General features: G+C 44.9%; 2 protein-coding genes and 1 long non-coding RNA gene across 11 annotated transcripts; 2 read left to right on the top strand and 1 right to left on the bottom strand.

The window, feature by feature from the left end:
- The first annotated feature begins 345 nt into the window (after positions 1 to 345).
- On the top strand, positions 346 to 39,192 carry CBX3 (chromobox 3). Of its 7 annotated transcripts, none has more exons than XM_030202217.1 (6): positions 417 to 438; positions 3,470 to 3,489; positions 6,753 to 6,895; positions 23,968 to 24,130; positions 24,555 to 24,649; positions 38,466 to 39,192. In XM_030202217.1, exons 2-6 carry the CDS (start codon positions 3,487 to 3,489, stop codon positions 38,590 to 38,592), a joined length of 531 nt encoding a protein of 176 aa, XP_030058077.1. In that variant the 5' UTR covers positions 417 to 438; positions 3,470 to 3,486; the 3' UTR covers positions 38,593 to 39,192. The 7 variants fall into 7 exon arrangements, with proteins under 7 accessions (XP_030058112.1, XP_030058077.1, XP_030058087.1 ...); XM_030202210.1 differs by lacking the exon at positions 417 to 438 and adding an exon at positions 452 to 534; XM_030202252.1 differs by lacking the exon at positions 3,470 to 3,489 and having other exon boundaries at positions 346 to 438.
- Positions 39,193 to 55,901: 16,709 nt separating this feature from the next.
- SNX10 (sorting nexin 10) lies at positions 55,902 to 235,624 on the top strand. 3 transcript variants are annotated; one of them, XM_030202272.1, is made up of 7 exons: positions 55,902 to 55,991; positions 106,552 to 106,601; positions 161,694 to 161,780; positions 169,597 to 169,697; positions 177,827 to 177,925; positions 230,767 to 230,964; positions 231,653 to 235,624. In XM_030202272.1, exons 2-7 carry the CDS (start codon positions 106,578 to 106,580, stop codon positions 231,720 to 231,722), a joined length of 579 nt encoding a protein of 192 aa, XP_030058132.1. In that variant the 5' UTR covers positions 55,902 to 55,991; positions 106,552 to 106,577; the 3' UTR covers positions 231,723 to 235,624. The 3 variants fall into 3 exon arrangements, with proteins under 3 accessions (XP_030058132.1, XP_030058142.1, XP_030058152.1); XM_030202282.1 differs by lacking the exon at positions 55,902 to 55,991 and adding an exon at positions 149,070 to 149,506 and having other exon boundaries at positions 106,550 to 106,601; XM_030202292.1 differs by lacking the exon at positions 55,902 to 55,991 and adding an exon at positions 106,877 to 107,018 and having other exon boundaries at positions 106,582 to 106,601.
- A 98-nt stretch (positions 235,625 to 235,722) lies between these two features.
- LOC115460125 lies at positions 235,723 to 240,863 on the bottom strand. The gene is made up of 2 exons (XR_003940382.1): positions 240,741 to 240,863; positions 235,723 to 236,508 (listed from the first exon to the last, which is right to left on the bottom strand). It is a non-coding gene; the product is annotated as an uncharacterized LOC115460125 (long non-coding RNA).
- Between the last annotated feature and the right edge of the window lie 47,495 nt (positions 240,864 to 288,358).

Here is a 288,358-nt window from a genome sequence, read left to right on the forward strand (position 1 = left end):
AGGCTTACACAATCCCCGCCTACAGTATGGCCACTATTGGATACATTTAAACACAACCACGTTTCTATAAATACATATAACAACGCATTACGTTTTTCCACTTTATTTGAAATAACCAGTAAAATGCTTTTTAATGTATTTCTATTTTAAGTTTTAGTACGTCCTCTCCCTTTGTCTCCGTAAGGCTCTCTAGACCTAAACCTTGTAATTCCCTTGTAAACTCCGAACGTTAGGTTGACGTCACAATAGAAGGCAAAAATTTGAAAAAGCTTGATGGAGATCGTTGGCGGGTTTGGGTGGCTGAAAGCAGAAACATTCTATTGTGCTATTGCGAACATTTAGGCTTTTCCTTGGCCCCTCCTCCTCCTGTGGCGCGCGCCATGACAAGCGGTGGCCTTTTTTTTTTTTCGGCGCGCGTGATCTTCTAGGAGAAAACAAGTAAGTGGGAGTTGCATAGGTTGTGTGAGTGTGCGCGCGCGCGCGGTTGTGCCGACATTTCTTTTCAGCTACAAAGCACACCGCGTGCTGCGCCGGGTGAGTTCATTTATGAAGTTATGGTTTGAGCTTCTATTGCTTGGAACAGTTCTTAGACTCGTTCGAATGGGCGTCGGCTTTGGCCGGATGTACTGTTGGAGCGGGGGAATGCATGCAGAGGCTCGACTGTACTGAAGGCCTCAGTGGTGAACTACAGGATAAAGCAGTTTTATTAAAACTGGTCTCTGCCTTATAGGTTTTAAAGGTGTGAGATGAGTAGGAGGAAGTTCCTTTTCCGTATTATTGTATCTTTCGGTTTTTTTTAAGCGTAAGATTTATTTATAGCGTGCATGTTCTACTGCAATTTCTAGCGCGTCAAAGGGCTAGCGGGAGAAAAAAAAGCTGGTCTTAAAACTTAACATGCATATAAGCTTTGACGCCGCTTGCGCGTGGATTTGGCGGTTGCAGAGGGAGGGGGGTTGTGAGTGGAGGCAGTGCTGAGCTCAGAGTCAGATTAACTTGCATTGCGGCTCAGATAAGGATAAGCTGATTATTGGATAGAAGGCGTTGGCGCGACGACGAGACAGGCCAAATCGGCAAGTTTTTAATATATGCATGAGTAAGTGTAAAGTTTGTATGGCTTTAAGGGGTATATTATGGTGATACGCCAAGGGTGCCCCACGCCCTGGCCGGAGGACTTATTTTGTCTTTCTTCTGGGGCCTACGATGCTGGCTGAGCTTGAAAGCAGTAAAATGGTGCTCGTTAGTCATGTTACCTTTTAACTAAAGCGGGGTGTTTTGCAGCAAATAAAAAACATCTTTTTTTTTTTTACGCGTTCACGTTCGCGCACGTCCCGCTAAGCCTGGATAAGTATTGGGGCGGCCTGACAGATCTAAGTTCACCTTTATGTACCCCGTATAACCTCGAACTTTTTAAGCAGGGTTCGGTCTCTATACTGGGCGGACCCGTAATCGGGTCGTCTTTTCCCCCTCGGGCTACTGGTGATGGGGGGGGGGGGGGAGTTCACGGTAAGTAGAGGTAAAGATGGCGCTGGAGATTCGAGGCAAGGAAAGCTAGCAGCAACGCTTTGGTTTGTAAGGAGCCAAGGTTCAAACCATAGAAATCTGAATGCTTTCTCGTCTTTTTTTTTTTTGTACTCTTTGTTGGACTTAGTGATGCTAGTTGTTGTAAACGGATACGTTGCTATGTATGAGTACAGTATATTCAATGTTTTCTAAGCGAACATCCTAAGTTCACGTTCTTTAAGTAGCCAGGGGTGTACAGCAGCCAGAGAACCAGGGGGACGAAAGTCGGATCTCCCGGATTTTCTCAGTACGACCTTAAAAACAGAGCGCTGTTCAATTTTGATTGCCGCTGCTTAGGTACGGTGCGAGGTGAGAGAACCCGTGCTGATATGCTGTATCCTTTTCAAGGTCCCGCCTCCATGGGAGGTGCTCCTGGAACAGGGTACATACTGCCCTTCTGGTCGGAATCAGTGCTGGATCCAGCCCTTGTGGGACGAGAACTAGATCCCATCCTTTGGGTACTGGATCTGTGTGGATTTCGCCCATTGGGTGGGAGTGGGTGCTAGGTCTGGGTGGATGTGGTCATTCAGAATTTCTGAGGAGAATGGGTGCTGGATACAGCTCCTGGGAGATAGGGGTGAGTGCTGGATCAAGGAGGATCCAGCCCTTCTGAGAAGGGTGATGAGTCTTGAATTCAGGTGCAGCCATCCCTTTGGAGGACAATGAGTAAGTGGATCCAGCCTTTCAGCTTAGATTAGTTAAGGGGGTAAGAGTGGAGGAGAGAGCCAGTATTTCCGCAATGTGTCTACTATCCAACATTTTATAAAAGTAAATCTTCTTCCCCTACCCCACAGTTTTCAAATTGGCCACTGTTAGAAGCAGGATATTAGGATAGATGGACCATTGGTCTGACCCAGTGTGGTTATTTTCATGCCTTCAAGAAGGCTAATTATCCAGCTTATGCCCCCCCCCCCCCCCTCTCTCTCTCTCATTTGGCTTCTGACCTCCTTCAGGAGCTTCCTTTCTCCAAGCAGCACCAAGTTCAACTGAAAATTAAGAACCAAGGCACATTGTATTATTTTGACTGCAGCAGATGTTTGGGGAATTTATTAACCACCTTTATGAAGAGATTCACCAAAAATGGTGTACAGCTAGGACAGTTTAACATAAAACTTACAATTTTGTTAACAGCATAACGATAGTAAAATAACCAAGAATGAACACAAATACAATAAATGAGGTAAACTTGAAAATACTAAATTGAAAGCCAATAATAGAACTACAGTGAAATAGTGTAAAAAAAACAGCACTGGAATTCAAATAACAGAGATATAAAATGTTAGCATAATAGCAGTGATGCTGTAAGTCCCTGTGCTGACCTGTTCAGTCACTTTCTGCCATGTCCAGTCCTCCTAGAAAGAGAACAGCATGGGGAGGGGGCGGGACACGCCACAGAATGACTGAGCACATTAGACATACCAAAATCATTAGTGGCAATCAAAACAAAACAGCAATCTGTTTTTAAGCTCATGCTCTTAAGTATCTGGAATATCTATCTTATACCTGAACACCTCCTCTCCCTCTCCCCCCCACCCCCAAGGGGGAATGTGACTCTAGGCAAGTCATTTAAATCTCCATTGGCCAGGTACACTATACCTACCTGTATTATAATATGTAAACTGTTTTGATTGTAATTACAGAAAGATGGCGCATCAAATCCCATCCCCTTTCCCTTTAACCATTGTTTTCTATTGTTTGTTTTGCTATAGGGAAACTGATCTATGATCATTCTAATTTACCTCTTTATCTCTAAACTGCTCATCAAAGTTAATTTACATTTGTCAAAAATAGTGGTGTATTTTTTTCACACAGTTTAGTTGAATCTGATCAGAGCATTTGTGTAGCTATCCTTTTATTGCTTACTGCTTGTGATCACTAGATGGTTTAAATGTTCTGCTTTTTTCTATAGGAAGAAGGCCTGATAAGATGGTATTTGAACTTTAGCAATATGCCAAGCAAATCAAATCCCTAAAGGAGAAGAAAGATTCCACTTAAGATCCAAAAAAAAATAAGAAAAGTTAAAGGAAATGAGAGAATGAACAAGGAGTGCCAGAGATGCCCTAGCTAAGAAGCAGCAGTGTGCAACCAGGATTCTAGTTAACTCTCTTTTGCATTGTCTGTCCCTTTAATGATATGATATTAACAGGGTGGGAAGTCTTCAGAGAAGCTATATATGGTTGGGAAAATATTTTATGCATAACTTGTTTCAATTTGATGTGTCAATTTGATCTGTTCCCTTTGGTTCCCCACTCTCTCTTTCCCTGAAAAACTTTTCTGTGGTTGTCAGGGCTTATGTCCGTCTACAATAGCATCCTCTCTATGAAGAATGCATGGACATACTCTGCCCACTTGCTGGAGGAGGATTTTCCTGAGGTCTCCCATTCAACATAATCAGAAAGAGGCTGCCTGCAGATATGGAACCCCCATGCTGCAGTGTGCAAAACAATGTAGACCACATAAAGAGCTGTAATTCTATAATAGTCCTTCAGGGGCTGATGCTCAAAGGTCACCATTAAATACAGCAGCTGCGGGTGAACTTGCTAAGTCGCAAAGAGGATGACGTGCAAATAAGATGCACAAAGGTCAGCGTTAAATTTACATGCATGCGGTCCCTGGAAGCACCTAACTCATGCAAAGGTCAGGAGTTGTTTCTTGGGGGGGGGGGCAGCTCCTGCACTCACAAAAATAAAACTATGGAGCTCCTGTGGCAGTTGGGTGGGGGACCTGCATAGCCAGTTTGGATGGCAGCGGAAATTTGGGGGCATGCAGCTGAACAAAGGTCAGCAGAGCACCTGAAGTAGGAAAGGGCTTCCAGCACCAGGCCGGGGAGGGGGGTGATCAGGAAGCAGAGAGTGGACAGGGGGTTGGTGTTGTAGTTGCCAGCTCCTGATCTGCCATAAAATGTTGCACATTAAAAACAGGTGCTCCTTTCTGTGCATCACAAGGAATGCTCATCATATTTCATAATACTAAGCTCGTTGCACGCAAAAACACTTTTGTTCATTAGATGCTATTTAATGTTTGCTTTAGACTGTAGTCTAATGCAAATGTTGCAACCACGGTAAGCTTTTGTGCATTGGCCCCTCAGTTATCAAAAATGCGCAATGTGGTAATGCTTCTACCACTTCAGGACTCTCAGGTCAGTTAATACAGTGTTTAGTTGAGCTACTTTTTTTCTCTTTATTTTTTGCTATTTTGTTCATACTAGTCATTGCCAAGAGTTTAAATTTGTGTTTATAGTTACCTTTGTGTTCACAGTATAGCAGTACTTTAACCCCACTAGTGGAGAAAAATTGTGTGCTGAAGCCCTCTCAGTGGTATGTATTTGCAATTGATAGATGCTTTTAACAATAGGCATGCTTATGTAAAACTTCCCAATTCATTCTTGTATACTTTGTATGTTAATTGGTCTTATCCTTTTTACACCTTCTGGATACACCTTGTTATTGCAGAATGGGAGCCAATGAGAAAGATGTGCATATACATACATGCTTTTTACATTAAAATCATCCAGAAGGTGTAGAAAGGATAAGACCCATTTGTATAGATTGGTTAAACATACAAAGTATATAAGAATGAATTGGGAAGTTTGTGTGAGCATGCCTATTGTTAAAAGCATTTTATTACTAGTAAAAAAAGGCCTGTTTCTGTCAGAAATGAAACAGGTGCTAGCAAGGTTTTCCTCGGAGTGTGTGTGTGAGAGATGGAGTATGTGTATGAGAGAGTGTGTGTGTGAGAGAGAGAGAGACTGTGCATGTGTGTGTGATAGTGTGTCAGAGAGTGAGTGAGTGACTGGTCTCAGGACCCTGCCCCCCTGCAGCCACCCATGTCCAGCAACCCTCTCCCCCTGCAGCCACCTATGTCCAGCGACCCTCCTCTCCCCCTGCCCCCCCTGCAGCCACACATGTCCAGCGACCCACTTCTCCCCCTGCTCCCCCTGTAGCCACCCATGTCCAGCGACCCACCTCCCCTGCAGTCACCCATATCCAGCGACCCTCCTCTCCCCCTGCAGCCACGCATGTGCAGCGACCCTCCTGTCTCCCCTGCAGCCACCCATCTAGTCTCAGGACCCCCTTCCCACCTCCCTCTCTCCTGCCCCCCCTCCAGCCATCCATGTCCAGCGACCCCCCTCGCCACCCGCAGCTGCCAATGTTAACGCTGTCCAGCCACTGCTGCTTCTCCTGTTGAGCAGCAGCGGTCGCTACAAAAAGAAGAAAACCCATAAATGTTTTGAACCTGAAGCACAGCAGACAGCCATCAGGCATTGGCTGTCGGCTCTGCAGCCGCTCCTCCTCTCCCCACGTCGCTGCGCTCCTCCGGGGTCTTACTCCAGGGGCAGTGACGTGGAGGCGAGAGGAGGAGCGGCTGCAGAGCCGACAGCCAATGCCTGATGGCTGTCTGCTGTGCCGCGCTTCAGGTTTAAAACATTTGTTTGTTTTTTTTTCTTTTTGTAGCAAAAAATAAGAGAGAGAAGGTAGCTCAACTAAGCAACTTAGCCATCATACAAGCCAATATGTAATGGAGTGAGTGTCAAACATTGCAGCACATCTCACATATGAAACAGCTTATCTTCCTTTTGGATCACTGTGAAATAATGTAAAACCCTCAAATTTTAAGTGAAATGGGGTGAAATAAATGCGCAATTTGTTAAGAGTACACTGTATTGACCCCTTGCAGCCCAGAAGTGGGCAAAACGTGGCCACAACGGACCTTTTTGATAATTGAATGACTCTTAGAATTATAATTCCGTGTGTGATCTACATTTTTGTACACTTTTTGTGCTTGTGGATCCCATCAGTCTCTCCTGTCTTGCTGGCCTTGAGCAGCAATCATGATGATTGTTTAGGTTCTACTGTATTTTGTAAACTGGTCCTAGAGCATCCTCTAGCAGGTGGGTTTCAGTATAACCATAACAAATACACTTTAGAGGTTTATATCCAAATCTTCTCATCTCTGTGGTGATTAAAACCCAGACTAGCTAGGGGATGCTTCAGGAGCAGTTTGCAAAATACTGGGATATTTTCAGCCCTATTCATTAGTAAGATTTGCATCACGAGTATAATTGTGTATGCTTATTTGTCCCAAAGGAGGAAATTGGACATTTTGTGTTCATTTTCTATTGGCAAAAGTGTAATTTGAACATGTACTCCTTGTTTTGTTTTTGTTTTTTTTTGTTTTGTTTTTGTTAATAGAACAAAATGGGAAAGAAGCAGAATGGCAAGAGTAAAAAGGTGGAAGAGGCTGAACCAGAAGAATTTGTTGTGGAGAAAGTCCTAGATAGACGTGTTGTGAATGGAAAAGTTGAATACTATTTGAAATGGAAGGGTTTTACAGAGTAAGATTGTAGTTTATAACATAATATCGTAATCTACTGATATAATGTAATCTAGGATTAGTGTGCAAGGAGAGGTTACATAGGAAATGGGATAAGATACAAGTGCTAGAAAAAATAGCATAGTTAATTCATTAAGATAACTTGACCATGATGGGCTTGGTAAGATAGGTGGGATCTTATCAATTATTCAGTATTTAACTGCTGAGGAGATCAGTGTTACTCTGGGCATTTAAATGACTAAATTGTGTAATCTGTTTTGGAAGTTAGATATGTTGGGGGGAGGGGGTGGCAGGCAGCCCACAGTATGTGGCCGTTTTATACTGTCATAGTCATTGGTGAGGCTATTGATCTGCATGTGTTACATGGTGCCAAATTGAGACTGGGGTGTACAAATGGATCATACAATGTGGTCATTCAGTCCGGAAAACTAGTACTATGCAGAAAATATATATGTAAAGATTTGGAAACATTTTTCAATGAACATTCTGGTTGGTTCTGTTAATGTTGAGTCTGCAGTGGCCACTTTCCTTTTATCTAAAGTGGAAGCTTTTCAGTGGGTAGTACAGAACAGCTGCACTCAAAGGAAAAGAAGTCTGAAAGCCACCAACTTGGTGAGCCATCACTGTGTATTGCACCTTAAGGGGAGCTGTAAAAATTTTTCAAAAGCTGTTTATTCAAATAGTACTTGGAAATTGCCCTCATGATGATAACATGGTGTTTATTTGTGTTTTACAGGATTATTCTGAGATGGGTGGTATTGTAGTGATTTTTTTTTTTTTATTAAGTAAGAAAAATCTCAAATTACATACAAGAATTGCCAACTTTGTTCATTTGCTTCATATAACGTTACAGATTCTTGATTGCTGCTGAATGCTCAACTAACTGGATTATCTATTCTAGTACATTTTACCACTACCGCTGCCCTTCCCTCCCCCTCCTTGGCTAGGCTGACCTTCATTTATATATTGTTCGTATGGCTGCCACATTTTCAAAAAGAAGTCCATTTTACCCCGTCTCAATGCAGTTAGTTTTGACATCTGGTACAAGTATCCCACTTTGCGGAATACCATGCTCATGTCTGGCAGATTCGGCTGTTTCCAGGCTCTTGCTATTGCTATCTTTGCTGCCACCATATATTGTGTCGCCAATTTATGATGAATCATTTTAATCCCTGTGGGAGGAAAATGCAGTAGGCAGTGCTCTATCTTAACGGATATACCCATTGCAATACCGTATTGGCCTGGGCCATCACTTCTTTCCAAAATTTCTGCTCCTTAGGGCATTCCCAGAATATGTGTATGAATGTGCCCTTTGCCCCACAGTCCCTCCAACAGATATCAGAGAGACCCCCATTGATACGTTGCAATCTATCCGGTGTAGAGTACCACCAATAGTATATCTTAAACCCATTCTCCCTCGTGGATTGCGCTAAGGATGGTTTAAATAGTAGTCTATAACATTTCTCCCAGTGTTGTTGTGTGTATGTTGATTGCAAAGTGTCCTCCCATCTGCTGGTATAGATTCTCTATGGGTTCCCCCTTTGAATTAGGGCCTGGTAAATCCGTGTTACACTGCCTCTTCCCCCTCCTTTTCTTAATGCGCCTTCTAGCTTAGTTTCTTCTAATTCAAGCTCTTCCCTAGCGCATGTCCGTATATAGTACCTGACGCTACAGTAAAAGACATGATCTCTAGGGGGAAGCCCATATTCCTCCTGTAGCCTATCAAAGCTAACCATTTCTCCCTTCTCCCACAGTTGGCCCAGGGTATGTAATCCTGCCCTCGACCATTCCCAATATATTTTCTCCGTACCTCCCAGTTTAAACCCCGGCGCCTTTGATATAGATGTCTGGAGGGTAATATTTTCTCTCCGGGAACCACTGTTTCCTGATTTGGTACCACGTGGTCAGTATATGCCTAATCCCCATTGGCAGTCTTCGTGTCACTTCCAGTAGCTCTCTACCAGGAAACCACAGTGTATCTCCTAATGCTTGAGTCCCCATCCATGCCCTCTCCCAATGTAACCATTTCTTGCTCGCATACGGGTTCCAATCCGCTAGAATCCTTAATTGTGCTGCCTTATAATATAGTAGAAAATTTGGGACTCCCATCCCCCTCCCCGGCTATGCGGCTGGAACATGGTTGCCCTTCGCACCCTCGGGGGGCGTTTCCTCCAAATATATAGGAACAATTTACGGTGAAGTCGCTCAAAGAAACTACGTGGGATTGGTATGGGCAGTGCCATAAATAAATATAGCATTTTGGGGAGCAGCATCATTTTTATTGCTTGAATTCTTCCCATCCAAGAGACATTTAGTCCTTCCCATCTATCTAGCTCTGCTAGCAATTCCGCCACCTTCTTTGGGAAATTTGCCTGGTACAATTCTTCCAACCTCGGCGTCACCTGCACCCCTAAGTATCTAATGGATTTCGTTGCCCATACAAAAGGGAGGTCTGCCTTCATCTTAGCTGCTTCCTGTGGCGAGACCGTTAGGTTCAATATTTCAGATTTAGTAGTATTGATCTTAAAACCTAGGTTCAATATTTCAGATTTAGTAGTATTGATCTTAAAACCTGATAGTGTTCCAAAGTGCTCCATTACCTCTGTTACCCTCCTTATTGAGATTGCGGGTCTCGTCAGGGTGAGAAGCACATCATCGGCAAACAACATTAGTTTATGTTCTCTCAGCCCTTTCGTCACTCCCCGAATGTTGGAATCTCCCCTCACTGCGCATGCCAAGGGCTCCATAAAAAGGGCAAACAGCAAAGGCGAGACCGCACATCCCTGTCTGGTTCCTCTATGTAGTTCTATAGGCTTAGTGTATGACCCATTAATTTTTAGTGTGGCTAATGGAGCTTGATAGAGTAGTCTAATCCATCTCAGGTAATTTCCCCCTATTCCCACCTCTCGCAATACTGCAAATAAGAAGTCCCATTCCACGCAATCAAACGCTTTCTCTGCGTCTATCGAGAGAAGTAGGGCCGGCTGCTCCTCCTCCCTCACCTGTTGAATTACATGGAGCAAACATCTTATATTATCAAAGGCCTGTCGCCCTGCAATAAATCCCGTTTGATCGCTATGGATAAGCTTGGGCAACACTCTTTGCAGCCGTGCTGCTAATATTTTAGTGAATATTTTATAATCAACATTGAGTAGCGATATCGGCCTATAAGAGCCGCACTCCTGCGGATCTTTTGCAGGTTTCAAAATCAGGGTTATCGCTGCTAGTCTCCACGATTGTGGAAGTCTCTGCTCTTGCTCTAATGCATTAAAGAATCTCCATAGTAGTGGTGCCAAGTATGCTCTATATTGCTTATAAAATCGAGCCGGGAACCCATCCGGGCCCGGCGCTTTTCCAAGGGGGAGTTCCTTAATAGCCCGCTCGACCTCCTCTAATGTGATAGGTTCTGATAGCATCTCCTGCTCTGGCTGTGTCAAGTGTGGCATATCTATTCCCTTGATATATTCCTCTATCTCAGGCCCCGTGGCCTTCTGTTCTGAGTCATAGAGCTTGGAATAGTAATTATAGAATAGCTCCTGAATTTTTGTTCATTCTGACTAACATTTTGGCCTGCCTGGTTTTTGAGGCTTCCTATATAGGTGCGACTCCTCTGCTGCTTGAGTTTATTAGCTAAAAGTCTACTCGCTTTATCTCCAAACTCGTAATGTTCTTGTTTCGTTTGCTCTAACTGACTTGCTATTTCAGCCAACTGTAAGTCGTTGGGTCTCAGGTTGCATCTATGAAGTTGTTCCCCCACCCCAGAGTCAGAGGGATTCGCTTTATGAGACTTTTCCAGCTGTTTTATGCTCTCCCTTATTGATTCCTCCTGTTCCCCCTTTGTCTTTCCCAGGTGTACCCTCAGCGCTATTAACTGACCACGTAGTACCACTTTTAGCCCTTCCCATAAGCTTACTGGGTGTATTTCCCCTATATCATTGAACTCTATATATTCCCTAATATACTTTTCGACTTCTTGCACATTTTGTGGTTCTCGGAGGATAGTTTCGTCCATGCGCCAATATTTCGTCCCAGTATGGTGGCTATCTATCCCTATTTCCGTTACCACTGGGGCATGATCTGACCACGTGCGCGGTTCAATATTAATCTTACGCATTGCCCCTGCTACTATCCCATCCCCCAGTATCATATCTATCCTAGAATATGAGTTGTGTGAAGCTGAAAAGTAGGTGTAGTCTTTTTCTCGCGCATGTGTTGCTCGCCACAGATCCACCAACCCCCACCTATCCATGAATTTTTCTAGGGCCAGCCTATCCTTCTTTGCGTATCCCACTCCTCCCGTTGAGTTGTCTAAAGCAGGATTCACTGTGAGGTTGAAATCCCCCCCAATCACCACTATCCCTTGTACATGTTTCTGTAAAACTCCTTCCAGTTCTGCCATGAAGTTCCCCTGTCCCTCATTTGGGGCATATATAGTGAGAAATGTGTATAGCTTATTATATAAAGATGCCACCACCAGTAGGTAGCGGCCATTCTTATCCGCTACACTTTTCATTATTTTCCACGGATTAATATCAGAGAAGGCTATTAATACCCCTCTCTTTTTCTGCGAGGTGATGCTCGCAGCATGAAACTGTGGTTCACTAATTTTTCATGTACTTTTCTCAAATGAGTCTCTTGGATCATAATTACATCTGCTTTCAATCTTATCATATCTTTAAACAGTTTCTTACGCTTTATAGGGGTATTTAAACCTTTAACATTTAAAGTGACACATTTAAACATTTAAACAACATCCAATTATTCTGCTTCCTCCTGGTCAGCCCCCACCAAACTTGCCTCCCTTTCCCCTGCACCCCCAACCCCCCTCATCCCTGATTCTATGTCGACAGGCCCCATTACCACCATGAGGTATGTCTCTTGCAGAGGAAGTGTCGTCTCCATCTCTCCCTCAGCCTTTGCTGCTGACTCAACTCTTATGTTGGCTAGTGTCCTACTGTATTCAGTGCGCTATTCTCCTTGTATTTGTAAATCCAATTAGTCGCTTGTTCGCTCTCCTCATTTTCCATTTCGCTCCACCAGTTGTTTTCCCGATTGCTGTCGTCTCAGGCGGCCTCTCCCCTGTGATACTCTGCCATTTCGGCTTGCTGAGTGGTGGTCTAGTTAAGTGTTCCTTCTCGTGGGGCATCCCATCTTCCCCCTGCTGATTCAAATATTCCTGAGCTTCTGATATCAAGGTCACTCGACACTGTTTTCCTTCTTGTATAAATGTGAGGGCAAAGGGATACTGCCATTTATAGGGCACCCCTTCCTCTCTCAGCTTTGCTGTTAGTGGCCGCAGCTCACTTCTTCTCTTCAAAATTGCTGGAGATATATCCTGATATATTTCAATGGGTTAGGTCTCCCATGTTATCGGGGCGGCCTCTCTGGCTTTCTTCATTACCGCTTCTTTTTGCTGGAATTCTGAGAAGCAGGCAACTATATCCCTTGGCTGGTTTGTTTTCCTCATCCCCAGCGCCCTGTGTGCTCTCTCCAGACGTATTGATACTGGAGCACATGGTACCGCTGAGGTAGACAACAGTTGGGCCGCTATCCCCTGCGTGACCAGCCCACAGTCGTTATATTCAGGGAGTTCTGGTGCGCCTCTGATTCGGATATTTGTGCGACGACTCCTGTTCTCAAGATCTTCGACTTTTTATCCAGAAGATATCTTGTCTCTGCTTTTTGATCTTTCATTTGCTGCTCCAGTACAGAAACAGACTCCGCACACTCCTCCATTCCTGCCTCCGTTTCTGCTACACGTGCTCCCAGTTCAGCTATTTCCGCCCTGAGATCCGTTCCCAGCTGTGCAAAGTCCTGGCGCATATCTGTTATGCCAGTTTTAATTTCTTCTATCCAGCCACAGAGTTTGGCCCAAATTTCTGGAGTGGCCGCGCTTTCACCATCTATTATCTCTCGCTGGAGAGGGTCCGTATGCTTTTGGTTCGCTACTGTTGCATGGGCGCCATTTTCTTCCCCCTGCGTCTCTGCAGCTCTCTGGCGCTGCTGGTACGAGAACGCCGACAGATTTGGTTCCTTAGTCCGATTCGCTGCCATATCTAAGGGCGCTCACTATGTCCTCCGATTCCCGTTCCAGGTATCGAATTTTGCTGCTAATTATTGCTTTTTACTGGCTGAATCGCGGGAGCTCCAATTTTATTCAGCCATTCGCTGACGTGACGTCACTTCCTCTCCATATTGTAGTGATTTTTGATGGTTTTTATCTCAAGGCAAAGGGACATGGGGTCTGAAAGTAAATGGAAGGGGTGCACACAAGGCGAAAGGCTTCCCTAGGGTGCTTAACTTGACACCAGCCTCCCCACCCAGCAAAACAGTGCTTTTATTTTGTTTGCTAGCTTCACTCTAAAGAAGGGATTCCCAACACAGTTTTCAGGATTAGTTTTTCAGGATACTTACAATGAATATGCATGACAGATTACATTCATGTATATATTTCCTCTAGAAAAGGCAGGAGTGTGGGGAAGGGTGCTTGGTAGGCCAGAGTACCATATACACTTTGCACCTTTTGTCAGACATTTTAAGACAACTTTTGTATTTATACAGTTAGTGTGGTTGAGTAGTAGGTAAGACTTACTGTGAGAAGCACAGTGGAGCAAGTATTTCTAATACTTATCTTCCTCCACGACCCTCCAGACCGGTCAAGACGCGTGGGTTATGTCCTCCTACCAGCAGAGGGAGACTGAGAAACACTGAGCTTTTGAATACTGTATATATAACCTGTGCAGTACATCCACTAGCCAGTATTTTCTCAGTCTCAGCAGAGGTAGATGGACAGCCTGTGCAGTCTTCAATAGTCTGGTGAGGTAGCTTGATTATACGGTTAAGGGATTTATTCTCTTATTGCCAAATTTAATTTGTTCTGACTATTCCCTGTACGTGGGTTAAAAAAAAAAAAAAAAAGTAAGTGCTTCGGGGCCCTGGGTCCAGTGGGGCCCAGTTTTTCCCCCCTGGGGTGTCACACCTGTGTTCAGGTCCCTCCCCCTGTGCTGCTCTCTTTGGAGACTCTGGCAGCTTTGTGCCTCGGCTGCTTTTCTAATATTGTAGCCTTGAGAGCCCCTCACTTTTCAGCTGCCAAAATTTGGGTGATGTCTCTTTAAGAGCTATCTGAAGCTATTTCTTCATAGGAACGGACGGCAGGTTCGTTCCCTGTTAGTAGCGAGTGAGAGCAGTGCGAGTGCTTGTGCTGGGGAACAGTGAGTGAGAAGTTTCTTTTTGGCGCCGTTTTGCACAGCGTGGTGGGAGCTTCGGGATCATGGCAGGCAAACTCCTTCGCTGTCGCGCGCCGAGGAGTAGAAGCTCCGGGAGGTCAGTGCCGGTTGTGCGGCGAACCGAAGCAGGCCTCGCCGATGGCGGCACCTCCGGTGTTGAGTACGGAGGTCCCAGCGAGTTCGGGGGTGTCGGGGGCGGCAGGAGCATCGGCGGGGACGTTTTCGGCGAATTTAGTTTTGGCGGGAACGTCCGCCATTTTGGATTCCGCGCGTCCGGCGGAATCAGCTGTTTTTGGCCCTGCTGCTCCCGGATCGGCTCCGAAGGGGGTGCCTGAGGGTACAGGAGGCGTTGGTTTTCCTCCGGATTTTGTATGGACCCTCTATCAAGCCTGGAAGGCGGGACCCACACCTTTAGGGGAGGGGCCTAGTTCGGTAGTGACTAAGAGGCCTCGCTTTGAGTGGGACGACGAGGAGGGATTCTCTCCTGTAGGATCAGAAGGTGCTTTTAGTGATATAGGGGACCCTGAGGGATTTGAGGGTCCTCAGGATCCGGAGTTGGTGGTTCCTGGGGAGGATCCCTCTGTAGTGCGGATTTTTCACAGGGAGGAGCTTGCGGAGCTCATTGAGCAGGTCTCTTCCACCCTTAAGTTTGAGCAGCCAGAGGCGGCTTTGGGGGAGGCTAGACAGGTGGACCCCTTGGTTAAGGGGATTCAGCGGCAGGCTAGGTCCTTTCCCATGAATAAGGACCTCCGGGATATGGTGTTTCAAGAGTGGCATTCGCCGGATTCTCCCTGTAAAGTGTCTAAAGCAATGTCTAGACTGTACCCGCTCCCACAGGAAGATAGAGATTCCTTTAAGGCACCCACAGTAGATGCAGTGGTGACAGCAGTTACAAAAGCCACGGCTATTCCGGTGGACGGGGGGACTGCTCTCCGGGATCCCCAGGATAGGAGGCTTGAGTCCTTCCTCAAGCGGAGTTTCGATTTGTCGGCCCTGGCCCTGCAGGCCTCGGTTTGTGGGGGGCTGGTTGCGCGGGCGTGTTTCCGATGGGCCGAGAAGCTGCTTGATGATTCGGTGGAGGTTGGGACCTCCGGGGTGCAGGAATTAGCCAAATTGGAAATGGGATCGTCCTTTTTGTCGGATGCGCTTTATGATTTGCTCCGTGCCTCGGCCAAGAATATGGCTATGCTGGTGGGGGCACGTAGGGCACTGTGGTTGCGAGGTTGGGTCGCAGACGCGGCTTCCAAAGCCAAGCTTTGTTCGCTTCCTTTTAAGGGGTCCATGCTCTTTGGTGAGGATTTGGATAAGTTGGTGCGCGGGCTCAGCGATGCCAAGGCCCCTCGTCTTCCGGATTTTCGTCCTAAGGCGGCTTCCAGGGGTACTTCCTCCCGAGGTCGGTTTAAGGAGGCTCGCCGGTATAGGCCCGGGAGGACTAGTGGCTCCTTTAGAGGTCGGTTCTTTCAGCGCACTCAGTCCTTTCGGGGCAATCGGCGCGGAGGGCGTGATTTTCCCGCAGGAGGACAGGTGTCGGGGCGTAATTCGCAATGAAGGTGTGCGGGCCCAGGCTCTGGTTCGGGTAGGGGCTCGGCTGAGTCTGTTTTACCAGGACTGGGCCCAAATCACTTCGGATCAATGGGTTCTCGAGGTGGTGCGAGACGGATACGCTCTGGAGTTCGACGGCTCGCCTCCCGAAAGGTTTCTGGAGTCTCCTTGTCATTCGAGGCTCAAGCGGGCAGCGGTGCAGGACACTCTGGCTCGCTTGATCAGTCTGGGGGCGGTGGTCCCTGTTCCCCACGCTCAGCGCCACTTGGGCTGCTATTCAATCTATTTTGTGGTCCCGAAGAAGGAGGATGCTTTTCGGCCTATCCTAGATCTGAAGGCGGTCAATGCAGCTCTCAGAGTCCCCTCTTTTCGCATGGAGACATTGAGGTCGGTCATTGTCGCGGTGCAGGAAGGGGAGTTTCTCACGTCTTTGGATTTGACGGAGGCTTATCTGCACATCCCCATTCGGGCCGCTCATCAGCGATTTCTGCGCTTTGCGGTTTTAGGGAAGCATTTTCAGTTTTGTGCTCTGCCTTTCGGATTAGCAACGGCTCCTCGAACATTTTCCAAGATCATGGTTGTAGTGGCGGCGGCCTTGCGGAAGCAGGGTATTCTGGTGCACCCGTACCTGGACGATTGGTTGATTCGGGCCAAGTCCCAGTCGGAGAGCGAGGTGTCTACTGCTCGGGTGGTGCAGTTTCTTCAGTCTCTGGGCTGGGTAGTGAACTTCGGCAAGAGCCACCTGGTGCCGTCGCAGTCGCTGGAGTATCTGGGGGTTCTTTTCGATACCAGGAGCGGTCGAGTCTTCCTGCCGGGCCCTCGGATTCGCAAGTTGCAGGGTCAGATTCGTCTATTCCTGTCGGAGGCGGCTCCGACGGCCCGGGAGTATCTGCAAGTCCTGGGGTTGATGGCGGCCACCATAGAGGTAGTTCCGTGGGCCCGGGCGCACATGCGGCAGTTGCAGTCAGCTCTTCTCAGTCGGTGGTCACCCCTGTCGCAGGGGTTGGACGTGCGCCTTCGGCTGCCGGTAAACCCACGCCTCAGTCTCCGGTGGTGGCTAGACCCAAGAAATTTGGACAAGGGAATGCCGTTGGAGGCTCCACAGTGGGTGGTTCTCGTCACAGACGCTGGTCTCAGGTAGAAGCTCAGTGGTCCATCAATCGGTTGGAAACTCGGGCCATTCGGCTGGCGTTTCAGAGTGTGCTGTTGCGGAAAGCAGTCCGGGTGTTCTGCGACAATGCCACCGCCGTGGCTTATGTCAACCGTCAGGGGGGCACAAAGAGTCAGGCGGTCGCGGAGGAGGCGGCGCTGTTGTGTCAATGGGCGGAGGTTCATCTTCTAGCGCTCTCCGCGGCACATGTGGCTGGAGTGGACAACGTGGAGGCAGATTACCTAAGCAGGCATTCTCTAGACCCAGGAGAATGGGCGCTTCATCGGGCGGTGTTCAATCGCATTGTGTCGGTCTGGGGACTTCCCGTGATGGATCTCATGGCAACGGCCTGCAATACCCAGGTTCAGAGGTTTTTCAGTCGACGGAGGGACCCTCGAGCGGAAGGCATAGACGCGCTCCTGATGCCTTGGCCCAAGGAGTTGCTGTATGTGTTTCCTCCATGGCCGTTGGTCGGTCGAGTGGTTCAGCGCATTGCTCGGCACCCCGGTCAGGTGATTTTGTTAGCCCCAAATTGGCCGCGTCGGCCGTGGTACGGAGATCTGGTTCGGTTGGCAGTAGCGGACCCTCTGCCGTTGTCAGAGTCAGTGGTGTTGTGTCAGGGACCGATAGTTATGCCGGATCCGGAGCGGTTCTCGCTTACGGCCTGGCTCTTGAGAGGCACAGGTTAAGGAAGAAAGGTTTTTCGTCCAGAGTTATCGATACGATGTTGAGTTCGCGTAGGCAGTCCACTTCGTTGGCGTACGTCCGGGTCTGGAGAGTATTTGAGCATTGGTGTGCAGGTAGACAAGTTCTTCCCTTTCGAGCGTCGGTGACAGATGTCTTGGAGTTTTTGCAGGATGGTATGGACAGGGGTCTGGCCTTGTCTTCTTTGAAGGTGCAGGTGGCAGCTTTGTCGTGTTTTCGTGGGAAGATCCAGGGGAAGTCGTTAGCTTCTAGTCCTGATGTGGTTCGATTTTTGAAGGGCGTTAAGTTACTGCGACCGCCCCGGCGGCGGATGGTGCCTCCGTGGGATTTGAATCTCGTGCTGGAGGCTTTGGTGAGGCCGCCGTTTGAGCTCTTGGTTTCTGTTTCGGATAAGGATCTGTCCCTAAAGACGGTGTTCTTGGTGGCTATTATTTCAGCACGGCGGGTGTCGGAACTTCAGGCTTTGTCTTGTAGAGAACCCTTTTTGTCTTTTTCCAAGGAGAAGGTTTCGTTGCGCCCGGTGCCGTCCTTTGTGCCCAAGGTGGTTTCAGAGTTCCATGTGAATCAAGTTATTTCCTTGCCAGTTTTGGGTGATTTGGCGGGGGATGCGGAGCAGCGTCGACTGGCCAAGTTAGATGTGCGAAGAGTCTTGCGCTGTTAAATTTCCAGAACTCGGCACTATAGACTTTCTGATCGCTTGTTCGTTCTCCATGGTGGTGCAAGAAAGGGCGCGGCAGCTTCCAAAGCTACGATAGCTAGATGGTTGAAGGAGTCAATTGCGTCGGCGTATTTGCTGAAGGGCCGCATGGTCCCTAAGGAATTTTCGGCTCATTCTACCAGGGGAATGGCGACCTCCCGGGCGGAGAGTAGTATGATTCCGCCGTTAGATATTTGTCGAGCGGCGGTTTGGTCGTCATTGCATTCGTTTGTTAAACATTACAGAATTGATGTGCATGCCAAGGACGAGGCAGGCTTTGGGGCTGCAGTGTTGACCTCTGGCCTTCGTGGATCCCGCCCTTAGGATGTTTACTGCTTTGGTACTTCCCACGCGTCTTGACCGGTCTGGAGGGTCGTGGAGGAAGGTGAAATTAGATCTTACCTGCTAATTTTCTTTCCTCTAGACCCTCCAGACCGGTCAAGGCCCGCCCTGTCTGTACTTTAGGCCAGGAGGTTGGTTTGGTCTGGTCTCTCTGTTGTTCTATCTTGGCAGCTGTTGAGTGTGGTTTCTATGGTTTCAGACTTTTGTTGGTATGAGTCTGGTTAGGTGTGACCGTGTTTGAGAGTCCACCTGTGGAAGCACACACAATAAAAAGGGCACAATGAAAGATATGAAGAAAGTGTCCAGTTGGCAGTGACCACGTACAGGGTTGTTAGTTGTAGTTGGTGTTTTGGTTTTCTCTGCTTTGTCAGGGTTATACTGGCTAGTGGATGTACTGCACAGGTTATATATACAGTATTCAAAAGCTCAGTGTTTCTCAGTCTCCCTCTGCTGGTAGGAGGACATAACCCACGCGTCTTGACCGGTCTGGAGGGTCTAGAGGAAAGAAAATTAGCAGGTAAGATCTAATTTCACCTTTCCCCCTAAACCAACCTCTCCTCCCCCATTCTCTCTTTCTGTGGATAACACTCCCATCCTTCCTGTCTCATCAGCTCGTAACCTGTGGCTATTTTTTCCTTCCGGATTCTCTCTTGCAGAGTTCAGACAGATATGGGAACACGGAAAGGATTCTGATTTCTGGATCAAATTGCAGTTATTTTGAAGTTCTTATTTGGTTCTCTGTTTTTCATAGTGAGGATGGTTTCTGGTTGTTATTGGTTTCATATTTTTGGCCTTGGCAAATGCTTACGAATGACATACTAACTGGGGGGGGGGGGGGGGGGCCCTGAGTGCCCAAATTTACTTGCTGCTCAGCAGAGTCCTGTATCATTTCTGATTTTGTTTTTTATTTAAGTACACTGGTTTACCTGAAAGAAGAAAAAGGGCTGTTCTGGAAGGCTGTTTTTTTTTTTTTTTTACTCCTTTTGGTTTTCTTTGTCAGACCAGCCTCCATGCAAGGTTGCTGGTGCAGGATAAAAACATGGCACTGTTCTGTTTCTCTTTTGTTGCACAGAATCTCTTGTTAGGACAGAGTTTTACCCTCAACTTTTGTTTTACCTAATGTCCATGTTTTTCTTCTCCTACTGTAGATGTTAAGTGGACTGGGTTGGAAGGGGTAGATCAGGATGATAGCTCCAGAGCCTACAAAAAGCCTAAGAAGGAACTAGACTTAAATTTGGCAGAACAGCAGTTTGGGCATGAGGAAGACATTCTCTTTGAAGGGAATGAAGTTCTACTGGAAGAGGATCCTTCTATGGTCCACATTTTTGATAGGGCAGACTTGGCTATTTAACTTCCCAGGTTTTATCCATTCTTAAACTTCAACGGTAAGTCTCTAGTTCTGCTTCCCAAGATCCCCTTTTGGTTGATATCAGAAGGCCTTCCAGGGTGTTCACTATCATTCAGGTGATATCACTTCTGCAGATTGGGAGGTTCCGGATGATAGCTTTCACATTAAGCAGTTTTTCCAAAGACACGCAGGCCGTTGTATTCTTGGCATCTGGGTGATGTCATCCAATGCTGACTAGTGAGTTCAACAATTTTCTAGCAGCGTCCTGATGTCACCCAGATGTGAGAATACTTGACTTGCTGTCCTTAAAGAACACATTCTACAAGTGAGTAACTTTACTGGTAGGCTTTACCCAGTAATTTCTCAGGAATGTGAAACATTCAAGTTGTGACAACGAAGACTACTATCCCGGTTGAGGAGATCGCAGCATTTAAAGGTCCCCAGAACTGCAGAGTGGAGTCTCTTGAAGACTCTGCACGTAGCAATCTGTGGAAACTATGTATTTTGGGCATCTTTTTCCTTAGCGTCCCTCTGGACCGGCCCCTCAATGGAGGCTGACCTCGAGTGGGCTACTGACGCAGCCATGGCTGACATTGTGAACCTTGACTGACCCTCAAGAATCAGCCCAGCCTAGGCATAAATGAATGAAATGTAATCTGCAAGCCAGTTGGGGTTTTCCCGATGGCAACCCCCATCAAAAGAAACAAAAAGCTGGGTGGACTGTCTGTAGGGCCTAGTCCACTCCATGAACCTTCAGCACAGATGAGGACACTGTCAAGCCCTAGGGTGCCCTCGGTGTCAGGTCTGATGATGACTGGTCCCTGGGCCCAATATAAGCACCCAATGTCGACAGCAATGGAAACTCTCGATGCCAGTGTACTCCAGTTTGTGCGGCCATGTATGTTGATGTTTCTGGTGCTGGTGTCTATGCACCGGACTTTGAGGAACCATAAAAAATACTCCCGGTGTCTTACAAGGGCCTAGCGGCTATAGGGAACAGTGCACTCTATGCCGGTGCAAAGCTCAGTGCTGGCGTTGAGGTTTTGTTTGAGTTTCCAAACACGTTTTTTCTCTTTGAGCCTCCCTGGCCAGCTGAGTCCTTTTCTTAGGCCAGCTGGGAAGGGTGTGTTCAGGCCCGAAAACACTAGAGACACCAAGAATAGGTGTCCTTACCAGAGATGGTCCTATTGCACCGGGCACAAAGCCACTTGGAACCTTCAATGACATGGAAGAGAACAGCCATGGCCAAATGAAACGACTCGATGGTGACCTTAAAAAGGGGCAAATCACCAAGAAAAAGCATAAAGATAAGAGCCCGACCGGAGCTCGGGCCTAATGAGCACAGAAAAAAAATAATAAACTTTTAAAAGTGGGGAAAAAATGAACCTATAAGGAGTAAAAGGAAAGAAGCCCCAAAAGGGAAAAATGGGAAACACTGGTTAAAATCCCACCGGGAAGGCATGAAAAACCCTCCAAAAGAACTAACTGCACCAGATCCAGTGAGGGAGCCACAAAACAGCTCGTCTTCTCCTCACAGCAGATGAGAGAAGCCTGCTGGTCCCGTCTCTCGTAGTATATGGGAAAGCACTCTCGCATGCGCAGCAGGGACACTGACGTGTCTTTGAAGATGTAATATGCGAGGGAGTCACTTGACACTATGCTGAAGGGAAGACACTGATCTGCTCTTCTGCCATCTCCCCAGTGCCTCCGCACTATTACCAGCGTCTTTTCCATAAATTCAGTAATGGAGGGTGATCTAGGCTTTTGTAACCACAGCCCACGAGGCCTGCCATTCTTTTTGGAAACCGCATTGCAGACAGATCAGTCTGAAAGGAAAAGGATCACGGGCGAATGCTGGAATCCAAAATGGTGATGTCTGCTAGCCCCTCCATATCGGCGGTAAGCTTGGTGTGGGCCGTGGAGGTGACTGCAGCTTTGGAAGTTGTGCAAGCCAGGAAATTACAGCCTATAGAGTCAAAATTGGAAAGGATGGAAGCAAACCTGGACAAGTTTAACTGTGAGTTTGTCATATATCAAAAGTGCACGAGCGATTTGGAAGACGGGGTACAAGGAGTGTCTGATAACTCAAGCCAGCTTACAATCTAAGGTTGCAGCGTTGGAGGAGAAAATTGAGGACCTTGAAAACAGGTCACGGAGAAATAACTTGCACTTAATCGGCATGTCGGAATCTATGGGGGCGGGGGACATTGTCCATACGCTCCAGTCTGTTTGAGCCTTCATTCCAGAAATATTCGTTTTTGCACTGTTTATCCAGCCAAACTAAGAGTCATTCATCAGACAAAGACATTATTCTTCAATATGGTGGCAGAAGCACAGAGTTTTTTGAACCAACTTAATCAGGAGGAGCAGAGCTTTGCAGCCCAGGACAACCCTTGAGTTTATGGGACCCTGCTTCCTGGAGCAGCAATTTACAAAAGTGTGGGTCCAGCACCTACTGTTGGTTTAAGATGGACTTTTTAGTCTTCGTCCCTTGATAATTTTTTTTTAATTCTCTCTCTCTCTCTCTCCCCCCCCCCTTACTAAGGAGACATGAAACTGAGGGACCTCTGTGGGGCTTCTTTTAGACTTGGTGGTATCTGTTGTGGAACATTTTTTTTTGGAACAGGAGACCTCTGTGTGGGGTCGCTTATATACCGTGATCTTTACCTTGTATCTCCTGCTGTTTAATAGCACAGCTTTAGTTTGTTGGCAACATTACAGGGTTATTGCTGTTGCCAAAGGCTTTCTGGTGCCTTTGGTAGAAGGATGATTACACTCTGGAGTTTGCTCAGCCTCTTCCCAAGACATTTCTGGAATATCCCTCCACTTCTTGCTAAAAAGTAGCTGCAGTTTGACAGACCTTTATTCAAGTTACTCTAGTTAAAAGGGGGTGGTTCCAGCTCCACCTTCAGAAGAGAGAAAAGAATGTCATTCAACTTGTTTTGTAGTTCTGAAGGTACCTTCCATCCAGTTCTCAAGGTTCTAAGTTTTTGAACAGACTCCAGCAGCTGATTATAACTATGCTGTTAGAGGGGAGGAATCAAATGGACTTAGCCTCTGTTCTTTCTCTGAGATGAAAATCCCCTCCTGAGGGACTCTTTCACAGGTTTTGTGAGGGTGATGGCGGCTGCCCATTTCCGTTCTGCCTCTATTAAGACATTTGCAGTGCGGCTACGTACTCTTCTATCAACACTTTCACTGCTTCCTACTGTCTGAAGCAGTATTCCAGGCGGGTTAGCCGGTTTGGACAAGCAGTCCTGCAGAAACTTTTTACTGTTTAAAATCCAACAGTATCTTCTGGCCCGTTATTTACTTAGTTACAAAATTCATCTTTATTGTGAGCCTGATAGCTAATGAGTTCCATTTGTGAGAATATTATGTCTGCTTGTCCTTGAAGAAAGCTTAGTTACCTGTAGCAAATGTTTTCCGAGGACAGCAGGCATATATTCTCACATCCCACCTCACCTTGGAGTTGTCTTAGTGTTAACACTGTACTGCATGTCCTGGTCCCATGCTCATGCGTTGGGTAGGAAGGCACTCACGCTTGCACGGTGGGGGTACTGCCTCCAAGATTTAAAGTGACACTGCGCTTGGCAGTGTCCACATAGGTTCCATGGATCATGTCACCCATATGTGAAAATATATGCCTGCTGTCCTCAGAACACCTGCCTTAGGTAAGTAACTTAGCTTTAAGATAATTTCCAAAATGTATTTGACTATTGGCCATATTTGTGTGGGTGAAAGTACTGCACAAGCTAGTGGTGCTTTGAGATTCTGTGGTTGTTGGGACTTCCTACTTTAGCTTGGACTGCAGCTGTTCTCTTCTACCCCCCCCCCCCCCCCCCCCCCCCCCCAATGCTACTATCTTTAAGGAGCCACTTAGTTCCTCTAAATTGTTCTTGCCAGTTGGGAGTGTAAAGGTAAGAATTCAGGCAAACCAGATGACTCAGCACGGGCTAATATTCTTGGTCTGCAAAACTAGTCTCTTGGTAACTGGCAAGAAATGTATACTTTTAAACTAAGAATGCCACAGAGTTCTTACTTTGGTTTGTTTTTGCTTCAGTGCTGACAACACGTGGGAACCAGAAGAAAACTTGGATTGTCCAGAATTAATTGAAGCTTTCCTCAATTCACAAAAAGCTGGTAAAGAAAAAATAGACAGCAACAAAAGAAAATCTTTGTCCGACAGTGAAGATGACAGTAAATCAAAGAAGAAGAGAGACTCTGTAAGTTGTTTTTGTGTGTGTGTGTGTGTGTGTATATATATATATATATATATATATATGTTTTTGCTAGCGTAACACTGTCTACTTTTCTTAACATACCAGATGGAACTTGCATGTTTTTATCTGCTGTTATTTACTGTTACTAGCTATCTTGGTTTTATAATGTATATACAGTTTGCCTTTCTGAAACTGATTTGTGTTTGGATATGTTTCTGTGTGTTATGGTAATTTAAGCTCCAAATAGTTGCTTATGTAGTAGTAATGTGTGGATTTTACTGTTTGCTGCGTTTCCATTTTTAGTTTTGGTATAGATAGTGGGTTTCAACATTCACTCCGTTAAAAGCAATGTAGTAAATATTTGCATAATCAGGATTACTACTCTTAAGCATCCTGTTTTAATTCTAAAACTTTATTCTTAAAACAGATTGACAAACCACGAGGATTTGCTCGAGGTCTTGATCCTGAACGAATAATTGGAGCTACAGATAGCAGTGGTGAACTAATGTTCCTTATGAAATGGTATGGGAAGAAAGTAGTGAAATGCAAGATTAACCCTGTTACAACATGTGGGTTAGGAGTTGAGTGCATGTGAGATGACAAATTCATTTTAAATGATGAAATCTTGTTATAGTTTATTGTAGTAGTCTTTGCTGTAAAGTGGAGGCCAAAGCATGCACAGGACCTTGGCAGGGCAAAGCAGCCAGTACTTAGATGTGGGGTTTGAGAAGGCTGGGCTGAAAGTAACTTGTATACAGAAAAGGTCTTCTGTCCATATATACTTAGTTCTCTAACTTAACACATCTCGCTCTAAAGTTTGTGTTACGGAACCTGGAACTCCTTTTTGCATAGAAATGCTTGAGCCATTTTGGGGGGGGGGGGGGGGTGCTTTCTGTGGAACCCTGGACCCCAGGTCCAATTTTGCCCATTTTTGAACTTGTACCATATTTACTGGTGTTCCTTAATGCCAAGTTTTGTCCTGTTCTGGTACATTTTCAGGGAGTTATGTTTCTAGATGGACATATATTCTCAGCCCCTTTAGTGTAATTATTTCCAACTTTAGTTGGGTTTCTAAGGTGGACTTAGCTGGCACACAAACTTTAAGTAAAACAATCACATAATGATATAGATCTGAGTGGACTTAAGACTTTGTTTAGAGGGTATACCATCAATAGGAGATGTCAGCACGCTGGATACTCACATTTCCGATTTCTGTATTTAACTAAAACGCTCAGCCAGTTAGCCACTGTTGATATTCAGATTCTCCAAAACACCTGGATTACCTGGCAAGGTAGACTTTTAACCCATTTTTCTTTCTTGATGTACCTTGAGTTTGAAGAATACAAAGGTACATCAAGAAAGAAAAATGGGTTAAAATCAGAGAATGGAAGCTCCTATAGTTTCCCACTGGGTTTCAGCACATTATTCTCTGGAAGATATGAGATGTGTGGCGCTTATACAGATCAAAATGTATAGAGGTGGTGATATCTCATATCTTCCAGAGAATAATGTGCTGAAACCCAGTGGGAAACTATAGGAGCTTCCATTCTCTGATTTTTAATATTACTAATGTGCTCAGCCAAACCCTGTTTAAATTTCCTACTATTTATTTTATTTATTTGTTGCATTTCTATCCCACGTTTTCCCACCTATTTGCAGGCTCAATGTGGCTTACAATGTATAGTGTGACTTGTGTAGTATAAATCACACGGGCACATAATACAATAAACTACTTGGCTACTTGCACATGTTGTAATATCTCTGAGGTAAAACTTATTCATTGTGTGGGGAATCAAACATATAAATGGCGAGTGACCCGTACTCACTCGCAAATGCGCAGTAGAGACTTCCCTCTCTGCCCCGCCCCCGCTTCAATACAGGGGCGGGACAGAGAGGGAAGTCTCTACTGGCATGCTGCAGACGTCGGAACCGCTCCACCTCCCCCGGAGTTGCCGCCGCCCCTCCACCCGGCCCGAGCAGCACTGTAAACTTACATTAGCACGCAGCAGCAGGCACATCAGCAAAGCTGCCATCGGGCTTCCTTCTCTGCCTTTGTCCCGCCTCGCCGACGTTACGTCACACGAGGGAGGGACACAGGCAGAGAAGGAAGCCTGCCCCGACGGCAGCTTTGCTGATGTGAGTTTACAGTGCTGCTCGGGCCGAGTGGAGGGGCGGCGGCGGCGACTCTGGGGGGGGGGGGGGGCTCAGAACCCCCCTCCCCCATTCCAAAAGTAGCGCGTTTTCACGGGCTCAACATCTAGTATTAACATAATTGATGGTCAAGGCAAATTTACAATACATGCATCGTCCACATGGACTGTGACCTATATCAGACTGCACAAATCTGGATGTTTTTAAAAGCTCACCTATATGTTGGCACTTCTGTATACAATTTTGGGGTGCTCCCTGAGCTCAGAATGAAACCCGAGGACCTGACGGGATGAGAAGCTGCCTCCAAGGTTAGTGGTTCCATGGCCAAAATACTCAGCACCTTTGCCATCAGCGAAGGTAACTCCTGTCTCATAACAACCTGGCTACCGCGGGATCATCACCCTCTTCCGGGTTTAGCTCTCCCTTCACTAAGGGATCCGTCGGGGAGGGGCATGAGGCCTCTGACAAGGGAACATCCAAAGTGTGATCGGAGGACCAAGACCTCATTCAGGTCTCCGTTTCTAGATTTCTAGCAGATTTAAATAGGCAGAGGCGTTTTTTTTTTTTTTTTTTTTTCTTGTTTAGATAAGTATTGCCATACTGGGAAAGACCAAAGGTCCATCAAGCCCAGCATCCTGTTTCCAACAGTGGCCAATCCAGGTCACAAATATCTGGCAAGATCCCAAAAAAGCACAAAACATTTTTTCTCCGAGGACAAGCAGGCTGCTTGTTCTCACGACTGGGTGACGTCCGCGGCAGCCCCCACCAACCGGAAATAAGCTTCGCGGGACGGTCAGCACGCAGGGCACGCCCACCGCGCATGCGCGGCCGTCTTCCCGCCCGTGCGCGACCGCTCCCGCCAGTTACTTTTTTTCCGCGACTGAGAGAGTTGTGTTTTCCCCTCTCTCTCGTTTCAGCCGCCGGATTTTTTCGACCGCGTTTACGCGGATCGTCGCTTTTGGCCTGTTCGGCCTCTTCTTCTTCTTTCTCTTTTATTAAAAAAAAAAAAAAAAAAGAATTTTGCGCGTGTGGAGCACGCGCTCCTTCTTTTCCCTCGCTTTCTAGCGGGGACGCCTCGTTGCGGCCTAGTGGCCGCTCGGTCGGTTACAATTTTCGTGGTGTGATTTTAGCCACCATTGCCGACTTTGACTTCGCCGACGCGATTTTTCCGTCGATGTCCTCGAAGGTCCCGAGTGGATTTAAAAAGTGTGGTCGCTGCGGCCGGCCGATCTCGCAGACCGACACCCACGCTTGGTGCCTCCAGTGCCTCGGGCCGGAGCACAATCTCAAGTCGTGCGTTTTGTGTCTCGGTCTCCGGAAACGGACTCAGGTTGCGAGGCAAGTTCTGCGGGACCGTCTTTTTGGAACTTGCGCCGGCCCCTCGACGTCGACCTCGACGGCATCGGTATCGAAGACCGGTTCTTCGGTACCGGTATCGATGCCCGAGACATCGGCACCGATGGCAGCGACCCCAGGAGAACAGGTCCCGTCGGCCCGCCGGTCCGCCGGCGAGAGTGGGGTAGAGAGACCGCGTGGGCAGTCGGCCCCGGTCACTCCCTCAACTCGTGAGCCACGGGACCGAACCCTGTCGGACCCGGTACCCCGAGACCAAGGGGGATCGACCTCCTCCTCCTCCATGCCCTCCGGCACCGGTGACGTGCACCGGAAAAAAGACAAGAAGCGCCGTCACCGGGAGCCCTCGGTGCACCCTGAAGAGGAGTCGACGCCGAAGCGTCATCGCAGAGAGGAGAGATCTCCGTCGGTGGTGGAGGTACCGACGCGTCGGGGTTCCGGCACCTCGGTGCCGTCTCCTGGCCCCCAGCAGCTTCCGGCACCGACACCCTTACCGGCCCCACCGCCTTTCCCGGCAGCGGGCCTGGACGAGTGCCTCAGAGCCATCCTTCCGGGGATCCTGGAAGGGCTGATGCGCCAGGCTGTGCCGGCGCCGGGGGTGCTTGCGCCCTCGGCGCCGATGACTGTGGCGCCGGCGAGCTCTAGCCCGGCGCCGGGGCAGTCGACACCGCCGCCGCTTGCGGTGCCGGTCTCGACAGCCACGCAGGTGGAGTCCCCGTCGACGTCGATGGAGGGAGCTCCGTCCCCGCCGGCGCGGGAGTCCACCGCTCGACGACACCGAGACCTCGGTGCCTCGACGTCGAGCCGGGCCCGGTACCGGACTCAGCTACATGAGCTAATGTCCGATACCGAGGACGAGGACTCGTGGGGGGAAGAGGAGGACCCGAGATATTTCTCCTCCGAGGAGTCTACAGGCCTTCCCTCGGACCCCACGCCGTCACCGGAGAGGAAGCTCTCACCTCCTGAGAGTCTCTCCTTTGCCTCCTTTGTGCGGGATATGTCTATAAGCATTCCCTTTCCCGTGGTCTCTGTGGAAGAGCCGAGGGCCGAGATGCTCGAGGTCCTCGACTATCCATCACCACCTAGAGAGTCCTCCACGGTACCGCTGCACAATGTCCTGAAGGAGACGCTGCTCCGGAACTGGGTGCGACCACTAACTAATCCCACCATTCCCAAGAAAGCAGAGTCCCAGTACAGGATCCACTCTGACCCAGAGCTCATGCGGCCCCAGTTGCCCCATGACTCAGCGGTCGTGGATTCTGCTCTCAAGAGGGCACGGAGTTCGAGGGATACCGCCTCGGCGCCCCCGGGGCGGGAGTCTCGCACTCTGGACTCATTTGGGAGGAAGGCCTACCAATCCTCCATGCTCGTGACCCGCATCCAATCTTACCTGCTCTATATGAGCATCCACATGCGGACCAATGTGCAACAGCTGGCGGACCTGGTCGATAAGCTCCCGCCGGAGCAGTCCAGGCCTTATCAGGAGGTGGTCAGGCAGCTGAAGGCGTGCAGAAAGTTCCTGTCCAGGGGGATTTTTGACACCTGTGACGTGGCATCTCGTGCTGCGGCCCAAGGTATAGTGATGCGCAGGCTCTCATGGCTGCGTGCCTCTGACCTGGACAACCGCACCCAGCAGAGACTGGCTGACGTCCCTTGCCGGGGGGATAACATTTTCGGTGAGAAGGTCGAGCAGATGGTGGACCAACTGCATCAGCGGGAAACCGCTCTCGACAAGCTCTCCCACCGGGCGCCTTCAGCACCCGCCCCCACGGGTGGGCGTTTTTCCCGGGCACGGCAGGCTGCACCCTATTCTTTTGCAAAGCGTAGGTACAACCAGCCGGCCCGAAGGCCTCGTCAGGCACAGGGACAGCCCCAGCGCGCTCGTTCTCGTCAACAGCGTGCGCCTAAGCAGCCCCCTGCGCCTCCACAGCAAAAGCCGGGGACGGGCTTTTGACTGGATCCACGGGAACATAGCCGCCCTACAAGTGTCCGTACCGGACGATCTGCCGGTCGGAGGGAGGTTAAAATTTTTTCACCAAAGGTGGCCTCTCATAACCTCCGACCAGTGGGTTCTCCAAATAGTGCGGTGCGGATACGCCCTGAATTTGGCCTCCCTGCCTCCAAATTGTCCTCCGGGAGCTCAGTCTTTCAGCTCCCATCACAAGCAGGTACTTGCAGAGGAACTCTCCGCCCTTCTCAGCGCCAATGCGGTCGAGCCCGTACCACCCGGGCAGGAAGGGCAGGGATTCTATTCCAGGTACTTCCTTGTGGAAAAGAAAACAGGGGGGATGCGTCCCATCCTAGACCTGAGAGGCCTGAACAAATTCCTGGTCAAAGAAAAGTTCAGGATGCTTTCCTTGGGCACCCTTCTGCCAATGATTCAGAAAAACGATTGGCTATGTTCCCTGGATTTAAAGGACGCATACACTCACATCCCGATACTGCCAGCTCACAGGCAGTATCTCAGATTCCGACTGGGCGCACGGCACTTTCAGTATTGTGTGCTGCCCTTTGGGCTCGCCTCTGCCCCACGAGTGTTTACCAAGTGCCTCGTGGTGGTAGCGGCCTATCTACGCAAGCTGGGAGTGCACGTGTTCCCATATCTCGACGATTGGCTGGTCAAGAACACCTCGGAGGCAGGAGCCCTCCGGTCCATGCAGTGCACTATCCAACTTCTGGAGCTGCTGGGGTTTGTGATAAATTACCCAAAGTCCCATCTCCAGCCAACTCAGTCTCTGGAATTCATAGGAGCGCTGCTGAATTCCCAGACAGCTCAGGCCTACCTTCCCGAAGCGAGGGCCACCAATCTCTTGACCCTGGCTTCGCAGACCAGAGCGTCTCAGCAGATCACAGCTCGGCAGATGTTGAGACTTCTGGGTCATATGGCCTCCACAGTTCATGTGACTCCCATGGCTCGTCTTCACATGAGATCTGCTCAATGGACCCTAGCTTCCCAGTGGTTCCAGGCCACCGGGAATCTAGAAGATGTCATCCGCCTCTCCACCAGTTGCCGCACTTCACTGCTCTGGTGGACCATCCGGACCAATTTGACCCTGGGACGCCCATTCCAAATTCCGCAGCCCACGAAAGTGCTGACGACGGATGCATCTCGCCTGGGGTGGGGAGCCCATGTCGATGGGCTCCACACTCGGGGTCTGTGGTCCCTCCAGGAAAAGGATCTGCAGATCAACCTCCTGGAGCTCCGAGCGATCTGGAACGCACTGAAGGCTTTCAGAGATCGGCTGTCCTGTCAAATTATCCAAATTCGGACAGACAATCAGGTTGCAATGTATTACGTCAACAAGCAGGGGGGCACCGGATCTCGCCCCCTGTGCCAGGAGGCCGTCGGGATGTGGCGTTGGGCGTGTCGGTTCGGCATGCTCCTCCAAGCCACGTACCTGGCAGGCGTAAACAACAGTCTGGCCGACAGACTGAGCAGAGTCATGCAACCGCACGAGTGGTCGCTCCATGCCAGAGTGGTACGCAAGATCTTCCGAGCGTGGGGCACCCCCTCGGTGGACCTTTTCGCCTCTCAGACCAACCACAAGCTGCCTCTGTTCTGTTCCAGACTTCAGGCACACGGCAGGCTAGCGTCGGATGCCTTTCTCCTCCATTGGGGGACCGGCCTCCTGTATGCTTATCCTCCCATACCTTTGGTGGGGAAGACCTTACTGAAGCTCAAGCAAGACCGCGGCACCATGATTCTGATCGCGCCCTTTTGGCCCCGTCAGATCTGGTTCCCTCTTCTTCTGGAGTTGTCCTCCGAAGAACCGTGGAGATTGGAGTGTTTTCCGACTCTCATTTCGCAGAACGACGGAGCGTTGCTGCACCCCAACCTTCAGTCTCTGGCTCTCACGGCCTGGATGTTGAGGGCGTAGACTTCACTGCGTTGGGTCTGTCTGAGGGTGTCTCCCGGGTCTTGCTTGCCTCTAGGAAGGATTCCACTAAAAAGAGTTACTTTTTCAAGTGGAGGAGGTTTGTCGTGTGGTGTGAGAGCATGGCCCTAGAACCTCGTTCTTGCCCTGCACAGAACCTGCTTGAATACCTTCTGCACTTATCAGAGTCTGGCCTCAAGACCAACTCAGTAAGGAATCACCTTAGTGCGATTAGTGCTTACCATTATCGTGTGGAAGGAAAAGCCATCTCTGGAGAGCCTTTAGTCGTTCGATTCATGAGAGGCTTGCTTTTGTCAAAGCCCCCTATCAAGCCTCCTGCTGTGTCATGGGATCTCAACGTCGTCCTCACCCAGCTGATGAAACCTCCTTTTGAGCCACTGAATACCTGCCATCTGAAGTACTTGACCTGGAAGGTCATTTTCTTGGTGGCAGTTACTTCAGCTCGTAGGGTCAGTGAGCTTCAAGCCCTAGTAGCTCATGCTCCATATACCAAATTTCATCACAACAGAGTAGTGCTCCGCACCCACCCAAAGTTCCTGCCGAAGGTGGTGTCGGAGTTCCATCTTAACCAGTCAATTGTCTTGCCAACATTCTTCCCCAGGCCGCATACCCGCCCTGCTGAACGTCAGTTGCACACATTGGACTGCAAGAGAGCATTGGCCTTCTACTTGGAGCGGACACAGCCCAACAGACAGTCCGCCCAATTGTTTGTTTCTTTCGACCCTAACAGGCTAGGGGTCGCTGTCGGGAAACGCACCATCTCTAATTGGCTAGCAGATTGCATTTCCTTCACTTACGCCCAGGCTGGGCTGACTCTTGAGGGTCATGTCACGGCTCATAGTGTCAGAGCCATGGCAGCGTCAGTGGCCCACTTGAAGTCAGCCACTATTGAAGAGATCTGCAAGGCTGCGACGTGGTCATCTGTCCACACATTCACATCTCATTACTGCCTCCAGCAGGATACCCGACGCGACAGTCGGTTCGGGCAGTCGGTGCTGCAGAATCTGTTTGGGGTGTAAATCCAACTCCACCCTCCAGGACCCGAATTTATTCTGGTCAGGCTGCACTCTCAGTTAGTTGTTCTTCGTAGGTCAATTTCTGTTATACCCTCGCCGTTGCGAGGTTCAATTGACCTGGGTTCTTGTTTTGAGTGAGCCTGAGAGCTAGGGATACCCCAGTCGTGAGAACAAGCAGCCTGCTTGTCCTCGGAGAAAGGGTATGATACATACCTGTAGCAGTTGTTCTCCGAGGACAGCAGGCTGATTGTTCTCACCTTCCCTCCCTCCTCCCCTTTGGAGTTGTGTGTTTCATATTTTTTGCTAGTCATTCAACTGGCGGGAGCGGTCGCGCACGGGCGGGAAGACGGCCGCGCATGCGCGGTGGGCGTGCCCTGCGTGCTGACCGTCCCGCGAAGCTTATTTCCGGTTGGTGGGGGCTGCCGCGGACGTCACCCAGTCGTGAGAACAATCAGCCTGCTGTCCTCGGAGAACAACTGCTACAGGTATGTATCATACCCTATACTGCTTATCCCAGAAATAGTGGTTCCTTGTCATGAACAGCAGATTAATCCATTAACTGATGGGTTGTATCCGCCTACCAGCAGGTGGGGATACAAAACACTGAAAGCACATGGTGTTCCTGGACGCCCAGCCCCCTCTGCCTTCAGTATGTTTCCCAGCAGGTGTGGACGTCACTTTCTCAGCTCCTGGATTTCTGCCTGGGGTGGCTCCTGTGCTTTGCCAGTAGAGCAGGGGGTATTGTGTCTGATGGTGCCCACTTTAAAGGCATACTTGGTTTTCCCTATCCCTTTGCGGGGTAAGTTTTGCAGCACATGCTGCTTAGATGTTAATGCTGGCACGGCCGACGGAGTTAGCAGCGAGCGCCATCTTGGAGTCGCCGTGTGACTCGACCCTCGCGGTTGCGGAGGGGTCTGAGTGCAGGGGGACGCCTCGTTTCAAGGTTTCTAGAGAAGCTATTTCCTCTGCTTCCCCCAATGTGGGGGCGGATGTACAGAGCGAGTTTTTCTCCCCTGAATTTGTGCTGCTGATGCATAAGGCTTTTATGTTAAAAAGAGCACTGCCTGAGGCTCCTGACAATTCCTTTCGGACTGGGTTGCCTCCAGTTAGCGTCTGCTGGAGACTTTATTTCTTTCCCCGAGCTTTTGGCTGATGCTAAGCGTAGACGAGTGAATACCCCATCTGAGGGGGACTTTTCACTCTGTTCTCCCCCGTGGTCTAGTTTCGGGGAGTCTGAGGGGTCTGGCAGGCCCTCACGGACTGATGATCCAGATGAGGGTGGCTGCTTGCCACAGGAGTTGGATGACCCTAAAGCAGTTCGGATTTTCCACCACGACGAGCTGCCAGCTCTAATTTCTGATGCCTTACAGGCCCTTTGTATTGAAGAGCCTGACGAGGGCGCTGCCGCTTCTGTTAATCCTAGGATGGCTAGTACTAAGAAGCCTTCTCGGGCTTTTCCCGTGCATGCTTCCATCCAAGAGCTTATTTCAGCTAAACGGTCTGACCCTGATGGTCCCTTGAAAGTGGCCAGGGCTATGTGTCACCTTTACCCTTTTGAGTGAAAGTCAGTTGGCCCTCTTTGGGATGCCTAAAGTGGATGCGTTAGTCACAGCTGTGACTAAAAAGACTACTCTCCCGGTAGACCGGCGGCTGGAATCCGCGCTGAAGCGGTCCTTTGAAATCTCGGGCCTTTCCTTACGGGCGGCTATTTGCAGTTCCTATGCAGCCCGGGCCTGTTTTTCCTGGTTGTAGCAGGCGGTTGAGCAGCCCGCCAATGGAGCGGGTTCCCTTGCTGAGGTCGGCCTGCGTATGGAGTCTGCCCTGTCTTTTTTTGGCTGATGCCTTTTATGATCTGGTCGGAGCTTCGGCTAAGCAGGTGACGGTTGCTGCCCACTGCCTTCTTTTGCTGTGGCATTGGGCGGCTGACATGGCCTCTAAAAGACTGGTGAGGTTACCTTTTCGGGGCCTCCTGAGGATAGGCTGAGGCCTTCTTCCAAAAGTCCTTCTTTTCCTTCCTCTTCCAGGCCACGTTTTCGCGAAGTTCACGGGTATCGCCCAGGGCGCTCTGCGGGTTTTGGTCAACGTACCTGTTTCCAGCAGAGGAACTCCTTTCGTTCGGACAAACGTGCTGCGGCGTCCGGGCAACGTCCAGGAGATCAGGGGCGTCCTCCAGAATGATGGGGCGCTGGTCCACTCGTTGGTTCCCGCAGTAGGGGGTCGTCTCCCTCTTTCTGGAGGGGTGGACCAAGATTACTTCGGATCAGTGGGTCCTGGACCTGATAGGGAAGGTTACCGACTAGAATTCGCTGCTCTGGTGGGAGATGCATTTTTGGAGTCCCGATGCGGTGATAAATGAGACTTTGCAGGTGTTCCTGAAGCTCGGAGTGGTGGTTCCGGTTTCTCCCGCCGAACGCGGTCGCTACTGTGCCTCGAAAAGGCGGGGTCGTTCAGACCTATCCTCGGCTTACGCAGAGTCAACGAGGCCTTAGGCGTGCGACACTTCCGCATGGAAACCCTGCGCTCCGTCATTGCGGCGGTACAGCCAGGAGAGTTTCCCACATCTCTGGACCTCAAGGAAGCGTATTTGCATCTGGCCGCCGCATCAGCGGTTTCTCCGGTTTGCAGTATTGAGCCAACATTTCCAGTTTCGCGCCTTGCCTTTCGGCTTGGCAACTGCCCCTCGGATTTTTTCCAAGGTGACGGTAGTAGTGGCTGCCTTTCTCAGGCGAGAGGGTATCAGAGTTCACCCTTATCTCGATGACTGGCTCATCAGAGCGGATTCGGCAGACGAAAGCCAACTTGCCACAGCCAGAGTTGTTACAGTTCTTCTGACTCTGGGCTGGGTAGTCAATAAGCCCAAAAGTCACCTGGCCCCCTCTGTCTCTCGAGTATTTGGGGGTCTGGTTCGACACGGCTTCAAGGTTCGTTTTTCTTCACAACAGGCGTCTCAAGCTTCAGAATCAGGGCCGCCTGCTCCTGCGGATGCCTCGCCCTCGAGCTTGGGACTTTGTTCAGCTCCTGGGATCGATGACAGCCACCGTAGAGGTGGTTCCCTGGGCAAGAGCTCACATGAGGCCGCTGCAGCTTGCTGTGCTTCAGCAATGGTCTCCGATTTCCCAGGAATACCAACACAGACTAAGGTGGCTTCCTGCGGCACAGTGCAGCTTTCCGACAGCATGCTGCAGCAGAGGATACCACTGGCTCTTCCTATTTGATGTCTGGTGATAACGGATGCCAGCCTTTCGGACTGGGGAGCTCATTGCTGGGGACGCTATGCTCAGGGTCTTTGGTCCACCGTGGAAGCGGGATGGTCCATCAATCGCTTGGAACTGAGCGATATTCCAGGCTCTTCTGGCCTTCCACAGGATGCTGAAGGGTCTTTCTGTCCAAGTTCTGTTGGACAACATGACAGCAGTGGCCTGCATCAATCGTCAGTGCAGCACTCAGTGCAGGGCCCTGGCTGCGGAGGCATCTCAGATCTGCGACTGGGCAGAGCGCCACCTAGAGCTGCTGTCCACGGCTCACATAGCCACAGAGCAACGTACAAGCCGATTTCCTCAGCAGACATCAAATCGACCCGGCGGAATGGAAACTGGCAGAAGAAGTTTTTCTTCAGATTCATGCCAAATGGGGGACTCCAGGCTTGGATCTCATGGCATCAAGCGTAGACGCCAAAGTCCCTCGCTTTTTCAACAGGAGAGATCCTCGCTCGGCGGGGTTGGATGCCATGGCTCAACCTTGGCCCTCAGGCCTCCTGTTTGTGTTCCCTCCTTGGCCCTTGATAGGGCGAGTACTACTTCGGATTAGCCTGCACCGAGGATTGGTGATTCTCATCGCCCCGGATTGGCCAAGGCGTCCATGGTATGCGGATCTCTGGAGGATGCTGGTGTACGCGCCTGTTCTTTTGCCTCGGGTTCCGAACTTTAGTTCAGGGTCCGGTGACTATGGAAGACCCTTGCCGCTTTGGTCTTACGGCCTGGCTCTTGAGAGAGCGCAATTGAGGGACAAGGGCTATTCTAATAAGGTTATTGCCACGCTCTTGCAGGCTCGCACGCGGTCTACCTCTGCGACTTATGCTCGGATCTGGCGCACTTTTGAGGCGTGGTGTTACTCCAAAGTGTATCTCTCCGACTCTGGCGACAGTCTCGCTTTTGCTGGACCTTTTGCAGGACGGGCTACAAAAGAGCCTGGCCTACTATTCCCTTCGAGTTCAAGTGGCAGCGTTAGCCTGCTTCCGGGGGGAAGTCTCCGGCTTGTCCCTTGCTGCGCATCCGGATATTGTACGATTTCTCAGAGGGGCGCTTCGTCTCCATCCTCCTTTGCGGTCGCCTTGTCTGGCTTGGAACTTGGGGCTCGTGTTGAAGGCGCTCCAGCGATCTTCGTTTGAGCCTCTTATACTGGCTTCTGAGAAGGATGTGACTCTCAAGACAGTTTTTTTAGTGGCAATGACGTCGGCAAGAAGAGTGTCTGAGCTTCAGGCTCTTTCCTGTCTTGATACTTTTCTAAAGTTCTCGGAATCCGGAGTAACTGTTCGTACGGTGCCTTCCTTTCTGCCTAAGGTGGTTTCAGCTTTTCACCTAAACCAGCCCATTTTTCTTCCTTCCTTTTTGTAAGGAGGAGTTTCCGGACTCCCTTGGGCAATTGCGCCTTTTGGATGTCCGCAGGGCTCTGTGGCAGTATCTGCAGATGTCAAATGAGTTTAGGAATTCTGATCATTTATTTGTTCTGTTGGCAGGTCCCCGACGGGGGTTTCCAGCGTCCAAGGCCACTATAGCCCGCTGGCTTAAGGACTTCATTTTTTCTGCTTATCTGCTTTCAGGGCGGTTGCCGCCTGATGCGTTTAAAGCGCACTGTACAAGGGCAATGTCCTCTTCGTGGGCTGAAACGGGTGTCTTTTCTCTTCAAGAGATCTGTTGTGCGGCTACCTGGGCTTCTCAGCTCTCGTTTGTGCGGCATTACAGGCTGGATGAGGCAGCGCGGCAGGATGCGCATTGTGGAGCGCAAGTGCTTGCTCGCGGAGTTGCCTGTTCCCACCCTACTTAGGAAGTGCTTTGGTACATCCCATCAGTTAATGGATTCATCTGCTGTTGATGACAAGGGAAAATTAGGTTCTTACCGTGATAATTTTCTTTCCTTTAGTCACAGCAGATGAATCCATGATCCCTTTGTCTGACTTTAGTTTTTGTACAGATGTTGCATACAGACATTGTGCCTCATCAGGAGTACTTGAAGACAAGCTATCAGAGTTACTACATGCTGTTTTTATTGCAGGAGGTTAACGTCCCTTCTTTGGTTATTGCTCCGGTTCAGGGGCGTTTAGTTATTTTGCCTTTCTTATTCACTCTGCTTTGGAAATTTCATATACAGAAGGCAGAGGGGGCTAGGCATCCAGAAACACCATGTGCTTTCAGTGTTCTCTATCTCCACCTGCTGGTAGGCAGATACAACCCATCAGTTAATGGATTCATCTGCTGTGACTAAAGGAAAGAAAATTATCAAGGTAAGAGCCTAATTTTCCCGTACCGGTAGGTGCCCACCTTATCACCTTTGAAATAATAGTCAAGATGGAGAAAGATGTTCATTCTTGGATTTCCCATGTGCTGTAACTGATGTTATCCAGCCATTTTTTTTATTTTTTATATTTAAAGAGGGTGGGGGGGAGGTATCCAGATGCTGGACTTGGATAAAATATGTATGGCAGGCAAGAAAATGAGTGAGAGGTTGAATCATCAGACTGGGTCCTTTAGATAGTTGGCTGCATGATAAGCTGGTTTACTGTATAAATGTTTTCTGTATTCTTAATTATAGAATTGAGACTTGTTGGGAGAGGATCACATAATTTTACATCATTCCCAGTGTTATCCAGTCACCAATTTCATATGTTTGCAACTTTTTTTATCTTAATTTTTATTTGTATCACAGGAAAGACTCTGATGAGGCAGACCTGGTGCCAGCGAAGGAAGCCAATGTGAAATGTCCCCAGATTGTGATCGCATTTTATGAAGAACGATTAACTTGGCATTCATGTCCCGAAGATGAAGCACAATAAGTCTTGGTGCTTTTTAAAGTCTGTGAAAAAAACAAAAACAAATCTCAACATTTGTGAGAAACTTAGCGTTACGAAGGTTTTTTTTTTTTTTTTGTTACTACTTTTTTAATTTTATTTTTTTGTGGCGGGTGGGGGATGTGAGAACTAGTATGCTTTTGCCATTGACAACGTGCAGGTAAATTTTGTGAAAGAATCAAAGGCTTTCCATAGTACACTTCATTTCTCAGATTTTTGGTACAATTAAATTACTGCTTCTGTAACATGTATTTTTTTTTTTTTATAAGTTAGTGTCTATTGCATCAACCAGATGTGTTTAAACCTTGTTTTATAGTCTTCTTAGTGATGTGTGATTTCTTTAAATCTTTTCCCATCACACACTTGAACATAATGCATGAGATCAGAGTTTGGTTCAACAGGAGCCAGTTGAAAATACTGTCTTTATAGTAAATGAAATACTCCCAGACCTGTATATTGTTTACTTCATTGTAAATACTGGTGAACCATTTTCAGTAAAATAGTTTTATATTCTTCCTTGTATGGATACTTTTTTTTTTCTAAAAATGTCATTCACAATTAAAGTTTCATGTTATTTAAAGCAGACATGATTCTGTTTCTGCTTTTTGAATCTATATGAGGGACCTCTGTGTTTCAGGAAAGCTTAGTGTACTAATGGACATTGTGTGTGATAAGTGCCACGTGGCCCATAGATACAAAACAGGATGTGCAGCAGTAAACAGAATTAGCATGTGCTAAGCTTTGGTAAAAGGGCCCCCTTGTCTTTTTGAGAATTTGTAAATGTAAGATGTCCTGATTTTTATAGAATGTATTTTGTTGAATGAATGATAAGGTGACGTATGGGCACTTAATTTGATGATCTCTGTTTTCAACAGATTGCAAAGCAGGTTCATAAAGTCTATACACTTTAGACACATTAAAGTCAAATAACTCCCACTGGGTTTTGTTTAGCTGTTGACTGCATTTTAATTTTGCCTCAAATCAGCTATTTATAATATCTAGCAACTGCCACTAGAACCCATTGCTGTACATAGTATTTTGTATTCCTGAAGGTTATTTAATATTTCATCTCATACCTCATGTTTCTCAGAGGACAAGCAGGCTAGTAAGGTAGAAAGTTCTAGCAGTATCTCACTGCGCATTCGCGGGTCCTGCAGTCCTTGTTTTTCTGCAGAGCTGTTAGGATGTGTGTGTTCTCTCCCTCGTACTGTGCTGCTCAATTCTTGTGAGTGCCTTCCTGTGTGGGTATTTTCATCCTTTTATTATACTTCAGTTTTTGGTTTTTGCCATCCCCTTTATTTTTTTTATAACGTCTTCTGCATTTTTAAGTTTCCTAATTTTTCGTGTGTTTAGGATGCGGCTCAACAATACCCCTTTTTTTTTCTCAGTTCAAGGTATCGAGTACCCAAAAGTGAACACAATATATATTTTTTTTTAATTGGGCTTTATTAATCACCTTTATGGAGATATTCACCTAAGGTGATGTACAGCATATGCATAACAATACTGAAATGACCAAATGTAAGCATAAATGCAATTGATGAGGTAAACTTGGAAATGGCAGATTGAAACGTAGTAATAGGACTAACATGAGAACAGCACTGTAGAGCATAACAATTATAATAAATGTACAATACAAATGGATGGCTAAAATCAAGGCAAGTTGGGTGAGAGTCTGGTGCCTCAGAACAGTGGATGAAAGCTTCTGATGCCATTTCTCATGTTTATAGTGCAGCAGGTGAAAGGAGGCATTGGGAGCTGTCAGTAACATCTTGAAGCTTGGTAGTACTTAACCCTGTTAGATAGTGGGAAGCGTATATGGTGAGAATACCTGGAGCTTCAGGTAAATCACAGTACAGCTAGCTGTGATATGAGATGAGGCAGATAAGGAAGGGCCATATTTATTTGGAATTGTATATTAGCAAACTAAGGACTGAGCCACTGGACCAATATGCAGCTTTATTTAAGAGTAGCCATACAGTGGCTAATCCAGGTCACAAGTACCTTGCAGAATCCCAAATAGTAGCAAGATTCCATGCTACCAATCCCGGGGCAGGCATAGCAGACTATGGACTTTTCCTCCAGGAACTTATCCAAAACTTTTTAAAAACCCAGATACACTAACCGCTGTTAACTACATCCTCTGGCAAGGAGTTCCAGAGCTTAACTATACGTTGTGTAGAAATATTTCCTCCTGTTTGTTTTACTTCCTTGAGTGGCCCCCAGTCTTTGTACTTTTGGAACGAGTAACATAGTAGATGACAGCAGAAAAAGACCTGCACGGTCCATCCAGTCTGCCCAAGAAGATAAATTTATATGTGCTACTTTTTTATTTGTACTGTCTTCTTCAGGGCACAGACCGTATAAGTCTGGCCAGCCCTATCCTCGCCTCCCACCTACCAGTCCCGCCTCCCACCACCAGCTCTGACACAGACCGTATAAGTCTGCCCAGCACTATCCCTGCCTCCCACCACCGACTCTGGCACAGACCTTATAAGTCTGCCCAGCACTAGTCCCGCCTCCCAACCACCAGCCCCGGCACAAACCGTATAAGTCTGCCCAGCACTAGCCCCGCCTCCCAACCACCAGCTCCTGCCACCCATTCTAGGCTAAGCTCCTGAGGATCCCTTCCTTCTGCACAGGATTCCTTTGTTTATCCCACGCATGTTTGAATTCCGTTACTGTTTTCATCTCCACCACCTCCCGCGGGAGGGCATTCCAAGCATCCACCACCCTCTCCGTGAAAAAATACTTCCTGACATTCTTCTTGAGTCTGCCCCCCTTCAATCTCATTTCATGCCCTCTCGTTCTACCGCCTTCCCATCTCCGGAAAAGGTTTGTTTGCAGATTAATACCTTTCAAATATTTGAACGTGTATCATATCACCCCTGTTCCTCCTTTCCTCCAGGGTATACATGTTCAGGTCCGCAAGTCTCTCCTCATACGTCTTGTAACGCAAATCCCAGTAAAAAATTGATTTCTTGTTCTACACTCAGGATTTTGTAGATCTCAATCAGATCTCCTCTCATTCGTCTCTTTTCCAAGCTGAACAGCCCTAACCTCCTTACTACATTTATTTAGAAAACCTATAGATAAAAACAACTATCTGCATTTCTCAAGCTATCGTAAGACATCTCAAAACCAATCTTTCCTGTTGTCAATTTCTTAGACTTTGGTGTATATGTTCTGAACAAGGAGACTTCCACATGCAGTCCAAAGCTCTAGCCAACAGGTTCAGAGACTGGGTATCCAACAAAATATAGTGAGAGGTTTTTTTTTTTTGTTTTTTTTAAGTGAGAGAACAGTCTCAAGAAGATCTCCTTAAAACTGGGCTAGATAGAAGGAAACCACCAGATTTAGTCTGTACCCTCCGCTTCTCGTTCTTCCTGCGTGACATGTCAAATATCATTAAGGAACATTGGCACATATTGCAATCCCACGATTGTTTCAGAAATAAAAGGCCTATTGTGGCCTACTCCCAGAACTATTCTGTGGAATATGTTGTACCTTCTTCTGTCTTGCCTGATGTAGCTCCAGCTGCACTGCAATGTACCAGGCATGCCCCTTTTGGCTCATGCTCGGTATGCAGACATTCACTTTGCCTGTCCATATTTACCCATCCTTAACATAAGAATAGCCATACTGGATCAGACCAGTAGTCCATCTAACCCAGTATTCTGCTTCCAATCCCGGTCACAAGTGCCTGGCAGAAACCCAAATAGTGGCAACATTTCATGCTACCAATTCCAGAGCAAGCAGTTGCTTCCCCATGTCTGTGTCAATAGCAGACTATGGACTTTTCCTCCAGGAATTTGTCCAATCTTTTTTTTAAAACCCAGATACGCTAACTGCTGATATCACATTCTCCGGCAACGAGTTCCAGAGCGTAACTATTCATTGAGTGAAAAAAATAGTTCCTCTCTTTCATTTTAAAAGTATTAACCATGCAACTTTATTGAATGTCCCCTAGTCTTTGTACTTTTTGAAAGAGTAAAAAAAATCAATTCACTCCTACTCGTTCTATACCACTCAGGGTTTTGTAGACATCAATCATATCTCCCCTCAGCCGTCTTCTCCAAACTGAAGAGCCACAACTTCTTTACCCTTTCCTCATATGAGAGGCGTTCCATTCCCTTTATCATTTTAGGCACTCTTCTTTGAACTTCTAGTTCTGCTATCTTTTTGTGAGATACAGCAACCAGAACTGAACACAGTACTCAGGATAAAGTTGCACCATAGAGCGGTACAGAAGCATTATAGTATTCTCAGTCTTATTTACCATCCCTTTCCTAATAATTCCTAGAATTCTCGTTGCTTTTTTTGTCCGCCACTGCACACTGGGAAATCAAACACAAATGGGCAAATATCTCCCCATGGTATATAAGTTATTGGTTACAATCCTTTCCGGGCCTTGTGCACAGAGTAACTCAACAGTATAGTCCACCTTTGTTCTGTAATTTTAGGAGTGTTTCCAGCCCTATTAATATAAGTGATTGCATCAGTATTTGAAGAAGCATCATACCCCACATACCTTTGCTGCAATAAATTTATGATATGGGTAAAAATGACTGATTTAGCTGATTTTCTATGTAGGTACATGCTTAAGATGGTATTGTCCAACAGCTCATGGGCTATGCTCCAGCTCAGCGAAGTCTAAAGTAGACCTCAGAGCATGTGCAGAGACTACCATGTTGCCTTGCGTACCTCCCCTTTTATTTGTCTTTATAACCTGGATAAGTCAGCAACTTTCCTCTGTGCCCCTTCAGTTACCATAGACTTGTGCTAAAGTCTCCTGGTCTATTTGGCATTTCTTCTCTATTCATGCCCATCATTCAACTCCCATCTGTGTCCCTGACCTTATCTTCCTGCCATGTTGAGCATCTCCCCTCTCAGTAATTTTATTCCTGCCCTGTCCAGCAACACCTCTGTGTCCATATCCCTCATGTTCAGCTTCTCCCCTTATTTCTCCATCCTTCCTGTCCCCCCTCCTCTCCCGTCTTTCCTCCCCTATGACCAGCATATCCCTTCCCTCCCCCTTCTATCCAACACTTGCCCTCTGTTCCTTTCCCATCTAGCCTCTGCCCGCCTCTCCCCTTTCCATCCAGCCTCTGCTCTCCTCTCCCCTTCCATCCAGCATCAGCTCTCTCCCCCTTCTATCCAGCATCTGCCCCCTTTTCCAGCAGCAGTGGCTTGGGTATGGCAGGAGGGAGGTTGAGAAGTCCCAATTTTTTCCAAAAAAATTGGATTTGAATTGGACAGTACTAGTAACCACCTCTGATGATATGGATAGCAAGAGGGAAGGACTTGTTGAATCTAGAGAAATGGTCTGAAATTTGGCAGCTTAGATTTAATGCTAAAATCCAAGGGAATGGTACAGTTTAGGGGGTGAAGAACTTTTATGTATGAAAAAGGAGGGGGACTTGGGTGTGATAGTATGTGATGATCTTATGGTGGTAAAACAAGTAGAAAAGGTGACGGCAAAAGCTAGAAGGATGCTTGGGTGCATAGGGAGAGGAATGGCTACTAGGAAAAAGGAGGTGATGCCCTTGACTGGTGAGACCTCATTTAGAATATTGGGTACAATTCTGGAGACTGCATCTTCAAAAAATAAAAATATACAAGGTGGTCTGTCCAGAGGGCAGCTACTAAAATGGTCAGCGCTCTTTGTCATAAAGCATATGGGGACAGACTTAAAGATCTCAATATGTATACTTTGGAAAAAAGGCAGGAGCAGGGAAATATGATAGAGACATTTAAATACCTATGTGGCATAAATGCACAGGAACCAAGTCTCAGTTGAAAGGAAGCTCTGGAACGAAGAGGCATTGAATGAAAGGGAATGGGGATAGACTTAGAAGTAACCTGAGACAATACTATTTCACGGAAAGGGTGGTAAATTCGTTGAATGGCCTCCCGGTGGAAGTGGCAGAATAAAAAAAAATAGTATCTGAATTTAAGAAAACTGGAGACAAGTACATGGGATTTCTAAGGGAGTACTAGGGAAAGTAGATGGCATGGATTGGCAGACTGGAATAGGCCATATGCTCTTTATCTGCCTATATTTTTCTGTGTGTGGGGTGTGGTGTGTCATCCTGGTGGTGGCAGGTTCAAGTTCCACTGGGCTGCCTTATGATGCAGGACACATCTGATTCCTTTTGATCATGCAGCGCTTGACGTTAAGGAGGAGCTGCTCTGAATGTGTCCACTTAGGGCTCTTTGGATGCATATTCTCTCCCCTCCCTAATTCTACAGTCTCCCTTTCTCAGGGCTTGCATTGAAGCTATCTTTCTCCACCTATTGTTTAGTCTTAACTCTGTGTGAATGTTTGCACTTTCCTATCAGAAATTGTATTTTCCTTTTCTATTTGTAGTATGTACACGCTTAGTCCTGCATAGTCAAAGCAGTATAGAAAGCATGAATAAACTGTGTTTAAACCACAGCAGTTGTCTGCCTTGCAATCAGGGAATGTACACATTGAGTGGAGGCAGAGATCTTTGTATGAAAATAATGGTGCACATTGTTTTCATTTTTATTTCACAAATACAATGGTAATGGCAACCAAAATAGATCAATAGCCTTCATTCAGGCTGCTGCGCCTGCTGCATATCAGTGCACAGGCCTGTGACCTGCCACAGGAGCTGGCCTACAGTGGCTGTGGGGGTGGGCTCGGCCACAGGGGTGGCAGCTGCTTCTGGGGGAGGTGCTAAAATGCAGTCCGATATTGTGTTGCTGCCTGGGGAGGCTGTTGGTGTGCCCCTTCCTTCTTCAGTGGAGGCAAGTCCCTCCAGGAAGTTTTCTCAATTTCCCCCTCTGGGTCTGGCCCTGATGTGGGTTGAGAGGCATCTCCCTGGAGCCAGAGTCCATGACCACCTCCTCCTAGGCCCTCTTAACTGCTGGCTAGTCTAGGGCAAGCTGTGCATCAGCTGGAGTATGACCTGTGTTTAAAAGGTTTGCAATTGAGATCAACATATCCTCCTCCGTGGCTTGCATAGTGGTGCAGCAGGCTATCAGAAAGTACAGGGGCTGCTGGTTTTTACCTGGGGGACAGCTCTGATCTGTGGTACCAATGAGGTGACATAGCAGGAAACCCAAGAGCGAGGGATATGATAGTTGTGTGTCCACTGAGAGGGTTGTCTCCCTACAAACATGCAAGATGGGTCCTGGCCCTGCTGGAGGGCCCTGGGTGACCAGGCACTAGCTGAGAGGTAATGCCACTGCATTGCTGCCTGGCTGGGGCCATTGTTACTGCTTCTCATCAGGGATGCACATCACCATGCTTATGTGGCCTATAGCTGATTGGAAGATGGCAGGGGAGCCTGTTTGATCCTCCTGTCCTTTTGGCCACCTCTGCTGGGAACCCCACATTTTACAAACTGCAAGGTGGGAAACTGAGGTTTGGGGTATCTATCTGTGATGTAATCAGGAAAGCTGTCTTATGGCCCTCACAGATGCAAGTGGCTGCACATTACCCCTTGACTTGTGGACATACTCTTAGGGGGATAAGCAGGGAGAGGGGGGAGAAGGGGTATGCATAGGTCATAGTTTCCCTAAGGAGGGGTTTGTGTGCCACTGTCATGTAGTGTTTTGAAGCACCCCCAGCTTTGGCCTTAAGTGATGTTTCACAAGGCAGCATATGTAACTGCACCTCACAATGCTATATACAATCTGTGGGGCATGGCCCATATGAGTCCAACATTTGGGTTGCAACTTGTGCACTCGCAGCCCTCTGGTCAGTGTACTGTCCCTGCATGCTCCTTTCAGATACGTGTGTGGCATAGACGTTAGGGCTGTGGGTCTCAATGTAGGGGATGTGGGTTTAATTTTCACTGAGGTTCATTCTGGTTAATTGTGTAATGTGCTTGGTAACTGTGTATGAAATGCTGGCTACCTTTCTTTTGGTCACAGGAGGGTGCTGTCCAACATCCCTCCCCACTTTCTTTCCATTTCATCATATAGGTTTGGCTTCAGCACGTTCTAGTAGATATGGGCACACACTAATGAGTTTAGCTGCATACTCGGGCCTTCATTCAGGACACAGCTGTTATAGAGGTGCCATATCAGTGGGACGTCAGGCCTTGTGGCACTCCCTCTTTCACCCGATGAGTTGGTTCTCTATGCCCTATCTTCCTGTACTGGTGCCTGAGTGCTTCTAGGTCCCTATGGCTGCTGAATCATCTACAAAACAAGTTTTTGGTGACAGGGTGCAGGTGATGGGTACAAAATTTTCTTTTTTTTGGGGGGGGGGGGGGGAGGGGGGATGTTGTGGAATGCTTCTCACATAGCCTGTGACAGATAGCCAGATTTTGGGGGGGGGGGGGGTAATACAGTACACAGCCACAAGTCCTGTGTGAGCTGAGGTTGCATGGAGACAGAGGTGGCCTTTTTGTGGAGCATGTGCATTGTTGCTGGGAGGTGGAGATGAACAGTAGAGTAAAGCAGGTGTGTCTTTGGGTTACTTGATGTGAGTTGCTGCCAACATTCCTATCAGTATGTAGGCATGGGGCAGGATGCTGGTGCTCTTGGGGGAAGGGGGTCCAGATATACTACTTTCTATAGTGCTACTAGACATATGCAGTGCTGTACACTAAATATGTAAGAGACAGGCCCTAGACAACAGAGCTTACAACCTAATCAAGATGGACAAACAGAAGAAATAAGGGATAAAGGAATTACTTACAGACATGAGTACTGAACAGGTGAATAGGAGTTAAAAGCAGCCTCAAAAAGGAATGGAGTGTGGAGTTAGCAGTGGAGGAGAAGGGTACAGATAAAGAGATTTACCCAATGAGTGGAATTTCCAGGGAGGAGTGGAGAGGTAGTGAGGAGCTGCAGAGTGAATGCACTTATAAGTCAATAAGAAGAGTCTGAACTGTATGCAGACATGGATAAGGAGCCAATGATGTGACTTGAGGAGAGGGCTAATAGGAATGTAGAAACACTGGTGAGTGAAATAGCTGTAGGGAAGAGTATTTTGCTCTTGCAGTTAGACATGTCCAGTGCCTTTGACGTGGTGCACCATGGCATCCTGCTGCAGCTCCTAGATTACTTTGGTGCCAGCGGAAACGTACTATCCTGGCCGAGAGGCTTTCTTACGTCAAGAACTTACCAAGTAAACATCAACTCCAACTTTCCATCTCACTGGAAAGCAGACTGTGGAGTGCCAGGTGAAGCCACCAAAATCGCTCTGGGCCCCGCCCTCGAGGGCGGAGCAATAGCAGAACAACGAAGGTTGGCAGGGAGGCGTGGGGGGGGTGGGAAATCGCTCTGGGCCCCGCCCTCACGTCAAACGTCATGACGACGAGGGCGGAACACAGAGACACATAAGGAACTATCCCACCAACGTTCTGTGCCTGGTACCGTGCTGCATTCTAAGGTGGACAAGTAGGCTGTGTAGAAAACGTGATGTCAGCAGCTACTAAAACAAACAAGTGCCACGTGCAAGCAAATTTGCGAGACTGAAAGATAATGAGAATAGCTATGTGGAGAGTGATGAACATAAAGTGAACATGCTAAACAATTATTTCTCTTCGGTGTTCACGGAGGAAAATCCTGGAGAAGGACCGTGGTCGGCTGCCGAGGAAACGTCTGGGAATGGAGTGGATACTGCGCCGTGGAAGAAAACGTTTATAAACAGCTTGAGAATCTGAAAGTGGACAAAGCTATAGGGCCGGATTGGACCCAGGATACTGAGTGAGCTCAGGAAGGTCCTGGCGGGACCTCTTAAAGATGTATTTAATAGATCTTTATAGATGGGAGAGGTTCCGCGGGATTGGAGACGAGCAGAAGTGGTTCTTCTTCACAAAAGTGGAGATGGGGAAGAAGTGGGAAATTACAGACCGGTAAGTCTCACGTCGGTGGTAGGAAAAATAATGGAATCGCTGCTGAAAGAAAGGATTGTTAACATTCTAGAAGCCGATGGGTTACAAGACCTGAGGCAACATGGCTTTTCCATAGGAAAGTCCTGCCAAACGAATCTTATTGACTTCTTTGGGTGACCAAAGAACTGGATGAAGGACGTGTGCTAGATGTAATCTACTTGGATTTCAGCAAAGCCTTTGAAACGATCCCCCGCAGAAGACTCGTGAATAAGCTGAAAGGGTTGAAGTTAGGACCGAAAGTGGTGAACTGAATAAGAAAAACTGGTTGACCGACAGGTGGCAGAGGGTGGTGGTAAATGGAATCTGCTTGGAGGAAAGGAAGGTGAGCAGTGGAGTTCCTCAGGGGTTGGTGCTGGGGCCTATTCTGTTTAATATATTTGTGGGAGATATTGCTGAAGGGTAGGAAGGAAAGGTGTGCCTTTTTACAGATGACACGAAAATAGCCAATACAGTGGATACCCTGGAGGGAGTAAAAACGATGAGAAGGGTTCTCCGAACCTTAGAAGAAGGGTCGAGGGTCTGGCAGTTAAAATTTAATGCAAAAAAAATGTGGGAACTCTTATGTTAAAACTGATGTATGTCAATAAATATCAAACAATTCCACCAGTATTTAGGTCTAATATGTCCCTTTAAATATGTAAATTTAAAAAAAAAATTTTTTTTTATTATGCAGTGCTCAGAACTTTACTGGTGTACCCTCTACCATATATTATGGAGTGGGTCAGCAGCAATATACCATCATAGCACTAGTCCTGCCTGCCTCCTATTGTAAAAGATTCATATATCTGTGGGAGACAGTACAACCCAAGGGCTCAATAAAGAAACTGAATGGTTGATAATTTAATTGGTACCATTAACTTGTTAATTAGGGTCATCTGCAGGTTCTTATGTATTTATAGAGCGCCCTTTCGGGCACAGGGTCAATGGAAGTTGGGCAGTGCTTGACTCGAGATCGCTCCCGGTAAGCCGCTAGTTACATTAACAAGAATATACCTTATGAAGATTATAGAAACTCAGTAAGGATTTATTTGTATCTGATTTTGAAAAATGTTTAGTTCAAAATGTTAACACTTGATACCATGTGTTTTCTGCTTTTTCAATGGCTGTGGTTTACATTCCCTTGAGAACGCCATGACGATGAAACGTGGCACCACGTTGGGAATAAAAACAGATTAAAGTTTTAATCACTGAAGCACACAAGGGTGCAGGAGTCCAGCAGCCAGAATGCTAGCCCTGACACAGCTGATTAGACCACCTACAAGATAAGTGATTTGGTTACTTGTCTATAAAATTTACAACTAGAGCCTCCTCGAGTGGTCTTTTACAATAGGAGGCAGGCAGGACTAGTGCTATGATGGTATATTGCTGCTGACCCACTCCATAATATATGGTATAGGGTACACCAGTAAAGCTCTGAGCACTGCATATTAAAACAAAAAAAATGTTTAAATTTACATATTTAAAGGGACATATTAGACCCAAATACTGGTGGAATTGTTTGATAGTTAAAATTTAATGCCAAGTAGTGTGGAGTGATGCACTTAGGGTGCAGAAACCCGAGAGATACCGAATAGGAGGGGAGAGATTAGTAAGCTCGACTCAGAAGAGAGACCATGGGGTGTTGGTATCTGAGGAGATGAAGGTGAAGAAACAATGTGACAAGGCGACGGCTGTGGCCAGAAGGATGCTAGGCTGCATAGAGAGGGGTATAACTAGCACAAGAAAGGAGGTGTTGATGCCCCTCTGCAAGTCATTGGTGAGGCCCCACCTGGAGTATTGTGTTCAGTTTTGGAGGCCATATCTTGCTAAAGATGTAAAAAGACTGGAAGCGGTGCAAAGAAAAGTTACAAAAATGGTATGGGATTTGCGTTGCAAACCGTAAGAGGAAAGACTTGCTGACCTGAGCATGTATACCTTGCAGGAAAGGAGAAACAGGAGTAACATGATACAGACATTCAAATATTTGAAAGGTATTAATCCACAAACAAACCCCTGTGGGGGGCAGTTGAGGATGTCCAAAGTGTTTGAAAGAATGATGTCCACGCCTTCATTATGCCTCCGCTAACACACTCATACCCCCTCCCCCAATCAGGGACCTGCATACTGCACCCCCCCCCCCCCCCCCACAAGGATGGCCGAATTTCAAGTGAGTGGAATGGAGGAGTGGCAGAGTGGCCTAGTAGTTAGAGCACTGGTCTTGCAATCCAGAGGTGGCTGGTTCAAATCCCACTGCTGCTACTTGTGATCCAAAATCCAACTAAATAAACAAAGAGGGTGTCAGAGGCATAGTAAAGGAATGGATGTCCTTCTCACAGAAACATCCACATTTTGGACGTCCTCAACTGCCGTCGCAGGGACAAAGGCATAGCAAAGGACATATTCTTTAAAAAAAAAAAAAAAGACAAAAGTTTTTGAAGTTGTTTTTCTCGGGGTGGGAGGTGGTTAGTGACCACTGTGGAAGTCAGGGGAGGTCATCCCCGATTCCCTTTGGTGGTCATCTGGTCAGTTCGGGCACCTTTTTGATGCTTGGTCGTGAAAAAAAATGGATCAAGTAAAGTCAGCCAAATGCTCGTCAGGGACGCCCTTCTTTTTTTCCATTATCGGCCGAGGACGCCCATCTGTTAACCACGCCCTCTCCCGCCTTTGGTACACTGCCGACACGCCCCCTTGAACTTTGGTCATCCCCACAACAGAAAGCAGTTGAGGACGCCCAAAATCGGCTTTCGATTATGCCGATTTGGGCGACCTTAGGAGAAGGACGCCCATCTCCCGATTTGTGTCAGGAGATGGGCGCCCTTCTCCTTCAAAAATAAGCAGGATGGTAACCCTAGGTTGGAGCTTCAGCCTAAAAGGGCCACATGGAAAAATAAAATAAATTTTAAGGCCTGAAATACTAATAGAAATTAAAAGGGTAACTGAAGAAAGGGTAAGTTATAAGAAAGAGATGATTCAAGAGGACTGAAAACCCGCACAAGAAGGCAGAAGAGAAAAAATATGCCCTTGAGGAGAATATGAAGACACGTCCTCTGTGCTCTACAGAAAAATTAAGACTGAGAGACCCGCACTTGCATGTCAAACAGGAAGACACAACTGCGCAGTGGGACACTAGTAGAAAGTTCTCTGTTAATAATGGTAGTCGGCGTCTGGCTTTGTCAGATTACTTCACCCAGCTATGAGAATACAAAGGCCTGCTTGTCCTCAGAGAATAATTCTTATTGGAAAAATAAGTTTTTTTTGTAGGATCTCTTGCTTTGATCCATATTTTCGTTCTCTAGTGTGTCCGTAGTAGTACAGTTGTCTTTAATCGAGTCCATAATTTCTTTGACCTTGTCACTAAATAAATTGTCTCCTAGAGATGGAATATCGACTACATTCTTATGGATACCCTCTCATAACGCAGAGGATTTAAGCCAGGCCCACCTGCATGTTGAGATTGCTATCACAGCCCTTCTGGAGGCTGTGTTGTATGCATCTGTGTGGGTCTGATTATGATTATCACACATTAGACAACCACCCCGCACAACTTACCTCAGCTGATAGCTGAAGCACTCGCCAGCCTAGTCCTTAGCTTTTGGTTGTTCTGCCCCTGACAGCCAATATTCCTTGCAAAAACATATATGTTTTATGACAGAGACCGCTTACCAATTTTGTAGCTGCACTCTGGAGAGACTCCATCCTGTTTATCTTTCTGTAGCTGCAGTCTCCAGATTTGCAGACAGTACTCCAAATGGGGCCTCGCCAGAGATTATACAAGGGCACTATTACATCTTTTTTCCTGCTAGTCATCCCTCTCTTTATGCACATAAGCGTCCATCTGTCTTTTAACATGGCCTTTTCTACCTGTTTGGCCACCTTAAGGTCATCAGACATAATCACCCCCAAGTCCCGCTCTCCTTTTGTATGCAGAAGCACTTCATCCCCTATGTTGCACTCCTATATTGTACTGTTCCCTTGGATTCTTGTAACCCAAGTGCATGACCCTGCATTTATTAGCATTAAATCTTAGTTGCCAATTATTGAACCATTCAAGCTTCACTAGATCCTTCCTCATGCCATCCACACCCTCCAGGGTGTCCCCCCTATTACAGAGTTTGGTACCATCCACAAAGAGACAAACCTTACCACTCAGTCTTTCCACAATATCACTAACAAAGATGTTTAAAAAATCTGGCCTAAGGACTGATCCCTGCAGTACACCACTGATAACATCCCTTTCCTCAGAGCAAGCTCCATTTACCACTACCCTGACAGCTGCTCTGGAACTTTTATGCTTTCTCATTGATGAGCGAACCACAATTGACTGATGGGATAGTTGTTGTTTGCCATGTCCCATAATATCATCTACCTTGTATTTGCTTTCTAAACTTTTTTTGTAGGCCTTGAAGTAAATGGATTTGACCATACTGACTTGTGATTGTCAAGAAGGACTTCATACACTGATAGTGCAATTATCTCTTCAGTGCATCTTAGTACGCTTAAGAAAATTAGCCCTCCGATCAGGTCATGAGGAAGATGAAATGTCCAAAACTTTGGCAATTTTTAGTAGGAATTTAGGATATGAAGTGTCCTCTGGGTGAGCTGTTTTTTTCTGGGCTCCATTGGCGATAGATCTGAAGGGAGTCCTGGGGTCCCTCTACCCAATTACTCCTCCGAATTTGGTGTTGGAGAATGGGATTGATGATCTGTTGGGGGAGATGTAGAATCATAATCAGAGATTGCTTCTATCTCTATGGATTCAGATGTGGACATAGACCTTGATCTTTTCCTCAAAGGAGAAGGGCGAAGTATATATTGCTCTAGTGTCGAAGAATTTTGTTGACTTGCATTGTTTTGCTCTTGTTGCAGAAACTTTTTTAGTAGTGAGATAATTTCCGATGAAATCGGAGGAGATGAAGATGTTTGAGTGTGAGATGAGTGATGCTTTAATTGTGGAGAAGTCATCTGGGAGCACTGAGATGTGCCAGACTGAGAGGACTTGCTTAGCTTATGGGTGTCATGCACAGAGTTGCGTCTCTCTGACTCATGGTGCTATCTGTGAGAGGAGTGGCTGCCTTTTGAATGCTCACAGTGCCCTTTCCTGTTGTAGCTTTAGGACGTACCCAATTTGCTGACAGTTCCGAGCCTCGATGGCTCCATGGTGACCCATGCCTTGACATTGAGTGCCTATGTTGTCTCTTCAACATCGAACACCTTCAGAACATCGGGTCCAATGTGCTACTTGTGGGTAGAGCTGGAGCGTCGTGATGCACTAAGAGCACCCTGTGAAGGCGGTCTCAGCACCGAGTATTCTTTGGGGCTGGAGTGAGAATTTGAAGAACTAGCCTGATCTCCTTGCTGTTTAGCGGAAGAGTTTACTGATGGCTGTTCTGCTTGATTAGTGGCTATAACAGCCCCTGACTCACAGTGAATTGCGGATGCCACCAACCTGTCTGAAGACTTCACTGAGGATGTTGCGGAGACTGTAGGTATTCTTGCAATTTTGACTCCCAAATGATAAGGGCTCTTGGGAGCATTTGTTTATATTTTGCACAATGTCTGACATCATGTTCTTGTCCCAGACACCTAGTACAACTTTGATGAGGGTCTGTTATGGACATTTTTCAGTTACTGCACTCAAAGTGCTTGAATCCTGGCTTCTTATCTGTCATAACAAAAACAGCTGCAGCTAGATCAAATTATTTTTTTTATAATTAATTGTGTCAGGATAATGACAGGAAAATATAACCAATTTGAAATGTAATGTGCAATGGATACATATGATGGGAACCACCGCACCTGGGCAGAAACCTCTTTCAGAGTTTTCCGAGTTTGGAACTCCCAGGTTGGCTCCATCATCATGATGTCACCCACTCGTGTCTGTAAGATCCCTGTCCATGGAAAGCGTTGTTTTTGTTTGTTGTTTTTACATTATTACTATTATTTTTTGCTGGACAACTACAAAACCATTCAGAAGTAAGAAATCTCAGACGCCAAAGTCACCCCTGGTAGTATGTTTGGCTCTAGGGTTACCATATGTCTGGGTTTACCCGGACTTGTCCTCTTTTTGAGGGCACCGGGGGACATCCTGGCAGGTTTTTCCAGCGGGCGGACCTCAGGGTGCCCTCCCCTCTTGTACCTTAATGTGCCCTAGTGGTCTCTTCGGGGCAGGAAGGAACTCCACTTTTTCCTGCCTGGCGCTGCTGCTGACCACTTGCTGCCAAGACTTCCGCAGATGTCTCGCAAGATCACCGCTTGAAGTCTTGGCAACCATTTTGAAGTGGCACCAGTAGCGAGGTCTGCAGCAGCGCCAGGCAGGAAAAAGTGGGGTTCTTTCCTGCCCCAAAGAGGTCACTGGACCACCAGGGCACGATAAGGTATGAGAAGTGAGGGAAGAGAATGTGGATGGAGTCAGGTGGGTGGAGGGAGCTGTAAAAAAAGGGGGGAGGAAGCCTGGGAAAAAATTGGGGAGGAGGGATGTACATGGGGGGAGGGAAAAGAGGGAAATACATAGATGGGGATGGAGAGGCGAGGACGATATGCTGCTCATGGATGGGACAGAAAAGAAAGGGGAACATGCTCATGAAATGATTAGAAATGTACATGTTTTCATTTTATATTTAGAGTATGGAAGAAAAATACATTTGATTTCTGTTTACCACTATTTTCATTGTTTGTAGTTGTAGAATCTGGCTTTCTTGGGGGGAGGGGGTTCATAGTGGCAGGGGGCGAGGGTGAATTGTGTGTTCTCTTTTTTTGGTCGCAGCAAATATGGTAACCCGTATTTGGCTATCCCAGTCTCAATCGTTTTGAAAAATTGGCGCCTAGGATAAACAGATGCCCGATTCCCTTCGCTTTAGGTCTGTGTTCTTTACAAATTCAGAGGATGAAACCTTCTCTCCCTGCTGCTCTCCAGTACTACCAATGAGTGCCACCAGTTTAAATCCGACTCTTCTCATACAATGTTCACAGGATAATAATAATAATAATAATAAAAAAGAGTTCAATCCCAAGGTCTTCTAGGTAGTAGGCAAGCTTACCACCACACAAAACTGCCGCGCTTACCTATATATATGTGGTCACACGGTGGACGTCACCTCAGCAAAACTGCCGCGCTTACCTATGACTGATGTCAAAGGAAACTCCACACGCGTGCGTAATTAAATACAGGATGGTTCGTAAGGAGCACGGAGGTCTTATTAAACCTCCTTGGGAGCTGCATGTACTTTCAGCACACATTGCAGCTCCTAAGAAGGTTTGACAATCCACGGGAAGTCCCCCGCCCCAACCCAAGGAGGTTTAATATACGTCCCTGCCTCCGCCCATCAGGCTCTCCTGCCAGCAATCGCTAGCTCCACCCCCCTCCAGTTCGAGAGTGCCGGAAAAAAAAAAAAAAAAAAAAAAGCAGGTCTCGTGCTTTGCGGCGCGCGAGGAGGGGCTGCTTAGTGTTGCAGTTCTTACAGGCGCTGGGTGCAATGCAAAGCTGTCTCTAACACTAAGCTTAAGTAGTGTGTGCCTTAAGGGAGGAAGGTGAGTGCGAGCAAAACATGATGGTTTCCTTTTGGTTGGTGCAAGGGGAATAAAAAATGGCTTATTGAACTTCTCTCTTTTTTTGTGTGTGTGTGTTGGGTGGTACACTTTCATGTTCTTTCGCTTTTGTCTCGGTCCAGGCAGAATAATAACTTATTGCTTTGTTTTGGCATAGTTCGTGGTGAGGCTCTAACTCTCTTTCCTGCTGGTGGTCTGAAAGATATTGTAAAAGTAAATACAGTATTTGTGAAATGATCCACTGCCATTGTCTAATGGATGGTTTCTAACCGATGCATTTCTTTAGTAAGTTGTGTGGTGGGGCAAAAGTCAATAGTTATCTTACCTTTTAATTAGGCGTGTTTCGCTCGAGCAGTAGCGCTTCTTGGGAAGACAGCATAAGTACATAAGTAAATTCTGCCTACCATAAATACAAAGATACATACAAGATCATACAGTCACACACCTTATAGTATCTTTCCACATTTGGTACCCGAGCAGATGTGTATTTATTTATTTAGATTTTGCTCACACATTTTTCAGTAGTAGCTCAAGGTGATTTACTTCAGGTACACTGGATATTTCTCTGTCCCTGGAGGGCTCACAATCTAAGTTTGTACCTGAGGCAATAGATGGTTAAGTTACTTGCCCAAGATCACAAGGAGCTGCAGTGAGATTTGAACCGGCCACAGGCCACCTCTGGATTGCAAGACTGGTGCTCTAACCACTAGGCTACTTCTCCACTGCATTTGTGTATGTGTTTACACAAATGAAGGAAGTGAAAATGTGCCTTTTATAAGTGTGCAGTCCAATTTGTTTTTATTTTGCTGTTTGTAAAGATCTAATTGATTTTAAGTAGTCGGATATCAAACTGTACTTGACTATTGTTGTAGGAGGCATGAAGGATGTTATGGGTTGAACAAGCTTATTTGATTCACAAAATTGCATATAGTGTTTAGTGGTGGTTGATTTCTAATCTTGAATTTTCAGTTAGCTAATGAATGTCTATATACTTTATTGAAAATATAGACATTCTACTAATCCAACCATTGTATCTCCATTTCACTTAGGTGTCTTTTTTTTTTTTTTTTTTTTTTACTAAGGCATGGTAGGCGTAGTGTGGGCCTACCATGCAGTAAAATGGCACTACTGTGGGACACGCCAAGGCGTCCAGCAGTAGTGTTCTAAGCACTTGCTACTCCTGCGCTGGAAAATAATACATTTATTTTCTAATGCAGATGTGTTTGGGAGTGGAGAGTAGGTGTGCCTGCTCTAATCGTGTAGTGCATGGACATTCAAAGCATTTGTGACTGTATATAATCACTTCACTTTCCACTGGGGTAACTTTATGTCCTGGTTTCAAAGCCTATAATCATATCACACACACAGAAACCGTTGGATATTTCTCATTAATTTTTATAATTTTTTTCTGCTGTGATCCAACAAACTTTGTGTTTAAATAATATACAAGTGCTCAGTGAAGTGCATATTACTCGGGCGAGTCATCTGGAGATGTAATATGTTTCAATAAACATCATCACACTTGTTCCCTCCCTCACCTCCTATATTAATAAGTTAAATGATAACATTGAAATGGTTTTAAGAGTACTTAGCTGCAGGCAGGCAGGGATAGTGCGGTATGATCTCCTTGTGACCACTTAGTGTTCCATCTTCGCTCCGATATTACGTGAAAAGTGAACAAATAAAACTCCAAGTCCTTGCCGGTATCCTTCACCCGGCTTTTAAAAAGCAATCCATTCGCTCCAAATACTAATATTTTAGTTCAATATTCCACTTTGTTCTCAACACACATGGTGTTTCGCGACCTCGCGCGTCGTCAGGAGAACCAAGGTCCGTCTAGATCTTATTGGCGGTGTACTTGCTTCATTCTTCAGGCGGGACCGCCTCCCATTCAAAAAAAAAAAAATTCAGCACCCCCAATCATTTTGAAAAGTTGTTTCCTATGATATAGTAGTAGTAATAATTGGTAACAGAGTTCTCCTTCCACCTCTGAGTTACCTATTATATCTACCTCTTCATTTATTGCTATATACTCTAATTCTTCTGTCTTATTTTGTAGCCACAGTGGCTGGATGGCTGGAGAAGCCAAAGACAAATATTAGTGGGGCTGAGATCTCATTCCACCATCACCTCACTAATCAGGAGAACTCTCCCTTCTGAAAATGCAGGATATAAACAGGTCACAATACTTTAGTAGAGCTGCTAGAGGCTGTTGCCATCTGTGCAAGACCTCACCCCCATGGTTCTCTGCACCTGATTATCAAGGTTTATTTTTTTAATTATTTGATTATTTCACCATTGGGTTTTGATATGTTTTACCATATTTTGTGCTTCTATGAATAGGCAGTTATTTAAAATTTTCAGTTATTTATTAACTTGTCCCTCCCCCCCCCCCCCCCCCACCTCAGCATCTAGGGTTAATCTGAAATTCACTTCATGAAACAAAAGATATGAGGACGGTCAGAAATAGGCTCATTTTTTACTGGCCACTGGAATAGAAAAGGACTGAAAGCTTTTACAAGTACTGAGCAAAAAATTAAGGTATTTGCAGAATGGACTACCCTAAGGTTAGTAAGGATCTATTTTCTTTCCTGGGAATGTTTGTTACCTAGGTAATGATTCAGAACTCTTAAGATCAGTTAATAAATTAACCAAGCTGTGTTCACTTTAGAGTAGCTATGTTTTACAAACTGGTTTACACAGACAGACCAGATATAAGAGCCATTCAAGTCTGTCCAGTTTTAATTCCTGGTGCAGTGTGATAGGTCTCAGTTGATCTCTGGCTTTTCCTTTAGTGCTTTGTAATTTAAAAAATCTTCTGTGCTTAACCTATGGTCTTTTGAATTATATTACTCTTCTTTGTCACCCAAAATTGCACCATCTCAACATGTGGGTGTTATCCCCTCCTATCAGCAGATGGAGGTAGAGAAAAAGCTAGACTCTTTCAGTGAACTCACCAGTATAGGGTGCTGGTGCTCTGGTTAAGTTCCAGTATTTTTTTCTACGTGTAGCAGATGGTAGGCTGTTCATGCTGGTGCTTCTGGTCCCTGGCCTAAGCTGCCTGCTCTGCTGGCTGAGGCCACCTCGAGGTTGAGCCTAACGGCCGCTCCCAGGTTACCCGGTTTCTGGACCAGGCCTCCCGGTTTCTGGACCAGGCCTGGTCAAATGCAGAGCTTTGCTCCGCTGCCCTCAGTCATGCTTTTCAGCAGTCACTGGGCAACGCAATTGTTTTGGTCCCATGGGTCCCTATCCCCCCTGCCCCTCGTTGCCCTTGCACCCTGAATGTGTGCTGCTCCTCAGACTTCCCCTGCAGCTCCCAGGCTTTGATTGAAAAATTAAATTTAGCTTTAGTCCCTTTATTGGGGAATAAAGCTTTTTGAGCTTTTTGTTTGTTTTCTTTTTCTTCCCAGAGGCTTGTGCTTTAAAAAAACAAAATAATGGACAATGCCTCAGTGGTGGTTTACATAAACAAGGCGGTACCTGGATCCAAGCAGTGAGTTAGAAGCTGCAAGTCTCTGCCACTGGGCAGAGGTGCACCTACAGGCCCTGTCAGCAGTACATATAGTGGGCATGGACTATGTCTAGGCAGACTTCCTCAGTCACTCCCAGTTGGATCCAGGGGAGTGGGAGCTGGGACCAGAGGCTTACCAGCTCATTCAGGACCATTGGGGATACTGGTGCTCAACTTGATGGCCACGAGCTCCAATGCCAAGCCAGAGATTATTCAGCCACTGGAGGGAGATGGCCTCGCAGGGGATAGATTTCCTGTTGCAGCAATGGCTGGTGGAGGAGCTCCTATATGACTTCTCTCCATGGCCTCTGATAGGCCGGCTCTTTCGCAGAGTTGTGTGCCATCGTCATATAGTTTTTCTGGTTGCTCTGGATTGCCCTGCTGGCTGCGGTACATGGACCTAGTTCGCCTGCTAGTGGCGGCTTCTTCTAGGTTTCTGCAGCAGGGACTGGTGGAAATGGAAGATCTGGTCACTGTATCTCAAAAAGGATATAGTAAAATTAGAAAAGGTACAGAGAAGGACGACGAAAATGGTAAAGGAGATGGGACAACTTCCCTATGAGGAAAGGCTAAAGCAGCTAGAGCTCTTCAGTTTGGAGAAAATACAGCTGAGGAGAGATATGTTGGAAGTCTATAAAATAATGAGTGGAGTGGAACAGTTAGATGTGAATCGCTTGTTTAATCTTTCCAAAAATACTAGGACTAGGGGGCATGCAGTGAAGCTACCACATTTCAAAAAAGTTATAGTGGAATTAGAAAAGGTACAGAGAAGGGTGACGGAAATCATAAAGGGGATGGGATGACTTCCCTATGATGAAAGGCTAAAGCGGCTAGGGCTGTTCAGCTTGGAGAAAAGACGGCTGAGGGGAGATATGATAGAGGTCTATAAAATGAGTGGAGTGGAACAGTTAGATGTGAATCGCTTGTTTACTCTTTCCAAAAATACTAGGATTAGGAGGCATGCAATGAAGCTACAAAGTAGTACATTTAAAACAAATCGGAGAAAATATTTCTTCCATATCGTCATGCTGATCAATCCATAGACTGGTGGGTTGTGTCCATCTACCAGCAGGTGGAGATAGAGAGCAAACTTTTGCCTCCCTATATGTGGTCATGTGCTGCCGGAAACTCCTCAGTATGTTCTCTATCTCAGCAGGTGGTGGTCACACACAGCAGCAGCTCTGGCTAGGCCTCCAAGCCTAATTTTTAGGTTTTGTTGAGTGCCTGGGGTTGAGGGCTGTTCTTGAGCAAGTGCAAACCTGGTGGCGCCAGGTCCCTCCTTTTCTCCCCCCTCCCACTGGCTCCGTTAAAAAAAAAAAATAAAAAATTTTTGAACGTCCTTAAAGGCGTTTATTTCGACGTTTATTTAAACGCTTATTGCAGCTACTCACTGGGACACCAGGTCGTTACAGCTCGGAGCGGAAAGCAGGTAATTTTTACCTTTTTATAGCGGGCAGGGGGTTCCCCGATTGATCTCCACGTGGCCTATGGCGTCGGAGGGCGAGGGCGCAAAGAGTCGCTCCCCGGATCGCTTGGGCGCTTCTAGAGGGGATGCGGGGGTCTTAAAGTCTGATTCGCTCTTGTTGGGTGACAGTTTCGTGACCGATGAGTGTCCCGGTCCTTCCTCCGGTGTGGCGGTTTTTCCCGCCATAAACGCCCATCCCCCGCTGCTCGCCTCCGCCATCTTGGCCGGCCACGCGGCTCGGACGGCTTATTCTTGGGCCGCCCTTGAGGTAGGAGACATTAATGCCATGAACGCCCTTAATTTGCGCGACGGCACAAAAGCGGCTAAAGTTAAGCGCCGTTCTTCCCGCGCGGCTCCTTCGCGGAGTGTCGTGCCGGACGCCATCTTGGATGCGCAGCATGTCTCTCCCCCGCTCTTGCGAGCGCCGGTTGAGGGTGCGTCTAGGGCGGTAGCCCAGGCTGCGGAAGTGCACAGTCTGGGGGGGTTTCTCCCCCGAGTTTGTTTTGCTGCTGCATCAGGCCTTCCTTATGCAAAACGCTGCCCCTGCTCCCTCGTCTGGTAAAGAGGTTGAGGCCCCCGGAGGTAAACGCCCTCGGGTTGATTCCCAGGCCTTGGAGGACTTTGTCTCCTCCGATGTAGATGAGGGCAGCGTATCTGAGTTCTCCCAACGGTCCTTTGCGGATTCCTTGGAGGAGACGGATCCCCGCTCGGATGGAGCGGATGACCCCTCTGCAGCGCGGCTCTTTAGCTCAGAGGATTTGCCCAACCTGTTAGTGCAGGCCATGGGCATTTTGAAGATTTCCTCTCCGGAGGACGTCTCTCCCTCAGCCCCTGTTGGCTCTGCCATTATGCTGGGGACGAAGCGCCCGCCTAGAACCTTCCACGTGCATGATGCCATGCACACCTTAATTTCGGCTCAATGGGATGTCCCGGAAGCGAGCCTTAAAGTGGCTAGGGCTATGTCCCGCCTCTATCCTTTGCCTGAAAGTGAACGTGAGGCCTATCTGTGGCCTACCGTGGATTCTTTAATCACTGCGGTGACTAAGAAAACGGCGTTGCCGGTGGAAGGTGGCACGGCCCTAAAGGACGCCCAAGACAGAAGATTGGAGGCAGCCTTAAGGTCGTCCTTTGAGGCGGCTGCTTTAAGTTTGCAGGCCTCAGTTTGCGGCTCCTATGTGGCCAGGGCGTGCCTGACTATGGTGCAGCGGGCTTCCCCCTCGGATCATTCCTTGAGGGCTGATTGGCCGGCCCTGGAATCGGGCTTAGCCTATTTGGCAGACTTGCTGTATGATGTCTTGAGGGCCTCAGCTAAAGGCATGGCTCAGACAATCTCTGCGCGGCGGTGGCTTTGGCTGAAGCATTGGTCTGCTGACCACGCCTCTAAATCCCGCCTGGCTAGATTGCCTTTTAAAGGCAAACTGCTCTTTGGGGTCGAGCTGGACAAAATCGTGACCGATCTCGGCACGTCTAAGGGCAAGAAGTTACCAGAGGTCAGGGCTCGGGCTAGTACTCGCTCCGGTACCTCCAGAGGACGGTTTCAGGAAGCCCGTCGGTACCGCCCGGGCAGGTCGGGCTCCTCTGCCCCCTCTTCCTTCAAGAGGAACTTCTCCCCCAAGCAGCATTCCTTTCGCAGAGACCGCTGTCCCGGAGGTGCTCCCTCCGGTCCTCCCCCAGGGTCTCGTACCCAATGACGGGGCCTTGGTCCACGCCCCAGTGCAGATTGGAGGACGGCTGTCCTCGTTTCTGGGCGAGTGGACCACAATAACTTCAGACGCTTGGGTGCTGGAAGTCATCAGAGACGGCTACAAGCTAGAGTTCTGCCGACCCTTAAGAGACGGGTTTGTACTCTCTCCCTGCAAGTCTCCGGTCAAAGCTGTGGCAGTGCAGCAGACCTTGGACAATCTGATCCGCCTGGGTGCGGTCGTTCTGGTGCCAGAAAATCAGCTTGGCAAGGGGCGTTACTCCATTTACTTTGTGGTACCAAAGAAAGGAGGTTCTGTACGGCCTATCCTCGACCTCAAAGGGGTCAATCGGGCCTTGAAAGTTCGGCACTTTCGCATGGAGACTCTCCGCTCTGTTATAGCGGCAGTGAAGGCAGGGGAGTACCTGGCCTCCTTGGACATCAAGGAAGCGTACTTGCATATCCCCATCTGGCCTCCTCATCAACGCTTTCTGCGTTTTGCAGTCCTGGGCCGACACTTCCAGTTCAGAACCCTCCCGTTCGGGTTGGCTACTGCTCCGTGGACCTTCTCCAAAGTAATGGTGGTCATCGCGGCCTTCCTGAGGAAGGAAGGACTACAAGTCCATCCTTATCTGGACGACTGGTTGATCCGAGCCCCCTCTTATGCAGAGTGCGGCAAAGCTGTGAACCAGGTGGTTGCTCTTTTGAGCTCCCTGGGGTGGATCATCAACTGGGAGAAAAGCCAGCTGCGCCCAACTCAGTCCCTGGAGTATCTGGGAGTTCGATTCAACACCCAAGTGGGCAGAGTGTTCCTGCCAGACAATCGGATTGTCAAGCTTCAGGCTCAGGTGGACCAGTTCCTACTAGCTTCTCCTCTTCGGGCTTGGGACTATGTGCAGCTGTTGGGCTCTATGACGGCCACGATGGAAGTAGTGCCCTGGGCCAGGGCTCATATGAGACCACTACAACACTCTCTGCTGCAGCGCTGGACTCCGATGTTGGAGGATTATGCTGTGCTCCTTCCCTTGGACCCAGCAGTGCGCAAGGCGCTGAGCTGGTGGACGCAGACAGACAAGTTGTCTGCAGGAATGCCTCTGGTGACCCCGGAGTGGATTGTCGTCACGACGGACGCCTCTTTGTCGGGCTGGGGAGCCCACTGCTTGGGAAGGACAGCGCAGGGGCTCTGGTCTCCTGCAGAGGCAAAGTGGTCTATCAACCTCCTGGAACTCAGAGCCATTCGGTTGGCGCTTTTGGAGTTCATCCCGGTACTGGCGTTGAAGCCAGTACGGGTCCTGTCGGACAATGCCACGGCTGTGGCCTATGTCAACCGCCAGGGAGGTACCAAGAGCGCCCCTCTAGCCAAGGAGGCCATGAATCTATGCCAGTGGGCGGAAGCGAACCTGGAACAGCTGTCAGCGGCCCACATTGCCGGAGTCATGAATGTCAAGGCGGACTTTCTCAGTCGCCATACCTTGGAGCCCGGAGAGTGGCAGCTATCTGTTCAGGCATTCTTGGACATCACGAAGCGCTGGGGCCAGCCGAGCCTAGATCTGATGGCGTCATCGGCCAATTGCCAAGTGCCGCGCTTTTTCAGCAGAGGACGGGACCCTCGATCCCTGGGAGTAGATGCTCTTCTCCAACAGTGGCCGACACAAGAGCTTCTCTTTGTGTCCCGCCCTGGCCCATGTTGGGCAGGGTGCTAGACCGGGTGGCAAAGCATCCAGGCCGGATAATCCTAGTGGGTCCGGATTGGCCCAGACGTCTCTGGTATGCGGACTTGATCAGGCTCTCAGTCGACGATCCTCTGCGGCTGCCAGTGGAGCAGGGCCTGTTACATCAGGGTCCCGTGGTGATGGAGGATCCCTCCCCCTTTGGTCTTACGGCCTGGCTATTGAGCGGCAGCGTCTGAGAAAGAAGGGCTTCTCAGACAAGGTCATCGCCACTATGCTGAGAGCGAGGAAGCGCTGTACTTCTACGGCTTACGCCAGGGTTTGGCGTACCTTTGCAGCGTGGTGTGAAGCGGGCTCACTTTCTCCCTTCACTGCTCCAATTTCTTCAGTGTTGGCGTTCCTGCAAGAAGGTCTGGAGAAAGGCCTGTCGCTCAGTTCCCTTAAAGTCCAGGTAGCGGCTCTGGCTTGCTTCAGGGGCCGCCTGAAGGGTGCTTCCTTGGCTTCGCAGCCAGATGTGGTGCGCTTTCTCAAGGGAGTTAATCACCTGCGCCCTCCTCTGCACTCAGTGGTGCCTGCGTGGAATCTCAACCTGGTACTAAGAGCCTTGCAGAAGCCGCCTTTTGAACCCTTGTCGAGGGCATCTCTGAAAGACCTGACGTTGAAAGCAGTCTTTTTGGTGGCTATCACTTCAGCCAGAAGAGTTTCCGAGCTCCAGGCACTCTCATGTCGAGAGCCTTTTCTGCAGTTCACTGAGGCAGGAGTGTCTATTCGCACAGTACCTTCCTTCCTGCCCAAGATTGTTTCTCGCTTCCATGTGAATCAGCAGCTCTGTCTCCCTTCCTTTCGTAGGGAGGACTACCCAGAGGAATTCTCTGCTCTCAAATATCTGGATGTGAGACGAGTTATCATCAGATACTTGGAAGTGACCAATGATTTCCGGAAATCGGATCATCTGTTTGTCCTGTTTGCAGGTCCTCGTAAGGGTCTGCAGGCTGCTAAGCCTACAGTGGCAAGATGGGTCAAGGAAGCCATTGCAGCGGCTTATGTGGCCGCGGGGAAGGTGCCGCCTATCCAGCTGAAGGCTCACTCCACTAGAGCTCAGGCGGCCTCGATGGCAGAGGCCGGGTCCGTCTCCTTGGCAGAGATATGCAAGGCGGCAACTTGGGCATTGGCCCATACATTCTCCAAGCATTACCGCTTGACTGTGGCTGCTCGGGCGGAGGCCCGGTTTGGAGCTTCAGTGTTGAGGTCAGGGATTTCAATGTCCCGCCCTGGGTGAGTACTGCTTCGGTACATCCCACCAGTCTATGGATTGATCAGCATGATGATATGGAAGGTAAAATTATGTATCATACCTGATAATTTTCTTTCCATTAATCATAGCTGATCAATCCATAGCCCCTCCCAGATATCTGTACTGTTTATATTCTGGTTGAATTTTAGGTTCAAGTTTAGTCTTCAGTTACTTCAGGAGGACTTCGTGTTCAAGTTTTTTTTCCACTTGGATTCTTCAAGAGTTGAGACGAGTTTGTGTTACAGTGAGCTGCTGCATTCCTCTCCCCTCCGTTTTACGGGGCTGGATTGAGACTTAAATTCTGCCGGCACTCCCTCCCGCTTCGTGCGGCTGTAGGGCAGCTTTGTACCCCTCCCGCTTCGGCGGTGTTAGGGTCAGTCAGTTCCTCCCGCGGTTGCGGTTGCAGGATAAGCCAGATCCCCCCGCATCGGCGGGGTGGTGTCCCTCCCCCGCTCCGCGGGGATGAGCTGGACGGATTCCCCTCCCCCGTTTCGGCGGTGGTGAGCTGGGCAGAGTGTCCCTTTGTGGGTGTAATTCTCTAAGTGCTGAGTCCTGCGGCTGGAGCTTTGATATCGACATACTGAGGAGTTTCCGGCAGCACATGACCACATATAGGGAGGCAAAAGTTTGCTCTCTATCTCCACCTGCTGGTAGATGAACACAACCCACCAGTCTATGGATTGATCAGCTATGATTAATGGAAAGAAAATTATCAGGTATGATACATAATTTTACCTTCAGTCAACGTGTAATTAAACTGTGGAATTCGTTGCCAGAGAATGTGGTAAAAGCAGTTAGCTTAGCGGGATTTAAAAAAGGTTTGGACAGCATCCTAAAAGAAAAGTCCATAAACCATTATTAAGATGGACTTGGGGAAAATCCACTGCTTATTTCTAGGATAAGCAGCATAAAATGTATTGCACTGTTTTGGGATCGTGCCAGGTACTTGTAACCTGGATTGTCTACTATTGAAAACAGGATGCTGGGCTTGATTGACCTTTGGTCTATTCCATATGGCAACACTTATGTGCTTATCCCTTCTGGCATGGGCGTAGTTTCGGGGGGGGGGGGGGGCAGACGAGCTGCTCCTACCCAAACTTCCTTGGACTAACTCACCACTATCTTCTCTTCTCCCGGCTGCTGCTATGGCAGCCTGGAGGAGCCGCAAACTTCCATGCTCTTCTCTTTCCTTCCATGCCGCTCGCTCACTCTCTCCCCCCCTCCCTGGCAAAACATAATGCAAACGTGTGTGAGGCCGTACTCCTGCAAAACAAAAACATATCAGTGTTGTAGAGCACAATTTTCTCTTTCAGATGATACTGCTACTACTACTACTACTACTACTATACTACTTAACATTTCTAAAGCGCTACTAGGGTTATGCAGCGCTGTCCAGTTTAACAAAGAAGGATAATCCCTGCTCAAAGGAGCTTACAATCTAAAGGATGAAATGTAAAGTTGGGGCAGTCTAGATATCCTGAATGGAGGTATAATGGGTATGTGCTGAAGGCGACATTGAAGAGGTGGGCTTTGAGTAAGGATTTGAAGATGGGCAGCGAGGGGGCTTGGCGTATGGGCTCTGGGAGTTTATTCCACGCATAGGGTGAGGCGAGGCAGAAAGGGCGGAGTCTGGAGTTGGCGGTGGTGGAGAAGGGTACTGAGAGGAGGGATTTGTCCTGTGAGCGGAGGTTACGAGTATGCTCAGAGAGGAAAGGGCGAATTTTGCTGATGTTATAGAGAAAGAAGCGACAGGTCTTGGCTATCTGCTGGATATGCACAGAGGAGAGGGAGGAGTCGAAGATGACTCCGAGGTTGCGGGCAGATGAGACGGGGAGGATGAGGGTGTTATCAACAGAGATAGAGAGAGGAGGGAGAGGAGAAGTGGGTTTGGGTGGAAAGACAATAAGCTCGGTCTTAGCCATGTTCAGTTTCAGGTGGTGGTTGGACATCCAGGCAGCAGTCAGATAGGCAGGCCGATACTTTGGCCTGGGTTTCCGCAGTGATGTCCGGTGTGGAGAGGTAAAGCTGGGTGTCGTCAGCATAAAGATGATATTGGAAACCATGGGATGAGATCAGCGAACCCAGGGAAGAGGTGTAGATTGAAAAAAGAAGGGGTCCAAGGACAGATCCCTGAGGAACTCCAACAGAGAGCGGGATGGGGGTGGAGGAAGATCCTTGAGAATGTACACTGAAGGTGCGGTGGGAGAGATAAGAGGAGAACCAGGAGAGGACAGAGCCCTGGAATCCAAATGAGGACAGTGTGGCAAGAAGTAAGTTGTGATTGACAGTGTCAAAAGCGGCAGATAGGTCGAGGAGGATGAGGATGGAGTAATGACCTTTGGATTTGGCAAGGAACAGGTCATTACAGACTTTAGATAGTGCCGTTTCTGTCGTCTAGAGAGCGAAAGCCGGATTGAAGCGGATCAAGGATGGCATGAGAGGAGAAAAAATCAAGGCAACAGCTGTGAACGGCGCGTTCAAGTATCTTGGAGAGGAAGGGTAGGAGAGAGATGGGGCGGTAGTTGGAAGGACAGATATGGTCTAGTGATGGTTTTTTGAGAAGTGGTGTGACTACAGCATGCTTGAAGGTGTCAGGGACAGTTGCAGTGGAGAGAGAGAGAGGTTGAGGATATGACAGATGGGGGGGGGGGGTGACAGTAGAAGAGATGGTGTTTAGTAAGTTGGTGGGGATGGGATCAGAGGAACAGGTGGTGCATTTCGAGGAGGAAAGAAGGTGGGCGGTTTCCTCCTCGGTGATATCAGGAAAAGAGGAGAAGGAGGCCTGGGTTGGTTGGTTGAGGGAGTGGGTTAAAGGGTGAAGAGGAGGAGGTGGCTTGGTTGTGAATTCAAGGTTGATCTTCTGCACCTTGTCACGGAAGTAGTCAGCTAGTGATTGAGGAGAGAGGGAGGGGGGGATGGGAGCAGAGGGCACTTTGAGGAGGGAGTTAAGGGTGGCGAAGAGACGACGAGGGTTGGAGCCGAGAGAATTAGTCAATTGGGTGTAATAGTCCTGTTTGGCAAGGAATAGGGAGGACTGGAAGGAGGATAGCATGAATTTGTAATGAATGAAGTCGGTATGGGTGCGAGATTTCCTCCAGAGGCGTTCGGCAGATCGGGTGCAGGAGCGAAGGTATCGGGTGCAAGTGGTCAGCCAGGGTTGGGGATTAGTACGCCTTGTGGGACGGGAGATGGATGGTGCAAGTGTGTCCAGAGCAGTGGAGAGAGTGGCATTGTAAGCAGAGACAGCCTTGTCGACAGACTCCGAGGACATGATGGAAGGGAGGAGATTAGAGATACAAGAGGATAAGGTGGGAGGGTCGACAGCCTGGAGATTCCTGAAAGTAGTGGTTAGTTGGGCGGGACTGAGGGGGAGGGTGATGAAGTGTGAAGGTGATCAGGTGATGATCTGAGAGATGAAGAGCAGAGGTGCAGAAATTGGAGGGTGAGCAGGTAGAGGAGAGGACGAGGTCAAGACAATGGCCAGTTTTGTGAGTAGGGGTGGTGGAGCTCAGCTGGAGGTTGAAGGAGGATGTCAGAGTGAGGAACTGAGAAGCGTAGGAGTCTGTTTATAAGCTGATTCAGGCAGACTCTTTTTAAATAATTGGCTTTGAACTTTGGTACATTTTACTATTTGCGCTGACAGTGCCAACTTTGAAGAGATCCTGCAGGGCGGTTATAGATGCTGGTTATTTGCAAATCTGGCCGTATTATGTCCAGCACAAGCATAATGCTGCTTCAAAATTTCAAGTCCGTACCTTTGTTGCATGGAAGTTGTTGCGGTCTGAATATTGGTCCAAATATGTTCCGATGAGTTGCGACCAATTTTGATGCACACTTTGAATCAACTTGTTTGACTGGATTTTGCATCCATAATGTTAAAATATATTTCATCGGAATTAGCATCAAAAACTGTACAGGATTTGAATTTTTCAGCCATTCTTATAAATGTTTGGATTTTATTAGACCCCAAAAATGGCATTTTGGTAAGTGTTGCGCACTCATGGACTGACAACCTTTCAGAAAAGGGGGTCTAGATCTGCAACTATTGCAGTTAGAGAACTCAAATTTTGGGAAACTTCGTTTAACACCTGACTCACGCAACAGATAAAATTTGAACAAAATTGGAGACATGATGGTGGGAAGGTTTAGACCACTTGTCATGGAATGACCCTTACCTCACTAGTTACTCCCATCTCTAGGTCATTTATAAATATGTTAAAAAGCAGCGGTCCCAGCACAGACCCCTGGGGAACCCCACTAACTACCCTTCTCCATGGAGAATATAGACCATTTAACCCTACTCTCTGTTTTCTATCTTTTAACCAGTTTTTAATCCACAATAGAACACTACCTCCTATCCCATGACTCTCCAATTTCCTCTGGAGTCTTTCATGAGGTACTTTGTCAAACGCCTTCTGGAAATCCAGATACACAATATCACCCAGCTCCCCTTTATCCACATGTTTGTTCACCCCTTCAAAGAAATGTAGTAGATTGGTGAGGCAAGATTTCCCTTCACTAAATCCATGTTGACTTTGTGTCATTAATCCATACTTTTGAATATGCTCTGTAATTTTGTTCTTAATAATAGTCTCTACCATTTTGCCCAGCACCGACGTCAGACTCACCGGTCTATAATTTCCCAGATCTCCTCTGGAACCTTTTTAAAAATCAGCATTACATTGGCCACCCTCCAATCTTCTGGTACCACGCTCGATTGTTAAGGATAAATTACATATTACTAACAATAGCTCCGCAAGCTCATTTTTCAGTTCTTTCAGTACTCTGGGATGAATACCATCCGGTCCAGGAGATTTGCTACTGTAATGGAAGATGTAAAGGATTGCTTTTCAACCCTTCTTTGATCGATAATGAACGCTGAAATCTTTTGTCTTTGACCGAAAGTAACTTTCCTTGTAAATACAAAAAGAAGTTGGAATGTGGAAGATAAGGCGCATCTCTGACCAATTCAGTTTGTGCAGGAGGGAAACAGGATATGCTCGGAGTTTAGGAGATGAGCCACCTGGCCCAGTGGTTTGTTTACTTGGGCCGGAAGCATATGACTGCATTCTCATGTACATTCTTGTAATTTTCCTTAGCTCTGAACATGAGTTCTAAGCCTTATAAAAAGGGGAGGTTCTTTCAGTGAAATTGGGAGCTCATCTGTGCAGAGGACTTGTTCCTGTTCTAAAAAGCTCCTGGCTTTCACTATAACGCCCCCCACCCAGCTGATGAGAGCCTGGATGATGTAAGGACCAGTGATGATTGTATGTATAATATGTATATGTATAGTGTATTATTGCTTCTTTTCCTGGTCTAAGAACTCTTAGCATTGCTTAGATGTAGAGACCAGTGATGTAATGATTGTTTATATAGCTAATCATTGTGTATATATAGCTTAATCATTATATATATACATCTTAATCATTGTAGATTTTAGCACCTCTAATAAAGGTTTCATTTATCAAATACGAATCCAAAAGAATCCACGGTAATTGAGTAGTCTGTGTCAGTGAGACAGGCTGTAAATCCATAGCAGTACAGCTACTCTTCAGTTTGTAGAACTGCCCCATTACATCCTCCAGGTTTACAGAGAATTCATTACGTTTCTCCGACTCGTCAGCTTCGAATACCATTTCTGGCACCGGTGTCCCACCCAAATCTTCCTCGGTGAAGACCGAAGGAAGAATTCATTTAATCTCTCCGCTACGGCTTTGTCTTCCCTGATCGCCCCTTTTACTCCTTGGTCATTTAGTGGTCCAACCGATTCTTTTGCTGGCTTCCTGCTTTCAACATACTTAAAAAAAAATGTTTACTATGTGTTTTTGCCCCCAATGCAATCTTTTTTCGAGGTTCCTCTTAGCCTTCCTTATCAGCGCTTTGCATGTGACTTGACATTCCTTATGCTGTTTCTTATTATTTTCAATCTTTTCCTTCCATTTTCTGAAGGATTTTCTTTTAGCTCTAATAGCTTCCTTCACCTCACTTTTTAACCACGCTGGCTGTCATTTGGTCTTCCGTCCTCCTTTTTTAATATGCGGAATATATTTGGCCTGGGCTTCCAGGATGGTGTTTTTGAACAGCATCCACGCCTGATGTAAATTTTATCCCATATAACGATTGCTCCGGTCTTCTTTCTAAAATGCCAATTCATATGTTTATTATAGGGCAGGAAGAAATAGCCAGGGATATAGCTCCTGAAGAAGCATTCGAGAAGCAGAAGCTTGCTGTTGAGCGTTCCCAACGGTTCAAGCAACCGCCCAGATAAGTGTATATGTGATTTAAAAACAGTTGAACCTTTGGAAATAAAAGTTACCTAGGAGGTTTTCTGACTAGTGAGGATTCTGCACCTAGTCCTGATAACAGACAAAATGGTCTATAAAGAACAGGAAGCAGTCTGCGAGGCACGAATGGAATAATATCGTGATTGCATAGAATCTGAAGTCTTTTCTCCGACAAATAAGAAGAGAGAGTTACTTGTTCATAAGGTCTAATTGATAGTGATTTCATAAGCAAGTACCGTATGTATCCCATATACTTCTGCAAGAGTGCTGGACCTGTTAACTATTCTGGGACTACAAGAGATCGTTTTCTTGTACTAGAAGACTGACTTTTGATGACTTCAGGCTGGAACTTTGAAACGAGCCACCCAGGGAACTAAGATAGGAAAGCAACTACTTTTTGTTCAGGAAGAAAATAGTCTCACAGGAGACAAAATAAAGGCTTCTAGAAAGGCTGTCCCTTTTTGAGCTACTGTGGTAATGATGGGTTTGATGGAAGCCAAATCTTTAGAATTGGTCCTGATCTTAAGGTGGGTAGTTTGGGGTTAGGAGTATATTACATTTGGTTTTGGGGGGGGGGGGGGGCATTATCACAGAAAGAGTGGGGTTAGGATTTGATAAATTGTTTAGTTTCTGATTGTATTGAAGTATGTAATTTGCTTCCTATATTAAGATGTGTGGTCAAACCACTATGAATAGATTTATTGATGAACAGTCTAGGTTTGATGACATTGCTAGAGTCGTCAGGGGATGAGGAAGTCAAAAAGACTACCCTGCTGGTGATCTTTGTCCTTGATCAGGATCTCCATAATCATGAAGCACTATGTATGGGAGGGAAGATATGAATGTTGCCCCAACATATGCAGAATGACCCAAGACCAGTGGAAGCAGATCCTAAACTTATGCCAGTAGGTGCTCTCTTTAGGAGCTCAGTTTCTCTGATATTTGTAGTTAAATGGGGGAAATACTTATTTTGTACTTCTCTGAACCCTCCCAACTCTTTTTTTTTTTTTTTCCCTTGGATAAGAAGTGGGCAACTGATGGGGTTTCAGGCCAGTGAGGTATAATACAGTAGAGGCAGTTGATCTCTGAGATATTAGGTGGTTCTGTCAATTTTTTTTCATTAATTCACTCTTCCATGGTAGGTTCTTGGGTCCTCCCTTTTGTGGATTAGCGAGAAGGCTGTGTTTTCTTCCCCCCACAATCATATACAAATTTTCTAGATATGTATTTTTGGAAATCCAAGTTTTAAAAATACAAATTTGACGTATACGTAATATTTCCCACTTCTATCATTTAACATGCTTATGGACCTCTTTGTAACCCAACTAAAAATAGGCATACTTTCCTTGTCATCAAGCAGATGCAGCCATTACAGATGGGTTGTGTCCATCAACCAGCAGAGGGAGATAGAGAGCACACTTTTTTCAGTGCCTCATACCAGCTTGCTCCACTGCCTCTCTTCGGTATTCTCTATCTCCCCTAGCAGAGTGGCTGCAGCTTCTTCGAGCTCCATCTAAAATCTGCCTGGAGGTTGCTCCTGTGCTTTTGCCAGTTGTTAGCAGGGGTGTTGAAGGCTATAGCAGCTTCACTTTAATGGCACATAGGTTCACCCTTTCCCTGTCTTACCCATACCTCCGTGGACGTGGATGCTTAGCTTTCCCTGTCCTTCCCCACCAACAGTGGATGCAGGCACATAGGTTCGCCCTTTCCCTGCCTTTCCCACTCACCTGAGCCTCCAGAGTTCTATTTACCTCTGCTTTCCTCACAGCGTTAAAAAAAAAAAAAAAAAGTTGTGTCGTGCTTTGGCGCTTAGACGCTGGAACTGAGGTTTTTCCTTGCCTTTTTCTGTGGGACCGGAGCTGTGATACTCGGTCCAGTGAGGTGAGAGTGTTTTCTGACTCCTCTGGGGTGGGCCCGCGATCGGGGCGATTTTGGCGCGAACCGCCATTTTGAATTTTACCACCGTTTTCGGCGATGGCTGCGGAGACAGTAAAGCGCTTTTCCAAGTGTGGCAAGCGCAGATCAGCAGCGGGGCTCTGTAAATCGTGCTGTACAGACATTAGAGCCGGCCCAAGCATGGCGAGCGACGATTCTTCGCGCTCTGAGCTGGCAGCGGGCGCCATTTTGAATTTACCACATGGCGCGACCTCCGCTGAGACGGAGAGTCCTGAGCCCGGGGGGAGGCCTCGGAGTGAGGCTGATATGGGAACTACTAGCCCCGGCAGAGATCCTGGTGCCCAGGGTGAGTTTTTCTCCCCTGATTTTGTCTTATTAATGCATAAAGCATACATGCTTAAAAGAGCTCTCCCACAAAGCCCGGCACGGGCCTCTTCTAATGCCCCCCTGGTGGATTCTAGCCTGGGTATGCCCTCTGAGGCGTTATTCCCTGATAATTGGCAGAATATGAAGCGCGGAAGGGCTCATTCCCCTTCAGAGAGTGCTGCACCTCCTTCCCCCCCCCTCCTCGTGGTCGGGCTGCGAGGATTCGGAGGACTCTGGCAGGCCTTCATGGTCTGAGGAGCCAGAGTCTGGTGCAGAAGTGACTCAGGATCTGGGCGATCCCTCCACGGTGAGGATTTTCCACCGTGATGAGCTGCCAGCGCTTATTTCTGATGCCCTGCAGGCTCTCTCTGTTGAGGACCCTGCCAGTGGCACAGCCTCCTCTGTGAATCCTAGTATGGCTAGTACCAAAAAGCCTGCTCGAGCCTTTCCTTTGCATGACTCCATCCAAGAGCTTATTTTGGCTCAATGGGCTTACCCCGAGGGACCTTTGAAAGTTTCCAGGGCTATGGGGCAATTATACCCTCTGAGTGAGGAGCATATGGCTCGCTTTGCTATGCCTAAAGTGGATGCCCTAGTCACAGCTGTGACGAAGAGAACTACCCTCCTGGTTGAAGGAGGTGTTGCCCTGAAGGATATTCAAGACCGTAGACTGGAATCAGCACTTAAACGGTCATTTGAAATTGCAGGTCTCACTATTCGGGCGTCTGCATGCAGTTGTTATGCTGCTAGAGCCTGCCTGGCTTAGTTGCAACAGGCAGTGGAACAGCCCGGGGATGGAGAGGAGCCCTATTCAGATGTGGCTCCGCGGATGGAGTCGGCCTTGTCCTTTCTTGCTGACGCCCTTTATGATATTGTCAGAGCGTCGGCTAAACACATGGCAGTAGCAGTGGCGGCTCGCCGTCTTCTTTGGCTATGGCATTGGGCGGCGGACATGGCCTCTAAGCAAAGGTTGGTGAAGTTGCCCTTTCAAGGCCTTCTCCTGTTTGGTGAGGAGTTGGAGAAAATTGTGAAGGGCCTGGGTGAGGCTAAACCCCAGCGCTTGCCCGAAGATAGGCCTCGGCCTTCCTCTAAGGGTGCGGCGGTCCACTCCTCTTACAGACCTCGCTTCCGTGAAGCTCGAAGGTACCGACCGGGGCTTTCTGCTGGGTTCACTTCTCGTGCCCGTTTTCAGCAGAGGAACTCCTTTCGCTCGGACAAACGTTCCACAGCCACTGGCTCAAGGCCTGGAGTTCAGGGGCGACCCTCTCAATGATGGTGCGCCGGCCCTCTCCTCGAGTCCTGTCATCGGAGGACATCTTTCCCTCATTGCCGAGGAGTGGGCCAACATTTCCTCAGATCAGTGGGTCTTGGACCTGATCAGAGACGGTTACAGAATAGAATTCGACGCCCCTGTAAGAGACGTGTTTGTGGAGTCACGATGCGGTTCTGCCGCCAAACGGGCGGCGGTAGAGGAGACTTTACAAGGTCTGATTCAGATAGGGGCCGTGTCCCCAGTACCTCCCGCCGAACACGGCTGCGGCCGCTACCCCATCTACTTTGTGGTGCCGCGAAAAGGAGGGTCTTTTCGCCCTATTCTGGACTTTAAAGAATTAAACAAGTCCCTGAGAGTGCGGCATTTTCACAAGGAAACCCTGCGCTCCGTCATTGCGGCGGTACAGCCAGGATAGTTTCTCACGTCTCTGGACCTGAAAGAAGCTTACTTGCACATTCCAATTTGGCCCCCGCACCAGAAGTTTCTGAGGTTTGCGGTGATGGGAAAGCATTTCCAGTTCCGGGCCTTGCCTTTTGGCCTCGCCACAGCTCCCCGCACCTTTTTGAAGGTTATGGTGGTAGTAGCTGCCTTTCTAAGGCGAGAGGGTATTCGGGTTCACCCATACCTGGACGACTGGCTCATTCGAGCAAACTCTGCTGCGGAGAGTCAGCATGTAACAGCCAGAATGGTCTCAGTACTTCAATCTGTGGGCTGGGTCATCAATTTGGCCAAAAGTCACCTGACCCCCTCGTAGTCTCTAGAATATTTGGGGGCCAGGTTCGACACAGCCTCGGGGTATGTGTATCTACCCGAGGAAAGGCGGTGCAAGCTTCAGAATCAGGTCCGTCTGCTCCTGAGGATGCCCCGCCCGCGAGCTTGGGACATTGTCCAGCTGCTTGGATCGATGACGGCCACCATGGAACAGGTGCCCTGGGTGAGAGCGCACCTGAGACCTCTACAGTATGCTCTACTCCAAAGATGGTCTCCAGTATCTCAGGATTACCAATGCAGACTCTCTTGGCTCCCTGCGGCCCGACTCAGCATGGAGTGGTGGCTCTCAGCATGCTGCGGCGAGGAATGCCGCTGGCGCTCCCCGATTGGTGCCTAGTGGTGACAGATGGCAGTCTGAAAGGCTGGGGTGCACATTGCAAGGGGAAGCATGCCCAGGGTCTATGGACACCCGAGGAGTCGGAGTGGTCCATCAACCGCCTAGAGTTGAAAGCGGTGTTTCAGGCGCTTCTGGCCTTTCAAGTGACCCTGGAAGGATTGGCTGTCAGAGTGATGTCGGACAACACGACAGCAGTGGCCTACATAAATCGACAAGGCGGCACTCAGTGCAGAGCTCTAGCTGCGCAGGCCGAACAAATTTGCCACTGGGCCGAGCTGCATCTACAGTTTCTGTCGGCAGCTCACATTGCAGGTCAGAGCAACATGCAAGCCGATTATCTAAGCAGGCATCAGATCGATCCAGCGGAGTGGGAACTTGCAGACAAAGTGTTCCTGCAGATATGTGCCAAGTGGGGCAAGCCCGTGATGGATCTAATGGCGACAAGCTCCAATGCCAAAGTCCCGTGCTTCTTCAGCAGACGGAGAGATCCTCACGCGGCGGGGTTGGATGCCTTGGCTCAACCCTGGTCTCCGGGCCTACTGTATGTGTTCCCCCCGTGGCCCTTGATAGGGCAAGTGCTCCTGCGGATTCGGCTGCATCCAGGAGAAGTGGTACTCATTGCCCCGGATTGGCCCAGGAGGCCTTGGTATGCGGACCTCCGACAGATGCTTGTGGAGGATCCCCTTCAGTTACCTCTGGTTCCCAACCTGTTGTCACAGGGTCCGGTGACCATGGAGGACGCCGGCCGATTTGGTCTTATGGCCTGGCGATTGAGAGGGCGCAATTGAGAGGCAGAGGCTATTCCAATAAAGTAATTACCATTCTCCTGCAAGCCCGCAAGCGTTCCACTTCCTTGGCTTATGCCAGGATTTGGCGCCAGTTTGAAGTCTGGTGTGCTTCCAGAGAGATCACACCCCTGCGGGCTCCTGTCTCGCCGATTCTGGACTTTTTGCAGGATGGTGTACAAAAAGGCTTGGCCTATAATTTCCTGCGGGTGCAAGTGGCAGCATTGGCCTCCCTGCGTGGCAAGGTTGAAGGCGTGTCTTTAGCTGTTCATCCGGATGTGGCACGGTTTCTTAGAGGGGTGCTTCGGCTCCGTCCTCCCGTGTGTGCACCTTGTCCAGCTTGGAACCTGGGGCTAGTGCTGAAGGCCCTTCAGGGTGCTCCCTTTGAACCGCTTCGGCATGCTTCAGAGAAAGATTTGACACTGAAGGCCGTCTTGTTAGTGGCCATTACTTCGGCGAGACGGGTGTCAGAGCTCCAGGCGCTGTCCTGTAGAGCCCTTTTCTGCAGTTTTCAGAGTCCGGGGTCACGGTTCGGACCGTGCCTTCCTTCTTGCCTAAGGTGGTTTCAGCGTTTCACCTAAACCAACCTATTTTCTTGACCTCCTTTGTCGAGGAGGAGTTTCCAGAATCTTTTGGGCAATTGCACCTGTTGGACGTGCGCAGGACTCTGCTGCAGTATCTGCGAGTTACTCTTTCAGGACCTCTGATCATCTGTTTGTTTTGCTATCAGGTCTTCGCAGAGCGTCTAAAGCCACTATTGCCCGCTGGCTTAAAGAATCTATTTTTTCAGCTTATTTGCTTGCCGGCCGGCATCCGCCTGATGCCTTTAAGGCGCATTCCACTAGAGGAATTTCCTCTTCTTGGGCTGAAACTGGAGCACTCTCTCTTCAAGAGATTTGTAATGCGGCAACATGGGCTTCTAAGCTCTCTTTTGCCCGACATTACAGGCTGGATGTGGCTGCCAGGAGGGACGCACATTTTGGAGTGCAAGTGCTGGCGCGTGGTGTGGCTTGTTCCCACCCTATCTAGGGATTGCTTTGATACATCCCATATGTAATGGCTGCATCTGCTTGATGACAAGGAAGGGAAAATTAGTTTCTTACCGTGATAATTTTCTTTCCTTTAGTCATAGCAGATGCAGCCATGATCCCTCCCTGTCTGATGCTATCTGCTGTAAATCTATTTCAGGTTCTGTTCGTGTTTCCTGGAGATTCCGTCCTTGGGAGAAAGTCGGAAAACAGTCTTCAGGATTCTTGTTCAATTAAAGGAGGATGACTTAATTCCCTCCAGTTTCATGTTTTGGCGGATGAGTTTATTCCCTCTGGGAGGATGAGTTTATTCCCTACAGTTATGTCTCAGTGGAGGATGAGTTTATGCCCTCCGGGAGGATGTTTCATTCCCTCCATTCTGAGTTAATGCCCTTTGTTGTAGGGCCATCGTTTGCTGTGAGGAAAGCTTATGTTATTCCCATTGCGGTTTGCCATACTGCTTTGGAAGCTTCAAATACTGAAGAGAGGCAGTGGAGCAAGCTGGTATGAGGCACTGAAAAAAGTGTGCTCTCTATCTCCCTCTGCTGGTTGATGGACACAACCCATCTGTAATGGCTGCATCTGCTATGACTAAAGGAAAGAAAATTATCACGGTAAGAACCTAATTTTCCCATAGAAGTTGGCATGTAATTTTAGTTGGGGGGGTGGGGTTGGGGGCAAGTTTCACTCAGGCCTAATTAACCAGATTTATGACTTTGAAAATTGACTTTGTATCAGTACAAAGTTCCTTTAGTGCATTTGGATGACTGCAGTTGCCATGAATAATATAACCATGGAAAATTCCTTCATTCTGTGTCATGAGAGTAAAACCATCTTCAGTCATCCTTTCATTTCCATAATTAAGACTGGATAACTGAGCTATTTTGATACCAGAAGACCAAAATTACTGTACTCAACTACGTTTTTATTTGCAACCCACCGAATCCTGTCAAAAAGATTCCAAAAACCGCTAAAGATCCAGCAGTGCGGGGGGGGGGGGGGGGGGGGCAAGAAAGGAGAATGCATCCTTCTACTACTACTACTACTACTTAACATTTCTAGAGCGCTACTAGGGTTACGCAGCGCTGTACAAATTAACAATTAAGGACGGTCCCTGCTCGGAAGAGCTTACAATCTAAAGGACGAAATGTCAAGTTGGGGTAGATAAGTTTTCCTGAGAAGAGGTGAAGTGGTTAGGTGCCGAAGGCGATATTGAAGAGGTGGGCAGTTGCTGGAAACTAGGAAGTTATTCACGGCTACCCAGCCTTTCAAGTGAGATGAAGTTTCTCCTACAGTGGTGAAGCTTTGCTTGTGATCATTTATTTTATTTTTGTTACATTTGTACCCTGTGCTTTCCCACTCATGGCAGGCTCAATGCGGCAGGCAATGGAGGGTTAAGTGACTTGCCCAAAGTCACAAGGAGCTGCCTGTGCCAGGAATCAAACTCAGTTCCTCAGTTCCCCAGGACCAAAGTCCACCACCCTAACCACTATGCCACTCCTCATCTCATGACACCAGTGTTAGCTCCAGGTTCCAGTATGTGGGGCCTCCTCTCCCTGTAACACCCTAGAGTAGAGGTTCTCAACCCAGTCCTCAGGACATACCGAGCCAGTCAGGTTTTCGAGGTACCTACAGTGAATGTGCATGAGACAGATTTGCATAGACTGGAGGTAGTGCATGCAAATTTATCTCATACACATTCATTGTGGATATCATGAAAACCTGACTGGCTAGATGTGTCCTGAAGGCTGGGTTGAGAACCCCTGACCTAGAGCTTACTAGGGAGCCAAATACGCTTTCACAATAATTGCATTTTAAATGCCTTGTGAAATTATGAGTTTTTGGTTTTTTTTTAATTAATGGTGGAGTACTGTTTTACCTGAATCAGATATATGTGTGGGCTCTGACATCTGGTCACACTAGCAAAATACAAAAGCCAGAAAGAGTTCCTGTGCCTGATATTTTCCAAAATTCTGAGAGATATGAGTTCATAGGGGAAATAGCTGGGTGTATCAAAGAACAATGCTGTCCAAATAGCCTCAAGCAAAATGGCAACCAACTTCCCAAGAACAGAAAGGAATTTCAAATTAGTAGTCACACCTGTGAGTGAGTGGGAGGGAGGGATGTTGTTACCAGCTGTCCTCTGATCCCTAAATGTGCCTACAGTAGCAATGCTCTGTTGCATGGGCCTAACTTACTATTATTTTTTTTTAATATCGCCTGCCGCATCTCCTCTGCAGAGGTCTAGCAACATTTCATGGCCCAAGCCACTGAGAGCACTTAAGAGATTCCTGAACTCTAATCTCAACCGGCTGTATGGAGGACCAAAGTTATGTGCTTGGCATCCACAATGAAGTTGGAGGCTAATGGTATTCTGGGTTGAGTGAGATATCGCTGTCCTTGCTAGAGCTCATCCCTTCTCTGCCTGCAAAGCTGTAGATCTGCCTTAGTAGTGAAAATGACTGTGAAACCCCAAATAGGCAACTGATGGGTCACAGGCAGGGGCTGTGGAGTTGGAGTCAGCAAAAATGCACCAACTCCAGGTTCAAAGTAAAAACTTGAAACATTATAATGTATGGTAAATTTATAATTTTATGCAAATCTCTTAGTCCTGGATGTAAAGTACTGGTAAGTATGTTATATTTACAAGAACTTTACATCCAGAAAATAAAAATGTAGAGCCTAGTATCAGCAGGAGTTGAAGTTGGACAGTAGAAAAATAGAGGAGTCTGAATTGAAGGCTTGGTGTATTGACTCTACAGCCCTGGTCACAGCAATGACCTGAGTAGAGGCAGGGGACACCCACAACATGCACTGCTCCAGCATTTCAAAAATACATTAAGAAAATAAATAACCCTGTCGCTATCATGCACAGCCCCAGCGGACTATGTCAATCAACAAATCACCGAGGACATGGATTACTGAGACCAAGTCAGCATGGCTTTTGTGTGGGGAAATCTTGCCTGACCAATTTACTTCAATTCTTTGAAGGAGTGAACAAACATGTGGACAAAGGGGAGTCGGTTGATATTGTGTATCTGGATTTTCAAAAGGCGTTTGACAAGGTACCTCATGAAAGGCTACAGAGGAAATTGGAGGGTCATGGGATAGGAGGAAATGTCCCATTGTGGATTAAAAACTGGTTGAAGGATAGGAAACAGAGAGTGGGGTTAAATGGGCAGTATTCACAATGGAGAAGGGTAGTTAGTGGGGTTCCTCAGGGGTCCGTGCTAGGACCGCTGCTTTTTAATATATTTATAAATGATTTAGAGATGGGAGTAACTAGCGAGGTAATTAAATTTGCTGATGACGCAAAGTTATTCAAAGTCGTTAAATCGCGACAGGATTGTGAAAAATTACAAGAGGACCTTACGAGACTGGGAGACTGGGCGGCTAAATGGCAGATGATGTTTAATGTGAGCAAGTGCAAGGTGATGCATGTGGGAAAAAAGAACCCGAATTATAGCTACGTCATGCAAGGTTCCACGTTAGGAGTTATGGACCAAGAAAGGGATCTGGGTGTCGTCGTCGATAACACACTGAAACCTTCTGCTCAGTTTGCTGCTGCGGCTAAGAAAGCGAATAGAATGTTGGGTATTATTAGGAAAGGTATGGAAAACAGGTGTGAGGATGTTATAATGCCGTTGTATCGCTCCATGGTGCGACCGCACCTTGAGTATTGTGTTCAATTCTGGTCGCCGCATCTCAAGAAAGATATAGTAGAATTGGAAAAGGTGCAGGGAAGGGCGACTAAAATGATAGCGGGGATGGGACGACTTCCCTATGAAGAAAGACTAAGGAGGCTAGGGCTATACAGCTTGGAGAAGAGACTGCTGAGGGGAGACATGATAGAGGTATATAAAATAATGAGTGGAGTGGAACAGGTGGATGTGAAGCGTCTGTTCACGCTTTCCAAAAATACTAGGACTAGGGGGCATGCAATGAAACTACAGTATAGTAAATTTAAAACAAATCGGAGAAAATTTTCTTCACCCAACGTGTAATTAAACTCTGGAATTCGTTGCCGGAGAAAGTGGTGAAGGCGGTTAGCTTAGCAGAATTTAAAAAGGGGTTGGACGGATTCTTAAAGGACAAGTCCATAAACCGCTACTAAACGGACTTGGAAAAATCCAAAATTCCAGGAATAACATGTATAGAATGTTTGTACGTTTGGGAAGCTTGCCAGGTCCCCTTGGCCTGGATTGGCCGCTGTCGTGGACAGGATGCTGGGCTCGATGGACCCTTGGTCTTTTCCCAGTATGGCATTACTTATGTACTTATGTATCTTCAATCTTGCATTCTTTCACTTTCAAATATATGTGCCCTTTTCATTTTATCCCTGCTCGCTCACCTGCACAAATAGCAGGTGCAAAATGCAACTTTTGTATTAAAAAAAAGTTATTGGTAGTTTTTTCTTTGATAAAACAGCTACCTAGTAAATACCAGCAGATAAGACTGAATTGATCCTTCCAGTGTGCCCATCAAGATGTTCAGAAACATCCCTGGTGCTCTGCATGTTACCTCTTCTCTGCATCTTTTTTTTTTTTTTTTTTTTTTAGGGTTGTAATTTCTATTTCCATATCATCATGCTGATCAATCCATAGACTGGTGGGTTATGTCCATTTACCAGCAGGTGGAGATAGAGAGCAAAGCTTTTGCCTCCCTATATGTGGTCATGTGCTGCCGGAAACTCCTCAGTATGTTCTCTATCTCAGCAGGTGGTGGTCACACACAGCAGCAGCTCTGGCTAGGTCTCCAAGCCTAATTTTAGGTTTTGTTGAGTACCTGGGGTTGAGGGCTCTTCTTGAGCAAGTGCAAACCTGGTGGTGCCAGGTCCCTCCTTTTCTACCCTCTCCCGCTGGCTCCGTTGAAAAAAAAAAAAAATTTTTGGACGTCCTTAAGGGCGTTTATTTCAACGTTTATTTCAAAGTTTATTGCAGCTACTCACTGGGACACCAGTTCGTTACAGCTCGGAGCGAGAAGCAGGTAATTTTTACCTTTTTGTAGCGGGCAGGGGGTTCCCCCATCGGTCTTCACGTGGCGCAAAGAATCGCTCTCCGGACCGCGTGTGCGCTTCTAGCGGGGATGCGGGGGTCTTAAAGTCTGATTCGCCCTTGTTGGGTGTCAGTTTGGAGGCCGGTCAGTGTCTCGGTTCTTCCTCCGGTGCGGCGGTTTTTCCTGCCATAAACGCCCATCCCCCGCTGCTCGCCTCCGCCATCTTGGCCGGCCACTCTGCTCGGACGGCTTCTTCTTGGGCCGCCCTTGAGGTGGGAGACGTTAATTCTATGGCCGCCCTTGATTTGGGCGACAGCAAAAAAGCAGCCAAAGTTAAGCGCCGTTCTTCCCGTGCGGCTCCCTCGCGGAGTGTCGCGCCGGACGCCATTTTGGATGTGCAGCATGTTTCTCCCCCGCTCTTGCGAGCGCCGGTTGAGGGTGCATCTAGGGCTGTGGCCCAGGCTGCTGAAGTGCACAGTCTGGGGGGTTTCTCCCCCGAGTTCATTTTGCTGCTGTATCAGGCCTTCCTTATGCAGAACGCTGCCCCGGCTCCCTTGTCCGATAAAGGGGTTGAGGCCTCCGGAAATAAACGCCCTCGGGTGGATTTCCAGGCCTTAGAGGACTCTGTCTCCTCTGATGTAGATGAGGGCAGCGTATCTGAGTTCTCCCAACGGTCCTTTGGGGATTCCTTGGAGGAGACGGATTCCCGCTCGGATGGAGCGGATGACCCCTCTGCAGCGCGGATTTTTCGCTCAGAGGACTTGCCCAACCTGTTAGTGCAGGCCATGAGCATTTTGAAGATTTCCTCTCCGGAGGACGTCTCTCCCTCAGCCCCTGTTGGCTCCGCCATTATGCTGGGGACGAAGCGCCCGCCTAGAACCTTCCACGTGCATGATGCCATGCACACCTTGATTTCGGCTCAATGGGATGTCCTGGAAGCGAGCCTCAAAGTGGCTAGGGCTGTGTCCCGCCTCTATCCTCTGCCTGAAAGTGAACGGGAGGCCTTTCTTTGGCCTACCGTGGATTCTTTAATCACTGCGGTGACTAAGAAAACGGCGTTGCCGGTGGAAGGTGGCACGGCCCTAAAGGACGCCCAAGACAGAAGATTGGAGGCGGCCTTAAGGTCGTCCTTTGAGGCGGCTGCCTTAAGTTTGCAGGCCTCAGTTTGCGGCTCCTATGTGGCCAGGGCGTGCCTGACGATTGTGCAGCGGGCTTCCCCCTCGGATCCTTCCTTGAGGGCTGATTGGCCGGCCCTGGAATCGGGCTTGGCTTATTTGGCAGACTTGCTGTATGATGTCTTGAGAGCCTCGGCTAAAGGTATGGCTCAGACAGTCTCTGCACGGCGGTGGCTTTGGCTGAAGCATTGGTCTGCTGACCACGCCTCTAAGTCCCGGCTGGCTAAGTTGCCTTTTAAAGGCAAGCTGCTCTTTGGGGTCGAGCTGGACAAAATTGTGACCGATCTCGGCACGTCTAAGGGCAACAGGTTACCAGAGGTCAGGGCTCGGGCCAGTGCTCGCCCCGGTAACTCCAGAGGACGGTTTCAGGAAGCCCGTCGGTACTGCCCGGGCAAGTCGGGCTCCTCTGCCCCCTCTTCCTTCAAAAGGAACTTCTCCCCCAAGCAGCATTCCTTTCGCAGAGACCGCCGTCCCGGAGGTGCGCCCTCCGGTCCTCCCCCAGGGTCTCGTACCCAGTGACGGGGCCCTGGTCCATGGCCCAGTGCAGATTGGAGGACGCCTGTCCTCGTTTCTGGGCGAGTGGACCAGGGTAACTTCAGACGCTTGGGTGCTGGAAGTCATCAGAGACGGCTACAAGCTAGAGTTCTGTCGACCCTTAAGAGACAGGTTTGTACTCTCTCCCTGCAAGTCTCCAGTCAAAGCTGTGGCAGTGCAGCAGACTTTGGACAATCTGATCCGCCTGGGTGCGGTCGTTCCGGTGCCAGAAAATCAGCTTGGCAAGGGAGGTTACTCCATTTACTTTGTGGTACCAAAGAAAGGAGGTTCTGTACGGCCTATCCTCGACCTCAAAGGGGTCAATCGGGCCTTGAAAGTTCGGCACTTTCGCATGGAGACTCTCCGCTCTGTTATAGCAGCAGTGAAGGCAGGGGAGTTCCTGGCATCCTTGGACATCAAGGAAGCGTATTTACATATTCCCATCTGGCCTCCTCATCAACGCTTTCTGCGTTTTGCAGTCCTGGGCCAACACTTCCAGTTCAGAGCCCTCCCGTTCGGTTTGGCTACTGCTCCGCGGACCTTCTCCAAAGTAATGGTGGTCATCGCGGCCTTCCTGCGAAAGGAAGGAGTACAAGTCCATCCTTATCTGGACGACTGGTTGATCCGAGCCCCCTCTTATGCAGAGTGTGGCAAAGCTGTGGACCGGGTGATTGCTCTTTTGAGCTCCCTGGGGTGGATCATCAACTGGGAGAAAACCCAGCTGCGCCCGACTCAGTCCCTGGAGTATCTGGGAGTTCGATTCGACACCCAAGTGGGCAGAGTGTTCCTGCCAGACAATCGGATTGTCAAGCTTCAGGCTCAGGTGGACCAGTTCCTTGTAGCCTCTCCTCTTCAGGCTTGGGACTATGTGCAGCTGTTGGGCTCTATGACGGCCACGATGGAAGTAGTGCCCTGGGCCAGGGCTCATATGAGACCACTACAACACTCTCTGCTGCAGCGCTGGACTCCAGTGTTGGAGGATTATGCTGTGCGCCTTCCCTTGGACCCAGCAGTGCGCAAGGCGCTGAGCTGGTGGCTGAAGACAGACAAGTTGTCTGCAGGAATGCCTCTGGTGACCCCGGAGTGGATTGTCGTCACGACGGACGCCTCTTTGACAGGCTGGGGAGTGTTTGTGCTTTTTCGTGTGGCCTCCAGAGTCTCTAATCACGGTCCACACTACTTACACAATCCAATTCCTCCCAATCGTTATCTTAAGAGCTGGACAGCGGATAAAACTTATTTAGACTGAAATAAAGAAAAAAAGGACCAGAGAAGCGCTTCTCGGGGTTAACACTGGTTTATTTAATTATCCAGAGATTAGGATAAAAAAATTAAGAAGATAGTCATAGGAAAAGTCTAGGATATGGTAGAAGTAAGAACATATTACAGAAATAGAAATTACAAATGAAAAGTAGGCCAGGGCAGACTCCCAGTTCTCTGGCATGAGACAGGAGCACTGCACACTGACCTGCCTCCTGTCTGGCAGAGAGATATTATATAGGATTTCTTTTTCCCTTTCAATACCAGAGGAGCACAGGAAGGGGGAAGGGTTTCTTCTTACCCCCCTTAATTAGCATCCCATGTTCAGGCAGGATCTCCTGACAATAAAGAAATATATAGCATCTGTTTCTATTTCCTTTTGAGGATGCATTTGGTCTGCTGTCCAAGTGTCTTGGACATACCTTTCTTAAACCTTTTAATTAGTATTTTCTTCTATTCTGAAAGAGGAGAAAAAGGTTAATTATTGTTTCCTTATAGACTTGTTATAGAGGTGTTATGTTTCTCTTGTCAATAGAACTATTGCTTTTGACTCCAGGGACCAGGGAGATAGTGTTTGAATTGTTCTAGGCAGAGAAGGAAATAAGGTGTTACCTGATTGTGGTTGTAAAAGGGAAATTCTGTCCTGGATATATTAGCCTTACTTCCAAGGGCATGGGAAAGAGTTCTGTTTCTCATGGGAAAGAATTCTGTCTCTTGGCCATATTAAAAGGGGAGAGATTCTCCCCCTTCTGCAATAATGTTTTCTTATCCAGTCCTTATTACAGGATTTCTATCTCTCTCTCCTCTGTCAACCCTGCCCCCTACACCTGGAACTTCCTTTGATCTGCATCCTAAAAGTCTCTCAAAGGCTAATACACACATTCATGTGAACAGCAAATGGACAACAAATGGCAGGAGCTCATTGTCTTTCACTTGCTTGGTCAGAGGACTGTGGGGGGAAGAGGTGGGGGTACTTGCTTCACCTGGCCTGCTTAATATCATTGTAATTTACAGAAAAAAGAAATTTCCACTTCTCCTCGTCTGTACATTAATTCTTAGATATTAGATATTTAGCAGCACTGAAACTGCTTGGTTCAGGCCTTCATAAGTACAATGTACACCTCCACCAACAGGAGCCCACTGCTTGGGAAGGACAGCGCAGGGGCTCTGGTCTCCTGCAGAGGCAAAGTGGTCTATCAACCTCCTGGAACTCAGAGCCATTCGGTTGGCGCTTTTGGAGTTCCTCCCGGTACTGGCGTTGAAGCCAGTACGGGTCCTGTCGGACAATGCCACGGCTGTGGCCTATGTCAATCGCCAGGGAGGTACCAAGAGCGCCCCTCTAGCCAAGGAGGCCATGAATCTATGCCAGTGGGCGGAAGCGAACCTGGAACAGCTGTCAGCGGCCCACATTGCCGGAGTCATGAATGTCAAGGCGGACTTTCTCAGTCGCCATACCTTGGATCCCGGAGAGTGGCAGTTATCGGCTCAGGCGTTCTTGGACATCACGAAGCGCTGGGGCCAGCCGAGCCTAGATCTGATGGCGTCATCGGCCAATTGCCAAGTGCCGCGCTTTTTCAGCAGAGGATGGGACCCTCGCTCTCTGGGAGTAGATGCTCTTCTCCAACAGTGGCCGACACAGGAGCTTCTCTATGTGTTCCCGCCCAGGCCCATGTTGGGCAGGGTGCTAGACCGGGTGGCAAAGCATCCGGGCCGGATAATCCTAGTGGGTCCGGACTGGCCCAGATGTCCCTGGTATGCGGACTTGATCAGGCTCTCAGTGGACGACCCTCTGCGACTGCCAGTGGAGCAGGGCCTGTTGCATCAGGGTCCCGTGGTGATGGAGGATCCCTCCCCCTTTGGTCTTACGGCCTGGCTATTGAGCGGCAGCGTCTGAGGAAGAAGGGCTTCTCAGACAAGGTCATCGCCACTATGCTGAGAGAGAGGAAGCGCTCTACTTCTACTGCTTACGCCAGGGTTTGGCGTACCTTTGCAGCATGGTGTGAAGCAGGCTCACTTTCTCCCTTCACTGCTCCAATCTCTTCAGTGTTGGCGTTCCTGCAAGATGGTCTGGAGAAAGGCCTGTCGCTCAGTTCCCTTAAAGTCCAGGTAGCAGCTCTGGCTTGTTTCAGGGGCCGCCTGAAGGGTGCTTCCCTGGCTTCGCAGCCAGATGTGGTACGTTTTCTCAAGGGAGTTAATCACCTGTGCCCTCCTCTGCACTCAGTGGTGCCTGCGTGGAATCTCAACCTGGTGCTAAGAGCCGTGCAGAAGCCGCCTTTTGAACCCTTGTCGAGGGCATCTCTGAAAGACCTGACGTTGAAAGCAGTCTTTTTGGTGGCTATGACTTCAGCCAGAAGAGTTTCCGAGCTCCAGGCCCTATCATGTCGAGAGCCTTTTCTGCAGTTCACTGAGGCAGGAGTGTCTATTCGCACAGTGCCTTCCTTCCTGCCCAAGATTGTTTCTCGCTTCCATGTGAATCAGCAGCTCTGTCTCCCATCCTTTCGTAGGGAGGACTACCCAGAGGAGTACTCTGCTCTCAAATATCTAGATGTGAGATGAGTCATCATCAGATACTTGGAAGTGACCAATGATTTCCGGAAGTCGGATCATCTGTTTGTCCTGTTTGCAGGTCCTCGTAAGGGTCTGCAGGCTGCTAAGCCTACAGTGGCAAGATGGGTCAAGGAAGCCATTGCAGCGGCTTATGTGGCCGCGGGGAAGGTGCCGCCTATCCGGCTGAAGGCTCACTCCACTAGAGCTCAGGCGGCCTCGATGGCAGAGGCCGGGTCCGTCTCTTTGGAAGAGATTTGCAAGGCGGCAACTTGGGCATCGGCCCATACCTTCTCCAGGCATTACCGCTTGACTGTGGCTGCTCGGGCGGAGGCCCGGTTTGGAGCTTCAGTGTTGCGGTCAGGGATTTCAATGTCCCGCCCTGGGTGAGTACTGCTTCGGTACATCCCACCAGTCTATGGATTGATCAGCATGATGATATGGAAGGTAAAATTATGTATCATACCTGATAATTTTCTTTCCATTAATCATAGCTGATCAATCCATAGCCCCTCCCAGATATCTGTACTGGTTATATTCTGGTTGCATTTCAGGTTCAAGTTTAGTCTTCAGTTCCTGTTCAGGAGGACTTCGTGTTCAAGTTTTTTCAATTGGATTCTTCAAGAGTTGAGACGAGTTTGTGTTACAGTGAGCTGCTGCATTCCTCTCCCCTCCGTTTTACGGGGCTGGATTGAGACCTAAATTCTGCCGGCGCTCCCTCCCGCTTCGTGCGGCTGTAGGGCAGTTTTGTACCCCTCCCGCTTCGGCGGTGTTAGGGTCAGTCAGCTCCTTCCGCGGTTGCGGTTGCAGGATAAGCCAGATCCCCCCGCATCGGCGGGGTGGTGTCCCTCCCCCGCTTTGCCGGGATGAGCTGGACAGATTCCCCTCCCCCACTTGTGTGGGGATGAGCTAGGTTAATTCCCCTCCCCCGTTTCGGCGGTGATGAGCTGGGCAGAGTGTCCCTTTGTGGGTGTAATTCTCTAAGTGCTGAGTCCTGCGGATGGAGCTTTGATATCGACATACTGAGGAGTTTCCGGCAGCACATGACCACATATAGGGAGGCAAAAGCTTTGCTCTCTATCTCCACCTGCTGGTAGATGGACACAACCCACCAGTCTATGGATTGATCAGCTATGATTAATGGAAAGAAAATTATCAGGTATGATACATAATTTTTCCTTCATGCAGGTTACTTCCATGCCTTTTTATTTATTATTTTTTTATTTAGGTTTATATTTTTGCTCACACCTTTTTCAGTAGTAGCTCAAGGCAGTGGCATAGCTAGGTGGGGTGCAGGGGGAGCGGTCGCTCCCCCAAGCAGGTTTCTAGAAAATATGGTGCCTATGCGCCTCTTGCCCAGTAGTTTGTTCTGCCCCCTCCCGAGCAAGTCTCCAATCTTTTCCTCTGCCCGCTGTCCCCGTCTGCGTGGTCAGTCACTTTTAGTGCCCTGAAGCGGTGTTCTCCCTCTGGCACCAGCGAATCATAGTCAGCTTTCTGCCATTGTCGGGGCCTCTCCTCAGGCGTGTCCCACCTACTCAAATGCAACTTCCTGTTTTCTGCAGAGGTGGGATGCACCTGAAGAGAGGCCCTGACGCTGGCAGAAGGCTGACTGTGAATCACCGGTGCCGGAGGGAGAACAACGCTTCAGGGAAGTAAAGTGACCACGCAGACGAGGAAGAGAGGGAGAAAGATGCAAAACTCGGGGGGGGGGGGGGGGGGGGGGGATGGAGAATGGAGAAAATGCTGCCGACAGCCGAAGACCAGAGTGGAAGTGAGCCCATCTACTCCACTGTAAGCAAGGAAGCCAATTGTTTCCACTTTCCACACCCCTCCTCCTCCCTCACGTAGCTGTCATTTCATTTCACTCAAAACAAAGCGAGCAAACTTATGAGATGCTGCACCCACCTTGTCATTCTTTATTGTTGCTCCATCTTAAAAGGTGGAGGAGAAAAGAAATAACAATTGAATATCACAAAAACAGCTTCAAATTTTTTTGTAGCTGGTAGAAACTGCAATTATAAAGTCTATAGTTTGTGCTCATTTTTCTTCACTTCCTATATATAGATGTCCAGATTTCAGTGAGGCTATCCTGTTTCCTGTTGGGTTCATCTTAACTGTAGTTGTAATTTGCCTTCGGAAGCCTGGTGTTATAAAGATGATAAAATATACTGAAATTAAATGTTTTATTATTTAAGGAACAGTTATCCAATACCCACATCACCCATGTGAAAAAGTAGCTGCCTCTTAAACTTAATAACTGGTTGCACCAACTTTAGCAGCAATAATTACAACCAAATGTTTCCTAGAATTTGATATCAGTCTTTCACATTACTGTTGAAGAATCTTAGCCCACTCTGCAGAACTACTTGAGTTCAGACTCCTTCATAAGTTTTTGTGCATGAACTTGTTTCAGTTCCTAGCGCAGCTTCTCCATTAGGATCAAGTTAGGACTTTCGATTAATTGCCCTACTGGGTAGGTCAAACTATCCAAAATTTAAAATTTTGTTTCTCCTCAGCCATTCAGATGTAGACTTGCTTTTGTGTTTCAGATCATTGTCTTTCTGCATAACTAATTATGTTTCAGCTTCAGCTCATGGAGAGATGATCAGACATTCTCCTTCTGAATTTTTTGATACAGTGCAGAATTCATGTTTCCTTCATTATTGGTACTGAGGCAGCAAATACGTCTCTACACCATCATACTACCAGCAGCATGTCCGACTTTATGCCAGATGTAATGGGACTAGTGGTGTCCAAAGAGTTCCACTTTTTACTAGTCTGTTCATTGAACATTATCCCAAAAGGCTTGAGCATCGTCTAGGTGTGTTTTTGCAAATGTGAAGTTGGATAGCAGTGGCTTCTCTGTTGCTTACTTTCCCATGAATCCCAATTTTGCTCAGTCTCATTCTTATTGTGGAGTCATGAACACTGACTTTAGCTGAGGCTAGAGAGATCTCCAGTTCTTTGGATGTTTCACCACTGTTCCAAGACTTCTCCTTTTGGAGGTAATGTTTAATGAACTTGCTATACCACTAGGCTTTATAAAAGATCAAAGCAGTGTACAATAAACACAATAAAAATATGAAAAGAACTACAACATTGACAGTAAAGTTCATTCACACGAGACCATTGATCAACAGTGGCTCTCACTGTGGATCGATAGAGTCCAGTGCTTTATAAATGAATTGTAACCCTTTCCAGACTGATATTTCAACAACTTTTTTTTTCCTCAACTCTTGATTGTCTTGGTGTTCTTGTAGAATTTTTGTGGTGAGTAATTCACTCTCCTGGTAAGATTCATTATGTAGAGAGGTTTAGATTAAACAGGGGTGGCTGTATCCAATCTGCTGAATCTAATTATCAATTAGATTCGGTCACTGGTTGACTACCTGAGTGGGGGCAGTTAACTGGGTGATATGGGTGTTGGGCAACTCTGCTCCTTAAAGAAATGAAGTAATAACTTAAAAAACCTGTGTTATGTGTTTTACTCTGGTTCCCTTTGTCTAATATTACATTTTGTTAAAAGATCAGAAACCATTTAGTGTTGACACATATGCAGTAATAGGGAAAATTGGGGGAGACATCTTCACATTGTATTTCCTGAGGTTTCAGAGTCTACATCCTTGAACATAAGAATAGCAACACTGGGTCAGACCAGTGGTCCATCTAGTCCAGTATCCTGTTTCCAATAGTGGCCGGTCACAAGTACCTGATAGAAATCCAAATAGTAGCAACATTCCATACTACCAATCCCAGGGCAAGCAATGACTTCCCCATATCTGTCTCAATAGCAGACTGTGGACTTTTCCTCCAGAAACCTGTCCAAACTTTTTTTTTTTAAACCCAGATATACTAAGTGCTGTTACTACATCTTCCGGCAAAGAGTTCCAGAGCTTAACTACTCATTGAGTGAAAAAAATATTTCCTCCTATTTGTTTTAGAAATTGTTTATATGTAAGAATAGCATCAGGAAATTGGTTCTTCCCCCCCCCCCCCCCCCCCAAAACATGTAGTAAGTGGTGGACACAAAAAACAATACATGCTGTAGTACTTACCAACTAACAGTCTGTTGAAAATTGCCCCGTGTATAACCAAGACTTGGAAAACACAGAGGGGTATGTGTGAAAGGACATCCAAGTCAGAATAAGGATGTTCACATCAGAACGTCCCAAACGGATGTCCATCCCGCATGCATTTTCCAACAGAAAATATGTAGAGATTTCCTTTTTGAAAATGCAAGATGGACATCTGTATACTGAGGATGTCCAGCATGAGCAGCAATTTTGCAAACTGGAACAACCAAATTATGAACAGGGATAAACAAGGGACGTGGACATCTGTATGGCAGCATTCTTAGAAGAATGGCCACACAGACATCCATGCAGAGCAGAGAGGCAGCCTAGTGGTTAGTGCAGTGGACTGTGAACTAAGGGACTTAGGTTCAAATCCCACTTTATTTTATTTTGTAATTGTGAGCCCTCCAGGAACAGAAAAATACCCACTGTACCTGAATATGCAACACTTCAATAGCCTTCAGGCCTGCAGTTGGTTTAAATATTCAGGTACAGTAAGCATATTTCTGTTCTTGGAAGGTTCACAAAAAAAGAAAAAAAAAAGTTAAAATGAGAGTTGAACCTGGGTGCTTTGGCTCACAGTCTACTGCAATAACCACTATTCTACTCCTCAGACTTTCTGCTTTAAGAGTGCTCATAATACTTGAAGCTGTTATAGAGCCTGGTATCCCCTTTCAGTTTCACTGTCAGGGGAGAGGGAGGTATCATGCCTTAATCCCTCCAGTGGAGAGCTGTTCAATCAGAGCATCTTTTTGTGCCCTGGTTGTGCCTCAAACTTAGGACATCCTCCTTTTTTATGCTTATATGTTTCTTGCCATTGGGTAATCGCTATTGGATGTGCTGATTTTGTGCCCTCCCTAGTCCCACCCCAAACACTCCCCTTCCCCCCTTTGCTATTTGGACATACTACAGTGTCCAAATCCTGCCTTTGTAAAACTGGGATTTGGATGTTTCAAGTACATGAACATCCATTTGAGCATTTTGACATGTTCATATGCTTTGAAAATAAGCTCCACGATAGCTCATCCCTCACCTGCCCATCACTGAAGTGAGTTTTCAGAGGTTTCTGTGTAGCTAGTACAATTCAACAACTGACAATGTGAAGCAGCTGTGATTTTAATCTGCCAGTAGACTGGCCCATTAATTTGTGTAAGAGTAAGATGTGTTGTATACTTTCATTTTTCTTCCTCTGAGTTTTTTTTTTTTTGGGGTGGGGGGCATGTTTGTCAAAATGGAGAATACACCTATTATTGAGGTATAGTGTCTGTCCATACCTTTCTGGGGATGCTGCAGAACCAACTTTCATAGCACTTGGAGTGGGAAGGAGGAAAGCTTGGCTATTGTGCAATGACATCTACATGCCAAAAGGAGCAAAGAAAGGGGGTAGGCTTCCTCTGGAGTGCACTGAATTTGAGGAAGTAGCCACTGGCTTGTTGGGCTGCTACAGTTGCGTTTTGACTTTTTCCAAAGTTAGTGAGTTCTCAATCTTTAGGACCCCCACGTTCACCTGGTCTCCAGGGGAGCATGTTCTGGACCCAGAAAAACTACACTCTTAATTCTTAGTACTGAATTTCAATTTGGTAATGGCATCATGGGACCTAAAATATTTGAGTCTCTGTAGTTGCCTCACCAGGGTTGAACCAAAACTGTGGCACCAAGAAATGCACATTTATTTTCTTGTGCACTTCAGCCTATTAGGCAGGGAACATTTTTTTATCTTATTTCTTCCAAACCACTCCTTCAAACTACCACATCCTTCTCCTGTCCAGATCAGAAATGTGCATACATACATAGAGGATGGAAATAATTCCATTAGCCATGCTGCACATGCTTTCCTTTTATTTTGTTTTAATTCAGTCATAAGTACATAAGTACATAAGTAGTGCCATACTGGGAAAGACCAAAGGTCCATCTAGCCCAGCATCCTGTCACCGACAGTGGCCAATCCAGGTCAAGGGCACCTGGCACGCTCCCCAAACGTAAAAACATTCCAGACAAGTTATACCTAAAAATGAGGAATTTTTCCAGTCCATTTAATAGCGGTCTATGGACTTGTCCTTTAGGAATCTATCTAACCCCTTTTTAAACTCCGTCAAGCTAACCGCCCGTACCACGTTCTCCGGCAATGAATTCCAGAGTCTAATTACACGTTGGGTGAAGAAAAATTTTCTCCGATTCGTTTTAAATTTACCACACTGTAGCTTCAACTCATGCCCTCTAGTCCTAGTATTTTTGGATAGCGTGAACAGTCGCTTCACATCCACCCGATCCATTCCACTCATTATTTTATACACTTCTATCATATCTCCCCTCAGCCGTCTCTTCTCCAAGCTGAAAAGCCCTAGCCTTCTCAGCCTCTCTTCATAGGAAAGTCGTCCCATCCCCACTATCATTTTCGTCGCCCTTCGCTGTACCTTTTCCAATTCTACTATATCTTTTTTGAGATACGGAGACCAGTACTGAACACAATACTCCAGGTGCGGTCGCACCATGGAGCGATACAACGGCATTATAACATCCGCACACCTGGACTCCATACCCTTCCTAATAACACCCAACATTCTATTCGCTTTCCTAGCCGCAGCAGCACACTGAGCAGAAGGTTTCAGCGTATCATCGACGACGACACCCAGATCCCTTTCTTGATCCGTAACTCCTAACGCGGAACCTTGCAAGACGTAGCTATAATTCGGGTTCCTCTTACCCACATGCATCACTTTGCACTTGTCAACATTGAACTTCATCTGCCACTTGCACGCCCATTCTCCCAGTCTCGCAAGGTCCTCCTGTAATCGTTCACATTCCTCCTGCGACTTGACGACCCTGAATAATTTTGTGTCATCGGCGAATTTAATTACCTCACTAGTTATTCCCATCTCTAGGTCATTTATAAATACATTAAAAAGCAACGGACCCAGCACAGACCCCTGCGGGACCCCACTAACTACCCTCCTCCACTGAGAATACTGGCCACGCAATCCTACTCTCTGCTTCCTATCTTTCAACCAGTTCTTAATCCATAATAATACCCTACCTCCGATTCCATGACTCTGCAATTTCTTCAGGAGTCTTTCGTGCGGCACTTTGTCAAACGCCTTCTGAAAATCCAGATATACAATATCAACCGGCTCCCCATTGTCCACATGTTTGCTTACCCCCTCAAAAAAATGCATTAGATTGGTGAGGCAAGACTTCCCTTCACTAAATCCGTGCTGACTTTGTCTGGTTTACAGGTTTGATAGCAGGAATAGACTTTTCTTCAGAATATTGATATTAGCTGCCATTATGAAGCGATTCACCCAAGGTGAATAGGTATAGCGTGATATAAACATTTCACATTACTATTGTGCACTGTTAATGCAAAATGATCAAATATCAGTGTAAAACAGTTAAAACAACAAGGTAAACTTGGAGATCGGCAAATTAAATCCAAGTAATAATAAGACTGATACAGTATCAGAACTAGGCAAGGGAACAGGAGAAAAACGGTCTGCAGAATCAGCACAAGCAACAAACAGCAGAGGTAGTCCAGGGAAGGAGAAGGCTCCGTTGGTGCTCCATTTCCAACGCATGATAGCGCTGGTGGCTCTACTGACCCCTGACAAAGGCACAGTGCCAGAACTTGGTCAAGTCGGGTCATTGCATAATAAAATTGCATGTGGCAAATCTTGATTGCCATATTCTCTGGACTATCTCTGCTGTTTGTTGCTACAGCATCAGAATTATACACATTAAAACGGCACAGTATAACTTTCATATAACAACTATTATAAATGTTATAAAGGCAACTTGTTAGAACATTCATATAACATAGATATGATAAGATGTCTGTACAATACAATGAAACATCTTAATGGGCAGCAGAAGGGGACAAGTGCAGTTGGGACATGGCAAGATAAAGGCACTGGGATAATTGGGTGTCCAGTCTGGAGGCAAATTGTATGTAAAATATGAATAAGGTCTGTGGAACTGGTCTGAGTTACAGGGTGTAGTATCTAGTCCAGATGTAGATTGGTTGTATAGTGAGTGGCCACAGCTTGGGAGAAGAGCCATGCTTCCTGGTGAGGAGAATGATCTATGGAGGATGTCGCATTGTTTGATTTCATTTGACGAGGGTACAATTTAGGATGCTCCTTGAGAGGAACTTAGAGGCCTTGAAGATATGTAGAGGACTAATCTATTCTGTAGTTGCTCTGGCCCATTTTTTCTCAGGGCCTTGAAGGTCAGAAAGTGTTAAATTTAACCCTATAAGGTATTGGTAGCCAGTGTAGTTTTTGTAGGAAGGGTGTAATGTGATTATGCTGCTTGTTAGCTGTAGCTGTGCTGCACCATTCTGAATTGAAACAGGTTCAAACACTTTTCAGTTTGACCAATGTATAGGGCCTTACAGTAGTCTAGCCATGCTGTTATCATGTTATGGACTACTGTGATCACTCACCTTCCCAATATGTGTAGATAGAAGCAGTGTTGGTTGCCTAAATTTTGGGAATCAAAATGAGTGAGGTCTAGCAGTAACCTAAGATTCTTCATCTGTGATTTTAGGGGGAGTTCCCAAATAGGATTTTGAAGCCAGGTGCCTTCCGCTTGCGTATGTCTATTGGTGTGTATTTGTATAATGTGTGTCTAATGAAAAGAGTTTGTATATAGATCTTAAAAGATCCCTATCCCCTTCCCCATTTTTTGTTGTACTTTGTAAACCACTTAGATTCCCGGTATATAGGTGGTATATCAAGTAAATTGAACTTAAACTTAGAAACCTGCAGATTCTCGGTTTTATTCTGGTTCATGCAGAGTTTGTTGTTTTTGCCCAGTCCTGAATTCCTGTTATTACTTTAAGGAACAAGTACATAAGATAATACATGTTACAATAAATCTTGCCTCACAGAGCTTCCTGTTGTGTTTTAACTCAGAAGCTGAGAGAGAGCTGTGAGATCATGTACTCCTCGATTTTTATAAATGGCGTGCAATCCTGAAATCTGCATGCAAATAAATTAGTTAACGAGCCATTAACAATTATTGACGTTAATTGGCTCTAATTTGGATTTGGTCACACAGCTGGCTATGCTTGATTCAGTGAAGATCTGCGTGCAAACGCAAAAGGGGGCATGGGTGGGTCAGGGGTGTTCAAAGAATTATACACAGTGGTAAAGAATTTGGGGGCAGCTGCCCAAGTTGCTTGCCAGGATTTACACCAGATTTCAGTTAGTGTAAATCCTTGAGCCCAGAGTTGGGCACCAGAATGTGCGCTGTTCTAAAAACCTTTTTTTTTTCTTCCTGCAGGCTATTATTACTCTCCTAAGCATCCAATCTTCCTTCTGGCTTTTAAAACGAACAGGAGGAAATATTTTTTCCACTCAATGAATCTTTAAACTTTGGAACTTGTTGCCAGAGGATATGGCATCAGCAGTTAGTGTATCTAAAAAGGGTTTGGACAAGTTTCTGGAAAAAAAGTCCATAGTCTGCTATTGAGGTAGACATGGGGAAAGCCACTATTTGTCCCTGGGATCAGTAACATCAATTTTGCTACTATTTGGGATTCTGTTAGATACTTTTGTTCTGAATTGGCCATTGTTGGAAGCAGGATACAGAGCTAGATGGACCATTGGTCTCACCTAGTATGGCTATATTCTTATGGCTTTTGACTTTCTCTTTTTCTACCTATTTGGCTGCCTTTAAATTATCGGATACAATTGTCCCAAGTCCCGCTCTTCTTTTGTACACAGAAGTATTTCACCCTCTATAGTGTCTTGTTCCTCGGGTTTTTGCAGTCTAGATGTATCACCCTGCATTTTTTTAGCATTAAATCTTAGCTATCAAATTCTAGCCCACTCTTCAAGCTTCTCTAGATCCCTATTGCAGATTTAGGTATCATAAAGAGGCAAACCTTAGCAGACAGCCCTTCCTCAATATCACTCAAAAAAATGTCAGAGTTGGGCTAATGACTGAACCCTGGGGTACACAATTGGTAACATCCCTTTCCTCTGAACTCTTATGTACCACTACTCTTTGTTGCCTTCCAATCAACCAATTTCTTACCCAGGGCACTAATACAAGCAGATAAGGCAACGGTGAAAACCAAAAGGATGCTTGGGTGCATAGGGAGAGGAATGGCCAGCACAAAAAAAGATGTAATAGTGTCTCTGTATAAGTTTTTGGTGCAGGGGTCCCAAACCTGTCCTGGTTTTCATGATATTCACAATGATTATGCATGAGATTTTTTCATACACTTCCTCCTTGGCACAGAAATCTCTCTCAAGCATAGTCATTGTTGATCGCCTGAAAACCTGACTGGCTTGGGGTCCCCCTCCCTGAGACCGGTTTGGGAACACCCTGCTCTGATGAGACCTCATTTAGAATACAGTGCACAGTTCTGGAGACATCACCTTCAAAAAGAGAGAAACAGGATGCAGTTGGTCCAGAGCGTAGCTATTAAAATAGTCTTTAGTTTTCATCATAAAAACGTATGGGGACAGACTTAAAGATCTCAATATGTATAAGCTGGAAGAAAGGCAGGTGAGGAGATATGAAAGAGGCGAGTCTTTCAAGGAAACTCTGGAATGAGGGGGCATAGGATGAAAGTGAAGAGACATATTCAGGAGAAACCTAAGGAACTACTATTTCATGGAAAGGGTGGTGGATGTATGGAATGGCCTCGCAGGCTGCAGCACAGAAATAGATAAAATGAAGGCAGATGAACACCATATAGCCTATCCAGTCAGCCCACCCATGTCGTCTACTAATCCCTTCCTCTCCCTTGGAGATCTTATGTACTTGTCCCAAGCTTTCTTGACTTCAGATAGCCTTCTTCACTACTACTACTACTTAACATTTCTAGAGCGCTACTAGGGTTACGCAGCGCTGTACAGTTTAACAAGGACTGTCCTTCTTTGTTAAACTGTATAGCGCTGCGTAACCCTAGTAGCGCTCTAGAAATGTTAAGTAGTAGTAGTAGTAGTGAAGAAGGCTATCTGAAGTCAAGAAAGCTTGGGACAAGTACATAAGATCTCCAAGGGAGAGGAAGGGATTAGTAGACGACATGGGTGGGCTGACTGGATAGGCTATATGGTGTTCATCTGCCTTCATTTTATCTATTTCTGTGCTGCAGCCTGAAAGCAAAAGGTAGAGAAAAATCTTCAGACACTGGGACTTGCTTGCTCTTCCACAGTCTTAAATATCAGTGAAAGTATTGGGTTTACAAAAGTTTGCTTCTCCTTATTGTGAATATTTATAGAACTTTTTTAATGTAGTTTTCTTTTTTTTTTTGGGGGGGGGGGGGGGGGGGGGGGAGTGGTACTCGGTTTAGAGGCCCTGTAGCTTGGCTAACTGAAATGAGGTGAACCAAAATCCTCCTTTACATTATAGTGTTCAAGTATAGAGCAATACAATAATTGGGATTTTGACATGTACATACAAACCTATGAGTGCTGCATGCTCCCATTGCTGCTGGCTGATGTACTATATGTGGACTTAAAGCAGCTGAGAGCCACACACCACAAGAAAGGTTAATATATATAGACAATATTTTATTAACTATATCTGTGTATGTAGTAGTACTTCTAATCCAGTGGGTGTTCACGCTGGTCCTAGCCAGTCTGGTTTTTAGGATATTGCCAATGAGTATACATGGCACAGATTGCACACAGTGGATTTGAATCTAACATGCAAATTCAGTTTGGATATCCTAAAAACCAAACTGTGTAGAGAATATGCCAGGACTGGACATTGTTCTAGTCTAGTGCTGCATGTGCATGAAGGTGGTTTATGACAAACTCTCAGGTTCCTGATTCATTTCTCTTTTGATTAGGAGACAACTGCTCAGTGCATGATTTAAAGAAGGTGCCTTTAAACAATTCATGTTTTTTCTGTTTCTGTTCAATGTGGTTCACAATGTAAAAACCTTTGAAATATAATCCAGAAGCAGTCATGAGTTAAGGTTAGAAGCATCATCATACACCGCATAAGATAATCCAAACTTAGAGCTTAACTGAGTGTCACACAGTGATTGATTTGAACCTGCACTGGCCAGCCTTGGCCTGATGTTTTGAACCATGGTGCTAGTGAGTTTGACAAAACTATGGGACACTACATGGTCCAAAACGCCAGACTAATCCCAGCCAGTGATGGAGGGAAATACAAGTAAGAACTGTTCTCCTTCTCCTTATTTTTGGGAGGGATGAGATGGGGAAGAGAAAAGCTTAAGAGTTGATTAGGAAATGGACAGAAAAAAGTTGCTGTTTAAGGTGGTGGAGGTGAAAAAGCATCAAATGAAAAAAGATGCCAAATTAAATTACCTCAACATAATAATTAAAATAAGCTATTGTTGTAGTAGTTGCTCATTTTAATTATGATGTGTACAGCATAGTTTGGTCTAGTTGTTACGGTGCAGGTATATCTAAATAGCTATTGCTACCACCTCTTAAAGTCATCTTACTGCTTAAATGGAAATTGATACAGATTGTTTTTCTACCTAAATTTTCAGCCCTCCCACACACATTTTCAGGATATATTTCTTTCAAACTCTAATCTGTTACAGAATTTTAAACTACATCACTTCTCTCTTCATTCACAGCTATTCAGGCTGTGAAAGATTGCTAACCATTTAATATTTAGTGGTGATTAGGGTAATGCACCTTGCTGACACTGGTTAAGTTGGCAAGCACTTAAGCTTAAATCAATGATAATCAGGGCTTTGAGGTTGACTCTATTAGGAAAGGACAGGATAGGGTCATTTGCATTGGAGCCGACTCTGTGGGTGCTGTGGGTGCTTGAGCACCCCCAATATTGAGAAAATTCCTTGTATGTGTCCAGGGAGGGGTTATTTCCATTGGGCTTAGCACCCCCAATAATTTTGAAAAGTTGGCTTCTATGGATTTGTGGGTTAAGGAGTCTTTGGTGATGTGAGGTGAAGTGCCACACTTAATCTCATCACCCTTTGCTCCAAAACCAGAAAATAGTTGTGGATCAAAGTTGTGAGTCCTCAATGCCTCTTCTGACTTTTGGTGTTAAAGCCCTGGTGTTGTGCGTGCTCAAGGCCCCGAACCGGCCCAGCACCATAACCTCGAGATGGGGTAAGAAGAGAGATCCGGTCGTCTGGGGTGGGTGGAGGAGAGCAATGCCAGTTACCACAGGGGACAGTGTGGAGGAGAAAAGTGGTGATTATTGTGGGGGGCAGGGTGGAGGAGAGAAATTTTGCCTCCATTAATAGCCCACCCTAAACTTCAGAAAACCCAGTGTTTCTAATAATATTCTGGGTGATTATTAGAAAGAATACGGTATGTTGTATACTGGTGTCTAATCCAAGGCTTTCCACAGGGTTGCTTGTGCACAGAACACCTGTCTGCATTGTACATTCACAAAATAGTGTACTAAAGCCATGTGAAACTCCTTGGTAGCCACAGGGAAAACACATTGGACAAGTAGAGAACCTGATGTTGATAAGATTGCTGTTTATTATTATTATTATTAACAGTCTCTACCATGAGCTCAGTACAGGCTATAATAATGTGAGTGTCTGTACCGACTCTGAAAATAGCACTCAGCTTACTGGTAGTTTTAAAAACAATCTACAACACACTGTCATGAGTGGGGGGAACCTGGCCTTTCTTAGCTCTCTCTTTGTGTTTCTTCTCCTCCTCCCGGAAACAAGGACCAGTTCTTAGAAATACACCAAAGTGCTTTATTATTAGTGTGGTTCAAACTTCCCACCAACTCTCTGATTTGCTCTAGATCCCCTACTAGCTGCTCCACCACCAGGACCTTTTCTTGTTGGCTCTCTTGAACCTGCTTCTCCCTCTGCAACATTTCATTTTTAAAGGGCTCCGCAGTTGGATCATTTCAGCTTTTCTCTACCCAGAGCTTCTGTTCCTCTGCCAGCTTGGCATGGAGTGCCTCAATAAGGTTATCACTCCCTTCTTTCTGCCTAGTGGCCTTTGCCTATACTTCCAATTCCTGGACCAAAGATTCTCAGGCTTCCTGGCACTGCCTTTCTAGTGCCACTTCCCTATTTTTGGAGTTCTGCAGCCTGGATACCAACAACTTCAAGGCTGTCTCCTTCAGGTCACCGAATCCTGCCTTTACTTCCAAGGTCTATAACCAGGTCCTATTTTTTTTCCCAAGCTTGCAATAACTTGTACATCACTGTACCTTCCACTGCGGCTAGGACCCTTAAAGCTGCCATATCTAACTTTATTGAGGCTAGTCTCTTTCCCACTTCATTTTGCTTACTGCTCCAGACAGACCCCGTCAGGCCTTTTCTTGGAGCCTCTACAAGCTCCTCGTCTAATGTCGTTTTTCCAAGCCCTTCTGACTTTCAGAAACTCCAGTGCTCTTTCCCTTCTGTGGCATTCATTTACCCACCCTCAGGAAGCAGTGCCTGCCTTTTCCTTTTCATTCGGGTGGCTTATTGGCTCCCCATCTTCTTGCCTGTACACCAAAAACTCAGCTTCCTGGTCCCCCTTGACCAGACAGAACATAAGAATAGCCATACTGGGTCAGACCAATGGTTCATATAGCCCATCCTGTTTCCAACAGTGACCAATCCAGGTCACAATTACCTGGCAGAAACCCAAATAGTAGCAACCTTCTATGCTACCTATCCCAAGGTAAGCAATGGCTTCCCTATGTCTGTCTCAATTGCAGACTATGGACTTTTCCTCCAAGAACTTGTTCAAACCTTTTTTTAAACCCAGGCATTCTAACTGCTGTTATGGCAATGACTTCCAGAGCTTAAGTATTTGTTGAGTGGAAAAATATTTCCTCCTATTTGTTTAAAAGTATTTCAATGTAACTTCATTGAGTATCTCCCTAGTCTTTTTATTTTTTGAAATGGTAAAATTTGATTCACTTCTTCTCATTCTACACCACTCAGGATTTTGTAGACCTCCATCATATCCCATCTCAGTCATCTCTTTGCCAAGCTTAAGAGCCTTAACCTCTTTAGCCTTTCCTCATATGAGAAGAGTTCCATCCCCTTTAAATTTTGGTCGCTGTTCTTTGAACCTTTTCCAATTCCGCTATATCTTTTTTGAGATACGGTGACCAGAACTGAACGCATTACTCAGGTGAATTTGCACCATGGAGCAATACAGAGGCATTATAGTATTCTTGGTCTTATTTACCATCCCTTTCCTAATAATTCCTAGCTTCCTGTTTGCTTTTTTTGGGATAAAGAATATTCTCATTACTATGTCCTAGGACTCTTACTCCTGGGCCTCACTTGTGTTCCTTTCCTCAGGACTGTACCTCCTTTTCTGTTGTACAGCCTACAAAACATTCCTAGGACTACTTCCAGCATAGCGCTCTGAACTCCAGATCACCCTAGCCCCCTGGAACTCCTTGTGCTCCTCCTTGCTGCTAGCAACTTCTTCACTTCTGGCTCCCGAGCACTGAGTTCCCTGTGCCCCCTTGGTAGCAGTCCCCCCCCTGAACACATCTTGCCATGGGCCTTATTTTCCCCTGCCATTTCTCTAACACCAGCCCAGTCCTTTACCTGCTTGGAACCTTCTTTATGGGCCTTGACTACTACGGTCACCTTCCCAGAATTCCTATGTGCTCCTCTAGAATCCTATTGGGGAACAACTTCACCTTGTTACTAAATTCGTTTTATGTCTTTCACTACCACCCCCTTCTCAGTACTACTTCAACTGAAAGGTTGGACTTGAACCTAGAATCCCGGAACAAACTGGACTCTTTCAGTGCATTTATTACGTCTTCCCACATCTGCTTCTCTCCAATAAAGCAAAGAAAAAGAAAACTCCACTTTGTGGATCCTACCACCAGTCCACTACAAATGTCCTTCAGGCTGTATCACTTTTCCAGCAACTCTTGCATGCCTCTGCCACTGCTGCTGTCTTTGTTCTGCTTTCTCTGCTGCACTCCTCTAGAGACAAGACTAGATGTCTATGTACCTCCTGGAATCACCAGTTGGACTTGGCCAATGCCTCTGCGCCTCCTGCTGGACTGTTGCAACAAACGCAAAAAGCACTCTCAAGTGCAGTACTTTTTCCTCTGGACCCCCTGTACTGTCCATTCTGGATTCTTCCACCCCAAGCCTTTACCAATCCAGCATCAGTCCCTTCCAGGTACCCTTGCCTTAGTAGGCCGCTAGAAAGTGCCTGCAACTTCTCTTTTTTTTTAGTTCTGGCTCTTGATAACACCCAGTGGCAAAATATGATGTCACGACGAGCCTAATAAAGTTGTTTGTGAGTGTGATGGGCATTTGAGCACTGTGTTGCTGGTTTGCAGCAGTGATCTTCCTCTCCAAACCTCTATGGTTGAGTGGGGGTTGACTCTTCTTCAAGCAAGTCGGCTTATTGAGAATCATTGATTGTCAAGTGGTCAACGTGTATCAGTTGGTGGACTTTGAGAGCACTAAGTACATTGCAAGCAGGCGATGATTTTTAATCTAGTTTCAAATATCTTTTTATAAACATTTTTCAGTTATGGCTCGCTAAACGATGACTTTTCTACCTCCAGGGAATTGTGTTTTCAGAATCAACTATATGAATTAACTTCAAGAGTACCAGCGCTTGGGGGAGTGCAGTGAGAGTAACTCTTGTGTACAGATTGTTTTAGTGATCTTAGGTTATACTGTTTAGGTTGTTTTGTAATATGTAATAAATATTTATGCACTATTAAGTGATAATTGATTTTGTGGATTTAATTTGTATTTGTGAATGTGGTCAATTTGTTGCTTGAATATTCATTGTGGATATCCTGAAAACCGGGCTGGCTGGGGTGCCTCCAGGACAAGGTTTGGGAGCCACTGTCCTACAGAACACTAAAATCCCCTGTCAATCCTTAGGACCTTCTTCTCCCAAGCACTAAATCCCTCCTAGGGCTCCTTTATACAACCCCAACTGGGAGAAGTGGAATGGGTGCTCTGACTGCTCCTCTCAACACCACAATGTTTAAAAACAAATGTATCAGAGATCAATAAAAAAAATTGTGAATAACATAGCTAAAGGCAAAAATTCCAGAGTTGGTAATGTGAAACTCAAAATTTCTTTTGGGTTGAAGCAAGTCGAGTAAAAGTAGCAGGTGGAAGTTCAAACTTGTTTTTAATGAATTGCCTGTTTAGACAAAGACCACATCTGACCTCTCAGCGTCAACATATAAAATAGACATTGACTATACAATAATTTAAAAACAAACATAAGATCTTAAGTTTCATATGGACCTCAACAGGCAATCAGTGTAAAGCAATATTATTTTATCAAATTTTGATTTCTTTGGGATAGTTTCTTTTTGTTGAAATACATTTAAGTAGCCCAGCTGTAATTTAGAGCAGGGGTTCTCAACCCAGTCCTCGAGACACACCTTGCCAGGCTGATCTTCAGGATATCCCTTATGAATATACATGAGCTAGATTTGCATGCACTGCCTTCATTATATTCAAATCTATTTCATGCATATTCATTGTGTGTACCCTGAAAATCTGACTGGCTGGGTGTGTCCCGCCCTGCACTGACAGCTAGACTCCTCTTGTGTGCTTTTAACTACTGATGTACAATAGATGATTTGAAGATGCTTTCTTAACCCTTTCAATACAATTGGATCAGAGCTGTAACAACTTTTGCTAACTTAACTCTTTGTTTCACAGATTTGCATTTTTAAACAGTTGTGAAGATGTTTCCAAAGGATAGCAAAGGGGTATGTAACTTTTTTTTCCAATTGTTTTAATAAATACAATAGACATTTAAAATTATTTGGCAGCTTTGAAGCAGAATAATTTTTTTAAAGTAACATTGCATAACATAAAGTTGGAGATAATTACCTTAATTTTGGTAGCTAGGTGCTATCTGATAATTCCAAATTCTCCCTGCTATGTAGCAATGGCTTCCAGGCACATTTGTAAGCTGTTTAGGGCAGTAGTTCTATTCCTCTGCTATTAGGTCCTCACACCTTTGACTTCTCCCTTTTCTGAGCATTCCTCCAGAAACCACCTCTGCTGTCTCATCATCTCCCTCTTACATTGCTGCAACCTGCTCCCCATAGGTCTACCACTGAATGATCTCTCTTGCAGCCTGCATGATATCACTATTCTACTTCTGAAGCATTTATGATCATGTAACTTTCATCACTACATTGGCTGGCTCCCTGTTTCCATGCACATAAAGTTTCAAGTTTATATGCTTGCCTAAAAGTTCATTCACTTTGCAAACTCCTTGCAATATCTCTTCTTATTTTCCCCTCTTTCTTAATGTCATTACTTATCTGTCCTGTCTTTCACATCATCAAACTTTCTCTGCCCTTTCCACCTGCTACACCAAATGCTTAGAATGGCCTCCCTGAACTTGTGTTCTAGTCTGTTCTTATCAGATTTTAATCCAGCCTGAAACTCACTGCTTTTTAGCCTGCTATTAATACTTGAGCTCAGGGCTGGTATAAGGGTATTAGTTGTCCCAGGAGAGTTTTCAGCTGTGTCTCCTCCCCTCTTATGCTCCCTCACAGCCCCCTTGCTGCCCAGGGCTGTGAAGTCGGTACACAAAACCTTGGACTCCGATTCTGATCATTCCATTCTTCTAATGTCCAACTCCAACTCTGTCTCCTACTGATATTAAACTTTAAAATTTTTGTTCTGGATCTAAAGTACTGGTAAACATAACATATTACCAGTACTTTAGATCCAGGACAAAGATACATGTATAAAATGATAAATTTACCATGTGTTATATTTTTGTTCTTTTTCTTTTCTTTTCTTTTTTTAATTTTGAAGCTGGAGTCTGTATGTTTTTACCAACTCTGACTCCATGACTGACTTCACAGCCCTGTTGCCGCCACTCTCGTTGTTCTCCCATATGACATGTTCTCTGCTACCCCCAGTGCAGCAGTTTCTACTTTCCTGATGCTGCTCTGCAGCCACCAGAAAGATCCTGTGCTGCAGCCTCTCCTCCATGGTGGCCCTGATGCTGTCAAGCTCACTCTCACTCATGACCAACTGCAGATTCAGTACTTAATACAATGCCGTTTGGGACGATTTTGGCGCGAATCCGCCATTTTGAATTTCCGCCGCTTTCGGCGATGGCTGCTGAGAAAGTAAAGTGTTGTTCCGTTTGTGGCAATCGCAAATCTGCAGCGGGGCTCTGTAAGGCGTGCTTTTCAGACAGTAGAGCCGGCCCGAGCATGGCGAGCGATGTTCCTTCCCGCTCTGTAGAGCTGGCAGAGGGCGCCATTTTGGAACAGCATAGCGCGACCCCTGCTGAGGCGGAGGGGTTTGAGCCTGGAGGGGCGCCTCGTGTAGAGGCTAATAAAAGATCTGTTTCCCCCGGACTGGAACCGGGAGGCCAGGGTGAGCCATTTTCCCCTGAATTTGTTTTATTGCTGCATAATGCATACATGTTAAAAAGTGCTCTTCCGCAGGGGTCCTCTGTGGCCTGCTTTCTGTATCCCTTCCAGTGGAGTCAGGCCTTGGATTACCGTCAGGCGCGTTTTCCCCCGACAGATGGCCGCAAGACAAGCGCAGAAGGGTGGATTCCCCTTCAGAGAGTGGCGCACCCCCTCCCCCCCCCCTTTCCCCCGTGGTCGGGATGTGAGGACTCTGAGGAGTCTGGCAGGCCTTCGTGGTCTGGAGAGCCAGAAGATGGTGCAGGATTGCCACCGGATCCCGATGATCCTTCCATGGTGAGGATTTTCCACCGCGATGAGCTGCCAGCGCTTATTACTGATACCTTGCAGGTCCTCTCTATAGAAGACCCTGGGAGTACTGAGAACTCCTCCGGTAATCCGAGGATGGCAAGTACTAAGAAGCCTGCTCAAGCCTTTCCTTTGCATGACTCCATCCAAGAGCTTATCACGGCTCAATGGGCTGACCCCGAGGGGCCTTTGAAAGTCGCCAGGGCTATGGGGCAATTATACCCTCTAAGTGAGGAGAATTTGGCACGCCTATCAGTGCCTAAAGTGGATGCCCTAGTCACGGCTGTGACAAAGAAAACTACCCTCCCAGTGGAAGGAGGAGTTGCCCTGAAGGACATGCAGGACCGTCGCCTGGAGGCAGCTATGAAACGGTCCTTTGAAATTTCAGGCCTATCCTTACGGGCGTCTGCATGCAGCTGCTACGCTGCCCGGAACAGCCCGGAGATGGAGTAGAGCCCCTTACGGAGGTGGCACCGCGGATGGAGTCGGCCTTGTCATTTTTGGCTGATGCCCTTTATTACGACTTTTGATCTGGTCAGAGCTTCGGCTAAACAGATGGCTGTAGCGGTGGCGGCTCGCCGTCTTCTGTGGCTACGGCATTGGGCAGCTGACATGGCCTCTAAGCAAAGGTTGGTGAAGTTGCCCTTTCAAGGCCTTCTCCTGTTTGGTGAGGAGTTGGAGAAAATTGTGAAAGGCCTGGGGGATGCCAAACCCCAGCGCTTACCCGAGGATAGGCCGCGTCCTTCTTCCAAGGGTCAGGCGGTTCCCTCCTCTTACAGACCTCGCTTCCGTGAAGCTAGAAGGTACCGCCTAGGGCGTTCTGCTGGGTTCACTTCTCGTGCCCGTTTTCAGCAGAGGAACTCCTTTCGCTCGGAAAAAATGTTCCGCAGCAGCAGGCTCAAGACCTGGAGTTCAAGGGCGACCCTCTCAATGATGGTGCGCCGGCCCCCTCCTCGATTCCTGTGATAGGAGGACGACTTTCCCTCTTTCTCGAGGAGTGGGCCAAGATTACCGCAGATCAGTGGGTCTTGGGCCTGATCAGAGAAGGCTACAGAATAGAATTCAATGCCCCGATAAGAGACGTGTTTGTGGAGTCCCGATGCGGTTCTGCCGCCAACGGGCAGCGGTAGAGAAGACCTTGCAAGGCTTAATTCACATTGGGGCGGTTTCCCTCGTGCCTCCCACCGAATGCGGCTCTGGCCGTTACTTCATTTACTTCGTGGTGCCGCGAAAAGGAGGGTCTTTTCGGCCTATCCTAGACTTAAGACAAGTCAACAAGTCTCTGAATGTGTGGCATTTTCACATGGAAACCCTGCGCTCCGTCATAGCGGCGGTACAGCCAGGAGAGTTTCTCACGTCTCTGGACCTGAAAGAAGCTTACTTGCACATACCAATTTGGCCCCCATACCAGAGGTTTCTGCGTTTTGCGTTGATGGGAAAACATTTCCAGTTTCGGGCCTTGCCTTTTGGCCTCGCCACAGATCCCCGAACCTTTTCCAAGGTAATGGTGGTAGTAGCTGCTTTTCTCAGGCGAGAGGGTATCCGGGTTCACCAGTACCTAGACGACTGGCTCATCAGAGCAGACTCTGCAGAAGAGAGTCATCAGGTTACAGCCAGAGTGGTCTCAGTACTGCATTCTCTGGGCTGGGTCATCAATTTGGCCAAAAGTCACCTGACCCCCTCTCAATCTCTAGAATATTTGGGATTCCGGTTCGACACAGCTTTGGGGATGGTCTTCCTACCCGAGCAAAGGTGGTGCAATCTTGAGAACCAGGTCCGTCTGCACCTGAGGATGCCTCGCCCGCGAGCTTGGAACATTGCCCAGCTGTTGGGGTCGATGACGGCCACTTTGGAAGTGGTGCCATGGGCAAGAGCGCACCTGAGACCTCTGCAGTGTTCCCTGCTTCAAGGATGGTCTCCAATATCTCAGGATTATCAATGCAGACTCACGTGGCTCCCTGTGGCCCGGCTCAGTATGGAGTGGTGGCTCTCAAACAGCATGCTACGGCAAGGAATGCCGCTAGCGCTCCCCGATTGGTGTCTGGTGGTAACAGATGCTAGCCTGAAGGGCTGGGGTGCACATTGCCAGGGAAGGCATGCCCAGGGTCTTTGGACACCCGAGGAGTCGGAGTGGTCCATCAATCGCTTGAAGTTGAAAGCGATTTTCCAGGCGCTTCTGGCCTTTCAATTGACCCTGGAAGGATTGGCTGTCAGAGTTCTGTCGGACAACACGACAGAAGTGGCCTACATAAATCGCCAAGGAAGCACTCAGTGCATAGCACTAGCGGCGCAGGCCGCGCAGATTTGCCACTGGGCCGAGTTTCATCTGCAGTTTCTGTCAGCAGCTCATATTGCAGGTCAGAGCAACGTGCAAGCTGATTATCTGAGCAGGAATCAGATCAACCCAGCGGAGTGGGAACTTGCAGACGAAGTATTCCTGCAGATATATGCCAAATGGGGAAAGCCCGTAATTGATCTTATGGCGTTAAGCACAGATGCCAAAGTCCCATGCTTCTACAGCAGATGGAGAGATCCTTGCTCGGCAGGGTTGGATGCCTTGGCTCAACCCTGGCCTCAGGGCTTCCTGTATGTGTTCCCTCCGTGGCCCTTGATAGGGCGAGTACTCCTGCGGATTCGGTTCCACCAAGGAGAGGTGGTTCTCATTGCCCTGGATTGGCCCAGGAGGCCGTGGTATGCGGACCTCCGGCGGATGCTGGTAGAGGATCCCCTGCCGTTACCTTTGGTACCGAACCTGTTGTCACAGGGCCCGGTGACCATGGAGGACGCCTGCCACTTTGGTCTTATGGCATGGCTATTGAGAGGGCGCAATTGAGAGACAAGGGATATTCCAGTAAAGTCATTTCCACTCTCCTACAGGCCCGCAAGCGTTTCACTTCTGTGGCTTATGCCAGGATTTGGCGCCAATTTGAGGCTTGGTGTGCTTCTAAAGCGATTACACCCATGTGGGCTTCTGTCTCGCTGATACTTGACTTTTTGCAGGATGGTTTACAAAGAGGCTTGGCCTATAATTCCCTGCGTGTTCAAGTGGCAGCCTTAGCATGTTTTCGAGGGAAGATCATTGGCCTCTCTCTGGCTGCTTGCCCGGATGTGACACGGTTTCTTAGAGGGGTTTTCCGGCTCCGTCCTCCCGTGCGGGCTCCGTGTCCGGCCTGGAACCTGGGGTTAGTTTTAAAGGCCCTTCAGTGTTCGCCCTTCGAACCGCTTAGGCGAGCTTCGGAGAAGGATGTGATCTTAAAGACGGTCTTTTTGGTGGCCGTGACATCGGTGAGACGGGTATCTGAGCTCCAGGCGCTGTCCTGTCGAGACCCATTTCTGCAATTCTCAGAGTCCAGAGTAATGGTACGTACGGTGCCTTCCTTCATGCCTAAGGTGGTTTCAGCGTTTCACCTAAACCAGCCTATTTTCCTGCCCTCCTTTTCTAAAGAGGAGTTTCCAGATGCCTATGGGCAGTTGCACCTTCTGGATGTGCAAAGGGCTCTGTTGCAATATCTGCGCATGTCAAATGCCTTCAGGACCTCTGACCATCTTTTTGTTCTTTTGTCAGGTCCGCACAGAGGGTCTCCAGTGTCTAAGGCCACTATAGCCCGTTGGCTCAAAGAAGCTATCTTTTCAGCATATCTGCTATCTGGCCGGCCTCCGCCTGAAGCCTTTAAGGCACATTCCACAAGAGCGATTTCCTCTTCTTGGGCTGAAACTGGAGCACTCTCTCTTCAAGAGATATGTAGTGCAGCTACTTGGGCTTCTAAGCTCTCGTTTGCCTGACATTACAGGCTGGATGTGGCTGCCAGGAGAGACGCGCATTTTGGAGCACAAGTGCTGGCGCGTGGTGTGGCTTGTTCACTAGGGATTGCTTTGATTCATCCCACTCGTAATGGATTCATCTGCTTGATGACAAGGAAGGGAAAATTAGGTTCTTACCTTGGTAATTTTCTTTCCTTTAGTCATAGCAGATGAATCCATGAGCCCTCCCTCAGTGGTTCATTATGTGATTTATGTTCCTTTTATGTTCAGTTTTTCCTGTAGATATGTTCCCTGATTGGGAGAAGTTGGAAAACAATCTTCAGGATTTCTGTTCAGTTACAGGAGGATGAGTTCATTCCCTCCTTTGAATTATAGCTCCAGTTTTGGGGCGTTCATCCGCTGTGAGGAAAGTTCATGTTATTATGCTTTGCGGTGTAACACTGCTTTGGAAGCTTCAAATACTTTTCTGCCGTCATCTACTATGTTACTGAAGAGGCAGATGGAGCTAGCTGGCCAAAAGGCACTATGGTTTTTCAGTGCTCTCTATCTCCCCTGCTGGTTGATAGACACAACCCACTCGTAATAGATTCATCTGCTATGACTAAAGGAAAGAAATTTACCAAGGTAAGAACCTAATTTTCCCTTTGGCTGCAATATTTTGCAATAATTGCAACTTATTGATTAGTTTTGAATTTAATCCACCGTATAAAACACTACAATAATCTAACGGAGGCAACGCAATAGCCTGAACCAACATGCAAACATGTTTAATAAAGAAAACAGATCCAATCACTCTTAATTGATGTAACTTAAATATTTTGTCTTCCTCAGATTAGTTAACCTGTAAATCCATCATCAATTGTGTATCCAAAATAATTCCCAAAACTTTTAAAAGATTTTTCAAACTGTAATTGTTCTCCAGAGGCTATAGTCACATTATAAGGAACTAAAAAAACATAATTACAAAAATATAGCAACTTAGTCTTAGCTATAGTTTCAAAAGATGAGAATTAGCCCAAGAGTGGATCAAAGCAATACTATCAGAAATGGAAGTTTGTAATGTGAAAAAGCCTGATATTACTGGAATCAGGACAAATATGTCATCTGCATACTATCAACCACAATGACCAGATACATTCAAAACCGAACCCAAAGAGCTCATTGAACAGAATTGGCGACATGGTGAACCCTGTGGGACACCAAAGTTTGACCTCCAAGTGAATGAAAAGATATTCTTCTTCTTAACACAGTACGATCTATTTCTCAAAAAACCTTCCATCCATTTGTAAACAGTTCCAGATAGGCCAAATTCACTCAACCTATAATTCCTCCAGTACTCCAGAAGGCTCTCAAAATTTAGAACCTTGTTTAGGGCCAGTGGAAAAGTCTAAGTAACATTCCCTCTCCCAGTTCCAGTAGGATACCAATCCATCAATACCAAAGCATGGCCTGACCCAGCATATGGACCATTTCCACTTTAAGTATAGAGGTCAGCAGTTCTCTGATGCCAATTGATAATCTATCTGAGATTGTGTGGAATGTGCTCTTGAGAGATGTTTGTAGTCCTCATCTATGAGGTCTAGTAGTTGACATAAATTTGGGAGCCCTTTAGTTGTATTAATTTTTTTCTTGATGAGTATTATGTGACCTATTCATTTAGTATTAAAATACTCTCCCATTGACAAAAGATGTGTTGATTCAGCAATAGGACTGATAGTTTACTTTTGTCAAATTGGTTGTGGGCATACATGCTGCACAATTGTACAGCCCTCCATGCTAGAGTAGCCTGTCACATAACATAGCTTCCTTCCCCTGGATCTACAGAAATAATTTTAGGTTGGCCAGCTATGCCTTTATGAAGTAATATTTCCCCCCCCCCCCCCCTCTCCTTCTTTGAGCCAGTGATGCTACACTCATCTTAGGTGAGTTTCATGTAAAAACACAATGTCAGCTTTATGTCTTTGAAATTGCTGCAGTATTTTAGATCATTTTATTGGGGAGTTTATACCTCCCATATTCCAAATTATCACCTTTCTCAGTTAAGTTACCACATCCTACCTTGCCGGAGGATGTGGTAACAGTGGTTAGCGTATCTGGGTTTAAAAAAGGTTTGGACAAATTCCTGGAGGAAAAGTCCATAGTCTGCTATTGAGGCAGACATGGGATACAACTGCTTGCCCTGGGATTTGTAGTATGGAATGTTGCCACTATTTGGGTTTCTGCCAGGTACTTGTGACCTGGCTTGGCCACTGTTTGGAAAACGGGATACTGGGCTAAATGGACCATTAGTCTGACCCAGTATGGCTACTCTTGTGTTATGTTTTTATTTTGTATTATCCAATACAAATGTGCTTGTTTAGTACTTGTTTAACAATTGAGACTGTCTCAGTCCCCAGTCTCTCTACAGTGTCTGTCCCAAACTCTCCATTTTCTGATAAATTTCTCCTTCCCCTTTCATCTCTCCATCCCAGATACCCATCAACCCAGAACTTTCCATTTCTGCATGCATGAAGTGTCTCCTCGCCATCAATAACTCTCTTGACCTGTCCTTCCCATTCCCAATCCCTCTATCCACCTATGTCCCATATATGGGAACTTTATTCCCCTTAAACACCCCTTTTATCATGACTCCCCTGTACAAGTTACCATTATTCAATTACCCCAACAATCATACCCTGCAAAAAAAATTTGTACTTATTAAATCCCAACTCCCATTATTCATTGAATTTAAAGGAAAAGAACTCCTGTTAATCGTGCAATAGTTCAGCACCAGTTCTGCACCACCATATTAAATTTTGCTTCCTCCAAGATACTTAGTGGTTTCTGGCACTATAGTATCTCTTAATTGTTTGCCAGCCATCTCTAGCTTTGCAGCAGATACAGTGGCTCCACCTGTCTGCTCATTATGGTCTAATCTCTCCTTCCTAGGTTTATCCAAGACTCTTTATTCTTTGAACCTTGTCAAAGTTGCATATTTACTACTATATAACTTGCCCAGGTTCCTCTCTGCAAATCTTGTCTGTATTAAGTCCATTAGCCAATTCTCAGGCCCAGTTCTCTTGTCTCAATCAGCACACTCTCCACTATCTGCCTCTCCATCATTGGCCTTATACTACTACTACTGCTTATTTCTATAGCGCTACTAGACATATGCAGCGCTGTACACTGGACATAAAGAGACAGTCCCTGATAGAAAGAGCTTACAATCGGGAAGGTGGGCAGAGGGAGGGAGGGAGGCTGAGGGCAGGTGGACAGAGAGAGGGGCTGAGGGCAGGTGGGCAGAAAGAGGAGGAGGGCTGAGGTCAGGTGGGCAGAAAGAGGGGGGCTGAGGGCAAGTGGGCAGAGAGAAAGATTGTGAGAGAGAGGGGCTTGAGGGTAGGTAGGCAGAGAAAGAGAGGCAGACTGAGGGCAGGTGGGCAGAGAGAGAGAGAGAGAATGAGAGACCAACGGAGAAAAAGACAGAGGAGACTGGCTGATGGCAGGTGGGATATATGTGTGTGTGGTGTACGTGTGTGTGAGACAGCGAAGGGGGACAGACTTGCTGCAAGCCTGTATGGAGGTGCAGGAATACTTTTTTCAATCAACTTTTATTCAGCTGCTGCTGCCTCTGGCCACTCTGGCACCTTCCCTTTGCCACTAAAGCCCTGCAAAATGAGGGCTTTGGAAATATTGTGTTGGCAGATGCAAAAAAGGGAACACCCACAATTAACAAAAATAGCTTGTAAAGAACTTCTTTGTTTTGCTTCAGTAATGAACATGAAAGCTCATCACTGGTTACCTGTTTCACAACATATCACCTACAAAATAGCGACCCTCACTTTTAAAACTGCATCGGTTTTCCTGATTACCTTTTCATCTCTCACCATTCCTTATTCACCGCCAAGACTTCTTCGGTCCCTTAACGACTACCGCTTGGTTCTTCCTGGGCCTAGACTAGCAAAATTGGAATATACATGGCGGTCTGCCTTTTTTCTTGTTCCATCTGTTTGGAATAGTCTTCTGCTCACTCTACGTAGCAATCCGATCTTCACAAAATTTAAGTGTGAATTAAAATCCTGGTTGTTTAGCCAGGCATATGAATATGGCACCTGATGGCCTTCAAAATGGAGCTCTCCTGATTAGTTGTTTACTCTTCTTTGCCTTGTCCTTCTTTTCTGTCCCCGCTGTATGATTGTATGCTTTCCTATAGTTATTTGTAGTTCCTTGTCCTTTTCTTTTTATTGTTGTTTTTAATTAGCTTGTACATCGCTTTGTTCTGCTAGCCAGTTTAAGCGGTATAGCAAATTTAATAAACCATAAACCACTTACTTATGTGAAACCAACTTCTTTCATAGTTCTCAAATGTAAAATGAGAAACCTCTTCTGTTTGGAAAGTGACCTGATTGTGGAAATCAGACACTGAAATGGAGATTAAGAATGCTTTTCATCCAAAAAGCCCAGATCTACTATTAAAACTGTAAAAGCAACACATTTGCCTATATCTCCCCATGTTTTAAATCGGTCCACACTTTCAGTTTAAGTGGCTGTGGTTGCATTCCTTGTATGTTCTGAAGACAGTTTCTTCTGTGTCATTACTTCATGCTATTTATTTTTAACTTTCATTTGGTATGTGTATAATAAGGTGCTTTGGTTCACTGGGGCCTATTTATTTAAAAAATAATAGAAGGTACTTCACAAAAGTGGAAAACTTGCACGTAGTGACCGATTAGATTCCGTTTTTCATTTTCCCAGAGAAAAGACGAAACTTAATTGGTCACTCTTGGCAACTGTCTTCGCTGGGTTTAGTAGAAGTTGGTTAGATGAAAGCAAATCAGGACTATACGGACCTTTGATACTAAGAGAATATCGGCATAGTCTGAATCAAAGATGCCAAGGGCTAAGGAATATATTAGAGGAGAGGTGAGAGCACTGAGCCCTGCGGACTCCTGGTCCACTGCCTGCAGTCGTCCCCCCCCCCCCCCCCCCCACCCCCAGAAAAGGATTGGAAATTTTGATGCTAGTTTACCCACAATTTTAATGGCATTATTTTTTTTAAAAACTGAGTAAACACAGGAATACAGATCACCTTCCAAACAGCAATAGAGAATTTGTGCACAAGTATGATTTTATGCCAAAAAAAGAAACCTTACAGGAAAAGAAAGTCTATCCGTCACAAAATTAGGAGAGAGAATATGAGAAAACAAAGAAGTGGAATAAGCATTATGCTACTTTTTTTTAAAGAAGCAGCTTCTCTATAACCAGAAGAGTCTGTTGGAAGAGAAATATAAAACAACAAAGTAGGTCAATGAACAAGAGACTTAAAAAAAAATCAGAAATAGATTTGTAGAGCTTGGCCATCTGTAAGCGGCAGCAAACAGAAGGATCCTTTTACTATGGTGCACTAACAGATTTAGTGTTAACGATTAACGTGCACTAAATAGGATGCTTGTAGGAATATAATGGGTCTATCATTAGTGCACGCTAAATCCAGTAAGCACACCTTAGTAAAAGGACCCCAGAATGACCTTTAGTGATCGGTGCTTTTGACTAAAAACAGTTTGAATTAAATGGACTAGGCCTCTACTGCAGAGCAAACTCCTTGATTACAAAGGAAAAATAGCAGATTATTTTCATAGCCAAAAGATTGGTAGAAAATCATTGCAGCTGAAGATGGCTGCTTCTTGTCTTACTGGCCAAATTTTTGAGAACTTGTGTATTATGAAAAGATTACTATCCTGTTGCCCAAACCCATTGAGGACATGTAATGGCCATCATCAAAACTGAAATTAAGAACAATATGAACAGTGGATATCCTCATGTAAAACTTCAGATACCCCGCACAAATGATTCAAGGGGGGGAGGGGTGGGTGGGACGGACAGAAAATATGAGATAGGGGCAGATGGGAGGATGAGGGAGGGAAGGGCAGGGATGTAGGGGAGAGAGGGGCATAGAGAGATTGGGTTGGAATTAACAAATGTAGATCCTGGTAAGAATGTTCTGTGTTTTAAGTATGTACAAGTTCATGTTAATGTTTGGCATATGAATTTTGTGTTGTAGAACTGCTTATTGAAACCAATAAAAAAAATTTTTTAAAACAAAACTGAAATTAAAGGGGAAGGGAAATGGGACATGATATACCGCCTTTCTGTGGTATTTTGCAACTACATTCAAAGCGGTTTACATATATACAGGTACTTATTTTGTACCTGGGGCAATGGAGGGTTAAGTGACTTGCCCACAGTCACAAGGAGCTGCAGTGGGAATTAACTTCTGCTGAATTAGAAACAATATATAAGTAGAATTTTCATCTATGTCAGTTTTAACATACGTCTGCATGTTAATTTTTAGTGTAATTAAAATTCTGTTAGATTAAATAGCTATTCTCAAAGACCTGAAAGGACGCCCCTCCCCCTTCCAAATGTCTCCTGACCTTAGTCAACTGCTATATTTAAAATGCTTCCTCTTTTTTTCTTGCATGACTTGTTTTCTTTGTAATGATATACGATTACATTTTATTTTTCATTTTCTGTTCTACTGGTTCCTTCTTTCCAAAATAGTTGCAAGTTGAAACTGTCTGCCACATCCTGAGAACTCTATCACAATATTGACCCTGTATTCAGGCTAATCAGATTACTTTATCAGGGCTTGAGCATTTTTCTCCAGGTAGCTTCACCTTGCTTTCTTTAATTCTTTTGTGTGGATAAAAATAAATTATGCAGTGCTGCCCTTCAGAGGATGAATGTTAGTTACCATTTTTATACATCACAAACTGCTAAACCGTTCAAATGGAAATGACGTCCTTGGTTAGGAATTGTCAGACGTGCTGTTTTCTCTTATAGCATACAAAGTGTAGTTGTAATTTGTCTACAGTGTAATGTAAATGAAATGAAATGTCTAGTTTTATGTCTCCTTGTTTATTGTATACCATCTCTCTGTGGTACAAACAAAGCAGTTTATATATTATGTACGGGTAATTTCTCTATCCCTAGTGGGTTCCCAATTTGGGTTTTTTTTGTTCGTGGTGCAACAGAGGGTTAAATTTATTCCAAGAACGTGGAAATTTGAGTTACACAGTCTTGTTAGAACTTGAGATCTGAGGCAGGTCTCAACAGTGCCTTATTCCTGGTTTATCCCTGGTCTGTGAGAATAAGGATGCAATATTTGGTGACAGTCAACTACATGAATAAAAGTGCAGATACGATCTAGGCTGAAATGCAAGATGCTGCTATGGGTGAAACATCAGCTGCACATGTCACAAGATACTAGATTGTACCAAGAGGTAGATGGGTTAAGTAAAACATATTTAAAAAGCTACTCCTGTCTAAAAGTTGTAGTTTGTGTAGCCCTTTAATAATGTCATTCTCTGCCACCTTCTAACCCTGGAGCACCCAACAGCACATCTGTGTGTCTGCATTGCTCACCTTCTCTTGAAATCCTCCAGGGACAGGACTGTACCTGAATGTAACTCACCTTGAGCTACAATTGAAAAAGGTGTGAGCTATATCCTGATAAACTTTTCTAATAACTAGCAAAAGTACAAAAATGTTTTCTACTCATTATCCAGACATTTTAATGTCATAAAGTTTAGCTGTCTTTCCCTTTGTCTTTTTTTTCCTGGTTTCTCTTTCTATTTTACCTTTCCTTCTCTCTTCTTCCTTATACATCTCCCTTACCAGCATTAGGGCCAGTGTAATAAGATGTGTGCTGAGGCTCCACTGTACCATTCTAATTCATGTGAGGAAATAACTTTTACTCTATGCAGTAAACTAATGGCTTGCAAGTAACAGCACACACTTTTGCACTAGCATCTGTCATTTTCTGCATTATTATTAGATGGAAGTCTGACTCTCCCCCCCCCCCCCCCCTTTCTCCTTTCTTGCCAGTGTGTGAGCTAGTTCCTCTTTAGTATAATTAAATACTGAATTTGGGTTGGCTTTCATACTGGCAGGAAGAAAGATCTTATCCCTGAGGCTTTGTGGTCCAGCGCACCCCATGCTGATTTAGCTGTTTTGCATGGCCACCATGCCATTTTCACCCTTTTTTTTTTTTTTTTTTTTTGGTGTGGTGGTTTTACTGTGCCTTTTTCTGTGCCAAAACTCTTATTACATCAGGAGTAAGGTTTATCATGAGAGAATCAGAAGCAAACTGCTGCTGTCATGCTGATCTCGTGCAATGTGTCATTTCCTGCTCACTCTGCAGGTCACACTCTGGATTTGATACTTAGTCATCACCTGGTTCTTTCCAGTTTTTCTTCTTTCTCAGTACCCTGGTCTGATCATTTTCTTGTTTCATTCACTTTTCTAAATAAACCTTTACATCCTCCATCTCCTGCATCTGCTTCTTAGATCAACTACTCATCTGTCAATCTACTGGTTTTGTCACCTTTCTTCTCTAGTTTTTCCCACTGATTACATTATGTACCCACTCTCCAAGCAAGATTCATTTTGGAATTCTACCTTTTTATCCACTGTTAAAGATGCCAATCCAATCCCTGTTAAATCTTCCTCTTTCTCAAATCAACCTTGGTACAATGGTGATCTTCAGTTACTCAAGCATCCGTTATGATGCACAGAACATAACTGGTGTAAGTCAACATCTCAAGAACATTTCTTCCATTATAATCAATTTTACCGTTCTCATCTCAGGAATCAAAGTCCTCCAACTGGCCAAAGAAATTGTTTTCCATTGTTTCTCAGCTTTCCTCTCTGGGTCCAAAATCATCTGACTGGATCACGGCAGATAATCTTGACTGAGTACTCATCAGCGAAACCTGGATCCACGATCACAAGGACCCCATAATCCTAGAACTTTGCCCCCCAGGCTACAAAATTACACACTGGACAAGGAAAGAAAAAAGAGGAGGTGGAATAGCACTAATCTATAGATCCCACTTCACTGTAAAAACAACTGCTGAGTCTATAACACCAAAACTCGAAATTGCCTCAGAATCCACCATGCTACCCTGCTCGACCATCTAAATGTAGTCCTGTTTTATAGACCACCAGGAAACTGGCAAGAATGCCAGTCAAACTTTATGGATTTTATATCGAATACATGTGTATACAACTCCAATCTACTCATAATAGGGGACAAACCTACACCTGGAAGACCCTAATGCAACCAATGCCCGTGATTGCAAAGACTTCTTACAACTATGGGACCTTAACTTGCCTAATAAGCAAGCTACACATGTCAAAGGACACACAATTGACCTCATCACATACAAACTATCCTTAGACTCAATCTTATACTAACAGATACAAAATGGACGGCCATACCATGGTCAGACCACCATAAATTAAACGTAGCCCTACAATGGCGGAAAAAAGACACGCACCCCAAGCAAGAATGCACAACCTACACCACTAGAGGACAGATTGATCCTGTTACATTCTGGCAACAGATCTACAAAAATGAATGGCTAGCACAGACAAACTCCAAACACTATCTCCAAAATTGGGACGACAGATGCAGGAGCATACTAGACGAAATTGCAACACTACAAACAAGAACCACACAAAGACACAGCTTAATAGCTTGGTTCAACGAAGAATTGAAAAAACTAAAAACACAAGTCAGGAGACTCGAATGCACATGGCAAAAAATGAAAAATGAATATACACTCAAAGATTGGAAACAAATGCAAAGAAAATAAAAATATACAATAAGACAAACCAAAAGAGCATACTACAAAACCAAAATAGGACCAGACTACATTGCCTGGACCCTACTCCCGGTGAATACCCAACAGATCGAACCTGGAATGACTTCGATCTGCTAACTGAAGAAACCATCATTCAAGCACTCAACAAATTCTCCAAAACCCACTCCAAACTGGATATTTGCCCCAGTAGCCTAATAAGGTTCGCCCCCAAACGCTTCATAACAGACCTTACATCACACCTGAACTACATGCTACAACACGGACTTTTCCCCAAGGACAAAGGAAATATATTACTTACAGCCATACCCAAAGACTTAAAAAATTAAATGACACAATCAACTACCGACCAGTAGCATCCATCCCCCTGATAGTAAAACTAATGGAAAGTACGGTAACCAAACAACTCACCAATTACCTAAACAAATTCACAATAATACATGAATCATAGTCAGGATTTCGATCCAACCATAGCACTGAAACAGTGTTAACCACTCTCATAACCAAATTTAAGCAACTAATTGCAACTGGAAACAATGTGCTACTCCTACAATTCAATTTGTCCAGCGCGTTCGACATGGTCAGCCACCAAATACTCTCGAACATCCTAGACTACTTCGGGATTGGAGGAAACGTACTAAGATGGTTTAAAGGCTTCTTAACAGCTAGAACTTATCAAGTGATTTCTAACTCAAAAACGTCAACACCATGGAAACCTGAATGCGGAGTACCACAAGGATCACCGATCTCACCAACCCTTTTTAACTTAATAATGACACCTTTAGCCAAATCGCTATCCAACCAAGGACTCAACCTGTACATCTATGCAGACGATGTCACGATATACATCCCGTTCAAACAAGACATAAATGAAATCACACACAGCCTCCAAACAATGAACTCATGGGCGGACGCATTCCAACTAAAGCTAAATGCAGAAAAAACACAACATCTCATCCTGTCCTCACAATACAACACAAACAAACCCAATACCATAAACACCCCAGACTACACCCTTCCGGTCTCAGACAGCCTGAAAATTCTGGGAGTCACAATTGACCGAAATCTCACAATCAAAGACCATGCGAAAAATACAGCAAAGAAAATGTTCTACTCAATGTGGAAACTTAAAAGAATCAAACCTTTCTTCCCAAGGGAAGTATTCCGCAGCCTAGTACAATCAATGGTGCTAAGTCATCTAGACTAATGCAATGCCATCTATGCCGGATGCAAAGAACAAATCATTAAGAAGCTTCAAACCGCTCAAAACACAGCAGCCAGACTCATATTTGGGAAAGCGAAATATGAAAGCGCCAAACCCCTAAGAGAAAAACTACACTGGCTCCCATTAAAAGAACGAATTGCGTTCAAAGTTTGCACCCTGGTCCACAAAATCATTTACGGGGAAGCCCCGACCTATATGTCAGACCTTATAGACTTGCCTATTAGGAACGCAAAAAGATCATCACGCACATTCCTCAATCTCCACTATCCTAACTGTAAAGGGCTAAAATATAAATCCACATACATGACCAGTTTCTCATACATCTGCACACAGCTATGGAATGCACTATCGAAGGCCATAAAAACAACGCAAGACCTAACCATCTTCCGAAGGCTACTGAAAACAGATCTTTTCAAGAAGGCATACCATAAACATCCATCTTAAATACTAAATAATAACACTATATACGATCTATACAAAACCAAAATCTTATCACATGACTGATTAACCTCTTTGCTATTAATGATCAAGCACTACCACCTTAAACCTTATGCTGAATAGGGTCTCTCTATAGTCGATGACCTAATGTATGTTGCAATCCAATTTATTACTCAGGAACCTCATGCAATACCATAATGTATTCTTCTTTACCATGTATATAACATACATGGAACATAACATATATGGAACAGATCATGGTATATATATATATATATATATATATATATATATATACCATGATCTGTTCCATATATGTTATGTTCCATGTATGTTACCATGTATGTATACACCTTAACGCAATACCATTTGTAATTCTGTTACCTGGAAATGGCAACCGCCATTACGGCAAATGTAAGCCACATTGAGCCTGCAAATTGGTGGGAAAATGTGGGATACAAATGCTACAAATAAATAAAAATAAAAAATCTCTCCTAAGCAACTGATGATTTTGCTCATTACTTCTTATCAGAAGTTCAGAATTTGCACTGCACTTTTCTTGCTTCACCTCCATGGTCTGTTAGCTCTCTTCCCCCTCCCAGGCCCCAACTACACTCACTTCCACCTTTGTACCAACCCTCTTATGTCTGGTCAAAATTTAGTCTTTTGTCCCTGTCCATCCTCCAGAAATTCATAGCTTCCCCTTGACTTTATTACCTGTCCACTGGACTCTATTCCTTCCTCCTGGAGAAAAGTTCTTTTGCATAGTGGTCTTCTACTTCTACTAGCCATAATAAATAACAGCTTTTCCACTGGTGAAGTCTCTTATTACTACTACTTATTTCTATAGTGCTACTAGATGTACGACAGAGCTTACAATCTAATTAGGACAGACAAACAGGACAAATAAGAGATAAGGTCATTACTAAGGTGGGGATGATAAAATAAGGGTACTGAACAAGTGAGTAAGGGTTAGGAGTTAAAAGCAGCATGAAAAAGGTGGGCTTTTAACCTAGATTTGAAGATGGCCAGAGATAGAGCTTGACGGACTGGCTCAGGAAGTTTATTCCAGGCATATGGTGCAGCAAAATAAAAGGAACGGAGTCTGTAGTTAGCGGTGGAGGAGAAGGGTGCAGATAAGAGAGATTTACCCAGTGAACGGAGTTCCCGGGGAGGAGTGTAGGGAGAGATGAGAGTGGAGAGGTACTGAGGAGCTGCAGAGTGAATGCACTTGTAAGTCAATAAGAGGAGTTTGAACTGTATGCGGAAATGGATAGGGAGCCAGTGAAGTGACTTGAGGAGAGGGCTAATATGAGCATAGCGACACTGGCGGAATATTTATTTATTTAACACATTTATATCCCACATTTTCCCACTTGGTTGCAGGCTCAATGTGGCTTATAGAATACCGTAAAGCTCCGGTTCAATATTACAGATACATAATAAAGTAGAGAGCATGATAAGAAACATAAGTATAGGCTACAAGGAATGAAGAGGGGGGTGATAATAAAAGTCTAGTTTTGTCCATATTTAGCTGTGTCGCAGGAAGTAAAAGTTAATCTGGATCAGGGGGATAGGCCTTCTTAAACAGGATGGTTTTCAGTATTTTCCTGAAGTTAAGGTGGTTCCGGATAGATCTTACAGCTTTGGGCAAAGCGTTCCACAGTTGTGTACTTATGTAAGAAAAGCTTGATGCATAAGTAGATTTGTATCTAAGTCCAATACTGTCTGGATAATGCAGATTTAAATAAGTATGGGATAGGTTGGTACTGTTTCTGGGTGGTAGTTTTATAAGGTCCAGCATGTATCCAGGAACATCACCATAGATAATTCTGTGGACCAGAGTACAAACCTTGAAGGCAACACGTTCCTTGGTGGGAAGCCAATGCAGTTTTTCATGAATGGGTTTGGCACTTTCAAATAATATAAGTCGTGCGGCAGAATTTTGAACAGATTGAAGAGGAGAGAGATGGCTAAGTGAGAGACCTGTGAGAAGCAAGTTGCAATAGTCTAAGCGAAAGGTGATGAGTGTGAAAGAGGGTTCTGGTAGTGTGCTCAGAAAGGAAAGGGTGAATTTTGCTGATGTAGAGAAAGAAATGACAGGTTTTAGCAGTCTGCTTAGTATATTCAGAGAAGGAGAGAGAGGAGTCAAAGATGACCCCAAGGTTACGAGCTGATGAGACAGGGAGGATGAGAGTGTTATCCACAGAAATAGAGAATGGGGAAAGAGAGATAACAAGCTCAGTCTTGGTCATGTTTAGTTTCAGATGGCAGTGAGACATGCAGGCGGCAATGTCAGACAGGCAGGCAGATACTTTGGCCTGAATTTCTGCTGAGATTTCTGGTGTGGAGAGGTAGATCTGGGAGTCATCAGCGTAAACTCCGTAACGGAGTTGCTGGAAGGTTTCACTATGTTCAGTTGAAACCCGATGAGCTCCAGCCCTAGAAGACAGCACATCTGAGTCTGGAGCCTTTAAGTTAAGTTAAACTTGTGCATTATTTGCCCGTGTATTGCAATAATGTTTATTTTTTGTACAGTAGTATATTTTGAACTTTAAATATATGAACATTTTTTCGATACTACTGGTTGGCTGGAGGTGTTCTATGATTACAAACCTATACAAATCTGTGAGCCATACCAAAAATTGGCGGACACAGTTGTTTTGATTGATATGAGATAACCTCTACAGCCAACATTGTTGTGTTGCAACACACTAGTTTTGTCCGCTAACTGTTGTGTATGCATACATATTTCTGGGATAAGCAGCATAAAATGTTCTGTACTTTTTTGGGATCTTGCCAGGTATTTGTGACCTAGATTGGCCACTATTGGAAACAGGATGCTGGGCTTGATGGACCTTTGGTCTGCCCCAGTATGGCAATACTTATGTACTTATGGTTCACTTCTTACCCAACTGACTTGCACCTTTCACATCTCTCTACCTACTTCTAAATAGAGTCCCTGTTCCTTATCCTGTGGTGTCCTCAGGGCGCTGGTTTGTCCCTCCTTGTTAATATTTTTCTTGGCCCTTTAGCATTATTAATCCATGAGACTTCAATCAAATTTTACTTTTGTCAGTGATATCCTTCTTGTCTGTATTCAGGACCCCTATAATCCTGATTTTTATCCAGTTATAAGACTGTTTGACCTCTATCAATACTTGGTTAACATCCAACCAGTTGGTTCTTAAGCCTACTAAAACTTCTGCTATTTAGATCATGGGTCGTCTGTTTAGCCTTTTTATAACCTTTTTATTGCGTGATGTCCCTCTTACCCTAGTCAGCTCCTTACGTTATTTCTGCAGGTTTCCCATAGTCCCCATCCGTATGCACTTCTCTATTCTCTAGACAGTAGTATCTGGGGTGGCAATGGGGTTGCCCACTCATCCTGCTCTGTGCAACTCTTCGATTTATTTTATTTATTTATGCGCAATTGCGCATGCGCGGGGCATGTGCCTGTGGCGCATTTTAAATTAATATACTCTAGAGACTGCTGGGAAGTGCAGGGGGTGTTTGGAAGCGTCCTTAGTTGCTATGGTGATCTGAAATGGCGTGAATTATGGCACATGCGCAGTACAGTTAAAGGAGACCTGCACTGACACCTGAAAATTTAAAAGTATTAAAAACAATTTTTAAAAAGTGTTTGCATGAGTTTTAATGGTAGAATTCAGGTGCCGAGGGCCTGTACTTGCTTGCCATGGGGTTATGAAAACTTGGATTTTATGCTAATTAGTCTTTTATGAAGTTTCAGTTTGGTTATTTGGGGGGTCAATTTTAATGGAATTTTTAATAGAATAAACGTTAGGGCATTGCTCTGACCTGAGCTATGTAATTAAAATCCAAAAACAAAGGTTTTATATACTGTGTTTAACTAAAAATGCACAATAGAATGTCAGTATGGAAATCTGTTCTCAAAAGGAGCTTCCTGATTGGCTGCGCTGCTCTAGTTAGGGACCTAACTAGCAGTGTTGCCAGGTGGGCGGTTTTACCGCCCAATTGGGCGGTTTTCCGCGACCCGCCGCGGGAAATTTTTGCCCGCGGCGGGTTGCGGTTTTTATGGGCTGTTTTTTGGGCTTCCGGGCGGTTTTTTGTGCGGCTTTTTTGGCCGCGGGGGGCGGGGTTAGTGACGTTTTTGGGCGGGGTTAGTGACGTAGGAGGCGGGGCCGATGATGTGGGAGGCGGGGCCGATGATGGGGAGGCGGGGCCGATGACGTCGGAGGCGGGGCCGGTGACGGCGGGGGCGAGGTTGATGACGGCGGGGGCGGGGTGGGGGTGTCAGGGGCGGGGTTTGTGTTTGGGCGGGTTTTGGGCTGTTTTTTGGGCTGGATTGGGCTGGAAAAAGAAATTTCCACCTGGCAACCCTGCTAACTAGTGACAGTTGGTGGGAGAGCAATGGAAGACCTTATTGAGAGAAGACCTGCATCCTGACCTGTCTGAGTGAAAGGTTTGAGTGGAAGGAATAAGTGATAAAGTTTGAGTGAAATAATAGAGTGATTGAGAATAGTTTAACTGAAAGTACTGAGTTTATAAAGAGGTTTGTAATAAATTCAAGAGGTTTAGATTTCTCTCCTGAGAAAGAAAACTTGTGCTCCACAGGTTTATTTTGAGCTAATTGATAGTAGCTAAGGCAAAGAATAGTTAGAATACTATTTTAAAAAATATTTTATTCTGAAAAGTGCTGGAAAGCATTAGATTTCATTAGCCCTTCAGTGGTTTGAAGTAATTGTAATAGGAATTGATATGATATTGTCTCTGAAAGATGTCTTCTGAGTTTTAAAAATATTTTTAAGGTATTTATTGGAAACCAATAGACTAATATCTGAAGTCTGACCTAGATAGATAATTAAATTATCTAACCTTAGAAAAGTAAAGTAAAGGTTTAATTTACACAAAACCTCATAGGGCTGTGTGAATCCAGTGTGACTGTGTGTGTGAGTGACATGATTAGTTGTGATCATCAAGAATTTAGCAAATTCCTAGAAGAGGAACTGCTCTCTCCATAGTTAGGGTTAGGAATTAAAAGTCTATTAGAATAAGTCAGGAAGTCAGACTCAGAAAATTTTAATTTAGTTTATTGATATTAAAACACTCAGTCCAGGTTCCTGTGACAGGCAGGCTCATCTATAGACACACACTACAGGAAGGCAGATTCTTTCCTTTTATTTTTTTTTTTTTTAAGAATAAGTTTAGGGAGAAGATCAAGTTAAAGACAACCAAGACAGAAGAAAGTTTTCCTAAAGTCTGCATCCTTCGAACAGAAAGGCTACAACCCCAGAATAATCTCCAAGAATATTGCCTCCTCCCTCAAAATACCCAGGTAAAATCTGCTACAGTACAAAGAAAAAAAAGCCACAGACAGAATCCCCCTTATAGTAACATACAACCCAGAGCTGGAAAAATTAAGAAAAATCATAAAGGATCTGCAGCCTCTACTCCAGGAGGATGAATTACTTAAAGAGATATTCCCATTCCCACCAGTGCTGGCTTTCCGACAGCCACCCAACTTAAAACACAAGCTAATTAGACGTAAGCTCCCAACACAGACTCAAAAAGGAGAAAATGGCACACATCCTTTCAATATATCCAGCTGCAGACTATGCCAAAACATTTCACAAGACCCCATAGTCATGCACATAGGAAAAATATTCAACATAAAGGAATCCTTTACATGCTCATCTTCCAATGTGGTTTACATCATTCAGTGTAAAAAAATGTGACGAAGGATGCTATATTGGAGAAACGAGCCAGATGCTAAAGACAAGATTTAATTTACATAGACATCACATGAAAAATGCCAGTGCCAGCCAAGATGCCATGCCTGTGGGGCAGCACTTTACAAAACCAGAACACTCTACCAGTGACTTCATAGTAAGAATCCTGAAAGGTAACTTTAAAACAATACAGGAACGTAAGACCTTTGAAGTCAGAATGATGAAATATTTTGACACCCACCAGACAGGACTTAACAAAGATCTGGGTTTTCTAGCCCATTATAAACCATAAAGTTGTAATGCTCTGTTTGTCTCCATGCATATCTACCTGTCTCTCACCCATCCACCCCCATCCTGTTAGACTGTCACTGAAATGTTTTGATGTTTCCATGCATATCTCTCACCTATCCACCCCCATCCTGTTAGACTGTCACTGAAATGCTTTGATGTTTCACTTATATATACTGTCATCTACCAACATTTGGTTATTTACAATCTGATGAAGAAGGGCAACCTTTGAAAGCTAATCAAGAAATGTATTAAGTTATGTCCAAAAAAAAGGTATCATCTTATTTTCTTTTCCATGTTTTATTTCTATTAATTACTCCTGAAGTCAAGAAAACTGGAATTCAAGCTAAGTACTGAGGAAAAAAAATAATTCAGCAAAACTCTGAGAGAGACATTGTACATTTACATTATCACTCATACTTACCTTAAGGAACTGAGGACCTGACAGGAAAAAAGTTAAAGTAGTTTAATTATTTCTTGACAATACAATTGATCTGTGACATTATTAATTATTACTTACCTTAAAAGTAATTCCTATAGAAGGAGAGAAAATTGACATCACCAATTACCGCCCTGTAGCATCTATCCCACTTGTAGTTAAATTGATGGAGATCATGGTGACCAAATAGCTCTCTGACTATTTGGACAAGTTCTCTCTATTGCATGAATCTCAGTCTGGATTCCGCCCATCCCACAGTACCAAAACTGTGCTGGTCACTCTCCTGGCCAAATTCAAGAGTGAAATATCCTTAGGTAAAAGCATACTACTACTCCAATTCGACATGTCGAGTGCATTCAATATGGTTAACCATAGTATACTTCTTCAACTTCTAGAACATTTTGGAATTGGTGGAAATGTACTTGACTGGTTCAAAGGCTTTCTGACTACCAGGTCATACCAAGTAAAGTCTAACACAAATATATCAACAACATGGAAATCAGACTGCGGAGTTCCTCAAGGTTCACCTTTATCACCAATACTCTTCAATATACTAATGATCCCACCGACCAACTCAAGGTCTCCACCCGTTCATCTATGCTGATGATGTTACAGTCTACATCCCTTTTAGATGTGATTTATCAGAAATCTCTAACAATATCAAGCGTGGATTGAACACCATGCACTCATGGGCAAACTCATTTCAATTGAAGCTGAGCACCGATAAAACGCATTGCCTTATCCTCTCATCCCAGCACAACAACTACAAACCCACAACCTAATTCACTTCAGATCATTCCCACCCCATCTCTGATAGTCTCAAAATACTAGGTGCTACCATTGATCGCAGTCTTACACTTGAGACCCAAGTCAACTCCATCGTAAAGAAAATGTTTCATTCAATGTTGAAACTCAAGCGTTTAAAACCTTTTCTTCCCAAGGGATATTTTCCGTAATTTAATTCAATCAATGGTACTAAGCCATGCTGACTACTGCAATGGAATCTATGTGGGATGTAAGGAACCAACTCACAAGGAAACTCCAGACAGCCCAAATCACAGCAGCCAGGTTGATATTTGGTAAAACACGATTCCAAATTGCCACACCACTCCATGAAAAACTGCACTGGCTTCCAATCAGAGATCACGTCACTTTCAAAACCTGCACCTTGGTCCATACGATTATCTACGGTGAAGTCCCAGGTTACATGGTTGACCTGATTAATCTCCCAATCAGAAATAGTACCAGCTCATCATGGACTTACCTCAATCTCCACTACCCAAATTGCAAAGGACTAAAATACAAGACAACCCATGCGTCCAACTTCTCTTACATAAGTACACGTCTGTGGAACGAATTGCCACAAGCTGTGAAAACAACCCACGATCACCTAAAATTCAGGAAATAATTAAAGACTCACCGATTTGGAAAAGCATACCCGACTGACCTAACTTAAATGCCTCAACCCTGCAGCACTTCACTATCAAAGATCGTATTGGACATTATCAAACCCTCCTACCTTTAACCCCATGTGACTGAATCTTATCTTCCCTATACCACCATAACATCTTTTGTACTTGTCCCATACCGAACTTGGCGAATGCCTTTACAGTATTATGTAAGCCACATTGAGCCTGCAAATAGGTGGGAAAATGTGGGATACAAATGTTACTAAAAAATAATAGAGGGAACACCCAGCTCAAATTTGTGAATACAACAAAGATATGTGTTGCGGGTCTACTCTAACAGTGTGGGGTGTAAAACAATGTACATAAGTACATAAGTAATGCCATACTGGGAAAAGACCAAGGGTCCATCGAGCCCAGCATCTTGTCCATGACAGCGGCCAATCCAGGCCAAGGGCACCTGGCAAGCTTCCCAAACGTACAAACATTCTATACATGTTATTCCTGGGATTTTGGATTTTTCCAAGTCCGTTTAGTAGTGGTTTATGGACTTGGCCTTTAGGAAACCGTCCAACCCCTTTTTAAACTCTGCTAAGCTAACTGCCTTCACCACATTTTCTGGCAATGAATTCCAGAGTTTAATTACACGTTGGGTGAAGAAACATTTTCTCCGATTTGTTTTAAATTTACTACACTGTAGTTTAATCGCATGCCCCCTAGTCCTAGTATTTTTGGAAAGCGTGAACAGACGCTTCACATCCACCTGTTCCACTCCACTCATTATTTTATATACCTCTATCATGTCTCCCCTCAGCCGTCTCTTCTCCAAGCTGAATAGCCCTAGCCTCCTTAGTCTTTCTTCATAGGGAAGTCGTCCCATCCCCGCTATCATTTTAGTCGCCCTTCGCTGCACCTTTTCCAATTCTACTATATCTTTCTTGAGATGCGGCGACCAGAATTGAACACAATACTCAAGGTGCGGTCGCACCATGGAGCGATACAACGGCATTATAACATCCTCACACCTGTTTTCCATACCTTTCCTAATAATATGGAAGGAGGGAAGAAACCTCAGCCAGGTGAAATAACAGCACAATTGCTGACAATACTCGTATTTCAGAATCATCATAAATCAATCATTGGTCTCAGCCCAACTTCCTCCCTTAACGTGCAACAATATTTTTTAAAGTATTTTCAAAGAATATGCTAAATCCACTGTGTGCCACAACACTGAAAAGACATTGAGTGAAAAGCCACTTAGCTCAATGCAGATCAGAAAATAAACTCACCCATGCAGCTTGCCAGAATATGGCTGCTAAAGTGGGTGGATAAACTTTCTCATTCACTGGGCCTCCTTACTACCATCTCTAAGCCCTTGATCTTAGCACTCCTCATGGCAGTATATTGCTGTATGGAGGTATGTGGTGAAGTGCACAGTGTGTAGAGATTTGGCGGGTCTTTTACTAAAACTTAGCTCAAGTTATTTTTTTTTTTGTTACATTTGTACCCTGCGCTTTCCCACTCATGTCAGGCTCAATGCAGCGGGCAATGGAGGGTTAAGTGACTTGCCCAGAGTCACAAGGAGCTGCCTGTGCCGGGAATCGAACTCTGTTCCTCAGTTCCCCAGGACCAAAGTCCACCACCCTAACCACTAGGCCTCTCCTCCACATAGAAACAAATGGGCCCTGCTGCAGATAACTCGAGCTAAGCTTTATTTATTTATTTGTTACATTTATATCCCACATTTTCCCACCTATTTGCAGGCTCAATGTGGCTTACGTGGAGGGGCATAATCGAACGTGAACGCCTATCTCCATGGGCGTCTATGTCCGAAAACGGGTAGGTGAAGAGGTGGGATAGACCGTATTTTCAAAAAAAATGGACGTTTTTCAGCTGGGCATTTGTTTTTTTTAGCGATAATGGAAACTAAAAACTCCCAGCTCAAAAACGTCCTAATCCGAGCCATTTGGGAGGGGCCACGATTCGTAGTACACTCGCCCCCCTGACATGCCAGGACACCAACTGGGCACCCTAGAGGTCAGTGCGGTGGACTTCAGACATAGTAACATAGTAGATGACGGCAGAAAAAGACCTGCACGGTCCATCCAGTCTGCCCAAGAAGATAAATTCATATGTGCTACTTTTTTTTATTTGTACTGTCCTCTTCAGTGCACAGACCGTATAAGTCTGGCCAGCCCTATCCCCGCCTCCCAACCACCAGCTCTGGCACAGACCGTATAAGTCTGCCCAGCACTATCCCCGCCGCCCAACCACCAGCCCCGGCACAGACCGTATAAGTCTGCCCAGCACTAGTCCCGCCTCCCAACCACCAGCCCCAGCACAGACCGTATATGTCTGCCCACACTAGCCCCGCCTCCCAACCACCAGCTCGGCCACCCATTCTAGGCTAAGCTCCTGAGGATCCCTTTCTTCTGCACAGGATTCCTTTATGTTTATCCCACGCATGTTTGAATTCCGTTACCGTTTTCATCTCCACCACCTCCCGCGGGAGGGCATTCCAAGCATCCACCACCCTCTCTGTGAAAAAATACTTCCTGACATTCTTCTTGAGTCTGCCCCCCTTCAATCTCATTTCATGCCCTCTCGTTCTACCGCCTTCCCATCTCTGGAAAAGGTTCGTTTGCAGATTAATACCTTTCAAATATTTGAACGTCTGTATCATATCACCCCTGTTCCTCCTTTCCTCCAGGGTATACATGTTCAGGTCTGCAAGTCTCTCCTCATACGTCTTGTAACGCAAATCCCATACCATCCTCGTAGCTTTTCTTTGCACCGCTTCAATTCTTTTTACATCCTTGGCAAGATACGGCCTCCAAAACTGAACACAATACTCCAGGTGGGGCCTCACCAGCGACTTGTACAGGGGCATCAGCACCTCTTTTCTTCTGCTGGTCACACCTCTCTCTCTATACAGCCTAGTAACCTTCTAGCTATGGCCACCGCCTTGTCACACTGTCTCATCGCCTTCAGATCCTCAGATACTATCACCCCAAGATCCCTCTCCCCATCCGTACCTAGCAGACTCTCACCGCCTAACACATACGCCTCTCTTGGATTTCTACTCCCTAAGTGCATCACTTTGCATTTCTTCGCATTGAATTTTAATTGCCAAACCTTAGACCATTCTTCTAGCTTTTTCAGATCCTTTTTCATGTTTTCCACTCCCTCCGGGGTGTCCACTGTGTTACAAATCTTAGTATCATCCGCAAATAGGCAACCCTTCGGCAATGTCACTCACAAATATATTGAACAGAATCGGCCCCAGCACCGATCCCTGAGGCACTCCACTACTCACCTTTCCCTCCTCCGAGCGAACTTCATTCACCACCACCCTCTGGCGCCTGTCCGTCAACCAGTTTCTAATCCACTTCACCACTTTGGGTCCTATCTTCAGCCCATCCAGTTTATTTAAGAGCCTCCTGTGGGGAACCGTGTCAAAAGCCTTGCTGAAATCTAAGTAGATTACGTCTATAGCTCGTCCACGGTTCAATTCTCCGGTCACCCAGTCAAAGAATTCAATGAGATTCGTTTGGCACGATTTCCCTTTGGTAAAACCATGTTGTCTCGGATCTTGCAACTCATTTTCTTCCAGGAAATTCACTATCCTTTCCTTCAGCATCTCTTCCATTGCTTTTCCAATAATCAAAGTGAGGCTTACCGGCCTGTAGTTTCCAGCTTCTTCCCTATCACCACTTTTGTGAAGAGGGACCACCTCCGCCGTTCTCCAATCCCTCGGAACCTCTCCCATTTCTAAGGATTTATTAAACAAATCTTTAAGAGGACCCGCCAGAACCTCTCTGAGCTCCCTCAATATCCTGGGGTGGATCCCATCCGGTCCCATGGCTTTGTCCACCTTTAGTTTTTCTAGTTGTTGGTACACACTCTCTTCCGTGAACGGTGCTATATCCACTCCATTCTCAAATGAACTTTTGCCAGTCCATCGTGGTCCTTCTCCCGGATTTTCTTCAGTAAAAACAGAACAAAAGTATCTATTTAGCAAATTTGCCTTTTCTTCATCATTATCTACATAGTGGTTTGCAGTATCTTTTAGTCTCACAATTCCCTTTTTAGTCATTCTCCTTTCACTAATATACCTGAAGAAATTTTTGTCACCCCTCCTTACCTTTCTAGCCATTTGTTCTTCCGCTTGCGCTTTCGCCAGACGTACCTCTCTCTTGGCTTCTTTCAGTTTCCTTCGGTATTCCTCCCCGTGTTCCTCGTCTTGAGTTTTTTTGTATTTCTGGAATGCGAACTCTTTAGCCTTTATTTTCTCAGCCACTTGCTTGGAGAACCATAGCGGTTTCCTTTTTCTCTTGCTTTTATTTACTTTCCTTACATAAAGGTTTGTGGCCCTATTTATAGCTTCTTTCAGCCTGGACCACTGTCCTTCCACTTCTCGTACGTCCTCCCAGCCCATCAGCTCCCTCCTTAGGTATTCCCCCATTTTACTAAAGTCAGCACGCTTGAAATCCAGGACTTTGAGTTTTGAGTGGCAACCCTCCTCTTCAGCCGTCATATCAAACCAAACCGTTTGATGGTCACTGCCTCCCAGGTGGGCACCCACTCAGACATTTGACACGCTATACGCATTTGTGAGCACCAGATCCAGCGTCGCTCCCTCCCTCGTGGGTTCCATGACCATTTGTCTGAGCAGAGCACTTTGGAAAGCATCTACAATCTCTCTACTTCTTTCCGATTCCGCAGACAGAACCTTCCAATCTACATCCGGCAGATTGAAATCTCCCAGCAACAGCACCTCTCTCTTCTTTCCCAACTTTTGAATATCTGCGATCAGGTCTTTATCTAATTCTTCCAATTGTGTTGGAGGTCTGTAGACAACACCCACGTGGACAGAGGTTCTATCATCTCTTTTTAAGGTGATCCATATCGCTTCTTCCTTACCCCAGGTCCCTGTCATTTCGCTTGCTGTGATATCATTTCTCACATATAGAGCTACTCCTCCACCTTTACGACCCTCTCTATCCTTCCTAAATAGATTATAGCCTGGTATGTTTGCATCCCATTCATGGGAACCATTGAGCCATGTCTCTGTGATTGCAACAACGTCCAAGTCTGCCTCCAACATCAGGGCTTGAAGGTCATGAACTTTGTTGCCAAGACTGCGAGCATTTGTGGTCATCACTTTCCATTTCCATTTCCATTTCCTGGTATGTGTTTCAACATTTGATATTTTGGTGTGTTTTCTGTCTTTTGGGTCCCTCCATATCTTTTTGTTCCACCTTAATTTCTTTTGCTTTTGCTGTTTCTTCTGGCTCAGTTCTATTTTTAGGAACCTCACAGAGCTCTAATGGAGCAAAAGAATTCTGTAGGGGTAACACTTGTGAGGGTGTATGCCTCTGTGTCACATGACGAAGTCTGCCTGAGCCTACTGTGAACCATCTATTCTTAAGAGGTTTTATCCTTTGAGGCAGTGGTGTGAATTTGGTTTGATTTTGTGCAGTCTTAGAAGTTGCTTTAAGTGCATCTAATTCCTGCTTTAATTTACTGACCTCTTGTTTTAAACTAGCGAGCTGATTACAGATAGGACAAGCCTTAAGTTTCCAGATGATTGGCCTTGAAACTAAAGCTCCACAATTATTACAGAGAATAAAAGTCATCTTGATTTGTTGAATGGGTATGAATAGGTATTTTTTGATGTGGCTTGACAGTGTACAAGATTAACTTTACTCCTCAGCAATTTGAGACAGTTGTAATTCGGGTGGAGTTAAGTTGTGATAAGTAGTATAGTTAGAATAGGGATTTAGGAAGTGTCAGTCTTGGGGTGGGTGGGATGAGGGGTAGGGTGGGTAATGCTCCCACATGCATAGCTCCCTTACCACGGGTGCTGAGCCGCCAACCCCCCTCCCCCAAAACCCACTACCCACAATGTACAACACTACCATAGCTCTTAGGGGTGAAGGGGGCACGTACATGTGGGTACAGTGGGTTTCGCAGGCCTCCCATTTACCAGCACAAGTGTTACAGGTAGGGGGGGATGGGCCTGGGTCCGCCTGGCTGAAGTGCACTGCGGTACCCACTAAAAGTGCTCCAGGGACCTGCATACATGCAGGCCTCTAGGACTGGTTGCTGCTATATAACATTGGCACACCAGTTGACACCTGAAGACTAATCTCTCTGAAAACGTCCTTTATTGGAATAAGCACGCTTACTCACAGTTAACTGCAGATCAGAGGTTGTACCCCACTGGCAACGAGTCTCCCTGGTACTGAGATGAGCAGTAGGTCAGAGCTGGCAGAATGCTGTACAATGCCCTCTTTCAGCCACATTCAAGGGAAGAACTAAGTTCTGTATCGTGGCTAACACATGAAAGGGATCTAAAACTGGCTTACAAAAATGGCCACTACCTCATGGACTACCGGAAACAAAACAGGGCACACTCCGACCGAGTAAGCAGGGGGAAAAGCACCATGGGAGTAGAGCCTACCAACTACCAACATCGTGAGCATTTGCCACAAGCTAGTGGAATCACGGAGCCCAATACCCTACGCCCACCATAATGCATTGCTGATGTGACTCTGCAGTGCCCTTAACAGAAAAGGTGTCACACTCACCCGAGAGCCACATCAGAACCAGGGAAAGGCTGTCAGAGGATAGAACACATTCTGCTGTCATAGAGGTGGGTACGGCATTTGAGGCTGGCATACAGGCTGGAAAAAAAGTTTGTAAAGTGGGGTTTTTTTTGGTGGGAGGGGGTTATTGACCTCTGGGGGAGTCCGGGGAGGTCATCTCCGATTCCCTCCAGTGGTCATCTGGTCAGTTGGGGCACTTTCTTGGGACCTGTTCGTGAAAAAAAAAAAGGGTCCAAAAAAAGTGACCCAAAATCGCGGTAAAAACGCCTTTTTTTTTTTTTTTCGATTATCAGCTAAAGACGCCCATCTCTCCTCGGCTGATAACCACGCCCCAGTTCCGCCTTCACCACGCCTCCAACACGCCCCCATCAACTTTACCCGTTTCCGTGACAGATTGTAGTTGGAAACGCCCAAACTCGGCTTTCGATTATACCGATTTGGGCGCCCACAGGAGAAAGACTCCCATCTCCCGATTTGGGTCGCAATATAGGCGTTTTTCTCTTTCGATTATAAGCTGGATAGTACTGTAAAGGCGTTCGCCAATTCCGGTATAAACAGTTGCACAGTGATGTTGTGGTACAATGAGGCTTATGTGGAACAGACATATTAGGGAATCGTATAGAGGAAGAGTTATGTTATGCCCATTACGTGCTTTGGTTTTGTAGTGTTGCAGGGTTCAGGCATGAAAGTTGGGTCGGTAGGGTATGCCTTTTTGAACAGGTAAGTTTTTAGTGATTTCTGGAAGTTTAGGTGGTTATACGTTGTTTTCACGGCTTTTGGTAACGCGTTCCTTAGTTGTGTACTTATGTAGGAAAAGCTGGATGCATGAGTTGATTTGTATTGGAGTCCTTTGCAGCTTGGGTAGTGGAGGTTTAGATATGTTCGTGTTGATCCGGTTGTATTTCTGATTGGTAGGTCGATGAGGTCTGTCATGTATCCCGGGGCCTCGCCATAGATAATTTTATGAACCAGGGTGCAGATTTTGAAAGCAATACGCTCTTTGATTGGGAGCCAGTGCAATGTTTCTTGGAGGGGTTTGGCGCTTTCAAATCGCATTTTTCCAAATATTTATTTATTTATTTATTGCATTTGTATCCCACATTTTCCCACCTATTTGCGGGTTCAGTGTGGCTTACAATACATTGTATTGATGGAAATACAATTTGTTGCAACTCGATTATGGGTTACATTGTGAGGAGTTAGGTTAGGACAAAGTCAAAGTATCATTAAGGGAATAAACAAGGAAAAGAACGGTGGAACAGTGGAAGAACAACGGATGCTGATAAGGCAACAGAACAATAGCAAGAGTACATTCGGGTATAACATTTTATCTGTAAATTGAGGTTTAAATGTGTTAAAATTACTGGGGATGAGAATATAGAAGAGAGTGTATTGATGCATTGCTAACTGTGTGTGTGTAATTCATTTGTTTTGATCCTTTCAATAGATTTTTTCAAAGAGATGAGTCTTTATTAGTTTGCAGAAGTCGGTTAGTTCGTAGATCGTTTTCAGGTTGCGTGGTAGTTTATTCCAGAATTGTGTGCTCATGTAGGAAAAGGTTGATGCGTGCAGCACTTTGTATTTTATGCCTTTGCAGTTTGGGAAGTGGAGGTTGAGGAAGGTTCGGGATGATCTTTTGGCGTTTCTGGGTGTTAGGTCTATTAAGTCAGACATGTAGGCTGGGGTTTCACCATGGATGATTTTGTGGACTAGTGTGCATACTTTGAAGGTGATGCGTTCCTTGAGTGGGAGCCAGTGTAGCTTCTCTCGTAAGGGTTTCGCACTTTCGTATTTTGGTTTCCCGAAGATGAGTCTGGCTGCTGTGTTTTGGGCTGTTTGAAGTTTTCTCAGTATTTGTTCTTTACATCCTGCGTATAGTGAGTTGCAGTAATCCAGATGGCTGAGTACGAGTGATTGCACTAGGCTGCGGAAGACGGATCTTGGGAAGAATGGTCTTATTCTTTTCAGTTTCCACATGCAGTAGAACATCTTTTTGGTTGTGTTGTTTGCATGAGTTTCAAGTGTAAGGTGGCGGTCGATAGTGACTCCAAGGATTTTTAGAGTTTCTGAGATTGGAAGATTTAGTGTTGGTGTGGTTATAGTGGTAAATTCATTCGTGTTGTATTGGGAGGTAAGTATCAGGCATTGAGTTTTTTCTGCGTTCAGTTTCAATCGAAATGCATCTGCCCAGGTGTTCATGATGTGTAAACTTTGATTGATTTCATTGTAGATTTCTTTGATGTCTTGTTTGAAAGGGATATATATTGTCACATCGTCGGCGTATATATGTGGGTTAAGGTTATGGTTTGCTAGTAGTTTTGCCAAGGGTATCATCATCAGGTTGAAAATAGTTGGGGAGAGGGGTGATCCTTGCGGTACTCCACATTCTGGTGTCCATGCAGCAGACGTAGTTGAATTTGATGTGACCTGGTATGATCGCAAGGTTAGGAACCCCTTGAACCAGTTTAGGACATTGCCTCCGATGCCAAAATATTCAAGTATGTGTAATAGGATTCCGTGGTCAACCATATCGAAGGCACTTGACATGTCAAATTGTAGGAGGAGTATATTGTTGCCGGTTGCAATCAGTTGTTTAAATTTAGTCATTAGGGTAATTATTACTGTTTCTGTGCTGTGATTCGATCGGAATCCTGATTGGGCATCATGCAGTATTGAGAACTTGTTTAGATAGTTTGTGAGTTGTTTTGTTACCATCCCTTCGGTTATTTTGGTTATTATTTTGGTTATAAGCCTGGCTTCTGTGTTTTGAGCGGTTTAAAGTTTCTTATGAGTTGTTCTTTGCATCCCGCATAAATTCCATTGCAGTAGTCTATATGGCTTAGAACCACTGATTGTATAAGGTTGTGAAATGTTTCCCTCGGGAAGAATGGTTTCACACATTTTGAGTTTCCACATTGAGTGGAACATTTCCTTTGTTGTAGATCTCACATGGCTCTCTAGTGTAAGGTTGTGGTTGATTTGTAACGCCGAGGATTTTCAGGCTGTCTGAGATGGGGAGGGTGTAATCTGGGGTGTTTATATTTGTGGGGTTGTTCGCGTTGTATTGGGATGAGAGGATGAGACAGTGGGTTTTTTTCTGTATTGAGTTTTAATTGAAATGCATTTGCCCATGAGCTCATGATGATCAAGCTGAGCTTAATTTTGTTGGTGATCTCTGTCAGATCATGTTTGTAAGGAATGTATATTGTGACATCGTCCGCATAGATGAAAGGGTTAAGGCCTTGGTCGGATAAGGACTTGGCTAGTGGGGTCATCATTAGGTTGAAAAGGATCAGTGATAGTGGGTGATCCTTGAGGTACTCCGCAGTCTGCTTTCCACGGTGATGATATGTTTGAATTTGATTTCACTTGGTATGTTCTTGTGGTTAGGAAACCCTTGATCCAACTAAGTATATTTAGTAAAAGACTCCCTGATTTGTTTTTGTATTATTATTGTTACCGGTGGAGTTTGGGGATTTTTTGAGGTTTTTTGTCTGCCATACTAGAGACATCATATTGAATCTTTAGTTCCGCTTTGATTGCTGTGGTGGCTTTGTACCTGGATAAGAAGTGGTTAAATTTGTTTTTCAAATATAGAGGAACTTTTTCATGAACAGATTATTTGCTGATGTGTCTTGTGATATGCAGAGAAGTAGGTGACAGTGTATGATGTTGAAACCTGAAGAGATTCAGTTGGGAGCTACTTTTTCTTAAATACCTTTGCAAATGTATTGTCCGATATCAAGTCTGTGCATGTTTTTTTTTTTTTTTGAGCCAGCTCATCTTGCTGCTTTTCTTGCGACTAGATGGATAGCTGCTTATTTATGTAGGTCTTTGATAGTCAGGTCTATTTTTCTTTACTTCTTTTTTATTTTATGTTTGTTGAAAGACTCCTAAATCTTGGATCTCTAATATTTCTTGCTTTTGTATTAGTCATGTTTACTTTTCTGTACAAGCGATTATTGCTTGGTTTATGATGTAAAATCTTATAAATTAAAAAAAATTATATTTTGCAAAAAAAGTAGGTTCCTTTTTGTGGTCAAAAATATCTATTTTTTCTGACATGGCCAGATCAACCCAGAAATGAAGGAAGGCCTTCCTCTAGCTTAAGTCTAGACCTTTGGCGGTGGGAGATTTTTAAAATTTCCTTGCAGATTTAGTTCCGTTATAAAATACTCTTCTCCGAGGACAAGCAGGCTGCTTGTTCTCACGACTGGGTTGACGTCCACGGCAGCCCCCACCAACCGGAACAAAACTTCGCGGGCGGTCCCGCACGCAGGGCATGCCCACCGCGCATGCGCGGCCGTCTTCCCGCCCGTTCGCGACCGTTCCCGCTCAGTCTTTTCTTTTCCGCGCTGGAGAGAGCCGTGTTCGTCTCTCTCTCTGTCAGCCCCAGAAACCGGATCGCACCTTAGCCGCGAATTTTTTTCTTCTTAGTTTGTTTCTTCGTTTCTTTTATTCTGTTTTCTTAAAAAAAAAACCCAAAAAAAAAAACTTTGTTTCCCCCCCCCCCCCTCATAAACGTTTAGCGGGGGGTGCCTCGTTGCGGCCTTGTGGCCGCGCGGTCGATTTCTTTTCGGGTGTGCCTTTTACCGCCACCATCGACGACTTTGACTTCGCCGACGCGATTTTTCCGTCGATGTCCTCGAAGGTCCTGAGTGGATTTAAGAAGTGTGGTCGGTGCGGCCGGCATATCTCGCAGACCGACACTCACGCTTGGTGCCTCCAGTGCCTCGGGCCGGAGCACGATACCAAGACGTGTACCTTGTGTCTCGATTTACGGAAACAGACACAGGTGGCGAGGCAAGTTCTGCGGGACCGTCTTTTTGGAACTTGTGCCGGCCCCTCGACTTCGACGGCATCGGTGTCGACGGCCGGATCTTCGGTACCGGTACCGATGTCCACGAAATCGGCACCGACCCCAGGAGCACAGGTTCCGTTGGCCCGCCGGTCCTCCGGAGATGGCAGGGGTGAGCAGCCGTGCGGGCAATCGGCCCCGGTCACTCCCTCTACCCAGGGCCATCGGGACCGAACCCTGTCGGACCCGATCCCTCGAGGCCGAGGGGGATCTACCTCCTCCTCTTCGGTACCGCCGAGCGCCGATGACGGGCACCGGAAGAAGGCTAAAAAGCACCGTCATCAGTCGCCTACGGCGCATGTGGCTACCAGCTCCGGCTCCAGAGTTGACTCGATGCCGAGGAAGCGGCAGCGCCGGGAGGAGCGGTCCCCCTCGGTGGTAGAGGTATCGCTACGTCAGGGCATGGGCAGTTCGGTGCCGTTTCCTGGACCCGAGCAGATTCTGGCACCAGCACCTCCACCGGCCCCCTCGCCTTTCCCGACAGCGGGCCTTGACGAGTGCCTCCGAGCCATCCTTCCGGGGATCCTGGAAGGGCTGATGCGAGCACCCCCGGCGCCGTTGATGGAGGCGCCGGTGTGCTCTAGCCCGGTGCTGAGGCCTTCGACGCCGACGCCGCTTGTGGTGCCGGTCTCGACCGCCACGCAGGTGGAGTCGACGTCGATGGAGGGAGCTTCATCCCCGCCAGCGCGGGAGTCCACCGCTCGACGACGCCACCGAGGACTCGGTGCCTCGAAGTCGAGCCGGGCCCGGTTGAGATCTGAGCTACAGGAGCTCATGTCCGACACCGAGGAAGAGGCCTCGTGGGGGGAGGAGGAGGACCCCAGATATTTCTCCTCAGAGGAGTCTGTGGGCCTTCCCTCCGACCCCACTCCTTCACCGGAGAGGAAGCTCTCGCCACCTGAGAGCCTCTCCTTTGCCTCCTTTGTCAGGGATATGTCTATCTGCATTCCCTTTCCTGTGGTCTCTGTGGATGAGCCGAGGGCCGAGATGCTCGAGGTCCTCGACTATCCATCACCACCTAGAGAGTCCTCCACGGTACCGTTGCACAATGTCCTCAAAGAGACACTGCTTCGGAACTGGTTGAGACGTTTATCTAATCCCACCATCCCCAAGAAAGCGGAGTCCCAATACAGGATCCACTCAGACCCAGAGTTAATGCGGCCCCAATTGCCTCATGACTGGGCGGTTGTGGACTCTGCTCTCAAGAGGGCACGGAGTTCGAGGGATACCGCTTCGGCGCCCCCGGGGCGGGAGTCTCACACTCTGGACTCGTTTGGGAGGAAGGCCTACCAATCTTCAATGCTCGTGACCCGCATCCAATCCTACCAGCACTACACGAGCATACACATGCAGAATAATGTGAAGCAACTGGTGGACCTGGTCGACAAGCTCCCCCCGGAGCAGTCCAGGCATTTTCAGGAGGTGGTCAGGCAGCTGAAGGCGTGCAGAAAGTTCCTGTCCAGGGGTATTTATGACACCTGTGATGTGGCATCTCGAGCTGCGGCCCAAGGTATAGTGATGCGCAGACTCTCATGGCTGCGTGCCTCTGACCTGGACAACCGCACCCAGCAGCGGCTGGCTGATGTCCCTTGCTGGGGGGATAATATTTTCGGCGAGAAGGTTGAGCAGTTGGTGAACCAACTACATCAGCGGGAAACCGCCCTCGACAAGCTCTCCCACCGGGCGCCTTCAGCATCCACCTCTGCAGGTGGACGTTTTTCCCGGGCCCGGCAGGCTGCGCCCTATGCCTTCAACAAGCGTAGGTACACCCATCCGGCCCGAAGGCCTCATCAGGCACAGGGACAGTCCCAGCCCGCTCATTCCCGTCAACAGCGTGCGCCTAAGCAGCTCCCTGCGCCTCCACAGCAAAAACCGGGGACGGGTTTTTGACTGGATCCATGGGAACATAGCCGCCATCAAAGTGTCCGTACCAGACGATCTGCCAGTCGGGGGAAGGCTGAAACTTTTTCACCAAAGGTGGCCTCTAATAACCTCCGACCAGTGGGTTCTCCAAATAGTGCGGTGCGGATATGCCCTGAATTTGGCCTCCACTCCACCAAATTGTCCTCCGGGAGCCCAATCCTTCAGCTCCCATCACAAGCAGGTACTTGCAGAGGAACTCTCCGCCATTCTCAGCGCCAATGCGGTCGAGCCCATGCCACCCGGGCAGGAAGGGCAGGGATTCTATTCCAGGTACTTCCTTGTGGAAAAGAAAACAGGGGGGATGCGCCCCATCCTAGACCTGAGAGGCCTGAACAAATACCTGGTCAAAGAGAAGTTCAGGATGCTTTCCTTGGGCACCCTTCTACCCATGATTCAGAAAGATGATTGGCTATGTTCCCTGGATTTAAAGGATGCATACACTCACATCCCGATACTGCCAGCTCACAGACAGTATCTCAGATTCCGTTTGGGAACACGGCACTTTCAGTACTGTGTGCTGCCCTTTGGGCTTGCCTCTGCGCCACGAGTGTTCACAAAGTGCCTCGTGGTGGTGGCGGCGTACTTGCGCAAGCTGGGAGTGCACGTGTTCCCGTATCTCGACGATTGGCTGGTCAAGAACACCTCAGAGGCAGGAGCCCTTCGGTCCATGCAGTGCACTATCCACCTTCTGGAGCTGCTGGGGTTTGTGCTAAATTACCCGAAGTCCCATCTCCAGCCAGTCCAATCTCTGGAATTCATAGGAGCGCTGCTGAATTCTCAGATGGCTCAGGCCTTTCTTCCCGAGGCAAGGGCGCAGAACCTTCTGTCCCTTGCTTCCCAGACCAGAGCGTCTCAGCAGGTCACGGCTCGGCACATGGCCTCCACAGTTCATGTGACTCCCATGGCTCGTCTTCACATGAGACCTGCTCAATGGACCCTAGCTTCCCAGTGGTGTCAAGCCACCGGGAATCTAGAAGATGTCATCCGTCTCTCCATCAGTTGCCGCAATTCACTGCACTGGTGGACCATTCGGACCAATTTGACTCTGGGACGTCCATTCCAAATTCCACAGCCCACGAAAGTGCTGACGACGGATGCATCTCGCCTGGGGTGGGGAGCTCATGTCGATGGGCTTTCACACCCAGGGACTGTGGTCCCTCCAGGAACAGGATCTTCAGATCAACCTCCTGGAGCTCCGAGCGGTCTGGAACGCACTGAAGGCCTTCAGAGATCGGCTGTCCTGTCAAATTATCCAAATTCGGACAGACAATCAGGTTGCAATGTATTACATCAACAAGCAGGGGGGCACCGGATCTCGCCCCCTGTGTCAGGAAGCCGTCGGGATGTGGCGTTGGGCCTGCCAGTTCGGCATGCTTCTCCAAGCCACATACCTGGCAGGCGTAAACAACAGTCTGGCCGACAGACTGAGCAGAGTCATGCAACCGCACGAGTGGTCGCTCCATTCCAGAGTGGTACGCAAGATCTTCCGAGAGTGGGGCACTCCCTCGGTGGACCTTTTCGCCTCTCAGACCAACCACAAGCTGCCTCTGTTCTGCTCCAGACTACAGGCACACGGCAGACTAGCGTCGGATGCCTTTCTCCTCCATTGGGGGACCGGCCTCCTGTATGCTTATCCTCCCATACCTTTGGTGGGGAAGACTTTACTGAAGCTCAAGCAAGACCACGGCACCATGATTCTGATAGCGCCCTTTTGGCCCCGTCAGATCTGGTTCCCTCTACTTCTGGAGTTGTCCTCCGAAGAACCGTGGAGATTGGAGTGTTTTCCGACTCTCATTTCGCAGAACGACGGAGCGCTTCTGCACCCCAACCTTCAGTCTCTGGCTCTCACGGCCTGGATGTTGAGGGCGTAGATTTTGCTTCGTTGGGTCTGTCGGAGGGTGTCTCCCGCGTCTTGCTTGCCTCTAGGAAGGATTCCACTAAAAAGAGTTACTTTTTCAAGTGGAGGAGGTTTGTCGTTTGGTGTGAGAGCAAGGCCCTAGAACCTCGTTCTTGTCCTGCACAGAACCTGCTTGAATACCTTCTGCACTTATCAGAGTCTGGCCTCAAGACCAACTCAGTAAGGAATCACCTTAGTGCGATTAGTGCTTACCATCATCGTGTAGAGGGTAAAGCCATCTCTGGAGAGCCTTTAGTCGTCCAATTTATGAGAGGCTTGCTCTTGTCAAGGCCCCCTGTCAAGCCTCCTGCAGTGTCATGGGATCTCAACGTAGTCCTCACCCAGCTGATGAAACCTCCTTTTGAGCCACTGAATTCCTGCCATCTGAAGTACTTGACCTGGAAGGTCATTTTCTTGGTGGCAGTTACTTCAGCTCGTAGAGTCAGTGAGCTGCAAGCCCAAATTTCATCATAATAGAGTAGTACTCCGCACTCACCCCAAGTTTCTGCCAAAGGTGGTGTCGGAGTTCCATCTTAACCAGTCAATTGTCTTGCCAACATTCTTTCCCAGACCGCATACCCGCCCTGCTGAACGTCAGTTGCACACATTGGACTGCAAGCGAGCTTTGGCCTTCTATCTGGAGTGGACACAGCCCCACAGACAGTCCGCCCTATTGTTTATTTCCTTCGACCCCAATAGGAAAGGGGTCGCTGTTGGGAAACGCACCATCTCCAATTGGCTAGCAGATTGCATTTCCTTCACTTACGCCCAGGCTGGGCTGACTCTTGAGGGTCATGTCACGGCTCATAGTGTCAGAGCCATGGCAGTGTCGGTGGCCCACTTGAAGTCAGCCACTATTGAAGAGATTTGCAAAGCTGCGACGTGGTCATCTGTCCACACATTCACATCTCATTACTGCCTCCAGCAGGATACCCGACGCGACAGTCGGTTCGGGCAGTCGGTGCTGCAGAATCTGTTTGGGGTTTAAATCCAACTCCACCCTCCAGGACCCGAATTTATTCTGGTCAGGCTGCACTCTCAGTTAGTTGTTCTTCGTAGGTCAATTTCTGTTATACCCTCGCCGTTGCGAGGTTCAATTGACCTGGGTTCTTGTTTTGAGTGAGCCTGAGAGCTAGGGATACCCCAGTCGTGAGAACAAGCAGCCTGCTTGTCCTCGGAGAAAGTGAATGATACATACCTGTAGCAGGTGTTCTCCGAGGACAGCAGGCTGATTGTTCTCACCTACCCTCCCTCCTCCCCTTTGGAGTTGCGTTTTACTCATTAATTTGCTTGTCATTCAACTGAGCGGGAACGGTCGCGCACGGGCGGGAAGACGGCCGCGCATGCGCGGTGGGCGTGCCCTGCGTGCGGGACCGCCCGCGAAGTTTTGTTCCGGTTGGTGGGGGCTGCCGTGGACGTCAACCCAGTCGTGAGAACAATCAGCCTGCTGTCCTCGGAGAACACCTGCTACAGGTATGTATCATTCACTCTCTTGGGTCCTCTTGGTTTATCTTCTCCTATAGATGACCATAAAGCTAAACTGTGCACCTTGCTTCATATTGCTCTCAAAATGATTTGTTATTGCTGGAAAGATCTGCCTAAGTTATACTTTAATATGTGGTAGAATAATGTGTGTATAATAGCCAAATATGAAAAAGTGGCAGCAGAGAGCTCAAGTCTCTATCATCATGATGATACCGCAAGGTTTGGTCACAAATGTACAACTCTACAACCTACCACATATCACATTTATTACAGACATATTTGCCTATAATGGAAATGTAACATCACTCCAGTTATTTGTATAGACATATACGTCACTTCTTTTTGTTATCTACATTGAACTTTGCAATTTTTGCTGTTTGTATTTTGAATTTACTAAGGAAAATAAATAAAATCTTTTTGAACTAAAAAAAAAAATTCCTAGCAGATGTTTGGTTAATTATGTTGGAAATGGTTATGTGTTTTGGGAACCTTCTCAGTTAGTAGAGTGTCTTGTAGAGAATGAATTGCTGAATAAGTAACGAGATCATGCTGATCTCAGATTTAGGAAGATAAATAGGGTTCTGTTTATTATTTTGGATTCTGTTTCTCTGATATCTCTTGAGTTTGATACTTGGTAAGAATTATTACATACATTAATTGGTTTATGTGTATCCTCTTGATGTGGACTTGTGATTGAATTATTTTTTTTCTTTTGTATTTTAGATGAATTTGAAATGTTTTTTTTTTCTGTTTTCTTTTCATTCTTGGTTGGTTTACCATGTATATGTTTAAAAAAAAAAGCCACTGTATATCCAAACAGATAGATAATGGATCTGTCAACAGAAGGCTCGGTGTTCTTAAAGCTCTTGGAAACTGAGCTGAATGGTGATTCACCAGGCACCCATCCATGAGTAAAGAAGATTAGAAGCTCTCTGCCTGCGGTTGGAGAGCAGCTGATTCACCTGTTTATTGCTGGCTGCATCTCACTTTGTTCCACATCTCATGATTAAGGAAAGCAGCAGACATGGAACGTATGTATAATACTGACATCGTCTTTGTTTGGCCATGAAGTGTAAATTGCCAGCCAAGTGGTATAATATAGATACAGAGGAAAAGGAAAAGTGAGGATTTGCAGCATCTTTTCTGGAGCTTCATTGTCCTGGTGGTGACATTTAGCATTTATGGATAATTTGGCATGTTGCTGAAACCAACAGCTCTATATAAGAACAGGCATGAAGGTATAACGTTCATTTGTATTACTTTGCATTGTTTGAATATTTTTTACTGCTGTAATTGTCTGTTGCTTATGTTTGACTTATTCTTGCTGTACACCCGATTGAGTGAATTCCTTCAAAAATACAGTAAATAAATCCTAATAAATAAAATACATTTGTGGAAGGTGTTTGAGATTTGCTATGCTGTTGCTTAAATGATAAATTTATGTGTGTATTTCTTGCGACTCTCTTTACACTGCATAACAACAAGAGCTGGACTGCTTTTCTGTATTGAGCTCCTCTTTAAGTTATAACCTGGTATTATACCACTCAAGGGAAAACAGGCTTGAGGAGGATGCAATTGTCTAAGGAGAAATCAAAGGTGATTAGGAAATAAGCACATTTGGGATTTTGACTAGTGCATCAAAGGTAAAATCTCACACACAGGAACAATTACTCATTGCCATTGATCCTGCCATGATACTCTTTTGTATAACCCTCTCTCCTCCCTAGAAAATCACATCTACAAACCTGTTTTCCCATTAATATTTAAACTTTAAAATTTGCATTCAGAATACCTTGTGATCTGAGAATGAGATAAATAAATATATGATGCATGTCACTTTATTCCACCCCCTATAGTTTTATATGTTGTATTTTTCATCAGAGATAGCAGTTGAGGATAATTAATTAGAGATGTTATGACAATTATGTCTGTCTTTGGTATTCTGTTTTTATAGATTGGGTCTCTTCCTCCATCTTTATAAAATTGTATAAGCCGTTACCTTTTATGTATCTCTCTCTTTATTTGTTGTTTTGTTTTCTGATTCTTTAGTTTCTATTCTTTTCTATTACACTTTTTCTATACCACTTTCATATATGCTCAAAGCGGTTTGCAGTAAGATTGAACATCAAATATATCAAATATCAAATCTAATTGTACAAATAGATAAGATTTTAAAACCCTACGGAAAAGGTTGTAATTAAATATCAATTTTATGGATAATGATATTTTATTCCAAAGTTTGAGACCTTGAAACAAAAAGGAACGTTCCCAGATTTATGCGATATACTACTTTTCCTTATTTTTTTGTTCTTTGAAATGTTACGTCATTGTAATATGGCGGTGTCCATAAAAAATTTTATTAACTGTACTGTAAAGTTCAAAAAAACATTTTGGTAATTCAACCCTTTTTCTGCCTATTGGCATGTATATGCATGGCCATTTTTTTAAATGTTGCATTCTGTGCAGTTTAGGTCTTGTTGTGGATACTTGCCCTATTGCCGCCATCCAGCACCACTGCAGTGTTTGTGGCAGTGCCCAGCTCTTTGATCAGCGTCTACAGAGGCTCCACAGCTAGGATTAATCCATGCACACAAGTGGGTGATATCATTGCACAACATTGGGATGCAACGGCTCTCCCAGAGTGCAGAACTAAATGAAACTCTCTCAGCATGTTAAATCTGAATGGACCCAAAACCAAAGCTTTCCCTTATACCATGTGGTGGCATTTTGTTGTGAAATATTATCCTATATATAAAAAGAGAGAATTTATTAATGGTTTAATTTCTTATTCGCTTAACCTATTTTAACATTTGTCTTGCATGACTTGGGCTGGACTAAGTTGGGTGTGAGGCCATGCCCAGAGTGTTCCCCCATCAGCTTTGCTCCCTGTGCTTCATCAGCTTCATTCTTTTTTGCAAAAGATGGCCAATGACTTTTAATAAATATTTATTGCAAGGGCCTTTCAGGAAGAGCACACCTCACATGATCCAGTGGTCTTCCTGCTCTCTTCCTCTGATTCTGAACTATAAGGAGGCCATTCTTTACCTCTTGCCTCCTCCGGGTCGGAGGCCTCCCAAAGTGCTTTTGAGGAATTCCCAGATCTGGATTTTGTTTCAGAGAACTCTATTTAAAAGAGAAGAATTTTCAACAGGTATTCCTTCTGGGTTTCCCTTCCTTCTGATAGGAATGAATCTCCCTAGAAGAACATTTTGTAAGTCAGATTTGCTCGGTGCACATCCCTATGGATTTCCTGTTTTCTACAACAGGAGACAAAATGTTGATGTAACAAAAGAGCTTACCAAGGTCACAGTAGCAGTTTCTATTGATTTTATAGCTTCTGCATAAATGACAGCTTCACCTGTGGCAGATATCGATGTCTAGGCATTTGGATCCAAAATGCAAAGTTCAACTGATATTTGATTTCAGTAAAGTTTAGCTGTCCCACTCCTCTAGAGTAGTAAAGTCTACAAAGAAAAAGGTGAAAAAATGAAGAGAATTTTCCATCATGCTTTCTGGAAAAGATCTCATTGCTAGATCATTTGGGCAAAAAGGTGTACAAGGGAGCAGTATTGTCTGCTAGAATTGCAGCTTAACAGCTGTATATGGTACAGTGTATAAGTACAACCCTTCAAAGTTTGGAAGGTTTTTTTTGTCCAAGCTTCTATAAAGTCATAATCTGAGCAGTGGCGTAGTAAAGGAAGATGGCCCCGGGGGTGAGCGATCGGCTCCCGCCCTTACTATGCTACTGCTATATTCTCTTCCCCACTTCCAGTATCTCCTCTTTAGTTCCCTGCCTTCCTCTATGTCCTTATTCCCCTTCCTTGAGTGCCCTAGCAACTTTCATCTTGCTCTTTAGTCCACAAATTCCCACTGATGCACCCCCCTCTAGCTCTCCTCCAAAAGCTCCTGTCCTCTGTAGCAGCTCCTTTCCCTTAAGTTCGCTACAGCCGCAGCAGGACCTCCCCAGCCATGCATTCATGACTCTGCAACATCCTGCTTTTCACAGAAACAGGAAGTCTTTCTCTTTGTTGGGGGGGGGGGGGGGGGGGAGGGCTGCAGAGTCATTAGTGCGTACGCAGCTGGGAGGTCCCGTGCTGCCTTCTGATGACTGCAGGTCCTCGAGAGGCCAGATGGTCGTTGCAGCAACAGTTGAGGTTGGAGGGAGTGCACCCTGCGTCCAGCTGAGCTCAATTCCCGGCACAGGCAGCTCCTTGTGACTCTGGGCAAGTCACTTAACCCTCCATGGCCTGCCGCATTGAGCCTGCCATGAGTGGGAAAGCGCGGGGTACAAATGTAACAAAAATAAAAAATAAATGCAGCCCTAGTGACAGAATTGGAAACAGTTCTGCATTACAATATCTGTCTGTCATGGCTCTTGAGGGTTTTGTCTAAATGCTGTACCACATCTTGGTATAAAAGATCTTGCTATAAGAGGAGGAGGCCATTCATACCTTTTTCTAAATAGCTGCAACTATCCCAGTGCCAGCCTGGAACCAGGCCTCATCGTAGACAGAGGAGACAAAAAAAAAGAGAGAAAATTACCACTCTTCATGCAAAATGACCTTCATCCTTTTGACTCTGCTGTCTGAAGGCAGCCAGTTCCTTTCACAAACTCATCCTGTGTTACCTTTTGGGAATTGCTTCCTGTGTTTTCTATAGAAATGGCAGAAAATAGATTCCTGGTTACTCGGTATCATCAAATTAGGATACTGTCTCTGGTTTCTGTAAATCCCTCCTGCTCCTGGTATGGTCTAAATGACCTCAAACACACATTAGCATCCTTCATGAAGCAGTCATTCTGCAATAGAATCCATTTCTGCTGAAATGAATAGCATGTTCTTTTCTTCATTCCAAAGAAGATAGACTATGCCCCCTGTTTACTAAGCCATATGCCAATGCCAACATGCGCAGCTTAGTAAACGGGTGTATATTCTATTTTAGACTTCAGGCATTTCTACATGGAGAAGTTCAGAATGAACACTCTTCCTTCTGCCTTCCCCTACCTAGCCAAAGGGAACTGTGGTGTTGGAACTCAAAGAGTTTACATACATATTCCAGTTCATTCCAGCTGCAGAAAATAATTTTGCTTCAGGGTACAAACCAGCCTTTGTCAATACAAGGTACTGTCTTTCAGCTTTACCTCAGCTCCAAGAGTTTTCTCAAATGCTGTGATTGCAGTAGTTCAGTAAATGAGCAGGGGCATCTAGTTTTATCTGTATCTCCACAGCTGGCTGCTGATAAACACCTAAAATAGAATTAGCTGGATCTCGCAGGGAGAAAACAATTCACCTTCAGACTTTAATTTCTCATCTTTGAGAAGTCAGCTTCAACCCATAAAGAGAATTTCATTCACAGAAACGTTTATAGGCACAAATCAAGCAAAACTTTCCTTCTGCAAGACAGACTGCACTGTGTTCTAAACGGTTCATCAGTTTCTGTTGGGTGCCACAGTGCATATGGTCCTTTTTGTTTGATTTAAGATAAGAAAACCTGAATGGGACTGTCAGCTCTTCCATTTTTGTTCAGACAGTGCAGAATCAGTCATCCTCTGGAGAAATATGCAGAAAAGTATGATCTCTTGATATCATTGCTGCCTACCTGTGCACGTGCCACAAATAATTCCAGCACTGGTTGCGGGACTCTACTTGGCTCTCAGCTAACTTGAGGAGCACGATCCACACCTGAGTTATTTTGAGTTAAGAGCAATATTTTACTTGCTTCAAGTGTTTGCTCATCTTCTCCACGATACAGTTACAATTCAGGCAAATAATTCAGGGACCATGTTTTATGTCAATAGATGAAGTTCAGGTTCCCACTAGTTATTCCAAAAGGCGTCACTAGTTTGATACTTTGATCTTGAATCTCATACAAATTCAGTCTGCTTACATATCGGGCAGTCAGAACTGGTAGTGGACAAACTCATAAGAACATAAGAATAGCCATACTGGGTCAGACCAATGGTCCATCTAGCCCAATATCCTGTTTCCAACAGTGGCCAATTCAGGTCACAAGTACCTGGCAGAAACCCAAACAGTGGCAACATTTCATTCTATAAATCCCAGGGCAAGCAGTGGCTTCCCCAGCAGACTGTGGACTTTTCCTCCAGGAACTTGTCCAAACTTTTTTTTAAACCCAGGTATGCTAACCATTATCTCAACACAGTAACCTTATAAGACATTTTTTGAGGTTCTACAAATAGGTCTATTTGCTAGCAATGAAACAGCAAAGCTGCTCCAGTGGCATACCGAGGGCAGGGCAGTGGGGGCGATCCGCCCCAGGTGCACGCTGCAGGAGGGGTGCAGGGAGCAGCTGCACAGCTGTCGGCTCTACTGGTTCCCTGATCCTTCTGCTGTTACTTCCTGTTCTGGGGCAGAGGGAGTATTCTGGGGCACAGGGAGTAGGGAACCAGCGGAGCTGACAGCTGCTCCCAGCACTCCAGCAGGTAGGAAGAATGCACCCGGGGGGGGGGCTTGGAAATGATGTGCCGGGGGGGGGGGGCAACGCTGCATCCGGGGGGGGTGCACAGCGGTGCTCCACCCCGGGTGGCAGTCGACTAAGGAATGCCACTGAACTGCTCCACGGTTTTTAAGTGCTACTATCCTCTGACAGGTGACAGATACAGTGGCCATAGAGTGGCCTCTCTGTTACACACATCTGTCAGTTCCTCTACTAGCAAAAATCCTAAGCAAATTTCAAAGAAGGCACAATGAGTATTGGCACTGGCCTTGTCAGAACTGGTTTCCTCTTTTCAAAACACTATTTTAGCTCTTCCTCCCTAGAGGGTTCCATTCTTTTCTAACCTTGATAATGCAGAACAGGGACTCGTTTCTGCACACCCCTCATTCTTCAGCCTCCCAAGTGTAAGGGTTTGAAATACAAATCAATGCACACATCTACCTTTTCCTATACGAGCATGCAGCTCTGGAATGCGCTGCCACGTAACTTGAAAACGGTCTATGAACTGACCAATTTCCGCAAATTATTAAAAACCTATCTCTTCGACGAGATATATCACAAAGATCAACATGTGTAATTGTATAATCTTTTGAACTTTTAGTACTGTCTTATAATGTCTTTTGCTTTAACACCATTATGTAACTGTATAATCTTTTGAACTTTAGTACTGTCTTATGTCTTTTGCTTTAACACCATCATGTAATTCACCACCATGTAACACAAACCCTCTGTAAACCTAATGTATATTCACTTCTAATTCCAGTACCCATGATGTATTGTAAGCCACATTGAGCCTGCAAAGAGGTGGGATAATGTGGGATACAAATGCAATAAATAATAATGATGGCAGAAAAAGACCTGCACGGTCCATCTAGTCTGCCCAACAAGATAAACTCATATGTGCTACTTCTTGTGTATACCTTACCTTGATTTGTATCTGCCATTTTCAGGACACAGACCGTAGAAGTCTTGCCCAGAACTAGCCCCACCACCCAAACACCAGCCTCGCCTCCCAATCTCAGCTAAGCTCCTGAGGATCCATTCCTTCTGCACAGGATTCCTTTATGTTTATCCCACACATGCTTGAATTCTGCTACCGTTTTCATCTCCACCACCTCCCGCGGGAGGGCATTCCAAGTATCTACCACTCTCTCCGTGAAAAAAATACTTCCTGACATTTTTCTTGAGTCTGCCCCCCTTCACTCTCATCCTCAGGTTGCTGACTTCTACAGTGTTTAGTTGCCTCCCTGAGTTTACCACCTATAAAAAAATATCTTGGTAGAGCTAGGAAGTCTTCCATAAATTGTTCATATGCCTTTGAATGTGAACAGTTTTCCCTCTACACTTTCACTAATGGGCAAGACCCCTTTCTGTGTTCTAATGTCATACTGTAAACCTTATATCATTTGTATCGTATGGGACCACAAATGCACACTCAGTGAGTTTTCAGCCTATCATTTCTTTATAGATAGAGTACCAGCTTCCTAGTGCTGACTCATTTTGAGGCTCATGAATGAACTGCTTCATGTGAAACTAACTATTCAAAATCCTTCCCAGCCTATGAGACATTAATGGAGTGGAGGAGCAGCCTAATGGTTAGTGCAGCGGACAGAGATCGTAGGTGAGTCACTTAACCCTCGATTGCCCTCGGTACAAAAACTTAGATTGTGAGCCCGCTGGGGACATAACATAAGAACATAAGTTTTGCCATACTGGGACATACTGAAGGTTCATCAAGCCCAGTATCCTGTTGCTAACAGTGGCCAATCCAAGTCACGAGTACCTGGCAAGATTCCAGAACAGTAAAACAGATTTATGCTGCTTATCCTAAAAATAAACTGTGGATTTTCCCAAGTCTATCTTAATAATGGCTTATGGACTTTTCATTTAGGAAATTATCTAAACATTTTTTAAACTGCTAAGCTATCTGCTTTTGCCACATTCTCTGGCAATGAATTCCAGAGTTTAATTACACATTGAATGCAGAAATATTTGTTATGGTTTGGTTTAAATTTACTACGTAATAGCTTCATTGCATGCCCCTAGTATTTTTGGAAAGAATAAACAAGCGATTCACCTCTACCCATTCCACTCCACTCAGTACTTTATAGATCTCTATCTTATCTCCCCTTAGCTGTCTCTTCTCTTAAGCTGAAAAGTCCTAGGCTCTGTATCCTTCCCTCATAGGGAAGTTGTCCCATCCCCATTCCCTTTATCATTTTCATCATCCTTATATAAGAACATAAGTGGTGCCATACTGGGGCAGACCAAAGGTCCATCAAGCCCAGTATCCTGTTTCCAACAGTGGCCAATCCAGGTCACAAGTACCTGGGAAGATCACATAACAGTACAATACATTTTATGCTGCTTATCCTAGAAAATAAGAGTGGATTTTCCTAATCCATCTTAATGGCTTATGGACTTTTCTTTTAGGAAGATATCCAAACCTTTTTTTAGAGAAAGTACATGCATATAATGTGTACAGTGCTGTGTATGTCTAGTAGCATTATAGAAATGATTACCACTGGTAGTAGTAGTAGTAGTAATGTTATTCTTTTCTCCCCTGTAAAACTTATTCTTACTGTACACCTCCTTGAGTGAATTCCTTCAAAAAGGCGGTAAGTAAATCCTAAGAAATAACTAAATAAAACCACCGTTTGAGGCTATGAGGTCCACTTCTCTCAAGAATCTAATCTGGAAGGTACTTAGTAGTGGTTACTTTGGCTAACAGAATTGGTGAACTTCAAACCTTAGTGACTTATGAAACTTACACTTGGTTTCATCGTAAATAAAACAGTACTACGAACTCATCCTAAATTCCTATCAACGGTGGTCATACATCTTTCTTTTGAATAAAGGATTATGGCTGCTGTGCTTTTTTTGTTTAGTTTTTTTTTAAATCCCAAATTGCATAAGCGTCCGAGTGAGAAGTCTCTTCACACTCAGGACTTCAAACAGGCTCTCGCCTACTACTGTAAATGAACAGACTTTATCAGTCTGTGCAGTCTTTTGTTTTGTTTGACCTCCAACCAGCATGGAATTCCAGTGGCAGAATGCACACTAACAAATTTGCTAGCATCATGTGATTTGGTTCTCCATGAAATTGGAGCAATTGTAACTGCCATTGCTACCTTGAAATATGATTCACTAGAAAGCATCTGCAAAGCAGCCATTTAGTCTTTGTATCACATCTTTACATCACATGCTTGGCTCTGTTTTTATTTATTTATTTGTTACATTTGTATCCCACATTTTCCCACCTATTTGCAGGCTCAATGTGGCTTACATAGTACCGTAAAGGCGTTCGCCAATTCCGGTATGAACAAATACAGTAATGTTATGGTAGAATAAGGTTCGTGTGTACAGACACCTTAGGTAACCATAGAGAGGAAGAGAATTGTAGCGAGGAAAAGTTATTATATGTCCATGACGAGCTTTGGTTTTGTTGTGTTGCAGGGTACAGGCATTTAAGTTGGGTCGGTAGGGTATGCCTTTTTGATGAATTTGGTCAAGCAGTGCTTGTTATCCTATACAATTCTTGCGTCATCATCTGTTGAGTGACCCTGAGCTTGGGAGTCACCCCCCTTGTATGCCTGAATGCATCCTGCTTGATAGTGGAAGAAGCGAAGCTGCTTAACTGAACAGGTGTTTCCTTCAGACAGCAGCATGTATCGGTCTGACCTATTGCATTATGTCTTGAGCTGTGGAACTAACCAAGGAGACCTCTGCATGTGGGGAAAAGCTGCATATGCTGATGATGTTTCAGAGGCTCTGAGCTCTGAGAGAGCTGTTCAATTTCAGCGCCGTGTGGTGTCACCCACTTGTGTACCTGATCCTGCTGTCAGTGGTACAGTTAAGCAACCTTGTATTCTACCCATAAAGAGAAAGTGAATTGCTCTTTTGCATATGGTAAACATCTGATCACAGGGAATTTGTGACTATTGATGTGTTTTATGTTATTTTTCTCTTTTGTGTGTTTGTAAAGGTATTCACTAATTATTTATTTATTTGTGGCATTTATACCCCGCTCTTTCCTGCTCAATAGCAGGTTCAGTGCGGCTTACATGTATGGTACAAAGTATGGGACAGAGTGTCGTATGAGTTACATATAGTGGGACAAAACTGATAGGTGTGGGGAGAGAATTGGAGTGTGGGTGGTGCTAGTGGTGTGACTTAGGATCGGGTATAGGATTTGTCATTTGGGTAGGCTTGTTTGAAGAGGTAAGTCTTCAGCAGTTTTCGGAAGGGTAGGTATTCATTGGTTTTTCGGATGTGTTGAGGTATGGTGTTCCAGAGTTGGCTACCTATAACAGAGAAGTTGGATGCGTAGTAGGTTTTGTATTTGAGGCCTTTGCAGTTGGGAAGATGAAGATTGAGATATGTTCGAGAAGATTTGGACCAATTCCTGGCTGGAAGATCGATCAGGTTGGACATGTAGCTTGGAGATTCACCATTGAGGATCTTGTGGATCATTGTATGGGTTTTGAAGTTTATACGTTCTTTAATGGGGAGCCAGTGAAGTTTTTCTCGAAGTGGTGTTGCGCTTTCGAATCGTGATTTGCCAAAAATGAGTCTAGCTGCTGTATTTTGGGCAGTCTTTTTCTCATGATTTGGGCTTTGCAGCCGATGAAGATGCTGTTGCAATAATCAGCGTGGGTGAGCACTGTGGATTGTACTAGATTGCGGAAAGTTTTCTGTGGGAGGAATGGTTTCACTCTTTTCAGTACCCACATCATGTTGAACATCTTCTTCGTCGTGGCTTTTGCATGAGTTTCTAAAGTTAGGTGTTTGTCTAAAGTTACTCCTAGGATTTTTAGATTGTCAGATATTGGGATTGTAACGTCGGGGGGTGGTCAGGGTGGTTGGGAGCTGAGTAGCGTATTGTGATGAAAGGATTAGACATTGAGTTTTTTCTTTATTCATTTTCATCTTGAAAGCGTTGGCCCAGGATGCTAGGATGTTCATGGCAGTTATAATTTTCTCCAAAATTTCTGTAAGGGTGGATTGGAAAGGGATAAATATTGTGACGTCATCAGCGTAGATGAAGGGATTTAGGCCAGATTTGGATAGGGTCTTGGCCAGGGGAATCATCATAAGGTTGAAGAGGATTGGGGATAGGGGTGAGCCTTGGGGGACTCTGCATTTTGACGACCACGCTGGCGAAATTGATGAGGTTGATTTGACCTGATAAGTTCTGGTGGTGATAAATCTTTTTATCCATTTAATGATATTTCCGCCGATCCCTAGTTTGTCCAGTAATTTTGCGAGGATATCATGGTCTACCATGTCAAATGCACTGGACAAGTCGAATTGCAGAAGAAGTATTTTGTTGCCAATTGAAATTTCTTGTTTGAACTTGGATACCAGGGTGAGTAATACTGTTTCTGTGCTTTGTGCAGGTCGAAATCCCGATTGCGATTCATGTAATATGGAGAATTTTTGTATGAATTCGTTAAGTTGGGAGGTCACTCTATTTTCCATCAGTTTGGTTAGGAGAGGGATGGAGGCAACAGGTCGATAGTTGGTGATGTCATTCGCCGGTTTTGGGGGGTTTTTCGGTATTGGTGTGAGTAGAATGTTACCGTGTTCGTAGGTGAAGGATCCTTGTTGAAGTAGGAAATTTAAGTGGGTGGTGAGTTCTGTAATGAATCGTTCTGGAGCATTCTTCATCAGATAATTGGGGCATGGATCCAGGTAGCAGTGAGACTTGGAGAGTTTGGATAATGCTGAGGAGATTTCTTTGGTGCTGAGGGGAACGAAGTTAGTCCAGTAGCGATCTGCTGGGATCTCTTCAGAGTCTGGGTCCAGTATGTCAAGGAAAATGTCAATCTTGGTATCATCGTGTGGAATTGAGTTGCACAGGTTAGTAATTTTGTCGTTGAAGTATTTGGCCATCTGGTCGGCAGATGGGCAGTTTAAGGATGAAATTGTTTCTGAGTTTGTATTGAGAAGGTTCTTTATGATTTTGTCCTGTTTTTTTTATGTCCGTTCCGGTGGCTGTGATTTGTTTTGTGTAATAACGTTCTTTTGGCTCGTTTAATGTCATTTTTGTATTTCTTTTGTGTTTGTTTCCACGCATTGAGGGTGATATCATCTTTTGATTTGCTCCAGGTCTTTTCTAGTTTCCTGGTTTCTTTCTTTAGTTTTTTTAATTCCTCATTGAACCATGGTGAGGGTTTTTATTTTGAGTTTAGGGTTTTGGAGTGTAGCGACGCAATTTCATCTAGAATGACTTTGCATCTGTGATCCCAATCTGTAAGGAAGTGGTTGGAGTTTGGGTCTATTGGCCAGTTGTCGTAGATAAGTTGCCAGAAGGTTTCGTTTTCAACCCGTCCTCTGGTTTTAACTATTGTGGGTTCTGGTGGTTTGGGTTGATCTTTTTTTCGCCAATGTAGTGATAGGGTTGCTTTGTGGTGGTCAGACCAGGGAGAGGCGGTCCAGTGGATGTCAGATAGTAGAAAGTTTTGATCTGTAGAATGTTTGTATGTGATGGGAAGTATTGTAGTCTAGCACCTTTTCTGTTGGCTAGATTCAAGTGCTTCTGTAACTAATGCAGAGCAAACCAATACATCACCTGCTTGAAGTATGTATAATTTTTCTGTTTCTTTTCTTTTCTACAAAAAATAAGCATTTTCTTGCCTCCGTCTATCCCTTCTTTCATTTTTGGTTAAAGTAGTAGACTTGCAGCACTGGAATTTTACCCATTTTTGACATCAAAAAAGTAATTTTGATTTTGAAACTACTGTGTTACTAAATATGAAAAACTCCCTGCTTTTCACTTAGCACTTTGACTACATTCAGTATTTCCAGTATGCCTGGGCTGCTGAGTCATTTATTCTCTTCTCCTTTTTGGTGGCCTTGCAGGGTTGGTAAAAGCCTCTGTCCTGCTTTTAGTCCCTGCAGTTGGTGTGAGGCATTCTCAGGAGCATTCTTGTGAAATTAACTCTTGGCTACATTATGCCTTCACAGGAAGTTATAAGCGTCTGGGTACGGGATCCCAAAATACAGAAGGAAGATTTCTGGCATTCATACATAGACTATGAGATTTGTATTCATGTAAGTATACTGTGATATATTAAAAGAGGATGGCAGTGTGTAGTCAGCTATGTAAAGAATTCATTGGACAGCGAGGGATTTTGAAGCCCTTTGTCCATCTTGGGATTTTTTAAAACTGTGATCCACGATTACAATATTAGAATTTTATGTATTTCATGTATCGCTTTTCTGTGGTACAACCAAAGCACTTTTACCTGAGGCATTGGAGGGTTAGGAGTGGAGGAGTAGCCTAATGGTTGGTGCAGTGGGCTGAGATCCCACTGCAACTCCTTGTGACCCTAGGCAAGTCACTTAACCCTCCATTGCCCCAGGTACAAAAACAAAAAATAAAATAGATTGTGAGCCCACTAAGGATAGAGAAAGTACCTGCATATACTGTGTACAGGACTGCGGACATATAGTAGTGCTATAGAAATAAGAAGTAGTAGTAGATTTGCCCGGGGTCACAAAGAGTTGCAGTGGGAATTGAACCTGGTTTCTACGGTTCTCAGCCCACTGCATCAACCATTAGGCTACTCCTCCACTCATCTCTTTCTGTATAATTTGACTTGCATTTGGTTTCTTCCATATAGTTTGTTGGGGGGGGGGGGGGGGTATATGAGAAATGTCCAGGCATTTATTTACAGAGGTCACTAATAACTGTGTTTAGGGTGCAAGCTGGAAGTTGCCTTTGGTTGTGAGGGTACAGGCTTATGGGAATATCTTCAGAGCACGGTTTGCTGACCATTTCTGGTTTACGTGTGTAGGGCATTACATAATGGTGAGCAGTGGGCTATCTTTTTACCTTGATTGCTTCTGGGCAGTAGGAGGGGAAGCCTCAAGTTAATTATGGAGCCAAATGGTATTTCACTGCTTCCCTTATGTATATTGAGGGAACTGGTGTAAAAGCTAAAGGCACTACTTCTGCACTGGCTAATGCAGTGTATATTTATTTTATTTATTTATTTAGATTTTGCTCACACCTTTTTCAGTAATAGCTCAAGGTGAGTTACATTCAGGTACAGTGGATATTTCTCAGTCCCAGGAGGGCTCACAATCTAAGTTTGTACCTCTTGTGACACTCGGTCTGTCTGTTTTTGTATTTGTTATTTTGGGGTGGGGCATTTTCTATGTTCTTAGCTTTCCTGCTTCAGTTGGTCAATGGATATGTTTTCATTTTATGGTTTAAGCACTTCTGGACCCAATGCAAGCACTCTATGTAAACATTTTTACATTTTTTTTTGGTGTAAATAGTAAATGTTAATCTTTGCACTAATCTGATAAACCTTGAGCTCAGATTTAAACCAGCACAAAGGAAATAACTCTAAAGTAAGGAGTAGTTATAACTGGCCTTGTGCTAGTTCTGAACTGTACACCTCAGCCCAAATATGCAAAGTAACCTGTATCCCACACCAGGTTTCTCAAATATGCAACTTCCTTGTCCTTGGCTGCACCATTTCTGAACAAGCTAGAGTTATCCCCTCTTACCAGCAGATGGAAGTAGAGAAAAACTGATCTTTTCCAGTGAACTGACAGGTATAGCCTGCTTGGTGTTCAGTGGAAACCCCCCATTATTTTCTCTACCTCTAGCACAGGGGTTCTCAACCCAGTTCTCAGGACACGGCTAGCCAGTAAGGTTTTTAGGATACCCTCAATGAACATATATATGAGATAAATTTGCATGCATATTAATTGTGGCTATCATGAAAACCTGACTGGCAAGGTGTGTCCAAAGGGCTGGGTTGAGAATCCTGCTCTAGCAGATGGTAGGTTGTTTTAACTGGTGCTCCTGGTAAACTGCTGGTTGTGGCCGCACAGCAAGGCTGAGCCTAACAGCAGCTCCCAGGTAATCTGGTCCCCGAACCGGACCTGATTGAGCATAGAGCTTTGCTCCACTGCCCTTAGTCATGCTTTTTAGCATCCACTGGGTGAGGCATTGGCTCAGTGCTGCGGGCCCCCATCTCCCGCCCTTCTTAGCCCATAAACCCTGTTTATGTGGGGGTGGGGGGGGGGGGTTCCCCCTGGGCTCATCCCTCATCTCCAAGCAAAGTTTTTAAAAAACATTTGTTTAGACTTGCATGGTTAGCTTTATTTCCTTGTTTGGGGAATAAAGCTAAGTGAGAAAAAATAAAAGCACTCCTGCAGTGAGCAGGGGGATGATGGAGATGCTCAAGCACTCAGGCAGCCCTGCACACACTGACCATACAGCAGGGAATGCCTGCTGGCAATCATTGTTCTACCTGCAAGAGACAGCAGCTTAGTACTGCTGCCAACTCTGTCTGCCCCTCCTGTGATGGACCATTTCAGATTTTGGAGACTGTCCCCGGGTGGGGTGGCAGGTTCGCTGGAGCTTGTCTTAGGTTCCTTTTATGGAGGCATTGGAACCTGTACTCACTTTGTTTCATCCTTTCTTCTCGCGGTTGTTGTGCTGCAAGAGAGCTTACAGCCCCCATTGGGACTTGGAGGGGTGGGATTTTCACCTACCCATGTCCAGGTCCCCATGGAGTGTGGGGGGAGATCTTTGGCTTCAGAGTTTAAACCAGATGGTTGAGCAGGCCTTGCAGGTGGAAGCTGGTCCCTCGACCAGCTGTGGAGCCCTAGGGAGCCTGGTGGGTCCTGGCCAGGAACCCGATCTGGGGCCAAACACCACATGATTGAGGGTTCGTTAGGACCTGGGTGGCTCCAGATGGTTCCTGGAGGATCTGGAGGGTCTTTTGGACCCTCAGTCCCCTTTGAATTTGGAACAGGAATATCCTCAGAGAGAGGACAGAAAGGAACAGTCCCTTTTGATCTGGCCCTTTTTTATTGGGAGGAGCTTTCTCGTCTCATTGAGAAGGTTACTGAGGCCCTTGGGCTTCTCAAGACTCCTCCTGCCGACCCCTCGGAAGGGAGACCCTCTGCTGGAGGGCTTGGCAGAGCCCCTGAAGCATTTTCTGCTTCAAAAGCCCTTATCCACATGATGCAGGCAGAGTGGGGATCCCCGAATGGGACTCTTTGTGGGGCAAGGGCCTGCAAATAGTTGGGAAAATATGGGATACAAATGTAACAAATAAATAAATATATACTTTTGCCCCTGAAGAGTTGGATCAGTACTGGGTGTACTCTAAGGTGGATGCCTTGGTCTCAGCGGTCACCAAGAAGACTGCTGTTCCTGTGGATGACAAGTGGGTGGAGCAGCATTTCAAAATGGCTGTTGCTTTTGAGACTTCTGGCTACCATCTATGGGGGCTTCGTGGCAAGTGCTATGCTATAGTAGCTGCAGCAGCTGCCAGAGTCTCCAGAGAAGTTTGGACAGTCTTTTTGATGGACATCCTATATGATTTGGAGCAGCTTTTCTCCCGATTAGTGGTTGCTTTTGTGGTTGGTCACTACTGGCTGTGGTTGCACTATTGGGTTGCACATGCAGCTTCTAAGAAACTTCTCAGTCAGCTGTGCTTTCGAGGGCATTTGCTCTTTGGGAAGGACTGGAAAAGTTAGTGAAGGACATGGAGGAGGCTTGGCCTCTCTGGCATCCTGAACTGAGACAGAAAGGTTCCCAGCATTCTTAGTGTCTCAAGGACATTTTCAGTTCGTTCGGTGCCTGTCATCCCTGGCTTCCACTGTTGGTAGACCCTTTAAACAGGCTCCCTTTTGTGGTCCTAAAAGATCCGATGACTCAAGCTGTAAAATACTGCGTGGAGTGAAACGGGTAGACGTGAATCGCTTGTTTACTCTTTCTAAAAATATTAGGACTAGGGGGCACACAATGAAGCTACTAAGTAGTCAACATAAAACAAACGGGAGAAAATATTTTTTCACTCAACATGTAATTAAACTCTGGAATTCATTTCCAGAGAATGTGGTAAAAGCAGTTAGCTGCTTAGGGTTTTAAAAAAAGGTCTGGATAATTTCCTGAAGAAAAGTCCATAAGCCATTATTAAGATGGACTTGGGAAAATCCACTGCTTATTTCTAGGATAAAGAGCATAAAATCTGTTTTACTCTTTTTGGGATCTTACCGGGTACTTGTGACCTGGATTGGCCACTATTGGAAACAGGATACTGGTTTTGATGGACCTTTGGTCTGTCCCATTATGGCAGTGCTTATGTTCTCATGTTATGTTAGGCTCATCTGGCGGGGTCGGAGCTGCCAGGCCAGCATAATCAGGACACACCAGGCTCCTCAATGGTTCTGATTGGGGACAGGTCCCTGTTCCGCCATGAGTGGGCCCGCATCAGCTCAGTGGGTTCTGGAGGTGGTCAAGAGAGGGTACTCCCTGAAACTTTTCCACCCACTTCCTGATGCCTTTTTGCTGTCTTTCTGTTGCTCAGAGCTAAATCAACAGTCTCTCACTCTTACCCTGAACAAAGCATCTTCTCGAGCGGGAAGCAGTGGAACCCATCCCGGTAGCAGAACAGGGGCAAGGGCGATAATCCATTCATTTCATGGTCCCAAAAAAGGAAGGCTCCTTGTGGCCCATTCTGGATCTATGGGGAGTGAATTCTTGTCTCTGAGTCCAGTACTTTCACATGGAAACTATTTGATCGGTTGATTCGGGAGAGTTCCTGACTTTGGATGTCACTGAGGCCTATCTGCACATTCTCATTGTGGAGCATCACAAGCAGTACCCCTGCTTTTGTGTGCTTAGTCATCATTTTCTATTTCGGGCCCTTCCCTTCGGATTGACCACAGCACCACGTACTTTTTCCAAGGTGATGGTTGTGGTGCGGCCCATCTGAGGCGCCAGGGCATTCGGGTATATCACCTACCTGGATGATTTGGGCAGACTTGGAAGTGGAGGCCAGGGGGTGTCACTTCTTCAGGAGGGCAGTCACCTGCTTCCTACCGAAGCCATGGAATATCTGGGAGTTCATTTCGACATGGCTTGGGGACCAGGCGGTGAAGCTGCAAGCCCAGAAATGCGGGCTGTGTGAGCTGCTGATTTTTCTGGGGTTTGGGACTGTACAGTTCTTGTGCTCCAGGGCAGCGACTCTCGAGGTGATCCCTTGGGCACAAGCGCATATGTGGCCACCTCAGGATTTTGAGTGCCTTTTGCTTCTCTGCTAATGTGAGCCAGTCTGGACTGGTGGAACAGTCTTGTTCACCTCTTCCTTTAGGGGGTTTTGATGGACTATCCAGTGTGTGTGTTGGTTACCACTGAAGCAAGACTCCATGGCTGGGGAGCACATTGCTTGGGGCAGAGTGGCACAGGGAACCTGGTCCCCGCTGGAGGCTTCATGGTCGATCAATCGCCTGGAGACCCAGGCAGTATGCCTGGCCTAGGTGGAATTCCTTTCTCTTCTTTGAGGAAAGGCAGCCCAGGTGATGACTGACAACACCACGGTGGTAGCCTACATATACAAGGCAGCACCAGGAACCAGGCGATGGTGTTAGAAGATGCAAGCCTCTGCCGTTGGGCGGAGAGGCATCTACTGGGCCTGCCAGAGGTTTATGTAGCAGGCAAGGATGATGTTCAGGTGGACTTTCTTAGCTGCCCTTAGTTGGCTCCTGGGGAGAAGGAGCTGGGAACTGGGGCTGGCAGCCTTTCAGCCTATTCAGGACTGGTGAGGGCTGCTTGTGTTCAACCTGATTGCTATGCATTCTGGTGTTAAGATGGGAGCGCTGCTTCAGCCACTGGAGGAAGGCAGTCTGGCAGGGGGATAGATGCCTTGGTTTAGCCGTGGCTGTCGGAGAAGCCCCTGTATGTCTTCCCTCTGTGGCTGCTGATAGGCTGGCTTTTGCACAGAATAGTGTGGCATCCTCATATAATCCTTCTAGTGGTTCCATATTGGCCCCATGGGCCATGGTATGAGGTCCTGGTGTGGCTGTTGGTAGCTGACCTGCTTCCTCTACCCACAGGATGAGGCATTCTTCATCGCAGTCTTGTGGAAATGAAGGATCTGGATCCCTTATGGGTTTGGCCCTTGAAAGGAGGCATTTAGAGAGGTGTGGTTCACCTGCAGTTCTCTACCTTGTTTAAATTCTGGCAGTTTTCATGTTGCTGGCTTGTGTGTGGGTCTGAAAAGTATGAGAGTTGGTGTGCCAAGTGGTCCTCCTTTCCTTTCTGGTACTGAATTTGGTCCTCTGTGTGCTTTCAAAGACTCCTTTTGAGCCCTTGCAGTGCACCTTGATCAAGGACCTTGCACTTGAGGTGGTTTTCCTTGTAGTGGTTACTTTGGCTCGGAGAGTTTTGGAGTTGCATGCACTATTTTGTTGGTATCCGTACTGTATCCCTCCTTTTTGGAGGACTTGGTGACCATCCGAATGGATCCCTTCTTTCTATCCAAGTTGGTTTTTCCTTTCCACGTGAACCAGGAGGGCTGTTTTGCCCTTCTTTTCGGAGGAGGTTTCTGATCCTTTGGGTTGAAGACTATGCAAGATAGATGTTCAGAGGACATTGTTTTCTACTTGGAGCAGGCAAATGAATTTTGCACCTCCGATCACCTTCGTCCTATTCCATGGTCCTTGTAAGAGCAAGGTGGCCTTCAATGCCGCTATTGAGTGGTAGATCAAGACTACCATACAGTCTGCCTATATTTATAGAAATTGTCCTGTGCTGTCTGGTTTGAGAGCCCACTTGACAAGGGCTCAGGCGACCTAATGGGTGGAGGCCTGGAACGTCACCTCGGAGGAGATCTGTAGGGCGGTGACGTGGTCATCGCTTCATTCTTTTGTGAAGCGTTATGGGTTGAACATGCTTGCTAGGGCCTGCTTAGACTTTGGCAGTGCTGTCCCAACAATTTTCTTTAGTCGGCTGCGCTGTTCTGAAGCCTGCCCTTGAAAGGCTAAGGCCCAGGGCTCAAGGTGTGCTCTGCTCTTTCCCTTACAGTTAAAACAAACAAACAAACAAACAAACAGAACAATTAAACAAAAATCAAAGGGACAATTTTTATGTATGCAGGGTAGCGAGTGCCTCTGTGGTGTTATACTTGCTTGCTGGTCATTGCAGCTGCAGTGGTTTATGGGGCATGGGTGTGAGCTACAAAGGGACCACCTTCTGCTTTGGTAGATGTATACTGGAGTTTTCCACTCAGTACCAACAATTTATACCGGTGAGTTTACTGGAAAAGATCAGTTTTTCTCTATCTCCATCTGCTGGTAGGAGGGGATAACACCTATTTATTCAGAAGGGTGTAGCCAAACTAAAGAAAAGGAAATTATTGGGTAAAACATAATTTCACTATGGATATCCTATCAGTCAGAGCAGGGCTAGAATTGGAATCCACCATCCTATGTATTTAACTGTTATGGAATTAACCTATACTCATTGCCAACTATTTACAGCTAGCAGATGTATATCTATATACTCATGCATCTGTATACACGCGTGTATATATATTGATTGTGTAAATAATATTCTTTAAATGGTTAGCAGCCTTTAAAAAAAAGTTCTCATTTTAATTTAACTTGTCTGCATTTTGTTAGGGTAGAATAAAAGCATATCTATGTATTAAGCATCTATAGGGTTTGATTTGGGTGAGTTTGATATTTGGAGTTATGTTCACTGGCTGTTGGTGTTGTGTAATTCTATCTGAATTTGTGACTGCTATTGGGCCAAAAATCCCTCTGTCTGGGAGGGCAGGCCTTAAAAACTTTCTGAATAGCTGCAGCATTCAGCTGCTCTCTGGGTATGCTGTACCTTGAGTTTAGACACAAAAACACGATTTATCAGCAATTCTGCTGAGTGTCTTCATGTAATGCAGCCTTGTGTATTGATGAATACTCAGTGGACCAGTGTTACAGGAAGCTTGTGGGTCTGCAGTTTCCTTTCATAAGATCCTTTTTTGGGTTCCTAGTAAAGTATTAGGCTTTCAGAGTGTTGTACTGTATGCATTAAAAACGTGTCCTTTCTTCACAGACCAATAGCATGTGTTTTACCCTGAAAACATCATGTGTCAGAAGGCGTTTTCGAGAATTTGTGTGGCTTAGGCAGAGACTTAAGAGTAACGCTGTACTAGTGTAAGTTTACTTTAATCGTTTCCTTTATTTTATTTTATCAGTTTTTTTTTTCTTATGGTGTCTCTCTCAAAAGGCTACGGAATGGTTTACAGAATTTAAGCAAATGCTTTAGTACATTATAGGAGCTGTTTTAGAAGCATCTATATATGTAAATAAGACCATTTACCCATGTAGATGAGCTACATCTGTAAATGGCAGTTTTGCAGCTATTTACTCCATTTAGATGGTCAGGACACAGATTGCAAGGGTGTGTGATGGCTATAACTAGGGCAACAGGCACACATAGGTTTTATAAAAGTGCTTCTTTTGGGGCTTTAAACAAGGGATTAAGGTACTCATTTTTCTTAATCTCTCATTTATTTGTGCCTCGGAAGTTTAAAAAAAACCTCACTAATTGACACAAATTACAGGTTTTTAAAATGGGCCCTTATGGGGTAATTCTGTGAGATGCTGCCTGGTTATAGGTAACAGTATTGTACTCATTTATGCACATGAGATTTTATAGAATACCGACTAGTGGAAAAGTGCCTGCTATGCTTTGATGGTGCATACTTTGCTGGTGGGCAGAGTGAACATACTGGGGTAAATTCAATATATGGCACCAAAACAATCCACGCCAAAAAAGTGCTATTCTGTAAAACGCACTTAGTTAGGCATAGTTTGTAGAACAGCTTTTACGCCCGGGAATCACACCTAACTTTAGGCGTGGCCATTTGCACTAACTAAAATGTACAAATACCCGCACATAAATTTAGGCACAGATGTCCTTATTTTCTACGTGCGTAATTTAAAGGAACACCCCCAATCCGCCCATGATCCTCCCATTTCCACACCCTCTTTTTTTGACTCGCATGTAAAATTTAGGCATTGATCCTGCACCTAAATTTATGCACGTATATTTCAATTTTATTTTTATTTTATTTGTTACATTTGTATCCCACATTTTCCCACCTATTTGCAGGTTCAATGTGGCTTACATAGTTCCGTACAGGTGTTCGCCTGTCGTTTGATAACAAATACAGGTTATATTGTGGTCGAATTGAGGTAGGTGTGTATCAGGCACCATGAGGATGGGAGGGATGAAGTTTGTATATTGTCCAGTACGATCATTGGTTGTGTTGTGTTGTTGGATCGGTGGGGTAGGCCTTTTTGAAGAGGGTGGTTTTTAGTGATTTCCTGAAGTTTAGATGATCATGGATTATTTTCACAGCTTTAGGGAGTCCATTCCATAGTTGTACGCTTAGGTAGGAGAAGCTGGATGCATAAATTGTTTTGTATTTCAGTCCTTTGCAATTTGGGTAATGTAGGTTTAGGTATGATCGTGATGATCCAAATCTGTTTCTGGTAGATAGATTTATGAGGTCTATCATGTATCCTGGGACTACGCCGTAGATAATTTTGTGGACCAAGGTGCAGATTTTGAAGATCATCCGTTCTTTGATTGGAAGCTAGTGTAGCTTTTCTCGGAGGGGTTTAGCGCTTTCGAAGTGTGTTTTACCAAATATCAGCCTGGCAGCTGTGTTTTGGGCGATCTGGAGTTTTTTTACGAGTTGTTTTTTACATCCCGCATAGATTCCGTTGCAGTAGTCTGTATGGCTTAGGACCATTGATAGTATTAGGTTTCGAAAAATTTCCCTTGGGAAGAAAAGTTTTATTTATTTGAGTTTTCACATTGAGTAAACATTTTCTTTATTACGGAGTTTACTTGGCTCTCAAGGGTAAGGTTACGGTTGATTATGACACCGAGTAATTTTAGGCTGTCTGAGGTAGGGAGGGTGTGCTCTGGGGTGTTTATGGATGTGGATTTGTACTTGTTATGTTGAGATGGGAGGATGAGGCAGTGTGTTTTTTCAGTGTTCAGTTTCAATTGGAATGAGTTTGCCCAGGAGTCCATGATGTTCAGGCCGTCATTGATTTCATTGGTTATTTCTGTTAAGTCATGACTGAAGGAAATATAGATTGTGACGTCATCTGCATAGATGAACGGGTTGAGGCCTCGGTTGGATAGGGACTTTGCCAGTAGGATCATCATCATGTTGAAGAGTATTGGTGATAATGGTGATCCATCGAGGACGTCACTCCTTGGCATCGAGGAAGGCTCAGTTTTGGACTGCACTGAGGGATGCCTTGTCCGATACTGAAGATGAGCGTTCGTGGGAGGAAGAGGAAGATCCCAGGTACTTTTCTTCTGATGAGTCCTATGGGATTCCCTCTGAACCTTCCCCTCCACTAGAAAGGAGACTTTCTCCACCAGAGAGTCTATCCTTTACCTACTTTGTCCGGGATATGGCTGTGGCTATTCCCTTCCCTATGGAGGTTGAGGATGAGTTCCAGGGCTGAGATGCTCGAGGTCCTGGATTATCCTTCTCCGCCTAGAGAGGCTGCAACGGCTCCTTTGCATAATGTACTGAAGGAAGTCCTTATGCGAAACTGGTCGTTCCCTCTGTCTAATCCCGTGATCCTGAAAAAAGCTGAATCCCAATATCGGATCCACGGTGAACCTGGTTTGATGAGGTCTCAGCTACCTCACAATTCCATGGTGGTGGACTTCGCCCTCAAAAGAGCCAAGAGCACTAGGGACTATGCCTCGGCGCCCCCAGTTACAGAATCTAGAACCTTAGACTCTCTTGGGAGGAAGACATATCAGGCTGCTATGCTCGCCAAGATCCAGACTTACCAGCTCTTCACGAGCGTCCACTTGCGGAACTCGGTGAGGCAACTGTCTAGCTTGGTTGATGCACTCCCTCCGGAGCAGGCCGAGCCTTTTCACCAGGTGGTCAGACAGCAGAAGGCGTGTCGAAAATTCCTGGCCAGGGGTATGTTCGACACTTTTGATATAGCATCCAGGATCGCTGCCCAAGGTATAGTGATGCGCAGACTGTCATGGCTGCGTATCTCTGACCTGGATCATTCAGTCCAGCAGCAGATGGCGGATGTTCCTTGCCAGGGGGATAACCTTTTTTGTGAGAAAGTAGAGGATCTAGTTGACCAGATCAAGAAGCATAATGATGCTATAGATTCTCTCTCCCGCCGGGCATCTTCTGCTACTACCTCCTCATCTAGGAGGTTTTTAGGAGGGAAGAGGAGTGCTCCCTATTCCTATGCTAGGTGTAGGTACACTCCTGCTTCTCAGCAGCCTGCCCAGGCTCAGTCCCAGCACGCTCGTTCTCATCAACAGCATGCGCCTAAGGCCACTGTGGCTCCCCAGCAAAAGCAAGGGAACGGGCTTTTGACTGGCTCCAGTTCAGCATAGCCTCAGTAAACGTGTCTGTACCAGACGACTTGCCAGTTGGGGGGAGGTTAATGTTTTTTCACCATAGGTGGCCTCTTATAACCTCCGACCGGTGGGTTCTTCAAATTATCCGGTTAGGATACACCCTCAATCTGGAATCCAAGCCTCCGAATTGCCCACCAGAAGCTCAGCCCTACAGCTCCCAGTACAAGCAGGTACTTGCAGAGGAACTCTCCGCCCTTCTACAGGCCTAAGCGGTCGAACCCGTTCCACCAGGGGAAGAAGGGCTGGGATTCTATTCCAGGTACTTCCTTGTGCAAAAGAAAACAGGGGGGATGCGTCCCATCCTAGCCCTAAGGGCCCTGAACAAATTTCTTATCCGAGAAAAGTTCAGGATGGTTTCCCTGGGCACCCTTCTTCCCAAGATTCAGGAAAACGATTGGCTATGCTCTCTGGACTTAAAGGATGCTTACACACACATCTCGATACTTCCAGCTCACAGGAAGTATCTTCGATTTCGGCTGGGAACACAGCACTTTCAGTACCGTGTACTGCCTTTTGCCCTGGCGTCTGCGCCCAGAGTGTTTACAAAATGCCTAGCTGTGGTCGCAGCGTCTCTACGCAGACTAGGAGTGCATGTGTTTCCTTATCTCGACGATTGGCTGGTGAAGAGCACCTCGAAGGAAGGTGCTCTGGAGTCTATGCGAATGACTATTCAGGTGCTGGAGCTACTGGGGTTCATCATAAATTTATCCCAAGTCCCATCTCACCCAAGTCCAAAAATTGGAATTCATTGGGGCTCTGCTGAACACTCAGACAGCTTGAGCTTATCTTCCCGAGGCAAGGGCAGACAGCCTTCTGTCCCTGGTGTCCATGGTTCGAGCGTCTCAGCAGGTCACGGCACTTCGGAATTCTCTTCAGTGGTGGACGATTCGATCCAATTTGACTTTGGGGTGACCATTCCATGTTCCTCAGCCACGAAAAGTGCTGACGACGGATGCATCTCTCCTGGGGTGGGGAGCTCATGTAGATGGGCTCCACACTCAGAGAGCCTGGTCCTTTCAGGAAAAAGGTCTGCAGATCAACCTCCTGAAATTAAGAGCGATCTGGAACGCTCTAAAGGCTTTCAGAGATCGGCTGTCCAACCAAATCATTTTAATTCAGACAGACAATCAGGTTGCCATGTATTACACCAACAAGCAGGGGGGCATTGGATCTCGCCCTCTGTGTCAGGAAGCTGTCCAGATGTGGCTTTGGGCTCGCCGTCACGGCATGTTTCTCCAAGCCACTTATCTGGCAGGCGTAAAAAACAGTCTGGCCAACAGGTTGAGCAGGATTATGTAACCTCACGAGTGGTCACTGAACATGGGCGTAGTCCACAAGATCTTCTGAGCGTGGGGCACCCCCTTGCTGGATCTTTTTGCCACTCAGATCAATCACAAGGTCCCTCAGTTCTGTTCCAGGCTTCAGGCCCACGGCAGACTAGCGTCAGATGCCTTTCTCCTACATTGGGGGACAGGCCTTCTGTATGCGTATCCTCCCGTACCTCTAGCAGGGAAGACTTTACTGAAACTCAAGCACGACCGGGGAACAATGATCCTGATTGCACCCTTCTGGCTGCGTCAGATTTGGTTCCCTCTTCTTCTGGAGTTGTTCTCTGAAGAACTGTGGAGATTTGGGTGTTTTCCAACCCTCATCACTCAGAACGAGAGGTTGCTTCTACATCCCAACCTCCAGTTTCTGGCTCTCATGGCCTGGATGTTGAGAGCTTAGAATTCGCCTCCTTGGGTCTTTCAGAGGGTGTCTCCCGAGTCTTGCTTGCTTCCAGAAAAGATTTCACAAAGAGGTGTTACACTTTCAAATGGAGGAAGTTTGTCGTCTGGTGTGACATCAAGGCCCTAGATCCTCTTTCTTGTCCTACACAGACCCTGCTTGAATACCTTCTACACTTGTCAGAGTCTGGTCTCAAGACCAACTCCGTAAGAGTTCACCTTAGTGCGATTAGTGCTTATTGTCGTTTAGAGGGTAAGCCTATCTCTGGACAGCCTTTAGTTGTTCGCTTCATGAGAGGTTTGCTTAAAATTGTCAAAGCCCCCAGTCAACCTCCACCAGTGTCATGGGATCTCAACGACGTTCTCACCCAGCTGATGAAAGCTCCTTTTGAGCCACTGAATACCTGCCATCTGAAGTACTTGACCTGGAAGGTCATTTTCTTGGTGGCTGTTACTTTAGCTCGTAGGGTCAGTGAGCTTCAGGCCTTGGTAGTACATGTACCTTATATCAAATTTCATCACAACAGAGTAGTCCTCCGCATGCACCCTAAGTTCCTGCCAAAGGTGGTGTCGGAGTTCCATCTGAACCAGTCAATTGTCTTGCCAACCTTCTTTTCCCATCCTCATACCTGCCCTGGCGAAAGCAGTTTGCATACCTTGGACTGCAAGAGAGCATTGGCCTTTTAGTTGGAGCGGACAAAGCCCTTTAGACAGTCCGCCCAGTTGTTTTTCTTTTGATCCCAACAGGAGGGGAGTTGCCATCGGAATACGCACTATCTCAAATTGGCTGGCAGATTGCATTTCCTTCACTTATGCTCAAGCTGAGCTGACTCTGGAGGGCCATGTAACTGCTCATAATGTTAGATCCATGGCTGTGTCAGTGGCTCACTTAAAGTCAGCCTCCATTGAAGAGATTTGCAAGGCTGGAACGTGGTCATCAGTCCACACATCTCACTACTGCCTTCAGCAGGATACCCGACGTGACAGTCGGTTTGGGCAGTCAGTGCTGCAGAATCTGTTCGGGGTTTAGAATCCAACTCCACCCCCCTAGACCCATTTTTGTTCTGTTCCAGGCTGCACTCTCAGTTAGTTGTTTATGGTTTCAGGTCAATCTGTGTTATGTCCTCGCCGTTGTGAGGCCCAATTGACCAATGTTCATTGTTTTGAGTGAGCCTGGTTGCTAGGGATACCCCACATGAGAACAAGCAGCCTGCTTGTCCTCGGAGAAAGCGAAAATACATACCTGTAGCAGGTATTCTCCGAGGACAGCAGGCTGATTGTTCTCACAAACCCGCCCTCTTCACCCTTTGAGTTGTTATTTGCTTCTTTTTATGCGTTTTGATTTAACTGAGGGAACGCGCTCACACGATGGGTGGGAAATCGGTCCACGCATGCACAGTGCGCGCTGCACACGTGCCAGAAGACTCTGGCAAAACATTTTTTATATTTTGCTTGCAAAATGCCATCTGATTCCTGGGCCGACGCGGACGTCGACCCACATGTGAGAACAATCAGCCTTCTGTCCTCGGAGAATACCTGCTACAGGTATGTATCTTCGCTTTCCCACAGCACTGACTGACTGCAGCTGACTAACTGCCAGATATTGATAATTTGGGAATATCATGTGCTCATGACGGTGTGTGTTACTGTTAATGTTACCAGTCACATGTTTAGCTTGCCATTCAAATAGCACAAATTTATTTGTAACCTCAAATAGTAGATTTGGTGCATGCTCATGTGCCTTTAATTATCTAAGAGGAATTCTTCACCAGATCTATGAAGTTTTCTTATGAAGGAGGCATTACCTATTATAAAAGGGGTGAGGAGGGAACGACTTGGTTAATTCAGAAGGTACAACTTCTCCTCCGTATTAGCACTTAGGGTGGGAGTAGAGGGAGAGGAAGCTCTGAGTAAAATAAATTGCCCTCCAACTTGTAACAGCTATGTTATGATTTTTGGCTCTCTTCTGCTGATCATCATTAAGTCAAGAATGTTTACATGATAGAAGTGGTCGCCTGGGCCCATCTTGCTGAGCTGCCGAGGAAGGACAAGGTCTTGGCTAATGCCGTCTTTAGATTACCTGGCAGCCACTGCGAAAACACGAATTTTTCTCTTTCTCCTCCTCCTCCCCCCACCCACTTGGCTCCCTCTGTCCCCTTCCCCATTTAGCATAGCTCCCTCTCTCCCAGCATCAAATCTGCTCTCGCCTACCAAGCTGTACCCTCCAGCCCCTACATAAAGCCATTGGGATCAGCTATAAATGCTTTTCTATAACTAGCCAGCTGTTCAGAGGCAATACGTAACAAACTTTTCTAGTAACTTCCCACAGTGCAATTTTTTTTTCAAGGTTATCTAAATGGTCTATGCACAATGATAGGTGCCAGCTTTAGTGGATGCTTGTGCCTTCCCAGTATTGATTAAACTTCTTCACTGCACCCAGGGAGGGGTAATTTGTGGTGGGTTTAGCAATCTCAGTGGTTTTGAAAAGTTGACTGTGGTGCAGCAGCAAGGAACTAAACACTCAAAGGAAATATTTGGGAGGAGTGATGGAAGAGAGACTTCTTTTCATTTATGTATGTACTAGTAAAAAAGCCCCGTTTCTGATGCAAATGAAACGGGGGCTAGCAATGTTTTCTTCTGTGTGCATGTGGGAGTGTGTGTGTCCCTGCCCTCTCTCCCCTCCCCCCTCTGAGTCCTTCACTGTTACAGAGCCAGCGATTTGATTTCGTGCTCTGCTGTTTTCCTTCACTGACTGTGTTACAGAGAGGGCGGGGCAGACACTCATAGGGAAACCGGATATCTCGCCCCCTTCACACTTCCGGCTGGAGGCTTCATAGAACGTTGGTGTTGCTTTTTATATAGAGAGATTTTCCACTGTATGGCTATGTAATGCTGTATTTAGCCCTGTATGTAGACATTTTAGCAGATATAACCCCCCCCCCCCCCCCTCCTGTTCTTTAACTTCCATTGCACGGTATCTGTAATGTGGTCTGTACAATACAATCAGGACACTCAGCAAGCCAAAAGATTCTTGCCCATATCTTGCACTTCTACCCTATTTACTGTATCTCAGGTAATAAAAAAAATAACAGAAAAAACTTTTTTTTTTCATTTTGTCTTTAAAGAGCATTACCAGAACTCCCATCGAAAACTCCCTTTTTTAATGCCAGCAATGTCCAGCATGTGGACCAGCGGCGACAGGGCTTGCAGGAATTCCTGGAAAAGTAAGTTCCCTCATGTCTATCACTAGTATCTGTGCTTCATCGTGCTTAAAACTGAGAGGCCTGTGGTGGATTTGGAAGCATTTTTGTAATTCAGGGTCAGTGGAGCAAGTCAGTCCAAGAAAGCCTACTTATTGTAAACCCCCTAGTTGTGGAGCAGGTAATTACAATAATTAAAGAAATAAATATATATGAATGTCACAGTTTCAAATAGGGCTCCCAAATAAACTCCATGCAACCAAGGGATTTGACAAGAAAAATATTAAATATTTTATTAAATGGTAAAATAAATAGAAACATTTGGATATTTATTTATTTTTGTGCATTTTTACCCCACATTTTCCCACAAGAGCAGGCACAATATGGCTTGCAGTAATACAAGAGGAAACTATACAATGCATGGAAGACATAGTTACAGAGTGAGACAGGCTGGGATTGAAATAGGGGACTACACCGGATGAGAGAAAGGGGCAAAGCAACCGGCAGATAATCATATATAGGCAGCAAGGGTGAGGGGTTAAACAGAGGAGTTGTCTGGGGAATATGCTTTGGTGAATAAGAATGTTTTTAATGACTTTTTGAACAGTTGATGGTCAGTCAGTTCTTTCAGTTGTCTTGGCAGAACCTTCCAGAATTTTGGGCAGATGTAGGGGAATGACGAAGCAAATAGGGTCTTGTATCTAACATTCCTGCAGCTGAGAAAATGGAGATTGAGGTAGGTCCTTGCAGTCGGGAGCGCGTTGCGAGCAGGTAGATCTATGAGTTGGAGCATATATTCCGGGGCTTCCCCATGAATAATCTTAATGTTCCTTAATGTTGGTACCAATTGTTAAAGTTTGCTACTATTAAATAAAAATAGTGCAAGGTGTTAAATACTTTGTGATAAGTTACAAAGGCAATAAGATGTTCAAAACTACAATTACAGTTACCAAGACCCCGACCCCACTTCTGCAATAACACAAACCATCCCAAACATGTACACAACCCCAATTATGGTACTCAGATCGGATATATATATATACATATATATATATATATATATACATATACACATATATACACATATATATATATATATATATATCAAACATATAAATGGCAAGTGACCGACTCACTTGCAAATGCGCAGTAGAGACTTCCCTCTCTGTCCCGCCCCCGCGTCAAGACGTGATGACAGAACAGAGAGGGAAACTGTGCTGAGGAGGGAACCGCCGAGGTCGCTACCGCTCCCCCCCCCTCCCCGAGGTCGCCGCTACCGCTCTCCCCCCCCCCCCCCCCGGGGTTGCCGCCGGACCCCCTCCACCCGGGCCCTCTCTTCTCCATTGAACTTACAGCGCCGAAACCAAAGCAGGCAGATCAGCTCCCGTCGACCTTCCTTCCCTGCCTGTGTCCTGCCCTCGCCGACGTTACGTCACACGAGGGCGGGACATAGGCAGGGAAGGAAGGCCAATGGGAGCTGATCTGCCTGCTGCGGTTTCGGCGCTGTAAGTTCAATGGAGAAGAGAGGGTGACCCCGGGGGGGGGGGGAGGGTAGCGGTAGCGGCGACCTCGGGGGGGAGGGGCGGCGGCTACCTTGTGGGGGGGGAGGGCAGGAGAAATGCTGGACATGGGAGGTCTCAGAAGGAGGGGGGCCTTGGAGCTGGGAGGGATGGACGGAGGGGAGCCTTGGAGCTGGCTGGGAGGAGGGTGGGCCTTGGAGCTGGGAGGGAAGAGGGGGAGAGGAGGGGATCATGGAGCTGGGAGGAAAGCAGGGAGGATGCTGGGCATGGGAGGTCAGAAGGAGGGGGGCCTTGGAGCTGGGAGAGATGGACAGAGGGGGGCCTTCGAGCTGGCTTGGAGGGAGGGACGGAGGGGGGCCCTTGGAGCTGGGAGGGAGGGCAGGGGGCCTTGGAGCTGGGAGGGGAGGGGGGAAGGACTGGGGCCTTGGAGCTGGGAGGGAGGGACGGAGGGGGGCCTTGGAGCTGGGAGGGAGGCACAGAGGGCCTTGGAGCTGGCAGGGAAGGAGGGAGGGCGGGGGGCCTTGCAGCTGGGAGGGGAGGGGGGAGGGAATGGGGCCTTGGAGCTGGGAGGGGGAGGGAGTTACACATCAAAATAAAACATACCAATACTCGCCCGTTTTAACGGGCTTAATGGCTAGTATATATATATTTCAATTTGTGTGCACACAATAATGTTACCAGTGTATCAAATCTTCGCTAGCATCGCTGCTCTCTTGCATTGGGTACCTTGGTCTTCTCCACATCCACACCTCCTTGGTTGGCGAGGTCAGCTCACCGACTCAGGAACGCCAGGATACCTATTGCTCTGACTCAAAGAACTCAAAAAATGAAAATCCTGACTCCCTGTGCTCGTTGTGTGTGCTAACCTCAATCAGTATTTTCTTTGGCAAGGGACCTTGTGGGCTAACTAAATTCAAATAAAAAGATAAGCAAGGAAAATTCCTATTTAGCCCTCCCAATACATGACCCCTTTTCTTTTATTTTGTTATATACCCACCCTCTACTCACACTGATGGATTGTTAAACTAAACCTCCTAAAGGTAGGCCCTTAACTGCAGGCACTCACAGGGCTCGAGGCTTAGGCTGGGCAGCTCCTTCCCCAGGGCAGGCTCGCTTAGGTGTGGGCACTCGAACCAGCAGGCTTCGGTGCTGGATCCTCCTGAGGCAGACACTCACGCTGGCAGATACTCAAAAAAAAGTTCCTTTGGAGTCTGGGCACTCAGTGTGTGTGTGTGTGTGGGGGGGGTGTCTCTCTCTTTGTTGGGCTTCTTCCCTTTCCAGATAGGCCTCCTCTTTACAGGACAGGCAGTCACAAGGCCGGCTTTCTCCTCTTTGGACAGGCAAGCACACACACGGAGGGATGCGCTGGGTGGACTTCTCTGGGATTCAGAGCCCTTGCCACGCTGCTCTCTATTCAGCTCTACACTGCTCCCAACACGTCTCAGCTCCCCAGTGTGGTCCCTCTTCCTCCTCTGCTTCTCTCTCTGCCTAAAGAATGGCCTCTGTGGCTACTGCTACAGCTCCTCTTCTTGGCCCCAGCTCGCCTGTTCCCCTGCAGCTTGGCTCCTCTTTTGCCCCCGGCTCGCTCCAGACCACCTTCTCCTCCTCCTCTGTTCCTGTCTGCTTTGGTGCCCGGCCCCTTACAGGACTCACCAGTTCTCTGTCTTCATCTGGGGCTCGTCAGTGGGTCCTTCTCTTAACATAGTAACATAGTAGATGACGGCAGAAAAAGACCTGCATGGTCCATCCAGTCTGCCCACAAGCTGCCTCTTCTTGCCTGAGCTTGCCCTTCTCTGCCCCAGCTTGCAGCACACTCCTGCCTGGATCCGATCCTCTCCTCTCCTCTAAGAGCTTGCTTTCACCCTCCTCTCTTTTCCCGGGCTTGCCTTTCTCTTTCCCAGGTTGCCTCTGGGCTCTTCTTTTTCTTTGTTCCACCCCTCCTGTCCCCTGAATTGGCTTGAAATTTGCGCCAATCTATGGGTCAGGCTGCCTCCTGTCACCTCATTGGTCCAAATTCATGCCCTTTAGCAGATCCTGGCTCCTATTGGCTGCCTTCCACACTGCCCCTCAAGATTGCCTTACATGCCACTCAAGCTCCCAGCTCTCCCTGGAGTCTCAGACAGCCAACCAGAAGCCTTGCAACAGGCTTCACTGCACATTCCCCCACAGTAAAATTTAAGCACACCTCTAGCATCTATGAGCACCTGAGTTCTTAGTTTTATAACAGTGCTGGGGCATTTTAAACACTTTAAACATTTTAACTAAAAGGTGTCAGTGCTGTTTCTGGGCTGCCCTGAGACCTCTGTACCTCCCTGTCCTCTGCAAGATGCCCCCCCTCTCAGGGAAAAGGGGGGGGGGGGTACAAGGTAAAGGCTTCTTTATTTTTTATATTTACATTATCTAAATCATGTCAATTAAAAAAAAATTCAGCTTTCAATATTAATCTCAAGGTGGATCACAACAGCATTATGCAGATAATAAATTTAAGTAATAAACAGGCCCTTTTATTAGGTTGTGCAGGAAAGGCCCTTATGTGGGCCTTTCCTGCACACTAAGCCCATTTCTAGTGTGGCTGTAAAATAGCCCTTTTTTTAATTTTTAAATTTGTTGAATTTCTGGCCATGTTCTAACGTCCAAGCAAAACAAGGGATCCACACAGCTTCTGTAGGAAAACCAAAGGCACAAAAATAAGGTGGAAGGGGAAAATGTTCCAAGAGACGCAGGCAAAAACTGACGTGCAAACTTCTAAAAATAGTTTATTTGCCAAAATTCACATTTATTTGCCAAAATTCACAACTGCTTGTGAGTTTTGGCAAATAAACTACTTTTAGAAGTTTGCACGTCAGTTTTTGCCTGCGTCTCTTTTGGAACATTTTTCCCTTCCACCTTTATTTTTGTGTCGTGCACACTAATGTCTGCATTAACCTATAGCTATTAAAACAAACAAAAAACCCTAATATGGGAGCCCTTACCGCCTTCCACATTAAGTCTGCATTATTCAGTTAGCACGTGCTAATGTTTGTGCGCTAGCTAAATAGTACATCCACTTCCATACTGTGCCCCTGACTCGCCCCCTTTCCAATAATTACTTCGTGGTTAGTGAGTACAGATGGCAAAACTAACACAGAATGGTTTAGTGCATCCCTGTTAGGCCATGTTTGCTGCATTAGGCGTGTGTTAGCACCTAACTCAGCTTAGTAAAAGATCCCTAAAAAGACAAAACAAGAAGTCAAATGCAACAGTGAAATGCAAAAATGGAAAATAGAGAGCAAGTATTTAAAATCATAGAATAGAAATAATAAATCAGATTATACAAAAGAAAAGACAGCACATACCCGAAAGTCTTAGAAGCTTATTCCATAGATTTCTGTGTAGCCTTATGCCTGGCTTTGCGTAACGAGGGAAGTTGCAAAAGAACGTGCAAGGTTGAGCACATGGATAGAGCAATAGGCAGAAAGCAAGGAGCTAGAAGATGGATTTCTTGATGGTCTATAGTTAAAATTATAAATTGAATTCTGGATTTAATATACAGCTATCGAAGCTATGTTAAGGTAGAGAGAATGTGTTCCATCATGTTGACACCAGACAGTAGATGCACACTGCTCTATTTTAAATCACCTGCAGTTCATCAAGTTTATTCTGTATTAATACCCACCAACAGGGATTATAATAATCCAGGCGGGCGGTAACACATTTTCACATGGTAGTAATCAAATAAGCGTATACCAAGATCAGCTTCTTCTGATTTTGCTAACTAAAGCTGGGTGCTGGGGAGCAGTTTTATACCTGTAGATATGCCTGTAGAGCAGTGCCATCTTTTGGCTGACTGCATGTACTGAAGAATTTTTTTTCTATTTCTTTGTGAGCTATTTTAACCCTTCCCAAATTGTGTGATCTCAAAAGAGGATACTCAATGTCTGTCTGTCTATCCAGCAATAAGATAACTTGTAAAATGCCCTCATTGGGTCCATATTTTGAGGGGTGGTCTCACAGTTCAAATTCATTATAACAGCAGTAGATTCAGTGAATGATAGCATGATAATCTATCATTACTGTCGGACATACTGTTGACATTAGAGACTTCATCGTCAGACATGTGACTCTCTGATCTTACCAGGTGACATAGGCTCTTGTTACAAACAAACAAAATATAGCAAGGGGAGAAGTAATTTAGTTCAGAAGGATGAGAATGGGATAGGGTTCAGATAGTTTTCAAAACTATAACCTTGAAAAGCACCAGGAAATTCAGGCACACATATGGTTTCACTTCTTTGCTTGTTCTAATTTAATTTAAATTGGTTATTTTAAAAATACTTTTCTGAAGTAAAAGGCACACGTTTTTATTATGCTCCATGCCTGCCATCTTTAAACATCCCCTTTGGAAAGGTCACATTGGAGTGGTTTGTGCTACACTCATGCACAAGCATGACAACCCCATAGGATTTTGGCAAGCATCAAAACGCTTCACAAACATAGATACACAATGATAATAGTTGCTAAGTAAGTTAAACTTTCAAAAACTTAATGTAAATACTAAGCATGGAATGTAAATCACAGACTATAAGGGAAGCTGCAGATTTTTGTGTTTTTGTTGTGAGCTGAATCAAATTATTTTTCTGTTTGCCAATATTTGGTTTATTCATTTATGATGTGCCTTGCACAAATGCAAGGCTTTCTCTGCTCCTCTTCCATCCTTGGAGGTGTTTTGCAAAATTATGGGGAGACAGTTTCATATTTACAAAATGAAATAGTGGCAGACTAAAAGTTAAAACCAACAAGCAGTAGAAATATGCCCCTCAAGCATGGGAGTCATGAAGATAATCTGCTAACATCAGGTGTGTTAGTGGTTGCTAAAGGCTAATTTGGCCACTGGCTTTCTGATGGCCTGCAGGAATCACTGTAAGTGATCTATTGCAATTAATGGAGCAATAAAGGCTTGGGGAAGAGAGCCCAGATTTTACTCAGGCTGCTGAAACATGGGACATAAAGCAAAAACCAAATGGTATATGATAGGTCTGCAAATGTTTTCTACCAAAGGCAAAAACGAAGGTCCCGATATGCAAAGCCATTTATCTGGAAGATGGTAACCGCGGACTGTCTTTAGATAGTGCCTCGGTATCATTTGGGTAGTGCTGGAGCAGTGCATGGGCAGAGCAGAAAGTTATCTGGAGAGTGGTGATAAGTATTTAGATAAAGTTAGGACAGAAAAATTGCTGGTGAGCTAGCTGGATGGTGCCTTGAATATCACCGCGCTCTGGATGGTAACAGCACTTTCAGGTCTAAACAGATATTCAGCACCACTCACTATCTGGCTAACGGTACTGAATATTAAACACTGCAGCTGCCATTTAAAACAGCAACAGTGAAGTTTAAATATTGACCCAAAACCTGTGGTGGATCCATGCGTGGCAGCAGACTACTTGCAAAAATAACTTGTACCTAACCATGCCATGCCGCGAGTGCAGCTCCTGGAGAAAAGCCTGCCAAAAGTATGTAATGTTATTTTACTCAGGTTGCTAGCCAAGCAGAGTTAAAAGGAAGGATTAGGAATGAAAACTTCACTTTTAGGAAGGTGAGAAATTTCTTAGGAGAAGTTTGGATTTAAAGGTAAAAAAAAACAAACCTGTGGCATGTATAAATCTTAATGGTAGAATATGGAAGTGAAGCCTAGACTCCTCCAAAAGGGGTTGTAAAGAAGATACACACAGGTAAAGCGTTTAGTTAAGCTGAAGATTAGCTGGAAAGTCCCACTCTGAATGTGCATGAGATGAGGGAGGTGAAATAACTTGGATGGAAAGCCTAGTGATGATTTTATTCGTTATTTAGATTATTTCATACCTTTCCAGTAGTACCTTGTGGTGAGTTAGGTGTTTCCTTGACCCCAGAGGGCTTGCAATCTAATTTTGTACCTGAGGCTATGGAGAGCTAAGTTGCCCAAGATCATATGGAGCAGTAGAGCCTGGCTTTGTTGGTTGTCAGTCTGGTGCTCTAAGGTAAGGAAGAGTACATGCTGGATCATGGGCCTCTACTCCAGGTCAATTGCCAGGGTAAAGTGAGCAAAGATGCTGTGTGATAGGATTCCTTAGTAATGGAGCAAGAACATAAATTTCATGTGTGGTCAATCCAGGCATGTAAGTGAGGAGGGACAACAAATAGTTTATCTGCCTGGGACTGTGATACACACACCTGGCTGTAGGAAATGAGGGCATCAGATAAAAATACCGGTTGACCAAAATTAGGACTTTGAATGTCAAGTAAGTTTTTTTTATTCTGCATGCTTTGGGGTGTCAGTGGCTCTCTCTAAGGGGGGAATAAACAAGCCTGAGTGTAGTGTTTTGAATGAGCTGAGGTCTTCGGAGAGAGGATCCAGGTAGTCCAGTATATAATGCATTATTATAATCTAATCTGTTTATGATTTAAGCCATGAATTATTATAAGAAATACTTCTGTAAGTGAATGCAAATTGATTGGATTTGGAGTGAGTTGAAGAATCAGGGTGTTGATTTCCAATCTGCCTAGAACTTGGGATAGTGTGGAATAGAATATTTTTGAAATAAATAAATATATATGGACTTCAAATTTGAGTCTGTGTCAGACACTGGGACTCACTCGTAAGGTATCTGAGGAGGTGTCTGGTGGCAAACAAGTAGGGGATAGCTGAAGGAGGTCACAATATTGCATAGGAGTTAGAGCAGAGGTCCTCAAATAGATCTCATACATAGTCATTGTGGAAATCCTGAAAACCAGGCTATTTTATGAGAACCCCTGTTGTAAAGGGTCATGGAAAGACTAGACCTTTGATGTATTTTGTGGTGGATAACCATGGATTGAACTTGTACTGAAGAATCTGGAAGAAAGGAAAGAATGTAAACATTTGAGCACATTGCCCCTAATACCAGGGTGTTTGAGGGATGAAGTCAGTTGACAAAAGCTAATGAAGGATCCAAGGAGACTATGATGGCTACTCTACCCAAATCAAGAAATTCAGAAGATGAGTAGACAAGTTTCAGTACTGTGGTTTTCCTGGGAGCCAAATTGGCAAGCATATAATACATTCATTTTATTTTAAAAATTGCAAAGTTGAATTGATATGGCCTTTTTGAGGATTTAAGAAATAAAAGGATCATTGGAGAAAAGATGATAGTCATGACTGGGGGATCTAAAGAGGAACTTTTTAGGAATAGGAAAAACGATCATTTCCTTTCACAGGGGAGAGGGTACATTGCCTGTGCACAAGTTCAAATTGATCATGGAAAGAATAAATGTGTACAGTTCCCTGGCTGGATTTTAAGTGCATGATGATGAAGAGGTGAGAAGGAGGAAGGACATGTTGCCTGAAATTTTGGTAAGCATAAAAAAATAAACTCTTTCTGAATGACTCCATGTACTGCTAAGGGTAGCTGTAGGGTTTTGACATGGTTCAGGACTGGCCAACAGCTCAACCATTTTGTATGGTATCATCTCCAAGGAATTTGGTGAACATAGAAAATAGAAAACACAGAAAAATGAAGGCAGATAAAGACCATATGGCCTATCTAGTCTGCCCATCCATGTCATCTAATCTCCCTGTTACTCCATTAGAGATCATAGTACTTATCTCAAGCTCTTGAATCCAGATACTGTTTTTGTCTCCACCACTTCCACCGGGAAGCCGTTTCACGAATTCACCACTCTTTCTGTGAAGAACTATTTTCTCAGGTTACTTCTGAGTCCATCCCCTTTCACCTTCATTCTATTCCTCCTCATTCCAGAGCTTCCTTTCACTTGAGACTCACCTCCTTTGCATTTATGCTACTTAGGTATTTAAATGTATCTCTCATATCTCCCCTCTTCCGCTTTTCTTCCAGAGTCTACATGTTGAGATTTTTAAGTCTGTCTCAATATGCTTTATGACGAAGACCACTGACCATTTTAGTAGCCGCCCTCTGGACAGAATCCATTCTGTTTATATCTTTTGGAAGGTGTGGTCTCCAGATTTGTACACAATATTCTAAATGAGGTCTCACCAGAGTCTTATACAGGAGCGTCATCAACTCCTTTTTCCTACTGGCCATTCCTCTCCCTGTGTACCCAAGTATCCTAGCTTTCACCATCACCTTTTCTACCTGCTTGGCTACCTTAAGATCATTACATATGATTGTGCGCCTCTTTCGTACACAAAAGTTCTTCACCCCCCTAAACTGTATGATTCTCTCAGGTTTTTTACAGTCCAAATACATGACCCTGCATTTTTTTAGCATTAAATCTTGGCTACCAAATTCCAGACCATTCCTCTAGCTTCGCTAAGTCCTTCGTCATGTTATCCACACTATCAGGGGTGTGTACCCTACTGCAGGTTTTGGTATCATTCACAAAGAGGCAAACCTTATGTTTAAATCTTTTTATTAGTAATCCAATACATATATTGCAGGTACATATCTCAACACAAATACAACACATGTGCTTCACGATGTCGCATGCTTAAGGATTACAACAAATTTGCATTTCCCCGTTCCTCCCTCCCCCCCCCCCCCCTCCCTTATACCAGCACCAGACAACTAAACAAGTAGAACTTTAAGAAAACCATTTACACTTGTGGGTCAATGACTAGTATTCGCACGTAGACCAGAGGCTTTGATTCTTATAGCCTCCAGCCCACTTCCCCAACCTCTTAGCGTGGGGATGATACCTGCACAATGATCAAACCAGATGTATACTCCCCCAGTATCAGTCCCAATCATCTCCTCCCTCGCTGGCACTAATTGGTACAGCACAGAAACCCATTCCCTCTGTCCCCTCCCACCCAACTCCCTCCCTCAGAGGCAAACCTTATAAGACAGCCCTTCAGCAATATCACTTACAAAAATGTTAAAAAGAACCGACCCGAGGACCGAACCTTGTGGCACCCCACTTCTAACATCCTTTTCCTCAGAATGAGCTCCATTTACCCTTGCTCTCTATTGCCTTCCACTCAACTAGTTCCTAACACAGTCAGTCACTTTAGGGCCCATACCGAGGGCATTCAGTTTATTTATTAGTCATCTATGCAGAAGCCTGTCGAAGGCTTTGCCAAAATCTAAATACACTACATCTAGCACTCTCCCTGGATCTAACTCTCTAGTAACCCAGTCAAAGAAATGAAGCAGATTTGTCTGACAAGACCTGCCTCTGGTGAAACCATGTTGCCTGAGGTCCTGTAATCCATTGGATTCCAAAAACTTTACTATTCTCTGCTTTAAAAGTGTTTCCATTAATTTACTTACCACAGAAGTCAGACTTACCAGTCTGTAGTTCCCAACCTCTTCCTTACTTTTGCTTCTGTGGAGAGGAACCATATCTGCTGCTCTCCAGTCATCTGGGACCACTCTCGACTCTAGAGAAGCATTGTAAAGGTCAGCTAGCGGAGCCACTAGAACTTCCCTAAGTTCCTTTAGTACCCTCGGATGTGTGCCATTTGGCCTCATCACTTTGTCCACCTTTAGCCAACTCCTTACGAACACACTCCTCCATTCCTATTTGTGTTTGTCTTCTGTGGTTCTGCTCCCAGCCCTTCAGCTATAAACATAGAACAGAAATATTTGTTAAGCAATTCCGCCTTATCTTTATCAGCTTCTACATGTTTCTCCCCTTCACCTTTGAGTCTCGCAATGCCACTTTTACACTTCCTCCTTTCGCTAACATATCTAAATGTCTTGTCCCTCCATTTTACCATATTTCTTTTCTTCTATTTGCCTCTTGCTTTCCTGACTACTTTACCAGCTTCTCTTAGCTTTTCCAGATATTGTCGCCTGTCTATCTCTTTCTGTGATCTCTTGTGGTTTATAAAGTCTAACCTTTCTTTTTCTTACTTTTTCAGCAGCTACTTTTGAGAACCAAAGTGGCCTCCTTTTCCTCTTACTTTTTACTTTCCTTGCAAAAAGGTTTGTTGCCCTTACAATAGCTCCTTTCAGTTTTGCCCACTGCTTTCCAACCCCAGATGTTCCCATCCAGACAACAATTTCTTGAGGTAGTCCACCATCTGAACAAAGTTATTATTTTTTTTTAAAGTCTAGAACCTTCTTTTGAATGAACCCTCTCTACACCTAACTTAATATTAAACCACACCATCTGGTGATCACTGGGTACCAGATGATCACGTACTATAACATCAAAAACACTCTCCCCATTAGTAAACATTTAAGTCCCATGGGTTCCATTACTAACTTCTGGAATAGTTCCCCCTGTAGAGAATCCAGGATCTCCCTGCTTCTAAAGGACCCTGCAATAGGAATACACAATATCAACATCTGGCATATTAAAATCACCTATTAGTAGTACTTCCTCTTTCACAGCTATATTTTGAATGTCTTCAATTAAATCTCTGTCCATTAATTCAGTCTATGATGGAGGCCTGTATATTAAACCAATGTAAATACATTTGTCATTCCCTCTTTCCAGATGACCCACAGTGCCGCTTCCTTACCCTGTAGGTCCCACAATTGTGTGGTTTTAATATTACCTTTAATATATAATGCCACTCCCTCTCCCTGTCTTTCCTAAATGGATTATAGCCTGGTATAACTATAACCTAGTCGTGGTTCTCTGTGAACCTTGTTTAAACCTCCTCGTCTAAACTTGTTTACTGAGTATCTTCACCAAAAAAGAATAAAGAATAAAATAAAGAAATAAAAGCAAAAATGCTGTATAATTTTTCTTTTTATTCAACTGCCATTTGGATGACAGGGCTATGCAAGAATATTACATAGGAAGCAAGTTAGGAACAATCTCATCAAATACAGAGATGAAGTTGCCTGTTAAGAAGAAGTTGCTTGCATATACAAATGTCTCCTTTCATATATACACATAATTCTGGCATCATCACACATTCCTTGCATTTCATTTAGCTCGTTACTAGTTTATCTCAAACCTTCTGGTGTCTAACTTTCTCTCCCCTTTTTTTCCCTCATGCTGCACTATCAGACACCTGTTTCACATGTCTTGCCAACCTCTGTTCTTACTTTCATCTCATGGTCATGCTGGAGACATCCGTGCCTCTACTCCCTTTTTACTCAGGGTTCTCAGTACATTCTTTTATTAAGGTTATTATAATGTCAGATTTTCAGTGTCAGCTATTCCAGCTGCACTTCTGGAGTCCATTTTATATTTGCGACTCCATTTTGTCAGTTTTAATATATACAATCCTCCCTTGAACGCTGTATGCAGCGTTCACAATTTTTTTGGCAAACACTATAGTATGTCTAGCATGTTTGAGCTCTATGGGGATATAGTATTTCTCATTACTCCCTTTCTAGAGGCCGTCATAGCTAGCATACAGTTTCTGTCAAGTGTTATTCATGATTAATCTTTGAATAGATTTTATTACATGCCATTCTTTCCTTTGTCTGTCCATGTCCTGGATATATGTTAACATGTTCCCTATGTGTTATCATAGTAGTATTTGTTATCTTTGTCATCATGTTCCCACATAGTTTCATACAGCATGGGATAAGACAAAGCAACAACAGTATTACAACTATGAAGACCATTGTGACTGAAACAAGACCCTTTAACCATGGGCTCAGGGATCCAAACCATCCGGTTATTGAATCCCACCAAGATGTGTCTAAAATTCCCCTATAATCACTCACTTCAATTCTTGCCAGTGAAAGAATGCGCTGCATTGCATTTTTAACAATTATTGATTGATTTCTAATAAGTGAACAACACGATGTATCATTCACTATGCTGCACACTCCTCCAGATTGGGCTAACATAAAGTCAACCGCCATGCGTGTGTGCATTGCATATCTCGCTGTATCATCAATTTCCTCTTGAAGTGCTGTTATAGCTATATCTAATTCATGTGTTACAACATGTAATAGTGATTGTAAGCGTCTGATTGACATACCCATTTCAGCTGCAATAGCAGATCCTGCAAATGGAAGCCATCCAGTGGCTGACAAAGCATCTAAACGTGTCTTAGTCATAGGATAGGTACTGTTAATATAATCTAATGCTAATTGTAAAGCTTGGTCATCTCCTGTCAAAGCACTAAAGGAGGTACTAGAAACATCTCTTTTACGTCGTCTCTGACTATTAGAACTATGTGATGTGTCATTTAATGGAATAATCAAATCAAATAAATTTAGTTGAACAAGAGTGCAGAACTTATAACATGATGGAAGATAGGTGTACAGGATATTATCACATAACAAATAATCTCCCAACCGTAAAGACTGTAGAGAAGTTAGGTTATGATATAAAGCATATGTTTGAGAAAAAGGAAAAATAGGATTATTTAGTGCCTTAAGTGAAGAACACGCAGTAGGCATAGCAGTAATGGCTTGTATAGAAGAGGCATTAAATTGACATAATGAAAAGAAGAAAGTCAAATTTGTAAGAGTAAGGTTAGTAGAAGTCACATAAGAAGTTGTGAACGTTCGGTTACAGAACATTTTGTTAGCACAAGCTATAGATGTTGCAGTCTGATTTATGACATAGGATCCTTGTAACACAGTCCAATTTCGAGATTGTATGTCATAAGTATAATTACATAAAACATTAGGCATCATACCCTGGAGTGAACTAGAGTTTATCAGACACCAATAGTTTAGTGCAGGAATGGTATGAGCAAACAAAGAAGGCAGACGTTGAGCAGTAACATTGGTCCAATATTGTCTGTGTTCATGACCCCGACCCAAATAGCAGGTACCATTACTGAAACAGTTATGAATACCTTGTAACTTAATCATAGAGTAAGGATGAACATGTGCTGGAATGGTAAGTACAGAAGTAACAAGTGGAGTGCAAACAATACAGTTAGTCAGATTAAGAGTCTTTGAGGCATGTTGAATTCTCTCAACATATGTATTGAGTCCATAAGTAAGTCCTACCAGCAAACAGATTACAAAAGCCTTCATAATCCTTTTTCACTGGTAATGTTATTAATCAATGTTCTCTATTCTCTGGAGGTGCAATAGTGGTTTCTATTTCCTCAGGTAGTCCTAGATCATGAACCTTACGTATATCAGATAAATGTACCCAAGTGGTATGGTCTGATAATCTTGCTGATGTATGAGTTAATTCCTTGATCTCAAATGGTCCTACGTAGATAGGATCTTTCCAGGTTTTGTGTGTGAAATTCTTCCGAAGTACTTTCTGACCTACAGAAAAAGATGAACAAAAAGTCATGTTAGGAACTTCTTTAGATTTGGCTATTGCCATATCTCTTGTCAAATTTATTATTGGATTTATTTGTTTCCAATAGTTAGTCACTCCTTCATTATCGTTATTAATTTCTTCGACAGGTACCCCTCTGGGGTCTCGTCCTGTATGCAACTGGAAGGGTGAAATCTGTAGCTTTGTGCTAGGATGGGATCTTAATTGAAATATCGCCAATGGTAACACATCCATCCATGTATATTTCTTTTCCTTTCCTGCTAGTGCTTGCAAGAGCACACGTAATCTAGTCTTTAAAAGACCATTGTATCGTTCTACTAGGCCATTGGAAGTGGGCCTATACACTGCCACCCTTCGGTGCAGTATCCCACACAATTCAGTCATATCTTTGACCAAAGCGTTGACAAAATGACTACCATTATCTGTAACAAGTTTCTGAGGACAACCATGTGCTGGCAATATTCTCTGCAAAAAAGTTTCAATTACTACTTGTGCATTTTCCTTTTTACAGGGGAATGCTTCTACCCATTTTGTAAAAGCGTCCACCCAGACCAAGAGATACCTTTTACCTTTTACCGGTATTACCATATCTGTGAAATCCACATGCCATTCTACTCCGGGTCCGGTGGGAATTGGAATGGATCCGGGAGAAATAACTGGTCCCCTGTGTACTATATTTTTGGAACAAACTAAACAATTTAGTACAACTCTTGTGGCATAAGAAAGCATATTAGGATGCCAAAATGAAGCTTCCATTGCTTTACTCATGTCAGAAGCAGACAAATGTAATGTAACATGCCAATTATAGAAATTATTAATTAATTCTGAAGTAGACATGCATATTTTTCCACTAGGATGTATCCATTTACTTTTGTCAGGGTGTGTTGTACAATCCAAATTCTGCCATTTCAATTTTTCAATTTCAGTTGGTTTTTCTCGGGGTTGTGAGACATCTGGTGGATATGGTGTCTCAGTACACTGTATATGAGCACGGGTAATTACCATGGTAGAAAGTACCTCTTTAGCTGCCTTATCAGCTAGATCATTCCCTTTTGCTTCAAATGTCTGTTCTCCTGTATGGGCAGGAACCCAAACAATGGCTGTATGTAATCCTCTTCCTTCTCTATCACTCAAACAGTTTAACAATTGTTCCCACAAACTTTCATGTTTCAGGGGCTTTCCATCTGCTGTTAAAAATCCCCTTCTTTTCCATTTTAACAAATGATATTGCAATGAACTAACTACATATGAACTATCAGTATATATAGTCCCTTTCTTTTCTGTCCCTAATTGTTTTACAGCTTCTAGTACTGCTGTTAGTTCTGCTTCTTGAGCTGTTGTGCCTACTGGTAGTCGTTTTTGAATCTTTTTACAAATTTCAGTGTTTCCTTGATTTGATTGAATCTTAAGTGCTGAAAATGAAGCATGCTCGCCTGTTTGTGCTCCATCAGTAAACCAAATGTCTCCCTTTCCACTAAGGGGCTCAAATATGAGTAATCGAAAGACTGGGATGTCTTTCAACCCATCTAGATGTTCCTGAGTCTCTTGTTCTAATTTAAATAATGCATCCATTCGTTTAGTATTTTCTTTAGTCAATGGCTGGGTACGAACATCTTGTCCTATTAATATGGCCTGATATTTTCCAAATCTTGTATTAGTTAATGCAACCAGACTAGTAGATAATAAATTATGAATTGTATGGTCAGAATGGATGATAATAGGACCGAAAGGCATAACTGCTCTCCATTTCTCAACGGCCGCAACTGCGGCTACCAGGAAACGAGGAATGGTCTCCATTCCCCTTTCTACTGGACTAAAGGTTCCTGATAAAAATGATACAGGTGACACAAAGGTGTCTTGTTGATTTACCATTGCTGCCCACGTAGTACCCATATCTTTAATCCACAAATGTATCTCTTCTTTGGGGTCTACTGTGGTTAATGGATTATATGATACTAAATGTTTTACTAACAATTGTATAATAACAATATCACTCTGGGTAAGCTGAATATGAGTCTTATGCGGTGTGCCAGCCGGTACACGCAAGTGTCGATATAGTGGGCTAACTAATTGAGAATAATTAGGGATCCATTGTCTACAATAATTAAGAGAGCCCAGCAATCCTCTCAATTGAGTAAGTGTTTTTGGTAATGGGGATTTCAAAATTTCTGTCAGGGCTTCTCGTGTTATAACCTTAGCTTTACTTGAAACTGTTTGCCCTAGGAAGGTAACTTCTTCCCTGCACACAAAGCACTTATTGCGATTACACTTATAACCCTTTGATAGTAATTGATAAAACAGCGCTACTGTCCATGAAAGACATTCCTCCCTTGTGGATGCAGATAATAAAATATCATCCACATACACAAACAGAGACACAGTGTCAGGCAACAATTGTTTAAATGATTTCAAGTCTTCTGTTATCTGCTTAAAGAAAACAGATGGACTTTCGGTATATCCCTGTGGCATTCTTGTCCAACGATACGCTTTATTGTCTAAGGTAAATGAGGTTAAATCTCGTGATTCCTCTGCTAAAGGAATGGCAAAGAAAGCATTGGACAAGTCTATAACCGAATTAAATGCATAGATAGGCTGTGATTGTAATAATGTCAAAGGATTTGGACATACTGGAAACTGAGCTTTTACCAAATCATTCAAACCTCGTAAATCATGAACAATTCTTACGTCACCATGTGGTTTAGGAACTGGAAAAAGAGGTGTATTATACGGTGAATTTGATGGTTCTATGATATTATGTTTCAACAATTTATCAATATGCTGCAAAGTTTTGGATAATAATTGCGGCCTTATAGGGTACGGTGGCCAAATAGGACCATCTCCCTCATGTTTAAGACGGATTACATAAGGTTCCATTTCAGCCAATCCATAGGGATCATCAGGTGTGCTCCATAAATCTGCTGGTAATCTTTGCATCACCTGCATACCCTCATCATCCTCGTCAACATAAAACATATCTTGTACAACTGAAATCAGCAAACTTTGTTTACATCTGGGAAATTTTAAAGTAAGTCCTAACTGTGAGAGTAAATCTCGGCCACATAAATTTACCGGGCAATTTTCTGCCAACACAAAATCAATAATTCCCTTCCTGTTCATTTCCCTCATATTTGGTCCAGATGCTTTTAAAATTACTTCAGTAGGTACAGTAACACGCTTATCCTGCTTTTTTCCTTCAAATCCTACTAATGTATCTATCTTTTTACTTAAGGGTACACCCCTAACTCTAGTACTCAATACTGATCTAGTGGCTCCGGTGTCAATTAAAAAGGACATAGGAATCTTTTCAGGCCCTACAAACAATGTGATAAAGGGTTCTTGGTTGGACAAAGAAAAAGTAAAATCATCATTTCCCTCTTCGGTTAGTCAGTAAACATCTTCCTCATCTTTCTCCTGTTCCCATAAAGGGAATTGTTGGAGTGGTATATTCTGCTGATTCTGAGTTTCTGGAATCGCATTCTGTGTCTGTACAAATGGATTGTTAGACCCTATCATTTGCCCTAAGTTCTGGGGCATCTGTGTTAACTGCTGAGGCTGACTAATAGGATTTGGCACTATTGGAAATGCTGGCTGTCTTGCTGGACATTCATTCGCATAATGTCCCCAATTTTGACATACCCAACATTGAACGTTTGCTCGTCTGTTGGGAGAGGGTTGACTAAAACCCCTTCCTCTATTCCCTCTTCCGCGTCCCATACCTCTACCACGATTATTCTGATTATAAGGTTGTTGATAACCCTGTTGATACTGGTATTGCTGATAAGGCCTAGGATAACTTTGATTATCATTTTGTCCTGGCGTCATATAATAAACAGGCTGTCGTTGCTCTTTACTAATTTTCTGTACCTTTTTATCCTCAATTTCTTTAATCTGCATGGCCACTAATTTATCTGACAATTTCTGCTGCTCTTTTCCGGGTGTCTCAAGCATTTTAATATGAATGGCACTAAAATGCAACAATGTAGCACGGATTTCAGGCCATGGTTTAGTTGCCAATGCCACTACATTATCCAAATTCTTTCTCATGTTCATAGGTAATGTAACTAAAAATAGATGTAAAAATATAGCAGAGGCAGGAGCAACATCTGGGTCATCCCCAGTCTGAGCTTTATATATCTGCATACACTTCATTAAATGTGTAGCAAAGTCATCTTTTGTATTCCATTTAGAGGTCGTTATAGCAGAAAAATCTATTTCAGTTGGATACATAATCTGTAAGGCACCTGTAAGTTGTCGCCTAGCATTACCCACAAATGCCGCACCATCTCGCGTATGGTTTAACATTGCCGGATTCTGAGACTGCACCGCAAGTTGTGCAAGACTAACTCCTGCAGCAGTACAAAAGGCTTTAAAATCTCCTACTGCCAACTGTGTTCCCGCTGTTAAAGCATCCATCTGTTCTAGCCAAATACGCGCACCCTTTTGAATATTTGGCAACTTATTGACTAACGTACTAATATCAACTGGACTATAAGGTTTATATACTTCCTGTCTTTGTCCAAATGGCCCTGTGCGTGTAAATATGGGAAATTGACTATTCGTAGCTACAGAACTCTTACTGTGTTCCAAAGTTTCCAACATCTGATTTTGCAACAACCCTTTCCATAGGTTTAAACCTTCCAAAATATGTATCTGATTTGACCATTCTGTCCCTCTTCTGCGTATTTTTTCTATCAATTTATCGATATCTCCCATGCAACTCGGACCCCGTGAATCAATAGGCAAACGAACATCATTATCTAAATATGTCCGGACCACTTCATCCCAAAACTTATGGCCATATTTGTGTACAAAATCCACTGGGAGTAAGGACATTAGTCCTTTAAAAAAGTCTTCCTTATCTGGGACATTTCCTTCTGTATCATCCCGTCTCCCTGCATCTTTTCCTCCCTTATCTTTTGGTCTTACAACAGGATCTTGCAAATCATCTGTCAAGGGGTTCTTTTGTTGTATCATTTCTCCTTTCATTGTAAAAACACCTTTTAATTCAATGTCAACCTGCTCCCTCCCTCTTCTACTTACAGATTTCTTTTTCTTTCTTAAGTCTGACTCAGATTTAGAACAAACTTCATCTTCAGTTTGACGGTCAGAGTCAGTATCAGTATGTGATGAACACACGGGTACTGCGCGTGGCTTTGGCTTTGCTGGCGGCTTCGGGACAATCTTACTATCCCAAGGCTCATATCCTGCAGCCGTTTTATCTGATTCTTCTGCCTCTTTTTGTATTTCTTTTAAACTTTTTAAATTGGGATATATTCCAGGAGCAGTACTATGTTCATAAGACGGTGGTGCACTTGGTGTGAGACAGTGTGATGTATTATCCTGCCTGGCTTTCTGCCGCTCAGCTACAAAAGCTTTATCCTGACATTGTTGTTTATCATACCGCCACATATCAGCGGTAACAGTAAAAAGATTCCAGACATGCAAATGTTTTTTCAAGGAATCCTTTGTCTTATTGTCCTGAATATATTTCAACAACTGCCATAACACTGATTTCTCAAAAGAGCCGTGCTCAGGCCAACCCAGAAATGAATTATTCTTGCTATATGTTAGCCATTTTTTATGTAAATCTTTAATGCGTTTTTCATCAAAAGGAAAAGCAGCTATAACATGTTGCAAAGGAGTAAATGTGCTAGAACTATCTACAAACAAAGTATATTTAGATTCAGAATCCTGTGCAGGTACTTCTATGTCAATGTTAATGTTAGCCATTTTACAGCAGGTACAATAATATTGTAAATAATATCCAATAATAAACAATAAAAGAAAATATAAACAAAAAAGCGGGAAGAAAGAAAGCAGCGTTAAAACGTGAAGAAAAGAGTTAAGAATGACGTCAATATTTTATACTCACCATCCGTTGGAATCAGAAGATTGCAGAGCACCTCTCACGAGCTGATCAGTATCGTAAGACCGATGCACCGGTGATCAATCAACATCCGTAGGTATCGGAAAATTGCAGTGGACCTCTCACGAGCTGGCCAGTATCGTAAGATCGGGACACCTTAATGCAAAAATCGAACCAAAAAAATATTGGCTGTGCGTGCACGGTCCTGCCGCGCAGGTCGCCAATTGTTTAAACCTCCTCGTCTAAACTTGTTTACTGAGTATCTTCACCAAAAAAGAATAAAGAATAAAATAAAGAAATAAAAGCAAAAATGCTGTATAATTTTTCTTTTTATTCAACTGCCATTTGGATGACAGGGCTATGCAAGAATATTACATAGGAAGCAAGTTAGGAACAATCTCATCAAATACAGAGATGAAGTTGCCTGTTAAGAAGAAGTTGCTTGCATATACAAATGTCTCCTTTCATATATACACATAATTCTGGCATCATCACACATTCCTTGCATTTCATTTAGCTCGTTACTAGTTTATCTCAAACCTTCTGGTGTCTAACTTTCTCTCCCCTTTTTTTCCCTCATGCTGCACTATCAGACACCTGTTTCACATGTCTTGCCAACCTCTGTTCTTACTTTCATCTCATGGTCATGCTGGAGACATCCGTGCCTCTACTCCCTTTTTACTCAGGGTTCTCAGTACATTCTTTTATTAAGGTTATTATAATGTCAGATTTTCAGTGTCAGCTATTCCAGCTGCACTTCTGGAGTCCATTTTATATTTGCGACTCCATTTTGTCAGTTTTAATATATACAACCATGTCTCTGTGATCGCCACTAAATCCAAATCAATCTTTTCCATCACAGCCTCAAGATCTAAAGCCTTATTTCCCATACTTCGGGCATTAGTGTATACTGCTTTCCAGATGTTGCCCCATTTCCCTATTTGTGTAGAGGTATTTAATGGTTGGTTCAGGCCCGGACAAAATAGCCCTGACTAAATAGCTCCATGACAAAATAGCCCCTGCAACAAAATAGCCCATAGCTCTTCCAAAAAATAAGAAGCAGTGCGTTTTTTCTAGCAAAGAAAAGTTCCGGTACTCAAATGCTAGGCCACCCTTCAGGGGTGGAGTGATCGCTGAGGGACCCACCCCACAATAGCCAGGTCCCCTGCAGCCAATCACAGAATCTATGACAAGGCAGAATTGGTATGTAGAGCCTGAGCTGTTTCATTACTACTACTACTTAATATTTCTAGAGTGCTACTAGGGTTACGCAGCGCTGTACAATTTAACAAAGAAGGACGGTCCCTGCTCAGAGGAGCTTACAATCTAAAGGACAAAATGTCAAGTTGGTGTAGTCTAGATTTCTTGAGTAGAGTTGTGGTGGTTAGGTGCCGAAGGCGACATTGAAGAGATGGGCTTTGAGCAGTGATTTGAAGATGGGCAGGGAGGGGGCTTGGCGTATGGGCTCAGGGAGTTTGTTCCACGCATGAGGTGAGGCGAGGCAGAAAGGGCGGAGCCTGGAGTTGGCGGTGGTGGAGAAGGGTACTGAAAGGAGGGATTTGTCTTGAGAGTGGAGGTTACAGGTAGGAACGTAAGGGGAGATGAGGGTAGAGAGGTAAGGAGGGGCTGCAGATCGAGTGCATTTGTAGGTTAGTAGGAGAAGCTTGAACTGTATGCGGTACCTGATCGGAAGCCAGTGAAGTGACTTGAGGAGAGGGGTGATATGAGTATATCGGTCCAGGCGGAAGATAAGACGTGCAGCAGAGTTCTGAATGGACTGAAGGGGGGATAGATGGCTAAGTGAGAGGCCAGTGAGGAGTAGGTTGCAGTAGTCAAGGAGAGAGGTAATGAGAGAGTGGATGAGAGTTCGGGTGGTGTGCTCAGAGAGGAAAGGGCGAATTTTGCTAATGTTATAGAGGAAGAAGCGACAGGTCTTGGCTCTCTGCTGGATATGTGCAGAGAAGGAGAGGGAGGAGTCGAAGATGACACCGAGGTTGCGGGCAGATGAGACGGGGACGATGAGGGTGTTATCAACTGAGAGAGAGAGTGGAGGGAGAGGAGAAGTGGGTTTGGGTGGGAAGACAAGAAGTTCGGTCTTGGCCATGTTCAGTTTCAGGTGGCGATTGGACATCCAGGCAGCAATGTCGGATAAGCAGGACGATAATTTGGTCTGGGTTTCCGCAGTGATGTCTGGTGTGGAGAGAGAAAGCTGGGTGTCGTCAGCATAAAGATGGTAGTGGAAGCCATGAGATGAGATCAGGGAGCCCAGGGAAGAGGTGTAGATTGAAAAAAGGAGGGGTCCAAGGACAGATCCCTGGGGGACTCCGACAGAGAGCGGGATAGGGGTGGAGGACGAACCATGAGAGTGTACTCAGAAGGTACGATGGGAGAGATAAGAGGAGAACCAGGAGATGACAGAGCCCTGCAATCCAAAGGAGGATAGAGTGTCAAGAAGTAAGTTATGATTGACAGTGTCAAAGGCGACGGATAGGTTGAGGAGGATGAGGATGGAATAGTGACCTTTGGATTTGGCAAGGAGTAGGTCATTGCAGACTTTAGATAGTGCTGTTTCTGTCGAGTGGAGGGGGCGAAAGCCAGATTGAAGCGGATCAAGGATGGCATGAGAGGAGAGAAAATCGAGGCAACGGCTGTGAACGGGCGTTCAAGTATCTTGGAGAAGAAAGGTAGGAGGGAAATGGGGCGGTAGTTGAAGGGACAGGTAGGGTCAAGTGATGGTTTTTTGAGGAGGGGTGTGACTATGGCATGCTTGAAGGTGTCCGGGACAGTTGCAGTGGAAAGAGAGAGGTTGAGGATATGACAGATAGGGGGGGTGATAGTAGGAGAGATGGTGTTAAGTAAGTTGGTGGGGATGGGGTCTGAGGAACAGGTGGTGCATTTCGAGGAGGAGAGGAGATGGGCGGTTTCCTTTCGGTGATATCAGGAAAAGAGGAGAAGGAGGCCTGGGTTGGTTGGTTGAGGGAGTGGGTTATGGGATGAAGAGGAGGGGAAGGTTTGGTGGTGAATTCAAGGTTGATCTTCTGGACCTTGTCACCGAAGTAGTCAGCCAGTGATTGAGGAGAGAGTGAGGGGGGGTGGGAGCGGAGGGCACTTTGAGGAGGGAATTGAAAGTTTTGCTCTAGAGATTGTAATTGCTCTAAAATTATGAGCCGTGACATGTTTCATTAAAACTTGGGGTCCACTAGTCAATTTTAGCAGACAATGGAAAAGGTGCCATACTCAGTACCCCCAAGTACCCCCTCAAAAAAAGCCCTGATAAGAAGTATAGTAAAAACGATGTCTCCCTCCCTCTTAGAGACCAGCATTTCTTCTCCCCCTCTGTGTATCTCCATCTCCCAACATGGTCCAACATATCTCCGTCTTCCTCCTGTTTACCTTCCACGGTCCAGTATGTCTCCCCCCCCCCCCCCCCCCCCCCCCCCCCCCCCCGGCAAAATTCTCCCAACATTCCTGTGGTCTCCCGGCTGTTTCAACAAGCTGCTTCAGCTGGCCCCGGAAGCATTTTCTCTGTTGTGTCCTGCCTATGTGGACATAGGAAGTTGCATCAGATGAGGCAACAAAGGGAACATTTCTGGGGCAAATGGGAGACATAACTTGGCTCAAAGCAGCAGCGGGACTCAGATACACAGTTGCAGGAGCAGGTAAAATACTCGGGGTGGGCCCTTTTGTCAGGGGCCAAATTGTGGGTAGACCCTTTTGTCAGGGGCTGATTTGTTGGGGGCTTTTTTTGTCTTTTTTTTTTTTGGTCGGTGCTATTTTGTATTTGGGCCTTACTGTCATGGCTATTTTGACCAGGTACCGGTTGGTTCACATGCTTAGAAGAGTAATTCAGATTATGGTGCAAGACCTCAGCTTTAGCATCAAATAAGATGGACAAGAGTCCAGAGGTGGGAGTGCTAACATTGAAGATCCTGTGAGATCATTTAATCACAAAATAGCTTCTTTAAGGGGTAATCGCATAGTTTAACAAGGTAAAGAGTAATGGTTCTTTACATAAGAGCATAAGCGTTGCCATACTGGGACAGATTGAGTGTCGATCATGCCCAACATCCTGTTTCCAACAGTGGACAGTCCAGGTCACAAGTACCTGGCAAGATGCCAGAACAGTAAAACAGACAATATGCTGCCTATCCTAGAAATAAGCAGTGGATTTTCCAAAGTCTATCTTAATAATGGCTTATGCACTTTTCTTTTAGAAAATTATCCAAACCTTTTTGAAACCCTGCTAAGCTAACTGATTTTACCATATTCTCTGGCAATGAATTCCAGAGTTTAATTACATATTGAGTAAAGAAATATTTTCTCCGGTTTATTTTAAGTTTGCTACTTTGTAGCTTCACTATATGCCCCCTAGTCCTAGTATTTTTGGAAAGAGTAAAAAAGCGATTTCACATCTACCCATTGCATTCCATTCAGTATGTTATCTCCCCTCAGCCGTCTCTTCTCCAAGCTGAATAGCCCTAGCCACTTTAGCCTTTCCTCACAGGGAAGTCGTCCCATTCCCTTTATCATATTTATCGTCCTCTGTACCTTTTCTATATTAGTTTTATATTATGCAGGTAATTGGCGTGTTGCGTTTTACAGATAGCAAAGACCTCTCTTGAATTAGTCAATGCCAGTTTCATTCTGCTTTTTCTAGCTTTCTGGTTAAGTAGTTGAAGACCAGCATGGTACCTTGTCTGATGGTGCCTCACAGAGTATGAATACGTGTACGTGGGAGCCAAATTGTCAAGGGCTTGCTGAAGCACAGAATTCCAAAAATTGGCTTGATCATAGAGGGAAAAAGAAAAAAAAAGAGGCAGAGGAAAACAGGAAGCAATTTGGGGTAGTGATATTCAGAAATGAGTAAGATCTTGGAGTGGAGGAGTAGCCTAGTGGTTAGTGCAGTGGACTTGGGGAACTGAGTTCGATTCCCACTGCAGCTCCTTGTGACTCTGGGCAAGTCACTTAATCCTCCATTGCCCCTGGTACAAAATAAGTACCTGAACATATGTAAACCACTTTGAATGTAGTTGCAAAAACCTCAGAAAGGCGGTATATCAAGTCCCATTTCCCTTTCCCCTTTCCCTAACAGGCAAAGCAAGGTAGCAAACCAGGCATAGAGAAGACATGTGCATTGTAGACAGCATTGGCATGATCATGGCTTGCCAAGCAGAAGCCCTTCTCTCCTCTGATTGTGACCAGCACCTTCTGTGCCCCTCTACTCATATGACTTCTCTTTTCTACAGTACTGTGTGCGGTAGACTTATACGGTCTGTGCCAGAGCCGGTGGTGGGAGGCGGGGCTGGTGGTTGGGAGGCGGGGATAGTGCTGGGCAGAGGCAGACATATACGGTCTGTGCCAGAGCCGGTGGTTGGGAGGCGGGGCTGGGGATAGTGCTGGGCAGACTTATATGGTCTGTGCCCTGAAGAGCACAGGTACAAATCAAAGTAGGGTATACACAAAAAGTAGCACATATGAGTTATCTTGTTGGGCAGACTGGATGGACTGTGCAGGTCTTTTTCTGCCGCCATCTACTATGTTACTATGTAAATCTGGAATGTTTTATGCTATGCGCCATTTGGTTTTTTTTTTAATTTAAGTACAGGTGCATCCCATGTCCATCTAAACTTCTCTAAACTATTAAAGATGAGAGGAGTGTATATAAGGTCAAGGAAACAAATTCCTGTTAGGGCATGTGTACTTACAGCCTGTTATACATTGCTTTCCCTGTTTTTGGGTTATGTTTTCTATGGCCAATAGGGGGCACCAAAGTACTGACTAAGTCTTTGTCTCCAGTGTTAATTTTCTTGAATGGTGTGATGCAAGTGGGCAGAATAAACTTGTGGGAAACTACCTGAAATGACCCGATGTCTTTGCAAATGGATACAAGATTCCTGCATCCCTAATAAAGGAGCAGCAGTTTGCCTGTGTTCAGCAATAGGGTCTGTTTCCCTTCTCCCTTACCCCAGTGTGTCAGCCTCATGCACACACTCTGGTATATCAAGTTTCAGGCTTCATCCAGATGTAAAACTACTTGCATTGTGATCATGATCGATAACACACGTGTTTCCTAACAAAATTTCTAAGTTTCCATAGTTGTATGTCCTTTGTGTAATACGTCCCACTAAAATGGGTAACTGTTTTGATTCTTTTATCTCTCAAAAGTTATTCAAGTATTCTAGAAATACTTTAATAATTTGGGGGTGGGAGGTGTTAATATCATTTACTTATTAGCACTTTTCTCTACCAGTTTATACAAAGCAAGTTTAGAAAATAAAATAAAATTACAAATCGCATAAAGCAATAGACCAAAGCAATAACTCCATAATAGAGCAGCAAAAAATAATCTTACCATATGATTACGATAGTACCTCATAAATCTCAATGCCATATGCTAGCACAATCTTAAAACTCATGGATAATCCCTTAAAACATGCTTACTGCTTTCTGAATTCCAAGAATACTTCAAATGAATTGCTTCTGAAAGTACTTTTTTAGTTGTTCTACTCCTCAGGACCAGCTATCGAAAAAGCACAGGGTCCAAGTCCCAGAGAAAGGGAATTTAGGGAGAGATAGAATTCATGATTGATAGGTGCCTTCAGGTCTATAATTCTTCACGTTTGTAGATAAATAATGCAGTGCATCACTGTAAAGCTTTATGGAGCAACCTAAGAGCTTTAAATTTGATCCTGAACACTTATACAGTGGGGGAAATAAGTATTTGATCCCTTGCTGATTTTGTAAGTTTGCCCACTGACAAAGACATGAGCAGCCCATAATTGAAGGGTAGGTTATTGGTAACAGTGAGAGATAGCACATCACAAATTAAATCTGGAAAATCACATTGTGGAAAGTATATGAATTTATTTGCATTCTGCAGAGGGAAATAAGTATTTAATCCCTCTGGCAAACAAGACCTAATACTTGGTGGCAAAACCCTTGTTGGCAAGCACAGCGGTCAGACGTCTTCTGTAGTTGATGATGAGGTTTGCACACATGTCAGGAGGAATTTTGGTCCACTCCTCTTTGCAGATCATCTCTAAATCATTAAGAGTTCTGGGCTGTCGCTTGGCAACTCGCATCTTCAGCTCCCTCCATAAGTTTTCAATGGGATTAAGGTCTGGTGACTGGCTAGGCCACTCCATGACCCTAATGTGCTTCTTCCTGAGCCACTCCTTTGTTGCCTTGGCTGTATGTTTTGGGTCATTGTCGTGCTGGAAGACCCAGCCACGACCCATTTTTAAGGCCCTGGCGGAGGGAAGGAGGTTGTCACTCAGAATTGTACGGTACATGGCCCCATCCATTCTCCCATTGATGCGGTGAAGTAGTCCTGTGCCCTTAGCAGAGAAACACCCCCAAAACATAACATTTCCACCTCCATGCTTGACAGTGGGGACGGTGTTCTTTGGGTCATAGGCAGCATTTCTCTTCCTCCAAACATGGCGAGTTGAGTTCATGCCAAAGAGCTCAATTTTTGTCTCATCTGACCACAGCACCTTCTCCCAATCACTCTCGGCATCATCCAGGTGTTCACTGGCAAACTTCAGACGGGCCGTCACATGTGCCTTCCGGAGCAGGGGGACCTTGCGGGCACTGCAGGATTGCAATCCGTTATGTCGTAATGTGTTACCAATGGTTTTCGTGGTGACAGTGGTCCCAGCTGCCTTGAGATCATTGACAAGTTCCCCCCTTGTAGTTGTAGGCTGATTTCTAACCTTCCTCATGATCAAGGATACCCCACGAGGTGAGATTTTGCGTGGAGCCCCAGATCTTTGTCGATTGACAGTCATTTTGTACTTCTTCCATTTTCTTACTATGGCACCAACAGTTGTCTCCTTCTCGCCCAGCGTCTTACTGATGGTTTTGTAGCCCATTCCAGCCTTGTGCAGGTGTATGATCTTGTCCCTGACATCCTTAGACAGCTCCTTGCTCTTGGCCATTTTGTAGAGGTTAGAGTCTGACTGATTCACTGAGTCTGTGGACAGGTGTCTTTCATACAGGTGACCATTGCCGACAGCTGTCTGTCATGCAGGTAACGAGTTGATTTGGAGCATCTACCTGGTCTGTAGGGGCCAGATCTCTTACTGGTTGGTGGGGGATCAAATACTTATTTCCCTCTGCAGAATGCAAATAAATTCATATACTTTCCACAATGTGATTTTCCGGATTTAATTTGTGATGTGCTATCTCTCACTGTTACCAATAACCTACCCTTCAATTATGGGCTGCTCATGTCTTTGTCAGTGGGCAAACTTACAAAATCAGCAAGGGATCAAATACTTATTTCCCCCACTGTAGGTAACCAAGGCAGGCTCTGTAAAATAGGAGCAACTCTGTGTGAGCATAGCGATGTCCCAGTTAGTACATGACAGGGGCATAGCTAGGTGGGGATATGGGCCGCCACATTTGACCCCCCCTCCCCCGCCACATTTGACCCCCCCTCCCCCCGCCGCTGTTAGGTACCTTTGCTGGCAGGGGTCCCCAACCCCCACCAGCCGAAGTCCTCTTCAGCGTTGGTCTGCGGCGCGTTGCTGATCTGGATTCTGTTTCTGTGAGTCCTGATGTCCTGCATGTAGGAACGTGCAGGACGTCAGGACTCACAGAAACAGAATCCAGATCAGCGAACGCGCCGGACTCGGAGACCGGTGCTGAAGGGGACTTTGGTTGGCGGGGGTTGGGGACCCCTGCCAGCAAAGAGGGTTGGCGGTGGTGGGACGGGAGGTCGAAAGGGACGAGGGGGGGCCTAAAATGTGCCCCCTCAACTCGGGCTCTGGACCCCCCTCCAGCCAAAGTTTGGCTACGCCCCTGATACTTGAGTGACTGCATTCTATAGGACTTGCAATCCCAAGTATAGCGAGTTGCAATAGTGAAGGTTTTGCCTGGAAAAGTAATCTGCTCTTCGAAGCATAGGGTGGCCAGGCTCAGTGGTAATGCTGTTGTGTGGAGACGGGGGAGGGGGTCATGGGCAATACCAGTCCTTGGACTGGAGATGCTATGGAACCAGAGTTGCTCTGGATGAGAATCTCACACATTTAGTAGCACTGCCCTTTTCTGATTGACTGAGATGTGCAGCTGTGCGAGGGTTCAGGGTGAGAGGAAGGGGGACCACAACCTCTTGTGCTTTAAGCAGAGGACCTATACCTGCAACTGCTGGGGTAAACGAACAAGGGAGGGGAGTGTAAAAAACAAACAAACCCAAACAAACAGTACAGGCTGTTATTGAAGGTTTATGGCATCATAACTGACTTTGAATTGAAAACACAGGAAGGAGACATTCTGACTGAAAAAAAGTTTAGTAAACTGGATAGAGACAAGACAAAATAAAGTCATCTTATGATAGGAATGAAATATTTGCTGGGAAAATAGGCCAGTCCCTAATGTTTTATGATAAGAACAGACACTGCTGTCTATTCTCAGGTGTTTATTTTCCAGCTATTTAAGGGTTCTTTGAGGGTTTAAAATATTGGTGGTTTTTATTCTACAGGTACTATGGCTAGGTACCTTTTTCAGTGGAATTAAACATGTGTTTGTGTTGCTTGGGAATTGTCATTGCAGAAAATGCAGAAATACTGAGAGGAGAATAAAGACAATCCAGGGAAGTAGTGGTTTTGCATCAGAGGTGTTTGAACAGTTAAAAGCCTAAACTCAGAAGCCCTATGCATAATTTGACAGTTTGTCAGTCTCTTCCTCCCCCCCCCCCCCCCCCCCCCAGCTAAATGCAAGAACAGTGTTTATTAAGGTCACAGTCAGAACATCTGATTGTAGCGTGGAGATCTCATAGCCCAGCCCTAAAACTGAAGAAATAGATTTGATTCCCATTCTTTTCCACATATGATGTCTCATTTAATTTGTTTCCTTGGGCCCCCCCATACACATGCATGCCGAGTTCTGTTTACTAAGCAGATTGTTTGGTCTATGCAGTTAAATCATACAGTGCAAAGGCAAGAGTGCAGCATATCTTGATAAACGCAGTCCTGCAGCACTGCACTAATATCAGTCTACAGCAGTATCCAGACAGTCAGGTTTTCAGGATACCCACAATGAATATGCATCAGATAAACTTGCCTGCACTACTTCTGTTGTATGCAGATCTCTCTCATGCATATTCATTGTAGGTATCCTGAAAACTTGACAAGGTGGGTATGTACTGAGGACTGGGTTGAGAGCCCCTGATCCATGGAAATCAATCCATCCCTGCCATTGTAGCTCTTAATCAGGCAGGATGCTGTTCTAAACCAGAGAACCACATCCGGTTCCTGGTTTCACTTCCCAACTCAAACTCCTGCTAGTTGAGCTTGAGAAAGCATATTATATCACAGCACTTGTCAAGCTGCTGACACCTTAAAGGGCCTCTGAGTTCCTGTTTTGCTGCTGAGGAAATGCCCCAGAGTAATGAAAGGCTGTGGTATGTGATATGAGTGTCTCATTAATCTCTCAGGGTGAGCCTCTTCCTCAGATGTTGCTCAGCTGCTCATAGTCACTGCTCATAGTACTGGGTAGGTTTGAACTTGGATTCTCCAGGGCCAGGTAAGTGGTGGTGGGGGGGATGCATTTGAAGCAGCATTTCAGCATATCTGTTATGTAAAATTTTCTCTGAGGTGTTTATCCTTGTGAACACCCAAAATAAAAGTAGGTTTCTTTTAAATGCTGTTTTCTCTGCAGTTGCGACAGACACCTGTTTAGAATTTTTGCTTCAGCTCTTGCTGGTGCCCCCTGCTCAAAAAGCAGCACCGTGCTTGGAACCTTGGACTGGCTCCAAACTGCTACCTCTTTGCACAAATATTTCAAGCAGTCTTGTTACAGCACTGTGGGCCGCTTTTACAATGCGGCAGTAAGCCCAACGCAGGCTTACTGCTCGCTAAAAAGGAAGTACCGCCGGGCTACCACAGCAGCCCAGCGGTAGTTCCCACCCCCAGCGTGCCGTCATATCGGCACTACAAAAATATTAATATTTTTGTAGCGCAGGTGTGTAGCCAGTGGTAATCAGGCAGTGCCCTGCGCTGCCCGGTTAGCACAGGAGCCCTTACCGCCACCCACTGAAGTGGCTGCGCAGCAAGTGCGTCACTTGCCACATGGCCATTTCTTCAAAATAAAAAAACCTACCTTTTACCTGCTGCTGTAAAAGGGGGCCTGCGCTGGCGTGCATTAAAAACGTGCTGACGCCAGCGCAGGCCCCCTTTTGCTGCAGCTTGGTAAAAGGGGCTCTGTGTGCTGACAGGGTACTTCAGAAATGGAGAGGAAGTGTGTGGGGCTCTTCATTAGAATTTTGGTCACTGATGCAAGGAAAATAATCTATATCTATATATCTATAATAGAGCATGAGAAACTTTTTCTTACATCAGCGGCCAAAATTGTAATGAAGACCCCCTCCCCCACAAGAAAAATATAAAATCCCCCCCCAAAAAAAAATTATTGCAGGGACACCAAGCAGGGGAGGATCCTCCTCAGGCAATACAGGACTGGTCCTTCCCTGGGCAGCCTCTTCCTTCTTGTTTGGGAATCCAGCGGAAGTGCAGCAGGCTTGTGCTTCCCTTCACTTAGCTTTCTGCGCAAGTGTTTTCCCGTTTCACACCCTCTAGTGACTTCTAGCAACAGCAGCATGCAAGCAGGCAAAGTTATTGTATGAAATAAGAAGAAAGAGAAACAATCAGTTTTTGATTGCTAGATGGAGTGAGCGCTGCAGGTTTATTCATGTGCTGTAGATTAAGGAAAGGTTTCAGAGGCCAATCTCTCTACTTTTGTGCATTCTAAATATCAAACTGGATGTGAGTTGGTTAAAAATGTCTTGTCTCCTTTACAGTAATTGCACAGGGCTGATCCGTGAATGTGAAAAGTAGCCTCTTTAATTTATATATGTGTTGGTGTATGCTAAATAAGATGTGTGAAATACATGGAACGATTATGTATATTAGATCATAGTTAACTATAATGCAAAAACATTCTTCCTTTTCCCAGTTCTCCGATATCCATCCATCCTTTCTTGGAAGTCTGTAGGTAGAGGTGTAAAATCTTTGGACATTTTGATAGGTGTACAGGAAAACTTTCTTTTGGGGTTTTAAAGTCTTGGAATAGGGAGTCTGAGGAAATGTTTGGTAGTTATTTGCTTATTAACATAACATTTTGTCTAAACATGCAAAGTGTATAATTATATAATACTTCGTTTAAAAGTTACCTTCTAAATGACTTGACAGGAGCATCCCGAAGCGCGCCCTGTGCCACACACCCTTTAGCACACGTGCCCTGCCCTACCCTCTGTGTCTCGGGCCAAGCAGGGGAGGCAATAGACAGGGTGCAATTTTTACACCCTAACCTGCGGCTGCACAAACCTTACAACAGACCTTTAACTTCATTCTGCTTTTAGCTGTTTCCTCAAAAAATTTCCTGGGTTCATGTTAAATATTAAGTTTCCCTTCCCTTTCTCCCAAGCCCTCCCATCTGTAGTGCTGAAATAAAGCACAGTGCAGCTGTCCTGGTTGCACTGGGAGATGAGGGAGGGGCTAGTACAGATGGACAGGCATGAAACACAAGCCACTGTTTTGCTAAATAGCACAGAACAATGTTGTATAGGGCTGTGTATAGGGCTGTGTGAATACTTTTCTCGTTTTTATGAGTGTCCTGCCTGCAGGTAAAGGTTGACAATCAAAAATAAATGTTGGATGATACCTTTTATATTGGACCAACTTACTCCATCTTCTTGAGCTTTTGGGAGTCCAAGCAGAGTCTGTTAACTGTCCAAAACTAGTCAAGAAATATATAAACTTGATCAAATGAAATGGTATGACCTTATTCTTTTGCTAAGTCTACTTGTTTGGACAGGAATAAAGGTAGGAGCTTCTGATTCTAGGTTTTTACTGATAAACACCAATAATATACTCCAATGCAAAAAATTAAAATACTTGTTTTGGATGTTTATTCTTAAAAATAAAAAAAAACACCCCAAAAGCACCCCTTTCCTTGTATTGGCCTGTATCCTTGACTTAGTTTTGTGCTGCTTCTGCCCTGTTTACTATGTGACACAAATGCGTTTGATTCCGTAAGAAAAGTTATCCAGCAATAGTACCTGTGGCATGAAAATGCAATATTTTTTCCCCACATACAATCTACTACTACTACTCAACATTTCTAAAGTGCTACCAGACTTACACAGCACTGTACAAACATGAAGAATCCCTAATTACCTTGAAAATGAACAATACATTTACAAGTTAGAAGCCCTAAATTAAAAGTTAACACAGCAACTACACATATTTACAAAAATCCTATAAAGGTTTTGCCATAATTGGTGGTAAAGTGCCTCACTTTTTCTTTTCATGTAAAATGCATAACTTGTAGTTTGTGCGGGGGTTTGTCACAGAAACAAATTTTTCAGCAGTTCATGCAGGTTTTACTGTATGTGGACGCTCTTTCTATTAAAGAAAGCTGCTTCCTCTTTGTGGTTTCCGTATAAATCGGTGGCTTCAAAGATAACACGATTTTATTCTTGAACCAGAAAGACAGACCACAGGTGATGGCCAGCATTTCCTGAACAGGACGTGGCCTGTTTGAAGTATAATTAAGGGAAAAGGGGATGGGACTTGATACTGCCTTTCTGTGGTTACAATCAAAGTGGTTTATATATTATATACAAGTACTTATTTTGTACCAGGGGCAATGGAGGGTTAAGTGAGTCAGAAGGAGCTGCAGTGGGAATCAAACCCAGCTCCCCAGGATCAAAGTCCGCTGCACTAACCACTAGGCTACACCTCCATGCCATTAAGGCTTCTGTTCTTGGGTGTATATAAATTGTAAATGTAGGTTTTTGTTTTCCAGCTAATTAGAGGTTCTTTGAGGGTAAAACAAATCAGTATGTATCAGTGTTTTCAGGGTGCAGGTGCTTTGCTGGGTATCTTTTCCAGTTGAATCAAATTCATATATTTGTGCAGCTGAGGAATCATGGTGTGAAAAAGGCACAAAGGCCAAGTGGTGGATGCAAATCAGATAGGAGGGATGAGAGAATACTAGGGGGAATGTTTTTTTTTTCTTCAGCTAATTCTGGCGTTAGCCCATAAACACCTATTGTACTGCTTTTGCATGGGGGGGTGTTTTATCAGGGTTTATCAGTTAAAACCTAATAAGTAGAAATAAAGCAAACAACAAAGAAAAAAGAAAATAAGATGATACCTTTCTAATTAGCTTTTGAAAACAATACTATCACCTTCAGATGAGAAACCTAAAATCAGAAGTTCTACTTATATACATTTTAGCACATTAACTGGCTATAGAACTGCTCAGAGCAGGAGGCCGAGCGAACAAAGTCCTCCCAGAATCCCAGGGGCATAGTTAAGGGTGAACAAGGTTCCACCTACGTTGGGCTCTTGCCCACCCAATTAGGATATCTCGCACTCTGTACCGGCTAGTGAGAGGAAGAGGCAGTATGCCAGCAGCATGGTCCTGTGGGCTAAAGAGGAGAAGATGGGATTTTTTCAGCCACAGCCAGAGTGACCAAAAAAGTGGCACTGGCTGTAGATGACAGCAGCCACAAGGGCCAACACCAAAATGGAGGAGGCAGAGGCTGCTTTTTTGTACTGTTTATTTCTTTTGCTTGGCTATTTTGAAAGTTTAACCACTGTTGGAAGAGACATTCATACTTTCAATCACCATATAATTTCTTATGATTTTTTTTTAATGTTCAGCATTTTCACAGCTTTTTCCTCCAGGTGGCACTCTAGAGCAAAACATTTTGTTTGAGAAGTACTCTGAAATAAATGGGTCTAATGTAAGATGAAATTGGAAACTGAATTATAGCTGGGAAAAGGACACCAGCCTTGAGGTCCTGATCAGGCTGTGCCATTATCATTTTCTTGTTTGCTGTTCCCGTGTGATAGGTTACCAGTGAGCTAATAATAGGGCTTCAGCAGTTCAAAGCTTAGCAGAATTGCTTCGGACAAGGGAATAAAGCGAAAATGAATTTGTGTCCAATATCATTGACATTAGTGCTCATTACTTCTGTAGAGGGTTACACCTCAAACCATCAAGAATCAATTTTTTAAAGATTAGCTGTGTATTTGGTAAAGAAAATAAAATACACTTTCAAAATGGCAACACAACCCCACAGTTTGGGTGGTTGCTTGCATTTTTTGGCAAGCTTGTGGCACAGAGTAGAAACAGGACCCTGAGGCATTGGCAAGCTGAAAAACCTGGATTCTAGTGTTGCTGGATTTAATTGTGAATTAGTTTAATTTTGTAAAGGTATATGATCTTGTCTGTCTCCTTTTTTGGGGGGGGCTGATTTGTGTAAGGATCTGGGTAAAATGTGCTGGCATTAAATCTTTATTTCTCTAATTTGTTGGGATTCTTGGGGATTTTTTTACTTTATGGCAGCTGTGTATTTTTCCTCCTATCCGTTGCTGGGACAGTGCCAGCTACTGCAGTACTTTAGTGGGTTGGTAAATGGTCAGCATTGCTTTAAAAATCATCTTCATACAGCCATTACAGTGCTGTTTTTTTTTCCCTGTCATTGATTTAGTCTTTCACACCGTTAGAACATTTATTTTGTTGGGGCTGCTGGTACTTAGATGTGAAAGCAGGGTTTGTTACCAGGAGCTCTCTTGATTTGAAGGAAATGTGCGCGCACACACACACACACACACACACACACACACTATGAAGCAGAATATGACAGAAGGCTCGTTGAGAAGAAATGCAGCCTCTGTGGTAATCTGCAGCTGTATAAATTTGCATGGTAAATATGGTTCCCGCTGCAGAGAGTCAGCCCATAGCCCAGACAGAGCTTAAAATAGGTTATTTCCCATGCTGGATAATTTTGCCCGGATCAGTTTCTACAGTTAAATCTTCCTGTTTTTCTAATCAACCATTAGATCCTTCTTCACCCAGTCCAAATGAAAATATTGACAGAATTCAAGAATAACATTGGAGGAGAAACCCCAAACCGTTAATAATGAGAGCTGTTCAAGCCTTCACAGCTCTGTTTGTGTGACGCTGTTGACAGTAAATTGTCATGTGGCAAGCAGGGTCGCTGACATGACATGCTGTGTAATTCATACACCTGGATGTGTATACACCACAGCAGAAATACAGTTGGGGCGTCCAGTGACTAATAATGCCAAGGCTTCAGGTTCTGGCAGTAAGACAGCTGTAGCTTTTATTTTCCCATTTCTGCCAGATATATTACACTGAAATTGCTCGTAAAATTCATAAACCTGTACAGATTTGTTTATATTTGAACACTTTTTAATTTACATGGCAGTCAGAAAGTAATTGGAAGCAGTTTACATGAAGGATATCTTCTGTTCATTGCCTGAAACAAGTTTGTACATGCACTTAAGTGTTAGCATACTTTTGTTTGATTAATTAGTGTGTTTAAAATTGGGCTGGGCTTTTGTTTCTAATGCATTTTCTTAGCCATCACTGTTGAATACTTGAACCCAAGTCATATAGGAGTCACTCTGAATCTTTCCTTATCGCATGTTTCCCCAGCCTAGGCTGACTGGTCAGAAGTTTGAACTGATCAAGTGAAATGTGCGATTCCTTTAATAGTTGATTACATATGTCATTTAATTTCAGTGATTATTTTCTCAGTTTATATTTATATATTTATGTAAATATTATGATTATAGTCATACCCCTGATGAAAATATTTTGAAACATGGCCATGTTGGACTTTATCTTCTCATAAAAGCAAATGCCTTTTTACGTGTCCTGTGATCTACCTTGGATTCTCTTTTTGTCATGATTCTTTCAATACTGCAGTCCTCTTGGTGGATGCAGAATACGTGGCCAGATGCAACCTGAATAGATTATTGTGGGACTTGCTTTGCAGGCTTTCTCGTGTACCCAGCACACATGAAAGTGAGGCTCCCTTGCATAGCCATATATTTCTCAATGGACTGGGTCCCCGCATGCGTTTTCCATCGTTCATGATTATGTCCTTATGGTACCACACAGTAATCAGATATAATGGAAACACTGCTGCAACCTGTTGTAGCATGTGGTTCTCACATAGTGTGAGCTCTTAAACAGAAGAACCAAATACTCTGGGAAACATGGGTTAATGTAGAGGGCAGGTGAGACTGAGCAGTAGGGAGAAACCGATTATAAATTTGGAATAGTCCTCATCAGATTAGATAAATCACTTTTTACTATCTTTTTCGGAAAGCTTTAAAAACACACTTATTTCCTAAATAATAGATAATTATTTATTTAACACATTTATACCCCACATTTTCCCACTAGTTGCAGGCTCAATGTGGCTTACACAATAACATGGCTACAGTTCAGAATAATATCATTAAACAATGTCATAGTAAAAAAAATTAATCGTAAACGTATCGTCTAAGACAACAAAGATAATAAAAGATGATGGGAAAACATTAGGGTCCATAAATTTTGCTGAACAGATAAGAAAGAAGCTAAGTAACGTCTGGATGGTATGCCTTCTTGAACAGGGTGGTCTTCAATAATTTCCTGAAGTTTAGATGATTCTGAGTTGATTTTAAGAGTTTAAGCAGTGCATTCCATAACTGAGTTCCTATGAAGGAGAAGCTTGATGCGTAGGTGGATTTGTATTTGAGGCCATTGCAATCTGGGTAATGTAAAATTAAATAGGATCGGGAAAGACTTGGAACTATTTCTGAGTGGTAGATCTGTAAGATTTAACATGTATCCAGCAACTTCACCATAAATGATCCTATGAATCAAGGTGCAAATTTTAAAGGGAGTTGTTCCTTTTCCCAGTGAGCTATATGAGTTGGAGTAGGTAGAAGTTCAAAAGGAAGCAAGGGAGAGATAATCCTTAATCACTGTTGTACATAGCAAATGCTGTAATCAGCATTTTAAGGTCTTGTAACTCTGTCCTATTGATGGGGACTTCTTACTATGTAACCTGCCTTGGATCCACTGTGAAAAAAGCGAAATGGAAGACGTAGAATCATAGAATAGAGTCAGACATGAATAGTTGGAATGGGGCATACCTGACAAATGGGGTGTTGGGGTAATATATTAAACTATAGAGTCTGCTAAGGAACAGATTTATGTTTAGTTACAGGTAGAAATAAAAAATGTTTGTATGAATACCTGTATTTTTTTTAATTTGAATTTTTATTATTATATTTTAAACATTACATAAATCACAGACGAAACAATCATAACCAAAGAACAGCTACGAAAACAGCTATGAAAACATATATGAAACCCTCCCCCCATCCAGTTGTGAAGCCCTCGCAGAAAAACCCGAAATCGAACCAAATCATCTCTCTAATACAGGTACATTTTCCTGGGTTCAACACACAATATGTTCACAGTAAACATAAATACAACATTATAGTAAGTTCTACTCCATCAAGAGACCCCCATTCCATTAATTATAAAAACTAAACCCAGAAAAAAGCTACTTCCGGGACATTTGAAGAACTTGTACTTCTAGCTAGTGGGACTTTTTCATACCAAAGGAGGAAAGGTTTCCAAGTCATCTCAAAAGGGGCAGTATGTCCCCTTCTCTGCATCGTCAAATTGCTAAGATAATATGTATGCCACAGATAGCAGCAGGATGTTCTACAGCTTGGCAACATATCTCTGCAGCATTGCTACGCAAGGAAAGAGGACCTAGGCAACATCCTCAGAAAACTGATTCTGGGTGACCTTCTCATGCAAGGAGTCGTTCAAATCCTTTTCCCAGTGAGCTATATGAGTTGGAGTAGGTAGATCTGATTCAAGTAACAAAGCATACAATTGAGATATTAACGCTGGGAGACCCCATGCTCCAGAAGAAGTTCAAAAGGAAGCAAGGGAGAGACAATCCTTAATCATTGTTGTACATAGCAAATGCTATAATTGTAAATAAAAGTAAAATTCAGTAACGGGAATATTATATTGTTTCCCTAACTGTTGAAAGGAGAGAAATAACTTCCTCTAAAAATAAATGTCCTACCATGAGGATGCCTCTGTTCCTATGACTCTTGAAGTTTAAGGTCCCAAGAGGGAACATAAAGATACAAGGAAACTAGGGTGGGGGTGCATTTTAGAGAGGAGTCTCCCCCTCATCAATCTCCTAAAGCTAATATGCCAAACTTTCAGTAAAAGCTGTAAAGAAGGAGGCTGTGCTTGAAAACAAATTCTGTGGTTCTCTGGTCTCCAAACAAGATTAGACCAATGGGTGACTCCCAACATATATCGCTCTATACAAACCCATGCTAGCGGACAGCGATTATACTAATCAAAAACCCCACACAACTGAGCAGCATAAAAGTACTTTTCAAAAAAGGAAACCCCCCAAACCTCCAGCAGTTACTTTACCATATATAATACGCCTCACCACCTGCGGGGGTTGCCTCTTCCAAATATATGAAAACAATCTCTATTGGAGCAACTTCAGCTGGGTATCTGGTTTAGGTGGGTAGTGTTTGAAAAGATACAGCAGCTTAGGTAAAATAACTTGAATACCTGCACTTAACCAGAAGTGTTATGCAAGTATAAGCAAGATTCTACTGTCTATTAAAATGGTCTAATAGCCTGGGGCATAAGCTCCTTGGTAGAGAGGAGAGAACTGAACTGGCCTGTTGGACTGGGCCATGACACCCATCTCTGCTGTATGCAGGGGATAGTCTCCACCTGATGCGGTCTGAATCTACCTTTGTAGTTAAATTTTATGAGGATATTGAGTTGCCATCTGCCTTAAACCCTCCCCCTCCAAAACTTTGTATTGATATTTGAATGTATCTTGAGAAAATGTAGTACTCTAAATGCCACTTCACCATATAGTGGCCTGATTTAGGAGAATAGATTTGGTGCCAAGCATGATTATAATAACTCTGAGAATCATTAAATGAGCAGTTATAGTATTTTGTGGCTAGGATGGAAGACTTCATCAAAAGGAGAATGATATTTGCTCTTGGTATATTCCATTATTTATCATCCCAGTCCTCTAGATACACCCAGTCAGTCTGGGATATCCACAATGAATTTGCATGCATGAGAGCAATGCATGCATGGCCTTGATTTATTGCAAATTATGTTCATAAGAAATTATAACATTTCTTTACAGTATAATAAAGCAGCAAATAAGAAATAACAGTAGATAAGTTATAAATACGTAGTACAAATTAAGGTAGGAAGGAGGCATATCACAACAATGAAATACCGTATGACTATACACTTAACAGCAAACAAAGACTGGGTAAAAAAGGAAGAAAAATAAAATATATGAATTCTAAAATTTAAGAAATACCATTATCAACATAAAAAAGAATACTCATCTAAAAAGATTCTAAAGTCTCCCCCCCCCCCCCCCCCCCCCCCCCCTCCAAAGCAATTGTCATAAGCTGTCTTGAATCTGAAAATCCTTGGTGATGGCACAACCAATAAGTTGGCCTGTGATGTTGGTGATCATGATGAAATATATAGTAAAGAACTCAGAGTGATATACCAGTGAACAGTTTAAAAAAGAAAAAAAAAAAACACCTTGATGTGCCATCTTGGATTACCGGCAGGCCTCGTCACCCTATCATAACCCTCATTCTGTGGCTTTCCCATCAGCCTCATTGATTCCTTTAATTACTTGGGCATTACCGTTCACTATCAGCTTACACTCACACCACAGGTGTCTTTTATTGGTAAGGTCAGTTTCTTTGCAGTCCAGCAGTTTCTTTTAGTTCAGTGTTATTTGCATGGTGCTGCCCAATTCACACTACTTCAACTTCTTGCTTGGAGTATTGCAACATTTATTTATTATGGTTTATTTACCACCTTTTTGAAGAAATTTACCCAAGGCGGTGTACAGCAAAAATAAGCTGAACATAGGCAACAGACAATTACATCAGTAAAAATATGCAAATAACAATGCATAGTATGCTACTTACACTGTCAACACAATATGTAATAAAACATTTTAATAAACAGCATAGGGTGTAAGCAAAGATGGAACATATAAGATACAGAAGTGGGATTTAGAAAATAAGGGGACTCACTTAATGCTGCACGTGAAATCAGAGAAGGTAAAATTATGTATCATACCTGATAATTTTCTTTCCATTAATCATAGCTGATCAATCCATAGACTGGTAGGTTGTGTCCATCTACCAGCAGGTGGAGATAGAGAGCAATCCTTTTGCCTCCCTATATGTGGTCATGTGCTGCCGGAAACTCCTCAGTATGTCGATATCAAAGCTCCATCCGCAGGACTCAGCACTTAGAGAATTACACCCACAAAGGGACACTCTGCCCAGCTCACCACCGCCGAAACGGGGGAGGGGAATTAACCCAGCTCATCCCCACACAAGTGGGGGAGGGGAATCCGTCCAGCTCATCCCCGCGGAGCGGGGGAGGGACACCACCCCGCCGATGCGGGGGGATCTGGCTTATCCTGCAACCGTGGGAGGAGCTGACTGACCCTAACACCGCCGAAGCGGGAGGGGTACAAAGCTGCTCTACAGCCGCACGAAGCGGGAGGGACGCCGGCAGAATTTAGGTCTCAATCCAGCCCCGTAAAACGGAGAGGAGAGGAATGCAGCAGCTCACTGTAACACAAAATCGTCTCAACTCCTGAAGAATCCAACTGAAAAAAAACTTGAACACGAAGTCCTCCTGAACAGGAACTGAAGACTAAACTTGAACCTGAAATGCAACCAGAATAAAAACAGTACAGATATCTGGGACGGGCTATGGATTGATCAGCTATGATTAATGGAAAGAAAATTATCAGGTATGATACATAATTTTACCTTCCATATCATCATGCTGATCAATCCATAGACTGGTGGGATGTACTGAAGCAGTACTCACCCAGGGCGGGACATAGAAATCCCTGACCGCAACATTGAAGCTCCAACCGGGCCTCCGCCCGAGCAGCCACAGTCAAGCGGTAATGCCTGGAGAAGGTATGAGCCGATGCCCAAGTTGCCGCCTCGCAAATCTCTACCAAGGAGACGGACCCGGCCTCTGTCATCGAGGCCGCCTGAGCTCTAGTGGAGTGAGCCTTCAGCCGGATAGGCGGCACCTTCCCCGCGGCCACATAAGCCGCTGCAATGGCTTCCTTGACCCATCTTGCCACTGTAGGCTTAGCAGCCTTTAGACCCTTACGAGGACCTGCAAACAGGACAAACAGATGATCCGACTTCCGGAAATCATTGGTCACTTCCAAGTATCTGATGATGACTCGTCTCACATCTAGATATTTGAGAGCAGAGTACTCCTCTGGGTAGTCCTCCCTACGAAAGGATGGGAGACAGAGCTGCTGATTCACATGGAAGCGAGAAACAATCTTGGGCAGGAAGGAAGGCACTGTGCGAATAGACACTCCTGCCTCAGTGAACTGCAGAAAGGGCTCTCGACATGATAGCGCCTGGAGCTCGGAAACTCTTCTGGCTGAAGTGATAGCCACCAAAAAAACTGCTTTCAACGTCCGGTCTTTCATAGATGCCCTCGACAAGGGTTCAAAAGACGGCTTCTGCAAGGCTCTTAGCACCAGATTGAGATTCCACGCAGGTACCACTGAGTGCAGAGGAGGGCGCAGGTGATTAACTCCCTTGAGAAAGCGCACCACATCTGGCTGCGAAGCCAGGGAAGCACCTTTCAGGCGGCCCCTGAAGCAAGCCAGAGCCGCTACCTGGACTTTAAGGGAACTGAGCGACAGGCCTTTCTCCAGACCTTCTTGCAGGAACGCCAACACTGAAGAAATTGGAGCAGTGAAGGGAGAAAGTGAGCCTGCCTCACACCACGATGCAAAGGTACGCCAAACCCTGGCGTAAGCAGTAGAAGTAGAGCGCTTCCTCGCTCTCAGCATAGTGGCGATGACCTTGTCTGAGAAGCCCTTCTTCCTCAGACGCTGCCGCTCAATAGCCAGGCCGTAAGACCAAAGGGGGAGGGATCCTCCATCACCATGGGACCCTGATGCAACAGGCCCTGCTCCGCTGGCAGCCGCAGAGGGCCGTCCACTGAGAGCCTGATCAAGTCCACATACCAGGGACGTCTAGGCCAGTCCGGACCCACCAGGATTACCCGGCCCGGATGCTTTGCCACCCGGTCTAGCACCCTGCCCAACATGGGCCAGGGCGGGAACACATAGAGAAGCTCCTGTGTCGGCCACTGTTGGAGGAGAGCATCTACTCCCAGAGATCGAGGGTCCCGTCCTCTGCTGAAAAAGAGCGGCCCTTGGCAATTGGCCGATAACACCATCAGATCTAGGCTCAGCTGGCCCCAGCGCTTTGTGATGTCCAAGAACGCCTGAGCCGATAACTGCCACTCTCCAGGATCCAAGGTATGGCGACTGAGAAAGTCCGCCTTGACATTCATGACTCCGGCAATGTGGGCCGTCGACAGCTGTTCCAGGTTCGCTTCCGCCCACTGGCATAGTTTCATGGCCTCCTTGGCTAGAGGGGCACTCTTGGTACCTCCGTGGCATTGTCCGACAGGACCCGTACTGGCTTCAACGCCAGTACCGGGAGAAACTCCAAAAGCGCCAACCGAATGGCTCTGAGTTCCAGGAGGTTGATAGACCACTTTGCCTCTGCAGGAGACCAGAGCCCCTGCGCTGTCCTTCCCAAGCAGTGGGCTCCCCAGCCCGTCAAAGAGGCGTCCGTCGTGACGACAACCCACTCCGGGGTCAAAAAGAGGCATCCCTGCGGACAACTTATCTGTCCTCAGCCACCAGCTGAGCGCCTTGCGCACCGCTAGGTCCAGGGGAAGGCGCACAGCGTAATCCTCCGACACAGGAGTCCAGCGCTGCAGCAGAGAGAGTTGTAGTGGTCTCATATGAGCCCTGACCCAGGGCACTACTTCCATCGTGGCCGTCATAGAGCCCAACAGCTGCCCATAGTCCCGAGCCCGAAGAGAAGAGGCTGCTAGGAGCTTGTCCACCTGAGCCTGAAGCGTGACAATCCGATTGTCTGGCAGGAACACTCTGCCCACTTGGGGGTCGAATTGAACTCCCAGATACTCCAGGGACTGAGTCGGGCGCAGCTGGCTTTTCTCCCAGTTGATGATCCACCTCAGGGAGCTCAAAAGAGCAATCATCCGGTCTGAAGCTCTGCTGCACTCTCATAAGAGGGGGCTCGGATCAACCAGTCGTCCAGATAAGGATGGACTTGTACTCCTTTCTTGCGTAGGAAGGCCGCAGTGACCACCATAACTTGGAGAAGGTCCGCGGAGCAGTAGCCAACCCGAAAGGGAGGGCTCTGAACTGGGAGTGTCCTCAGAACTGCAAAACGCGGAAAGCGTTGATGAGGAGGCCAGATGGGAATATGCAAGTAAGCTTCCTTGATGTCCAAGGATGCCAGAAACTCCCCTGCCTGCACTGCCGCTATAACAGAGCGGAGAGTCTCCATTTGGAAGTGCCGAACTTCCAAATCCCGATTGACCCCTTGAGGTCGAGGATAGGCCGGACAAAACCTCCTTTCTTAGGTACCACAAAGTAAATGGAGTAACGTCCCTTGCCAGGGTGATCTTCTGGCACCGGAACGACCGCACCCAGGCGGATCAGATTGTCCAAAGTCTGCTGCACTGCCACAGCTTGACCGGAGACTTGCAGGGGGAGTGCACAAACCCGATTCTTAAGGGTCGGCAGAACTCTAGCTTGTAGCCTTCTCTGATGACTTCCAGCACTCAAGCGTCTGAAGTTACCCTGGTCCACTCGCCCAGAAACGAGGATAGGCGTCCTCCAATCTGCTCTGGGCCATGGACCAGCGCCCCGTCATTGGGTACGAGACCCTGGGGGAGGACCGGAGGAGGCACCTCCAGGACGGCGGTCTCTGCAAAAGGAATGCTGCTTGGGGGAGGAATTCCTTTTGATGGAAGAGGGGCAGAGGAGCTCGACTTGCCCGGGCAATACCGACGGGCTTCGTGAAACTGTCCTTTGGAGGAACCGGGGCGGGCACCATTGGCCCGATCCCTGACCTCCGGTAACCTCTTGCCCTTAGACGTGCCGAGATCGGTCACAATCTTGTCCAGCTCGACCCCAAAGAGCAGCTTGCCTTTAAAAGCCAACTTAGCCAGGCGAGACTTAGAGGCGTGGTCAACAGACCAATGCTTCAGCCAAAGCCACCGCCGTGCAGAGACTGTCTGAGCCATACCTTTAGCCGAGGCTCTCAAGACATCATACAGCCAGCCTGCCAAGTAGGCCAAGCCCGATTCCAGGGCTGGCCAATCAGCCCTCAAGGAAGGATCCGAGGGGGAAGCCCGCTGCGCAAGCGTCAGGCACGCCCTGGCCACATAGGAGCCACAAAATGAGGCCTGTAAACTTAAAGCAGCCGCCTCGAAGGACGACTTTAAAGCCGCCTCCAAACTCCTGTCTTGGGCGTCCTTTAGGGCCGTGCCACCTTTCATCGGCAACGCCGTTTTCTTAGTCACCGCAGTGATTAAAGAATCCACGGTAGGCCCAAGGAAGGCCTCCCGTTCACCTTCAGGCAGAGAATAGAGGCGGGACATAGCCCTAGCCACTTTAAGGCTCGCTTCTGGGAAATCCCATTGAGCCGAAATCAAGGTGTGCATTCATGCACATGGAAGGTTCTAGGCGGGCGCTTAGTCCCCCGCATAATGGCAGAGCCAACAGAGGCTGAGGGAGAGATGTCCTCCGGAGAGGAACTCTTCAAAATGCTCATGGCCTGCACTAACAGGTTGGGCAAATCCTCTGAGCGAAAGATCCGTGCTGCAGAGGGTTCATCCGCTCCATCCGAGCGGGAATCCGTCTCCTCCAAGGAATCCCCAAAGGACTGTTGGGAGAACTCAGATACGCTGCCCTCATCTACATCAGAGGAGACCGAGTCCTCTAGCGCCTGGAAGTCCACCCGAGGGCATTTGCTTCCGGAGGCCTCAGCCCCTTGATCAGAGGGGGGAGCCGGGGCAGCGTTTATCATAAGAAAAGCCTGATGCAGCAGCAAAAAGAACTCAGGGGAGAAACCCCCTAGACTGTGCACTTCTGCCGTCTGGGCCACGGCCCTAGACGCACCCTCAACCGGCGCTCGCAAGAGCGGGGGAGAAACATGCTGCGCATCCAAAATGGCGTCCGGCGCGAAACTCCGAGAAGGAGCCGCGTGGGAAGAACGGCGCTTAACTTTCGCCGCTTTCTTGCCGTCGCCCAAATCAAGGGCGACCATAGCATTAACGTCTCCCAGTTCGAGGGGGGCCCAAGAAGAAGCCGTCCGAGCAAAGTGGCCGGCCCACATGGAGTGGGCGAGCAGCGGGGGATGGGCGCTTATGGCTGGAAAAACCGCCGCACCGGAGGAAGAACCGGGACACTGACCGGATTCCAAACTGATGCCCAACAAAGGCGATTCAGGCTTTGAAAACCCCCGCATCCCCGCTAGACGCACACACGCGGTCAGGGGAGCGAATCTTTGCGCCCTCGTCCTCCGACGCCATAAGCTACGTGGAGACCGAACGGGGAACCCCCTGCCCGCTATAAAAAGGTAAAATTACCTGCTTCTCGCTCCGAGCTGTAACGAACTGGTGTCCCAGTGAGCAGCTGCAATAAACGCTGATATAAACGTAGATATAAACGTTGAAATAAACGCCCTTAAAGGACGTCCAAATTTTTTTTTTTTTAAACGGAGCCAGCGGGAGGGGGGAGAAAAGGAGGGACCTGGCACCACCAGGTTTGCACTTGCTCAAGAAGAGCCCTCAACCCCAGGTACTCAACAAAACCTAAAGATTAGGCTTGGAGACCTAGCCAGAGCTGCTGCTGTGTGTGACCACCACCTGCTGAGATAGAGAACATACTGAGGAGTTTCCAGCAGCACATGACCACATATAGGGAGGCAAAAGGAGTGCTCTCTATCTCCACCTGCTGGTAGATGGACACAACCCACCAGTCTATGGATTGATCAGCATGATGATATGGAAGTGCTTAAATATGATCATAGTTTATGCGAGTGTTACAGCAGAACCTTTCTGTCAAAACCCATGTTGCTCTTTTACTGTTTCAGTGCCACTGGCTCACAATCTTTTATAGAGTTCTATTTAAAATAGCATCTCTAGTTCACAAAGTTTTTCACTCTGTTATCCCTTGTTACCTGTCCTCTATGTTCATCCCCACCCACTTTGGGTTCAGGCCCACTCAGAGTGGTATGGGGGAGCAAGCTGGGCTCCACGGCCCTCTATTTTCCTCCCCCTTCTTCCTTTAACAAGCCTGTCTCTCAAAGAAGTGTCAGCAGCAGTGACTTTTGCATGTTGCCTGCAGCTGACCCAGAAATCTCTCTTCTGCCGCATCCCGGCCCTCTCTGATACAACTTCCTGCTTTTGCCTGGGAGGAACACGGCAGCGCATGAGTGGCTGCTGCCACTTGCGGCAACCCTTTGAGAGAGACACTTGTAAAGGCAGATGGGGTGGGGGGGGGGGGAAGATTTGGACTGAGAATCTAATGACAGGAGGGAGGGAAGATAAAGGGAGAATTGTTGGACATGGGGGAAAGGAGGGGAGGAAAGAAATGCTGTGTGGTGGTGGAGGGAGACATGTTGGATAGGGGAGGGTGGTGGGGAGAAATGCTATATAACGGGAGAGGGGCGAGAGAGGGAGAATTGTTGAACATGGGGGTGAAGCAGAGGGAAGGAAGGCAGGGGGGAAGAAAGAGATTAGACCCAGGAAACACAGAAGGGAGAGAAGAAGAGAGAGGAGGGAAGAGATGTTGGACATGGAGGTGAAAGAGAGGGAGGGAGAGATGCATAGGAGGGGGAACGGGAAGGGAAAAAGAGGGAATTGTTGGATTCAGGGGTAGAAGGGAGTGAAGGAGAGATGTTGGACAATGGGCAAGAGGGGAGAGAGAGGGAGATGTTGGACCAGGGGGCAGGAGGGAAGAGAGAAGGGATGGGAAGATGCTGGAGGGAGGGGTGTGGAAGGGACAGGAAAATGTGAGGTTACGAGGGTGGGGGGGGGGAAAAAGAGGGAGCAGGTGCTAGGGTAGAAGGAGGAAGATCCTGAGAATGGTGGAACTATGTGGGAGATGTGAAGGGAGAAGGGAAGGTGGCAAGGAAATGAATGAGAAGAGGATAGTAATTACAGGGGGTGGAAATAGGGTAATGGGGAGTAGATTAAAGATAAAAGGGAATGGGAAGGAGCGAGATGGAGAATAGGAAAGCTAGTGGGTGAGAGAAGGAAAAGGAATTTGGTATGTAGCTGAGAAGTGAAAAGGGTGAGAAAGAGGGTGAAACTTGAGTGAACAGAGGCAGTAAAGAAAAAAAAGAGAAGAACTAAAAAGGAAAGATCAGTATGTCAGAGGCAAGTGTAGTGAGTGCAGGTGAGAGGAGTGGCCTAGTGGTTAGGGTGGTGGACTCTGGTCCTGGGGAACTGAGTTCAATTCCCACCTCAGGCACAGGCAGCTCCTTGTGACTCTGGGCAAGTCACTTAACCCTCCATTGCCCCAGGTACAAATAAGTACCTGTATATGTAAGCCGCATTGAGCCTGCCATGAGTGGGAAAGCATGGGGTACAAATGTAACAAACAAAAAATAAAAAAACACAAATGGACAGCAGCCACTTGGAGAACAATTAGCAGAAGACTGACGAGCAGAAGAGAGAAACTGGCATCAACACGATGTAAAATGAAAATGTCCAGTCAGCAAAGGTAGAAAAAAGCATTTTATTTTGAATGTATTAAAAATGGAATGTGGTTTATGGTTTATTCTCCTTGATATACCGCTCTTCCTTAAACTAATAGCAAAGCGGTTCATGATCTAAAATCAAAACAGGTAAAATCGTATCTAAGGAATGCCATTTAATAACAGAAAAATACAAATAAAATATAGTTATTAGAACATAAAATATGATACCAGTAATGACATCAAGTAACATGGCTAATACACTAGACATAAACTCGCAAAGTGATTCCGGGGAGGGATAGACCCATAAAAGTGTAAGGTGTAGGCTTTCCTAAATAGTTAGTTTTGAGAGATGTGCATAGCAGAACCAGAAGTATCTTTTAATTATACATGGAGTTTGAAACATCATTTCTAGAAGCTTCCATTGGCTGGGACAGTGGTTCCCAAACCTGGTCCTGGAGGCTCCCCAGCCATTCAAGTTTTCAGGATATCCACAATGAATCTTCAGAGATTTGCATGCAGTAGAGGCAGTGCACGCAAATCTCTCATGAATATTCATTGTGGATATCCTGAAAACCTGACTGGTTTGGGAACAACTGGGATGGATGCAGTACTCTTTGCCCTTGTGGGAGGGAGTAGCCTGCTTTGCTAGTTGGTGCCCCGTTGGCTGGCCACCAGCCCTCAGTAATATGATCATTAGGGGAGAGGAGTTTTGGCAGGAAGTCTGAGCTGCACATGTAGGTGCTGAAATGAATGAGCAGGGAGAGGAAAGGACAGTGTGAGAAGATGAAGAGTAGAGAATGGCACAGGATAAAATGTGTCCCCATCCCACCCCCATGGGTTCTGTCTCCATCCTCATCCCATCCCTGCAGTCCCCGCACCGTCGGCTCAGTTCTCATCTGCAGAAGTCTCGAACACTTACGATTTTATATTTAAATCTTGCTGTGCAACTGTTGTGTATAAATTACAAATAGAAAACAATAATAGCAATGAGCAGCTATAATAAACCCTCCCACCACTACTACCCCAAGCAATCTTAATCCACCCTGTTAAAATGTCCAGGGGTACAAAATACAACCCATTCTGTATGCCCTAGAGGGGGAAAATGTGCCCTATGATGTACTGTTATGATTTTTGTTTTAAATCTGTGGATGAATAAGAAGTCATCAGCAATCTCAGGATTCAGTCTAGCTCTCCTGTCTTCCACAGTCCCTCCTGCAATAGAAGATGTCTTCTTAGAAGATGTGCTGGTAGCAGGATGTACAGGATCCCCCATGCAGATTTTGCTAGCTGTGGCCAGCTTGTTTTTCCCAAAAATAAAAATATTGTCATCTGAATCAATCAAACATAAATAACAGTCCAGTTCATTAACAGGTTTCAAAGTAGAAAGTGACACAGGGACAAAGTTTGCCCCTGTCCTCACGGACCCTGCCCCCATCCCCGCAGGATTTGTCCCCACCAGCTCTGTCCCCATCCCTGCAGTTACTGCAGGCTCCTGTCCCTGTGTCATTCTCTAATGCTGAGTTACTGGATTTAGGTTTAGGAGAGAGGATTGGGGAAGTGGAGAAACATTCCTATTGAGTGCTTTTCTAGCCTTTGCATGTCACTTGACCTGAAGATGCACTATTCCAGGTCCTAAACACACCTCTGATACTCCCAGATATACCCATAGCAAAAGCTGAAATGAATCAAACTGATTGAGGAACTGAGTTTGATTTCCACTTCAGGCACAGGCAGCTCCTTGTGACCCTGGGCAAGTCACTTAACCCTCCATTGCCCCAGGTACAAATAAGTACCTGTATACAATATGTAAGCAGCATTGAGCCTGCCATGAGTGGGAAAGCGCGAGGTACAAATGTAACAAAAAAAAAAAAAAATATTCTGAGTCTGGGTGTGTTCATTATCAGAACAGTGACAGATGTTTGTTTATTTATGTGGAGGAGTAGCCTAGTGGTTAATGCAGTGGACTTTGATCTTGGGAAACCAAGTTCAATTCCCACTGCAGCTCCTTGTGACTCTGGGCAAGTCACTTAACCCTCCATTGCCCCTGGTACAAAATAAGTACCTGAATATATGTAAACCGCTTTGAATGTAGTTGCAAAAAAAAAACAAACAAACCTGAGAAAGGTGGTATATCAAGTCCCCTTTCCCTTTTTGAAGGCATTCACTCAAGGTGCTGTAAAGTAGCTCATTTCCCATGATAAAATGGGGGGGGGGGGGGGAACCCCAGTGGAATACTGTGCCATTAAAAATAGAAATGTAACTTTCATTGCTTTTAACCATTCCATATTGAATATCAGTGGTGCCACTCAGGAAACCATATGAGAAGTGGGTTCAGTTTAAGTCTGACTTGAAGGTGCTGATATCTCATGTGGTAGATAAACAGTCCGTTTGATTTGGATAGATGTGCTGAGCAGAAAATCCTTCTATGTTGTATTTTTGAATTTTATTTCAACTTGTGTGTATTATGTAGTTTAAATTAACCATATTCTTATAAGCTATAGGGCCAAAGGCCTTAAGAGTTGCCTTTCTGTAATGTGAAATTAATGCATAAGACTGTGTTGTTTAATTCATCTTACTTACTCCTGGGCCCCGGCGACCCAGCCATGGATATCCTTTTTATTGTTGAATGGTGCACAGCTCCTCCATGGTGTGGGAAAGATAAAATTAGTGTGTATTGTGAGAGGCCTGGGACCAGCAGCATTCAAACTACTATGTACCAAATTTTTAAAAATTCATTCACTTGTTTTGTTTTAGTTTTTTAAAAACTTGCAAAGCAACATCTATAAAGGTTTTCCTGCCTGGCTTCTTTTGTAAATATACAGACAGACAACGCGGTATATTTCTTCGCTTCACACGTCTCTAATATAAAGCCATGTAGCTTTTACAAGTTCATTTACAAAAAGGGAAAGGCTTGATTGATCATAAAACCTGCTGCAATTGGTTTGACACGGATGCCAAACCTACTCCCAAAATGTTGCCATAACAGAACGAGGCCGCTTGTCCTTCGATCAGCCCCAACTGCTGCTTTTCTGCCGCCTGACAAAAAAAGGTTATTGCTTTTTCTTGTGCTCCCCCTTGCCTTGGTGCTGGAGTAGTGTTAGAAGGGGTTGTTTTCTTGCAGGGATTGTTTCAAAGCATTCAGTATATGTAGCCTGCGATTCTGTCCAAAAATAGAGGATCTGGTGTTCCTTGCCAGTGAAGGTAGGCTAGCTGGGCAGAAAAATCAGGCCTTACCTACTTTTAGGGCAGAGAGTTAGGACTCCCACATAATATAGGGAGGAATGACATTTCTCTGAGGCTCTCTGCTCTTCCCCCCCCCCCCCCCCAAGAATAATGGGGGGGGGAGGAATTATCTACATGGGCTCCTGTTAAGTGTTATTTTACTATTAACCCCAGTTATTAGTAACTAGGCCTCATTTTATAAAATGTGACCTGTACTACAATAGCAGGAGTTAGTGGTAAAATTGCACATCTTAATGGTAGCCCATGTTGATAACTACACCCCTAAATCTGAAAGTAAAGCTCATTTTTGGAGATAAGGAGTGAGGCAAGAGTTTGTGCTTTTCATCCACCTGCTGATAGGGCACCTTTTGCAAAGCTGTATTACCAATTAGTGGCGTGCTGAATGTGAAGAAGCCAGTAGAAAAGATATCACCATTGACTTTATATTTCAACCTGAACCAGATTTGGAACAAAAATACATGTCAGGAGTACTTCTGTGAAAGTGACAGCAGGGTTGTACAAATGTTAAATATTCTATGTAGAGGCTGAACTCTTGCACTAGAACTTTTGGTATTTAGATTTTGCTTTACCCCTTCCCAGGGTCCTGCAGAACACAGTACTGCTGTCTGACAGCAGACTTCACCTCTTCCTACAGAGTCAGCTAAGCCCTGAGGATATTGAGGCCTGTGTATCCGGACAGACAAAATATTCTGTTGCAGAAGCAATCAGTAAATTTGCATCATCAAATCGACGTTTCCCTGAAGAAAAGGAGGAGAAAAAGATCAATTATTGTGAGAGGTACTTTTTCTGTTTGTCTGTGTGTATCTATATCTGTATATATATATATATAAAGCCAAGAGTGATTTCAATTCAAATACGAATAATCCTGGGCTCTACTGTTCTAAATCCTACTGAAATAAAAACTTGATCTCTGATTTCATGTTGCTTCTTTTATTATTTGTTATGTTAAAGCTCAATGCCTATTATTTGTATTCAGCTGAATAATAAAATGTGCTATTTAGTAGAGTTTTTATATATAGAGAGAGATAGATATAGGTATACAGAATTTTTTTTATTTTATATATTTGTTCACACTTTGTTCTGTGTTGTGTGTTAATATAAAATTGCTTTTGTTGATGTAATACTAAGATAATGAAAAAATTAATTGACTGAGATTTTATTGAGCTGTGACAGCTCATCACAGAAGTCTCCACACACCTCCACACTGAATTAATGAATGCAGTAGAAATTCAATTATCTGCATTCTGATTATGTGAATTTCATTTAGTCAGACTTGAATTATTTGCGTTTAAATTATCTAGCTAAAAAAAAAAATCCAACTGCACTCCAAATGGCTAATTAAAAGTCCAAATTTCCTGTGTCTCTTTGTGACTGGAGATAATTAAAGTTCTCCTCTGTTACTCAGGCTTTGAGTGTGTTGTGAAAACCAATTTCCTCACTTCATATATTTTTTTTTCTCATGCAGTTCATCCTCTGGGCTCGGACACAGTAGTGACAGTAGCATACCCCATGCCTGCGCAACGTCTATGAGTTGAGATCCCTTGAAGACATATTTTTATAGTATGACTGTCCCCAGATCATAGGATGACTGTTTTTTTTTTGTCCTTTTCTCCCAGTCCTGTGTTTGTAAACAGTTGGACATTATGGGGCCCTTTTACTAGCTAGGCTGCAGTAAAAAGGACACTGTGCTAGAGGCGGCAGCCATCTTTGATGTGCACCGGGGTCCCTTTTATGGCAGTGGGTGAAAATAAAAATGAAGTGGCCATGTGGTAAGTTGGTACTTGCCACGTGGCCATTTCAGGGGGGGGGGGGGGGGGGGGGGAAGCACTTATGCAGCCCAATAACCACCAGGTTAACCCCCTGCAGAAATATTGTTTTCAATATTTCCGCTAGTGCTGGAAATGGAACTACCACTGCCACCCCTGTTGAGCCGGCAATAGTTCCGGGTTGCCACACAGCAAGCCCTTTAGTAAAAGGGCCCCTTTGTGATTCTTTTGCTTGCTGTATTTTCACACTATCTTACGTTCTTCTGAGGTTTTCCCGTGTATTGTGATTGCTGCAGTGCACAGATCAGAATTTCCTGTCAATGTTGTGTGATACTACTGAGTACCTCAATATGAGGCACTGCATTGACACTTCCAAAGATTGCGAACAGTACAAAGAGATGATTAGTGCACCCAGCTTCACAGGTTGGTGTATAGTCTCTCTTGGCTCCTATGGTAGGTTCTAGATGGTTCGTAAGCTACAGTCTTCTGTTGAAGCTCACCCAGTCATTCATATTTGGCATGAATTGCATTGGACAGGTAAAAGGGGATGACAAGCTGAAGTCTTTCTGAGCCATCAAACTGAATCATAATTCGTTTTCATACATTATGTCTGCAATAGCAACCACATTCTTTTGTTAAACTTTTTATCATTAGTTACCTTCACCATAAGGGCTTAAACTTTATTAAGTGCACACACTCTTAGATGGCAAGTACTGATTATTAAACAATGTCATAATAGAGAACATAATATAATAGAAAGACCTAAATATTGCCCAACTGATGTGCAACAATCAGCCCATAGTGACAGCCAGGGGGGCATGCAGATGGTCCTTATATCTATAAGGAGGGGCTTGGAGCAGGGCAGAGAAGTGGGCCAAGGTGTGGACAACTTTGCTCAGTAGTATGACTATAGCTGGTGCCAAGTGTTTCAGATTAACAACTATACTCATGCAGTGGCATACGTTACTAGTATCTGGGTCCCAATGCATAACCTAGGGGCTGTGGAAAAATGACATGTTAACTGTGTTTGTTACTAACATGTGCAGCCGGTAGGGTGAACCTTTCTTTCTCAGATCTCCATTTTTTACCACATTTCCTCAACACACCTTCCCACCATCCATATCGAACCTATGGGTTTTGCACATATTGTGTGTGTAACCTTTTCTTTTTTTGTTTATAATTCAATTTAATATAGCCCTTTTCTATCAAAGAATATGAGAAGGAAATCTCTGCAGTGCAGCTGAAATTGCCATCACAACATAGCACTTCAGGGTTGTTCGCTTGCTTCACAGTGTTGCCAGTATCTATAGATATAATGTGTAATAGTACTGAGCCTTTTCTGTCTCCTCTGATTTAATTCTGATCTTCAGTCCTTTTGCTGAAGTTTCCTGCTTATAAAAAGTGCTGTGTGGCACATGTGTGGTTTTTTAAATATAAATTTGAGTCTCAGGCTTTTTTTTTATTATTATTAAAACAGAAACTTAACAGTTCTTCTCAAAATAGTAGTAGGGATTCAGTGATGTGTTATAGTGCTAACATTATTTTTCATTTGGTTCTGTTTTAAAGTCCCTTATTCTCTAACATTCTAATAATTCACACATGAAACTTTAAAAACAACCTAATGTTAACTTGCTACTTTAACATTTGGTTTAATGTTTTTTCAGGTTTAATTCTAAGTAACACCCCCTTCCCCCCTATTGTAATATTTTCTCACAGTCAGCCACAAAGGGACCATTTTCAGTTCAAAGTCGAGACTATGTGCTTGGATCTTGGTGAAAATGCTGAGAAGTTATGCATTTCTTCTGCTTATCCATCCTTTCAATGATTTTAGAAAGCTAAGTTCAGGTCCCTGTGTTTCTTACCAAAGGCAGGTGCCCATTTCCTTAAGAAAGCTTCTGAAAGAAATTTATTGCATGTATTTCTACACTTTAAAATAGGGCTGCAGGCCAATTAAAAATTTTAATCGTGCAATCAAAATTTTCATGTGCTTAAAAAAAAAAACAACCCAGGAAGCTGGGAGAACTTCAAATGAGGGGGGGGGGGGGGGGGGTAGAAATTGACAGCTACAGTGTGACTGTGAGTGATTGCATCTGTCTCCCCCCCCAAGGCTGTGTGCTGCATACCTGATCTGTGAGTCCTGATGTGATCTGGACCTTAAGGGAGGGAGCGGAGAAGGGGACAGGGAGCTTACTTAACTAATGGCAGTTTCATTAAAACCTCTAGGACTCAGTTTCTCATTTGGACTGGCTTTAGATCTGTTTGAATAATGAGATAGCAGGCCCACACTTCCCAGCTTCTACAAAAGGACACACCTATCTCCCCCAATCTACATACTTCTTAAGGGTGTATCTGCTGCACCTTCTTATTCCTAGCACCTTTTATTTTATTTCTGAAATGTAAAAAAAAAACAAAAAACGAAACAAACCCTAACTTCTCTTTGTGAAAAGGATAGTCTACTTCTAGACTAGGGGCTCACGTATGAAGCTCTGAGGCAGTATATTTCATGAGTAACATTAGAAAACATTTCTTCATGGAAAGGATGCTGTTAATGTAGTGGCCTCTAGAGGTAAAAACAATGATGAGTCAAAGCATGGAACCAGCATGGGGAGCCCTACTTAAAGACATGAAGGGAAAGACTAAGATCAGCTGCAGTGTAATAAAACAATAGTAGGAAATAAAGTGGGTACACTAGATTTTGAGGTGGGGTGGAAAGGATTTGGATTTAGCTCATACCTGTCTTAGTTCAAGGCATGTTACATTTGGGCCTTAGGCAATTGAGGGGTCTACAGTCCTAGCTTCCCTTATGCTATTGGATTTGGGATTTAGCTCACCCCTTTTACAGAAGGTGAGTTACATTTAGGTACAGTAAGTATTGCCCTGTGCTTGAGGGCTCACAATCTAGGTTTGCACCAGAGGCAATGGAGGATTAAGTGACATGCCCCACTTCAAAAAGCAGTGTCAGTGAGATTTGAACCCAATTTGTAAAATCTTTTAGAGTATTCGTATTAACCAGTCATGCTATGTTTAATATAATATCCACATGTGCCTTCACCAAAGATCAATACATTTTATACTTTCACTTAAGTGATTAGATTCCAGAAACTTGACACACTGGTAGCACCTTTTAATAAAGTAAACATTAGAAAAGAAGGATCTTAATATTTTGTCTGTATTTAAAAGTCAAGTAATTTATTTTTAAAAATTCTAGTGCATCTGCTCAGGAAGTTCTGAACTTTTTTTGCTCATGGACATTAGCTTTGCTAGATGTTGTTTCTCCAGTCCTGTACAGAAAATACATCTGCTAAATTTTTTTTTTCTTTTAAATCTGATGTGTCAGTACAGCTAAAGGTATCAGTACTGTTACATGATCCATACAAGGATGATGTGGTCCTTGATAACATTTATACACCAATTCAGAACAGACCCAGAACATCAGTGAGAAAGTGTTGATCTTTCATGCCTTATGTTTCTAGTTTGTGCACTTTATAAGGTCAGCTGGGTGGCGTATGCATAATGTGAATAAGATTTGAAACTAATTTTTTTCTGCTTATATAAACGTGATCATATTTAAATGTTTCCAAATAATAAAGTCCTATTAAAATGTAACTGTTTGGTATGGTGCCTGTTCTGTGATTTCTGTCCTTTATACAACAATAAAAAGGTTAAAATAGTGTGTGTTTTGTCAAATTCATCATCAACTCTGCATTATTGGTTCTGTTCAGAAGTATAGCTTTAAGAATTACACAGTAACAATCATCTTGACAGCATGGTAGGTTCAGATTTACATCTTTATTAACTTCAACATGCATTTTTTATCTACACCAAAATGTGGTCAAAATTAAAATATTACTTCAGTTATGGTTTTCAAAATAAGGTTCATAAGGTAGAGTACATTTTAACACACACATATATATATATATATATATATATATATATATATAAAGTGGATGATGTACTATATAACTAATTATATCCATATGGAAGTACCAAAATGTTTGCTATTAAAACTAGTGCATTTAACACAACAGCAATATGATAACTACAGGCAAATACACTTTGCAATGATCAATTTAATATAAACTTCCCAGTGCACTTATGCCTAACTTTCTCCCATTTTGAACCAGGGAGGTGGAGAAAGAAAACTTGGCAAATCCTTGCTTTATTATATGATGATGTAATGTGATCTACCCCCCACCCCTTAATCAGCACAACTAAGTAGTATAGATTACAGTCCTTAAGGCTAGTTGCGGTGGAGGTGCATTAGCCAGCTTCTGCTGTCAGAGGCAGGTAGAAATGGCTGAAACTCTCTCCACTTCTCTGAGCACCTCAACAATTCACATTGTGGCCACAAAACTTGGGACAGAAGCTAAGGAATGATAATCAATTATAAATCTGGCTGTAGAGCAAAGTTGGCAGTAAAAAAAAAAAAAAAAAAGCCCCACAAAAATGGAATTGTAACAGGTAATTTCCTGTCTCTCTCTTCTCCGTGGCTGATAGACAAATATGGCTAGATCTTTAGAGGTGGTCTTGTACCTTGAAAAGACAGTCAAGGAACCTGCAGAATATTCAGATAGGGTGAATGTTAAAAAATTACTATACAAATGTACCAGTAAATGTTAAAATAGTTCTTAGTCACTGACCATTAACACATTGCAGCTAAGATGAAATAGTTCATTCTGCCAGAAAGCTTCAGCTGCAAGAATTCACTCTTAAGTTTGTAAAACTTTTATATATTTATATATTATACACACACATCTAACAATTATATATTTTGATACAATATTGCCTCACAGCTCTCTTGTAGGTGTGTACTACTAGGTCACTAAACTATTTTTTTTTCTAGACAGCACATTTTACCCTCACCAAGCATTACACATTTGGCATTTATTTGTATAGCAATATTCTGTACTGCAGCTTATATAAAAATACATCATCCAATGTAATACTGTAAAATCATTTTAACACAAAAATAACACAGTAAATGATGGCAGATTTAAAAACCTGTATGGTCCATCCAGTCTGCCCAACAAGGCGACCAGAGTTGTACAAAACCACAGGTGAAAAATTCATAAAAACAATATTGGTGCCTGTTGCACAATTAGTTAACTGTACTGGGAGTTCACTATAGACTGCAGGGGAATGGAGGAATGGTTTGACAAAAAAAAAACTCCCAACTTTCCAAAAGGAACACAGGCACATCCTGGGAACACCTGTGCACAGCAAGCGTATGCCATGTCAGCATGCATACTTAAACATTAGTGTTGAATCTCAGTTTTTGTAAGAACCTTGTTCCATAGTTAAAATACAATTTACAAGTAGGAAACACTTTATAAGATTACCCCCTTTAAATGCAATACTGTTGTGCAAATTTGGTTTTAAAAAGGCAATTAAACATGCTCAAAGTAAGTCCAATATATAGCTATCAGATACTAGTCAGTCCTTTGCTTACTTGAGCAGTCGTGAGTCCTACTCAGGTGCTGCAGCCAAGACGGTCCTGCAGGTTTCAGTCCTCTGCTCTCATTACCCTACTACTCGCTAGGTTCTCACCCAAAGAAAGACACCTTAGCTGCCTCTGTTCCACCAAAAATATTACGAGAAAAGATACAATTAAACTACCCCTTCTCATCCCATCCCCTACCTTATGGAGGGTTCACTAGAATCTTATTAGGATGCTAATGCGCCCTATTTGCTTACCCTATTTCCTCTGTGTGCATTTCCAATGAATCATTTCCATTTTCTTGCAGTTAGCTATAGTATAGGCCAGTGGTTCTTAAACCTGGTCCTGGTAGCACCCCACTCAGTCAGGTTTTTGGGCTATCCACAATGAATATTCATGAGAGAGATTTGTATACACTACCTCTACTGCATGCAAATCTCTCATGAATATTCATTTTGGATATCCCGAAACCCTGATTGACTGGGGTGCCTGCAGGATCAGGTTTGGGAACTCCTGGTGTAGGCCCTTATCCACACAAGTATACTCCCTGTACTGGCTCTCCCAACAACCTGCTGAAGCCTGTAGTGATGTCTTATTTATATATATCTAGGCTGTATTTTGCTTAAAATCTTTAATTATGATTAATCATGTGATTAAAAAAAAGGAAGTACACGGGGGGGGGGGGGGGGGAGCAGCAGGAGGGAAAAGAGATGCAGTCGCTCACATCCTGTGATTGCATCTATCTCCCCCCACCCTTAATTGTGTGCACCCTGCCTGCATCTCTCCCCTCCTGGCCTCCCCACATGCAGCACACAGTCTCCAAGGGGGTGTGTGTGGGGGTGTGTGTGGGTATAGAGGCAGTCACAGGCCTTAAGTGACTGTATCTCTTTTCCCTCCTCCTCCTGCCACCCCCCCCCCCCCAGGACTGCATGCCTGATCTGATTTATAAATCAAGGATGAAGGCAGGAAGCTGTGTGGAGAGGCCGTAGGGACCTTGACCTTGTGGAGGGGGACCCGGGGAAGAAGATGGACCTCATTTGGGGGGGGGGTGGAGGGACTTACTGGTAGTGTCTGGGCCAGGTAGCATCAGCGTCTGGTGGGCAGGCACAGGGGAAGCCTTGAGGAGCATGTGCTGATATTCAGCATGCTCTCCATTGGCTCCCTGTGCAATGTGCCAATCAGGAGCACCTAACCTGCAATGCTAACATGCTGAGTGGGAAGGAACATAATGTCAGCCACTGGGAAAGTAAGGCACTAGGTAGATTAACGTGAAATTTAATAGTCACAAAAATCACAACGTGCAGCCTTACTATTTATACATACCGAACATTATTTGTATCTAAACCAATCAACTGTACCACCCAGAAGGGAGATTATAAATATATATATAAATATTCCCCCTTTGGGTGGTACAGTTGATTGGCTTGCATATAAATAATGTTCAAGGCTGGAGCCAATTAGCTTCATTTTTATAAGTTTGAACATTTGCTCTCTCTCTCTCTCTCTCAAAAAAAAAAAAAAAGAGCACCTGAAAAGCTCTTCCAATATTGCAAATGATTCACAATGAATTTCTTTAAAAAAAAAAACTTACCTCCCCCCCTTTACTAAGCCATGTGGCAATGCCAACATAGCCCATTCAAAGTGAAACAGGCTGTCAGCATTAGTGGCTAAGTAAACAGGGTCGTTAATATTTGGGATAATTGTGATTCCAGACTAAAAAAATTAACCACATTTGATGTAGTGATCTTGCAGTTTTTACCCTGTCAATATTTTTGCAGGGACACTGATATTTATTTGCACTGTAAAGTTTATCAAATCTTTAAAAATATATTGTCAACCCAAAATGTGGAAATTACACTTTGGGAGGTCTTGACAGCTGATTTGAATTTAGTATGCAACAGCAAGCTGGGGGAGGGACAGGAAAATTTCCATTTTTTGTGTCCCATACCAGCTAAGGGAATATGTTACCACCTTAAATTTAAAAAGACTTTTTACATCTGAAAATATTCCACTAATCTACTTTATATTCCCACCTCCTTGGTCTAGCTAGGCTAGGGGGGTCATGCCATCATTCACTGAAAACAAATCTGTGTGCCCTTGTCTTTAAATTCAATGTGTTTTTACTCTATTTTGTTGGTTGCTGGGGGGGGGGGGGGGGCATTGTTCTTATTAGTGCCTAGTAAGTTTAACAAAAACTCATTCTTGCTAGACTCCCGATTCAAAACTGTATACATCCCCCAGGTTTACAAAAGCATCAACAATTGACCAGTCCCTGGAAGCTGTCCTTTTTACTGTTGCTATTAAGGTGAAAGAAAAAAAAGATAGGAGGTAATTTAATTGCTAAATAGATTTCTTTTGGCAATAGGTGCCCAGTTAGTACCAGGAGGGAGACTGTCCATTCCTAGCTCTAAACATAATCGAAAAGCTGTGTGCCATTTTCAGTCCCTGATTCTACCCATTAAAATCAATAAGCAGGATACGATTGTCAGAAATCCAGGAATGGTCAGAAATCGTGGACAACTTGACAGCTCTGCACATGTTAAAACTGTGGTGCCAGTAAAATCCAGAATATTTATTTAGCCCATTCTCCTACCAGCGCCCAGAACGGATTACAGAATTAGTCATCATAACATAATAAAACAATACAACATAAAACGGTTCCACCCTGTCAATTTGCTTTCAACCACTCCACTTTACTCACTTCAACTCATCAAATTGTTAGCTTAAAACAAGTAAAGTTTTAACAGCCTTATGAAATCTGAAAAGCTCATTAACCTCATAGAGGGAGGAAGTGGAACCTTCCACAATCGGGAATCAAATCTATGTAGATCGGTCCCTAGCCGAGTTTTCAAAGGCAGCAGCTGTCCCATTTCTAATCGGAACCCGCTTGTGGTGTGGGTGTTTTCCCCTAAATGCTGCGGGGCAAGACGGGTATAGCTGACTCCTTAACCCTTGCTACGCCGCACTGCCTGCACCGTGTGACTCTCCCCGAGTGCCATTGTAACTGCCTCGTTTCCTGTCAACTTCACTGTCTGCGCCCCAACCCCAACCTAAGCGCTTGTTCTTATCAGCATTTAAAAATACTTCCTCCACTCCACCCACACCCCCTACATGCAGCAGCTGACGTCCGCCCATTGCTACAGCTCTGTCTCTCCTTGGCAGCGGGAGATTTAAAGGGACCACGAACCCTTAACCTCGCCCGACTTTACGTCGCTGCTGCCGGTGTACATGCCTGTCTTTTCTCTGCCAGTCTCAAACCTTGAAAAACGGCCAGCAGCTTAAAGTTTAAACAAAGACAAAAAAAAAGTGCTCTAGACCTTGGCTACACTTCCCATTTTTTAATTCTTTACCTCCAGACTTGCACTGTATCAGCCTTCCTTCCTACGCTTCACTCACAGTAGTTTCTCTCCAACAGCGACACACCACCTGCAGAGGAGGTGGGCTGGGCGCCGCACCAGCGCGTCTCCTACGCACGCGCCCCGCTTGGAGCTCCGTTGTCAACTGGAAGAACAGGGGTGGCCTCAGCCCAGCAACCTATTAGCAACCAAACCAGTAACCCATGGCAACCGCAGAGAGCCAGAAGCGCGCGTCGCTCAACGTAGGCAGAGCTAAATAGCAAAAAAAAAAAAAAAAAAAACACCCGCTTGAAAGGAAATATAGCCTGCTTACAGTGAAAGGAAAGAATTATTATTGAAAAACATTCTCGAATCTTGACAGTAACCTAGGTCACAAACAAAAGATAAGCGGTTCTAGTATGCTATATAAAATTCGATATTTATCCCAGTATATCCTAGCATTGCAATGCAACATATTTTTTTTCTACTTCAAGATGACGGCCAATGTCTTGATTACCTAATTTCTAAGCAGATATCAACTGCCTCTACACCGATGCCACAAATTTTCTTTCCAACTTATTAATAAAAACATGGAGGCTCACTAAGGAATCCTACAATTCGAAAAATACACATGAACATAATGTGGGGTTTTTTTTTTTACAGCAAAACTACTGCTTTTGGGAAATGTTTTGAAAGAGTGCAGCGCTGACAGGCAGGCACTGTAGCATGCCGCTCCGGTTCCCGGGGCCAGCAGGGGGCGCCCGAGATTACGAATCCTCTTCTCCCTGCCACAGAAATAGACTTGTTTTTTTCCTTGCTGCTACAAGTTTGCAAAATATTTTTTAAGATCAAAGGCATTTAAGACAGATTTTTCCCCATACTCTTGCCATTCCCGTTTTCCTTCCTTTTGCGATTTCCTTTCCTCTCCACAGTGGCCTAATTCGTTGCTCTCTATCTATGGCAAACTTTGTACCACCACCAATCAGTGTGGGTTGCGTTGCATTCGAACTCCTAATGGCACATATAAATTTACATTCTATTGCAATAACCGATATTTAATGTTGTATCTGAAACAAGTTAACAAAAAACCCCAAACAAACAAAAAGCTAACATATGGGAAAGGACGGGAGAAAACGTCTAGACCATCCATCCTATCTTACTAAGCAGGTGTGCACTCGCCCAGGTCAGATTTCCTCAGAGGCAGAGTTCCCTCCTTATCTCAGTTCAGTCTAATGGACTGATCCAGTCCTGGTTTTGCTCTATTGTATGCTTGGATTTCTAAGTCTTATTTTCATATTCATTACCATTAATTAAAAAAAAAATCAGATCTGCAAATCCAGGCATGCAATGGGATAAGACCATGACGACTGGATCAGCTTGTTTAGTTGACCTGTGGGGTAAGATGGCAGTCCTAATTAGAGCAAGAAACGATCCTCATCCTTAAAAAAAAAAAAAAGCCATTCACTATGTAGTGGAATTGCTGAATACTTGAATTAATTTTTTTTCTTCATTTTAAACATAAAAGCAATTACAGAAAAGTGCAAATTTAACGTCTGACATTTTAACATTTCCTCTGTGGCATGCAAGCAGCCTCTGCTTCAATGGGGCCCTTTTTTTTGCTCTGCAAAACAACAAGAGTTGAAAAGGCCCTATGTGTCAAGTAGCAATGTAAGACACAATCTGGGCAGGAAACACACAATGAATCGGGAAAGATTTGTGTAATTAATTGACCAGTCTCAACCAGTTATCGTGATGTAAGGAATTTGGAACTCATTAATTTGGACCCTGACAGATTTAATATTAGGGCTGGCAAATATGGATTGAACCACTTATTCATTGTAGCAGCTGGAATTTCTGCGACAGTGAGGATTAGTGAAGAAGACCTATTGCCAGAGTCAAGCTGCCTTTGTAATCAGGTACCTTGCTCTGTAGAAGAGGATAATGGAGAAAAAAGGAAGGGGGGAGGAGATGTGTAGCCCTGTGGTAAGAAAGCAGTGAAGTTTTGCACACTTTCCTGGTTCATGCATGCAGTGGAAACAAGTAGGTTTTAGAATGACTCGGACAACAATAATTATGAATATTAAATACAACCACCTTGTGACCAACCAGAGGAAGGGGTACACTACAGGTGTAGTTTGCCTGCTTGCTTGGTTAAGAAATTATCACATTGTCAGGAGGGGATTGGGGACAAGTTCAGCTTTTAACACCTGTAACATTTTGGGAGCACTGCCTTCACTATGCCTACCCAAAACTGTGCCTATGGGAGCAGGAGTAAAGAAATCTGTCACAGTGGTATAATATCCTTACATATTATCAATGACTCCCTCTCCTCTGTTCATCTATCCACCACATTCATTCATCCAATCGTTAGAATATTCTTGTAATAGCTTAGGAACCTCAGCTGTGCATATTGCCAACTCAACTTTATGGCAATAGAACTTGCACACAACTCTTCATCGGCTCACCATGATGCCACTTTTTTATATATATTTTTTTCTTCTTTTATATAAATTCTTTTAACTCTATACTTGAATACTCATCTTATTTTAAAAAATCGGACCCAGGGGTTGTTGTTAACGTCCGCACGTTTCGCCCTTCCCCAGGGCTGTCTCAAGGACTGACCCCTTTCGCCATCTTAGCGCCAGCTCTACTTAAATAAGCAACTGATTTAAGGGTTATTCTTTATGAGGGAATGTGAGGATAATGTGGGGTACAAATGCAGCAAATAAATAAATAAATCTATTTTTTTTGCTGAACAGCCCTAACCTATTTATCCACTCTTTGTATGGGAGGTGTTTCATCCCCTTTATCATTTTTGTTACCCCTCTCTGAACCTTTTCTAATTCTACTATATTTGAGATAGGATGGCACAAGGGACCATCTCAGTTTTGTGTTCCATTTCTTTTCAAATAATCCTTAATATTCGTTTTGCTTTTTAGGCAGCCAGGGCACATAGCCCTAAACTTTCAATGTAGTGTCCACAATTATATAAAGATGTTTTTCTTAGGGAGTAACTCCTAACTTAGGGACCAATACAGAAAGCGGCTCTACTGTGAAATTAATGTTCAAAACTGCCATGGCATGCTATAAGCAATGAGCATGCAAATGGATTGGAAATTGGTTCACCAACAGGCAACAGAGGGTTGTAGTAAATGACACCCACTCGGAGGAAAGTAAAGTGAGCAGTAGAGTGCCTCAGGGTTTGGTGTTGGGGCCGATTCTGTTTAATATATTTGTGAGAGACTTTGCTGGAGGGTTAGAAGAAAAAGTTTGCCTTTTTGCGGATGACACGAAGATAGCCAATAGAGTGGATACTTTGGAGAGTGTAGAAACCATGAGGAGGGATCTCCAAATGTTGGAAGAATGGCCAAGGGTCTGGCAGTTAAAATTTAATGTGAAGAAGTGCAGAGTGATGCACTTGGGGTACAAAATCCAAAAGAGATGTACCGGATAGGAGGGGAGAGATTGATAAGCTCTGCACAGGAGAGGGACCTTGGAGTGATGGCATCTGAGGATCTCAAGGCGACAAAACAATGCGACAAGGCAGTGTCCATGGCCAGAAGGATGCGAGGCTGCATAGAGAGGGGTATAACCAGTAGAAGAAAGGATGCCCCTGTACAAGTCATTGTTGATGCCCCACTGGGAGTACTGTGTTCAGTTTTGGAGGCTATAACTTGCTAAGGATGTAAAAAGACTGGAAGCAGTTCAAAGAAAAGCAACGAAAATGGTATATGTTTTGCATAGTAAGACATACAAGGAGAGTCTTGATGACATGAACATGTATACCCTGGAGGAAAGGAGAACCAGGGGTGATATAGTACAGACATTCAAATATTTGACAGGTATTAATCCACAAACAAAACTTTGCCAGAAACAGGAAGATGGTAAAACTAGAGGACATGAATTGAGGTTGAAGGGAGGAAAACTCAGGAATAATGTCAGCAAGTATTTTTTCACTGAGAGGGTGGTAGGAATACCCTACTGTGGCAGGTAGTGGAGATGAAAACTGTAACAGAATTCAAAAATGCATGGGATAAACATGTAGGAATCCTGTTTAGAAAGAATCAATCCAAAGATGCTTAGCAGAGGCGGGAAGCAAAGCCAGTATAGGGCAGACTTCTATAGTCTGTGCCATGATCGTGGCTGGATAGATTTGGATGGGCTGGAATGGAGCTTATCAAGGGCTTCGATAACAACTTCAAAAGTTTTTGAACAAGGACAGTGGCAGGCAGACTTCTATGGTCTTTGCCCTGAAAATAGCATGGTCAAATCAAGTTCAGGTATACAAATGTTGTATTATCTTGTATCACCTCATACCTTATGTAACGAGTTTATCTCTTTGGGCAGACTGGATGGACTGTACAGGTCTTTATCTGTCATCATCTACTATGTTACTATGTTAAATTACTGCCATGTTAAAATCTCAGCAGTAATCAGCAGCTCATTGCAAAATGTCACCCTTCTGTCAGTGCCTGAGTGGTGATTGGCTCAGGCACTGACAAGAAGGGTGACATTTAAAAACAAAACTGTACTACTGGCCGGCATTTGCATCAGCCCCCTCTCCCCTCCCCAACCCACACTTCAAAACATTTCCTTGGTAGTATAGTGGACCCTTCCCTCCCTCCTCCTCATAACCCATCCCCCCTTTCCTGGACTAAAAAAATTAAATCACTGCTGTCTAGTGGCACCCTCCTATCCCTAACTCCTCCCCAGGCCCACTCGAGTCCACCCCCCCCCCCCCACATCTTATGGGAAGCAGGAGGGATATCTACTTGCTCCTGCCTCTGACACCATTTTGAAAAATGGGATGCACTGGACAGGGTTAATCTTCCATATAAGAGAATTTTTCACCTACATGGCAGACTGACTCCATGTGGTGCATCCTGTCACTGTTTTTCAAGAAGGTGATGCTGGAGGCAGGAGAGAATGAGCATCCCTCTTGCCTCCCATTTTAAGGTATGGCACGTGGGCTCAGGTGGGCCTGGAGGAAAGGGTCATTAGACACCAGGGATTTATTATTTTTTTTAGTCATGGAAAGGGGGGTTGGGTCAGAGAGGTGATGCAGGGAAGGGGGGCCACTAGACTACTAGGGAGGCTTATACAAGGTATCTAGGGCACAGTGGTTGGGTTGGCGGAGAAAGAGAGTGTGCTAGTAGACACCCACTTCTCTCATCCAAGCCTTCTATGCTGCCCTGGACCTGGTGAAAATTTAGCTGCACATGCAAAACTTTTTTTTTTCATCTTGCATGCCGCAGAATGGCTAATCACTGTATTTTCATTCATTTTAATGCAGTGTGTGGTAAGTGTTTCTGCACATGTTAACATGCATGCTGAAACCCTTTCTGCATTACTAACCCGCAGTAAAACAGTGTTAAAACCTATGGTAACCATGCGGGAAGTTTTCTGCATCAGCCCCTCAAAACTCAGCATTTTGTACCTATAGATGGGATTGTTTTTCCCTTTGTACACCACTTTGCTGTTGTTCACGTTACATATCATCTGCCCTTTAGATACCCAGTCTTTGAGTCTCAAAAGATCCTTCTAAAAATCTTCACAATCCTCTATCATTTCAAGATTGAACAGTTTATTTTTTAAAGTTTCTTATTTACCACCTAAAATCTATCAAAACAAAATATATTCAGGTACAGTAGGTATTTTTCTGTCCCTGGAGGGCTGTCAGTCTGAGTTTAAGTGACTTGCCCAAGATCACAAGAACTGCAATGGGATTCGAACCAAGCTCTCCTTGTTCTCAGCCCACTGCATTAGTGTCATCCACAAATTTGGTCACCTCACTTGTTGCTCTTCAGATTTTGTATGAATATGTTAAAAAGCACATATCATAATGCAGACTCTTGGGACACTCCACTGTAGCAGGACACTTTAATGTACTTTCCTCTCAGTAAGAAGAGGAACATTGAATGCTCCTGAACAGTGTCTATCAAAGGTAATGAGGGGGTGGGTTAGTTTGGTAACCCAGTGCAGTAGGCGTTCCTTATATTTAGAAGGAAGTACAAAATGGAGTGTAAGGAAGGGCTCATCCTCCTCCTTCACAGGAGTTTAAGAGGGAAAAGTCCCCTCACCCTTACTAGAGTCAAAGTGAGGCGTTGGAGGGAATGAACCATCTGCAACTTAATCAAATTCCAGAGGTACCAGGGATGAACAGGGGAGATCCCAGAGACGAGAAGAGTGAGCTGCAGCGTTCTAAATCCTAATGGGGAAGGGAATTTGAATTAAGGAGAGTGGTGGTCCAAGTGCATGATCCAGTGTGGATAAATGGGGTAGGACTTGAGCCCTGAGTGAATCTTGCTAGCTTTGTGCAAGAGGTCTGGTGTGACTTGGACTGAAAGCTGAATGTATTCTAAAGGAGAGAGAAAAGGACCATTCCATGTGGTTGTGCACTGAGGAAGAGAGGAGACAGGAGACCATAAAGGGTCTCAAGTACTGAATTGCACAAGAAGGAATGCCACTAGTGCAAGGATGGTAGAATTCCCTATACTACAAAGACATTGCTGAAGGAGAGATGCCAGAAGACAGGGAGACCACACAAACAGTGAACAGAGACTTTTTTTTACATTGTGGACTGTATGCTTGATTGTTTTTATCTGCCTTTTGTTATATATCTTTTATCCATTTGAGGCATACTCAATAAAGGGATAATTTAATAACTTTTCTTTACAGAATTATAGCATAGCTGGGTATTTACATGCATATTTACTTATACACAAGCACTTACACCTGCCTGTGGGGATTGCTTCTGCCCTGGAACCCCACTGGACACTAAGCAAGTAAGGTTAGGTGCAAGAACCACCACATTCTCAGTCGTTTCACCCAACCTATTGCATGATATCCCTTTGCGCCTACGGACTGAACTTTGGCTTCTAAAATTTAAAGCTATTCTTAAAGCTCACCTTTTTCACTAAAGCATTTACCTCTGCTCCCTGATGATTACAACTCTTTCTTCACCACACCTCGCAGCGAGTTTACCCCTACACATTTATGTCCATTGTCTCTTCTGTTCAATCTCCCTTCCCCCCTCATGTCCTTCCCTAATTTGATTTTAATTTTAATTGAATTCTACTCCTCTTGGATTTTATTAAATTCCCCATTAAACCTAATCTCACCTTTTGTTTCTACCCATTGCTCCAACCATAATAAATTTTAATTTGTATCTTTTTATTATTTGCGGTATATTAAAAAAAAGCTGAACTGTGACCATGTTGTGCAGTGGGAGGGAAGGGAGTGCATCCAACCACCTTGGCTGCTATTCAGTACCCAAGGTTAGGTCTGCTGTTTATGTGGTCCTAGTTGGTCGCTTTTCTATGCAGGCACTGGCATTGAATTTTGCTAGCACCCGCATAGAGGCCAGCTCCTCCCCCTACTCCACCCTTGGAACACTTCTCTCCAGTCCATTTTGTAAATGGCCAGTTAGTGCCAATATTCAGCAGCAGTGAATATATGTACTCGCAGACCAGCAAATTGGCTAAGAAACTCTTTGTGGGCCAGGGAGGTCACAAATACCTAGCAAGATCCCAAAAGAGTAAAAAAGATTTTATGCTGCTTATCCTAGAAATAAGCAGTGGATTTTCCTAATTCCATCTTAACACTGCCTTATGGACTTTTCTTTTAGGAAATTACCTAAACATTTAAAAACCCCACTGAGCTAACTGTTTTTACTATATTCTCTGGCAATGAATTCCAGAGTTTAATTACACCACATTGCGTCAAAAATATTTTCTCCATTTTGCTTTAAATTTACTACTTTGTAGCTCCATTGTGTGCCCCCTAGTCCTTATAAGTTTGAAGAGAGTAAACAAATGATTCACATCTACCAGTTCTACTCCACTCAGTATTTTATAGACCTCTATCCTCTTCCATCCAGATTCTCCCCTCCTCTTCCATCCAGATTCTCCCCTCCTCTTTCTCCCTCCACTTCCATCCATTGTTTCCTTTCTCTCCCCCTCCATCCAGCGTCTACCCTCTCTCCCCTTCCATCCAGCATGTTGCCTCTCTATCCTCCCTTCCATTAAGCTTGTCCCCTCTCTCTTCGCTTCCATCGCATATCCCCTCTCTCCCCCTCCAACCAGCATGTCCCCCTCTCTCTGCCTTTCATCCATCATCTCCCTTTTCTCTCCCCTTCCATCCAACATTTCCCCTCTCTGTCCCCTTCCATCCACACACTAATGTGTCCTTCTCCTCCCCCTTCTATTCAGCATTTCCTCTTTCTTCCTCCTTACATCCAGTGTCCCCCATTCTCTGTACCCTTCTATCCATCATCTTTCCTTCCTCCACTCTCCACTTCCATCCATACAACCTCTCTTTCTCCTCCCCCCCCCCCCCAACCCCTGACATTGTCTGTTTCCGGCACCCCGGTGACTGCTGCTTTCTGGAACCAGCCACAGAGCTGTATCCTCTATACATGTGGCAGTTGACTCTGCCGCGCTCACTCTCTGCTCTCCAGGACAGGAAGTGATGTTGGAGGAGGGTGGGCCCAGCAGAGCCAGCAGCCATGCTTATACAGGTTGCGGCTCCACAGCTCTCTAATGTTCTTTTGCTGTTGCTGCTGCTGGTCTTTGGAAGCAGCAACAGTGGTGGTGGAAGGTGGTGGAGAAAGCAGACCAACAAAATAATTTTGCAGACTGCTGCTGTTCCATGGACCAATGATTGGAAAATGCTGATATAGGCCACCCTGTATTTAGGATCTAGGAAGTGGGAGCCCTGTAACATGAACACAATGGAGCATTTATTCAGGAATCCATGACAAGCCTTAGGATCACCAGAAAAATATAGAAGAGTCTGGACCCTAGGTTTCTTATGACACAGGACTAGACCTACTTCAGGTGAGGGAGTCGAAAGGGCAAGCTATGCAGGCTGTGCCTGCATGGGTTGAATAGCCAGAGAACCTCCTCAACTTGTTCTTGCAGCTGAGAAAGATGCTGGTTTGAATATCTGAAAAGCTTTCCTTGTGCAGTTAGGTACTTAGGGGGTCTTTTACTAAGGCACACAAGCGTTTTTAGTGCACGCTAATAATTAGGATGTGGTAAACACTAGAGATGCCCATGTATTCCCATGGGTGTCTCTAGCATTTAGCATGTCCTAATCATTAGTGTGTGCTAAAAATGCTAGCGCGCCTTAGTAAAAGACCCTCTTAGCTTGGTAGGATTCATACTAGCCAGAACTTAATGTTTATGTTTATGTTGATATACCACCTTTCAATGTGCTTAAAATCTAGGAAAGGAAAGGAAGAATAATCCTTAATAGGAAAGAGAAACAGAAAAGCATGCAAGGCATGATGAAGAGAAGGGAACTAGAAGAAGGAGGAGGAGGAGGAGGAGGTCAGTAGCCTACATGCAAACCTACTGCCCTGGAGCACTCAGAAAGGCCTGACAAACCAGATGCGTCTTTAATGCTGCTCAAAACTTCATGTGAGAGAATTCAGAATGGAGGAGCATAGGAAGGGCATTTCAGAGTGTGGGAGGAATACAGAAGAAAGTGGAATGCCTAGCTGACTCCAAAGAGAGAGTGGACTAATGGAAAAAACAAGGCAATGTTCAGGGGCAGAGTGGAAGGCACGGGAAGATGTATTGTAATCTGAGAAAACAAGAAGAGGGGACCCTATGTGGAGAACCTTACATGAGAGGCTTAGGAGTTTGTGTTGAATATGAAAAGAAACTGGGAGCTAATAATGTTAGAGTACAGGAGAGGTAATATGATAAAAGTGAGTCGCATGGGCCAACTGTCTAACAGAAGTGCTCTGCACTGATTGTAATCTCTTTGAGAGATGAACTGAGGTCTGAGCAAATAACAATAGTCTAAGCATGATGTGACAAGGGCATACAATAAAGATAGCAAAGCATCATCAACAGTGTAGCTTCTGATTGAGCTAATGAAACTGAGGTCTAGGAAGCTAGATTTGACCATAGCGGTCACTTGGATGTTGAAAGAAAGCTGGAGGCCAAGAACCCCTCCCCCCCCAGCTATTTGAAAGAACCCACAAGAGCAAGAGGAGTGCCTTTTAAGTGTGAGCATAGAAGAGATGTAGGGGTCAACATGTAATCCACGATGCAGTGGACTTTTGGGGATTAAAAAGGAGATGGTGAGCAATCACCTAGTTATTAATAGCATCCAGACAGGATTGCAGGGAAAATAAGTTTGGACTGCGTGGGTCATGGTAAGAGACAAGGAGAATATCTTTGTGTAAATGTTTTGAATTAAGGTAGCTACAGGCTGAGGAAAATGTTAAGCAGAAGTGGTGTTAAGACTGAGCCATGTAGGACACCATAAGGTAAAAGGTGGAGATCAGAATTTGAGGAAGGCAATACAATAGTAAATATACAATTAGAAAAGAAGGAAGTGTGCCAATTAAGCATGGTTCAAGTAATGCCTATAGCTGAGAATCTGGACAATAGCAAGTTGTGATCAATAAGATCAAATGTGGTGGTAAGGCCAAGGGATACAACCATGACCATATCACTTCTATTGAAGGCAAAATGGAGATCATTTAAAGGTGATGCAAGAATAGTTTCCATACTGTGGCCCAGCATGAACCTGGACCATGAAGAATGAAAAATATTGGTGGCTTTAATGTGTTTGAACAGTTGGGCTAGAATGACCATCTCCATTAGTTTCAAAAGGAAAGGAAGGTTGGAAATGGGTCTACAATTAGTAAGCAGGGATGTGTCCAAATTATGTTTTTTAGGAACAGGACAGATTATTTCAGTCTTCTATTCAGGACTTCAGGTGGCACAGTCCCTGTGGCCAAGCTATTATGTACCATAAAGAGGGATAGTAAAAGAAGACCATGCTTAGTAATCTTCACCCATGAGGAAGGGATTGGATCAGGAAGGCTAGTAGTTTGCTTGGTATAAGAGAGAAGTTGGTTAAAGGTGATCAAAGAAGGGAGATTAAGTCTTGCCCTAAAGGAATGTAAGGATGGAATGGGTGAAGGGGATAGAGAAGATATAGGCACTGGATGGACAAGTGGGGAAACTTGGGAAAGAGGGGACAGAACTGGGCTGGAATTCATAGCTGAAAAAAATGAATGCAAAGAAGAGATTTTTGAAGAGAAGTGGATTGTGAAATCAGTGGCAGTGAGATTGGATAGATAACTTTCTTATGAATGGAAGAAGAAAACTGAGCCAGGATACTGAACAGCTTTTTGAGACAATTTGCAGACTGATTAATTAACGTGGAGGGGCATAATCGAACGAAAACGTCTATCTCCATGGGCGTTTAACTCCGAGAACGGGTCCGTGAAGGGGCGGACTGAACCGTATTTTCGCAAAAAATAGACGTCCATATTTTATTCGACAATTTGTGAGCTGGGCGTTTTTGTCTTTCAGCGATAATGGAAAATGAAAGCGCCCAGCTCAAAAACGAATAAATCCAAGGCATTTGTTCGTGGGAGGGGCCAGGATTCGTAGTGCACTGGTCCCCCTCACATGCCAGGACACCAACCGGGCACCCTAGGGGGCACTTTTACAAAAACAAACAAAAAAAAAAAGGTAAAAGAGCTCCCAGGTGCATAGCACCCTTCCCTTGTGTGTTGAGCCCCCCAAATCCCCCTCAAAACCCACTGCCCACAAGTCTACACCATTACTATAGCCCTAAGGGGTGAAGGGGGGCACCTACATGTGGGTACAGTGGGTTTGGGGGGGGGGTTGGACGACTAATAAGCATTAAGCAGCACAATTGTAACAGGTGGGGGGGATGGGCCTGGGTCTACCTGCCTGAAGTCCACTGCACCCCCTAACAACTGCTCCAGGGACCTGCATACTGCTGCCAGGGAGGTGGGTATGACATTTGATGGTGAAAATAAAAAGTTGTAAAACATCATTTTTTTTGTGGTGGGAGGGGGTTAGTGACCACTGGGGGAGTCAGGGGAGGTCATCCCCGATTCCCTCCGATGGTCATCTGGTCATTTAGAGCACTTTTTTGGGACCTGTTCGTGTGAAAAAAGGGTCCAACAAAAGTGTCCTAAATTTCCGCTAAAAACGCCTTTATTTTTTCGATTATTGCCCTAACACGTACATCTCTCCTCGGCCGATAACCACGCCCCAGTTCCACCTTCGCCACACCTCTGACACGCCCCCATCAACTTTGTCCGCATCTGCGACAGAGTGCAGTTGAAAACGTCCAAAATCGGCTTTCAATTATACCGATTTATTCGTTTTTGTGAGATAAACGTCTATCTCCCGATTTGGGTCGAAATCTAGGCGTTTTTCTCTTTCGATTATAAGGTGGATAGTATAGTAATTTCTACGATAACCTTTGAGTCAAGCATGATAGCTGTGTTGAAGCTGTTTGCAAAACCAAGGTTGTAGTCTTCCACCAAATGCACTCTGCATGATGGATTTGATGCTTTAGCAGCCAGAAATTACCCTGATACTAGGATTTTCTAGGGCATAATGCAGTGTGCTTACGAGGGGGTCCAGAGACCTTGACTGAAGTCTGGAGAGTTGAGTTCTACAGAGACAGTTGCTTTGGTAGAGAGAGGATCACATAGTCAGGAGGGAACAGAGAACAAAAGGGAGGAACATTGGGATCAATGGCATTAAAACTGTGAGAGGCATATTGAATAATGGGGTGGGGCAGGGTAAGATTAGGGAGAGAAATGGAAAAAGAAATGAGGTAGTGGTCAGACCAAAGAACAGGAAGGGAAGAAAAATTAGGGAGAAGGAGGGGGTTAGAGTGGTGAGTGAGGACCAAATAAAGAGAATGGCCTGCCATATGAGTAGGGAATGCTATGTGCTGGTGGAGATCAAGATGAGATAAAAAGGAGAGAAAGAACCCATCTTGTGTCTAGATGGGCTGTCTGGATGTTTGTTGAAGTCACCAAGAATAAGTAAATTAGGAAACAGAATATATCCAAAAGTGACTGAAATAGTGACTTCTCAAGGGCAGAATCAAGGGATGGAAAAAGATAAAGTAAAAGAATATGGAGAATGGGGAGGGACTCAGTTTGGAGAAGAAGGTATTCAGAGTCTGAGAGCAGGTTATGGTTGAGCTCAGTCACAGGAAGAGTGGAGGGGGCAAGTAGGGTAATTCTTCCCTCTGAGAAGTTCTAGAAGTAGAAAACTCCATATAATTTGGAGGGAGGCATTGAGGTAAATGGGTGTCCTCACCTCTGCAAAGCTAAGTTTCTCTGTAAGACAGGATAAGGAGGAGGAATTCAAGGAAACAAGATCATAAATCAAGGTTGACTTGGGGCACATGGACCTGCAATTCAAGAGGAGCAGGGAGAGCAAAATCAGGCATATCGGATTGGTAAAAGAAACAGAGGAGGTGGCCAAGGTAGCAGCATTGAGGCAGAAAATAAGAACTAGAGGCCTACGAGAGATAAGAGGTCAAGGGTGGCAGTGACCCCAGATCATGGGAATAAATGTCATGGTAAGTAAACATAAATGTAGGAAGAAAACATTGGAGAGTTAGAGAAGTGAAGCAAAGTGCAGTACAGAGAGCATGCTGAAGAGGAAGAAAAAGGACTAGTAGTGTATGTAAAAGATGGTACTCAGGAGTTGCCCCAAGGAATTTGCCCAAAGGGCACAACCTACTCTTTGTATGCATTCCTTTGACATGTGCCACCATAGCACAAAAGCTACAGTAGAACAGAATGTATTCACAGAATCTGATGTCATCTTGTGCGACCAGGTAGGTGGAGTCAATCAGAGCAACTGGGACAGAAGAGTAGGCAATCAGCTGACAGGATCTAAAGTCAGGGCACAGCAAAGTACAGGATTGAACCAGAGCCAAGCACACATAGTAAATGTCTTTATTGTGACTGTTTTTGTCAATAGATGAGACCCAGGAGTGGTAAGTGAGCTAGGTACACAGACATTTTCTCCACAAGGCATAATCCCCCAGATCGAGAGGAAGATAGAGTGAGGTCTTGCACCTGTAGCAACCACCTTCCTTTTGGGTTGAGCCCTTCAGTACTGGTGGCTGCCAGGTCTTCATTGTCCAAACTCAGAACTCGAAAAGAGACCTAGAAAGAAGAGGACCCATAATGGAGACACAAGCACAAGGCATTCACCAACAAGAAGCAAGGCAGGAATAAGACCAAGGTCCAGCCGGGACCGGAGCTAGATCAGCAAGCAGCTAACATGACAAGTCTTTGCTTAAAGCCCACCTCTTCAATGCTGCGTTCGGCACCTAACCCTTACCGTTCAGTGAATCCAGACTGCCCCAATTTGACTACCCCTATCGGACCGACCTTTTCACTTGTCTATTAGATTGTAAGCTCTTTGAGCAGGGACTGTCTCTCTTTGTTAAATTGTACAGCGCTGCGTAACCCTAGTAGCGCTCTAGAAATGTTAAGTAGTAGTAGTAGTAGTAGAAGCAGGCAAGCAAAGCACAATACCTAATGGTACAAACCAGATTATACCTGAATATTTAGCACTGAATGGTATTTGGACACTGATGGTGAATATCTGGGTATAAAATAACTGGCTATCATTGCTGAATATTATCACCCATGTTTTTAATCCAGCTTTCAACTTTGGATAAGGCAGCTCAAACCTGAGGTCAGTAGGTAGTTGGTTTCATAAAAGGATCCAAAGTTACTGAACAATGTATGTGTTATTTGTAGTTGTATTCTTTGGATGCCAGAGGGATCCAAAGATTACTCTGTGATGACCATAGAGACCGAAGTGTGGGGGGTGCGAGTGGGGTGAAGAGGGGAAACATAGGAGATCAGTAAATCAACCAAGTATTTAGAAAGACTGAGTCAACATAAGGACCATAAATGTGAACTTATATAAAGCTGGAAGCTAATGCTGGTCAAACTGGAGAGTGGAAACATGATTGGGTATCAATGTAATAAAGAGTGGTTTGGTTAGTGCAGAGGTTGGTATGACTTCTGCACATAAATTTCTCTGTTATTTTGGCCTCCCTATGCAAGGAAGGTATTTAGTGCATGAAGAATCTATGTTTAAGGAACTGAAGAGAGAGCAGAACTGTCCCTATTAAAATCAGATGGTGATGAGCAGGAGTTGCTCATGGGAGACACAGAAGGATGCATCTTTTGCATAAGTCAATATAGGCCTGATGTTAGTGCTGGGTAAAATAGTGGAAACTATTATAAAGAATAAAATTATGGAACACATAGATAAACATGGTTTAATGGGACAAGGTCAGCATGGCTTCCAAGGTAAGTCTTGCCTCATCAATTTGCTTCATTTCTTTGAAAGCCTGAATAAACATGTCAATAAAGGTGAGCCGGTTGATTTAATGTATCTAGATTTTCAGAAAGCTTTTGACAAAGTTCCTAATGAAAGACTCCTGAGAAAATTAAAAAGTCATGGGATAGGAGGTAATGTTCTGTTGTGGATTAGGAACTGGTTATTGGACAGAAAACAGAGGGTAGCGTTAAATGGCCATTTCTCTCACTGGAGGAGGGTGGAGTGCCACAGGGATCTGTACTGGGACTGGTGCTATTTAACATATTTATAAATGGTCTGGAAATTGGAACAAAAAGTGAGGTGATTAAATTTGCAGATGACACAAAACTATTCAAGGTTGTTAAAGTACATGTGGACTGTGAAAAATTGCAGGAAGACCTTAGGAAATTGGAAGACTGGACATCCAAATGGAAGATGAAATTTAATGTGGACAAATACAAAGTGATGCACATTGGGAAGAACAATCCAAATTATGGTTACCCTATGCTAAGGTCTACCTTGGGGTCAGCACCCAAGAAACAGATCTAGGTGTTGTTGTAGATAATACACTGAAATCTGCCCAGAGTGTGGTGGTGGCCAAAAAAGCAAACAGGATGCTAGGAATTATTAAGAAAGGGAAGGTAAATGAGACTGAGAATACTATAATGCCTCTGTATCACTCCATGGTACGACCTCATCTAGAGTATAATGTTCATTTCTGGTTGCCATATTTTAAAAAAACATATAGCGGTATTAGAAAAGGTTAAAAGAAAAGCGACCAAAATTATACAGGGGATGGAACTCCTCTCGTAGGAGGAAAGGCTAAAGAGGTTAGGGCTCTTCAGCTTGGAAAAGAGACAGATGAGGGGAGATATGATTGAGGTCTACAAAATCCTAGGTGGTGTAGAATGAGTAGAAGTAAATCAATCTTTTACTCATTCCAAAAATACAAAGACTAGGGGACACTCGAGGAAGTTACATGGAAATACTTTTAAAACAAATAGGAGGAAATATTTTTTTCACTCAATGAATAGTTAAGCTCTGAAACGCTTTGCTGAAAGATGTAGTAACAGTGGTTAGGGTATCTGGGTTTAAAAAAGGTTTGGACAAGTTCCTGAGGAAAAGTCCATAGCCTGCTGTTGAGACAGACATGGGAAAGTCACTGCTTGCCCTGAGATTGGTAGCATGGAATGCTGATACTATTTGGATTTCTGTCAGGTACTTGTGACCTGGATTAGCCACTGTTGGAAGCAGGATACTGGGCTAGATGGACTACTGGTCTGACCCAATATGGCTATTCTTATGTTCAAAAATGGTAGGATTGGCCCTGATGATGAAGTTATTAACTGTTCCACCCGGATGCAAAGAAGTGCACAGTGTGCTGTCTGTAGCCCTGTGGTTTTAACTCAAGATCTGAGTTGGAATAAAAGTCTTATTTTGTTGTGGTCTGCATTATTTGTGCCAGATTAAAATGTTTTCTGCTTGTATGAACTATCCACAACTTTTTTGTTGTTTGCAAGTCTGTGCCAGCAGAGAACTGGAGTTGGGGAAAAACTTGAAAGAGAAGGTGGAGAAAACTCTTTGAAGGAGTAAACAAACATGTGGACAAAGTGGAGCCGGTTGATGTGGAGGGGCATAATTGAATGAAAACGTCTATCTCCATGGGCGTTTATCTCCGAGAACGGGTCCGTGAAGGGGCGGACCGAACCGTATTTTCGAAAAAAATAGACGTCCATGTTTTATTCGACAATTTGTGAGCTGGGCGTTTTTGTTTTTCAGTGATAATGGAAAATGAAAGCGCCCAGCTCAAAAACGAATAAGTCCAAGGCATTTGTTCGTGGGAGGGGCCAGGATTCGTAGTGCACTGGTCCCCCTCACATGCCAGGACACCAACCGGGCACCCTAGGTGGCACTTTTACAAAAACAAAAAAAAAGGTCAAAGAGCTCCCAGGTGCATAGCACCCTTCCCTTGTGTGTTGAGCCCCCCAAATCCCCCTCAAAACCCACTGCCCACAAGTCTACACCATTACTATAGCCCTAAGGGGTGAAGGGGGGCACCTACATGTGGGTACAGTGGGTTTGGGGGGTTGGACGACTAAGCATTAAGCAGCACAATTGTAACAGGTAGGGGGGGATGGGCCTGGGTCCACCTGCCTGAAGTCCACTGCACCCCCTAACAACTGCTCCAGGGACCTGCATACTGCTGCCAGGGAGGTGGGTATGACATTTGAGGGTGAAAATAAAAAGTTGTGAAACATACCTGCTTATAATCGAACGAGAATAACGCCCAAGTTCCGACCTAAATCGGGAGATGGGCGTTCTTCTCACAAAAACAAATAAAGCGGCATAATCGAAAGCCGAACTTTGGACGCTTTCAACTGCACTCCGTCGCGGATGCGGACAAAGTTGACGGGGGAGTGTCGGAGGCGTGGTGAAGGCGGAACTGGGGCGTGGTTATCACCCGAACAGAGATGGGTGCCCTTCGCCGATAATGGATGCGTTTGTAGCTAGAATTTAGGGCACTTTTCCTGGACCCTGTTTTTTGACGAATAAGGCCCCAAAAAGTGCCCTAAATGACCAGATGACCCCCAGAGGGAGTCGGGGATGACCTCCCCTGACTCCCCCAGTGGTCACTAACCCCCTCCCACCACAACAAATGATGTTTCACAACTTTTTACTTTCACCCTCAAATGTCATACCCTCCTCCCAAGCAGCAGTATGCAGGTCCCTGGAACAGTTGTTAGGGGGTGCAGTGGACGTCAGGCAGGTGGACCCAGGCCCATCCCCCCCCTACCTGTTACAATTGTGCTGCTTAATGCTTATTAGTCATCCAACCCCCCCCAAACCCCCTGTACCCACATGTAGGTGCCCCCCTTCACCGCTTAGGGCTATAGTACTGGTGTAGACTTGTGGGCAGTGGGTTTTGAGGGGGATTTGGGGGGCTCAACATCCAAGGGAAGGGTGCTATGCACCTGGGAGCTCTTTTACCTTTTTTTTTGTTTTTGTAAAAGTGCCCCCTAGGGTGCCCGGTTGGTGTCCTGGCATGTGAGGGGGACCAGTGCACTATGAATCCTGGCCCCTCCCACGAACAAATGCCTTGCATTTATTCGTTTTTTAGCTGGGCGATTTCATTTTCCATTATCGGTGAAAAGCAAAAACGCCCAGCTCACACCTTGGCGAATAAAGCATGGGCGTCTATTTTTTTTTAAAAAATACGGTTCACTCCGCCCCTTCACGGACCCGTTCTCGGAGATTAACGCCCATGGAGATAGGCGTTTCTGGTCGATTATGCCCCTCATAGTAACATAGTAGATGACGGCAGAAAAAGACCTGCACGGTCCATCCAGTCTGCCCAAGATAAACTCATGTGTATACCTTACCTTGATTTGTACCTGTCTTTCTCAGGGCACAGACCGTATAAGTCTGCCCAGCAGTTTTTCCTGCCTCCCAACCACCTGTCCCGCCTTCCATCACCGGCTCTGGCACAGACCGTATAAAAGTCTGCCCTCCCCTATCCTCGCCTCCCAACCGCCAACCCCTCTTCCCCCCACCTGCTCTGCCACCCAATTGTAGCTAAGTTTCTGAGGATCCATTCCTTCTGCACGGGATTCCTTTATGCACATCCCATGCATGTTTGAATTCCGTTACTGTTTTCATCGCCACCACCTCCCGCGGGAGGGCATTCCAAGCATCCACCACCCTCTCCGTGAAAAAATACTTCCTGACATCTTTTCTGAGTCTGCCCCCCTTCAATCTCATTTCATGTCCTCTCGTTCTACCGCCTTCCCATCTCCGGAAAAGATTTGTTTGCGGATTAATACCTTTCAAATATTTGAACGTCTGTATCATATCACCCCTGTTCCTCCTTTCCTCCAGGGTATACATTTTTTGTGGTGGGAGGGGGTTAGTGACCACTGGGGGAGTCAGGGGAGGTCATTCCCGATTCCCTCTGGGGGTAATCTGGTCATTTAGGGCACTTTTTGGGGCCTTATTTGTGAAAAAACAGGGTCCAGGAAAAGTGCCCTAAATTCTAGCTACAAACGCATACTTTTTTCCATTATCGGCGAAAGGCGCCCATCTCTCCTCGGCCGATAACCACTCCCCAGTTCCACCTTCACCACGCCTCCGACACGCCCCCGTCAACTTTGTACGCTTCCGCGATGGAGTGCAGTTGAAAACGTCCAAAATCAGCTTTCCATTATACCGATTTATTTGTTTTTGTGAGATAAACGTCTATCTCCCGATTTGGGTCAAAATCTAGGCGTTTTTCTCTTTCAATTATAAGGTGGATTGTGTATCTGGATTTTCAAAAGGCGTTTGACAAGGTACCTCATGAAAGGCTACAGAGGAAATTGGAGGGTCATGGGATAGGAGGAAATGTCCTATTGTGGATTAAAAACTGGTTGAAGGATAGGAAACAGAGAGTGGGGTTAAATGGTCAGTATTCACAATGGAGAAGGGTAGTTGGTGGGGTTCCTCAGGGGTCTGTGCTAGGACCGCTGCTTTTTAATATATTTATAAATGATTTAGAGATGGGAGTAACTAGCGAGGTAATTAAATTTGCTGATGACACAAAGTTATTCAAAGTCGTTAACTCGCGACAGGATTGTGAAAAATTACAAGAGGACCTTACGAGACTGGGAGACTGGGCGGCTAAATGGCAGATGACGTTTAATGTGAGCAAGTGCAAGGTGATGCAGGTGGGAAAAAAGAACCCGAATTATAGCTACGTCATGCAAGGTTCCACGTTAGGAGTTACGGAACAAGAAAGGGATCTGGGTGTCGTCGTCGATAACACACTGAAACCTTCTGCTCAGTGTGCTGCTGCGGCTAGGAAAGCGAATAGAATGTTGGGTATTATTAGGAAAGGTATGGAAAACAGGTGTGAGGATGTTATAATGCCATTGTATCGCTCCATGGTGCGACCGCACCTTGAGTATTGTGTTCAATTCTGGTCGCCGCATCTCAAGAAAGATATAGTAGAATTGGAAAAGGTGCAGCGAAGGGCGATTAAAATGATAGCGGGGATGGGACGACTTCCCTATGAAGAAAGACTAAGGAGGCTAGGGCTATTCAGCTTGGAGAAGAGACGGCTGAGGGGAGACATGATAGAGGTATATAAAATAATGAGTGGAGTGGAACAGGTGGATGTGAAGCGTCTGTTCACGCTTTCCAAAAATACTAGGACTAGGGGGCATGTGATTAAACTACATTGTAGTAAATTTAAAACAAATCGGAGAAAATTTTTCTTCACCCAATGTGTAATTAAACTCTGGAATTCATTGCCGGAAAATGTGGTGAAGGCGGTTAGCTTAGCAGAGTTTAAAAAGGGGTTGGACGGTTTCCTAAAGGACAAGTCCATAAACCGCTACTAAACGGACTTGGAAAAATCCAAAATCCCAGGAATAACATGTATAGAATGTTTGTACGTTTGGGAAGCTTGCCAGGTGCCCTTGGCCTGGATTGGCCGCTGTCGTGGACAAGATGCTGGGCTCGATGGACCCTTGGTCTTTTCCCAGTATGGCATTACTTATGTATTTATAAAACCAGGCAACAGAGCAGAAGAAAAGCGGAGAGAGGAGCATTGGGTAGCACAGACTTGAGCCATCATCATGAGACCCCGCAGGCAGTAAATATTTCAACCAAGAATGACACTGCTGGGACCAGGGGCGGTCTGTGGAGGATGCAGAGGAATGTGGGTCCATGTGCAGAGATTCATTGCAGCCCCTTATTTGCTTAAGTTGGTAGGGGCAGAAAAGCAGGACCATGTTCTAAAAATACAGACACTCAGTGGTAAGGCCGGCTCTAACTGGGACTACCAGAGAAACCTGAGGTGTATATGAACTGTTTGTGCACAAAGGCAATTTTGTCCTTATATGCAGGACTTATGGGGTGAGGTGGAAGCACTGTGAGTTAAGGGAATGGAACATTTGTTTACACTGGTGTGATATACAGGCCTCCTTCATAGGCAGAAGATGTAGACAGGAATGTAATTAAAGGCATTCACAGTATAGCTATGAAAGGAGAAGTGCTACTAATAGGTAATTTCAGTATGCCAGGTGTTTTTTTTTTAATTTCTACTTCAAAAAATCACATCATTAGTTGTGATAAAAGGAAACAAGATATACAAGAAAATAAAAAGGGAAAAATTATATATATGAGAAAGAAAGAAGAAATGAGGAGTCAGGTGTAAGCAATAAATTTAAGGAAATAACACAGCAATATACTGAAGGAATGCCTATTCCCCAGCAATGATCCCAGCCAGCCCTAACACTGTACATGAATATTTAATTCTTCTTTTGAAGAACTAAATTCTAACAATTGCTTAGGGTCAAAGAATTTATATGTTTTATCCTCAAAACCAATAACACAAGTACTATGAAATCGAAGAAAAAAAGCTAACTCACAGGGCCAAGGCTCTAGACCTTAATGGCAAGTACTTTCCGTGCCTTCTCTGTGTAGCCTTATATAGATCAGGAAATATACACATTTTTCAACCCATAAACAATTCATATATAGCACGAAAATATAGGCAAAGAAATGCATTATGGTCCAGCTCCAAGCCAAAAGTGTAATCACACCTAAGGATGACTCCAAAAAGTCAGTACATTCTGTGGGTTTTCTAACTCAGAACTTCTCACCAAAGATAAATATTGGGCTCTTACAATCAATGGCAACATCTCTGATGGCATTTTTAAAACGTCTGACAGATATTTCCATACCATGTCCACAGGAGAAATTAAGGGGGACTTAGAAAAATTCTGAAATCTCAATGTATTCTCGTCTTTCACCGGAGTTCCATTCATAATTTGTAACACTGACATCTTTGTTTCCAGGGACCCAATAAGTTACATGTTACATGTTGGTCAAGAACTTGGATGCGGACTTCTACAGTTTTAGTAACCACCGAAAAATCACTCCCAAATTTTGTAGATAATTTCAATAAAGAGTTGTTTAACACCTTAATGGCATCCCATGGTGACTTCATGGAGTGGAGTGGAGGAGTAGCCTAGTGGTTGGTACAGTGGACTTTGATCCTGGGGAACTGAGTTCAGTTCCCACTGCAGCTCCTTGTGACTCTGGGCAAGTCACTTAACCCTCCATTGCCCCTGGTACAAAATAAGTACCTGAATATACTATGTAAACTGCTTTGAATGTATTTGCAAAAACCACAGAAAGGCAGTATATCAAGTCCAATTTCCCTTTCCCTTCCCCTTTCATAGTCACAACTCTGGTTTTCTGCAACTCCTGTACCACAAAACCTGGAGAGACCATTTCCCCCCATCTCCACTCACAATTTGCTGTACATAATGTTGTCCAGCAGGTCAGGTAGACTCAACAAGGCAGAGAAGAAATTACCAACAGAGATATTTCTAATACAATGCTTCTCAACCTTTTTGTTCAATCAGGGCACACCAGACAGAAGATGCGAGCATATGTGATATGCTACATACATGACCCTCATAGGCCTTTGGTTTGACACTGTATGCAGTTCTTATGAGTTAAATGTTAACATGATTCGCATTCACAAAATTCTATCCCCCTTCCCCCAACAACAGGTACAGGTCAGATGTAGGGCATTTTTTCCATGGACGGAACCATACAAAAATATATTCTGATTCTGATGTCATCCGAGCAATAGCAAAATAAATCTCTCCACTACCATCTACATTGTGAAATATAAAACCTGAAAAAAAATCCTAATATATGTGTAGCAAACATGTCATACAACAGTAGCACTAATCCTATGATTCAAACATCAAAAACCCTACCTATGAATAGGCAGCACTATAAATATTACATTAGGCTCTATAACACCAATAGATCTACTACTGGTATATAAGTACATAAGTATTGCCATACTGGGACCGACAGAAGGTCCATCAAGCCCACCATCCTGTTTCCAACACTGGCTAATCCAGGTCACAAGTGCCTGGCAAGATCCCAAAACAGTACAATACATTTTATGCTGTTTATCCTAGAAAAAAAGCAATGGATTTTCCCCAAGTTCATTTTAATAATGGCTTATGGTCTTTTCTTTTAGGAAGCTATCCAAACCTTTTTTAAACCCCACCAAGCTAACTGCTTTTACTATATTCTCTGGCAATGAATTCCAGAGTTTAATTACACTTTGAGTGAAGGAATATTTTCTCCAATTTGCTTTAAATCTACTACTTTGTAGCTTCATTGCGTGCCCCCTAGTCCTAGTATTTTTTGGAAAGAATAAACAATCGATTCATGTCTATCTGTTCCATTCCACTCATTATTTTATAGACCTCTATCATATTTCCCCTTAGCTGTCTCTTCTCCAAGCTGATGAGCCCTAGCCGCTTTAGCTTTTCCTCATAGGGAAGTTGTCCCATCCCCTTTATCATTTTCTTCGCTCTTCTCTGTACCTTTTCTAATTCCACTATATCTTTTTTGAGATGCAGTGACCAGAACTGCATACAATATTCAAAGTGCGGTTGCACCATGGAGCAATATAAAGGCATTATAATGTCCTCATTTTTGTTTTCCATTCCTTTCCTAATAATACCTAACATTCTATTTGCTTTCTTAGCTGCTGCCGCACACTGAGCAGAGGGTTTTAATGTATCATCAACAATGACACCTAGATTCTTTTCCTGATTGGTGACTCCTAATGTGGAACCTTGCATTACGTAGCTATAATTCGAGTTCCTCTTTCCCAAATGCATCACTTTGTACTTGTTCACATTAAACATCATCTGCCATTTGGATGCCTAGTCTCCCAGTTTCATAAGGTTCTCTACTCCCCATTGACCCTCTATACTTACTATACTCCTCTGATTCATCTCCTTGACAACCCCCCATGGCTTCTCCCACATAGTTCCCCCATTCTCAGATTATTCCCTCCTTCCATCCACCCTTCTAGACCACCATCTCCTTCCTCTCTCTCCCACCTGCCCTTACCTGTTTCTTCTCTCCACCCCCAATATCTTCCTGTCCCAACTTCCTCTCTCTTCCCCTTTGGTGCAACTTCTCTTTCTATTTTCCCTCCCTACCTCTTTCCAATTGTCCAGCATCTCTCCCTTCTTTCTGTCCCCAGGTCCAACATCTCTGTCTCTCTCTGTTCTCTCCTTCCTTCACATTGTCCATCATTTCTTCCACCTCCCCCTCTATTCTATTTCTTCCCTCCCACCTTTCTCTCCAATGCCAGCTCCATTATTTCTCTCTTTCTTCCCCCTCTCTCCCCCCATTCCCCCATCAATTATGTCTCTATTTCTTCCCTCCCCTTAATCCCCCTCCTTCTGGCTCATCATTTCTCTGTTTCCTTCCTCCCTGCACTTGTGGTCCAATATCTCTTCTTCTCACTTCCATCTCTTCTTCCTCTCCACCCTCGGGTCTATCAAGTCTCTTTATTTCTTCCCTCTCTTCCTCCTTTCCACCTTCAGGTCATCAATTCTCTCAATTTCTTCCCGCCCTCTCTTTTGGTCCATCATTATTTCTCACTTTCTTCCCTTCTCTTTCACCCCTGGGTCCATCATCTCTCTCTCTCTCTCCCTCTCTCCCTCCCTCCACTCCCCCCTTCTGTCATCCTGGCTTACCTTACATGGTATCTTCCAGGAAGTCCCTGGCAGGGGCAACAGTTGACAGATGCTGCTTGCAGCCTGCTGAGAGCCTTTTTTCTGCTGTGAGCCTGTCTCCACATAAACAGGAAGTTGCACCAGAGGGACAGGTTGTGGCAGAGAAGAGGCTCCAAACAGCAGCATCTGTCAAGTGCTGCCACTGCTGAGGACCTCCTGGGAGATACAGTGTAAGATAGACCGGGGGGGGGGGGGGGGGATGCTGGACAGCAGAAAGTGGGAAGGGAGGAGTGGAAGAGACAGGGAGATATGCTGGGTGAAGAGGAGACAGAAGATAGTTGGCTGGATCAGGTAGGGTGAGGCACTGGACCCTTGGGCACAACCCAGTTGCCCAAGTGGTCAGTCTGTCCCCTGCCAGGGACATAATAACATAAGAGTTGCTCTACTGGGTCAGACTAAGAGTCCATCTTAGTGGAGTGGAACAGGTGGATGTGAAGCGTCTGTTCACGCTTTCCAAAAATACTAGGACTAGGGGGCATGCGATTAAACTACAGTGTAGTAAATTTAAAACAAATCGGAGAAAATTTTTCTTCACCCAACGTGTAATTAAACTCTGGAATTCATTGCCGGAAAATGTGGTGAAGGCGGTTAGCTTAGCAGAGTTTAAAAAGGGGTTGGACGGTTTCCTAAAGGACAAGTCCATAAACCGCTACTAAACAGACTTGGAAAAATCCAAAATCCCAGGAATAACATGTATAGAATGTTTGTACATTTGGGAAGCTTGCCAGGTGCCCTTGGCCTGGATTGGCCGCTGTCGTGGACAAGATGCTGGGCTCGATGGACCCTTGGTCTTTTCCCAGTATGGCATTACTTATGTACTTATGTACTTATCTACCCCACTATCCTGTTTACAACAGTTTCAAGTTCAGGTCACAAGTACCTGGCAGAGTCCCAAAAGGTAACACAATTCCATGCTACTTAACCTCAAGGATAAACAGTGGCTTTCCCTGGATCTACCTTAATAACTTTTCTTCCAGGAATTTGTTCAAACCTTTTTCAAACCTAGCTACATTAACATTGACCATATTCCCTTGCTCCAACAATAAGTTCCAGAGCTTAACTATTATGTTATATGAGAAAATATTTTCTCTTATTTGTTTTAAGTGTGCTACTATGTGTGTAACTTCATGGAGTGTCCCCTAGTTTTTGTACTATTTGAAGGAGTACAAATTTACTCCTCCACCCAATTCAGGATTTTATAGACATCTATCATATCTCCCTCAGACATCTCTTTTCCAGGATGAAGAGCTGTAAATAAATAAAATAAAATAAATAAATAAATAAATAAATAAATATGTGAACTGCTTCATCCCTTTTATCATTGTGGTTGTCCTTCTTTGTACTTCTTCCAGTTTTTGTATACAATATTCAAGGTATGGTCTCACCATAGAGTGACACAGAGGCATTAAGAAATTCTTTGTTTTATTATCTATTGCTTTCTTAACAATTCCTACCATTATGTTTGCTCTTTTGGCCACCATGGCACACTGAGCAGATTTCAATGTATTTTCCATGATGACACCTAAATCCTTTTTCTCGGTAGTGACTCCTAATGTGGAACCTAGCATCATGTAGCTATAATCTGGGTTCCTCTTTCTTACATGCATCACTTTGCACTTGTTCACATTAAATTTCACTTGCCATTTGGATATACAGTCTTTTAGCCTCCCATAGTTGTCCTGCATTAACATCTTTGAATATTTATTTATTTTAAAAATGTATATATCACCTATAACCTAGGCGGTTTACAAAAAATAACATACATAATAAAAACAATCTCAGAAAGAACAATCACATTCCACATATCACAAACAATAAAATGCTTATATTGCTCTTCAATACACTAAGCACAGATTGCTCCTACATAAAAGCTTCCACAAACAACTGCGTTTTAGCAATTTCTTGAACTGACCCCCATTGCTGCACAAACAAAGTTGTCCAGGGAGGGAAACAATAATTTTGTGTCATCTGTAGATTTGATCACTTCATTCATTGTTTCTGTCTCCAGGTCAGTTATAAATATGTTAAAAAGCACCAGTCCCAATACAGATCCTTATAGTTCTCCACTATTCACCTTCCTCCATTGAGAGAACTGACCCTACTCTCTGTTTTCTATCTTTTAACCAGCTGTGTGTGATTAAAACTTGGTCTGAAGCAGTCAAGTGTGACTGAAGGTTCCAGCAAACAATGTATTCGGTGTATAAAGTTATAAAAACTGAGCGACTGAGGCGATTGCGGTGAACTGAAGTAAGTTCAGCCTTTGAAAAGTCCCTTCTTTAGATTAGGGAATATAGTTAAAGTATAGGGTCTAAAATTTAGTAAGGGAACACAATTATCCTTTTATTTCTTACAGCAGGCCCTAAAAGTTCATAATGAAACAGTATGCTTGGAGTCTGATATACCCTTCATAAGAAAGTGAGAAAGAAACATAGTATAGGATTTTGTCTTGTTCAATTTGTGGAGGTAGGGAGTTGGACCCTGAAGAAAACAGGAGATAACTACGGCTAGAACAGTCAAGGGTCCCACTACTAAGGAAGGAGAAGGGACTATACAAGAAAGGAGAAAAAAAACAGATAAGTAACTGTTTCATATATTAAGAGACCACAAAAGGAAAGAAAAAAGGAAAGAGAGAGTGAGTGACTTATTTGATAGGGTGAGAAAGTCCTAGCTGGTTGGGATTTTTCTGATATTGATTCTTGGTTATAGTGTCTAGAAAGAAAATGTTGCACATGTAAGAATTTAGCTGAATTATTTTTTAAAATTGTTAATGTTTAAAACATATTTAAGATGTACTACTTATAGCTTTTTTAATGCAATTTATTGACATTTGTGCAATAATCACTGATTAAGAACTTTGGGGTCGATATTCAGCTGGCGGTGCTCACCTCTGGGATTATGCCTGGAAATTCAATGCCGGGCCATGTGCGGGTTTCGACATTAAATTTCCAGGCTCATGGAGCCGGCTAATGCATAGCTGGTTAAGGGGTCCTTTTACAAAGACAAAAACAGCCCAGAATACGGCAGCCAGACTCATCTTTGGAAAGCCAAAATATGAAAGTGCAAAACCATTAAGAGAGAAACTGCACTGGCTTCCACTCAAGGAACGCGTCACTTTTAAAGTATGCACATTAGTCCACAAAATCATTCACGGCGAAGCCCCAGCCTACATGTCTGAGTTGATAGACTTACCACCCAGAAATGCCAAAAGATCATTCCGAACCTTCCTTAACCTCCACTTCCCCAATAGCAAAGGTGTGAAATACAAAGCGCTACACGCATCAACCTTTTCTCACATGAGCACGCAGTTTTGGAATACACTGCCGCGCAACCTAAGAACAACGAACGAGCAAGCTTCCTTCCGCAGATTACTGAAGACCCATCTTTTCAAAAAAATTTACGGAAAGAAACAAAACACATAAAGTCCACACTTACTGTTCACTAATGCATCATACATTCACCTCTGAACTCCCATTCCCGTATTATCACATCACTCATACCTTTACTCACAGAAAGATATATACCATACGCCTTCATGCCTTTTTATCGCCCTCTAAGCTCCCATTGTTTCCTTCCAAAGTTGCAATGCCTATGTTCCATTATTACATTCCTTAACGACACCTCAATTGTTTCACTTAACCCTGCACAATGTAATCCATAACTATCTGTAACAAATTGTATTTCCAACATTCAACTCATATTGTAAGCCACACTGAACCCGCAAAAGGGTGGTAAAATGTGGGATACAAATGCAATAAATAAATAAATGTGTGGGTAGCATGTGCCCAATCGCACTACTGCCAGGGTATTGTGTGTGCCCAGTGGTAATTCCGAGTTTGGTGCATGCCGAATCCTGTGGTAGAAAATAATTTTCCATTTTCTATGGCTGGGGGCATTTCCGGTGGTAACCGGCAGCGCGCCCAAATTGGCGTGCACTGCATTGTTACTGCATGGGTATCACATGTGCCCTTACCACTAGGTCAGTGGGTGGCGGTAAGGGCTCAGGCCACAAATAGGTGCATGCTAGTTTTAATATTAGCACAGGCTCATTTCCCAGCCCATTAAAAAATAGCCTTTTTTCCAGTCACGGTAAAAAATGGCCCAGCGTGTGCCTAAAAGATGCGCCCACACTAGTACATGACACTTTTTACCACGGTTTTATAAAAGGACCCCTAAGTGCAATATTACTGTAATGGAATCTATGTGGGATGTAAAGAACAAATCATAAAGAAACTCCAAACTGCTCAAATCACAGCAGCCAAGCTTATATTCGGAAAAACAAAATTTGAAAGCACCAAACCTCTACGAGCAAAATTACACTGGCTTCCAAACAAAGAATGTATTGCGTTCAAAATCTGCACCCTGGTTCATAAAATCATCTACGGCAATCCCCCAGGATACATGACAGACCTCATAGACCTAACAACCAGAAACACAACAAGATCAACACGAACATACCAAAATCTCCATCACCCAAGCTGCAAAGGACTCAAATACAAATCAACCTATGCATCCAGCTTCTCATATAAGCACGCAACTATGGAATGCGCTACCAATCGCCGTGAAAACAACATACGACCACCTAAACTTCCGGAAACTCCTAAAGACTAACCTGTTCGAAAAGGCATACCCTAACGATCCAACCTAAATGCCTTTACTCCGCAACATAACAATATAAAAGTTCGTACTGGACATAACCAAACTTTTCCTCCTTATGACCCCCAATGTGTTTATCACACTTGATCATTACTTTAACATAACCCCACTTTGTATTTGTTCAAACCGGTATTGGCAATCGCCTCTACTGTACTATGTAAGCCGCATTGAGCATGCAAATAGGTGGGAAAATGTGGGATACAAATGTAACAAATAAATAAAATAAATAAATAAATAAATATTTAGCAGTTAACTGACAATAGGGCACTGCGGGCCTATTTATGCAGTTATCTTTGCCGGTTAAGTGCTGAATATCGACACTTAAATGGCCAAGTGCTGACTCCACCCCTGGAATGTCCCCAAAATAGCTGGTTTTGAGGTGTTAACCGTACATTTTCAGAGGCATTAATCAGTTAAGTGCCACTGAACATGACCGGATAGCTCTACACAAGTGAATTAACCAGCCAGGAGCTGTTTCTGGCCAGTTAAATTGCTTTGAATATTGACCCATGTATTGCTAACTGTTGGTTGTCATCTTATTTTACTAGCTTTAACAACCCATTCTAATTTTAAATAAAGCAATTTGTAAACATCACTCTGATCTTAACAGTGCTTTATCCATTTTTAGTTAACATTTCTCTTAACTGGTTTTGAATCAGTTAAGTGAGGTTATTATTTTGTTCAGTCCCAATTTTGACAAGTGGTAAATCTGAGGTAACTCGAGTCACAATACAACTTTCTGGTATTTAGTAGCATTATCACTGGTCTCAGGAAGAGAGCTGAGTGATAAATTTGGCATAGTCAGCAAGACAAACCGTGTTTTGAAACTCTTGCTGGTTAGTTAAACTTGAATTTGGAGCCCAGAGGCCGAAAGCTACAACTCAAAAATTGTATTTAATTTGAAGTAATATTTGTTGACACTACAAAAAACTTTTGTGTCAGTATGGGCTCATTTTTTTTGGGGGGGGGGGGGGGTTGGGAGGGGAATCCTGTTTCCAGGTAAATATCAGAATTTCCCAGAAGAAGAAAAGTGTGAACAGAGAGATCAGAAGAAAATGGAAAGTTGAGAAATGTAAATGAAAGGCAAGCTTGATAGAAAAATGATGATCTTGTTTGCCTTGAAACTGAAAATATAGTTGGAGTGCTGGAAATGAGTATGTTAGAGATAAAGGCTTCATACATTGTAGAAGGTAATCTAGAAGAATTCTGAGACTGGAATAGAAAGACAGAAGATTTAAATCTGAGATATATTAATTCAGAAAGACATCTGAATATAAGAATAGCCATACTGGGTATCAGACCAATGGTCTATCTAGCCCAGTATCCTGTTTCCAATAGTGGCCAATCCAGGTTGCAAGTACCTGGCAGATACCAAATTAGTAGTAACATTCCATGCTACCAATCCCGAGGCAAGCAGTGGCTTCCCCCATGTCCATCTTAATAGCAGACTATGGACTTTACCTCCAGAAACTTGTCAAAACAGTTTTTATTTGTTACATTTGTATCCCACATTTTCCCACCTATTTGCAGGCTCAATGTGGCTTACATAGTACCGTAGAGGCATTCGCCAATACTGGTTATAACAAATACAAAGTGAGGTTGTGTGGTAAAGTAAAGTTCATGTGTGACAGACACATTGGGGGAATCGTAAGAAGAAGAGTTAAGTTGTGTCCAGTATGTCCAGTATGAGCTTTGGTTTTGTTGTGTTGCTGGGTTAAGACATTTAAGTTGGATCGTTAGGGTATGCCTTTCTGAACAAGTTAGTTATTAGTAATTTCTAGAATTTCAGGTGGTTATATGTTGTTTTCACGGCTTTTGGTATTGCGTTCCATAGTTGTGTGCTTATATAGGAGAAGCTGGATGCATAGGTTGATTTGTATTTGAGTCCTTTGCAGCTTGGGTGATGGAGATTTAGGTATGTTCATGTTGATCTTGATGTGTTTCTGGTTGGTAGGACTATGAGGTCTGTCATGTATCCCGGGGTTTCTCCGTAAATGATTTTGTGAACCAGGGTGCAGATTTTGAACGCGATGTGTTCTTTTATTGGGAGCCAATGCAGTTTTTCTCATAGGGGGTTGGCGCTTTCGAATTTTGTTTACCCAAATATAAGTCTGGCTGCTGTGTTTTGAGCAGTTTGGAGTTTCTTTATGATTTGTTCTTTGCATCCCGCATAGATACCGTTGCAGTAGTCTAGATGGCTTAAGTACCATAGATTCTACCAAGTTGCGAAATATTTCTCTCGGGAAAAAAGGTTTCACTCATTTGAGCTTCCACATTGAGTGGAACATTTTCTTCGTTGTAGTTTTCACTTGGCTCTCTAGTGTGAGATTTCGGATATGCTAACTACTGTTACCACATCCTCCGGCAGTGAGTTCCAGAGCTTAACTATTCTTTGAGTGAAAAAATATTTCCTCCTAATAGTTTTAAAAGTATTTCCATGTAATTTCATTGAGTGTCCCCTAGTCTTTGTATTTTTTGAAAGAGTGAAAAATTGATTCATTTCTACTCGTTCTACACCACTCAGGATTTTGTAGACCTCAATCATATCCCCCCTAAGAATTCTTTTTTCCAAGCTGAACAGCTGTAACCTCTTTAGCCTTTCCTCATATGGGAGGAGTTCCATCCATTATATCATTTTGGTTGCTCTTCTTTGAACCTTCTCTAATTCCGCTATATCTTTTTTGAGATACAGCGATCAGAATTGAATGCAATACTCAAAGTGAGGGTGCACCATAGAGCAATACAGAGGCATTATAGTATTCTTGGTCTTATTTTGCATCCCTTTCCTAATAATTCCTAGCATCCTGTTTGCTTTTTTGGCTGCCAATGCACACTAAGCAGAAGATTTCAGTGAATTATGTACAATGATACCTAGATCTTTTTCTTTAGTGCTGACTCCTAAGGTGGACCCTAGCATTATTATTCTTCTCAATATGCATCACTTTGCATTTGTCCACATTAAATTTCATCTGCCATTTGGATACCCAGTCTTCCAGTTTCCTAAGGTCTTCCTGCAATTTTTCACAATCCGCATGTGTTTTGACAACTTTGAGTAGATTTGTGTCATCTGCAAATCACCTCACTCATCATTCCATTTTCCAGATCATTTATAAATTCATTAAATAGCACCGGTCCCAGTAGAGATCCCTATGGCACTCCACTATTCACCCTCCTAAATTGAGAAAAATGACTATTTAACCCTACCCTCTATTTTCTGTTCAATAACCATTGTCTAATACATAGAAGGACATTGCCTCCTATCCCATAGCTTTTTAATTTCTTCAGGGGTCTCTCATGAGGAACTTTGTCAAGAGCTTTCTGAAAATTCAGATGCCACTACATCAACTGACTCATCTTTATCCACATGTTTTTTTACACCTTCAAAGAAATGAAGCAAATTAGTGAGGCAAGACTTCCCTTGGCTCATTCAATGCTGACTCTGTCTCATTAAATCTTGTTTGTCTATGTGTGCTGTAATTTTATTCTTTATAATAGTTTCCACTACTTTCCCTGGCACTGAAATCAGTCTGTAATTTCACCCCTGGAACCCTTTTAAAAAATGAGCATTACATTGGGCACCGTCCAATCTTCAGGTACTACGAATGATTTTAGCAACAAGTAACAGATTACTAACAACAGATCAGCAATTTCATGTTTGAGTTCTTTCACTACTCTGGGGTGCCATCCGGTCCAGGTGATTTATCACTCTTTAACGTGTCAATTTTGCTCAGTATGTCTTCCATATTCACCAAGATTTCTTTCAGTTCCTCCGCATCTTCACCCTTGAAAATCATTTCTGGTACATGTAGATCTCTTACATCTTCTTTCTTTTGGAACAGGCTCCCCCCTTCCCCAGATTGTTGTCCAGTTCCTGACAAATCCAAATCCTTCATCCTTGTACCATTATCTCAACCATGCATTGAGACTGTGGAGCTCTGCCTGCCATATGGGTCCTGTGAATAGAATGGGGAGCATTTCCAAAAATGCTACACTGGAGGATCTGGATTTCAGTTTTCTATCTAAGAGCTTAAATTTGGCTTCCAGCACCTTCTTCCCATATTTTCCTAAGTCATTGGTAACCACATGTACCAAGTCAGCTGGCTCCTCCCCTGCACTGTCTAAAATCTAGGTGATGTTTGAGGTCTGCTACCTTTGCACCAGGCAGGCAAATGACCAGGCAATCCTCACGCCCACCAGCCACCCAGCTAGCTACATGCCTAATGATCGAACTACCAACTACAACAGATGTCCTAATCCTTCCCTCCTAGGTAGAAGCTCCTGGAGACACATCCTCAGTGCAAGAGGATATTGCATCCCCTGATAGGCAGGTCCTGGCTACAGGATTTCTTCCTACTTCACCAGGGTGATGCTCTCCTTCTAGGAGACCTCCCTCCTCCAAGGCAGCACAGTTATTTTCAATAGAGAAGAGAAAGGGAAGAACAAGGAGAAAAATGTGATTTATTTGAAAGATTCAAAGAAGTTTCAACACTGCCATAAAATGATCATGGGAAGTTGTCTATGGACCTCACTTTCAAAAGAGAAAAACGTCTGAAACGTGGTATAAAGTAGCATTTGGACGTTTTTCTCACAAAAATGTCCAAATCAGTATTTTCAAAACCAGTTTTTCAGTCATTTTTCTGGGCCTTGGCTATAGCCTGGATCAGAGGACAGCTGCTGTGATGACTGAACCAGACAGCAGGAAGATTAAAAATGGGAGCAAACCCAGGGTAGTTGCACATGACGGCTCATCGTACTTTAGCCCCAGTGGGAGCCAGTTCCAGTTCAGCCAGAAACCTAAAAGTGCAGAGGGAATCTGCCAAGCCAAATGAAAAAAAAATTGCCTGTAATATTTAACTTATTTCTGTGATGGAAGTGAGACAAATCGAACTACCTGTTTGTGCTGCTAAGTCATGCACTGTGTCTTGTAATAAACTGTATATATAATATTTGTGTTCTTATATAGCAGAGCTCTCTGAAGCGCTTTATTTACAGACAGATTGAAAATTCTTATTTCTTTTTTATTGCTCAACATAAAATCAGCTGTGATGAATTGTTTTGTGGTTCTCTACAGCTGTGGCATAACTTATATCTGTGAATAAATGCAAGGAACTCACGGTGGGGGAATCAATTTGTGTGTGCTATTCTCTGCGTGGCCATGGAAAGATCAACAGGCAGATGGGAAAAGGGGAACCATGTATGTACGCATTCCCATTTCCTTCCCCCCCCCCCCCCCCCCACTAGTTTGCATGCTACTTTGCTTCCACAGAAGCTGTGCAGTGCCACTTGCTGCAGCATGGTTTAACAGAGTTGTAAAAACTTCCAGCCACACCACAAAGAAAACCAGGAAGCAAGCTAGCCCATATGGGAGTTAAAATAAAAATATATAAAGGAGGTAGTAAGTTGAATAAGCGGCAGGAGTCGGAGCAGATTTTTTATTTCAAGAGGGAGGTTTAGTCCTCCTGCTTTGGCAGTTTGTTACTTTATCGAAGCCCCAGATAGTTGGGGTGGAATTTTCTTACTCAGACTATACACATTTTAAATCCCATCCAAAAGGCCAAGAAGAGACCATTTTCAGATTCTTTTTTTTTTTCAGAAGAATAAATCTTCCTTATTTGGAAATGATAGTTATAATATTATGCTCCCAATAGATTTAGGTGGGACGGTATTAACCCCAAAGTCAACAGAAGAAAGAAGAACTGATCTCCGCAAATCACCAAAGAGAAGAAAAGAACTGGAGCAGAGAAGACCAGTATGCTACAGAGGAAGTGGAATTAAATTTTATTGGTTCACAAACCTGACACAGCTGTATATCAGCATCTACTTGTGTCAGGGATCATAGTTAAAGACAACTGACATATATTAGAAACATATACATTAAAAAAATTATAATCATGATAAAATAATAATAAAACAGTAGGGCTGTTCATCGATTAACAGTTTTAATTGTACAATTAATTGCGATTAAAATTTGTACTCGCATGATTAATCGCATTAAGGGGCCCCTCACATTTCCTCCCGTACAATGAAAAATATACACAGCAGATATAAATTCTTAAAACTGACATATTTCAATTACTAATCAGAAAATAAAATAAATTTTCTTACCTTTGCTGTCTGGTGATTTTATTTTTCTAATCACTTCTTCCCTACTTCTGGTTCTGCGTTCCTCTGTCTGCACTGTGAACTGTTTCCAGGGCATCTTATCCATTCATTATTTCTTTTCTCTTGTCTTCACTTCCTGCCCTATATTCATCTTTCAAGTTCAACTTTCTTTCTCCTGTCCTGTTTTCATCTATTCTCTTTCCTTCACCTTCCCTCCATGGACACCATCTCCTCTCTTCTTTCTTCCCTTCCCTTCCATGGGCACAATTTCCTTTCTTCTCTCCTCCCCTCCATGAACACCATCTCCTCTCCTTTCCTTTACTCTCTCCTCCCTCTATAGGCATAATCTTCTCTCTTTCCTTCTGCTACCCTTCCCTCCATGGGTACCATATCCTTTCTTCTTTCTTCTCTTCCCTTCCCCTCTACTCTCCTCCCCTCTATGGACATACCCTCCCCCCTTCCAAGGGCACCATCTCCTCCCTTTTCCCTTCCCTTCCTTTCATATCCCTTCCTCTACATGGGCACAATATCCCTTGTTTATTTTTCAGATTCTGGCATCTTTGCCTGATCTGGCTGCATCTCCCCTCCCCTTTGCCTGCACTCTGGCATCTTGCATTCTCCCTCTGACCAGCCACCCCACAGTCTCTCAATTTTTTTGTGTGGCTCCCAACATCTTTTTCTGCCTCTCTTCTCCCCCTGAACACAGGCATCTGACTCTCCCCAACTCTCCCTGTTTGCCTTTACTATCACTTGTCTGAAGCCAGGAGCCCTCCCTCTATAGCAAGTAGCGTCCTGCCAGTGCCGTCAGGAAACAGGATGTTCTGTCAAAAGAGGCAGGAGCTACAGTGGGAGGGCTCCCAGCTCGAAAGAAACAGCGTGCATCTAGTGCTGCACACCTCCTTGGTTCTTCAGACAGTAAAGGCAAGCTGGAAGGGGTAGGAAGAGGGAGATAGCAGAGCGTCTACGTGCGGGAGGAGGCAGGGCAGCAGCGAGGCATGTGGGAAGAGATGGAGGCGAGGCAGAAGTAGGATAAAGCTGAAGAATACGACAAGGGGAGAGATGGAGAGAAACACAGGTAGTGGGGCAAGAAGCAGGGAATGTAATGCGATTAACGCGTTAAAATTATTAACATGAGTTAAAATTTTAATGCGTTCATCTCGTTAAAATGCGTTAAATGGACAGCCCTATAAAACAGTAATGAAAAATATCACACATTCAACTTAAAAACAATAACAAGAAATGATTACATGTGCATCTAAAAAAAACCTAATATATACGACCTCTCCTTGAGTATTGCATTCAATTCTGGTCACCACATCTCAAAAGATACAGCAGAATTAGAAAATGTTCAAAGAAGAGCAACCATGGGAGTCATAGGATAGTAGGCAAGGTTCTGGTGTAGATTAAGAATTGGCTATTGGACAGAAAACAAAGGGTGGGGCTAAATGGTCATTGCTCTCAGTGGAGGAGAGTGAACAGTGGAGTGCCACAGGGATCAGTACTGGGACCAGTGCTAGTTAAGATATTTATAAATGATATGGAAATTGGAACGAAGAGTGAGGTGATTAAATTTGCAGATGACACAAAACTATTCAAGGTTGTTAAAACACATGTGGACTGTGAAATATTGCAGGAAGACCTTCGGAAATTGGAAGACTGGGCATCCAAATGGCAGATGAAATTTAATGTGGACAAATGCAAAGTGATGAACATTGGAAAGAATAATCTTAATCATAGTTATCTGATGCTAGGGTCCACCTTGGGGGTCAGCACTCAAGAAAAAGATCTAGGTGTCGTTGTAGATATGCTGAAATCTTCTGCTCAATGTGCTGCGGTGGCCAAAAAAGCAAACAGGATGCTAGGAATTATTAGGAAAGGGATGATGAGTAAGACCAAAAATGCTATAATGCCTCTGTATTGCTCCATGTGCAACCGTATCTGAGTATTGCATTCAGTTCTGGTCACCATATCTCAAAAAAGATATAGTGGAATTAGAAAAGGTTCAAAGAAGAGCAACCAAAATGATAAAGGGGATGGAACTCCTCTTGTTTGAGGAAACGCTAAAAAAGGTTAGGGCTCTTCAACTTGGAAAACAGACGGACGAGGGGAGATATGATTGAAGTCTACAAAATCCTGAGTGGTGTAGAATAAGTAGAAGTAAATCAAAGTTTTACTCATTCCAGAGGTCACTAGATCACCAGGGCACCACACTAAGGTAGAGGAGGGGAAGGGAGGATAGGATGCCCGCTTCCTGTCCACCCACCAGCCTGCCCATTTGTCTGCAAATTTGGACAAACAGGCAGGCTGGCAAAACCCGCATAGTTCCCATCCCCTGCAGTGTTCTCAAAAGAGGACATGTCCAGGTAAACCTGGATGTATGGTAACCCTAAAAGACCAAGTTGCTGATAATTATTAGAGCCACCAATGTTGACACTCCATGTTTGTTGGATGTACTAGACTCCAGCCTTACTTTTAAAGCTCAGTTTAAACGTGTACTACAAGGCTCTTTTTATACATTATAATTGCTCATAGGTTATGTCTGTTTTTGAAGCTGGATGACTTTCTTACTGACCGAAATCTGTGCTTGCTTGACTTTGGGTTGCTGGAAGTTGCTGCTTTTAAGCTGGCCCATAAAGTGGAGACAATGTTTCAACTCTAGGCAGTAGACTATGGAATTTATTGCCAGTAGGAGGTTTGACTGGCATCAGATACATTGAATTTCCACAAGATGATGAATTTTTTTTTTTTATTTCACCCAAACGTTTGATGTTTAGATGCTATGTTTATTATCTGCATTGGTTATTTTGTAGTTTGAAGTCCTATTGATATGATGAACTGTTTTTGCTGTCATTGTATTGTTTTATATTCATTGTTTTTATTATGACTTATTTTGACTTTAGAATCTGCTAAGGACTATTAGCAATTAGCATAATATAAATAATATGATATGCATAAATAAAAAACAATTGATATTATGCAGCTCTTAATACAAGAGACTTGGCCCCATTGGCAGCAGGAGCTGATGTGTATTTCTGTGCTTCCCCCACTGCTGCTCTTGCTGGGGTGATTGACTTGGATGGTTGGTAGGTGATGAGTCAACACTCCTGGAGGTAAGCTCAGGTCAGCCCTACTTACTTCATCCCAGTGTGCTGCCATCACCTGGATGTAGGAGAGAAAATCTCCCTGATGACCTCCTAACACACCTCCTGGGTTGTTGTGCCACCCCAGCTGAGAACCACTTCTTTAAATTACAAATCCACTACACACTTCCATGATGCCACCTGCATTTTCATTCTTACAACAGGGGATGGCATGGGGAGACCACCTGCAGTCCTTATGTCCAAATAATGAACAAGATAAAACCATCAGACAATATCTCTACTGCTTTGTCTTTTATCATCTTTTTGATTTTCTTTAAATAAATGCTTGAGTAATTAGTAGAAGAAAATAACTGTCACTGGCATCTCTTCCTTCTCAGTGGGTACCTTCCTGATACAGAATTCGACAAAAAGGTGTACAAGAGAAAGGAGCTTTTGGACAAAGAACTGCTTTCTATTCATTATGGAAATTCAGTCCTTCTTTGCCCACAAGAGATTCCCAAAAAATAAATTTAATATCAGAAAAATAGCTTCTTGCTGATCTGAGGGACTTTTTTCTTTTTTCAAACTAGATTTTTCTACTTAGAGTTTGGGGGAAAGGAGTAAGGAAGAATGGTGCAGCAGTCGGAGGACAGACTTTCCTCTCTCACTGTTCAAGTCGCTTTATCTTCCTATGCACCTGGGACACAGCTGAAAACAAACTGCTTCATCTAGCTTTTTCACTCAGCAAATTTATGTTATAACCCCAGCAAGCTATCTGCTCTAGTGGATTCTGCTGTACATGCTAATCTGCATTCAAGACTCATGGGGTAAACAGACGACCAAATGGCTGGAGGTGGCAGACCTATAGCAATGACTGCATGTGTATGAAATCTTTACAGACAGGAATAATCACTCAAAACTGTTGGATAACAATGACTTATATTGTGTTATTTTTTTTCTTCAAAGAAAAAAAACATTTTTCTCTGGTGAAATTTCCTTATATTTCTTTAAAAAAAGAAAAAGTGACTCCTCAAATGAACCTGGGAAAATCTACTGAATTTATTCAGGATTCCCATCATTAAAAAAATAAAGTTTCTATAGGGTATGTTTATTAAGGGGTGTTAGGATTTGGAGTTAAGCACTACCTAGAATACTCTAGCAAGATGTTTCCATGCCCATGCCATGCCGTCTCCCAGAAAAATTCCCTAACGAACGCGCTACAGGTATATTACTGCAGAATGCCTTAATCCTGTCATGCGGTACCCCTGTTATCACAGTTAAGGGTTTAACGACCTTTAGTAAACATACCCCTAAGTTAGAGCAGTAATCCATCTATTGCTGTCTCTTACATGGTATTTAGCTGCCTCTTGGATTCATGCTGAATGGCTCATTCAAGAGCCTGTTAGACACACGAGTTTTCCTTGCTCCTTCTCCACTGGTTCATTTCTGTACTTGGCTGCCTGTTGTGAACTTTACTGTCATGTTGTTTAAGCTTCTCGACTCATTTGACTGTCTCTGATGATGGTCTTCTTTTATGCTATAAAGAATAAACACGCTAATGTCATTCACCTCAGAGAACATGCTTTGTGCCATGGAGGAAAAATTTTAATAAGACCTCAAAGGGGTCTGCTGCCACTTTTAGAGGAAAGGTTTCCTGCAAAGCAAGTGCTCTGGAGGTCCCGGGAGAACACCCCACACTGAGTGGAGCCAGTGTCATCCTTCTCATTGTCTATATGTCATGACGGCGCTAGCTTGATTCTGACAAGCTGTTCTTTCCTGTTGTAGCAAGTGCCGCATAATGTCATTTTCCTGCCTGAACATCTTCATTGCAGACTTGTTACAAACCATTAGCTAGTTCCTGAGGTAGGTTTCAGCGGGTTGGCCATTTTCTGCTGTTAAGCCACATTGAATAATGATGCTAGAGACAGCCATTGCAGCTGAAGTACACCACACATTTACTGTACATTGATAAATAGTCAATTTTCCAGTGACTTCATACCCCAAAAGTGATAATAAGGAATGCTGGCATTTTACATTCCAGCATTTGTCCAAGGCAAATCCCTTAGTATTCCTGATTTGAGATCTATAGGCCAGTTAGGCACTAATGTGTACCTAACGCAGCTTAAAACGGTGCTCTGCAGGATGTGGTAAGAACCAAATTAGCCTGTGCTAATCCAGGCAGTAAAAAATATTTGTATTTTTTTGGAGGGGGCAGAGAGTGGGCATTCCTGTACTAAACAGTTAGTGCAGGATCACTTCATGAGGCCTTATGGCCTACAAAATGGGTAGGTGCTCACACAGTAATTTTTTTAAATGGCCACGCACCAATGGCAACATTAGCACATGTAAACCTACCTAATAATTTTGCCAAAACTGGTCTAATGGAGGGGACCTCATATGTGCAAGTGATATATTCAATTAATAATTCAAACCTCAACTGCCCAGGGGTATTAACAACGATCTAATGGGCTACATTCGTAGGTTTAATTCAGTGCTGGAAAAAAGATACAATAGAAAACAACTCCATAAGGCAGAGAAAAAAACCCGGATCATAAATTCACAAATTTGTAATATTAGGATCCACCTAAGTGAACCAGCTATACCTAAAAGTCTTCTAAATGAAAAATATTACCATGAGCTTTCAAAAAACAAACAACCGTGCCTAGTGGTTAGGGTGGTGGACTTTGGTCCTGGGGAACTGAGGAACTGAGTTTGATTCCCACTTCAGGCACAGGCAGCTCCTTGTGACTCTGGGCGAGTCACTTAACCCTCCATTGCCCCATGTAAGCCGCATTGAGCCTGCCATGAGTGGGAAAGTGCGAGGTACAAATGTAACAAAAAAAAAAAAAGCAAAAAGCTTATCTGTAGGAACGCTTCACACTGGAACCAAGCGCAATCTTCGCCTCACATAATTCAAACTGTTATTTTCATCTGTTCAACATGCTGGCACTCTTAATAATCCTCAACAAGGTAAGAGCCCCCTTGTTTTGCGATGGCTGCATCAGGAGGAACAAACAGCATATGGCCATTAATACAAAGAATAGAAATTTGGCCATTTTCCCTGGGATTCTATACAGCGTGGCTTAAGTTGTGCATGCAAATCCAGTCATATTCAGTGCATCATCCAGTCAGATAAACTTGAGTTGCAATAATCAGGGGATGACAGTAGTAATGCTTTCACCAAGTGCTCATATTGGTTGACTTCAAAAAATTGTTGAATAGTGCACAGTCTCCTTGGGATTATCCATATAGATGCACTGTTATACTATTATATAAGAACATAACATAACAAGAAAAGCCATACTGTGACAGACCAATTGTCCATCTAGCCCAGTATTCTGTTTTCAACAGTGGCCAATCCAGATCACAAGCACCTGACAGAAACCCAATCAGTAGCAACATTCCATGCTACCAATCCTAGGGCAAGCAGTGGCTTCCTCATGTCTGTCTCAATAGCAGACTATGGACTTTTCCTCCAGGAACTTGTCCAAACGTATTTTAAACCCAGATACGCTAACTGCTGTTACCACATTTAGCAACATGTTCCAGAGCTTAACTATTTTTTGAGTGAAAAAATGTTTCCTCCTATTGTTTTGAAGGTATTTCCATGTAATTTCATTGTGTCCCCTACTCTTTGTACTTTTTGAAAGAGTGAAAAATCGATTCACTTTTATCCATTCTACACCACTCAGGATTTGTAGACCTCAATCATAACCCCCTAAGACAACTCTTTCCAAGCAGAACCCTAACCTCTTCAGCCTTTCCTCATATGGGAGGAGTTCCATCCCCTTTATCATTTTGTTCTCTCTTCTTTGAACTTTTTCTAATTCCGCTATATCTTTTTTGAGATATGGTGACTAGAATTGAATGCAATACTCAAAGTGAGGTTGCACCATGGAGCGATACCAAAACATTATGTCTTACCTGATAATTTTCTTTCCTTTAGTCACAGCAGATGAATCCAGGGACTAGTGGGTTGTGTCTGTCTACCAGAAGGTGGAGATAGAGAGCACTGAATTGAACTGTGACTTACAGGACGTGATGCTCCTTGGCCAGCCAGTATATCTCGTAACACAAACAGGTTGCCACCTGACAAATTTCCTTGAGAGCGACCACTCACACCTCCACCCAGGAAGTTACAAGAGTCCACGTTGAATACACCTGCAAGTGTTCCAGTGAAGACCAACCAGAAAGGAGATAAACTGAAGAAATGGCGTCCTTCACCCATTGTGCAATAGTGGCTTTAGATGCCACAGCCCCTTGCGTGGCCAAGAAAACAGCACAAACAAATGATCGGACCTATGGAACACACTAGTTGCGATAAAATACTGTAGTAAAACCCACCACACATCAAGCAAGTACAATAGCCAAAAATCCAATGGATGCTGGTCCTCACGAAAGGACAGGAGAAACAACAGCTGATTCAGATGGAATGCCGAATCCACCTTCGGCAAAAATGAGGGAACCATGTGGACAGTGACTCCTGCCTCTGAAAAATGAAGGAATGGGTCCCTGCAAGAAAGGGCCTGCAACTGAGAGATCCTGTGAGCTGAGGGAATAGCAAACAGGAACACAGTCTTAAGGGTTAGATCCTTAAGTGTGGCCTAATGCAAAAGTTCAAAAGGAGCATGTGAAGCACCCACAAGACCAAATTAGGACTCCAGTCCAGACACGGATGCACCACCTGAGGCTTGAGGTATGTCATTGAGAAAACGCACCACATCTGGGTGAGACGCCAATGATGAGCACACCACACGACCATGATAACAGGCAAGGGCCGCAACCTGCATTCAAAGGGAGTTAACTGCCAGCCCCTTCTGTAACCTGTCCTGCAAAAAGGCCAAAATCTGCAGCAAAAAAACCCGAAAATGCAAAATGGCCCCCTCGGAGCACCAGGCCTCAAACACCCGCCACACGTGAGCATAAGCTGCCAATGTAGAATGCTTCTTCGCTTGAAGCAAGGTAGCAATGACCAAATTTGAATTCCCTTTCTTCCTAATCTTAGCCTGCTCAAGAGCCAAGCCATAAAACCAAAGAGGGAGGGATCCTCTATCTACAGAGGGCCTTGGCAAAGAAGGTCGGGAGAGAGGAAACCAAAGCAGGTCGTCCATGAGCAACCTGATGAGGTCAGCATACCATGGCCTCCATGGCCAATTTGGGGCAATGAGAACCACTTGGCCCTGGTGGGATTGCATGCAATGAAGTACTCTGCCGATCATGGGCCATGGAGGAAACATGTATAGGAGATCTGATTCCGGCCATGGCTGAAGCAGAGTGTCTAGTCCCTCGGAGCCATGATCCCACTTTCTGCTGAAAAAACAGGGAACTTTGGCATTGCAGATGGGTGCCATCAGATCCAGGCTAGGAACTTCCCACCACCAAACCACCATCTGAAACACCTGCGGCAAGAGCTCTCACTCTCCCAGATCCAAGGTGTTCTGGCTCAGAAAATCCACCTGAATATTCGCTGCTCCCATGATGTGAGCTGCAGAAAGCTGAGACAGACGTGACTCCATCCACTGCAGGAATAACACCATCTTCCGATCCAAGGCATGACTACGAGTGCCCCTTTGCCAGTTGATGTAAGCCACCATTGTCATGTTGTTGAAGAGGACCCGCAGAGGCCTCCCTGTCACAAGAGACTGAAAAGCCAGCAGAGCTTGGTGAACCGTCCAAAGCTCCAGCCTGTTAATGGACCACTGCACTTCCATTGTGGACCAGAAGCCCTGCACATACTGAGAGAGGCAGTGCACTCTCCACCCAGACAGACTGGTATCGATCATCACCACGTCCATTCAGGAGAAGTTAGAGGGGTGCCCTGCAGCAGATTGCTGTCCTTGAGCCACCAGCTCAGACTGAGCCATGCCACCAATTGCCAAGGGAGAGGCCTCTGGTAATCCTTTGACAGCGGCGACCAACGTCTAAGAAGAGACTGCTGAAGAGGCCACATGTGAGTCCGAGCCCATGGAACTACTTCCAACGTTACCACCATGGACCCCAGATCCTGGACATAGTCCCAGAGCTTGGGCACGGGAGATCACCGTAAGATGCAAATCTGATTCTGCAGCTTGAGATGTTGCTGATCTGTCAGAAACACTCTGCTGTGTGTGTTGTCAAAGAGAAAACCCAGGAACTCCAATGACTGTGTGAGCACAAGGTGACGTTTGGCAATATTGATGATTCAGCCAAAGGACTGCAGAACAGCCACCGCCCAGGAAGTGGCCTGCACACTTTCCTGTTCCGACGATGCCCAAATAAGCCAGTTGTCGACATAGGGATGCACCCAAATGCCTTCCCATCATAAGGCCACTGCCACAACCACCATCACCTTGGAAAGAGTGCAGGGAGCCATGGCCAATGTAAAGGGCATCGCTTGGAACTGAAAGTGCTTGCCCAAGATCGCAAAGCGGAGAAAGCGTTGGTGCGGAGGCAAAATGGGGATGTGTAAGTAAGCCTCCTTAAGGTCCAGGACCATGAGAAATTTACTAGGTTGAACTGCTGCAATGACTGAATGCAACATTTTCATATGGAAACATCAGACACAGAGAAAATGGTTTACCCCTCTCAGGTGGAAAACCAGATGAAAGGAACCCCTTTTCTTGGGCACCACAAAATAGATGAAATACTGACCAAGCCCTTGTTCCCATAGAGGCACTGGAATCACTGCCTCTAACTGCCATAGTTGAAACAGTATAGGTTGCACTGCCCACTGCTAGCAGTGCGCAGAGCACAGGGAGGCCAAGAAAGAATCGATGATGGGAGAGGAGAACTCTAACTTGTAACCATCTTGAATAAGCTCCATGACTCATTGATTCATCGTGAGCTTGGCCCACTTGTTGTAGAAAAGGGACAGCTGCTCTCTGATTGGGCACAACGAGTGGACCAAGTCCTCATCATTGGGAAGGGTGAAGAGTGGAGGAGGAGGACCGACCCATGGCTCCAGAGACATGTTTGTCAGCATGAAAGGACTGCTTATGCTGATATCTGGGCTTGATAGCAAATGCAGCCTGACCTGGACAATACTGCTTAATATCCCGGAAGCAAGCCCCTGTCTGCCCGACTTCGAGGACAGCTGGGGATTATCTTCCGGTAAGTGCTCGGATTTCAAAGGTCTTTGACCAACTTCTCCAGCTCCTCACCGAAAAGCTTGCCCTTAAAGGGAAGCTTCACCAAACGTTGCTTAAAAGTTGTGTCTGCCCCCCAGCGGTGGAACCACAATAACCGCCATCCCATAACCACATGAGACATTTGTTTAGCTGATGCATGGGTGAGATCATACAAGGCATCCTCTTAATAAGCCAGACCCATTTCCACATCTGGAAGCTCAGGTGATGGCTGCGCTCTCACCTCAAAAAAGAAATCCGCAGCTTATTGTACCCAGGATAGAAAAGTGCAAGCCACGTAACAACTACAGACAGCTGCCTACAATGCCAAGGCCAAAATCTCAAATGAAAGCTTCAACGCTGACTCCAACTTCCAGTCCTACATATCTTTGAGAGCAATGCCCTCCTCAACAGGTAAGGTGGTCTTCTTGGTAACTGCTGCCACCAAAGCATCCACCTTAGGGAGGCACAATCTATCCAATTCCTCCTGTGAGACTGGGTACAGATGCTTCATGGCCTTTGCCACCCCAAGACCTCCATCAAGGGTCATCCACTGAGCCATAATATGTTCCTGTATCACCTCATGAACAGGGAAAGCCGTAGACATCTTTCTGGTGCTAGTCATTTTAGGATTCATGGACACAGCCAAGAGCACCTCAGGAGAAGAAATATTCAAGGCTTGCAAGGTTTTAGTAATGAAGGAGGACAGCTCCTCCTTATGAAAGACCATCACCGCCGTGGGGTCATCTGCCTCAACCACATGGAGTTCCCTCTCCTCCAAATCCTCAAGGTCCTGTGTAGACATAGAGCTTGCAACCATGATCCCTTCAGATGAGACAGGAGTTAGAGGAGCCCCTGATTAACCCTCCAAACTGGAGCCCAAGCACCTCCGCTTGGGTGGAGCAGACACAGGCAGTGCAGAAAGACACTGGGGAACTGGATAAGTCCTGCAGTCCCTGAGAACCAGCAGCTGATCTCTTTAGTAGAAAAACCTGATGCAGCAGTAAAACAAACTCCAGGGAAAGGGCTCATCGCCCCCACCCTCCCCAGTGAGGGAAGTTCCCAGACTGTCCTCAGACTGAGCCTGACTGAAGTCCCCTATCCTCCATCGCTAGTGGGGAATCAGTAACTGAAACCATGGTATCAGAACTGCGGGAAGACAAAATGGCTGCTGAAGCCATGGCTGTGAGAGAAGACCCCGGCCCTGCATCTGCAGCTTGGGAAACTGTCGTGCCAATGTCTGTACCTGTGTCCCCAGCCGCATCAGGGCCAGAACACCCCCCAGGGCAAAGTCCTGATGCTGCTCTCCACTTCCCACAACGGGAGTAGCGTTTTACCAACTCTGTAGACATTGGGAGCTGAAAATAATAAAAACCATGAGTGCAGTGATGAAAAGAAGGGAAAACTTAAAGACACACTCACTCCAGCCAGAACCGGCACCAGAAACGTTCCTTTCAGAAGTGAATGCTGCTGACAGGCTGGAAACCATTCACTCTCCCAAATTAGCTCACTAACACCAAAAAGGTGAAAGAGCCCACCAATTTAAAATGCTTCTGCCTTTTAAAACCCTCCAATTAGCAGCCTTTTTTTTCTTTTAAAGCAGTGGCAAACTGTGAGGAAGGAAAGGAACAGGTGGAAAGAGCTAGGGAGAGGAGAATGGGGTGGGGGAGGAACATGGCCTCTCAACAGGTGTATCCACTAAAGCTGGGACCACTCAGCCAGAATACCCCCAAGCTCTACTGAACTAGAAAACTAGAACAAGATCTGCAGACAGAAGCCAGGAGCTAACATAACACAACTGTCTGCCTGCTGGAGATAGAGAATACTACCTGGCCAAGGAGCATCATGTCCTATAAGGCATAGTTCAATTCAGTGCTTTCTAGCTTCACATGCTGGTCAATGGACACAACCCACTAGTCTCTGGATTCATCTGCT

This window comes from Microcaecilia unicolor, chromosome 1 (assembly GCF_901765095.1).
Source record: "Microcaecilia unicolor chromosome 1, aMicUni1.1, whole genome shotgun sequence".
Taxonomy (NCBI): Eukaryota; Metazoa; Chordata; class Amphibia; order Gymnophiona; family Siphonopidae; genus Microcaecilia; species Microcaecilia unicolor.

Bases quoted from the DNA above. Each gene is read 5' to 3' on its own strand.
- SNX10 (XM_030202272.1), top strand. From the start codon at position 106,578: ATGTTTCCAAAGGATAGCAAAGGG. The intron at 106,602-161,693 runs GTATGTAACTTT...ATGCCTTCACAG, and splicing joins TTCCAAAGGATAGCAAAGGG to GAAGTTATAAGCGTCTGGGT. The intron at 230,965-231,652 runs GTACTTTTTCTG...TTTCTCATGCAG, and splicing joins AAGATCAATTATTGTGAGAG to TTCATCCTCTGGGCTCGGAC.
- CBX3 (XM_030202217.1), top strand. The intron at 24,131-24,554 runs GTAAGTTGTTTT...TTCTTAAAACAG, and splicing joins CAAAGAAGAAGAGAGACTCT to ATTGACAAACCACGAGGATT. The intron at 24,650-38,465 runs GTATGGGAAGAA...TTTGTATCACAG, and splicing joins CTAATGTTCCTTATGAAATG to GAAAGACTCTGATGAGGCAG.